General features: G+C 50.1%; 2 protein-coding genes across 4 annotated transcripts; one reads left to right on the top strand and one right to left on the bottom strand.

Moving 5' to 3' along the window:
* The first annotated feature begins 74,202 nt into the window (after positions 1 to 74,202).
* On the top strand, positions 74,203 to 197,727 carry CPXM2 (carboxypeptidase X, M14 family member 2). The gene is made up of 14 exons (XM_044240690.1): positions 74,203 to 74,509; positions 84,627 to 84,725; positions 105,512 to 105,621; positions 124,232 to 124,371; positions 157,221 to 157,305; positions 158,245 to 158,395; positions 170,011 to 170,099; positions 176,387 to 176,510; positions 177,715 to 177,911; positions 178,898 to 179,077; positions 184,617 to 184,914; positions 189,373 to 189,512; positions 191,428 to 191,527; positions 196,382 to 197,727. Exons 1-14 carry the CDS (start codon positions 74,203 to 74,205, stop codon positions 196,633 to 196,635), a joined length of 2,274 nt encoding a protein of 757 aa, XP_044096625.1. The 3' UTR covers positions 196,636 to 197,727.
* Positions 197,728 to 218,099: 20,372 nt separating this feature from the next.
* GPR26 (G protein-coupled receptor 26) lies at positions 218,100 to 265,847 on the bottom strand. Of its 3 annotated transcripts, XM_044240688.1 has the most exons (4): positions 265,180 to 265,847; positions 255,568 to 255,681; positions 241,070 to 241,342; positions 237,666 to 240,898 (listed from the first exon to the last, which is right to left on the bottom strand). In XM_044240688.1, exons 1-3 carry the CDS (start codon positions 265,845 to 265,847, stop codon positions 241,111 to 241,113), a joined length of 1,014 nt encoding a protein of 337 aa, XP_044096623.1. In that variant the 3' UTR covers positions 237,666 to 240,898; positions 241,070 to 241,110. The 3 variants fall into 3 exon arrangements, with proteins under 3 accessions (XP_044096624.1, XP_044096623.1, XP_044096622.1); XM_044240689.1 differs by lacking the exons at positions 237,666 to 240,898; positions 241,070 to 241,342 and adding an exon at positions 218,100 to 218,167; XM_044240687.1 differs by having other exon boundaries at positions 237,666 to 241,342.
* Positions 265,848 to 268,124: the final 2,277 nt, after the last annotated feature.

The following is a 268,124-nucleotide window of genomic DNA, read 5'->3' as shown; positions in this document are numbered from 1 at the left end:
GCCGCGGTGCAGAGAGCAGCTTGTGTTTCCTTCTCGCACGTGTTTAGTGCGCAGCAGGGGCTACCCAGGGGGCCGGGTGCTGGGGACCCTCGAAATCCTTTCGGGAGGTGCCCCTGTCCAAACCGGTGGCATGGTCCCATCAAGATGTCCTTTGCCCTCATGCGCTCCGAGTCCTTCTCGAAGGTCCAAGTGACGCTGACTGGCGGCCCCCGCCCGGCCGCCGCCGCTGCTGGGGCACGCGTGGAATTTACAAATCCGTCCGCGTGCGTGTCCGGGGCGGTGAACAGCGTCCCCAGACTGTCTTGGGAATCTTCAATAATTTTTAAGAGTATAAACGAGTCTTAATCCGACACAGTTTGAGAAGGGCTGCTTTTTCTGTTTAATGAAATAGTGCGTTTCTGAGGTCAGACCCGGATTCAGAAATAAACATGACCCGTTGATGGTAAACAAAGCCTCCCCGAGAGCACTTTGCGGAAAGCCCAGGAGCCCTGAGCATCGGCCAGGATGGGGGTCGGGGGGTGGGGTGGAGGGGGGACTCAGAGACAGACGTCTGTCCACTGGGGAGGCGGGGTAGGTGGCGGTGGCCAGAGGAGTCTGGGTACCAGCTGTTCACTGAGCATGTGCTGAGCACCAGGCCCTGTGCCAAGGGCATCTTCCAGCGGCCCCTGGGATCCTCCCCTCCGTCCCAGAAGGGAGGTCGTGTGGTCATCCTGGCCTACCATCATTCGGATGGGGGAACGGAGGTAGGAGAGGGTCCTAGTAATGAGCCCCAGGGCCCCCAGCCATGAAGCAGCAGAGGTGATTCTGGGTCTTGGTCTGCTGGTCTCCGGGACCTGGGTCCTCACCTGCCCACCTCGGTTCCAAGTCCCTGAACTTTGAGTTTCCAAGGATGTGGGTGGAGGGGGGTGGTCCCATGGCTCTCCTGAGTCTGGGCTGGGAGGCTGATGCAGGCACTGGGGTTGGGGTCAGGCTCTGGGGGCATCCTCAAGGTCATTTCCTTATGGAAACAGTTGAATGGATCCACACAACAGCCCCCCTCCTCTCTATGTGCCTCCTGCCCCCTGGTGCCCACCTCTGGGGACACTGAGGCAGAGACTCAACCCTTGCCTCCTGCCCCGTCTTCCTGCATTCCCTTCTGGGTCCTGCATCTATCTGGACAGGGGCAAGTGAGCTGAGCGTGCTGCGGGCCTCCAGAGGAGCCCCTGACTTCTTAGGAGGGTGAGCAGGTGGGCCTGCCTGCTCCATGCACCCTGCCTACCTCCAAGCCCCAGAATCCTGGGCTGTCCCGCAGCCAGCTCCGAGGTTAGGCAGAGGCCCCCTGTGGCCGGCAGTAGCTCCTTCCGCTGTGAGTTCGAGTCATGACTGAGGAATGGGGAGTGGCCGCCTTCCTCCTCAGGGCTGGCCTCCAGAGCTCGGAGGGGCAGCCAGACATCTCCAGTTAGGCCCCACCGTCGCCATGGAGAACATTTGTTTACTCCTACCTCCAAATGAGATAATCTGGAGAACTGCCATTTTCTGTACTTTCAACATAATGGAATTCAGGAAAATTCCAAAGCCAAGCCAGCCCCCAATTCTAAAGACATAGAGATCTAGGCAGCCTGCATAGACTTCAGGATGTGGGCAAACTTCTCTGTCCGGCCTCTAATCTCCTCCTTCCCCTAAGAGCATATATCTCACCGATGCACATTTTCTCCTTCCCTGCCTTGGCCCAGGGTGTTACTTCACCAGCAGCGCCCCCCCCCGCCCCCGCAACTGTTCCACTGAGTCAGCATCTTACTTCACCCCCAGGACAGGGTCAAGTGTTGCCTCCTCCTCCATGATGGCCTCTTGGATTCCACCCTCCCTCCCACCTGCATGCATGAAGAAGTCTCCCCCATACTAGTCCCTCTCCCACCTAGTGTGGCATTCATGGCTTTCTACCTGACTGTGGTCCTTTGTGTGTTCCCATTCCCTTCTGGACAGTGAAGTCTGGGGACCCCCAACCCCCATAACCAGCAGTGGAGTGAGGGAGGCAGCAGGTGCCTGGAGAGAAAACCGAACTGGGAGCTGGATGATACTAGGCAAGCTGCTAACTTCTCGGAGCCCCAGTTTCTTCAGCTGCTGACCAGGATCGGGGCCTGCAGGATTTCAGGGAGCCTTTCAGATCTGCTCCTCTTTTTTTTTTTTTTCTTTTTAAAAACCTGCCGCTCTCCCCACAGCACAACTTCCTTAGGCGTTTTGCAGAGGCAGTGTGTAGAAGGAGGTGGAGAAAGGGTTGAGGGTGGGGGCTGGCAGCCGGCTCCCCAACCTTCCAGGCTTCTGGGGACAGCTCACCTGGGGAGCAAGAGGCACTGAAATGCAGCCCCGCGCTGCCCCTGTGTGGCCTGCACGGGCACTGCAGCCAGGAGGCCTGTTTCTGCAAACCTTTGACAGGACTGCCCTGGCGTGTCCCTCCCCCATCTGGACCCCCCCACTGTCGTCCCACTACCCCTTAGCTAGGCCAAGGAGCTCCCGGGAACCCAGAGTAACCCCAGTAACAGGGCGTCTAGGGGTGGAAGGACTCAAGGTCTCAGTCCAGCCAATTAGGAAATTGTCCTGAAGGCACCTGATGTCAGAGAAAGGGGTGGTCCTGGGTGTCCGCACCTGCTTCTGGGCTTCCAGGCTTTTAGGCATGATCACACCCAAAGTACCCACAGGGAAAGGGAGGCTGGGAGCGGGCCGGTCTCAGAGCCAGGGTTCTTTGGAGGCCGGCCAGATTCCCCATCCAGTGCTCCCTGCACTCCATCTGGCAACTCTAGGACACGCTCCTGACGGGCTGAGCTAAACCCTTCCAGCCTCTTTGAGCCTGGCAGTGGTCCAGACACCTCCCATCCAGCCCCTCCCCACCTTGGCGCTTCCACCTGGGATGCCTCCCCTTCCCATCCGTCACGTCCATCCTCCCCTTTCAGGCACCCCATCCCAAGCTAGCCTGTGCCTGCCCAGGAGGGCCCTGAGGGAGCTGTCACCTACCCCGGCAGGCTCAGAGTGTGGTGGGGGTGTAGGTTATGGGGGGGCCTGGGCTTGCAGCTTCTGCCCGCAGACAAACACAACTCCATCCCTGCCCTTCCTTGTCCTGCTTCCACCTTTTCAGTCCTCCCCTGCCTCTGCTCCTGGTTGTGCTCTCCTCTCTGCTCCCCGAGAAAGGCCTGCCTGGCTGCAGGCCCCACCTCCTTGTGTCCGTGACCCCTGGACCCCAGCAGGCAGACGCTGCCACCCCTGGCCTAGACCCAATCCTTCCTAGATGGGAGGGAGGAACTCAGTGGGTCCAGGGGGCTGTGGGGCTCCCACCCCTGGCTTCCTTTCCCTGGGCCTCCCTGGGCTAGCTGAGCACCTGGCTGCTTCAATTTAGATACGCTGGGGTCTGGAACCTCCATGTGGCATCAGGATCTCATCCTGCTTGACCCAGTCCAGCAGGGGGCGGACCTGCCCTGCCCTCTGTCCCCTGTGCCTTTGAGTTCTTTCTGCTCCTTCCTCCCACTCCCTCTCTTCTCCCCCTTCCTCCCCACTTGCTGTCCCTCCAGGGGCAAGGAGTTTGCTCGACTAGGCATGGCTGGGCTGGACTGAGCACAGCTGGGTTAGACTGGGCACAGCTGGGCTGGGTTGTGCTAGGGTTCTAAAGGGCAAATCATGGCCCAGATAAATCCCCATGCCCCACATCACCAGGACCTTCAAAGCCACAGTCCAACCACCACAGGGAATGATGCCAGTTTACTAGCATCTGCTGAGAGACGCTTTTCCTCTGGCCCCTCGGGCTCCTGGGCTTTCACACAATCCCAGCAGCTCTAAGCTTCTCCCTTGCCAGCTGGGGGCCGCTCTTTCTGGAGCATTCGAGCTTCTGGACTGGGTATCAGAGGAGAGAACTCAACCTTGCCTCCTTTGAGAAGTGCAGAGAACAGTTGGCTGATGTTGTGGCCAGAGTCTACCTGGGGCAGGTGGCCTAGCAAGTGCGTGCAAGGACACCCATAGCCGGGGCGCACCTGTCCGTCATTTCGCTGCAATCCTACCCTCTGGCCTGGTTCTCCTCACCCCCTTCCCCATTCTTTCCTCCCTCCAGATTCTAGCTGCACCTTGTAATCTATCTGCACTGAAATTGGTGAAATATCTTTACATTTATCTCCCCGCTCACCAAGTCCTTCTGCTTTTCTAAACCACCAATTCTGCGAGCTCAGCTCTTGGTTTTAGGCTTTAAAGGACTTTTTTTTTTTTTTTTTTTTGGATCATTTTCAGTTGTGGGACTTCAGTGTGGTTCATTTTCAAATCTTGTTTTTGTCACAGAATCTTGTTCCTTCCATATGGTTTTTATTTCTTCTTTACATAATCATTTTAAACATGCTTTAAGTCTGATTTATGATCTCAACTGAACTATTCTGTTATTTTAATGTGATTTATAAATGATTTAAATTTATATATGATTTAAACATGATCTGTAGTTTCACACATTATCAAATGTAAGTCATAAGTTTAAGTATGACTGATAATTTCATCTCAACTGTTCTGTTATTGCAAGTGCTTGGGGGGACCTAATCCTGTTTATCTGCTGACTTTGCCTCAATGAGAATTGTTTCCTTGTGCAGTTTGTGATTTCCAGAAATGATTGTGAATCTTTCTTCAGCTGGTGTTACCGGTTTTTGCTACCGGAGCCTCACGTGCTCTGCGGTGGAAAATGTCTCTAGGAAAGCATTTGTCTTCGCTTTGGCCTAGATCCAAGGGGTCACATTTCTGAAACCAAATTTTGCAATGACTTTTTTTTTTTTTTTTTTTTGGTTTGAGATATATTGAAACCTTCCGTCGGACTGGGATGGGGTAGGTTTGGAGGTTCAGTTTCAAATGGGAGCCTTTTTCTACCCTCACCTTTTCTGAGCAGAGTCGAGCTTTTCCCCGAGATTTATCTTTGGTTTTCCTAGTCTCTCCTAGAAGGAAGAGCCAGGCTTCCAGGGTCTTGGCTTTGTTCAGAGTTCTCAGTTCCCCTCTGTCTCTTGTACATCAGAGCTGTGTCCTCTCCTACGAGCATTAAATCTACCCAGCCCCAGGGAGGGGTTAATTTAGAGGAACCCCTCTACTTGCCTCTCTACTTACCAAATGAGATGCAATGCGATTCACGAATTGCTTAATAAAGCCAATTCGATCTTCATAAATAAATACATAGCCCCCAGCCCTAAGGACACATACTTGCATCTCATGCCTCCCTGGGTTTGGGTGGTCTGGGCTCATGAATGATCCCTTTGGCTTGTAGTCCTACTTTATGTCTGGCTGGAGAAGTACTTCCTTTCCTTCTCTCAAGTTTACCTCTGATTTACAAAGAACTTGACATAGATTTGGGGGCAGGGATGATCAGCAGGGCAGAGATGGAAATTTTGGAATTGACCTTCTGTTACTAATTCCTAGATTAATTCCATGGTGTTCAGAGGACTGACTTCCGGTGAATGATGTAAATCTCTTAAAAGGCGTTGATGTTTGCTTTATGACTCAACATACAGTTCATTTTATTAAATGTGCACTTAAAAAGGTGTTTTCTGTCATTGTTGGATATGATGTTAATTAGGTCAAGCTAATTATGCTGTTCAGACTTCTCTCCTTACTGCTTTTCCATGTCTGTTGAGAGGACTGTGCTAATGTCTGCTAATATGATTGTGGGCTTGTCTCTTCTTCCTTTTTGTTTGGTGCTTTTCTGGCATAATTTGGTGTTATTATCTTTTGCTCTTATTTGAGTCTCTTGTAACTAATTTATAGTCAGGTTCTTAAAAATCTGATAGGATAATTTTAGTCTTACTTGGAGCCCATTTACATTTAATGTGATTATCAATATATTGGGATTTTTTTAAAGCTACACTTTTACTATTTATTTCCCATTTGTTGTACCTATTTCACGTTGCTTTTCCACACCTTTGTTTTCATGTTTTCTTTAAGGGTTAATAGTTTTATCAGCATGTTTTCCCTGTATAAACTGGGTGCTAAACTATACTTTTATTTGTATTTTCATAATTGTTCTGGATATTACAATACATATTTCCTACTTATTACTGTCTAATACAATTTAAGATTTTATCTCTTAGTACACTGTATTTTCCCCACCATTTTCTGTTATTGTGAAGCATTTTAATCCTACGTATGTTTTAAATTAGAATGCTGTGCACACAGTGGGGGGCCCTGAAAGTCTCAGGGCAAAGGGTGGGGGTACAGGAAAAATGAGGAAAGGGAGCGCTTGGTCTTTTTCAGGGATGAGAAGACGCATAAACTACCCAGTTAGCCAGGAGGGTGGACAAAGCAGAATTCATCTGCCTCTACCCAACACAATGACCTGGAGACAATGAACTGATGGGACCCTTCTAATTCCATAAAACACTGTGACTGGGCTGCTGGTTAGGAAGGCCACCACATTCAGGGGGACAGGGTAATGTCACAAATTAAAGTTGGAAGGTGGCAAATCCCTGGCTTGTAACTTCAAGCACAGTGGTCTAATGCTAAACAAAAAATTCCAAAAGCTGTGCAGAAATCTTTTCCATCATGAACAGTACCGTCCCTTCCAGCTGAGCAAAGCCACGTGGCCTGGGGCAGAGCCTGAGTGGGGAACAGGGGCTCACGGACTGAGCGCCCCAGCTTCTCCAAATGCATCAGCCAAAGGGCTGAAAACGAAAGGTGGCGGCAGCATCCGAGTAGGTGTGTGGCACTCGGGAGAAGCACAGTTGAGAGCTTGCCAAAACCCAGCAAGGCGGCTTGGGGCCACGGCTGCGCTCCACCATCTGTGGTGACCTTGCCCTTCAAGGTGCTGAACTGGCATGGTGCCAGAAGCTGCCCTGGAGCCCGGCTGACCCCCGAATTAGGAATTTATAAGCAACTCTGGGTTTACAAGAATCAAAAGCATATTCCTGCCCCCTCCCCCACAGAGTATGTCAAGATCCAGAAACAGCCGCAAAAGGAGAGAAGGAACTAAACAAAACCTCTGGGGAGTGGCCGTCGGGGTGACTAGAGGTGGGGCTCTCCGTACCAGGGTGACCCACCTGGACTTCTCTTGTTTCAGTGCTGAAAGTCTTGCTTTCTGGAAACCAGCAACCCCTTGGTCCTGGTCTTTCCAGTTGGCCAGGTGGGCTGGAATTGCAGGGTACGCCAGAAGGTAAGGCCCAAATTCTGTCCCTCTGCTGAGTTCTACTCACTTGAGCTGTGGGGTTGCGGGGGGGTGAGGCCTCCGTGCAGACCCCACAGTTGGGGTCCCTTACAGTGTCTGTGGGGCCAGCTTGGTCCCTGAGAAGTACAGGAGAGAGAGGTCCCCTTCTGGTTGCCCACCGTTTCCAGTCTGACACCTGGAGAAAAATCTGTGTGGCCCCAAGTAATACATCCAGAGGGACAGGAATGTTATGGGAAGCATCCGTAAACACAGAGCAGGGAGAGAGGGGCTGGGGGTCTGCAGCCAAGACCCCTTCCTGGGTGCAGCTGATGGGGGGGGGGGACCCCAGCACAGCCACTACACAAGGCCAGCCGCCCCACCCCCACCACTTTGGCTCCAGTGTGCCTGCATGGTGGATGGACTGGGGGGGATGGGGAAGACCCCTTCCTCTTGACTGCCCCTCGCCCACCCTTCTTCCTACACTGGGAATTGGAAGACATTTGCTAAAAATATTAAAAGAGCACACAAATGATCTGACCATCTCTATTGCGCAGAGAAGATGAAGAAGGATGCTGTCCCCTAAGCTGGACGCCCTCAGCGGGAAACTGACCTCAGGGCTCTAGGAAGCAGCCAGCGGGTTCAGGGTGGCCGGGACCTCCAGGGAGGAGCTGAGGAGCCCGGAACCTCTTCCCTGGGGAGTGCTCTTCCCTGGCAAGTGGGACTCCTGGGCCCGTGCCTCCTTCCCTGCCTGGCCAGGGGTTTGCAGTGAGGCCAAAACACTGAAACTCGGCACCAAGAGCAAAGTCATTTCCACTCCCCCCACCCCCAGAGGTTGATTTGCCTTGCCACTGCGCCTTGTGGTACTTGTCGGCATTTTTCAGCCTTTCCTGACAACCTGCGAGCTCAAGCTCCCTGGGATTGGCGCAGGAATCAGGACTCAAGCGAAGCGCTCACTTTCCCCTTATATCCCTTCGGAATGGTCCTGCTGCTTAAAAGGAAGTCTCAGAGCACTCCTCTCACAAATCACATTCATAATCAATACTTCATATACTGCAGGACATTTAAAAAGTATACAGAGTCAGGCAGAGTTGGTTTTCCAGGCTTTCCTGGGCTCCCTGCCTAGAACTCTCAGCCAGGAACGGATGGGGGAGGTGGGAGGAGGAGGAGAGTCAAACCCCCGGTGCGCGTGCACGCGCGTGTGTGGATGTCTTGCACTCTGCAAGGTGCAGGAAGGATGTTCCTTTCCTGTACGGTCCCCCGGAACAGCAGTGAGCTTCTGGGTCCCCGGCCCCCGGGGTCATGGGGCCCCGCATCCCCTTTGGAGTGTGTGGGCAAAAGGGCAGCAGAAGGGCGGCAGGGGGCCCAGGGCAGAAGAGTCCCCTTGGGGGGCTGGTCAGCAGCATTCAGATCCTGAATGCCCATCAGGGCCTGACGGTTCTAGGGTTGGGAGCGTCGCCCGAGCAAGATGTGTCTGTCCTCAAGGAGCTCAGGGCACCTCCTGGAGAGGCTGGACACCACAGAACTAGTCCAGGTCCTTTCTGGGCCGGTCTGGGTGACGGAAAGCAGGAGACAGCGTAGTGCGGGGGTGTGGGGGTGTGGCTGGCAGGGTGCCACCTGGACAGGAAGCCAGGGCAGGAATGGCATGGGGCAGGGGTGGCCATGCCGAGGGCACGAGAGGAGGTCGAGGAACCCGAGGCCTGCCCCCACCTCAGCTCACTCCTCTGGTCGGACTGCTGGGCTGAGCTGAGACTGTCACATCCGGCAGCCTACCTGCCTTTACTGCTAGGAGGTGCGGGGAGCCCTCCCACGCCCCACCTTGCGGAGCTTCCCCAGCTCTGGACACCTGCTGCCCACCTGCCCCCGGCCAGGGGCCGTCCTGGGCTCGGCTCTCTCACCGTACTCTGTTGACTGGGACTCTGCACATCCGTCCGTCCACTAAATCCACCCTCTGACCGCCCTCTCCATGGCTGCTCTGCAAATGCTCACCTCCCCCTCCTCCTGGTGGGTGGCTGGACGGTGGTGTCTGCGCCCTCAGCCCTCACCCTGGGCTCCTTGCGGGCAGCAGCCAGAAGAGGCATTCTGAGTGTGATTTGGAGGGCGCCACTCTGCTCAAACCCTGCCCAGACTCCCCCCTGCTCAGATGGACACCAAGTCCCTCCCACAGCTCCCAAGGCCCTACATAGCCTGATCTCATCCTCTGTGACCTGGTTCCTGCCATGTCCCCTCGCTCCCTTGTCCCAGCCCCACACGACCCTCTCCGTTCCTCAAACCCGAGGCCTGCACCACCTCGGGATCTCTGCCCTGGGAAGCTCCTGCCTGGGATGCTCCCATCACCTGGCAAGGAAACCAGCCTGACCCTCGCGCTCTTCTTCTTTTTCTCATTGTGCTTTTCATCTTCTATACAATTATCATTTACACTTGAAGTTGGCTTATTATTTTCTCATCTCCCCTAAATAGCTCCAGGGACGTTGGGAGCTCTGACGTTTTGCTCCGTGATAATCTCCTACTGCAAGTTCCCAGATCAGTGCCTGGCCCGTAGTTCAGGCTCCACAGATGCTGCTGGATGTTGAGTGAACTTGAGCCCTAGAAGGCCATGGAAGGAACTTGAATTTTTTTTCTGGCCACTGCAATCGGCCATGGGAGGGTTTAAGCAGAGGTGATGCGAGCTGATTTATGCTTTAGGAAGAAGCCCCCACCCCCGGCCTGCCATGTGGAACATGGACGGGAGTGGAGGTGGGACACGCAGGAGCAGGCAGGGATCCTGGTCTCTCTCACTCCAGGGCAGGTCCTAGAGCAGCGCCGTCCCCACAGGGCTTTCCGTCAGGGTGGAGAGGTTCTGTACCTGTGCTGTCTGGGACGGTAGCCACAGGCTGGCCACCTGTGGCCACTGAGCACTGCAGCCTGGCTCTCGTGTGATTGAGGAACTGGATTTTACATTTCACCTTATTTTAATTCATTGAAATTCAAATTAGGACATGTGGCTAGACGCTCTGTGTGAACACTGCAGTTCTAGAATCGTGGGTAAGGGGGCACGTGGGTGGCTCAGTGGGTTAAAGCCTCTGCCTTTGGCTTAGGTCATGATCTCAGGGTCTTAGATTCAAGCCCCAGCCCTCTGCTCAGCAGGGAGCCTGCTTCCCCGTCTCTCTCTGCCTGCCTCTCTGCTTACTTGTGATCTCTGTCTGTCAAATAGAATCGTGGGTAAGGGCAGGAACAGGGCAGTTGTTGGAGGAGGCCACACTTGGGCTGCCTTAGGGAAAGAGACCCAAGAGACTGGGATTCCACTGGAGGGAGAGAGGCTTTGGCCTGAGCATCAGACAGGGAGTGCTTAGCAAGGAGGTGTGGATGGGAATGGCCCTCTGTTCTCTTGGACGGGTCTGGAGCACAGGAAGACGGCTGATCTGCACAGAGAAATGGGAGTCGTCTGCAGGGAGGCTTTAATCCAGAGGCAAAGCCGAGAGGGGAGGGAGCGGGCAGGTCTGGAGCTGAGAGGCTGGTCCTCCCAGACGCCTGCCCCTGGGGTCTAGATCCCACTCGTTGCTCTTAGGGGGCAGGGGGCTGCGTTCCCAAGGTAAGTGTGGCATTACAGAGCTAATGCTTATCCTGCCGCCTGGGTGGTGGCTTGTCCCACGCATCCTTGTTGCCGTTGGTGGCCCACGGAGCAGAGCCCTGAGGCCTGGCTGAGGGAGAGCCCAGCCCGACTCCCTCCTACAAAATACTCCAGGAGAACAGCTGAGGAGAAGCCAGTCGGACCGGAGGCTGGGATTTTATTGGTGATTAAGTTGGGGTCACGGAGAGATGCACATCGGCTGGATTTCTATGCCTCCGTCACTGTCCTGTGGGATCTGGGAGCATGTCTGTGGCAGCCGATGAAAGCTCGGAAGGGGTCTAAGCTACCAACACAGTGAGATGAGCAGAGGGGAAACGCCTCTTTAAAACACCGTTTTCTTCGTGTGGTTCTTTCAACCCTCTTCAGTGCCTGTTCTTAAACGTCGAGGGTTTCCGATAAGCTGAGTCAAATGTTTTAGGCATTTTGATCTTGAATGGTGAGTTCCACGTGGTCTCTGGGCTCTGACCCATGGCGTGTATCACAAGGTCCCTTGTTAAGGACCCTCTGGCAGCCAGCTGGCCCAGAGGCTCTAACTCTGAACACAGAGCAGCACTCAACCTACCGCGTACGTGCGAATGGCCCCTGGTGTGTGTGGATGGGGTGACCTGGAGCCCAGCCCTTTAACCCCCAGCCCTCCACACCCTCTCCCTGCCCCTGGCTACTCACACATGTTGTGTAATTCAAGCTGCGATTTCTTTGACAAGCAGGAAATAAATTCACCGTTCTCAGTCCACCTAAGGTGGTACAGGGACTCGCGGTACTCTGTGACTGACTTGGTGAATTGTCGCTCCCAGGTTAGGAGCGGGAACCGGAAAGGGACACCCAAGTCCCCAAGTTCCCAAAATGTGGACTCCACTTTCCGGTCCCTCGACAGGCCCAGCAGAGGGCAGGCTGGCCCTGGGAATGCGCTGGAGGCCAGGACAACGGGGAGGCTCCTGCTTCCCAAGCAAGAGTCGGGAAGCCTAAATTCGTGCCTCCCTCCAAAGGCTCTCTCCCTGCTGGGCCCTGCCAGCACCCAGGTTACACCCCATCAAAGAGGAGACCTCTGGGAGTCCCAGCCAGGTCCCTCTCCCTTCCTACAGGGCCCTGCCCTGCTCCATCAATAGGAATGTCCTGGTTCACATGTCTCCTGGGGCTTGGAGTCGGGGTCCTGAGAGAGTGCCGGCTCCCTCTCTCCTTCCTGCTGCTTTTTTAGGGCCAGCGCACTTGCTGCCAGCTCTGGGCCTATTGAGGTCACACAGCAACCCTGGGCCGCTCTGCGGCCGGCCTCAGCTGCCCCCCTTCTTGCCCGGACAGCCTGGCAGAGAGGTGAGGAGCCGGCACACTAGACGGGCCTGGGCTCTCCCAGGCTGTGCGAAGTGACCTTGTTTTCTCATCTCTAAAATGGGACTCAATGGGTTATACTGGAGAATTGCTGAGCAGAGTGTGTGTGATATCATCTGAGCTAGAGAGATGCCTGATAGCTCAGAGGGGACAGATGAGATGATAAACACGATTTTCTTATGCCATGGGACGCTTTGTTTTTCCACTTGAAACTTTCAGTGACCTCAGTGTCCTGAGGCCGGTGTCCACGGCCAAGCAGGGGCGTCCACTCCCCCGTCAGAAACCTGCTTGCCGCTGGGCTCTGTCAGCCCGTGGAGCCGCTTGCCCTCCTGGATCTCTCGGCTTCTCCCACGCCTCCTTGTGCTCTATTTTCTTTGAAAGAGACGTGAGGCTGCAAAGCGCTGTGGAAGAAAAGGGGACTGAGTTTTCCTGCTCTTTCTCTGAAATCCTTAGAGGCTGAGTTTCAGGGCCAACCTGGAGAAGTAAGGAAACCCTGAAATTCTGTATGGGTCTGGATCATTCCAGAAGCCCCCAGAGAACACAGGACTGTAGAGACCTACCTCGAGCTGCAAAGCCTTCTCACAGCCCTCCCTGGTGGCCTGGGCACAGGTGGCAGACACTGAGCCCAGGCTCGCATGGGACCGGAGGAGGCCAGGGCGGGGATGGGAGGGGGGCACGGGGCAGAGGACACAGCACGGCCCAGGGCACACTCATGTCCCCAGTTTGGGTCCCAGCACAGGAGACTCAGCCCTGCATGAGGCCCCTGTATCTGGCTGAACCCCAGTTCTGAGTTTGCTCCCCAGTATCCCAGGCCCCTGCCCCACCTCAGCCCATCCCGCAGGCCAGACCTTCTGACAAAGTCCATGGGGGTGATGGTGTCTTTTCTCTGCTTCTCTGCACGGGCTGGTTCTGTGGCCTCTCCCTGTGGTTTAGAGTGTGTGCGTTGTGTGAATTCCCGTACAGAAGCTTTTTGGGTTCATCATGTTCATTTTGTCAGATTTCCTCTGACTCATGTAGTCAGTTGAAATGTTAATTCTGAAAATATGGCCAGAGCCATATCGACAGAGCTGGAGTCGAGTTGGTCTGGCTCCTTCATAAACAAGGAGGAAAAGGGCCCAAGGAGTGACTTGCCCTGGGTCTCCAACCCTGGCAGAATGGGAGGGTGGGGCTTTGAATCGGGTCTCCTGAGCCCCTTCTTTGGTCCTCAGGGCTTTCTTCTATGCCGTTGTTGACTCCGCTTGTATATCCAACACTCATTTCCCAGCAAGTAGCAGAGCACTAGAATGATCCATGAACTCAGGGGCCCCCAGCAGGAGCTCAGGCCTTCTTGGAAAGGAGGTCTGGAGAGGCAGTGTAGCCACTGTTTGCTGAGGGTGTGGGACAAGAGGAGGGGGCATGGAGCTCTTCCTTTCCTGCTTCAGTCATTCATTGAGTGGGGAGCCCAGGGCCCCTGACCCCCCGGGGGGATGGGTGACATCGGGGCTCTGCTGTCACAGAGGCTTCTCTTAGACCGTGGCTGGTGGCCGGTGCGCCCGGATAGAGTGACCACATTGGCCCATGCAGGACGGGGGACCAGGAAAGCAGCTGTCATGGATGTGTCCAGGGTCCTTGGGCAGATCAGAGCCTTGGTTTCCCCATCTGCACCCAGAAGCGGGGGCAATTCTACAGTTTGTTTCACAGTGTTGTGAGGATACCAGGGAGTCTCTGGGAGCCTTTACCAGCAAGAACGGTCCAAGAGGAGCCAGCAATGAATTCATCATGACCCGAGCCCACAGATCCTAGGGGTCTGGTTGGTGACAGTGGGAATGAAAGAGCCATGTCACCCGTGTCGAAGTATCAGACAGGGAGGCTGTTGGCCTGGGCGGCTGTCGGTAAGCGAACCCGACCTAAAGCCTGAGTCGGGGCACTTGATCGGAGAAAGTGAAGCTTGAGAAGAGTGGATCGCGGATGACTAGCTTTCCCCCAGGAAGGCTGCCCCTTAAGCTCTAGCCAGTCAAACACATTTCCTTGTTTTGCTCCGGCACCTTCTCTATAAAACATTTCTCGCGAACATGCCTCAGTTTATCTTTTTCCCCACTAAGCACGTTGCCCAGTGTGCCACTGTCAGCCTCCTCCAGTCCCGGTGGCGACAGCAGGTCTCCGGGCAGAGACGGAGAGAGGGGTGCCCAGACAGGTGGCTCGGGGACTGAGGTTTTCAGCCCCGGGGGCACCATGCTTCCAGAACCTACTCTTGCTCAGGGGCAGCTGTGGCTGGCAGCCTGAGGGGCCCCTCCCACACCAGTGACCCTTCGGCAGCATGATGGGTGGGAAGTGGACAGGCCTGCCCCTTCCTCCCAAAATGAGTGAGGCCACTGCTTGTCACCGAGGGTCTGCAGGTCTGGCTGGGGAGGGGAATGCAAGTTAAAGAGGGCGGAGGCTTCTAGGTTCAGGGTAAACTGAGCCCGGCCACTGCTGAGGCACGGGAACAACAGGCTCAGCAGCACGCGGAGGCTCTGTGTCGTGAGAATGTGGGGATTTGGGCACCAGGTGGGAGCAGTGGCTGGTAAACACCCACAGCCTTTAGAAGGAGGCTGGCGTTAATCTTGGAGCTGCAGCGTGTGGAGGGCCCAGCGGCGACACGTGACCCCTGCATCTCAACACTGCGTTTCCTTCTGTCTGTTCAATCCCAGCCATGGAACGTCCGAGCGCCTGATCGTGGGTGGCCAGCCTCCCTTAATAGCCATGGCGCAGGTGGCGCATGTGTGCGCGCGTGCACGCACGTGTGTGTGTTTGTGTGCGTGCGTGCGCGTGCATTTTAGGTGGCGATGTTTCCCAGGCTGGGTTTGGAGCTCGTGGGACTGTTCCAAGTTTAGAAAGCAAATGTGTGAAGGATGAAGGGGGCGCCGCCAGAAGGTGTGGGCTGGAGCCTCTCCGTGCCTCTTCTGGAAATTAAGGAAGAGTTCTAGTCCAAGTCTAATGCCACCAGCTGTGTGGTCCCGGAGAGGCACTTCCCTCCTGGGGCTGCCACTTTCCATCTGCTATTGTTCATCATGACCACGGCAAAGACTCTCCCAGGTGTTTGCTTTGGGGTGAGGAGGGCCCCCCATCTTCTTGGGGGTTGGAAGATGGCAGGGGAGACTCGGAGCCCCAGGCTTGTTCTTCCAGGAGCACAGAGTGAAGGCACCTCAGGCTGCAGGCTCCTGCCTGCCTGTCGTCCACCCACGGTGCTCCAGAAAATTTTCATTTGACAGAAGGATTCAGCAGCTCCATATCACTTGGATGTCTTTGCATCCAGAGCTCGAACATTTAGATGATTCTGCAGCAAGCCCTCCTTCTAGGTTACCAGCCATGTTGGTTTGCCCAGAACTGAGGTTTTGATACTGAAACCAGGAATGTTCTAGATAAGCTAGTCCAGTTGGCCACCCTATCATGTCCTTACTGAAGCAGCTCATCTTTTGGGGAGGGAAAGACATACCATTTAGAAGGCCTCCTTGATGCCCAGGTGCCAAGAAAAATGGGATCAGTAACCCAATCCAGTAGTAACACTGGATAGAAGGGGAGGGAAGCTCATCCCATCTGTTTCTGAAAAAGAAGCTTTTATTTTAACTTGCAAAACAGAGCGAAGGCAACCGGAGCCAGGGTTGGTGTGACTGATGGGAGCGGAGGGGAAGAAGGGACTTGGAAAAAAGGAGAAGAATTTCACACTGAATCTCTTAATCTGTTTTACAAAGAGACTCATAAAACCTTAATATAGCCCCGGGACTGTCATATTTATAGGCACGGTCACATTCGCCAGCACAGCAACCGGTGCTTGGAGCGGTCCAGAGAACCTACAGCCATGCACTTGGGGGTGGGGTGCAGCCCAAAGCAGAGCCCCCTGTGGGGAGGGTATGGAGGGACAGCAGACCCCACACGAGGAGGCTGAGCTATGACCTCTCCTGAGTTTCCGGGTCTCTTACTCTCATCTAACAGCTCGATCATATGCCCAGCCCTGCCCCAGTTCTCAGGGAGGAAGTGGAGCCCAGGTCCCCGGAAAGCCTGGAGCACCTTACCCTCCTAGGTGAAGGGAAGCCGCCATATCTGTAGCAGAGTGTGAATTCATTAGCATGGGGGACACACTTGAGCCGTGATGGAGAACGGCTAGAGGTAGCTGAAAAGGAATGGGGGTGGCCAGGGGGACAAAGAGGCTCCTGTGTCTTCCTGGGGAGGGGCCCCGGGCTGGGATCCACAGCATCTGGGAAGGCAGGAGGGAGGGTACTGCAGGGAGCAGAGGCTGGGCAAGTGGCCGCAGGGGCGAGGGACGAGGTGCTGGGAGGGCAGGAAGGGGCTGGCACTCAAAGTTAGGATGAGACGTGAACTCTACCCTCGTCTTGGCCTTGGGGACAAGAAAAAGAAAACCAAAGCAAAGCCTTGTCATTCCAAAGAGCTTGCCGTCTAGACTCCACCTGGGGGAGATGAGCTCAGAAGCAGGTGTGGGAGCAGTGCATGCTGGGACCACGGGCCAGTCCCAGCCAGGGGTGGCGGATGCTCCCAACAGAACTGGGACGAGCCATGGCCACGGGCGCACCTTCCAGATCCTGTTCTGCCCTCTTCCCTCTCTCCTCCTATCACTGTGCCAGGAATCTGGGAATTTTGATCTCTTTCATGCGTTAAAGAAGTAACTTCCCATCAGTGGTCCCTGCGAGGACAATGAAGAAAGAATCAAGCGTTTCCCGCTTGAAGGCAGCATGTGAAAAACAGAGCAAATGTAATGAGTTTTTCATAAAGCTGAGTTTTTTCAACTTACAGGTGCGCCCTCTGCATGGTGAGTGCGCTGTTCCTACCTCTGCTGCTGTTCGATGGACATTTGTTAGTGGGCTTGTGGCAATGGGACGGTGCTCTGTGGGTTCTTGCTCTGCTTTGTTTTGTATATTTGTTTGTTTGTTTTAAGCTGGAAACCCAGAAATAGTCCCTAATTCAACTTAAAAGTGATTTCAGATTCCTGAAGTCCTCAAGGCTGGGGACCCCTGATTAGAACCCCGACTCTCTCCCTGGTTAGAATATATATCTGTGTAACTTGAAAGTTTGATGTAGGGACATTAGGCACCAAGAAGACAGAAGTGTCTGGACCGTCCGGGACCAACACCTAATTGTGCTCTAGAGCACGCTGTGTCCATGGAGAAGAAGGGACCCATAGCAGGCGAACCCCACAGCTTCCCTCCTGCCTCTTTGGCTCTGTCCCTTGGAAGATGTGTGCTACTGTGGTCATTTAGGGTGGGGGAAAATTGGGAGGGGGTTTGAGTGCTCCTATAAGATTAGAGCCTACACAATCTTTGCGAAGTTCATGAGGGGTTGAAGCAGGTATGGGAAGGGCAGGCTGCGGGACAGCTACTGTCACAATGCACTCCCCGGGGCAGAGCTCCAAGGAGATCTCTGGCAGATTAGGAAGATGATAGCATCAATGTATACAATCCATAGAGGAGCTGGAAGAAATTGGAGATAAAAAGCAAAACGGGAAATAAGGGAGACACGTAGAAAGTTAGAAAATCAAATCAGAAACTCTAATAGCTACAGAAGAGAACCAGAAAGAGCACCCAAAGAAAATTATTAAAGAAATAATTCTTAAATTCATCTGCTAATGTGTCATCTTTAGCTGGGTGAAAGGTAAGCGTGTTAGAGCCAGAACAGAGCTCTGAGACCTCCCGCACCCCACTCCCTGCTTGTAGCACACTCCCTGCCCCCCAGACAGGCCCCCCATGTTGTCCTACGTCAGTGAAGATCATGGTCATGGGCTTGGGAGATGGAGCCTGGTGGAGGAGGCAACACCTGGCTTGCCATTTGGTCGCCTGGGACCCTCTGTGCAAAGCAGCAAACCCCTGAAAACTTGAGTTTGAACCAATCGTGCAAAACAAACCTGCATGAGCAAAGATACAAACGTGACTGTGGAGATGATCTGTGTGAAAGGCAAAGGACAAGCGGGCACTTCTGAAGAGGAGAACAAAAGGAACGGAACAGGAGAGACGTTCAAGGGACTTACCAGAAGCAAACTTTCCAGAAGGACTTGAATCTTTAAGTCAACGAAGTACATTGCATCTGAGGAAAGAAAAAATGGGCAGAGTGATGAGTGCGGAGACATGACCACGATGAGCTACCGAGTACCATGATGGAGGCAGAATGCTATAAGGAACAAAGCCAAACAGGGACGCCTGGGTGTCTCAGTTGGTTAAGCATCTGCCCTTGGCTCAGGTCATGATCCCAGGGGCCTGGAATCAAGCCCCTCATCAGGCTCCCTGCTCAGCAAGGAGTCTGCTCTGCTTCTCCCTCTGCCAGCATCTCCTGCTGCTTGTGCTATCTCTCTCTGACAAATAAATAAATAAAATCTTTAAAAAAAAAAAGAACAAAGCCAAATAAACTGTAGCAAGACAAAAATTCCCCCATGACATCCCAGTGTCTGCAGATGGTGGCCAAAGTCTACAGAGTGTGGACAGCAGGGGAGTGTGACCCCGCATCCCTGGGGCTCAAAAGGCAGCATCGGCGGACAGTTCTGAAAAGCTGTTTTATGAAGGAGCCCTGAGAAATCAGACAGCAGATCTCAGAAACCAGGCACCCTCCTCCTAGAAGGGTTGATGGTGAGCATAGAGTCTGTTCTGTTCTGGAATTAAGAGACTCTATAACTCTTGGAATGAAGGTAAAGGACAGGACGTCGGTGTCGCAGAGTGTGAGTAATGATTCCAGGAACCAAACTGGCGGGCGAGGAGGGCGAGAGGCAGTATTTCCCTCATCTTCCACAGCCGGAAGTCCAACTTAACACACAGTCATCTCAAAATATAATAACCCCACGTTCTTATTATTTTTATACTCTTCCCCTCCCTTAACTTTGAAGAGATCTTTTGGTCCTTTTTATGTTGCTTGCATTTTTTTTTTTTTAATGAGCATGATTTTTTAAAAAAGGTCATTATCCTGAAAACATTTCTTTTTGAGTTTTCTCTTTTCCATCTGGTTTGCTTCATTTAAAAAAAAAAAAAAAAGGAAGAAAAAGAAGAAGAAAGAATTTCTGTGCCTTTGAAAGGCAGCTGTCCTGATTCGACATCCCCAGGGCAAGGAAGGAGCTGAGAGCTGCAGGCCAGAGCTTGGGGAGGGGGTGCGGTCTCCCTGCTTCCTGCTGAGTGGCGCCAGGCTGAGAGGCTCTGGGAGCCCCTGGCTCTTGGAGAAAGTGTCCGTAGCCAGCGGGGGGCTGAGGGGGTGCCCTGTGTCGGGTATGGGACTTGCTTTGTAGGGCAGAACCCTGGGACGCAGGCAAAGAATATGATTGCCCAAAGCCATTCTGGAAGGAGATTACTAGGGGCTCCCCCATCTCCCCGCCACCATCTCTGTCTCTGGGATTTGGAGTCAGACTTTCCCAGAAGAGCAATCTTGCCTGCTGCTTTGTCTTTCTCCAGTCATGAACTCTGCCCCCTCCCAAGCTGCAGCTCAAGCAGAGAGAAACCGGGTATTACGTGGTGGGGAGGCAGAGACCGAGGGCACCGTTCACGCATCCCTGCATTTGTGCCCTGAGGGCCTCTCCCCGCAGGCTCGTATGGTGTCTGGGGACACAGAGGTGGTCTGACACTCTCGGGCCTCTTGGCGTCTCGGTCCAGTGTGAGGAGACCATGGGGGGAATGAGCACAGAAGCCTCAGCGCCCTAAGAGAACCGTTGGTGGGGGCCAGACTGTGTGCCAGGCACCACCCAAAACCTGGGCACCATGGTGGTTCCAGGCTGAGAAGAGGGTTCTTCTTGGAGGAAGGCCTTCTCTGCTGGGCCTCAGGGGGTGACAGTGGAGTGACTCTATTGGGGGGGGTCCTCCTGGCTCTTCTCTGGCAGAAGCTCCCCTCTCCTCTGATGCCCGTGTCTTCTGGCCTCCAGGCCTTGCTGATTGATCCAGCCTGGCTGCCCTTGACCTGCTTGGCCCAATCAGAATGAAATAGCCCCCGATCGCTTGCTTCAGATCCCAGCTCCTTGACTGCTGGGTTGGCTGAGCCGGCACCTGCTCCGTGCCTCTGCCTCTTAACAGGGAGGGGAGCCAAGTCCACCCACCACACTGGGTTGTGGCATCGTCCAGTGAGAAGCGTGTGGCTCTGTGCCTGGTGCCTAGTAGGTGACGGCATTGACAACCCAGACGATGGGAGGCATCCCAGGTATCCAAGGGCACAACTGGCCCTGGTTCTGGTCCTTCCAAAAGGCTGACTCTCCTCTCATTCTTGGAGTTCATAATCCAACCTGTGTTTTTATGATTGGTTAATCCTCCTTTTTGCCAGCATGGTAGTGACGGCAGCGGTGGTGGTGTTCTGTTTCTTGCAATGGCGTTCCAGAGAGGGGAGCAGGGATATGCCGATGGGCTAGGGGGTGCCTCCTAGGGCCTGATGGGCTCACGCCATTCACCTGGAGCATGGAGCCTTGGAAGGGGCAACATCAGAGAAGCAGGAGGGTGACCTGGGACCAGGATATGAGGGATCTAGGCAGCAGCCAGGATGTTGAGTGGGGGTCTCAGCACATCATGGGTTCTCAACAGCAATTCGCTTTTACCTCCCTGCTGCCTGACACTGGCGAGCCACACGCCCCTTGTCATCCCCACCCCACCCCCCACTCGGGGGGGGTGCAGCGGTTGAACTAGAGCCTCTCCAAGACCCCTTCCAGCCCGAGAAGCTGAGTTCTCTGGGCTACGTGATGTGATGCACTTTGTACATGCAATATACGAAAGGTAATAATACAGCTTTTGCCGATGTAGGCACTCCCCCAGACCCCCGTGCTGGCTTCCTCCTGAGCAACCCTCACATCCTTGTTCTCCGTGGCTAGACAGCCACATCAAGGCTGGAGAGGTGCTCACCTGCCAAACAGTAAGTGGCCGAGATGCTTATTCCTGGCTTTTCTGACTCCAGATCCCCTTGTGTTTAATCAGTGCATTCTTCTGCATATTGGTGACCTGTTTAAATAATGATTCCCCCCCCTTCTAACTGGGAGTAACAAAATACCCAAAGGGTATTTTGGGGAGAACTAGTCAGTGTACACAGAAAGGACAGTGGGCAGGGAAGGAAGGAATAAAGGCCCGTCAGGGAAGAGCTCTGCCAGAGCCATTTTCCCTTAATTGAGAAAGTGTTTGGAAAATACTCACTTTCCTGCATAATGAAAGACTGTAGAAACCAGCTATTTTAAGGTACCCAAGCTAATGCATATGTGTGTGAACACTGCGGCACAAGCCTGGGTTCTGTCTGCCTTCTCATTTGTTTTCTCCGGATGTGTCTGCATTTGATATACATAACAGAATGCCTCCATCGTGGTCTGTTTCTCCTTTAAAGAAAAAAAAAAAAAAAGCCCAAGATTTAGAAACGCAGTATAGAACCAAAAGCTTTTAACTCATCAGCTTCATTAAAAAACAAAATGAAACAAAATAAAATAAAACAAGGCCCCTGGCTTCCTCAAAAAAAAGATTTCGCGAAGGTCCCACAGGCTGCCTCCAACCCAATGGGTTGTTACCAATCATCCCACCGAGCCTCCGTGGCCTCAGCTTCCAAGGAGGTATTTGCTCTGTGGACACAGAAGCAAAGCTTTAGAGAGAATCCAATTATCTGACCTTTTGTATCAAAGACCCATCTGGAGAATTTTAATCATTCTAGCAGAATGGAAGATTCCAGTGGCTCCGGGCTGATCTCTGTGACTGCATTTTAATCTCTGTGATTATGCGGTGTTATTATCTCTTTAGGTAAACAAGGATGCTCTTGGAGATGCTCACTGCCAGGGCATGTGGGCCAAGAGCCCCGTGGTCTTAGGAGGGGATATCGTGCCTCCAGCTGAGATGGGTTCTGTGTCGTATTTTAAGGGGTTAAATTGCATACGTCCCGTTGGTTCCTTGAGCCCTGTCAGTATTGCTGAGTTTGTTGGCTCAGATCTTAGGCGGCACTGTCTCCCACGGGCAGTGGTACTGCGTGCTTTGACCCCCTCCCCAGGCATGTTCCCTGGGCTGAATTAACAGGTGTCTTGCCATCCCTGGGGTGAGCAGGGGATGGTGGCCATGGTCCAGGAAAGGCCTGGATGGAAAGGAGAGGTGTGGTGGGGAAGGGACGTGGTCAGTGAGTATTTCCAACAACGGCCTGCTGTCTTTCCTCTGGTTCTCCGGTGCTTTAGGTTCGCCTAACCCAGGACCCTCTGTTTGGCCTCATTTTCCCTCGGGCTTCTCTCAGCATTTTCCTGTTGGCCCTTCTCCACAGAACCATCTGTGACTCCACTACCGGTGCCACCAGGGACAGCCTGAACCTAATCTCACATCTCTCGACACGATGCTGTCCTCAGGGAGCACACGGAAAGGTCACCACCCAGGTCACCCATGAGGGTCAGAGACAACAGCAGCCTTGGCGCCCCATGGGGCACAGAGGACTGAATGTGGAGGACAGAGGCAGTCTTCTGGAGGACGTGATGCTCAACTGAGCTTTGAACGGACAATGGGAAATACCTGGTGAGGAAGGGGGTGGGAGGAGTTCTGGTCAGAAGGAACAGCGCACGGAATGGTTTGGAAGCACACAATGCTACAACTGGGGATTCTAGTTAGACAGAAGGTGCCTGTCAAAGAGAGGCACAGGTGAGACCAGAGAGATTTGGGGGCCCGAAGACCTTCAATATCTCTCGATGTTAGACCAAAGGCCACAGGGTACGGTTGTGTAGGTTGTGGACTGTACTATTCGAGGAGCACCCCTAAACCTGTGAAGGGCACAATCAGAATAACAGAACAGGGTGATGCTCTACTAAGGGAAATGAGCTTTATTCTAGTGGCAGTGGGAAGGTTTCAAAGGGTTGTGAGCAGGAGGGCTCGTGATGATAAATGTGGCTGTGGGGCGTGGGTTGGCAGAGAAAGGAGGGGAGGCAGGAGAGCAGCTGGAGGTGACGGGGCTGCCCTAAAGCTGTGCTGGGGAGAAAGGTGAGGAAGATGTGTTGTGTGTTGGGGGAGGGGGGGTGCATTCTGCAGGGCTTGGAGCCGGACAGCATCAGTGCACTAAATACAGAAAATGCCCAAGCCATTATAAACACCTTCAATGAGTAACGACAGGCTTGTAAAATTAGCTTCCATTTGTCATTGCTTATGCCGGAGAAACTTTCCAGGATTTTTTTCTCCTCCACAGTTTCAGTGATGCTTGAAAAATTATTTTTCTTGTTGCAGATAATATGCACACCCAAAGGCATTTCATTATTTCACTCTCTCTTCCATGCTGAAGTTCAACACCTTTTCTCTCTCTCTTTTTTGGAGAGAGAGATAGAGAGAGGGTGCATGCATGTGCATGTGGGTGGTGGGGTAGGGAGGGGGAGAGGGAGAGAGAGATTCCCAAGCAGACTCCACACTTGGTGTGGAGCCTGATGCAGGGCTAGATCCCATGATCCTGAGATCATGACCTGAGCCGAAACCAAGAGTGGGGTCCTTAACTGACTGTGCCACCCAGGCACCCCAACACCTCTCCCTTTTATGACTTAAAGAATGACCTTGACTCATCCAGCTCTCACGCCACCTGAGTTCCAGATAAGTGGAAGAACCTGGAAGCCTGAGATGGAAAAGCAGCAGTGCGTCCTACCCCATGTCTGCATACGCTCCTTCTCCAGTCAGTGCTGGAGGCGATGTGGCCTCAGCCGTGGCCACGCACCCCCAGCAGAGTTTGCTAAGGCGGATCCGACACCACCGCTCGGCCCCTTGCCCTCAACACTGAAAGACTGCAATACCCTCACCTCCTTTCTGCCCCCACCACTACCCTGAAAACAATCCGTCCTGCTCTGTTGTGTCCCTGCCGTGCTCGGCGTCATAGAGGATCTGAGTTCCTCGAGGTAGAGGTGAGGCCGAGGGAGGAAGGAAGGAGGGGAAGAGAGGACCCAGGGACACGTGGGGGAAGATGAGAGAGTTTCTGGGGGAAGAAAGAGCTCTGGTGGCGGCGTGGCCAGAGACCCAGAACCCGGTTCGGCGGGAACCCTGCACAAATCCGTGGGAGCCAGCAAACCCCACCCAAGTCGCGATCTGACCAGGCCGTTCACTTCTTGCTCTCAGAACAGCCTGGGGCGGGGCGGGGGGGGCACTCCTCCAGGGTCGCTCGGGGACCAGGGCCCCTCTGCCCCTCTCCGTGGTCGTCCGCATCCGCCAGCGGGAAGCGAGGGAACCCAGCGTGGGCCACGCGCGGGGCTCTGACGGATCAGCCCTGGAAACGGCGCCCTCGCTAACTTCCCTGCGGGATACTTTACACACCACGAAAGGTGCCCGTTTCACGTGTACAATCAGCGCTTGTTAGTAACTTCCGGGCGTTTTCATCTCCCCTCCCCCCGCAGGACTCCGTGCGCCCCTTTACCGTTTCTGCTCCAGGGTCATCCCCAACTTACTTTTCATCTCTCCTGTTTGCCGAGTCTGAACACATCCTGTGAGTAAAATCACACAACACGTGGTCTCTTGGGCCTGGCTTCTTTCACTGAGCCACTGTGGTTGAGGTTGAGGTCCAGCCTGACATAGGTTGGGTCCGGCATTTGTTCCTTTTCATTGCTGAGGCGTAGTCCCTTGTCCTTGTGGACGGTGCTGCGTTCCTTTCTGCTCCCCTTCCATTGGCCAGAACTCAAGTCACATGGCCAAACCCAGGCGCAAGGAGCACTGAGTACTCCCTTGCTGCCTCCAGTGACCCCGTTAAAAACCTATACACATGCAGATGCCACACATGAGTGGTGTGTGTGTGCAAGTCCAGGTCTCCGTGGGCTCCACGAGCAAGAACACAACGGTGGGCATGGGAGGAGGTGGGCGGGGACACAAACCATACCTTGAGGGCCAGAGGGGATCCTGGGGATGGGATCGTAATTCCTCCCCTGCTCTGCCAGACTGCGGACTTCCTCAGACCTCGGAGGATGGGTCTTGCAGGTCTTAGCCAGCTCCTCTAAGGCAGGGACACACATGCGTCACAATTAATGGAATCCTTTCAAATGCACTTGAAATAGTTCTTGGAAGGGACCTTGGCTCGGGGGGTGTGGGGGTGGTTCTGAAGACATCTCTTTTGTGCTTTCCCATTTCCATGGGGGCAGCTTCTTGTTGACTCTGCTTAGCTGCTGATGATTATACATCAGCCCCAGCCCAGAGTCCAGGTGCATAATTTTAGAAGGAATATCAACTCTTCTTAAACTTGGAATAGTCATCAAGGGGGAAATGACTTTCAGAAGAAGCTACATCTTTGTAGGGGAAGGAAAGAAATTGCACCCCTGGGCCCTTCCTGAAGTTGATGTTGCTGTTAGAAGCTGGGGGGGCGGGCGAGGGGTAGGGGTGGGTGGGTCGGGAGGGAAGCTACTGGAAGTGCAGCCTGAGAGTTATTTCAGGACATGTCTCACCCTGGCTCTCTTTGATTCCCAGCAATGTTTTTCACTTAACAGTAATCATTTGGCCAGAACGGGGAGGCTAATTCCTTCATGGACCAGGAAAGCTTTCCAGGCCAGAGAATTCCATCACCTTCCGTAACAGGCCCAGCTGCCCACGCTGACCTGCGGGTGGCCGGCTTCTCCGGTCCCTGAGGCCCTACACCTGCTCTGCGGAGCTCGCACACTGACACGGGTGCCAGGCATCTCAATGACGGAAGCCCTGCCGTTTCTTCCCTTCCCAGGCGGGTTGTTGGAAATGTGGCAGAGATCCTGTTTTCCAGAGGGTGGGGGCTTGGGGCTTATAGAAAACCCTGCAAATCACTCTGAGGAGTCATCCGCAGATTTTCTGCCCATCCAGGAATTCTCGTCCTGCCACAAAGTGTCCATCTGAGGACAGTCAAGAGGAAGAGAGAGCGCAGTGGCGTTTTGCCAAAACTTTGCAGTCACTTCTTAGGAAAGCAGCTCTGTTTTCTCAAGTCCTGCAAAATGGCAATGTGGAATGTCTGCTTTTCATACCTGGTTCAGTCCCCTTATTTTAAGACCAGGAGAACAGGAATGAGTGAGTCTGTGTCAAAGCTGGAAGGAAAACCCCACAGATCTTGTTTCGTGCTTCAAGAGCCTACATCAGAACCCCGGTTTCCACTGCACATGAAGGAACAGATGGGCGGCCAGTATTTGGATAGACTGCTCTGTACCGGCGGCTGTTTTCAGCATGTTTCCTATGTTCTCTGGTAATCCCCCTGGACCCACTAGGGGCACACTGTAGTTATCTTTATATGGACTGAGGAAACAGAATTGAGTACCTCTCTGGAGGTCACACAGCAGGCACGAAGGAGAGTCTGAATTTGAACCCAGGTCTGCCTCGTGCCCAAGCCTGGGTTCTTTGCCGCATGCCATGGATGAAGGGTTCCTGACATTCTAACTCTACAGGGCTCTCATATCCTGTGCCAAGCTGTGAAGTGTTGCAGGATGGCCCCGGGTGGAAACAGCTGCAGGTGACCAAAATGAGGGGCTTTTTTTTTTTTTTTTTTAAGATTTATTTATTTTAGAGAACGTGTGCGAGCCTGTGCAAGCAGGGAGAGGGGCAGGGGCAGAGGGAGAGAGAGAGTCCTCAAGCCGACTCCCTGCTGAGCACAGAGACCAACATGGGGCCCCATCCCAGGAACCTGAGACCACACCTGAGCTGGAATCAAGAGTCAGCTATCCATTCACCGTCTGATTCACCCTGGCGCCCCATGGTGGGCTTCTTTAATCAGAATTTCACAAAGGATCTGCCCCAGCCCCAGCTCTGGAGTCAGAAACACTTTCTTAGGGTCGCTGAGGGCAGAGACCCTTCTCCTCCGTGGGGCCGCTGGAGCTCAGTCTCCTCCTGCTCCCTCCAGGACCCAGGCAGGCTGTGTTTGTTGGCGTGGGTGGAGTAACCACAGTGAACAGCCCCACCTCGGCCTTGGCCCTGGACCTCCACTCTCTGGGGCTGTCAGCAATGTCTGGGCAACCTGGCCTCAGCCCATTGGCACACATGTGCCCTGACATACAGCCAGCGGTGATGTTTTTATGATCCTGCTTGTTATTTTTCTCTGCTCTCTGTGGATCTGAGATTCAGCCCAAGGGAGCGTCGGGCCTTCCGTGCAGCCCACCGGCCACCAGAAGATCTGCCTCTTGCTGATCGTTCTGGGAGGATGCTCGAGCCCACAGGGATCCCTGGGGTGTCACGTCCTGATAATATTGTGGTCGTTGTCGCCATCATTTGTGACCATACGTCGCTCCACTTTCCAGGAACGCATGCATTCAAATCCTTTACTGTTAAAGAGTCATTTGATAAATGTTAAAATCATGGGTCTCAGAGAAATATGAAGTGAATACAGGCAAGTTTAAGTCACCACTTCATGAGGAAACCAATAGTATGTCACCATCAGTTAGAAGGAAACGTCAAAGAACACACAAATACAGAGGCAATCTGGAATGCCAAAGTGAATGTAGAAAGATGCAAAACCGACCAGCATTCCCGGGGCAATAGTCAATTGCATTCTTACAGACAAAACTTATTTGTACTTCTGGGGAGAGGCACCATTTGTATTGTTCTACGTTTTCTATAACTTGCAGAGTAGTCATCTGGCTCAGACAATGAGAGGTGCAGACCCCTAGAAAATCAGATTACTCTGGCGGGGTGCATTAGGCAGAGCACCGGTAACCCTTTCTCTGTATTTCGAATTCTTGCAAATTTCCCTGATGCCCTTATAAAGGTCTACACACACGTCTGCTTGTGAGCCATCACAATCACTGCTTCAAGGTTTGCATATTTGGGTTCCCTCATCCTTGTCTCAGATGACACTCAGGGAGGGTAAGCGGCCTGCCCAAGGAAAGGGCTCTTTCCCCCACGCACCCCCAAAGGCAGAGGAGGGTGAAGGACATCTGGGGTCCTGCCTATTGTAGGTGCAAAAGTCTTCTTTATAGTGCACATGGATTTTGTTATTATTCCCTCATTTATCCATGTTGGGTTAAACAGTAAAGTGATGTTTTAAAATTACTCAGTTATGGGTTGGAGTATGTCCTTAGAAAGATATGCTGGGGTCCTGACCCCTATTGATATAGGAAGGATGTTGGGGTTTGAAGACTATGGCCAAGAAGGAATTCTTGAGACGCCTTTGGTGCCAACAAGTGGTTTTATTAAAGAACGGGGACAGGACCCGTGGGCAGAAAGTGCAGCGCTGGGGTCGTGAGGAGTGGCCCATTATAAACTTTCAAGTTGGGAAGGAGTTAGGGATAGCTTAAGTCTCTAAGAAATTTGGATGTAAGGTTCCAGGACTTTGAGGGGCCTAGCTGTTGTTGGGAAAATGTCATTTATTACCGTCTAATAAAATCTGAGTCATGAGACCCTTCAGATGTATTATGGTGGGTCATATGCTTGGGGGATGATTGCCAATATATATCTTGGGGGGTAGTGAAAGGAAGTGTCCAGAGGAATTTCTATATGTTAAAGTAGACTTACAGGATCCTGGGGGTCAGGCTAAGATTATGTTTTGCCTTTGCAAAGTATTAACATCAAGACAGCAGAGGTCCTAGAGGAATGTTGCTCTGCCTGTTTCAAGAACTTTTCAGTGGGCTGTAGGTAGTAAGGAAATTTAATTTTTCTTTCTGCCTTTGTTTCCCACAACAAAACTCCCTCAGAATGTGACGTAATTTAAAATAGGGTTGTTGCAGATATACATTTTGATGGGGTCCTGCTGGAGTCGGGTGGGCCCTTGCAAATATGACATGACTGGCGTCCTTAGGATTAGGGGGCAGAGACACCGAGTCGCAGACAGGAGGGGAGAACCCCCTGCGACAGTGGGGGCAGGGATCTCAGAGGGCTCCCACTGCCCACCAGATGACACCGACAATTGCTAGTGGCCACCGGAGGCTGGAACAGGCAAGGAGATGCTTTTCCAGAGCCTCCCAAGGGAGCAGGGCTGCTGGCACCTCCGTACTAGACTCCCGTCCTCTGGATCTGGGACACAGGTCTGCCTGTCCTTTGAGTACCCCCAATTTGAGGGACTTTGTCATGGGAGCCCCGGGAGATGAGGCCCCTACTGTGGAGACCATAGATGCTTCTGGAAGAAGGGTGGGCTCTTCTGTCCCTTGGCTTCCAGCTCCATGGTGCACTCAGGTCCAGGAAAGACGTGGGCTGCGGCTTCCCACCCCGCTTCCAGAAATCCTGTGTGGGCTTTAAAGCTGGAAGAGGAGAGAGAAAAGTTGCCATACAAGTATTTCTTAGGTAGACGCGGAGGGATCCCCACGGACTTGGCAATGAGGGCACGCCCATGTGAACACCAGCCCCGCAGCCTCCAGATCAGAGATGTGCACAGCGGCCGGGGAGGGATCCCCGGGCTTGGAGGTCTTTCATGGGGCTGGTTCCTTCTCTGAGAAGGTCAGGAGGAGGGCTTGTATGTCAGCCACCAGCTGGTGTGAGAAGAGGCACCGAAGTGAGTGTAGGTGACACCTCCCAGGGAAGAAGGCAGACCAGGTGGCACCAGGGCTGTGCTGTCCGTGTGAGCGGCACCGCAGGGAGCCTTATAGTCAGGACACCGGGAGGACGATGTCCCCAGTCAGCTCTGCCTGTCGGGGGGAAGGCGTGCCAGCCAACCTGCAGCTCCCTGGTCTCAGTGTGTGTGGTGGAGAGTGGGTCCCGGCTCCCGGACCCCAGCCAGGCTTCCGGGGGGAGCACTGGTGGTGCACACTGGGGCGATCCGTCTCTGGGACAGGAGTTCTCGTGGACGGACGTTCTGGGCTTCCATGTTTACTCTCGTTTGCTTTTGTGCCAGTTGGAATGAGGCTACCCATTCGGGCCGGATGAAGTCACATTCGGGTGACCTCTCTATGGACTGGTGTCACACCTCCCCAGGTGCAGGTTCTTGGTGACTGTGCCCAGGCACACATGTGCATGGTCTCCTTTTAAAAAATAATTTTTTAATTTTTAATTTTTTTATTTTTTATAAACATATAATCTATTTTTATCCCCAGGGGTACAGGTCTGTGAATCGCCAGGTTTACACGCTTCACAGCACTCACCATAGCACATACCCTCCCCAATGTCCATAACCCCACCCCCTCTCCCAACCCCCCTCCCCCCAGCAACCCTCAGTTTGTTTTGTGAGATTAAGAGTCTCTTATGGTTTGTCTCCCTCCCAATCCCATCTTGTTTCATTTATTCTTCTCCTACCCCCTTAACCCCCCCATGTTGCATCGCCACTTCCTCATATCAGGGAGATCATATGATAGTTGTCTTTCTCCGATTGACTTATTTCGCTCGCGGTCTCTTTTTTATCCCAACAATTCTGTATAACAGGGACAATGCCTTGCTCCTCGCCCATTTTAAGATGGAGAAATCAAGGCCAAGACAGATCAGTAACTTGCCCAAGACCACACATGGGTCATGGGCCAAGGCAGGATAGGAAGCAGGTTTGACTCCAGCAGCGGAACCCTGGGACTTTGCCTCACAAAGAGCCGTCACATAACCCAGCAGGTCCAAGTCCACTGGGGTGCCCAGAGGGGAGACTTCCTGCCCCCGCTGGGCCTCTGCCTACAGGGCCCTGCTCCGTGCTGCTGCATGGCTTTGGCTTGAATACATGGGTCCTGTTTCCAACCTTACCGGAGGCAGGCCCAGGTAGAAAACATCACCATGGTAACCCTTGTTTGGAGGGGCAGCAAGTGGCTTCTGGAAAACATGACACCCTGGTTCCCAGCACTCAGTGCTCCGCGGGTCTGCAGGGCGAGCTGAATTGGCATCGCTCACAGTTGGCTCAGTGGATATGCTTCTTAGCTCCCTGTCCACGACGCGGTATCCAGGAGACCAGGAGACGTGGTGTGTTTGCTCCTAGAGAAAAGGGAGCGGGGGAGCCGGGTGTGTTGTCTACGTTGGCTCCAGGCTGTCTGATGAGACGGGCTGGCAGGGCTGGGGCTCTGGCCGGGCTATGGGGACACGGGCTGGGCCCCACCTGTGTCCCAGATGAGGGTGGCCTCCCATTGTCACCACCTGTTCCGTGTTGAAACCTGGCATGACCTCCCCACCCCCAGTTTCCACTGGCCCTCAGCAGACAGAGAAGAGGGGTGCTGTGGATCGCTTGAAAGACGGCTACGGCTGACATTGCTCGTCTGCCAGCAGCAGTGATTCCCCTTTCTTGCTTTCTGGAAGCGTCTGTCATGATAACCACTTTCCCTGTTGCCAGATGCCCGTTCTCCCAGACCCCCTTGCAGCCCAGGTGGCCACGAGACAGAGGGCTGGCCCGTGAGATATGTGGGGACATCTCCTAGGAGCCTCTGAGGCAATTATTCTCTTCCTAGAGAAGGAAAAGACCCTGGACAAGAGTGCTGTTCGGCCTCCTGTCAGGGATCACTCATGCGAGGACAGGCCATTTGCAGCCATCTTGGGATCAGGAGGATAGCAGACGCAGCTTGTGGACGTGGCTGGGCTGCAAACTGCCCTGCATCCTTCCGTTTCAGGCCTCTTGCTTGGTGACATAATGAGGTACTTTGTATTGTCTGAGTCCTTGCTTCTCAAAGTGTGATCCTAGAGCAGCTTTGGGATCACCTGGGAGTGTGTTAGAGATACAGACGCGCAGGCCTGGCCCCAGACCTACTGAATCAGAATGTACATTTAAAAAAGATCTCCAGGTGATTTGTGTGTACGTGAATGAGTGAGAAACACGGACCTCAGAGTTGGGGGGTGGGGTGGCAGATCCCTTGAAAGAACTAAGATTTTTTTGGAGGTTAATTTTCTTGGTGATATTTTTGTGTTTATGCCTCTTTCAGCTAGGAACAATGAAATCTTAACTCTATTAAAATGAAGACAAGGCATCCCTACCCCCTCAGCACCTCCTCTCCATCCAGCTGCAGAAATGCAAGAGGGCGGGCTGGGCTCCCAGGTCCATGATTGATGGAGGTGGGCAGAGGGCCCCTTTGAACTTGGCTCATTGCTCTCAGGGTTCAATCATCCCTCATCTGTTCTGAAGTCTGAGCTGTACATTTAGAAAGATTAAAATCTGCGTATTCAAAACAGAGCCCTGAGAAGTAAAAAGTGTTGCCTGAGGCTTTTTCTTTTATAAAGCTTGTTTCTCTGCTCAGACAAGCAGTCAGGATGCTTGCAGGAGAAAAACTTGGTGTGGACTTTAGCCTCAAGAAACAGTCAGGAGACTTTGTGGAAAAGTGGAGTTCCTCCGTAAGGAAGGGTATTTGGTTCCTGGAAGTACACATGGAGAGCTCAGGTCCTATGGGGTTTTTCTCCGCAACATCACGATTTTAATATTTGATTTTGCCCTTGTAACAGGGCTCAATGCAGGAGAAGTGGACTGACTAATGCGGGGGGCGGGGGAGGTGGAGGGACCAAAAATTTGCAGAACATTAGAGGGGATGCTCAGTAACATTATGAGAAGGGAGGCATCTCAGCTTTCTAGTTCAGAGCCTTCCCCCACTCCCCCTGCCTCCCCCCCCTCATTGCAGGGGGAGGTCGGAACCCTGAGGGAACGAGAACTTTCCAGAGTGTAAATTTGGGCCTAGAACCCAAGGCCATGTTAGCACTGCACCCCCCCACCACTGAGTTACCAGAAGAGGAACTTGGGGGCCAGCTAGACACTCCTGCAGTTTGTTTGGGAGGCCAAGGTCCAGAGAGGGGGCATTGCTGGTGCATCAAATTCAGAAGAGGTTCCAACTCTGCTCCTTCTAGCTGTCTTTGATCTCTCAGAGTCTCCATTCCCTCCTCTGGTTGAGATGACAAGAGATGTGATGTTCATAACCTACCCCACCCGCCTCCCAGGGAGGAGCCTCGGCGTGTAGCACTTGCTGCCTGGTCTTCTGCTGGTGAATGAGGTGAAGGGTCCAGAAGTTGCAGAAGAAGCCAGGAGAAGGGAACTGATGAATTCTTGCAGAGGAAGAGAAAAGATCAGGTCGTGACCCAAGAGCCAGGGAGTGGGAGTATGGGGAGAAAGAGGAGGGAAACAGAACCCCTGCACTTGCCTGAGGCTCCCACACTGTAGGAAGCTGGTGTGCAGCCAAGAAGAGCCACAGACGTTTCTGGAATCTTCTGAGTAATCATCAGTTTCTGACCCATCTGCTCCTGTAGTTAGTAATGGATCTTCAGATGGTGGTAAGGCATAATGGTTCAGACCATATGTTCTGGAGTCAGGAAAATATGGCTTCAAGTTCTGGATGACTCCTCACTGCCTGGTGAACTTTAGAAAAGTTGATTAGCTGCCTTCAAGCCTTGGTTTCCTCATCTGTAAAATGGGGATGATAAAGCTGACCTCACAGTTTTGCTTTGAGGATTAAATGAAATCATAGATATAAAGGACAGTGCCTAATCCTTGGTAAAAAATTCAGTAATCATTGATGATGATGATGGTCATAGCGATGGTGGTAATGATGGTGGGGATGATGATGATGTTTGTTTCTCTGGCCAGATCTTTGCTCAGAGTATCTTCCTGGCCCTCTTGCTCACCTTGACTCCTTTTTCTCCCAACTGCCTTCCAAGCCTGGACTGCCATCCCCAACACCAGCTTGAAAGTGTCTGGCATCTCACTTACCAGCCACAGTGGGAAGAGCAGTTAGGCCGTGAGCTACGGTGAGGGGATCCTTTATCTCTCTGCAAGAGCTGTTGAAGCTGGCCATGGTCTCTCTCCTCGGTTTCTGGGCCTTTCTGACCAGGCAGAGTTGTCCCAGCAACCTTACCCCACCAGTGTGGGGCTTTTAGTGACAGATGCTCTTGAACCCTGAGCCCCCAGGCTGAGCTGGAATGGGCAGATGCTGCCCGATCCCTGGAGCCTAGCCTGATGGTTCCCTCCTGGAAAGGCTTTTTTGGGGCATAGCCCCTCAGTTTCCTGTTCCTGACCAGAGGGCTGCTGCCTCTGCTTGAGGCCCCCTGGCAACTGGAAATGGCACCATTTCAAGTCTTTTTTCATTTAGGATACAGCTCTCCCTGAGACAGGCCAGGCTGTAAGCCCGGCACATTAAACCTTTGTGAATTCTGGCCACTGTGTTCGTTCTCACTCCGACAGCTCACAGTTTCCAGGAAAGAGCACGCTCGGTGCATCAGGCCTGGTGGCAGGTCGCTTACCCTGTACCTGCCCCTGCCATTAGAGAGAAGGAGACAGAGGACGAGAAGCTAAGTAACTTGCCGATAGCTGCTGGAACCTGGGCCCAGACGGGAAAACAGAGAGAATGGAACAACCGAGAACTTTCTAGCTGGATTGTGCCTGCCTCACAGTTTTGCCTCAAGTTTGGCTGCTGCTCCTAATTTCAGGTGGTGAGGCGCTCACCTCACTGCAGCCTGGCAGAACGTGGAGCCTCAGCATTGGGATCAAGGGGAACAGGAAGGCAGGCCCACGTGATCCTGGGCGGACAGGATGCACGGCTGCCATCCTCGTGCACAGAGTTAGGTTTACGCGGTAGACAGTGCACGGCAGATCCAGACAGTTTGAGTTGGGAGAGAGCAGAGGATGGGCCCCACCATCTTCTCACTCCACGTGGGTGGGGGCAGGCATGGAGGAGAGAACCCACACGCTGTGTTCCTAGGACACACCTCCATAGGAGAAAGAATAACGATGCCCACTTTTTGTTTTCTGCAAGATGGTCCCGACTAGAAGCCAGGCCTGCTCTGGGTGGGTTGAATAGTGATCCTCCCAAAACTCATGTTCATCTGGAACCTGCAAATGATACTTTATCTGGAAATAGGGTCTTTGCATGTTTAATCAAGTCAAGAAGAGGTCAGATTAGATTGGGTGGGTGGGTGGGTGGGGGGGACCCTGAATCCAGTATGCCTGGTGTCCTTCGAAGAGGGAAAGCCTCTGGCTCAGGGACACAGACACACAGGGGAGAAGGTCAGCAGAGACAGAGGCGGAGACCAGAATGATTCATCTACGAGCCGAGGGATGCCGAGGACGGTCAGCCACCCCCAGGAGCTGGAAGAGGCAAGGAAGGGTCTTCCTCTAGATTCTCTGGGGGCGCAGGGCCCAGGTGACACTGTCATTTTGGACTTCTGGCCCCCAGAACCGTGCGAGAATACATGTCTCTTGTTTTCAGCCACCGGTCTGCGGTCGTTGGTGGCTGCAGCTCTGGGACACCCAACACAGTGCTCTTGTGTCGTGTCTTCCGGGGGACGGGAGCCCTGCTGGTGGTTTGCCAGCATGTTTCTTCTTTCCTCCTTTGCTAACAGATTGTTAACGTTTGCTCAGTGTATTACCCCCGACCCCTGCTCCAACATGAGCAGAGTGAAGGTGACTTGCCCTGTCCCCAGAAGAGCCCCAGCTCCCCTGACTCAGGCCTGGGCCTGTTGCCCAGTGTCCCCGCCTGTGCCTGGTTTCGGAGCCATGAGACAGGAGGGGAGTTGGTGGGGCGGGGGTGGAGGGGGAGGGTTGGTTTCTGGGAAGAAAGATTTCCTCTCACTCAGGAAGGAGCTTCCAAGGAAGAAGACAGCCTCTTCCTCCTGCTCGCCTGGCATCTTGCTGAGGGGGTCACGGCCTTTCATGGCCAGCAGCGGGGGTGGAGGGTGGGGGGTCCCAAAGGGGGGTTGCCAGCGCAGGCCAGGTTGGGGCTCCATGTTTTGAGACAGCGAATCATTATTGTTGAAGGCAGTTTGAGTCGGGGGTTTCTGTTTTGCTGCCCAAGGCGTCCTGACAGACCCCCAGGCCGGGATGCAGAGGAAGGCAGGTAAGAGCCGATCTTGTGGCCAAGTAGGGGAGAAGAGAAATGGTGGTTAGGCCCGCAGCCCACGCAGCTGCTGCCCAGATTTGGGTGTGCCTCCTTCTCTATCTCTTGAAGTACAAACACAGTGACATCACTCTTTGGCCTCCTCCTTGATCCTTCTAACAGCACGTCCGTATTGAATCCCCCCTCCCCAACCCTTGCAGAATCGGAGCACCTGGGATTTATTTAAGCCAAAGGCAACCAGCCCGGGGAGCCGGACATGAGGTGGTCCGTGTGGGACTGTTGCCACTTGATGCCACGTGCTGTTGCTGTTGGAGATTGGCCCTGCTTGTCTGCCCCTGTGACGTCCTCACTGTCCGCTCCCTGCACAAGGCCACAGGCAAGGTGGCTGTGAATTTACACCTCCTTGGTCAGCTGTTGTGCCTAATGTATGATCGCTGCACCAGACTGGTCTGGTCTTGAGAACTTCTTGTCTCTGCCACAGGTCCCAGCTCCAGGGGACACAGGCCACTATATTTTGGGGATGTGCTCGAGGGGTCCTGTTCTTAGAGCTCACAGTGCTTTATGGACCTACCCTTCCCATGCTGGCCCAGTGCCCTGTGCACCACCGGCCCAGCCGCCTCCCTCCTGTGCTTTCCTTACAGGGACCCTTGGTATGTTTCGTCCATGCCATGCTAGGAAAGCATCTTCGCTGACTCCAGCTCTTTTTTTTCCATGATTTTTAAAATTTATTTATTTGAGAGAGAGAGCACAAGCAGGAGGGGGGGGTGCAGAGGGAGAGGGGAAGCAGAGCACAGAGCCCGAAGTGGGGCTCCTTCCCAGGACCCTGGGATCGTGACCTGAACCCCAGGCAGATGCTTAACCCACTGAGCCATACAGATGCCCGTGATACCAACTCTTTTAGGTCCCCAGACCCAATTCCAGTGTGGGGTTCCCTCCAGAACACCAAGCCATTCTCAGACACCAGCCGGGAGGTCCAACAATGCAGCTCAGTTTTGGTGCTGTCCACCCGGAGGCAGCATCGGAGTCCATGGGCTAAGGGCTCAGTCCTACACGACTGCCCCCACCCCTCACTCCAGATACCAGGTGCAAGCCCCAGGCTCTTACCCGCGCCCCTAGCCAACCAGTACAGATTGGAAGTTCCAACGATCTCCTTACGCTAGATTAATTTGCTAGAACGGATGAGGACTCAGGGAAACACTGACGCTTACCAGTCAATTAAAGGGTATAATAAAGGATATGAATCAATAGCCAGAAGAAGGAATACATAGGATGAAGTCCTGAACACAGTCGTGGGGCTCTGGACCTGGCTTGGCGGCATGTGGAAGCCTTCCAGTTCCCCAAGCAAGGAAGCTCTTCAAAGAAAAAGGGCCAAAAGCTGTCATCTTGGGTTTTGATGAAGGCTTCTCTATGTGGTCATGATTGGCTAAGTCACTGGTTATTGGCCGATTCACACTCCAGCCCCCCTCCCCACTCCCCTCCCTGGAGGTGGGGGGGCACTGTTCATTCCAAACCTTGAATCACATGGTTGGTCTCCTTCAACCAGCCCCACCCTTGGGTGGGGTCCAACAGCCGCCTTCATTAATAAGAAATCACCAATTTCCCCTTTCTGGCTCAGAAGTGTTTTCAGGAACTGTGCATGTAGACCAAACATAGCTGAGAAATAAGTATTTGGTCATCTGAGTGATCGCCCATGAATCAGTCTTGTCTCAGCATCTCTTTGTTTACCCACACATTTCCCACCCTTGGAGCTCTGGGTCCAGGCATCAGAGTGCTCAGCCCTCCTGTCCCAGAGGCTCTTGGGTTCCTGGCCCATTGGTTCACTGTGTACCCAGAGCCTTGCATCAAGGAAGAGAAGCAAACTGAAGCAGAGTCTGTCTTAGCACTGTGGGGAATGAGGTCACGAGGAGCAGAGTGGGCATCGGGGGAGCACCCAGGAGGATGGAGGCTCTGCACAAAGGTGCGTGTTGACTTGGCCACTGCAAAAGGCAGCTAGTTAGTTGCCCAGTCCTGCAGACTTTCTGGGCGTTCTAAGGAATGTGTTTTGGAACCAGCCCGCCCAACAACGTGGGAGGTACTCTTCTAGCACCTGCCCCGTGGGATTTTAACCAGCAAGTTGAGGGCCAGGACTTTCAGGTTAGCTAAGAGCCATCTGGAGGGTGGCCAAGAGCAGTGCGATACCCCACCCCCCACCCCCATTCCAAGAGAATGCTTGGCCTCTTGACCTTGCACAGAGTCTGGACAATGCCCCAGACAAAGATGATGGGCTTCTCTGTGCCCACCATCTGTGCCTGGAGAGGTCACGGGCATGACCTTTCTGCAGTTTCACCAGTACCTTCCTAAGGCACACATGCTTTAATTTAACTGATACCCTGTTGCCCTGTTTAAAAACAGAACAAAAAAGCCACTTCAGACTTGTCTTCTGTGTACAGTCCCGAATTCTCATTTTTCAACTTACCAGTGCAACAGGAGTAGTTCTCAGCGGCGCCTGCTGTACCCAGCGTGGCCCACAGTTTGGGAACGCTGAGCTACTCCAACCCCCCACGGGGCGTGTCCTTCTGCAGAACTTGTCTTCTCTCCCATTTAATTGGTGGACAATGACTATCCTACCCCTTTTTAAAAAAAGATTTTATTCATTTATTAGAGAGAGAAAGAGAGCATGCACACATAGGGGGAGGGGCAGAGGGAGAGAGACTCTCCGGCAGACTCCCTGCTGAGCACAGCGTGAGACAGGGATCTTGATGGCGCCACCCTGAGATCCTGACCTGAGCCACAATCAAGAGAGTTGGACGCTTAACTGACTGAGCCCTATCCTACTTCTGTTTGCTTCGGAGGAGGGTAGCTGGAGGTGTTGATAAGCGTGGCCATCCCTTTCTGGTGAAGCTCAGTTTACCGGTTAGGCAAGTGCTGCTGGCTGATGAGTTGGGGGGCTTGCCTTCCCCCTCCCCCAACGATCCCAGAGACCCTTGGGTTGGACAGTTGCCCAGAAGAACCACAGAACACACCGAAAGCGATTATACTCACGGTCGTGGTTTATTACGGGGAAAGGACACAGATTAAAACCAGCCAAGGAAGGAGGATGTGGGGCAGAGTCCAGGACCGTTCCAGGCACAAAGATCGTCCGCATGTTCTCTCCCAGTGAAGTCGTGGGGTCTTCCCGGCAGCAACGGGAATAACGCACCAGAGTTTGCCGACCCGGGAAGCTCACCTGAGCCTCGGTGCCCAGTGCTTTTATAGGGTCCAGGAAAGGCAGACTTGGATGGTTGCCCACCACTGAGCTCAGTCCACCGTCTCTCTGGAGGCCGAGCTGATCATGCAGGGCTCGAAGACGGTGGCCACCGTGAATCCCTGGGTCAGATTATCTGCTGTGGCCCAGGGCCTCCAGATAAACATACTTTTTTTTTTTTAAATTTCTTTTCAGCGTAACAGTATTCATTGTTTTTGCACCACACCCAGTGCTCCATGCAATCCGTGCCCTCTCTAATAGCCACCACCTGGTTCCCCCAACCTCCCACCCCCCGCCCCTTCAGAACCCTCAGATTGTTTTTCAGAGTCCATAGTCTCTCATGGTTCATCTCCCCTTTCAATTTCCCTCAACTCCCTTCTCCTCTCTAACACCCCATGTCCTCCATGCTACTTGTTATGCTCCATAAATAAGTGAAACCCTATGATAATTGACTCTCTCTGCTTGACCTATTTCACTCCGCATAATCTCTTTCAGTCCCGTCCATGTTGCTACAAAAGTTGGGTATTCATCCTTTCTGATGGAGGCATAATACTCCATAGTGTATATGGACCTCATCTTCCTTATCCATTCATCCGTTGAAGGGCGTCTTGGTTCTTTCCACAGTTGGGCGACCGTGGCCATGTTGCTATAAACATTGGGGTAGAGATGGCCCTTCTTTTCACTACATCTGTATCTTTGGGGTAAATACCCAGTAGTGCAATTGCAGGGTCATAGGGAAGCTCTATTTTTAATTTCTTGAGGAATCTCCACACTGTTCTCCAAAGAGGCTGCACCAACTTGCATTCCCACCAACAGTGTAAGAGGGTTCCCTTTTCTCCACATCCCCTCCAACACATGTTGTTTTCTGTCTTGCTAATTTTGGCCATTCTAACTGGTGTAAGGTGGTATCTCAATGTGGTTTTAATTTGAATCTCCCTGATGGCTAGTGATGATGAACATTTTTTCATGTGCTTAATAGCCATTTGTATGTCTTCATTGGAGAAGTGTCTGTTCATATCTTCTGCCCATTTTTTAATATGATTGTCTATTTTTTGCGTGTTGAGATTGAGGAGTTCTTTATAGATCCTGGATATCAACCTTTTGTCTGTACTTTCATTTGCAAATATCTTCTCCCATTCCGGGGGTTGCCTTTTTGTTTTGTTGACTGTTTCCTTTGCTGTGCAGAAGCTTTTGATCTTGATGAAGTCCCAAAAGTTCATCTTCACTTTTATCAGGCAGGACAGTTTAAGGGTCTGGAGGTCACCTCCCAGGAGCTGAGGGCAAAGGCCACATCTCTCCTCCGGCAAGGTTAATTCCTAAATACACAGCACCTGAGTCCATGTGAGACCACGAACGTCCACGTCTATGCACAGACATCCAGGAATGCAAGTTCCATTAGTCTGGAGTTGTTCAAGGAGTCGTTTCCCAAAGGTTCCCCTCGCCTCCCTTTCCCCTTTGTTAAATAGCAAACAGATACCTCAAGGCTCTCCCCTGTGACCCCCTCCTTCCCACTGGTGGCCAGTCCCTACCCTGCGTTTTGGAGGCCCTCCTTGCCTGGTACCTTAGTCGGTGTGGGCTACTAAAAAAAGTGCCACCCACGGGGTGGCCTATGAGCAGCTGAAATTTATTTCGCACCGAGATGGAGGCCGAGAGTCTGCGATCTGTCGGGTTCTGGCAAGCGTTCTCTCCTTGCATCCGCACAAAGGGAGGCGGGGAGCATAGAGGGGGAGCGGGCAGGCTGGTGACTCTAACAAGGGTGCTCATCCCATTCACGGAGGCTCCACCATGACCTCACCAGGCCCACTTGACCTCCAAGGCCCCACCTCCTCGGACCATCACCCCCAGAGGGTTGGAGTTCGGTGGGGCGTAAACATTCGGCCCATAGCCACTGGGGGAGCCTCCATGGTCCGCGCTCTCTGTTGAGGTTACCAAGGTCAAGTTGTCTTCACAGATATGGCTGGAGACTCAAGCCTGGGCCATAAACCAGGACATCGTGGCAAACCCAGTGTGGGTAAGTTCCTCCCCCGCCTGAGCTCAGATCTGCTGCTTTGGGGATGCGGGATTTATGAGCTCATTACCCAGTGCTGGCGACTTCCTGGGCCGCCTGTGTTCTGCAGCTATGAAAGGGCTATGATCACCAAACATTAAACTATCCAATTAAAATTAACGCCAGGAAATGCCATTGCAAATTGTTTGGGGAGCTTTCTTTTAGTGACTTGTTGGATCCACTCTTTGGATGTCTTTTTTCCCTGCTTTTACCGTAACAGGGAAATTAAAAGCACATGGCAGCTCGCAGGCCTGTTTTGAATTTGCAGATCCCGGCTCCCCGCATGGAGGTCTGAGGGGCCGGTTAGCTCTCGGTCGTGTGCACTTTGAGGCCCCGCTGGCAGTGGATGGCCAGGTTGCTGGGAAGGCGGGTCAGCTGGCCCTGGGGTGTGAGCGCCAGGCGGCCCGTGTGGGTCCCAGCAAGAAACGCGCTCTCACGCCTGCTCCGCCAGCCGGTCCCTCCCTGTCCGAGGGAGGACCACGTTCCTCTGGAAGGCTTCAGGCCCAAGATAAACTAAAGCCTGAGCCACGGGGCTGCTGGAAGCCGCAGAACCCAGTTTGTTCTTACTCTGCAGACAGCGCTCTCCCTCCAGCCCCGACGGCGCGGCCTCTCATTGGGAAACTGATGGCAGGGCTGGGAGGCCAGCAAGAGGCTTCGGGGAGAGTCTGGGCTTCCCTTGCCAGTCCCCTATGTGACCCTGGGCGCAGATTTTCCCAAGCAAGGCAGTCAGACCATCAGGGTGTTTTGTGTTGAGCCATGCTTTCAGTGTGTATCATCTATGTGGGGGACGAGGGGCCAGCCCACGTGTGTCCGGGCCACTTCTGCAGGGGGTCGAGGCAAACCCAGGAGGCCCTGGACCTAGGGGAGCAGGACCCGGCGGTGGGGAATGTGTTTCTGATGCTTTGCCCCTTCCTGCAGATTATGGGCGGGGTTTTGAAACGTGAGGGAGGGCTGGCTGGGGGCAGGCTATGTCTAGGGGCGTGATGTATACTCGCCCCACAGGGAGGGCTGCCTGCCTCCCTGTTGTCAAAGCAGGAGCTCTTGGGTGGCAGGTCACATGGAGGTAGCTGTTTTAAGATAAGGCCTATAGAAGGCCGAGGAACATTGCCCTCCAGGAGCAGAGGCGGGGCTGAGAGGAGCCATGGCCAGGGCTTTGGCTAGAGCACCCACTTGAATGCGGGATCTAAAGGGAAGTGAAACATCTGGTGCAGGGGCAAAGGAGGCTTCCTCCAGGGTGACCTCCTGGCTTTCTTCCTCCTAGACCCATGGTCTGCTTGGTCCTCAGTGTCACTGATCTTTGCTCAGGTGCAGTTGCTATTCTACAATTTTTCTTTAGACAGGGACCCTGTAGACTATACCCCATAAAGCCACCAAGGGGGCCAACCAGGAAGGTCCTAGCTCCGTAAAGCTCAGCCAGCCTCGTTCCCTCCAGGGGATGATCTGCTGATGCCCCAGCCCATTGCCTTCTAAGAGCCCTTGCTGTGCCCATCCCAGTCACAGTCCAGCTTGTATTCTGAGGCATCACCTGTCCTGATACTGCCTGCTCCTCCCCCATCACCGGTGATGGCTCCCTTTCTCAGGTCCTCTGACAAGGACCTCAAGGTGTCTTCTGGCTTCGAGTCTGCTGGCTTCTTGAGGATTCTTTGGTCCAGCCTCCTGTCCAACAGAGGGATCAGCTACAGGCTGCCTGTGGGAGTGTCCCCTGTGCCACACAGAACCACCAGTGGCTTCCCAGGCACCCACAGGGGCAGCCACATATCCTAGTTACTAGTGTTATGTAACCGACCAACCCGAACTTAGTGGCATATAGCATCTACCTATTTTTAAATTAATTAATTAATTAATTTGACAGACAGAGATCACAAGGCAGAGAGGCAGGCAGAGAGAGAGAAGGGGGGAAGCAGGCTCCCCGCTGATCAGAAAGCCCGATGCGGGACTCAATCCCAGGACCCTGGGATCATGACCTGAGCCGAAGGCAGAGGCTTTAACCCACTGAGCCACCCAGGCGCCCCAGCATCTACCTTTTTATGTTTCCAGATTCTGTGGGTCAGGTGTCTGGAAAGAAGTCCATGGGGATGACTCATCTCTATTTTTGGACGTCTGAGAAGATTCAAAGTCTGTGATCCCTTGGGCAAGGTGCTTCACCTCTCTGTCCCTCAGTACCCCCCCCTATCAAGTGAAGGTGATATTAGTACTCATGGGATCACAGAGAAGAGTAAAGGAATTACTGCGTGTAAGGGCTTAGACTTGGGTGTGTCACGTGATAGGTGCTGTGTCAGCCTCTGCTGTTCTGACAATTTGTGAGAATCAGCTGATCCATTTCTCACAACAACTCTTCCAATGAGGACATTGAAGCAGAGAGGGCATTTTGTCTGTCTAGTATCAGTGGAGGGTAGGGCACAGGAGGCTGCCAGGGAATGTTCCTCGAGGAGGCCTTACAGGAGATAAGCGGAGAGAAAGTGCTTCTTGTTAAGGGAGCAGCATATGCAAAGGCCCTGGGGTGAGCCAGAGGTTGGAGCACAGAGGGCACCATGTGTGCAGTGTGGAGTGTGGCCAAAATTGGAAATCAGGAGAGAGAAGTGATGACAATGAGCTGAGAAATTTGGCAGTGGTTAGCGGGGCCTGTTCTCCACACATGAGCATTTTCTGGGATCTTATTAGGTGCTCGACCCTGTACTTCATCTGAGAGGCTCTGTCAGTTAGGGTGCATTTGGCTGGGACTCAGGAAACCAGACCGGCAATGACTGAAGGCAGTAAAGGAAGTTTCTTCATGTCACAATATACCTGGAGCCATGCAGTATGGAACGGATGCAGCAGCTCAGAAGCCAATGGGGTCTCCATTCTCTTCCTATCTTTTTGTTATGCCTTGTGGTTTTAGTCCGTAAGGTTGTAGTCCTCATGGTTTCAGTATAGCTGCTGCATCTCCAGACATCACATCATGCTCCAGGATCTCTCACCACCCCAAGGCAAAGAATAAAGGGCAAAACCAAGAGGGAATCAGGCTAGCTGAGTCTATCTCCTTCCAGAAAGCTTTACAGTAAGCCAGGCCATGTTGTGGAACACGCAGCCTACTTGCAAGAGAATCAACCAAGGAAGGGGAATAATTTTATCAGGGCCCACTGCCATTTTGTCTACTGCCCTGTAAAAAAACGGTGTTCTCTAAGTTCTGAAGGAGAAGAGAATGGATGTTGGGGTGTTCAGGTAGAGGGAGAGAGAAGAACATGTGAGCAAATGATTCCAATAAAACCAGTCTGTAGACGATAGAGGTAAGCTGAGGTCCCTGGGGGCCCTTCAAGGAACATCCAGCCCAAGGAGGGCTTCTCAGAGAAGGCAGTGTCTGGGTTAAATCTTAGGGACAGAAGGAGGGAGCAGAGACTGTAAGACCGGTCCTTGAAAGACGGGGTTAACGTGCCTAGGTCCTCACTGCTTCCCAGTAACTTACTTCAGCCAGTGGAACACTGCGAATGTGGCACAGGCACTGCTGACCTTGCCCTCTGGCCCTCCGTGAACCACCATGGGAAGGGCAGATCCTGGGTAGCTTCTAAAGTGGTGACCTTGGGGTATATGACCTCCGAGGCTCTTCTGGACCTGCAATTCTGCCACGCTTTCAAAGCATTATATGCACATATCGGTTACTGGGATTTCATTTCTATTTCTACTTCATTTCCTTCCTATTTCTACTTTCAGTAGAAATAGAGCATTTTTGCCTAACATGTAGGTCTTGGAGGCTAATTTTGATTGTATTAAGTTATTGCAACTTGTTATAAGTATATCTTTAAACTCCATAAATTTTGTTCACTACCACATCTCCGCTTTCCAGAACCAAGCCTTGACACTTAGTAGGAGGAGGTCAATAAGTATTTGATGAACGAATGAATGAATGAATGAATGAACAAATGAATCCTACAGTCTAGAGGAGGAGCTCACAGGTACACAAAAGACAAAAACCTTGTGGCAAGAGTGGGGGGTGGGGAAGGCCAGTGTTGGAGGATCCCAGAGCTCTACCTTGCAATACATAAGAGAGGGATTTGGGAATTGCCAGTTTTTCTGGATGTACACAACTTACAAATATTTTGGCATAGGCATAGATTTCCAAGAGGATGTTTACGAATTAGAATGTTTTTGAAATTTATGCATTTCCATTAAATTCACTCTATTATGTGAAATGGCTGTTGAAGCCACTATTTCTCTCTATACACTAATTAGCAATCAAAATGCCAATGTGTTTCGCAGATTTAACAAAGCCTGGCAACGATGATCTTTGATTCACTGGAAAAAAATTAATAAGTGTGTGGATGCTTTCTAATAATCTCCGCTACTTAATGAGCTCTGGAAACTCGCCGAAGAACTAGGCAAGGATTCAAGCCTGACTTCCTGGATTGTTTTAAAGTGATACAGTTTTTACATATTAGAGATTACGCTGAATTGGGAGAACTAGCCAAGGGGTAGGAAACCCCTCCCCCAATCACTTGTTGCTGAAACTTTATAGGTGAAGCGGTGGAAATAGCACCAGATCTGGGGCTAACTTGGTTCCTTTGGCCTCATCTTCCTCCCCGTCTGTGTGGCTGGTGGGCTTCTTAAGGTCAGCTGGAATTGCTGAATTATATAGAGCAAGTGCTCACTGTCATAGCTGAACGGACACATTAATGAATTGCTATGGGAACAGGAACCCCTAATCCTTAATAACATTTGTGAAATTCACAGAATGTACGCTTCACCCAGATTCATTTGAACATTTTGCCATATTTGATTGCTCTCTCTGTAGGACCGTATCTATATCTGTTTCCTGACTGTAGATATATACTGAACACACACACACACACACAGACACACACACACATTTGGAAGTAAGTTCTAGTATGACATCTCACACCTAAATTCTATTTCTCTTGAGAACAAAGACCCTTTCTTGTATCAACCAATATTTTTGCTACACTAAAAATAATTATTTCAATTATCTGATATTCAGTCTAAGTTCGTATTTCCTCAACCTGTCCTAAGAATGTATTTCACGGGTATTTAAAAAAAAAAAACAAACAAAAACAGTCTCCAGTTCAGCCACACGCGTTGCATTTGGTGGTCTAGCCTCTCAATCTTTTTAATTCAGAATGGTTTCTCCACTTTTTCTTTTTTCCACAACACGAGTTTTTGGGAGAATGCAGACCACTTATCTTCTAGAATGCCCCAAGTTTTCAATTTGTCTTATTGTCTCCTTGTGGCTTTTGCATGTTCTTCTGTCCGCCACATTTACTCTGAGTTGGGAGGGAGAACTAGAAACTTCATTAGATTTCTTGGGTGAAATACCGTGTTGTAGGGTGGGCGGGGGGGGGGTGCGGCACTGTAGCTGTCGGCAGGCCCCGCAGTGCCAGGCTGAGCCACTGCCCGGGATCCCATCACTTGGTTAAGGGAGCAACCACGAGAGTTTCCACATTAAAGCGACTTTTCTCTTTGTAGTTCGTCTTCTGTGGGATGAGGAGCTGTCACCATGGGAATGTCTTGCTTCCCCCCTACTTTTCACCCATGTTTCCAGCCCGAGTTCCTTATTGCATTGGGTTTGCAAAATGGAGCTCTTTTTTCCCCCCTTTCGCTGGAACTGGGGACATTCCATCGAGATTTCCCTCCTCCCCAGCCCTACCCACTGGGGAAAGTTCTCTCACTTCTCTGAGCCTCCTGCTCTTTGGGGAGGTTTATCTCTTTCTTTGGGGAGAATAATCTCAACTCTCAGCAATACTGTGGAGCTCTGTGAGGTCAAGTACAGTTTCTAAACTGCAAAGATCTGTGGTCTCTGACCACCAGGGAGGTGGTCACAGAGGTGAGCCGACCTGGCCAGCTGCGGCCGGTCGAGGAGACTTGCACACGCGGCAGTAATGAGCGTGGTTTGGGTGCATCAATGAGCACCGCGAACGCAGGAGGAATAGGAGGAATATTCGGGTGGAGCAGCACTGAATTAACATGGTGTCATCTCCAGACAATGTTTTACCCTTTTTCAAATTAGAAAAACGAAACTTGAACTTGACATTTTTGGCCCTTATTCTTCTGGGCTCTGCCGGCCTCGGTGACCGTTCTAGTTAAGACAAGTGGACACTCCTCCAGCTCTTCCGAAATCACGACCCATGAAGTTTCTAAAATGTTCTAGTTGACTTTGCTCCCCGGGGGATATTTGGCAACATCTGGAGACTTTTTTTTTTTTTAAGATTTTATTTATTTATTTCAAGACAGAGATCACAAGTAGGCCGAGAAGCAGGCGGAGAGAGAGGAAGCAGGCTCCCGGCTGAGCAGAGAGCCTGATGTGGGACTCGATCCCAAGACCCTGGGATCCTGACCTGAGCTGAAGGCAGAGGCTTTAACCCACTGAGCCACCCAGGTGCCCCTGAAGACATTTTTGGTTGCCAGCCCTGTGGGGGTGGGTGTTTCTGGCCTCCAGGGGCTACAGGCTAGGGGGGATGTGGGATATCCTACTGTGCAGAGGACCACCCCAAACAAAGGATAAAAGGATGCCCCCAAAGCTGACAATGTTTAGCTAGAGAAATCTTTTTTTTTAATTTCATGGTTTGCCCATACAAAAGGGGCATTTTATTTTATTCATTTTTTAAATTTTTCAATTTATTTATTTTCAGAAAAACAGTATTCATTATTTTTTCACCACACCCAGTGCTCCATGTAATCCGTGAGGGTATTATAGCTTGAGAAATCTTGAAATAGACAAGAGCCATTCTCAGTTCAAGGGAAAGAATGCAAAGGGCAGTGAAGGAAAGATGGGGTAGAGTGGGAACCCCACCTTCTCTTGGCAGAAAAGCCCTGTACAAAAGGGAAGGCTTCCGCCAGCCAGCACACGCCACAAGCCTCAGACCTCAGTTTCTCTTCTTGGCTCCTGGAAGAGGTAGAAGACGGGACTTGGTTTTCCTCCCCCAAGCCGGGAGCTGTAGGGGAATGGCCAACCTATGCTCTGCATGGCCACATCTCCAGGATTCTTCCCAGTTTCCTACATGCCTGTCTTTCTCTTCCTGATGCAGGCCCATCGGGGCACAGGAGGATACCTCCATGACCGCCCTGCACTCCCCTGAGTGACTCTGGTTTTGTCTCTGAGTGTCTCATCTTGTCCCTGGTCTGGAGGCTGACCTCACGCCCCTCAGCAGGTTGTTCCTACCCAGTTGTCTCCAGAGGCTGGTGGCCTGCTCCTGGCTCTCGTCTCCTGGGCCAGCATCTCTTAAGCTCTTAAACCCCTGTTGGCCATTTGTGGCTAGCCGGTTTTTGTTCTTTTGGGTTTTTTGTTTTGTTATGTTTTGCTTTGGGCTTTGTTCCTTTCAGTGCATGATGCTATCAATTGTAGAGCAGTGATCACCATTAGCATCCTGGAGACTCTTTTCCATAAAGACCTTGTTTCCCACATAAACACATAAACAGAATTCAGAATTTAGGGCAGGTTTTAATAATAATGATCAACCATACTGAACTCTAGGTTTTTGATGATTTGTTTTGATCCCAGTTCTCTTACATAACTAGAACCTCATGAGAATGGGTGAAAGTTAAGTTTGCCATATTCTTCATGGGGTGGGCATTCTACCACACTCCTGCTCTCTAACAAGAAACCGATATGATAAGCATGTTATGTTTTTTTGTACCCAAACTGAGACAGGGACTTTGTCTTTTTTTCCAAACTAACCAGTGCTTTAGAAGGAATTATTTTTAACATTATAATGATAGTTGATCACCTACTGAAATTTTGGGGAAAAAAAATAAATGAAGAGCAAAATTACCAATAGTTCTTTTTACCAAAAGAAGTCACTAATAACACTATTTTCCTCACATCCAGCCCCACTCTATGAAGAAGTACGTTGCTGTCATGCTGTTGGACATAACTGTAATCATATGTTTTTTTTCAGTCTGTATCATGCGGTTTTAAAACACAAGGTCATAGGAACTTTAAAAGTTTGACCAACCCTTTGTAAAATAATTCTGTAGTGTTCTGACTTACACAGCTTGTTTTGTAATGTATCTACTGCTGGCAATAAATTCTCTTGGGTTTGATGTCTTTACTTCACTTCCATTCCTACGTAATATTTGTGCTACATGGAGGATCTGGCTTGATGGTTCTTGCTTTGAGAACTTTAAAAATAATTCAACTGTCTTCTGGGCTCCAAGGTTCTGATAAGAAATCTACCATCGTTCAAATTGGTGTTTCGCCCTGTGTAATGCATCATTTCTCAGACTGGTTTCAGGAATTTTTCTTTATCTTTCATTTCCAGCAGTTTCGTGATGATGTATCTTAATTTGGGTTTAGTTAAGCTTATTTTGCCTGAGTTTTGCTGAGTTTCTTGAATCTGTAAATTTATGTCTTTTACCAAATTTGAGAATTTAAAAACATTTTTTATTCTTTTTCTTTCTTTCTTTCTTTTTTTTTTTAAATATCACTCTCTCTCTGGGCCTCCAATGTCATGGATACTAGACCTTGTGGTGTTGTCCCAAAAGATTCTGAGATGTTACTCCATTCCATTGCACTCCTCTAGTGATTAAAAAAAATTTTTTTTTAGCTATTGTATTTTTCAATTTTAAAATCTCCACTTGGTTCTTTTTTATTGGTTCTCTTTCTTTGCTGTGAACTTTTGACTTTTTATTTGTCTCAACAGTGTTCTTTCCTACTTTGTAGAGCATGTTTGTCTTACTTATTTTAACTCTTTTGTCTGATTGTGCCACCAGCTGGGTCATCTTGTGGTTGGCTTGCACTGATTGTCTTTTGCCTCGAGAGTTTGTTGGGATTTCCCTGATTCTTAGTATGCTGAGTGATTTCAGATCATATTTTGGAGATCTTGAATACTATGTCATGAGACTCTGTGTACTATAAAAAGCCTCTGATAAATGTTGTTTTTTGTTTGTTTGCTTTAGTGGACAACCAACCTGCTTAGGGTGGACAAGTCCTTATCTATCTTCTGTGGGCTGTGGTTTCAATGTCAGCTTACTTTTCAAGGCCTTTGATGCACTATTCAAATGTGTCCCGCATATGCCCCACATGGGGTCCAGCCCGGCATCTGGACTGGGCTCGTACTGTAGTTAAGTTCTTGAAAACTCGTTTTTTCTGTTTTGTGTCAATTCTGCACACACACGTGGTTCAGAGATGATCCTGGGGCTTCATACACAGATCCAAGGGATCTCTTTCTCCAGCTTCCTCCACACATTCCAGCTCTCATGGTCCCCTCTCCTGGTGCCCTGACTGGAAAGCTGGGGCTTTTAGCTTCCTTATATTCTCACACATACCCTGTGCCTGGTGTGCCTTGGGGACAAGGCAGCTTGAAAAAGAAAAAAAAGAGAAAGTCACAGGCATTCTTTGTGCCTCGCTTCAAGCCCTAGGGACCCCTCTTCCAGGTTCCTCTAGTCAGAGAAAATAGTTTTCTCAGAATTTTCAGTGCTTGCGTGACTACCATGCCCATGGATGCAAACGGGGGCATCTTCCTGACTGGGGCTCACTCAGGGCGGGGCTGGGGAGGAAAAGGAAAAAGACTAGAAAATGAATTGGGGATTCGCCTCACACTCTGTATTGCAGGGGCTGCCCTGCTGGTTCTCTGGCCAGAAAGAAAGGAATCCTCTTGGAATTTATTTTGTCTACATCTGCTGCATGATTTTGGGATTTGATTGCCTTTGTGTCTAAGCCAGAAAGCACAGGAGGGGACCCCAAGATGCTCACTCCCATATTTGTATTTTTTCAAGTTCTGATTTCTCTCCACTCTGCTTTTTCTTATTTATTTTTTAGGGTAATAGTCATTTCAAAGAGTGTCAAGGTTTTTAGTTGTAGTCGTGGGAAGAATGGAGTGGGGTGTACCTCCCAGCCAGAATCAAAGCCTGTAAGATTATTTTTCATGGCTGCATGATATTTCATTGATCACGTGTGTTGTGTTCCTTGAAATTTTCCCCTATGGGATTTAGGTGATTTTCATTTGTTTCCATTGTTATGAATAAGCCACAGAAAACACCTTTTTTTCTGTGTTAAGAATTCTTATCTTACAACAAATATTCAGGAGTAAAATTACTGAGCCCAATAAGGTAAACATTTTTAGACCTTGTATTTCCATCTGTCTGGAATGCTCTGCCCTATTTCTTTCTGCAAATGGGTACTTCTTGTCATTCATCTCTCAATTTAAGGCACCTCTCCAGGAGGCCCCTGACTCCTCTGTCACCCTCCATATACTCTTGATTATGACATACTGTTTTAATTTCTTCCTGGCTCGTTTCTCTGTATATAATTGTCACAGTCATCATTTCCCTGGTGAGTGTCCCTACTATAATGTCATCTAGTGCAGGGAACTCTTTCTCTCATTCCCTGCTACTTCCTGGCACCCAGCACTGTGTCTGGCACATAGTAGGTGCTCAGTAAATGTTTATCGAACAGATGATGTAGCATACTGTTTAAGCCTATGTCTACGTGTTCTTAGACTGCCTACATTTGAATGTTCGCTCAGATATCCAGAATTGTGGGGGGTCAGGAGGGTAACATACAAGAAGCTCGGTGCCCAGGGTACAGCGAGCATTCAGGAACCATCTGCACTTACTGTGTGCTGGCCTCAGGTTATTCCTTCTGTAAAATGGGGCTACGAATCCTTCTCCCCTCTTCAGTGTGCAAAATGGGAATGTTAGTGGGAGCACATTTGCCCATTGGGTAAGAACAGGCCATTAAAATCTGAGGCATTATGGCTACTATGAGTACAAAATAGTAAGAAGATTTCAATGGGTTGTGAAGCCCATTACATCTGGCCGCTTAGGGCGGCAGTTGAACTGGAGGTTCTGTCCAGGGGCTCTCTCTAACTCCCCAGTGTCTTTGCAGTATTTCATTTTGAAGGAAAGCATTGACAAAAGTCCATGCTGGGTGTAAGAAATGACTATGTAGTTTAATTATTTTAATGACATTAAAAATGTTAGTCACTGTAACTTTCCTTCCTGTGACTCGGTACCATAAAGTGGATCCTTAATTAGAAATGGAATGAAAGATCTTTCCTATGGGCTTCTCTAGAGAGATGTTTCAGGGACACTCATGATATTCTGAATATTTTGGCATCTGGTGATCATATAGATCTATTTTCATCGCCCACTCCCTGCTTCACTGCCTCAAGCTCTTTCTGTCTGTCTGCGTTTCCACCCAACCTCACTCCATTTCAAGAAAAGCTGGGCTCAGCCTCCCCTCCCCACCCTCCCTCTCCTTGCTCCCTCCTGGCTTCTCTATTTCCAGCTGTCCTTCTTCCCACCCACTTCCTCCCCTTCTCCCTCCCTGCCCCAGGGCAAGTGGGAGGCAGCTTGAGCTGGAGCTGGAAGGGACCCTTGGGATAATGTAGGCAGATCAAACCAGGGAACGTGAATTTGATGTGCATTGTATGCTGCGGGCTCGGAGTCCGAGTTGAGTGTGGTTGAGATCCGAGGTCCCTGCCCTGGAGGAGCTTCTGAGTTAATGAGATTAAACCCATGCGTGCTTGCACACTTGTGCACACTTGGGCACACACACAGGAAAGTTTAACAGAGTTTAAGGCAGTTGGAGGAAAATGGCCAGCTGCAGTGGCGAGGAGGTCCGGTGGAGCGGTCCGTCATACCGAGCTGGCGTGGGGGTTGCTGCAGGGGCTGGTGAACTGGGTGGCTTGGTGGCTTGGCTGTCTCAGGCTCACAGACCTGGACTGAGAAGCCCAGAATATTTCGGAGCCTTGCACAATTTGTGGCTTGTCAGGAGCCTGGCCCTTACCTCATGGGTCCCTTCTCCTCTTCACCCTTCGCCCACACACCCTGTCACACAAATCGGGGGTTTTGCCCCACCCCTGGGATGCAATTCCAGCTCAGTGGTGGCCAGCATGTTGCTCCCAGGGCTGGAATGAGTTCTGGCTGAGATGGTCTCCCTCCTGCGGGAACTGGAACTTGCACCCGCCTTCAAGCCTGAGAACAAAACAAGTCTTATGCCAAATGTCCTGAAATGCACAAGCTGTCAGAGCTGGAGGTTGGCTCCCCAGAGGGCATGGAGGGGGTTCTGGTGTGGGCACTAGAGAGGACTCCGGTTGCAGTAACAGAAAGCTACTCAACCCCAGAAGGGAGCTTGGTTGGAAGATTCCAGAGGTCTTCAGGGGAACTCCAGGGCTGGGGCTGCACACTGGCTTCCAGAGCAACCAGAACTAGAACAGAAACACCTAGAGGACACTCTCTCAGTCTCCTGTAGTCTGCTTAGCTTTCAGAGTAACCAGGACCGAATATTGACTCAGGACCAATTCTGAACAGTGACAGTAAGTCAGACACAGTGCCTGTCCTCAGGGAGCTACAGACTAGCAAGGAAGATTGACGTTACACAAGGCAACAAGCTAATAAAAAATGACCAGCATTCTAAGTGCTAGGAAGGAAGGAAGGAGCTGATGGGGATAGAGAACAGTAGGCGGGGCTTGTTTTGGAGAAAGGGAGGGAGGAAGTGCACATGGATGAGGAAGAGCCGGGCAAAGAACAATCCGGCAGAGAGTGAGTGCGTGCAAAGTCTTGGAGGCAGGAAAGACCCCACATTTTGGAGAAAGTACAAAAAGTTGGTTGGAGGAAAGGATGGGGAAGGAGCCAGGGAGGCTGTTGGCAGGAACAGGTCCAATCTCAAATGCCTGAGAAAGGAGTTAGCCTTTGATTTTTAATGTGATGTGGGTCATTGAAAGGATTTAAAGCAGAGGGATGACTGGATCCAATTCTGGTTTTAAACCGATCCCACGCAAACCGAACCGGAGGGCAGGGGGGACAAGAGCGGGCATTGGGACTGGTTAGAAGGCCGTTGAGCAAACTCAGGCTGAAGACAGTGGTGGCCGGGACAGGAGTCAGGATTCTAGAGAATAAGGGGGGAAAAGGACTCAGTTCGTTTTGGAAGTTGAATGGACTGCAGTGGCGTGCTGATGGCCGTGTGCTGGGGATGTGGAAATGAAGTGGAGTGTCAGGTTTCTGGTTTAAGTCACTATCCGGGAATCGGATGGTGTCATCTACTGGGAGAAAACAAGTTTGGGGGCGCCAATCAAGAATTCACTTTGGATTTCCGTCAGGATGTTGATGCAATGTCTAATTGGAGAGGTCCAGCAGGCTGTGGGTATACTGACCTGGAGTTTGGAGAGCTGCTGGGGCGTGGCGTCTACCTGGGACCCATCTGCATGAGGGGTATTTAAACCCACAGGAAAGTTGGAGAGCCCCCAGAGAGAGAAGCGGGAGAACAGAAGAACAAGGGCCCCATGTGAGATACCGGGCGGGATTGTCTGAGGTCTGGGCAAAGGATGAGGAGGCAGATCCGGCCTGGTCAGGACAGTGGGAGGACAGCCAAGGAAGTCAGGCATTCAGCATCCAAGATGGGGGAGTGTTTGGGAAGCAAGCCACAGTCCACGGGGTCCAACGTTGCTGAGAGATCAAGGAAGAAGAGGACAAGTCGTGCTTGGCCACAGGGAGTCCACAGCCAACCTTGGCAAGAGCTGCATTGACCTTCAGTTTGAGCCACCAGCCAACACAACTGCCCCCCCTTGGGTGGAACCCAGATCCCCAAGGGCGGGGGTGTGCCGCGGTCACCCCGGGGCCAGCAGGTGCAGCCGGGGCCGAGGGCAGCTCCCAGCCTCCGGGGTGCGGGAGGCTGCTGCCTTCTGGGCTGGAAGGAGGCCCACTGTGTGTGGTGAGACCACGGGTCCCCAGCACCTTCCTAGAGCAGAGCATCGGAGCCTAGGTCTCCATGGTTACCATGGAAACAGAAGCTTTGTTCACCGCTTCCCCTTCTGGCTCCTCCTCCCCAGCCCCAGCCGGTTTTCCCCTTCTTCCCTGTCCTGCACAGCCGCTCCTCTCCCCCTCCTTTTCCTTCCTCGTTTTCTAATTCACCTGCCCTCATTTTTCTCATTTATTATTCTATTATTCTATTATGTGAGGCTTTGCTAGTCACCTTGAATTCCCTCTGTGGGCTTATGGCGGTGAATACACAGCTGTGTTCGTTTAGACATGTGTGCGCCCCCGTCTACACGCACGAGCATGTTCGTGATCTGAGAATGCTGGCGCCCTTTGACCGTGCCTGTGCTAGCCTAACGATTATTAGAAAAAGGATCAAGGCAGGGAATGTGTGTCCTAGCCTTGCCATTCACCAAATGCTGCTCGGAGTACAGGATCTTCTTTTAGATTCTCCCGAGACCCCGCATTTAGACGACAGCTTCTTTGGCATATCCGTGAACAAGTTAAAACAGCCAGGGCTTGACTGCTCCTATCCGAACAAGCACAGCTATTAGTCATGCTCCGCTCAAAACACCCACAGTGCATCTTTTATTTTCTGTACACACACAACCAATCCAGGTTCTTCCAAGAATGCAGCTGCCAAAGTCTATCCACATTAATCAAATCAAGGCTGAAAGCCCGACAGCCAGCTCCAGGGAGAATTGTGCAGATCCAGAGCTCTCGCCTCTCCAGAGCAGAGCCTGGGCGCCCTCTCCATCGGGAGGGTGGTCCCCCCGCACGGCAGGAGTTCCCGGGGGCCAGGGAGCTCCCCAGCAGGGTTGCCGCGTCGGCTGAGCGGCACCCCACCGGGGGGGGGGGTTGGCGAGAGGACCAGTGCTGGTACTTTCTTCCATGCCTGCAAAGCCAGTTGGCAAATGAAACAGCAACAAAACAATTGACCCGTGAGCTGGCTTCAGAGAGACAAAAATAACTCCATGGTCAACTGTACTGGGAATTTCTTTTCTTTTCCTTTTTTTTTCCTTTTCTTTTCTTCTTTTCTATTTTTTAATGGAAAGTCATGAGAGTCAAAATGGCAGGAGTGGATTGTTTACCAGGGTCCAGGACAAAAACGAGTTCATTGCCCTTCACCAGTGGGGTGGGTCGGGTTGGGTGTGCTGAGGGTCCGGCTTGTGAGCCCCAGGGCAAGTGCCTCAGAGGAGGCTAAAAGTGAAAGCAGACTACCCATGGCCATCAGCTCACTCTCTCCTTCCCCCTTGAGGACTGTCTCTCGAGGGCCAGTGTGCAGATGTGGCCGGGACCTGGGCTTGGGAGCAGAGTCCCGGAGTCCAGCCATCACTGCCCCTCACGTGAGCTGGGAGATGGGCCTGTTTCCTCAACCGTGCAGTGGACCTGAGAACCCCTCCCTGGCAGGGTTGCTGTGGGGCATGGGTGCAGACACGGGCCCAGCAGCTGGCTCCCAGGGGCGCTCTGTGATGCCTTGGACTTCACAGTGACCTGGCAGGTGCCTCATGTGACCTCTAGGCACCTCTCTGTTCCAGCGGTGCTGACTCTCCCAGGTCCTAACAGCTCGACACTTCTCTTTTCTGGGCTCTTGGAACTCCCTCTGCCCTGTACCTCACTGCCTGGGTAGCTTGGACTCAGCTCCGGTCCTCAGCTCTGTCACCATCCCCTCCCGTCTGAGAAGTGCCTGGATGCCGAAAACCGGGAGAGAAGCCGCACCAGGGAGAGGGGCTGCTGTGCCCCTGAGGGCTCCAGCTTGGCATGATGTCACAGTCGTCTGTTCACTTGTCCCCTGGCCAGTAAGGCTTTGAGGCCAGGAATCCCTACACTTAGCGGAGGGGCCCAGAACACAATAGGCCCTCAGTAAATGTTTGCTGAATGACTTAGCAAGTGAAAGAGTCAGCACACTAGATACAGTAATGGAAACATAATCCAGGTTCATTCGGGGCTGAATTGTGTCCCCACAAAAAAGACATGTCGAAGCCCTACCCTCCAGTATCTGTGAACGTGACCTTATTTGGAAATAGGGTCTTGGCAGAAATAACCACATTAAGATGAGGTCCTCAGGGTGGGCCTTAACCCAGTGCGTGGTTGTCCCTATAGGAAGCGGGAGATTCGGACAGACACTTGGACATGCAAGGAGAACACCACATGACAGCAGACAGGGAAGACGACAGTGTGATGCTGGTGGCAGAGACTGGAGAGATGTGGCTCCACATGGGTCCCCAGAAGATGAAACAGGCAGAAGGGACCCTCCCTTAGAGCCTCTGGAGGGAGCAGCTCGGCGCACACCTTGGGCTGGGACTTCCAACCCCTGGAGCACTGGGAGGACAGCTCTGTGTTCTTTGAAAGCACCCAGGCTGTGGCGTTTGGGGGCAGTAGTGCTGGGAGCCTGACACAGAGTCAGCGGGGAGTCAGAGATAAGGTGTGGTTGGCCGAGAAACTCCTGCCTCCTCCATCCTCTGTTACAATCTGGCCGTCACATTTGATTCATGCTGCAATGGCATTGGAAGTCCTCTGCCAGGTAGGGCACACGGTCTTGGGCATTCACTTGAAGAAGAACCCACAGCCAAGGTCATGGAGGCACAGAGAGGGAAGGAGTGAAAAAGCCCAGCCAGGTGTCTCCTGCGTGGGACCATCCCCGGGCGTCGTGGAAGTTCTGGGCGCTCCTGTCCAAGAACATGACGGGAGAGGAGCGAGTATACAGTTATCCACGCCTCCCTCGCCTTCTTGGCTGATTTTAAATGAAAACAGAGACACTTGTTGAAAGCCGTTCCTGAGGGAGCTTTTACATTCGAATGGCTTTCCATTCGAGTCGTGCTTTAGACGTTGAGCACTGACTACCAACCTCTGCACGCGGGTGTGTGTGTCGCAGAAACACACTGACATGCAACAGAAAGAGAAAACTCCGGGGTTGTTGAATAGCCCAGCAAGTCAGCATCACTGGGTACCAGCAGGTCTGGACAAAGGCATTTAGAACCAAGTGACTGGCTGGGGAAGGTAACTCACAGCAGGCATACAGGCTCGATTTGTTACACATGACTGTATAGAACATAAATTATAGGGCTGCTTTCTGGGAAGGCACCAGTGAATTACTTTATTCAACCCAGATTCATATTTTGGCAAAAGATGTTCTTATAAAAGAGTTAAGCCTGGTGTGGACAGCAGTTGGAATTTATAGATACAGAATTTGGGAGGTGGAGGGACCTTGCCAGGGGCAAGTCATCCCCACAGGTCTTCGCAGGTGGGATGTGGGTCAGTGGGACGTTCCCTGGAAGCCCCTCTTAGATGTAGAACCTCAAGGCAGATGGAAAGCAAGTGTCTTGTGATAGACAAGATACTGCTTTCTGGTGAGTGTTTCTTTAAAAAAAATTATTTACTTATTTGTTTACTTATTTGTTTATTTACTAGAGTCAGGGGAGAGCAGAGGGGGGGAGAGAGAGAGAGAGAGACCAGACGACCTGCTGAGTGGGAAGCCCAACTCAGAGCTCCATCCCAGGATCCTGGGATCATGACCTGAGCCAAAAGCAGACTCTTACCCAACTGAGCCAGCCAGGTGCCCTCGGTGTTTTAAATCTTTTTTGTTTGTTTGTTTGTTTTTTGGTAAACAAAAGTAAGGTTGTGTACTCTGTATACTATAACAAGGGAGACAAGGCATTTCTATGTTCGTCCAAACCCCTTAGAATGCACAGATCCGGGGTGAACCCGAGTGTGAACGACAGAATGTAGGTGAAAGTGATGCATCAGGGTCCGCTGGATTCATAGACTGTAACAAACGTTCTGTTCTGCTGGGGGTAGTTGATAGTGGGGAAGGCTGAGTGTGTGTGGAGGGGCTGAGGGTATATGGGAATCTCCGTACCTTCCTCTAAGTGTTACTGGAAACCTGAAACTGCTCTTAAAGGGTCAAAGTCTTTCATTGAAAAGAAGTTAAGGCATCATGTAAGGGTGGTGAAATGCACAGGTAGTGAAATAAGTGTACAGTGAGCTGAGTTTCAGCAAATGGAGAACCAGCACCCAAATCAGGATGCAGAGCATTTCCATCACGGCGGGAAGTTCCCGGGCACTTCGCAGCAGTCAGTAATCCCACAGCTGTTTAAACTCGCAGCTTGGAGCATGTCAGGTTCTGCCAGCTCCAGATGCTCTGGAGGACTCCACTTGGTTGCCTGGCCCCCGTGCAGCTGTCCCCAGTACCTTAGGCAGACGGGCCAGGTGGCCCTTGAGACTTCCTCATTGAGGGCTTCCCCACCCAATGTTTCCTCAAAGAGGAGCCCCCTTTCTCTTTGCCACAAATCCCTGCCTCCCTCCCCCTGCTTCCCTGTCTCCCTACCTCCTGCCTCCCTGCCCGTTCCTCCCTCCCTCTTGTCTCCCTTCCTCCCTCCCCTTGCTTTCTTGCTCCCAGCTCCCTGCTTCCCTCAACCCCTGTCTCCTCTTCTTACCCCTCCCTTTGCCCCTCCCTGCCTCCCTCCTCTATTCCTTGCCCCTCCTTGCCTACCTCTCTCAATTTCTCTCTTGCTTCCTTTTTCTTTTTGAAGTATTTACCCAAAGTTGTATGTTTTGCTGATGCGCTGGCTTATTTCCCTATCACCTCCCTCTCTCTAGAGTATAAGCTCCATGGGGGCCACGCAGAGGCCTCTCGTGCACATCCACGCATCCCAGGCCCTCGGGGTCGAGTCCCTCTCTTGGCACCCAGCAGACGCTCACTGACTGTTTCTGAATGCATGGGTGAACCTAGGGGAGGGGCTCTGTGATTCTAGGACAGGAACAGTGGAAGAAACATTTAAAAAATGACTCTGGGTGGGCCAGTGCCCTCAGGAACCCTTAGCTGGTTCCTAGGAGAAAAGTCCACAGGTACGGCTTTGAGTCCCCTGCTGTGATCCTCTGCGGGTCAAGGTGGGCTGTGGAGTGGCGGCAGGGAGCCTGGGGCAGCGGGGCTCTCCTCCCTCTGCTGCACGGGGGTGCCCTGCTCGGCTCAGCCCAGCCATGCTGCTTGCTTTGCGTGGGGTATGTTCCAAGTAGACGCATTTTCATGATAACATCGAATAAAGCACAGACATTTGAGAAAAATCTCGGGCTTGAAGAATAGTCTCTCCTAATTACAGAAAGCTGTGTGATTTGAAAGGGAAAGAGTTTCCATTAGGAGGCCTCTAAAAATAGTCATGGTGATTTGAACCACCTTCTTCAGTTTCAGCTGGAATGTTAATCACGTTAGCAAATCATTCTGGCAGCTGGAACAGGTAGCCCCACCATCCGCAGCAGCCTCGCGTAAACACACCATGCTGATGGGAGCCCTCTGGAAACGCAGCTCTTGAGGACACACACACACACACACACACACTCCCAGCCCCTTCTGGCGCTTCTCCCAGGTGTCTCCCAGCGTGAAGTTCATTGTGCTGAGCTCGTAGGGGCAGAAACTTATAAATCCTCAAGGTGAGCTCCAGATGTGTAGTAGACATCCATCAGGCAGCTGCTGGGCAGCTGGAAGTTTCAGTGGTAGAAGAAGACGGGGCTGGTTATGGCAGGGGAGGCAGCCGCCTGGAAAGCAGGGCAGGCATCCTCCCTAAGCTCTCCCCCTGGCACCACGTAGGGGCCACTTTCCATCATTCTGGCCCATGGTGGCTTGGGACCCCGCTTCTCTCTTGCCGTCTAGAAAATACAGGGGAATGATGTGAATCCCGAGGAAATGGGAGAGGTTTCCTGCACCGATTTCTTATCTTTGGAAGGTCCCCAGGTCTTATGGAGCCAAGTTTGGGAAAATTCAGTGCCTCTGAGGGAAAATGTCGTGTTTATTTATTATTATTATTATTTTGGTTTGGCATTTCAGGGCAGGGAATTCGAAGTGTGGGTTTTATGAAGCGTTATGGCTTCTGGGTTCAATTTCAACTTTATTCTGATATCATGCCCACATGGCCAGAGGTTCTGAGACAGCTGAGTGGGGCTGACGTGATCTATGGCAGGGGTTGCTGGGGAGCAGCAATCCAGCAGCCCCTCAAGAGCCCATGGTCTTGGGCACATCCCCTGGAGTGGAGGCTGCCCATGGGCAGGAGGAGAAGCCAGCCTTTGTTTAGCATCAGCCTGACCTTCGTGAGGGGTTTCCTGTTTGGGAATCATCTTCGATCCCATCTCCTTTCTGAGCTTGGTCAACATTAGTTTCCCATTTTGTAGATGAGGAGGCTGAGGCTCGGTAAGGTGAAATGATGAGGTAGCAGGTGGTCTGCCCGTATCTCCCTTTCTCACATGTTTCTAAGGAGACTTCAGGAAAGAAGTTCAGAGACATGGGCGTCTGGAATGGGAGCAGGTGGAGGAACTGGCGGGGGAGGCTTCCTGCAGCGGGGTGTGGGCGAGCTGGAGTGCGCGGGAGCCCCGTGATGCTGTGACTTCGTTTCCCGCCTGGCCAGCACTGGGAGAGAGGCGGGGAGAGGAGCGCCGGGGGCAGGGGAGCTTGGCCAGTGCATGTAGACCAAGGGTCTGCTCGCCACCTTCCAGAGAGCAGGGAAGCACCAAAGGGTTTGACCTGTGCGCTGACACAGGTGGCGGAGAGGGCTGACTTTTAGGGTGAGGAGCCTCAGAGCAGGACACGGGATGCAGCGGGGTGGGTTTGGGGGGAGGGCAGGCAGGGAAGCAGCGAGATAAGAGAAGTCGCTGGCAGAGGAGTCTATGACTCTGCTGACTGGGCGACCTGACCCCAGGGTACAAAGAGCCAGAGAAGGGGGTGGCCGGGTGGGAAGAAGGAGGAGGTATGAATGTGATGGGCAAGGCAAACATGACGCAGGTTGGGTCCTGGGGCCACAAGGAGGTCCGCAGCCCCGTGTGGTGAGGGATTTCTGGGTCATCGGCATCCTCTGTCCTGGACCAAAAGCTTCAGGGGAGCAATCACGGTGCCTCAGAAGGTCAGGGACTGCCGGAGGAGGAGCCTCTGGGGCCACTTGCCAACCCCTTAGTTTGCAGATGGGGCGACCAAGGCTCTGAAAGACCAAGACACAGAGAGTGGCGTCCCTAGAACCAAAGTGACTCGGGTCCGGTGCCCTCCCTCTAGACTGCTGTCTCTGGGACTGTGGCTTCAGCCTCCAGGTCATACCATCTGGAAAGCGGGAGCCACGTGGCTGCAAAGCCCCGCTGCCAGGCTGCTGTGTCCTGCATCATTTTGTCTTGTTCCCTCTTTGAGGTCGTTGGAAGACTGTGTCACTGCACGTTCCGTTAGAAGTAGCCTCGCCGAGGGCAGCACAGGGCATCTGAATGCAAGCTCCTCAGAGGAAAGCTGCAAAGCCCTGCTCCATCCTGGTCTCAGGGTCACTCCCCTGCACATCTGCCACCTGCCTGGCCATGAGCACGGGCGCTGGACGTGCTCTCAGGGACTCTGGTTTCCCAGGGTCAGCAGGGTGGTGTCTCCCCAAGGAAGGAGGAACTGGGCTGTGCTTGGTGCCCTAGTGGGGGCGAGCTGGGGAAATGGGAGAGGGGTGACAGAACAGGAAGCAAGGATGGGGCAGGTGGTGGAGGAGGGGCAGCCCTGTTGGGGGGTGCAGGGGAGCCTGATGTATGGATGCAGAAGAAACAATCAGTTTGACCAGAGAAGGGCTTCATGAATAAAAGGTAGGGGTGAATGTGGAAACACAGGTTAAGGCCAGAGTCAGGGAAATTCTGTGCCAACCTTCATGGACCCCTGACCCCACACCAGAAATTGAGCTTGGTGTGGTCACGCCTCAGCAAAGAAGACGTATGAAGTTAACAGTGGGGATGGTGATCATTTAACTGAATCCTTCCCAGGCTCTGTTCTCAGCACCTCACACACATTAACTGCTTCACCAACCCCCACCCGTCTGTGAGGTACGGACTCTGATTGTCCCCATTTTCCAGACGGGGACACTGAGGTACAGAGCACTGAGGGACCTGCTCCAGGACACAGCTGGTGAGTGACTGAGCCAGGATCTGAACTCGGGCGTTGCCCTGGGCTCGCTCCCTCAGCTACTGAACCCGCTGGTCTCTTGGCTCCTTAAGCATCGGGGCGATGGGGAAGAATGTCCAGGTGTGGCGGGTGCCGTGAAGAAAACGCACAGGATGCAGAGCTGGGAAATGAGGGGAGAAGGGTGAGTCCTCGCTGAAGTTGAACTTTCCAGAAAGGGATCTTTAGGAAGGGACATCTAAACTGAGCCCCGAAAGGGGCGCCTGGCTGCCTATGTCAGCAGAGTGTGTGACTCCTGATCTCGGGGCCGCGAGTTCCAGGCCCATGTCCGGTGTGGAGGTGACTTAAGAAAACGAAGCCAACAGAAAGCCGAGTCCTGAAGGATGAAAGGGACAGCACTTATTTCAAAAGTACTATCCGGGGGAAGGCTTCGTTTGAAAAAGACATACTGCATATTGATTTTAATGGTGGTTGCTATTCTTACTTCATCTCATCAGCCTTTTGTTTATTTACTTATTTAAATTTATTTATTTATTTGACAGACAGAGAACACAAGTAGGCAGAGGGACAGGCAGAGAGAGAGAGAGGAGGAAGCAGGCTCCCCGCCGAGCAGAGAGCCGGATGGGGAGCTCGATCCCAGGACCCTGGGATCATGACCCGAGCCGAAGGCAGAGGCTTTAACCCACTGAGTCACCCAGGCGCCCCCAGTCTTTTATTTATATATATATTTGTCTCCAAAGCGGGAGCTAAGCAGTCTGCTAGCTGGAGCGGAGTAAACTCAGGAAGCCCGACGGGGCCGCCGCAGGTCCTGACCAGGCTGACCCACGTGGGAGGCCGAGGACTTCCCAGAAGGGCTCCTAGTTTTGTCAGGCTGTAGTTATGCCGTGTTTAATTTGGATCTCTGGGGTGTTTAAAAAATTAATTGGTTTGGCTCCAGCATTCCTCCTTTGAGAACAAGACCGTTGTAGAATTTAAGTGGCGATGCCAACTGGGGAGTGTTCTCTGCACCTTGGGAGGAGGTTCCTCTCCCCAGCTGGGGTGGGTAGGGATGCCGCCCCTGGAGAAGGAAGACTGGGCCCTGGGCTCAGGGGAGGAGCGGGGTCTTCCTCCTCACGTGCACCCCTCCCTGGGGTGGGGGGAGGGGACTTGAGGACTGGGCTGTGCTGCGGGTGGTGGGGTGGGATGGGATAGGAGGGTGTCCCAGATCTTCCGGCCGCTGCAGGGGCCCCTTGGATGAGGTGGATGTGGACTCTGAAAGTCGTTTCAATGCAAGACCCTTTGTTGAGCACCTACTGTGAGTCAGCCACTGGGATAGACCCTGGAGGGGACACACAGAAAAATCAGGCACTGGACCCTGCCCCCAAGTTCTTTTCGTGCAGCCAGCATTTACTCAGCGCCTTCTGCATGCAGGAGAGATGCCAACTGCATTCTAGTGTTTTCTCCCTTGGAGGGGATCCCTAGGTAGTGAGGAAATCAGTGTTGTGCCTACGTGCAATGTCCTGAGGGCTGTGGGGACCTTGTGCAGGACGCTATGGGAGCCCGGTGGGGCAGGGAAGGGGGTGGGTAGGAAGAGAGGACCTACCCCTGCAGGGAGGAGGGCTTCCCCAGGAGTGAGACCTCCGAGGCTGAGCAGCAGTTTGTCAGAAAAGGAAGGGCCAGGGAGAGGCCAGGGAGTGGAACAGCGTGCACAAGAGAGGGGTGATGGAGAGAGGCTGATGGGCGTGATGTGGAGGTCTCTTTCCTCCATTAGGCAGTAACAAGCAGGAGCCTTGCTCCAAAAGGGCAAGAAAACAGCAAGAAACAGCCGCATACCGTGTGCCCAGCTTTATGCTAAGTGGCCGTGTGCATCATATTACTAACATCTCGCCACCGTTCTCTGCTAAGGCAGCACAGTTTCTCCCACTTCACAGATGCACAGACTGAGGCAAGGCTGGTGTGGTCCATCCCTGCCCCGGGCTGACAGCTAGTGAAAGGCTGGGTCTGGATGAGAGGTCCTCCTGCTCATGTCGGTCTGACTCAGGGGCCTGACCTGTCTCTGCTCTGGGTGGCGCCGGCCCAGATGGACCACTCCTGGTTCGGAAACTAGGGTTTCCAAACTAGGGTTGCAAACGGTTTATGTATTAAAATAGACAGAGTAAACACTTCGGTGTTTTACATGCTTCACTACCCCCTCCCCGATGAAGAATGGAAACAAGAACAAGCCTACTTTCTCTTCCGTCCATTGAGCTGTGGAAGCTCAGGTTTAAAAAAAGATTTAAAAATTTGATCCAGATCCTTCCAGTGGCTGCCAACTTTGGTTGGAAACACAGAGCTAGGATTTTCGGCCTTGAAAGTTAACCTTCTTAGAAATAGAAATGGATTCTTAGTATAAACTTTATAACTGAATGTGACAACTTAGCTTCCTCAGCACATGGAAGGAGAAAGGGGGGGTGAGAGGGAAGAAGTGTTTGCTATTCCCAAGAGCTCCCCATCTTTTATGCCTGAGCCCCTCCGAAGCTGCATTTCATTGTGTGATTTATGACTTGGAGGGAGCCGGCAGCGAAGCCCAGGTGTGAAGGAAAGATGCCAGCTCTTCTAAAAAATGTGCTTCCTTATTGTGCCCCTAAGGGGAGATGTCATTAAGCTGAATTTTGAAAACCACTACGCCTCTCTTTTTGGTTTATGCTCAGTGTTATGATCTTAATCGGATAATTGTAGCTTGAGAGCAAGGATCTATTTTCCTCCCTGTATGGGGGTATTTATATAAGTTAGTCCCCAGATGGCAAAAGGGCATATTACAAATGATTTTCATATACGGCATTTGCTTACCTGTGCTGACAGCGCTTGCTCCCTAGAGGGAATGGGAAAGGTAAGGAAGAATAAAAAGGTCATTCTACGTTACCAAATAATTAATTAAATTTGGGCTGACTCTAGAAGGTAGTGCCATAAAATTGATTGGTTTATTTAATTCAGTGGAAGGAAACGAAGAACAAAAATCAGCTCAGTCTTCTGTTTTCCGATGGCGATGTAGAAATTGCCAGGTGTGCATCCTGGGTTAATCTGCTGTCCTCTATGGGTACAAGCATTTTAGCAGGAAAAAAACTGCTTCTCAGCTCCATTTTTCTTTTCCGTTGGGTTCATCCTTTTCCCTTAAGCAAATAACGGGCATTCAAGGCTGGTGACCATGTGTACATTTGGAATGCATCAGGGCACATAAGTCTAGTCTGCCTGTCAGGTGGGTGTCCCCTGTCTCTGTGCCCCCTCAGTGCTTGAGGGTTCCTGTGACCACGCCCCCCCGTCACCAACACTTGACATGACCCAGCTTTCTCATTTCTATCCATCTGATGGTTGCCATCATTTAAATTTAGAATTTCCCCAATTACTAAGGACTATGCATTTCTTCATATATCATTAGCCTTTTGAGTTTTCTCTTCTGTCAGTAGCCTGTTCGTATTCTTGGGTGTTTTTTTTACGAGGGCTTCTCTTTTTTCCTTCCTTACGTATCATGGATGTGATTTTTGGGTCCGATCGAGACGTTGGGGCATCACCTTCCAAAGTGTTAGCTTCCTGCGCCTTCTGTCCAGTGTGTCCTTTGCAGAATAAAAATTGTGTTTCTTAATAGAAGCAAGTTCACCAATTATTCCTGTTCTTATTTTTTTCCTGGTGGTTTGTACTTTTGAGGTTTTCTATAAGAAGTTTGTCCCATCTCTAGGGCCAAAGGTATTTCCATTATCTTTATGATTTCACTTTTTATATTTAGTTGATTTCATGCATTCGGTTCTCACCTCTGTGAGCGGTATTAGAGCAAGAGCCATGCTTAGTTTTCTGCCACAGAGAACTGGATCTCCCAAGGCCATATGGTGAGGAGTCTACCTGGATTCATAATGTTCTCATGCTCCGCGTTGTTCTCGATGTACTACACATAACTCTGTCCCTGAGCTCTCTCTTTCGCTACATGAGTCTGTGGCTTGTTTTGTGCTCATAACATGCATTCTATTCCTTTTTTCTCTTTTCCTTTTTTTCACCTGTGACTTTGTAAGGTGTTCTAATACCTAGTCGAGTAAATGTAGGCTCTTTTAGCTATTTTAAGACTTCTTTCTTCCACATATATTTTAAAATAAGCTTGTTGAATTTCTCAAAAAATCCAAGTGGATTTTTCTTGCATATAACTTATTTATAATTATTTTATTTCTAGATTAATATGTGTGTGTAGTGGTGTGTGGGGGAGAATTGAATCTTTGTAGATGCCAAGTTGGCCATGAAAGAGTATGGAGTATCTTGCCATTTGCTCAGGACATTCTCCATGTACTTTACTAGATTTCAAGACTGTTTCCTTGCAGAGTTCCTGTATTCTTGGATGGACAAATTCCAAAAGAGTTCCAGCCATAATTAGCTAATATTGTGAATTTATCTTATCTTGTATTATGTTTTCTGGTTTGTTACTGTTGGTGTAGAGAAATGTTACTGATTTTTTAAAAAAATTATCTTTTATCAACTTATCTTGTAAAACTATGTTTTTTTTTTTTTGTCTGATGATTCTAATGGTCTTTCCTGGAGAAATGATCAGATTATTAATCTCTAATAATAAAGAATTTTTTTCTCTTTACTTCTTAAATTTACATACTTTCTGTCCTTTTCTTTCCCTGTAGCATTGCCTACAGCTTCTAGGACTGTAGGAAGCAATTACAATGGTGGTGGACATCTGGCCTTGAATCCAGTCTTAAAGAGAATACATTAAGTTGACTCCATTACTTATCATGCTTGCTGTGGATTTTTGATGTATAACCTTTATCAAGATAAGAAGGTTCCCTTTCATTTGTAGTTTGTTAAGGGTTTCTCCCTGAAATAGGTGTTGAATTTTAAGAAATGCTTTTCTGATCCAAATAATTCATTGACAAGTCATCGATTCACATAACTATATAATTTTTGTCTTTTAGTCTGTTGATTTGATAAATTACATAATTTTTTTTCCTGTTGAACTATCCTTGCATTCCTACAACAAGACAGTCTTCCTTATACCATATATAAAAATAAACTACTAGATTTAGTTAGCTCATATTTGACTTCGGATCTTTTACATCTCTGTTCATCAATAAATGATCCCATTATAGTCTTATGTTGCCATTCTCTGGTTTTAGAATCAAGATCACATTAGCCACATAAAACGATCTAAGCCTTCCCTTTTATGTTTCTCAGAATAAAGCTTTTGTAAGATGAGAATTTGGGCTTTTTTAAAAATTTGGTAAATTCATTTGTAAAGCCATTGGAACTACTTTATAAAGACTAGTTGACTCCTATTTTAACTTTGGGTTCTCTCTTGTTTGGGTTTTCTCTTGTGTCAACTTTGGCATTTTTTATTTTTGTCTAGGAATTTATTAAATTTTTTAATCTTTTAGGTTCACACTGCTTTCTTATTATAGTTTCAGTTTCTATGCTATCAAACTCAGGGATGTGGGGAGATGTGGGGATGTTCTCCTGCAGAAACTGTGGTGAGACTCCTGGTTTTGGGTTTGGTTGCCTGAGAATGGGCTAGAGGTATGGGTTGACTTTTCTGTCCCTGGGGCCTCCATGAGTCTGTAGACCAAATGCATTTGGCATTGGTGTTTTAGACAGCCCTGCACACCCTGACAGGGGGGAGAGAGACAGGGCCTTCCAAGCCCTTTCTTCTGATTTTGGGACAAAGTGTGGCAGCCCAATGAGCATGGTGGTAGTTCGCTGTGGGATGGGGCAGCATCTTCCTAGGATTAGTTTCTTGGCCTTTTGCATTGAGTTTCTCTTCATGCGAATGAAAAGATTGTGTTCCTTCTCTTCACGCATTAAGTGACCACAGGAGCAGCTCCAGAATTTCTGAATTTGAGAAACTTAGATCTTAAGCCATCCCATTGGAAGGAAGGGCTAGAAATTTCCCCAGACCCCCTCATGACCACCACTGGGGCTACACCCTTGCTCTGCACTTAGTCTGAGTGCATCGTGGACCATGGGATGGGCCAGAATTCTCTTTGCCCTGAGATGGTGAAGAGCATGGGTGGAAACCAAGGTTTTGGAGACGGACGGCTGGAGCTTTAATTCCTGATTCAATCACATGTTAAGTGGGTGACTATGAGCAAGTGATTGAACTGTTTCCATTTCCTTCTGCTACAGGATGGGGGAGAATACTGAGGCACCAGAGACTAGAGATATCAGGCTTAAACCTGCAGGAAGTCATTACTGCTATGAATATTAATATAGGGATCCCCCCCTACAATGGAGTCAGGAGCTGGCAGGAGGAGTGCTCACACCCACCACTTGTCCTCAACCGCAAATCCAAAAGGAAGAGACACTTTGCCAAGTGGTTACTACTTTGTTACCCAGCAGAAGAAAGTTTTTCCTTCTTCCTTGGCAACAGCCCAGCCAATGAGAGTTGGCCACAAATCAGCCAATGAAAGGCCACCATACTTCAAAACTCCAATGGACTTTTCATTTCTTTTTTTTTTTAATTTTTTAGAAGATTTTATTTATTTATTTGATAGACAGAGATCACAAGTAGGCAGAGACAGAAAGAGAGAGAGGGGGAGGCAGGCTCCCTGCTGAGCAGAGAGCCCGATGTGGGGCTCGAACCTAGGACCCTGGGATCATGACCTGAGCTGAAGGCAGAGGCTTTAACCCACTGAGCCACCCAGGTGCTCCTGGACTTTTCATTTCTAACAGTTCTTCCAACATTCCCTTTCCTCTCTAAAAGAGCATTCTTCTCCTTTGCTCTCTGGACTTGACTGTGCTTTTGCTATAGCTAATTCAACATTGCAATTCTCTGCTACTCCTGAATAAACTGATGTTTTGCTGCCAGTACCTTTCATTGACCATACCCAGTTAGAAACCAGAGGTCAGGGATACTCAGCCTGTCAAAGTCAAGCTCCAGGATGCAGAGGGCTGAGAGGGATGGGGATTGGATGGAGTACAAACAGACAAAAACCAGCATAAAGCTTAGATCAGTCATATCTTCAAGTTCTCTTGCACACAGTAGGTGACCAGGAAATGCTGACTTTCCAGGGCTGGTGAGCAGCCTCTGGCTGTTCTGAGTCCGGTGTCTCCCCAGGTGTCCGTGAGCAGGGTTTCTTAACAGTTTCACTACCGAGTCCTATGTTTACAAATGGAATCTTTTAAGCCAGAGCCAGTTTCCCCAGGTCAAAATGAAAATGAAGGGATCTGGGTGGCAGGGGGACCCATGAGCTAAGAATAAGGCTTTATCAGCAGATGCCAAATCTACAGAGCATAGGAGTAAGAACAAACATGTTGAAAATTAAATACGAAATGGGTAATTATGTAGTAATGAGACTGAGGACATTACAAAGGGCGCTGTCATTTAAACCACCACATCTCAACACAGTAATGAACGGGAAAAACCCTCCAGCTTCGTAATTATAATCATAGTTGCCATAACAACTTAGTATCTCTCTCTGTGAGCATCTATCTCAAGACTATATTTTTAGCAACAACTGTGCCTGAGCATGTATTTTTCTTTATATAGCAGCTAATTTTTCAAATTACTGATCTTGAAAAAACAAAAACCCCCCCACAATTCCATCTTCATTCTCTCTGAGTGTAAAAGTCTCGGGGATAATTAGGGAAATGAGCAGGTGTGAAGAGTCCGTTATGAAAAATGCTATAAAAGTATTGATGTCTTGACAACATTTGTTTCAACAGAATGTTCTCTGGACCTGTACACTCTATTGTTCCTTGTCAAGCAGCTTAACATAAATCTTTGCCGTGCGACTCATAAATATTGGAAAAATTATTAGCTCTGTAAGGTGTTTGAGGATTATTTGACAAGTACAGATTTATGTTGTGTAACAGAGATTGGCTTAATGGAATCCTGAGTCTCAGGAAAGAATGAAGGAGTAAATAAACACGGGCTTACCTTCCTTAACAGAAATGTCCATAACAGATTCTCAACTGAAGCAAACAATGGGTTGACTTTAAAGGACACCATTTTAAAAACTCAGAAAAACCAGGAGGGATTCTGAACTGCCATTTTGGTTTTTAAGTTGTCTGCAGCGCTAGACCCTGCTGGAAGGTTTGGTTTTATAGCATGGCAAACATCCAGTAAAAGTTAGCACTTAACCAAGCCCCACTTACACTCTTGGGAGATGCCAACAGCTTTTTGTTAGGATCCTAGACTTAAGCTAAGTAAGCAAATTATTAGGTTGAGAACAAAAAGATCTCACTTCAAAAAGAAGCACTCTTCGACAATGCTACAAAAAACGCTTAGCCAAGATGAGGCATGCAGCAAGAATTTATTGAGAAGTTTCTGTCTTTCTTGAACTTTCTTGTTTCTGTGGAGGATGTAAAATTAGCAGGTTAGAATAATTGCTGTTTTATAAAGAGATAATAAGCACCGTGTAAGGGGAAATGAAGAGGATGCCTTATTGTTTGGGGCCATGGGTGAACCAGGAGGGCCAAGTGTGGGTGAGTAGGTGAACCTGAATCCTATGTGGCAGGATTGCGTGGGATTGGTAAGCTCTCTGGTCCTCAGTAGGACAGCAGCAGCATAAGTGAGTGTCTTAGGGAGCTTCTCCATAGCTTCTCCTTTGGGGTAGACAGCAAGTCAGAGAGGCCAGAGGCAAGGGGGCCTGCTGTGCGTGTGTTCCAACGATCTGGCTGGCAGCTCTGAACAATGGGAAAGTTGGAGGGACGGAGGAAGAGGTGAGTTCAAGAACATGGTGGCGAGAAGCACTAGGAGTTCCTGAGCTGTCAGATGCAGTAGAAAGTAGAGCATAAATGGGGTAAAGTCCTATTCTGGGGATGCTGAAGGGTGAGCAAAGTCTCTGGGCCAGATGATGGCCAGGTTGAGAAGCAGGGCGGGGCTGGGGGATGAAGGGTGGGAGTAAGCTTGGCCATCCTGTCTTTCTACACTTCCCGAACGCTGCCTGTGCCCAGCCCATTTCCAGGTGAGCAGCCCCAGAAGGAGAGAGTCGGGGGGAGATAAAAGCAGCTCCAGGAACCCAGCAGGAGGCTGCTAATGTGTCGGGAGAATTGGCAGTCGATGCAATCAATTCTTGTTCTCTTTGTTCTGCTTGCTTTAATTATGTGTCTCTCTGTGGAAAACAAACAAGCCAGCCATCCCAGGGAGAGCAGTGATTAGCGGGATCTGTTTCCTGATTTTAGGGACATGTCGAGGCTCACGTTCGAGCAGGGGCTTTCTCTGAACAATACCCAAACACCGCAGAGTAGGTGTGTGTTATTTTATTTGGATAAGAGGTGCCAGGAGAGTAAAATGTTTTTAGAACTTATGTGTTTGGGGTTACCAAGATTCATACTGCCTGACTTCAATTATTGGATAAAGGTTAGTCTTGGCTGTAGTTTGCTGTGTGTCCCCCGGGTGAGTCCCGGCTTCAGTTTCCTCTGTAAAATGGGAGAGAGAAGGTCAGTCTCAGATTTTAACTGTATCAGAATGATTGGAGGAGATTCCTGGACACGCCCATGTTCAAGTCCACCTCTCAGAAGATTGGGGCGGGGCCTGGGCCCCTGCAAGGTTAGCCGGCTCTGGGGTCTCCGATGGAGGTGGTGCGCGGTGCCGCCCTGTCTGGAGGGGCTCGAGGCCCCTTCTGGAGGATTCGAGATGATCCCCTTGGTTATGCTTCATAGAGCTAGCTGTAACTTCTGAGGGCCTCACCTGCTCAGGCTTTGCCACTGAAGCCCTGTTTTGTTGTTGGGAGGGCGTGGCTTCAGATAAAAGAGTCCCATGTGGGTGAGCCCTGGGGATATATCATGGGCGAAGGTGGGCAAGGATCCACAGGGGGTCCTGAACCGGGCCCAGACCAGGCCTACGTGGAGAGTAGAGAGAGGGGGAAAGGGCCATTCTGCTCTGTCATTTTGGAGATCTCTGCTGGTTCTGGATTCCAGAATTTTCTGCAGGGGTGGAGGCTGTTGATAGGTCCAAGGCTTCCTGGCCCTTGGAAACAGGGCAGGGCCCTGCCTCAATCTGTAGCCTCCTATCCTCACTCTGGCCATTCTCTTTGGTCCGCAGCCTGGAACCCCAGATCTACACTAAAGGATGGCCTGGTTAAATGGCCTGTGTGAAGACAATGAGAGAAGACGAGGTGGCAAATGGAGAGGCGGGTGGTAGATGATGGCAGCTGGCCCCGCCCAAGCCCAGCCCACTGTGTGGGCTCAAAAGTGAGACTCCAGGGAAATGGGGAGGCTGGCCCGGATGCCCTGACTCAGCTCAGTGGTATCTTGGGAAGGTGATAGCCCGAACTAGGGTCGAGGCTCAGACTGTCCCTAGGGAAGGCAGAATGGCCCTCAAAGGCCTCCCCAGCCAATTGCTAGCTAGGTTATACGGCAAAATGGATTGTACAGATGTGACTGAAGTTCCCTTAACGGGATTATCCTGGATGATCTGGGTGGGCCCGATTTATCACTGGAGCCCTTCCTCCAACCCGAGGAGGCAAGATGTGGCAGAAGGGGAGGTCAGAGAGGTTTGAAACCGTGGGGCGGGGTGGGGAACAACGCTCAGCATGCCAGCACTGGCTCTGAGGTGTCAGGCCCACGCACAAGGACCAGGGAGAAGCGGCTAGAACTCCTCATGGAAAGCATAAGAAGGAATACAGACAGGCAGGCGGAGTGGAGAGTGGGGTGCTGACCGCTGGCAAGTTCTCAGGACCTGGCTGCTCCCAGCTGGTAGAAGGGAACTGGGCCAGCACCCAGTGGGAGCCTGGAAGCAGGTTCTGTCCCGGAGGCTCCCCTGGGAAACGCAGTCTGCTGATTTTAGCCCAGTGACATGGCACACTTCTAACCCGCATTGCTATGAAGATAATACAGAGCGGTTGTTTTAAACCACTAAGTGTGCCGGACTTCGTTATAGCAGCAAGAGGAAACCAATGCAGGCTTCGTTTCCCCCAATCCCAGCCTGAAGGACCGAAACAAAGTGGTCCAGGAGAGAAGGTGCTTTCTCAGAAGTGGCTGAGCTCCCGCCCGTTCAACTAGAAAACCCTCCCGTGGGAGTCTGCGCTTTGGATGTAACCCAAGACCTTGGTGACTCTGAGTTCAGCAGCCCTAGGATAACTGCGGCTTCTCTCTCTTGTACAACAGACTCCCCCTCTCAGGGGCTGGGGCCCTCCAGGGTCACCAGAGCCCCGCCCTCACGGAAACTTTACTCCTTGGAGTCCTGCGGATCCCGGGCTCAGGAATTCCTTGTTCACAGTTCCTGAAATGGGATCACGGTCAAGTTGAGCGAAAGGTTTGCATGGTCAGTGGAGAACCGTGTCTGGTAGGGAACCAGGTGCGGAGCCAGGGTCGGAGCTGCGGTCGGGAGAGCTGGAGGCTAGGATTCTGCCCTTAACTGGCTTTAGGACAAGGGCAACTCCTTTCTCCTGGTGGGTCGCGCTTCTCCAACCTGGGAACCGGCTCGAGTTTCCTCCTGGATAGAAATTCCTTTGAGACTCTGCGGAAGCAAGCGCCTAGCCGGGCAGCTCACCGGCCGGCGTCGGGGCAGCGGAACCTGACGAGGCTTGGGGACCTTTGATAGGATGAAGGGGTCTCTGACACCTGCCTCCGGGGCCGGCTTCGGCGGGGTCAGCGCGGGGAGGGAGGGCAGACGGAAGGGCGGGGCCGGCCCCCTGCGCCCGCCCCCGGCCCGGCCCAGCCCAGCCCGGCCCAGCCCCGCCGGCCGGTCACACCCGCTGCCGGCCCGCTGCCTCCCGTGCCCCGTGCGCCTCGCTGCCATCCCGGCGCCCCTGCCCCGCGCCGCCGCCCGCGCCCGCCGCCCACCCGGCGCTCCCGGCGCCCGTGACCCTTCTTGGGGCGCGGGGCGAAGCGGGCATGGCCCGCCGGGGGGCCGCCGCGCTGGCACTGGCCCTCGCGCTGCTGGCGGTGGTCCTGGCCGGGGTGGGCGCCCAGGGAGCAGCCCTCCAGGTCCGGGACTACTACGTGCAGGAGACCTGGAGCCGGGAGCCCTACTACGCGCGCCGGGAGCCGAAACCCGAGCCCTTCTCGCCACCGCTGCCCGCGGGGACCCGGGACCGGGAGCGGGAGCTGCGCCCGCCTGAGCCCAGGCCGCCCAAGAAGGCGACCAAGCTCAAGAAAGCTCCCAAGAGGGACAAGTTGGCCCCGGAGACGCCTCCACCAGGTAAGTAACTTTGTGCGCGGGGCGGCCCGAGGGGGCGCCCGTGACTGCGCGCCTCCCCCAGCTGCTGCCCGCTTGCCGGTGGGGACAGCTGGCTTCCAGGCCCGTGTGTGTCGGCGCTGCCAGAGCCCGCGCACCCACCCCTCGCGTCCCTCCCCCCACCCCCCCCCACCCCGACTAAGTCGCGCATCCCTCGGGCTGCTTGGAGCTTCCCGGACCGACCCCGGACGGCATCCCCCGCAGGTGGAGGTGGAGCTGTGCGGTAGGGAAGCTGCCCGCGGAGCTGGTGGCCCAGGTCTGAAGTGGGCTGGACAGAGGCTCTTTCCGCCGGACGCCCCTTCAGGTCTTACTACAGGGCGTTTTCTTGGGAGTGAATTTACAGTGTGGCCGAGTGAAGGGCCGGCTGGCTTTGGCACAACCGCCTTCTGGGGGAAAGCCCAGCAGTGGCCCTTTACCCAGCCAGCACCCCCTCTCAGCTCCCTCCCTCCCGCGTTCTGTGGGTCCCCGGAATCTCTGCCCAGTTGGGGCAGGATGGCAGAGCCTCTGCTGGGGACGTTCCTGTGCCAGATGGAGGGAAAGCCCAGGGGCGCCTGGCAGCCGGCGGCGCCCGCCTTCCATCCATCCGCACACCCTTCTCCCAACCGCGCGTCTCTGCCAGCCCTGTCTTGGCAAATGACTTCCATTCCGTTTCACTCCTTGTGAAGGGGGAACTTTTTCTCTTAATTGTTTCAGATGTTCTTTGCTCAAATCGCAGGAGGCCCTGGTCCTAGTATTTCAGGGCTGGGGAGTGAGCAGGATTGTAGCCAAATTCTCTGGCCTTGTAATGGCCTTCCTTGAAAGGAGATACATTGCTGGTGGCACCATTGCGTGGCTCCTGGCATGGGAGGAATTGCTTTTGTTTGGTTAAACTCTTCAGAAAGTCAGCAGGAGGCAGCGGGAGAGGGGAGGAGGTGGGGACACAGATCTCTTGAACGTGTGGACCCATCTCAGCAGCCCCTCTGCACGTGTGTGTGTGTGTGGGGGGGTGTCCTGCCAGGCCCCAGTGTGTGAGCGACTCTGCCAACGGGCAGGCACTTCTACGAGTTGTGTAACCCCGAACAGAACCGTCCAGAATTTCCAGTATCTTCTGGGGGAATTATGGGAATCAAGATGTGTAAAACCACAGTGGCTGAATAGCAGGAGGGAAGAGACAGTCACATTTGTGGAACATCTGTTGGGACTCTGCAAGGAGCTTTATGTACAGTTGTCTGGGCTGATTCTTCCAGTGGTGCGGAGGCCTGGGTGTTTTTATTTTACAGATGAGGGACGGTAGGCGCTGACAGTTGAAGTAACTTGGTGTCCCTTGCTGGCTTGGAAGATTGGAAAGCCCTTCTGTGCCTATGTTTAACTCAAGGCCTTCCTTGCTTGGTAGTTTGAATCAGATTTTTGTGTGTTTTGGGGTTTTAGTGTCTGCTGCGTGATTAGTGCAGCGCTGGTCGGGGTGTGGGGGAGACACGTACCCGGGGTTCTGGTGCTTGCTCGGGGGAGGGCAGGGCCAGTGTGGAAGGAGCCCAGGCTGAGTCCGAAGATCACATGTCATACCCAGGTCTGGGGGCTCCGCACTCAGCTTCCTGGGACTTGGTGTGTTCGTCGGCAAAGGACGAAGGCCTGCGCCTGTCACCTCTCTTTACATGGTCACTTGCTTTAGAAGCTTTTCCACAAAAGCTTCTAGTGTGTCAGCTTGTCCACCTCTGAGCCCTTCATTCGTTCGGCAGGTGGTTACCAAGAACCTGTTCCATGCCAGGTGCTGGGTGAGGTCCTGGGGGTCTGGCACACAGGCCATCCCCTGCCCCTATAGCCCACACAGAAGTTGGGGGGCTTTGGAAAAGGGATCCCCATTGGGCTGAGGGCCGCATCGCTCATTCCCAAATTGGAAAAGGTCCTTGGAAGTTCCAGACACTCAGCTTTGAGGCTTCCTGGGAGAGCTGCCGCCCCAGGCCCGCCACTCTTTTTAATGACTTGCGTGGGTTTTTAAGAGCCCACCAACGAAGACAAGCAAAGTGGGACATTTATTCCCACTCAAACTCCTGTCCTCTTTTTTTCCCCCCATGTTTTGGGGTGTTTAGCCAATGGAACCTTCTACCCTAGACTCTTAAGTGGAGGAGACTGGATTAACAATGACTTGATCAGGGGACTCTGTGGTGGTTGTGTTCAGGGATACCATGCTGAGAAGATCCATCGCGGCATCAGACTGTCTCCCACGTGCCATCAGGTCGTGGGGAGGCATAAATGGAGGAAGGAACCTTGTACGGCAGCCTGGGGTGTGTAGCGTGGGCTTCCGGAACTGTCTTCGCGGGGTGGGTGTGCATGTGATGTGCATCAGACTCTGTAGGACTAACCTGGGAGTGAGGGCTTGGATTTAAAGATGGATAAGAAGGTAAATGTGTCTATTACTACTTCAAAATCAGTCACGTGCTTTGTCGCCATAGGCGGTAACATCTTTTTTGAATAGCTCTTGTCTTGCATAAGGCAGGCTCTGGAAGGAGTGTTGACTTAATCCCAGAGGAAGGTCTGCTTAAGGAAACTAGGACACTGGGGACTTGATCTTGGTGTGAATTTGGCCCTGACCTGTGGCTCTTCTTTAATGCCAACACATTAAATATGTGCAGCGGATGGCTCATGTTGACATTCTCCTGGAGGTGGCTTAGGCAGCTGGGTCCTTGGGTTAGTTGAGACCATTGCATTTTTCCATGAAGGTCCAACAGATTCCTGGAGAAGTAGAGCTCTGATATGCTCAACAGAGTGGGAGCTTTAAAGAAGTTGCTAATGCTTTGATTTTGAAATAATTATAAAGTCACAGGCAATTGCAGACATAGTACAGTGAGGTCCTGTGTACCCCAGTGATGATGCTTTCTGGAAACATAGGATAGGATTTCTGTACCTTGGCAGTATGGGCATTTTGTGCCAATTGTGTATGCTGTGGGGGTGGCATGGAGGGGCTGTCCTGTGCACTGTAGGATGTTTGGCAGCTTCCCTGGTCTCAACCCCCTGGCCTCCAGTAGCAATCTCCTCTTAGTTGGGACAACTGAAAATGTCTCTAGATATTGGCAGGTGTCCCTAGTGGGCTGAGGATTGATGCTCTATGCAGTCTCAAAACAGGAAGTTGACACTGGTACAACACTATGAACTAGATTACATACTAAACATTTTAGCAGTTTTTATGTGCACGTGTGTGTGTGTGTTCTCTGTGGTTTTATCACATGTATAGGTTCCTGGAACCACTCTTAGCATCGGGATACAGACTTGATGACCTCTTATTTATTTATTTAAATTAGAAAGAGAGGGAGAGAGCCCTAGAGAGAGAATAAGCACGGTTGGGGGGCAGAGGGAGAGAGAGAAGCAGGCTCCTCGCTGGGCAGAGAGCCCAATGTGGGGCTCGATCCCAGGACCCTGGGAACATGACCTGAACCAAAGACAGATGCTTAACCGACTGAGCCACCCAGGCACCTCTGAGGACCTCTTGTATTGAGGCTGAGTGGGACTCACTCTTGGACAATTTCTGAGGTCCTCACTGTGAACATCAGTTAATCCCAGGATTTCAGAACTTGAAGGAAACCACGCGGTCATTGCACGCAAGTTCTTGTTCACTGCAGGGTTCCAACACTGGACTGCACAGTCTCAGCTCACACACTTCCACCGATGGGCTCTTCCTACCACGTTCATTGGATGAGCAGTACTGATTGCTAGAGTGTTCTTCCTTGTTAGAGACCTGACTACCTGCTTTTTTCTAATCCCCTTTATTTGGCTATTGCCGGCCAAATTCAGTAGTTTCTAGGTCTTTGCAGCTGGAATACTTTGGGAGCCAGAGACGGAGTCCCAGGTCCCCGCTTTCCATTAGCCCAGCGTGGGGAACAGGTTGGGGAGCACATTTGTGGCATGTGGGTGGATGTGGGGTGTACTTACCTTTGTATGTTATCTCCAAATTGATGGGCTTGGTTTGTGGCCATGTTCTTGGTAGAAAGTAAAATGGAACGGAGAGGTGAACCATAATTAATGTAAATCATTTGTCTTTTCCCCCCAAGGGGTAGTAAGAAGCAAACAGTCCGGTGACCGACACTCTGAGTAGGTGATCTGAAGATTTTTTTCTTCCTCCTATTGCTTTTGGGTTCCTGCTTGTTCGTTTGTTTGTTGCTTTCTTCCAGGACGGGCAAGAATGCACCACGTTTTGGGTATGGGCACGCCCACGTCACACCCGCAGGCCTGGTCCACAGTCCCGAGCCCGTGGAATTTGCAGAGTGGGCGGCGAGCTGTGTTTGTTTGGATGTCTGTGCCCAGAAGCAGCGAGTTTGCGTTTTGTACTGTGTTGTGCCCCAGCCGCTGGGTGAAATAACCCAAGACTTGTTATTGGAGCATATATGGTTGTAAACAAAGCCCTTTCTGTTGGGAGCTGTCGGCCAGTTGTGGGAAGGGGCCTCGCTTTCGAGTTTTGGCCAGTCACTCTTCAGAATGTCTTGCTGCGGGTGGCCTTTGGAGGGAAGCGTCTTCTCTTGGCCCAGCCTGAGCGTGAAGATCTGGGGAATGTGCTTGTCAGGACTTCGCTGTGTATTTTACAGGCGGTCCCGGCGCCATCAGCACATGTGAACAAACAGCAAGAACTCTTTACATCGGGATATTATATTCTCGCTTGAAGAGTTAAATCCAAAGTGTTTGTCCAGATAAACTCCCTACAGAGTCCTGGGGGAAAGGACATTTAATTTTAAAAAGATTGTTTGAGGGGTCCTTGCAGGGCTTAGTAGGTGAAGCATCTGCTTTTTGGTTCAGGTCATGATCCTGGGGTCCTGGTATGGAGCCCCAGCATCGGGCTTTCTGCTCAGCAGGGAGTCTGCTTCTCCTTCTGCCTCTTTCCTGGCTCATGCTCACCTTGTCTCTTTCTCTTTCAAATAAATAAATAAAATCTAAAAAAAAAAAAAAAGGTTGCTTGATGTGCATCGGCAAGCAGCTTTCTAAGACACCACCTCTCTTTCCAAGATGCTTTCCAAAGTCAACTATTCATGCTGGCAGTCCCTGGTCTGTGCCCGTAGTTCCAGAAGCCAGCATCTGTGCGCGGGCCTGAAGACACTCCCTTCAGCTGGGCTGGATGCCGTGATTCTTAAAACCAGCCATCATGTTCTCCAGTGGCCTCAGGTGACCATGCCAGATCTCATGGCAGAGGGGGCCCTCAGTGCCAGGACAAGGGCAGCTGGGGCCCCAGAGTCGGGAGTGTGGGGATGAGGCTATCCCCAGTGGGGCCAGGAAGCCTGAGCACTTGGGCTTGGCATCTCCAGCCGTGGCTCGGCCCGCTGTGGCCTTTCGAGGTCCCCCACCATAGCTGCCACTCTGGGATCATGGAACCCATGAAATTAGGGTATCTTTGGATGGCCCGGGGGAAGGGCTAATGTCCATAACCAGCTGGCATCCAGTTGGCTACGCGTCCAGGCATCATAGAACGGTCGGAGGGGCACAAAACAACTCCAGAGTGTTAACTTAAGACTGCAGCATCCCAGATTTTTATGGAATGCTTGAACATGCAAACCACGTGTGGTTATTTGGCAGTTTGTTCAGGATTCAGAGAGAGCGGAGACTAGAATCTGGCCCTGCCCCTCATGGGCATGGGTGACTTCTCCAGGCCTCGGCTTCCTCGCCGTGACATGGGAGGGATGAAAAAGCCATGCTCCCAGAGATGTGACGGGTCAGCTTCCAGTCTCCTGTGCTCAGAGACATGGTTTGGGGGCACCTTCCACTGTCTTCCCCAGAGACCCCAGCTGGGCCAAGTCCTCGTGGGTCCTGGTCTGCACGTGGCTTGCGTTATTGGAGTTTCCTTCTCCGGGTCTTTTTTCTTCCATTTCTTTACTTGAACTTCACGAAAACCCTTCCCAGATACACACCGGCACCCAAGGCTGCACCTCGGGCTCTTTCCAGATGGAGGCCAGACTGAGACAGGCCAGTGCCCACGGCGCCCTGCCCAGACCCCTGCGTGTCCGCACTTGCTGCCCTTCCTGTGCTGGTTCCAGAAAAGCAAAGGGCTTCTCATTTGGTTGCAAGTCAGGAAGTTCTCTGCTGGTACATCAGAGGTTGGGAGTGGCGGGCCCTCCCTGGGCCCTTGAGGGAGACCCAAGTTGCACCAAAGGCTGGCCCAGAGGAGCAGAGGATGGCCAGCTAGTTTCCCGGGGAAGACACAGCTGAGCAGGGAGGGGAAAGCTTTAGACTGACTGGCTGACTGATTGATTTTGGCCTGGCCCTGGTAAAAAACTACTTACAATACTGCACTCGGGCCCCTATCTCCACCCCAGACCTTCACGGTCACCGATGAACTGAGGCAAATGTCTCCTTCAACCAGGTCCTTCGACCTGCCTTTCAGGATCTACCCGCTCCCTTGATTCCTGCTTCCGCCAGTCCCTTGACTTTCTCAGAACCAGATGAGGCACAGCCTGTTCCCTCCTGGCGTCATGGCCTTGGCCTGCGCACAGCCACACGGAGCATGCATTTCTAACCCCTGCTGCTGAGGCTTTCCCGTCACCTGCGCCGTCCCACTGGCCGTCTCTCGAAAGGGTTCTCTGCGGATGTGCCTGTGTCGTGGGGCTTTAGAAAGCCCTGACTGCTATCTGGCCTGAGACACCGCATTTCTGGGCAGCCCCTGAGAACCTGCCCTGTGTTCAGGCAAGGCCGTCCTTCTCTTGCAGGTTCCTTAGCAAGAGGCAGGAGAGGAGCCTCGGGCCCTGGACGGACTCCTGCACAAGAGAGAGTGCAGACGCCGTGGGGCTGGAATTTCCTGGGGAAAATGCAAATATGCAGCAAAGAATTTTTTCGGTTCCTGTGGGGGGGAGGGGATTTGCTACTGTAAGCTCCTTGTATAGAGAGGGGAGAAATAGTTTCCTATCAACCCAGAAGCATGATGTTTACCACCATGGACCAGAATAGAACATGTGGCCCGCATCGGCACTTTGCTGGCTACTTTTAAGGAATTCAGTTTTGTCACGCAGCCCAGATGGTGTTGTTGATCTCCTTCTCGGCAGGCTTCTTCCACTGGACTGTCTTCTCTCATCTCTGCCGACCGTCTGCGGCCTTTCTTGCGGTGAGAGAGGATGGGTCTGGGGAGGGCCTCGCCCTGAAGTCCGCTTCCGCTCTGTCCCCATCTGTAAAGGCACGTTCATTGCACGCTTCCTGCCATCAGTGGCAAGTTGCTGAGGTCCAGTATTGTAATCCCGGTGAGGAGGCCGCCTTGCAGGCTGGGAATCAGGCTCCACGTGTGAGCTGTTTCTGTAGCCGCTGGGATGGCGCTCTGTGATGCGCGGGGGCTCGATGGCGAGTCCCCGACGGAAGGACAGACAGTGGCTTCTGTGTGGTGGTTGCTGCACGCTCGACACAGCCCCGAGTGTTTGATGGATATTGTTTCCCCCACAAAGTGCCCACGGAAGCAGGTACTTGTCTTGTTGATGAGGGAACGTGGCTCCTCGAGAGGAGAGGTGACCTGGGTCTTTCGAGGAGAGGTCCTGGTCCGTGCAGTGGCAGAGTCCAGCGGCGGTGGGCGGGGACTGGATCTGACGGCCCTCCATGAGCTGGAAGTGCGCCCCCTAGAGGAGGTGGCAGGGCCTCTACCTGTGGTCTCTACCCCTTTGCCACCACCTTGGGGCTTCTGTTCCCCACATGTCAGACCCCTCTGGGGAGTCAGACTCTCAGAGTTTTAACATCTGCCTTGTGTCCAGAGCTGCATGGGGACGTGTGTCAAGGGCGTGGATCTGGCCCACGGTGGCGGTGGGGGAGGGGTGCAGTGAGGCTGAGGGTGTTACCAGGCCATGGTCCGTGGTCTTTGACTCTCGCTCCCGTGTTGGGATAGAGGCTCCAGAGAGGTTTCCCTGGGAGACAGAAGGCTTGCAGCCAATGGCTGACTTCTGCGGAGGGTTGGGATGGAACATTCTTTTCCAGAACTTTGGCTTTTTCCTCACATATTTTGTAAATCTTCATTCCCCCTTTAACATCTTATCTTTCTGCCAAATCAGGCTCCACATTCTTAAAAGTGATGGCACCAGTTTTTCTGAGCAATGCAGATCTTTACAGACCTGTAGTCAGGCCCCTTCAGAAGGGGCCATCTTTGGAGGTCACCGGCCATGACATTCTGACCCACAGAAACGGAACAGGTGCTGAGATGACATCAGGCTGATGTCAGATGCTCCTGGGTCCTCTGGGTCTTCCTTTGGCCTTTCTGAGCATTTTGGTGTTTTGACTTTCTGGACCTGAGGGGAACACGTACATGAAAAATGAATGATACTCCCAGCAGGCATCGCCCCAGAAGATGATGGAGAGAGTAGTACTCTTGGCTGAACCCAGTGTGGCCTTTGGATCATTTGAAGATTAAAGGTTTTCTTGATAAGTATCTTTTTTTGGGGGGGGGAGGAAGACCGTAGAACAGTCTGAAATGATTCATTAATTGGCACTCAGTCCACTAAATGTTTTTTGTATTTCAGCTTGCTTTTTAAAGTCCAAACGAAGTATCCTTCCCCTGTCCCTTTTCTAATTTTTGTCTGTTTGTCATTCAGTAACTCATTAGTATGTCCATTCACTCATTCATCATGGCTTATTCTGCACCAAACTCTAGAGACAGAGCAGGAAGCAAAACTAGACATAGTCCCTGCCCTCTCTAATAGACCAGCATATGTTACATGCTCGTGATGCTGCACAGCACAGGTGTGTGGACTGACAGTAGGGGCTGCCCGTGCCCCGCCCAGGCCCTCTTCCTGCAGGTACACCCATCTCCCAGCTGTGGGGTTCTTGACTGCGATGGCTCATAGCTGATGCCTTCTCTGGAACATTGCTCCTGGAAGCCTGGTTCTCACACCCCAGTTGGTCCATCTGTAGCTAGAGGCTAACCAACAAAAAAAGGTGGCTTCTTTTCCCAAGGTGGGAACAATGATGTGTGTAGTTCCCGCTGCAGAGCTCCCTACGGGACCAGACTGAGCCAGTCTCTGGCTAAGCGGGAGGACAGCCTTACTTAGCTCCTTCCTCTGCCCTATCCTGCTTCTCCCTCTGCTTCCCTTTAGAGCCCTCCCCCAGTATATCATGTGCATCTGAACCCCTGCATCAAGCTCTGCTTAGAGGCAACTTGACCTAAGATGGGTGTTATCAGAGCCCACCAAAGGAGGCATTGATTTAGGTGGGGAGTTCAGGAGAGCCAAAAGAGGAGATGCCAGAGCTGATATTTGCAAGATTAGTGGGAGTTAATGAGACAGAGATGAATGGAAGGGTGCTCCAGGAGGAGGGAACAGCAAATGAGCTGAAAGTGGCAAAGAGGCTGGTGTTTCAGGAGTAGAGAGAGGGAGCTCAGTGTGAGAAGAAGCTGAAGGGGCCAGAGGCATGAGCAGGTAGCCTTCCTAGGCCCTGGTAAGGATCTCTGCAGTTGGTTAGGAGTGCCACCCCCGACTCCCACCCCCAGGTACCCAGCCAGGGCCCTTGGAGAGAATTGGAAGGAGGAGCCCAGCATGGTGGGAAATGCTAACTCTGGGGTCAGGAGTCCAGAGTTCCCGCTCTGTTTTATCAGTTAGGTGTGCTGTTGCTCTCTGGGCCCCAGAGTGGGTGAAAGTACTACCACGATATTTTTGCATTCTTAGAATAGTGTTGACTGACAAGTGTTCATTGTCTTTATTAAGAGTATTTCTTTCTTTCTTTCAATTTAATTTACTTTTATTTAATTTCAGTTAATTAACATATCATGTATTATGGGTTTCAGAGGTAGAGTTCAGTAATTCAGTAATTAGTTGCATATAACACCCAATGCTCATTACATCGTGTGCCCTCCTTAGTACCCATCACCCAGCTACCCCATCCCCCATCCCCCACACACCTCCCTTTCCTTGACCCTCAGTTTGTGTCCTATGGTTAAGAGTCTTTTAGGTTTGTCTCCCCATCTGAAGGAGAGTTCATTTCCCCGGGTGTTCACAATAATACGCTTCCTCTCCTGTAATCTCCAGCAAGCACCTCAGAGTCCAGAGTGCCATCCCTGGGGACAGGGGATGCAGAGGGGGCAGATGCTGCTTTGCAGAAGATGGTTGAGCTCTCCCCATGTGATGTATGTGGAAGTAAAGGCATTTCTCTCTCTCCTTCTTTTTAGGTAAAAATAGCAACAGAAAAGGCGTGAGAACCAAGAGCTTTGAGAAGGCTGCCAATGATGATCACAGCGTTCCCGTGGCCCGTGACGATGTCAGAGAGAGTGAGTGAGGCTCTGTAGAGAAGCTTATGCTGGTTCCATCACCCACCCAGGGAGGGCGGTGGCCCCTGGAGCAGCTGGCAGCCGCAGATCTTCCCTGGGGGTGCCTGGGGTGGCTGGTGGCCTCTCTGGCCTCTCCTTTTGCCATTACCATTTGGGGGTGCAGACGTTTCCAGCTGCCCTGTCCTCTGCAGCCACAATCATCCACATCTTTTCCCCATTGGCTCAAATGAAGTCATTTCTGAATCTCCCGGAGCCCTCCCGGAGTTGCCTTCCTGGACCCTTCCACTTCCCCTACTCCAACCCCCAAACAATCTCATTTCCTTTCTTGTGGGGCCTCAGAGCTGCCCATGTGTATTGCATGTACATTTCTTATCTTCTAACCAGACCCCGGGGCCTCTGGAGTCAGAGTAAGTTTTTCATTTACAAGCCCCATGATGCTGGTCTTGGGGTCTTAGTCTTTTAATTATTTACTTTAGGATGGTCGAAGTCATTACTCCTAGACTCCTGGGCCAACTCTGGCCCATTTGCAATAGCTCTTACTAGACTGACTACTAGCATTATGATTATTGTCTGTGACGCTCTGGTATCCAGGATCACAAGTCTGCAAACACTGATAGTGTTTGTAAAATGCTTCTGCTCTCTGTAGCTTCAGGCCAGGCAAGGGGGCTCACCTTTGGTATCGACCCATGCCTCTCTGTGTGTGGTGGGCATTCCTGGTGTCATCATCAACATTGTGCATCTTTTATGGATAAGGAGGACGAGACTTGGTAGTTTGTGCCCTTTGCCTGTGGTTATGCAGCCTCTAAGTGGCGAAACGGGGATTTGAACCCAAGATTTTCTAGTTCTAGGCTTTCGGCTCAGGAGGACAGGGCTTAAATAAACACAGCATTTCACAAATTTGCATTTCTGGAGGCAGGGTCCGTCGTCAGCTGCTGTGTGAGCCCGTGCACTATGTCACAGCCTCCACTGTCCTAAAGGGAATGCTCTGTTCCCTTAGGCAGTGGTTGGGGTCTGTGTTTCTAACCAAAAGCTCACCATCAGAGCCATCAAAGGTATGATTAAGAGTGCGTCCTAAAATAAACATGGAAATTCAGCAACAGTCACATTCTGCGGTCACTTGACAACCGAGCATTATATTCTGTCTTAAAGTCTCTGGCCTGCGGGGCACCCGTGGGTATCGGGAGGGCCCAGCGTTTTGGGCGGGGCGGGGTGAGGATGTTGAAGACACATGTGATGGGCGCTGTTTCTGCTTATTCACCTGGTGAACCCTGGTGACCTCTGGGGTCTCAACAGATGGGCGGTAATAAAGCTCCCACCTCCCGTGGGCCTTGGGCACCACTTCCGTCCCCTTGTCCCAGCAGGCTGACCGGAAGATCAGCTGTCCCTCCAGGACCCCAGATGCCCCAGGGCAGGGCAGCTCCCAGTGCCGGCCTCTGTTCTCTGGGCTCTCACTCCCGTCCTACTTGGGCCTCAGAGTCCCTTATTGTCTTGTTAATATTTACATGCTTTAAACATTGCAAAAATATTCTATCCAGGTCTTTTTTTTTTTTTTTTTTTTTTGGCTTCAGCACAAGGGTTGGTTTGAATTATTTTAGTTATTACCAGAATTGGAAGTTAACTAATATTTGGGGAAGCATTTTCAAAAAGAGTTTTCAAGGCCCATTTATTGACACACACACACGAACACACACATGCTCCCTCACGCACAACTGCTCCCCGGGCCTTGGCCTCAGAGCTCTTTCTGAAGGGGCTGGGGTCCCTGGTCTCCGGGGTAGCCACTGTGGCTCTGATTCCCTGAGCGCCCGACGAGTGACTCTGGTCTATGAAATTTGTTTACATTGCTCTTTTGTTGAAACAAGCTTGAAAAATCGGGACGACACAGGAGGGCAGAGATGCCGTGGGGGGCTGTGAAATGCAGTACGGAAGGGACAGAGAGGACTGTGGCCGGGGAGACAGGCGGCACGGCAGTTAGGAATGCCGGCTCGGGTGGGGCAGGGGCGCCTGGGGCGTGGTGCTGGGTGGAACGGGACCTCAGATCCCTAGCCGGTCGCTCTGAGGACCCTGTGCTCAACCTCCTCTGTGTCTCTGCTCTGGTCTCCCTTGGGGGGCTTGCTGGAGAGGTGGCAGCATGAAGGGGTTGGAGGGCCAGTGGAACGGACATCCCCTATATTGTGCCCAAGGTGGCAGATGGAGATGTGACCCGCTTCATTTTCAAGCTGGTGGGTGGCATAGATATTAACACCCCCCCCCACCACTCACACACTGGTTATGTGAGTGGATAACATGGTGAGTTTGCATCAGATGCAGACTCTCCCCTTACGAACTTCCGCTTTGAGGGCGAGAACACATAACGGGCTGAAGAGCACCGTCCGGTCGGGCAGGTTCTGAAATGCACCTTGGGTGTTGTCCCAAAGTCACTGGTGCAGCTGGCTGACTTACTGCTCTAGCTCTTCGCCTCTCCTTGGGTCCAGCCCTTTGCCATGTGACTCTTCCAGGCCCTCGCTAAAAGGTCAGGGCCCCTGGGCTCCGGGCTGTGTCTGCAGGAGTGCGGGGCCGTTCCCAGGGGCCTGCTGTGAGCTGAGGACCTGGGAGAGCTTGCTTGTTTCTACTCACTTCTCATTTCTGGCCTCTGCCTCCTTCCCCCGCCCCAGCCAGATGGGCTAGTTTCTCGCACCATGTCCCATGCTGAAGCCCATGGTTCACGCGTTTGCTCCAAAGGGACCTGGAGGAGTGTCTAAGCGGGAGGCGGAGAGGGCGGCTTTGGATCAGACTCTACTCTCACTGCCTGTGCGACCCCAGACAGGTTCCTCTGTTCTCTGGGACTCCCTTTCCTCCTCCACAAGAGTGGGGAGAGATGCCTTTAGAGGGCTGTTTTGAAGACTCAGGATTGTCTGAAGGGTACAGCACACAGCTCACAGCAAGCCCTCAGTGAGAATTAGCGATGGCTTTTATTTGCCATCTGTGTGGTTCTTTTTTTTTTTTTGTGCCTCAGTTAGAGGACTTGGCAGATATTTTTAAAGGATCAGATCATAAATACATGGTTTATTGGCCAAGAAGCAAAATTGAGGATATTATGTCATTACTTAAATAGCCATTTAAAATGTGATCATTAAAAAAATACAAAACGGGTGCCTGGGTGGCTCAGTGGGTTAAAGCCTCTGCCTTTGGCTCTGGTCATGATCCCAGGGTCCTGGGATCGAGCCCCACATCAGGTTCTCTGCTCAGCAGGGAGCCTGCTTCCCTTCCTCTCTCTCTGCCTGCCCCTCTGCCTACTTGTGATCTCTGTCTGTCAAATAAATAAATAATAAAAATCTTAAAAAAACAAACAAACTATTCTTACCTCTTGGGCCATACAGACACAGGTGGTGGCCTGGACCTTGCCATCCCAGGGGCTGAGGCTTGCCCACCCTGTCTCAGAGCTTCACTTTTCTGCAAACGCTGCCTCCAGGAAGACTGCCCTGATCACCTCTCTTTCATTTCCCTACACCTCCTCCTCAGGGTCCCAGTCCCTTCCTGTCTCACGTCCTCGTAATCCCTGCAGGCAGCTCTTGTCCTCTGTGAGGCTGAGTAGTCGAGAGCTTAGTCTCCCCTGCCTCTTCTCAGGAGACACCCGGACTTGGAGCAGCACTCGACAACACTGGCAGGCTCGTTTGTTGAATACCTTCCCTGTGTTGCACTAGTGTTCTGGGCTCCAGAGCAGGTGTTGAACGTATGTTCCAGTGACTTCTTCACAACCCAGAAGGGAAGGGCTGGCCTCCACAGGAAAAACTCTTGGATCTGTAGGAGAGGAACGTGATTTCCCGCCATCCCAGTAGAAGTAGAATGGTTTTCCCAAAGTGTTGCACGTTGGTAAATGGGAGCTTCCTCGTGCCTGGGCTGGGTGAGATTTGAGGCATCAGCCAGGTAGCATGCTTGGGGATTGACCCCTTTAGTGTGTGTGTGTGTGTGTGTGTGTGTGTATGTGTGTGACACTTCAGAGTTTTTCACTGTAGCAGAGACAGTTTGGTTTTTCATCCACGCCCGTGTTGTGAGCCTTTCCCCGGTGTTGCCTGGCCTGGTGCCTTTTGGGGGCTCAGCTCGGGTCTCCCCCAGACATCTGGCACAGCTGTTGAGGGCAGGGGAGGGAGTCCTGGCTGACCTGGAAGACGCTATGCTACACGGTCACATCTCCTCTGGGGGTATTTCAGACCCTTCTGGAAGTACGAGGGGAGGCAAGGGGCCAGAACTGAGACAGGATCACATCCCTCTTGGACCCGCCTCTCTTGGGAAGTCTGATAGATGTGGGCCGTTGGGACACCAGGGGCTCCTCCACGCCTGGCTAGCTTCCCCCACTTTCCACTGTGTCTCAAACATGCCTAGAAAGTTATTCAGTCTCTAATGTGAAACGTGTCTCGTGAGGATTTTCTGGCCTGCCTTTGGAGAGAGATTTCTTTTGTTCTTCCAATGGTTTTGTGGCAGGGCCTTCACTGGGTTTGACGAGGGGTCCTGGCCTGGCTGTGGCCTGCGGGTGTAAAGTGAGCTCTGTTAATGCCGTGTGGGCAGTGTGGTGTCTGTAGAAGCTTTGGTTCGGAACCCAGGCCACAGTGGACTTGCTGGGTTAGAAATACCTCCCAGATAAGGGGTCAGAGGCCAGAGCTCTGATGTGCTCAGGAGCACCTGTGGGCTCCAGTCATTTCCATCACCCAGGTGACTCCGGGGTGGGGGTTTCTGGGCGACCAAGGTCACAGGAGTCCATTTACAGAGTAGAAATTCTAGCTGCACCTCTTCTGAGTCCGTGTCGCCGAGGCCAGCACATGCGTTTCTTGTTGCTGGTGGGACTTGGCTCCTGTGACAGTCTGCCTGTCTTCTTTCCATCTTCTCAGCCCTTCTGTGATGAGATCCTCTTCGTTACGTCTGGGTTGCTGACTCAGGATGGAGTTAGCAGAAAACCAAATTTGCCATGTCATACCCTAAAACTGAAAAAAAAAAAAAATTAGAAACTTAACTCAAAGTGGAAGCTATTCTAAAATAGATTTCTTTCCTGGCTTACGAGACGTTTTGACTATGAAAGTCGTGGATGCACTTTGTAGAAAATGTGGAAGATATATAAAAACAAAGAAGGGAATAAAACAAACCCATAGTCTTATCTTCCAGGGGTAATCACAGTCACCGTCTGGAGTCTGTCTCTCCAATCTTGTCTCTCTGTGTGTGTGCATGCGCACGCACATGCATGCATCAGGAACAAAATTCCAGGTATGTGTGTAGATGACACGCACACTTTCTACAAAACTGAACTAGTCTTGCTTTGTAACCTTCTAGTCTCAGTTCATGTGCTACTGTTATGTTCTTAGGTCATCAAATACCCTTTTAGGGCATGATGTGAAGTGGTTTTCCATTTTATGGTGGAGTCGTAACTGACCATTCTTCCCAGGCTGTGAACATTTCCACACTCCTCCTTCTGCCTGTGTCTTTGCTCGCTCACCCCTTGCTTCAGTCGTGCTTCCTGGAAGAGGAACCGCATAGAGTCATCACTGCTCTCTTGAAAGGTTTATGCCAACTTCTACAGCCTCTTGCCCATATTCTCCTTGTGGGTATGTGTTGTTTTATAAGCACTCCTTATAGGTGAAGGACAAGGGACTCTCTCTTTATTCGTCGCAGGGTAGGGTGGTTAAGAACTCTGGAACCGTACTAAATGGAGCTCAAAGCCCAGTGCATTGTTGACTAGCTGTGTGGTCTTGAGCATGTTATTTAGTCTCTTTGTGCCTCAATTTTCTTCAAATACAAAATGGGGGTAATAATTGGACATAAGATTGGGGTAAGTATTTAATATAAGGTAACTTGAATAAACAGTGACTTGACCAGTGGGTTCCGTTGTGGAAACTTTGTATCGGTCATTCATTTTGGCAACTAAGCTTGACACATTTTTTAAAAGCCTGGAACAGCGCAGGAACACAGACTGATCTATTCCTTTAAAGTCTGAAAGAACGGGACTGTGAATTCATTGAAACTAGGCATTTTCCATTCAAAAGTTCTTTGATATATCTCCTTTCTTTCATGATAATTGGTCTATCAGATTTTCTTTTCTTTTAGTTAATTTTGATAAGGTTTTTGGAAGACATTGTCACTCTGTTGATATATTTTCTTTTTGCCATTTATGTACTTACGTTTTGTTAATATGCCAACTAATTTACTTATTTATTTTAGAGAAGTTTTTAATTTTGGATTTAGAAAAAAAATAAAGGGAGAATACAGAAAGTTCCTATATATCTCTGCTCCTCCTCTTGGTTCCCTTATTATTAACCTCTTGGGAATCTTGACCTGTTCTTTGTAACCGAAGTCCGTGGTTTACATGCGAGTTCACTGTGTTGTACATTCTTCCGAGTTTTGCCTTTTCCATAATCTCATGTGGTTGGAATCATGAAGCATCCAGCTTTCTCATTTCTTTCACTCAGTCATATGCACGTCAAGTTCCTCCATGCCTTTTCATGGCTGATAGCTCATTTCTTTTTATCACTGAATAATATTCCATTGTCTGGATATAGTGCATACATTTGTTTATCCACTCATCCATGCAAGGACATCTTAGTTGCTTCCAACTTTTGGCAATTATGAATAAAGCTGTTATAAATATTCATGGGCAGGTTTTTGTGTGGCCACGTTTTTAACTCATTTGGGCAAATACCAGGGAGCACAATTACTAGATCATATGGTAAGAGTATTTTAAGTTACATAAGGAATTTTGTCTCTTTTATAGGACCTCCACTAACAAAAAAATTGGTGGTACTATTTGTCCCTTTTTTTTTGTCCTTTCAGTATGCATTCCAAAATCTTGACAAATTTGTTACCACATCACTGATGTGATTTTCTGTGTAATATATCCACTCTTACTGCTTCGTGTAGGCTATTTCCTACTTCTATTTTGAAATAAAGCAGACATAGAAAAATTACATAATGATATATATGTTCTTCTAGCAAATATGTATAAAGCCAGTCCCTGTACCACCATCACCAAAGTCAAGAAGGAGAGACTTATCAATCTTCTCGATCACACTGTATCCCTTCCACTGTAGAGATGACCTCTACCCAAATTTTAACAGCTTTTCTTCATAATTTTACCACTTATGTTTTATCTTTAAGTTAGTTTGGCCTGATTTTGAAATTTATAGAAATAGAATTATGCTGTGTATATTCAATCATACATACCTTATAATTTTCTATTAACGTTCTATAATTGTTGAGTGCCTTCATTTTCCTCAGTGGGTGGGATTCCATCATAAGGCTACACAACAATTTTTTATCTATTTCAGTGCTGATGGATGCTTGACTTATTTCCAGTTCCTGTATTTTATGAAAAGTGCTTCCATGAAATCTGTGCATGGGCTTAAGTTTCTCTAAGTATATATATATTTCGATGTGCAATGGCTGGGTTATCTTCACTGTTGAACAAAAGCTCAATTGTTTCCCTCCATGGGGCAGGGGGCATGCCATTCTCACTTCCTGTCAGCATTGTGTGGGCTCTAGGCTTCACATTCCAAATAACTGTTCTATGAGCAGACTTTAGGATTTGCCAATCTGGCAGGTGTATGATGGTGACTCACTGTGATTTCATTTGCATTTTCTAATTATTAATGAGGTTCAGCATCTTCTCATAGATTTGTCATTTGAATATCTTTCCTGGTGACATTTCTGTTCTATTTTTTTCCTTTTAGATTTACCCATTCTGAATTTGAATTTTGATTTCATAATATTGGTAGCAAATACTGTTTTTTGCTTTTCATTCTTGTGGGATCTTAATGAACAGAAGTTCTTAATTATCATGTAGCCAAATATATCGATGTTTTTTTTTCCTTTAGGTTGCTACTATTTGTGTCTTGTGTAAGAAATACCTTCTTATTCCAAAGTCATGAAGATATTTTATACTGCCTTCTAAAGCATTCTTTCTGTTTTTATTTTCCACAGTTAGGTCTTCAAATACCTGGATGGGCTTTGTTTATTTATGATATGAAGTCAGAATTCAATTTTATTTTTTCCTTGTTTCCATGCTGTTTTGCAAAGCTACATGTCTGGTGGAGATTAAGGGTCCATATGTGTATGACTTTGTTTTCAGTCTTGCTGTTCTTCTTCACTAATTCATTTTTCTACCCATACATGGGTATGGCTAGAAATACCTTACTCTTCTAACTACTACAACATTTTAACATATCATGATATCCAGTAGAGCAGGACCTAGTTTTTCTTCAAAAGTTGTGGTATTATTGACTCATTTTATGGACATACATGTGCACATGTGTGTGAGCACACATGTATATTTACACCACCCAATCAGGATCTTCGAATACCTTTCCAAAAACTTTTGGAATTTTGATGACAGTATCATAGATTCCACAAATCAGTTTGGGAAGAATTAATGTATTTACAACATTAAGTCTTCTAATCCATGAACATGGTATATCTCCCCACTTGCTAAATCTTTTTACATATCTCCCAATAAATGGATCTTGCCCATCTTTACTAGATTTATTCTTAGATATTTGCTATGTTGTGATGCTTTTAATTTTAGTTTTCTAACTCTTTATTGCCAGTATACAGGAAGGCGGTTGATTTTTTTCTATGCTGATTTATACCCAGCCACATTGCTAAACTCTTACTAAAAACAATTATTTGCATATTTATTTGGATTTGAGTACCAAATCATAACGTAGGCTAAATGATGGCAGTTTTGTTTTTTCTTTCCATTTGTTAAACTTTTCCACTTATTTTTCTTTACTTCATTGGCAGAGATCCCGGGTTAAAAATAATGGCTCTTTGCATAGGTTTTAATTCTGCCTTTGGGTTTGTAGTTTTCTTAATATTTGGCCTTGTTTTCTTTTAAAGATTTGTTTATTTATTTTAGAGAGAGGGAAGGAGAGAGAGGAGGGGCAGAGGGAGAGGGAGAGAATCTCAAGCAGAATTCCTGCTGAGTGTGGAGCCTGATGTGGGTCTCAATCCTACAACCCTGGGACCATGACCTAAGCCAAAATCAAGAGTTGGACGCCTAACTGACTGAGTCACCCAGGTGCTCCTGGCCTTATTTTAAATACTTTTTCTATACTTAGAATGAACAATATCTAGGAAAAATATTTTCCCCATTATTGCATGAAATCACTTTCAAAGGTACATGATTGCTCGAAGTCTTTTGGGAGCTATAGCTCATGTTCTTTTTTGTGGAATTTTGTCCTTCACAGATGGCACATCAGTGTTTGTGCTTCCCTCATCTTTCAGTGAGGCAAAATGCAGCCAGATTTCCTCCCCTGGGGGGGCAGTTGCAGCTCTTTCTCATATCTACAGGTTTCGACTGGGTCGGCATGTCAACGCCCAGTACAGTTTTCAGTTTCAAGCAGATCTTTATCTTCTACATATTTTTCTTTCCTGGCTGCAGTTCTTAGATCCTCTTTTCTGATGGGATACTTAGGAGAACAGTAATTACCTTCCTATGCTGTTGTCGGTGTTCTTGTCTTTGCCCCATACTGTCCTTCTGTGTGACAGTTGTCCCTCCTTCCTGTCCGGTTGTTTTCTGAGAGTTTCTGATCCAAGCAGTTGTGGAAAGCTTATGGGGGTCAGGGAGGAGAGGCAAGCACCTGGCCACTGCAGAAAGCCAGATCTAAACTAGAGATGGTGTCCAATTTTCAGTTTTCTCGTTGTTGCAGACCCTGGACTTCAAAATGGAGGCACGCAAGAGGGATGAAGGGTTTCCAGTCCCTCCTCTGGACATCTCCATTTTTTGCTCTAGCTGTCTCCATCTGACTCAGCTGTGGGGAATAATCTTGCACATCTGGCACTAGAAGCATTGGAAGCATTGTTGAGACTCTTCCTTTTGAGAATCTTTGTAGGTTTTTAGGATATGTTTGGGAGATGTTGCAAAAGTTTAAACTAGAATTCCCTTAAGTTTGTGATACTTCTGTACAACTGTTGATTTTATAAGATACGTTAAATAACCTGGACATGTTGTGAGAAAGTTTTTTTTTTAAGGAATCTTAAAAGAGCAAAACAAAAACTTTCATTTTGAAATGACTAGAAATCCTCAGGAAGTTGCAAACAGATGGATCCTATGTACCCTTTACTCTGCCTCCTCTGGTGCTGACCTTTTGCATAACTGCAGTACAATAACAAAATTAATAAAATGTATTTAAATTCCAAACATTATCTGTGTGTGTGTATGCATATGTGCGTATAGTCCTGCGTCCTTGTACCACATCTGTCATTTCATGGGAACACCATCACAGAGAGAGACAGGCCTTGCCTTCACTGTGGGGCTTCCTTGTGACATGCCTTCCTAGCCCCATACCCTGTCCCATAGTCCTTAACTCCTCACAACCTCTGGGCCAATGGAGATCTCTACAATTTTGTGTTTTCAAAAATGTTAGATGAAGTAAACCTTATGGTATGTAACTTTTGAGATTGGCTTTTTTAACTCAGCATAATTCTCTTCTCCTCTTTAAAAATTGGACAAATAGACTTGGTTGGTATTAGTATGCTGTAGCAGTCAGGAAAAGCAAAGTCTTTTTATTATTATTATTATTATTATTATTGTTGTTGAAGTGTAACACACACAGAAAAGTCTGGAAATGTTAAGAGCATAACACATTGGATTGTCATATGCTCCACTCATGGTTAATGTTAATGCACTATATTAACTATCATTTAGATAAGAAGTAGGTGACCAGACCAATGAGGCTTCCCTCCTACCCCAGTTAGTCACTAGCCCTGTTCCCTCTCAAGGATAATCACCATCAGAGATTCCTTTTGCCTGTTTTTGAACTTAATATTCGTGGAATCGTACACTGTGTCTGATTGCTTTCACTTAATAGTATGTTTATGAGATTCCTTCATGTTATCGTATACGGTTATGATCCATGTATTTTCAAGGATTTATAGTATTCTGTGGCATGGATATACCCCCATTTACTTATTCATTCTCCTGTTAATGGACGTTGGGGTTGTCTTCAGTTTTCGGCTCTCATAAATAGTGCTTCTGGGATCATTCCTGCGTTTAAGTCTTCTGGTGTATGTGAGTGAGATTCTGCTGGGTGTCAGCACCAGGGTAGAGTTGCTGGGTCACAGGGCCTGTGCATTTATATCTTGAGTAGATTCCCCTGGAGAGTTTTCCACATGGGTTGTCCCCGCAAACACCTCTCTACCCGTATTGTTGCTTTGCGTCCTTGCCAACATTTGATTAGTCTTTTTAATTGCACTGATATTGGTGTGTGGGTCCTGACATTTCATTGTGGTCTTGACTGGCATTTTCCTGAAGACAGATGACCAATGCTCATTCGCCATCAGCATATCTTCTTTTGGGAATGCCTGCGCAGATCTTTTGGCTCATTGTTTTTCTTATTGATTTATAGGAGGGTTTTTTGTATGTTTGCCTTTTTTTTTTTAAAAAAAGATTTTGTTTATTTGTCAGAGTGAGAGAGAGAGTGAGCACAAGCGGGGAGAGCAGCAGGCAGAGGGAGAGGGAAAAGCAGGCTCCCCGCCGAGGAGGGAGCCAGACTTGGGATTCCATCCCAGGACCCTGGGATCATGACCTGAGCCAAAGGCAGACACTCAACTGACTGAGCCACTCAGGTGCCCTTGTATGTTTGCTTTTCTTAAAAATTCTGTGGATGGGAGCACCTGGGTGGCTCAGTTGTTAAGTGTCTGCCTTTGGCTCAGGTCATGATCCCAGGGTCCTGGGGTCGAGCCCAGCATGGGGCTCCCTGCTCAGCGGGAAGCCTGCTTCTCCCTCTGTCCTCCCCCTGCTTGTGTTCCTGCTCTCACTGTCTCTCTCTCTGTCAAATAAATAAATAAAATCTTTAAAAAGAAACACTGTGGCTGTGAGTCCTTTGTCAGACGTACACACAGCAGTATCTTCTTGCACTTCCTGGTTCACCCTTCACCTCCGATAACCGTGTCTTTTGAATAACAGATGTTCTTAATTTAATACAGACAAATCATCAGTATTTTCCTTTAGTGTTTTTTGTTACATGTTTAAATTTCTTTCGCCTACTGCAAGCTTATGAAGACATTTCCCTCTGTTGTCTTCTAGAAAAAGACTTTTTTTGCAGTCACTTATTTCCATTAAAATTCTTGATTTAAATAAAAATACAAAGGAAGAGTGCAGGTGGTCCTTGGATATGGAAAAATTCACAAGGATAATCAGCAGGTGATTGAATTTTGAAAAAATAATTCCTCCTTTTTTGGCCTGATGAGCAACATAGAAAGAACAAAATATTGGTTTTCCGCAGCGTGCCGGCTAAGGATGATCAGTTCTGTTGGATCATGAGACACGTTCACTCATTGACTTGGGAAATACTGATGGCTTTGGGGCTTCAGGGATGGACCCTCGCAGTTGCTGCCCCCCGGGAAGAGAACAGGAGGCTTTGTGTCTTTGTTAGCCAGGGGTGGGGTGGGTAGGATGAGAGGGGTGGGTGTCAGGAGCAAGTCTTGGAGGCTCTTCAGTGAGCAGCCACCAGATCAGAAGTCAGAGCTGCGTGATGCAGGTGCCCCGGGCACCATCTGGGCAGGAGGCTTCAGCCCGCGGATACTGCTCCCTGAGGATTTCCTGTGCCTGAGCCACAGGGCCAGCACAAGGCGAGCTCCCACCCTCTGTAGCTTTAAGGGAGGAGACACCAGCCAGATTCTGAGGGTCTCACAATCACCTGGGAGCCGTAGAGACCAGGGCCCCTCTGCAGTCCTGTTCCTTAGGGTCTCTGGGGAGGGCTCTGAATAGCAGTGTTTTGTTTTTGTTTTTAAGATTTTATTTATTTATTTATTTGACAGAGAGAGAGAGACAGCTGGAGAGAGAACACAAGCAGGGGGAGTGGGAGAGGGAGAAGCAGGCTTTCCGAGGAGCAGAGAGACCCGATGCGGGACTTGATCCTGGGACCCTGAGATCATGACCTGAGCTGAAGGCAGATGCTTAACGAGGGAGCCACCCAGGAGACCCTAAACCGCAGTTTTTTTAAAGCTCCCCAGGAGGTTCTGATTCTGGTGTTGGGCCACGGTGAGAACGCTGGGGGAAGGAGGCCTGCGGTGAGGGAGGTGCTTTCCGAGGGTGGCTGGACAGGGCTGACGTGAAGTCCTTTTCCCAAGACCCTGAGTGGGGACCTGCCCTCTGGGAAGCTGGGCGTGTCTGAGACCCTCCAGGAGCCATCGCAGACCCTCCCTCCAGCACAGCAGGGCTGCCTCCACCTTCTCACCCATTGAAGGGCATGTCCGCTCCAGAAAGGTGAGGGACAGAACGTCCTATGTCAGACCTCTTCGATTTATGGCAAGAGTAGGGCTGTGCACTTGTCCCTGCCAGTGCTCTCGAGGTCTTGGAGAATTCTTCACTCTGCTTTGAGCTGATGATCACAGAAGGCCCACTGGCCTGGACCTCTGAGCTCTGCTCTGCCAACTGGGGATGCCCAGCCCGGCCCCACTGCCTTTCTCCATCGTGACCCCAAACACCACCACGAAACTTGGATTTGCCTCCCTCTCTTGCCTCTTCAAGTCAAGCAGGTGGCGTCCCAGCCGTGCCTGGGCTCGTACGGCATACCTAATCTTCAAATTATAACTCGCATACTTAGCTGTTTAACTCTGCGGAAGCTTCCTCCAGTCTTGTTTGTGTACGTGTGAAGTGGGGATGAGGACGCCCTTCTCTCCCTGTCCCGGGGAGATGAGATCACAAGATGCCTTCAGAGCTTCGGGCTCAGGGAGGTTGCCTGCACCTTTGCCCTATCGAGCCCCACATCATTAGCCTTTTAAAATACTTCTCGTGACTTGTCTGTCATGACGGCTGCCCCCCAGGCGGATCGGGGTTTTGGGGGTGGGATGTTGGGGTTGGTGCCCCAGACCCAGAATTCTAACTTACACTGTCCATACGGACCTCACCCTGAACTCTGGGCCACTGGGGCTTCCACTGGGAGACCAGTGTGTTGTGCCTGCCCACAGCTGTTTCGTGAGGTGGCCGCAACGCAGAGAATTTAAGCTTGAGTCACACTGAATGAAGTCTGTGTGTGTGCTTGTCAGAGGGGGAGGTAGAACAGGCGCCAGGCCTGGTGGACGGTGCCCGCTCGACACAGGGCCTTCTCATAGACTCGCACCGCCTTTAGGAGCCATGTGGGGTCATCTTTGACGACTGTCACCCTTTCCTTCTGGTTATGACACATCCCTTATCTCTAATATCCTTCCAAAGTCATCTTTCTCCCGCCCATTTTCACGTTCTCCTCCCCCACCTGCTTTACAAAGGATTACTCTTTGTCCTTTTAGAAGCAACAAGAACTTGATCATGTAGGAGTTTTTGTGGATTTGTTCTGTAGGAGGAACAGGGAGCAGTGCTGCGGGGGGCTCCGTGGCTGCCGTGGGGTCCCTGCGGGATCCCTGGCCCGCAGCTTCTGTGCAGCCCGGCCGGGGCTGGGCCGGGGGACTGGGGGTGCTCAGCTTCCCCGAGGCTTCCCAGCTCTCTGTGAGCCTGGCAGTGATCGCCACTGACATTACGGTCTTGGTTGTAACACAAGCATATTTCGGTTCTGGCTCCCGGCCTTTTGACTTCCTGACCGTGGCCACTTATGCTAAGCTTGGAAGCACTTGTTTCTTCTCTGTTTTACTCGCTCATTGGGGCAGCACTTCCGGCCCCTCCGTGAAGTGTCCTGGTGGGTGCAGACGAGCCCTCCGTGGTGGGGGGAGGTATGCTGGCTGACAGCTCCTCGGACAGGGCAGGCTGTTTCTCTGAGACTTTAAACCAAAGGAATTCTCACTTCTTGTTCTAGCCTTGTTCTAACCTCAAAATGCTGGAGTGCTTTGGTTGGAGAGTTCTCTTGGCTTCTTTTAGAGGAAGTAAGTACCGCACAGAGTACTCAACCCTTCGCATCTGCTGTGTGTGTCTGTGGGTCTCTGTGTCTCTGGCTCCTTATTCCAGAAGTTCTTTCAGCAAGAGTGTCTGGTTCTGGTGGGAAGAGCTACATGTTCTAAGTATTAGATATTAGATTTCTGAAAATGCCCTTAGTTACCCGGACTGTTGACTGGTAGCAGATTCTAGATTCTGATTTGTTTTTCCTGAGCCGTGCGGTGCACAGGCGGCCAGTGAGAAGTCTCATGTTGGTCTGAGTATCACTGTCTTGTTCCTCTCCAGTAGTCGGACAAGCCAGGGACCAGAGCTGGGCTCATGGTTCGTCTCCTTTCTACCCTCTCTGCCTCTCCCCGAGTTCCAATTTTGAAGATGCAGAGGCTGATTCATCCTGTGGATTCTGTCTGGCTGCTTTCTGCCCCTGGGCTTATAATGTTAGCAGCAGTCCTCTGTTGTGTCCAAAACCGGGGATCAGCTAAGTCACTGAAGTTCTCCAGATGTCCCCTCAAAGAGTAGGAGGTGGTCTGGAGCTTTGGCCCGAGGTCGTGGAGCCTGGTGGCCAGATGTGGTCAGCCTGCCATTTCCGGCTCCTTTTCTTTGTATGACTCTTCGGACTTTGATAGCTTGGATTGCAGCTGGAGGGAGGAATGGTCCTGGGACCTTCTGTAGGCCTCTGCAGCGTGGGGGACCTGAGGGAGTTTTAGTGCCGTAGCAACAGGGGAGACAAGCCTCACCTGACTGGGTCTGAGGCCTCTGGACTGTTCTGTATGTTTTCGATTTCCTGCTTGCACCCTTCTCCTGAGTGGGTGAGTGTGCTTGGCAGTGGTTTCTTAATTGTCCTCTGTAGTATTCTTTCTGATGCAGTATTGTTCTGCTTTGCCGGTGGAGGGGCAGCTCATTTTGCTCATTGTGGACCTTAACGAGACCTGCCGAGAGCCTTAAGGATGATGTTCGCAGGGTAGGAAGAAGAGGGGAAAAATGAATCAGGTGGAAATATGCTGAAATTCATCCGAGTTAAGTATTTAATACGGACATTGCAATGCTCTGTATTTTGAATTAACTTAGCAGCTCTAAATCAAAAGCTATTTGAGCTGTCCTCCATTGTCCTGTCCTTCAGTATAGGAAAACCCTTCATTTTCCTAAATGTGGAGATCCCTGTGTCAGACTTTCAGCATAAATCATTATGAAAGGCCTAGGAACTTGCTGTCCACAATGACGTGGTTTTGACCTAGGATTTTTGCTTTGTCGACCCTTGCTCAAGGCAGGTAGGATAGAGAGGTTGTGCTAAATACACTACTTTATGTGTAAACATTGTATTAATTAAAAAAAAAGTTGTAAATGTGATTCCTGGGAGGCAGGGAGCTCCCAGCTGGGGGAGCATGTGTCTCTGTCGAGCAAAGCGGCCATGGTGATGCCCCAGCCCTGCTGGGGGCGATGTGGTAATGCGTGTTGAGCCAAATTTCACTGATGGCCATGGGAATCGAGGCAAAGCCCACGTCAAGCAGGCACGTCGTGGCAGGAAGGGAACGGAAGAACTGAGGAAGGAGAAGGTCCGGTGGGGTGCAGAGAGACAGAGGGGACTTCCACAGGTAAGGACAGCATAAGCGTCTCCGGGACCCCTCCCTGGGCTTCTGCCATCTGAGTGTGCAGGGACAGTCTGCTGGAGGAGGAGAAAGTCACCGCAGCCTTGGAGAGCTTCTTCAGCAGTGGGCTGTGGAAGGCGGTGGGGACACATCCGTGATGACAGTCACCTCCGGAGCGGGACGGCCTTCTGCTGCCAAGCAGGACTCACATATGGAAGGCGGTGGAACGGTCTGGTCTTCAGAGACACTCACGGGAGGGTCCTGAGTTGAAACCTCAAATGGGCGACTTGACTGCTGCTGGCAGAGGTGGCGTCTGTCTTTGCGTGGATGCAGCGTGGCGCCCTTGTGACCTGCTCAGGGGCAAGGGAAGGATGACGCTCTGGGAGCCGGAGGGTGACAACCCTGAGCTGCAGGGGAGGAAAAGTCTCCCTGAACCAGGAAGAAGGAAGGAGAGAAATGGAAATATCATTGCTGGGGCCTGAATATCTGGGACCCCCTGAAACCCAGAATTCCTAGGTTGAAATCCTTAGGAAACCCTAAGGTGATGTTCTGAGGAGGCGGGGGCTTTGGCTTCTGTCCTAAGGGTGGAGCCCTCATGAGCGGGGTTAGTGCCCTCCTGAGAGGGACCCCAGAGAGCCACCATGTGCGGTTGGGTGACAAGGGGCGGCTTAGAACCAGGCAGCACCCCCCCTCCCCCCACCCCAGCAGAGGGCAGCTGCGCTGATGCCTTCATCCTGGGCGTTCCAGCCTCCAGACAGGCCAGCGATAAACTTCTGTGTCTAAGCCTCCTGCTCATGGGGCTTCGTTACAGCAGCCCGAGCCGACTAAGACTTATGCTGTGGCAACCCTGGATCGGGAGTAGCCAAAAGGGAGTGGACTAGGGGAGGGAGAGGAGGTCACCGAAGGAGGAGAGCCCCCGTGCCTGGGGACCAAAGCTGGAGTGCAGAATGCAAAATCCAAAAGAGGGGAGGGGGACGTGGGGCTGGAGAACTCATCTCACCGGGGAGTGGGGGGTGGGGAGCGGGGACGGTGTGGGACCCGCCCCCCCGCAGGGCTGCACATGCTCCAGATGCCCCCCCCACATGCATGCACAGCGGGGAGCTGGAGATTGGCATCTACCCCCTGCCGACAGCACCTGACTTTGCTGGGCAGACTGGTGATGCCGGGGGCCAGGCTCTCTCTGGGAGGAGGGGTGTGATGTTGGGTGCAGCCACTGAGGCGGGGTGGTGTGGCCCGCAGTGCTGTCGGGATTTGTCTGGTCCTTCAGGGGCACATGGTCCGTGGTTTTGCGGGCTGGGTGACAGGCCTCTTGGGGCTCCCCCTGCACCTGTCCTGTGTCCCTGCCTTGGCCCCTTCTGGGAGCTTCCTACTATGCCCCCAGCAATCTCCATTCCTGCTTACATTAACCACTGTTGGTTTCTAACAGCCAGAGATGCCCCAGCAACCTCCGTGCGTCAGTGACTTTGCTGTGGCCTTTCTCAGTGTGGGGCTGCCTCGTGTCTTTAGTAATGGCATGGGCAACAGACAAGGCTTCCAAACAAAACCAAATTCTCTGAAGATGGTGTCTTGTGATAAGGAAAAAAAAACATCCTTATTAGGATTCAGGGAAGCTGGTGTTTGAATACAGTCTGTGTGTGTGTGTGTGTTTATCTGGGCTCCTCACCAAAGACGTCATCAGCTGTGCTGTGGACCGAAGGAGTGACTTTTCTGGCCTACGCTGTCACATCATACAAGAGTGGGCAAGAGTGGACATTTGTCAGATGGGGCAGCTGACAGCGGTCCTGACTCTGGGTCCACACTTGCTTTGTGGGCCTGATGCTTGAGCCCCTCAAGAGGGCCGGCATTGAGCTTTTGGGTTGATATTAGATGTGCAGTCGATAAACACCCCTCTTCTGGGCACTTTCTTCCCCACCTTGTATATCCTGGTGAGAGGATGTGTGGGGCGTCCACTTATCAATGTAAGAGTGATCCTGGTGAATATGCAATCTTGTTCGGTTCCTTTTTGAATTGAAGTATGCATGTGCATACGAGATGCTCTCTTTTCCTGGAAGAAATGCTTTGGGTAACAATTATTCTTTGTTATTTAACTAATAAATAATATGTAATTTGTGTTGTCTACCCAATTACCTAAATGAGTAATAGGAGGGTTTGCCCGATGGAGTACCTGAAATTCAGCACCTGCTGTGTTTTCTGCTAAGAGGGAGGGACCAGGGGATGTGAACACATTGGACAGCGCTGTGAGAAAGTCTCACTGAAATGGCAGTGAATCCTTTCTGAATTCCTGATGCTCATGTGAGAAGACTGGGCTTCTGAACAGAGCCTCAGGACGTGGGAGGGACAGGCCAGTGCCCTGTTCTCTGTCCGGGTCTGAAACCAAAGCTGGCGTATCTGGCAGAATCCAGATGCAGAGGCCACTCCCAGGACACAGGGAATCGTCCAGCAGAAGCACTGACCAGCCAGTGAGGTGTCAGGGCCCAGGCGATGTGGGTTTCCCTGCGGATGCTGATGTGTCTGAAGCAGGGTGGGTTGGGACTAGGTGGCAAGGAGGAGAGGGGAACAGTAGGAGAGTGGTAAGAACTGGGGACAGTGGGCAGCATCTCTAGCTGAGGAAGCCCCGAACCCGGGGTCAGGGCCAGGGCTGAGAGGCAGGTTGAAGAACATTCTGGAATCTAACCTCTCAGGTTAGATAGTGATCCTGACCCTCAGTCCTTGCCCTGAATCTCGACCAGGGCCTCAGGTGCCTACCAACAACCACTGAGGTCTGAGAGGCTGGAGGGATATGGCCCAGAGAGGCGAGCAGCATGCAAAGAAGGTGATGTCCATCCTGAGGCCACTGTGGGGCAGCGTGGGGGCTCAGGCTCTGGATCTCACAGCCTGAGCCCAGGGGCCGAGCCCCAGAGGGGCAGGTGTGGCTACTGCTGGATCAGCATGAACAGGTTCCATGACCAAGCACAACAGGTGGAGGCAGGCCATGTGGATTTCTGAGTAAGCATGTAAGAAATATCTTTGCTCAGTGCTCTGACACTTGGTCAGTTTCCAGTAGGCATGATGGAGAATTACTCTCTTAGCACTGGGACCAAGGAAATGCCACCCATGTGCGCCAGAGGCTGAGAAAGTGCCCAGGACAGATCCTAGTGAGGGAAGGAGGTTATGATAACTAGAATACCCTCTGTGAGGTCAGCCTTGGGCGCTCAAGCTTGCTTGCTGCCTAGATCCCCCGGGCCATATCCCACCCTGGCTGCATGCCCTCCCCATTCATTCTGTGGTCCCCACCGTATCCACACCCTCGTCCCCCATTCACTGCATGGTCCCTGCTCCCCTGGCCCCCCACTTGAGGTGCACCCCCCCCGGCAGAATCCAGCAGGTGCACCATTGCTCAAAGCGCCACCTGAAGCCTCCTGGGGTCTCCTGCTGTGTCAGGGGGCAGCAGGGACACCGTTACTCCCCTCTTGGTGCTGCTTAGCACTCTGGGTTCTGGTACCTCTGCCCCCTCCTCCTAGCAGAGATGGCTGGTGCATGTGAACCAACCCAGGCAGCCACATGGCAGACGTGGCAGGATCAGGAAGCAGCCTGGAGCCAAGGATGTGGAGGCCAGCATCCAAGGTCCAGCTCTGCTGCTGGAAGGGATGCCTGGGAAGGCTCACCTTGAGTCTCTGGGCCTCACCCTCCTCCTTGACAGGGTCAGATCGGAGGAGACAGATAGCGTCACTCGGAGACTTCCAGCCCCAAGGTGGGCTGCACTGTGACAACAACAGCTCGGGGGTCCGGAGGCCATGGGATCCGGCCCTGAGCTGTTGTTAAAGCTCTCACCCGCAGGGATGCTGGTCTGGACGGGGAGTCTGGCCAGGGCTCTGCCCATGTGCCAGCGTCTTATTCCAGGAGCGGCTTGGACCATGCTGTAGCTCGTAGCTGTTCTCAAAACTGCCAGTTTTGCCAAGAATGGAAAACAATAGATTTTTTTTTCCTATTTATATGGCCTTGCTCATTAGCATGCACAATACAAAGGCCAGAGTTGCTGAAGCAAAATCCACACGTTCTGATTAATCTGCAGAACTCAACCACAGGATTGCTCCGAAATTTCTGACCAATAGCGCTCCCTGGCTGAGTCGTTAATTGGAAACAGCCTCAAACAGTAGCAGGGACAGCAACAGAGAGAAGGAGTATCAGAGCACAGACAGCCCGAGAGGAAGTGCCAACAGGAAAGGCGGTTGGCACACTGTTGATGGTGGAGTGCAGTGCATCTGTCTGGACAAGCCGGACATGCCCCGGGGCGGGGGGCGGTGCAGGGGCAAATGGAAAAAGGGGAGGCCAGATTTAGAAAACCAGAAACTCGCCTTTGAACATCTGTCTTTGTTTTTAACAAGCACTGTCCTTTCTAGGTTGCCCACCTCTCGGTCTGGAAACCTTAAAAATCACAGACTTCCAGCTTCACGCCTCTACCTCCAAGCGCTATGGCCTCGGGGCACACCGAGGGAGACTCAACATCCAGGTACCAGTGGCACAGGAGGGTTCTGGTGGCTTTGGTTGTTGTGCTGGCCGGAGATGCAGCCCGTGATTCGCTGAGCTTGGGTCGCATGCCCTGCATGGTGTTGCAACATTAGCCCCACGTGTCCCACCAGGAAGGGCGATGCCTCAGATGCTCATCTTAGAGAGAGAGCCTGACAGGAGACTCAGGCTATGTGTCTTCTGCAGAAAGCCTTTAGTGCAAAGGCTGCTGGTACCCGGAGCCGGGTTGGCCTGCTCCACCTGTTGGGCTCTGCCCCTTCATGTCATCTGGCTGGATTGGGCAGGAGGAGGGCGCTGACCTCCAGCCACATCAGCAGCCAGTGGCTTTTGTCCTCTTCCCTTCTACCAGTGCTTCTCACCAGCACCTATACCCCTTCCAGGCTGTTCTGTGGCTTTCCCCAAGTCAGACCTTTAGTGGCTCTCTTGGGCCCAGCACCTCATGTCTTGGCCTCCTTCTCTGAGGCTCAAGGGTCACGCGACCTTGGCCTTCCCTACTGTGACGGTCCTGCTCCAGGCAGGCAAGCTCCTTCCTGCACAGCTGATACACCGCACAGTTCTTGGCTTCTTGCCTTTCCTCCGGCAGGTCGCCCTGCCGGCCACCCCCTGCCCTCCATCCTGCCAGGCTGCGTCAGTCCTGCAGGATCCGTGAGCACCGACTCCTGGTGCTGCTGTCACATCGTCTCATACATGCAGCCCCCTGGGCCACTCGCACTTACTCTCCTCCGGTTCTGGAGGACAGAAGCCCCCTTGGACTAAATCACGGTGTGGGCAGGGCCATGCTCCTTCTGGAGCTGGAGGGGAGGTCTTTGTCATTTCCAGCTTCTGGAGGTGCCTGCATTCTTCCTAAGCCTCTGGGTCCTCCTTCTGCTTCCCTCTTCCACTTTTAAGCAGCTCGCGATGACACTGGGCCCTCGTGGATGCTCCAGGATCCCCTCCCATCTCAAGCAACCTTAATTACATCTGCAAGCTTCGTTTCCTTTTACCAGATAGCCCAAGTGTTTCCGGGTCCCAGGGTTAGTGAGTTGGCGTCTCTGTTGGGGAGGGGCGCTATAGCACCGGCCCATGCAGGGGGCCTTTTGCCTCCTGCTCAGCTCCTGCCGTTCCCTCCCTTCCCAGTTCAGCATTTGGTCACCCTCTGTCCTGTGTGTGTCTCGGTATTTCAGCATCCGTAATTCCATGTGCTCCAAACCCTGTCTGCGCATGCGCCGTCTCCTCCAGCTTCCCGGGAGGGACGTGGTCCTTCATCCCTGAGACCTGGGCCGCCTGAGTGCCGCGCCAACATCTCATGGTCTCGGCGGTCCCCGAAAGCATGCTGCAGGCGGCTGCTGCGCCGCTGGGGACCGGCAAGGGCGGGCGAGGCCCCTGGCCAGGAGCTCGCGGGCTCAGGGGTGTGTGATCCGGACCCTGGGTCGGCCGGCCCGCTCTTCTGTCCTCCCTCCACACTCAGCCCCAGCCACAGAGCCTGAAGCCGCTCAACCGGTAGCACTTTGCAGGCCAGAATTCCGGCAGCTTCTTTCTAGAGCCAACATTAGTGAAGTCCCAAGTTTGGTTTGTGTAAGTAGGGCTGTTCTTTAATGACAGCTGATAGGAAGCTTTGGGCTGTGTACAACTGGACGTTGTGTTTCTCAAGAGGGTAACGTCTTCAGGTTTCACGAGAATGACCCGTAGGGACCTGAGCACCTGCGGCTCGGTGAACAGCGTCCGGGCTTCCGTGGAAGCTAAGTGAAGGCTCGCGGGGCTGCGTCCCAATGGCTGGGCCTGTTTTCCTGCAGCACTGAGACTTGCTCCAGCTAACGCCTTGAACGTTCTGTCTGTAAGTGCAGTTACCTTTGTTAAAGAGGAAGTGTTCACAGTTACCCGTGCTTTCAGTCAAAAATTGGAAGGCCCTGTTAGTCCTGAATTTGTTGGTGGGAATGGGGGCGGGGTCGTGTTGTTCCAGTTGGGAATTCGACTCCTGGAGTGGGCGGATGGAGATGGAGCATGGGGGGGTGTCATAGTGTGGGGGTCCTAGGCACGTGGAGTTCAGACCTTGACCTTGACACTTCTGGATTTTGGGGCCTTGGAACTATTATCTTATGGCTCCAAGCCTTCACTGCCTCACCAGAGAAGGAGTCCTAAGAACTCATAGGATTTTGTCGAGCAGTGAAATTAGGTGATTTATAATTTTAAAACATTTGCTGGATCATTTCACTTTTCTGTTTGTAGCTTCTAGGCTCTCTTGGAAACTCCCAGCCAGGCTTGTGTGACTGTCCCCTCTTAATTCTTATGGGGTGCTGTCCCTCCCTGAATGTGGGTGACTTGTTTCCTTGGGTGTTATTTGCCCGCCCCTCCTTGAGCAGAATCCCCAGGTTAGAAGGGGCTTGGCCTCTCCTCTCCCCTCCTCCCAGCCCAGAACGTTGCTCGGCACCCAGGACGTGCCCAGAGGGGTTCAGGTGAAGACCTGCCTTGCCTTTACTGCGCCCCACAGGGTGTCCCCTTGCTGGACCGTCATCAGCAGGGAGCAGCTGGCTGGGCTGTCCTTTGGTCCTTGTCATCTTTCCCAGCTACTTCATCCTTTGCCCCAAGGAGGCACAGCCCAGGGAGAAGGCAGGCACCCTGAGCTCAAGTGTGGACAGACCTACCCTCCTGACTTCAGGCAAGAGGAAGTTGGAGAGTCATTGAAAACCTCTTTAGGGCTGTTTGTCCTTATGCAGATTTATTATTTTTCTCCAGTGCCCTACCATTTCCCCAAATGCCCTGAGAACAAAATCTTTGCACGTGCTCTTACAATGTGAGGTAGCTGCTTTGACAGGCCAGCCACTGCCCCCCAGCCCTTGGGTGCCCCCCACCCCTGCGGGTGAGGTGGGGTTAACCGCAGAGAGCGGAGTGTTGCCTGTAAGCTGTGTGAGGGCCTTCAGCACGGCCCCCACGGGGACATAATGACTAGGTTGGGGCTCCTGTTGTGGTTCTAACTTCCCGAATCAGCCCCCACGAAGCCTGATTTCGCCGCCAACAGGTGTTCTAAAACACACCTTCCCACACATGCCGTTTGAAGTGCGGGTTAAAAATATCCTCTCTTCTGGCTTCGGAGTATTTTGTAGGTGTGTCCCGCTAATGGGATTTGATGTGCGAGAAACGTCAAGGTGTCAGAATTAGAAACTGTTCAGCTGCCGCGGTTCGGGATGTGAGTGGGGTGGCCCAGCCCCGCCGGCTCGGCCGCGGTCCCCGGGCGCCCGGGGCAGGCTTTGCCGCGCGTCCCGTTTCCGCCCACGATCAGCCCAGTGGCTCTAGGCCGGAGACCCCCTTGTCTGAGGCTCGGTGTCTGCATCAGCGAATTGAGGCCCCGCCACCCGAAGGAGGCACTGCCACCTTCTCACAACGTGAGGATCCCACAGAGTGAAGCAAGAATTGTCTCCAGCGATTTCCAAATGCCGTGTTTGCGCCCGTCTGAACCCGAGGGGGCTCGTGTGCGCTATTTCTGGGTGCTTGTGGCTTGATTCCTTTCCCCGCTCGCCCTTGTCCCCGCGACTTGGCTGCTTCCTCGTTCCTCCCACCCCCTTCCAGGGTGCTGCCTTCACTTGCAGTTTCTTTCTTTTTCTAAGTCCAGTCCTATCACCGTGGCTGTATTCCATTGTTTTAAGCAGCTCATGTTTTTTCTTGAGTGTGCCATGGTTTTTAAGGATTGATTTTTTTTTTTTTTTTAATCTTCCGATTCCATAGATTTTGAGTATTCTGGCTCGAACTCTTAACTTTCCTGTGACCTCGTTTTTCAGAGTGCCCGGGTGGAGCTTTTACGGAACTGTGTTTGCCACATGACAGCAGACATTCTTTTCTTTGCCTTCGTCCTCTTGAGCGGCCCTGACCATCTCCCATCTCCAGGGCTTGTAAACTACACACGCTTCTTTCTCATGGGTCTGGAGGCTGGGAAGTCCGAGGTCAAGATGCTGGTGGACTGGGTGTCTGGAGAGGACCCTGGCTTCCTGGTTCGTAGATGACCACCTCCTTCACCTTCTTCTGTGTTCCCAGGTGGTGGAAGGAACGAGGGGCTCCGGAGCCCTCCTTTGTAAGGCTCGAATCCCACTCACGAAGTCTCTACCCTCATCACCTTGTCACTTCCCTGAGACCCTGCCTCCTAAAACCATCGCCTTAGGGCTTGGTTTCAAAATGCGAACTTTGAGGGAACAAGGACAGTCAGTCTGTGGCACTCTTTTTTCCTCATTTTAAGCAGAAGAGTTTGGAAGAATAAAAGCACCTTATAACTCCACTTATAACCTCTTTTTTTTAAACAAGTAGAATTTTACTGATGTTTATTTAATAATATAAGTTTAGAGAAAAAGAAAAACAACAATAACGCTGTTCACATTTCTTCATGCTGAGGGAAGATAGATCTTTCAGGAATTCAAGTTCAGCAGGAGGGCAAAGGCTTGTCCTCTCACTTGTGACTGTCCTTCCAGCCTACCTGGAATCCTCTAACACCGACCCAGTTGGGAGCAGGCGATCTCATCTGGAAACAACCGCGGGCTTCTGCTCTAGGAGCAGCCACAGGCAGAGCAGAACCGAACATCTGAAGTCTCAAAGAGAACGTTTCAGCGGAGAGCTCTACGGTCACTCTTGGATCATCGTTCGCCTCTAGTCGGTCTGAGGAGGTGGCTCTCCACCCAGATGGGTCATTTAATGACAGTTTGTCACATGTCCTCTCCTTGCAGAATCTTCTGAAGACCCACAAGATTTCCCATGGCTCATAAACTGAACAAAGTGGAGTCCAAGACCGTGCCACTCCCTGAGCGATCCCTCCCCACCCCCGTCCCATTGGTACGTTGGCTGCCTTCATTGCTGCAAATCCTTGAGCAGATTAGAGCGGCACTTACCACTTCAGACCACCGAGTTTCGATTTCCTTCTCAAGACTCTACAGCTGTGGTTGGTGAGTAGGAGCCTGACATGCACCCGAAGGGCGTGGCTGGAATTCAGGATGTCACCTCGATTTCCTTCCTGGAGCCGGGACTACGAGAGAGTCGGTGCAGATCAGAGTTTTGATGAAGGAGTTGACATTTTGAGGTCACAAGAAAAAACTTGCCACCCTACACGCACAGATGTCTCTGTGGTGCCTGCTCACGGTCCTGTGGCATTCTGTGGCCCATGTCTTGTCTCACTGGAGTTTGACCCCCGGGAGAAGTTCACGGCTGGTCCCTCTCTCAGGAGGAAATGTCTGGTTATAACGACAGCCTCTGTCCGAGCCATTTCTCAGTGCTGCTGTGAAACCAGCTGCAGCTCCTCTTGGTAGTCCTTCCCCTCAAGGAATTCTCTGGAACACCTGGATTCTGATACTAAGATCCACTTCCAACGTTCAGATGATCTTCTTGTACCTGAAATGAGGCGGAAGCCTTGAAGATGGCCGATGCCTGTGGCTTCAGATGCACCCCTCCCCCGCCCCGCCCCACCCCGGGAAGGCCTGAAGTTGGTTATGGGACATTGAACCAGGTTTCATTCTGGTGTCCAAGCGGATGTGTGTGGGCCGGTCCTGTTGTCTGTCTCTCTGTCACCTTTGGCCCTGAGACACCTGGTGCCCTACTTTGCCCAAATGTGAGGGCCACCTGGGGTAGCACTGTTTTCTCCGGTGTCATCCCGTGTCTTCCCCACTCCTGCTTATCACTGGAGTCCTCTGCACCCAGAGTCCTCCGGCCCCACAGCCTGTCTGTCGCACCCGGTCGTCCGGCTTCTCTGGGCGCTCGGCCTCCAGACTGTTCTTGGCTCACAATGCTGCTCTGACTCTCCAGGGCCTGGCGGGGAGCTGGGAGTGTGCGAGGTGCACCAGAGGCAGAAGGAATCCTAGTGGGGGTGGCTTCCAAACTGAGGAATGTCCTGCTTGCTCTGATAAAGGGATTTTCTGCTCTGTGTGGCTTTAAGAAGCAGTCTGGGAGACCGTGTTTAGAGGCCAAAATGCTGGAATTTTGGATGTTTGGATTTTTATGGGAATAACAGGACCAAACATTCTAAATCATGAGTCTCTTGAAAATTGAAAAGGAGAATTTACCAGAATGGTGATAACGCACCATTCTTATTCTCCAGAAGCTTGCATCATAAACACCCGAGTGGGAGAAGGGCAAAGAGTAGGAGAACAGGGAAACGAAAGGAAGGGGCCCTTTGGGGCTCCCTGGCCTGGGAACCATAGATTATTAAGGAACCACAGGCCTTTCTGGTTCAGATGTGGATTTTGTTACTTGCTTATGTGAATTTTCTTGACTATTTTATGAAATCTCATGAAATTGATATTTTATTTCATCTTCAATATACCCGGAGGGAAACTCTGTTTTGGAGATAAGGGAATTAAAGTCAGAGGTTAAATGGCCTGCCCCAGCCCCACAGCTAATGAGAGCCGAGCGGAGACTCACCTTCAAGGTTTCTGGCTGCATTTTCGCCCTTGGTTATCTCCGGTACCCACGAGAAGGTTCAGTGTGTTCTCCTGCTTGTGGCCTCAGCTGGCATCATCCTGGGACTCATTGCCCTAACCGCCGGCTTGAGTACCACCTAGTACCTTCACTGTGGCAGGGCCCAGAGGGGCCCGAGGGTCGCCAGCAGTCACGGGCGGGGGCCTCACATCCATTCACCTGACAGGAGCCAACTGGGCCTCTGCAGATACTGACTCATGGAGGGCGGGCCCTCTGGGTGGTCTGTCCTGCCCCGTGCGGGCCGGCCTGGCTGTCTCGGGGATGTGGACAGGGTAGGGGGCAGTTGGTGTTCTGGGCCTCCTAACAGTGCACAGGTGGAGAAGCCTGCGTGAGGAGGGGATGGTAGAGAGGGATGGAGAGAGGAGAAGAGAGAAGAGAAAGATCAGAGCAGACACTTTCATGGACTGGGGGACCCGTCGACTGATTGATTTCACGAACACAAACACACCTCCGGTGGGAGCAAGAATAGAAACGGTCCTGATAGTTGAGCAAATATTTAGGGAGGACCTGCCATGAGCTGGGCCTTGTCTAGGTGCTCGGGATACTTCAGAGACCCAATGGACACAGATCCTTGCCCTCCAAGAGCTTCCGTGCTAGTGGGGGAGGCACATGAAAGCAGGGAATGTAATAAAATAGAGCTTTTCTAGCAGCAGAAGGTGGTGAGTGTTATGGAGAGAAAACACACCAAATTCAGAGCTGGCAGTGGGGGTCAGGAGGGCAGGCTCTGGGGAGGGGATGGGCTGTCGTTAAAGGCATGCATGGGTGGCTTCATTGAGGAGTCGGTACTGAGGCTGAGTTGGCTTAAAGGAGGTCATCAGGGAGTCAGGCAGCTGTGGGAGGAGACCTCCAGGCAGTGGGAATGTCTTGAGCAAAGGTCCTGTGGTGACTGCCTGTCTGGCACTCCCCTGGAGGAGCAGGAGGCTGCTGTGGCTAGAGCAGGGTGCGCCTTGGTGGGGAGGAGCAGTAGAAGGACTTTGCCTTTGACTTTTGTTCTTAGGTCAGTCAGGGGAGCCCTAGAAAGTTGCTGGGTGCAGGAATGACATGCCTTGATTTCCAGGTGAGAAGGACAAACCCGGTTGCTCTGTTGACTTAGGGGAGCAGTGTGGAAGCAGGGAGGCCTGTTGGGGTGTGGCTTCGGCACCCCAGATGGTGGTGGTGGTGGGAGGTGGTTGTACTTCGGCTGTTTTGAAAGCAGGATAAGGCCGGATGACGTCTGGATGAGGGGTGCGAGAGATAAGGAAGAGAGTCAAGGATGCCTCTGGTGTTTTTTGGCCTCTCATAATCGAATGGGGAAAGTGAGACTATTAAAAAGAAAGATTACCAGGGAGGGTGGGACTAGAGCCTGGGCTAAGCGCTCAGAAGGAAGCCCCGCATATTCGTTTCCTTGGCAACTGCAAAAGCTCTGCACACTCGGCAGCTTTAAACAACAGGGATTTATTCCGTCACGATTCTGGAGGCTGGAAGGCCAACCTCCAAGTGGTAGCAGGGCTGCTCTCCCTCCAGAGCCTCTGGGAATGAGGCCAGGCTCCTTCTGTGCCTCCTCCAGCTTTGGTGGCCTGGCTGTCCCATTGGGGTCCCTGGGCTGATAGTTGAACCATCCACATCTCAATCTCCAGGGTCACAGGGGAGTCCCCTACCATCTTCCCTCTGTGTGTGTCTGTCTCTGTGTCCAGATTTCCCCTCCTTGTAAGGACATCCGTCATCAGATTTAGGGCCCAGCCTACTCCAGTCTGACCTCCTCTGCACTGATTTGATCTGCCTTGACCCCTTTCCCAAAGAAGGTCACACTCTGAAGATGCAGGGGTTCGGATTTGTATATATCATTTTGGAGGATGTGATCTTTTGGGAGGCATAACACTGCAGCTCTCTAACCCATTGAACCTGCCTCAGACTGTAGATCGAGGAGACTTCCCTGTGGGTGGGTACTTGGGCTAACACTTGAAGCAGGATGAGAAGCCAAGAGGTTATCAGACAGAGGGTTGCTGGAGGGGCAAGAAGAATCCCAGGTCGAAGGGAATGGTATGTACAAAGGCCCTGTGGTTTTAGGGAACAAGATAAGGTGTTCTCTTTCATTAGTCATCGAGAAAATACAAAACATGCAATGAGATATGACACATAGGCACCAGAATGGCTTTAAGGAAAAGGGACAGTATGAAGTATAGGCAAAGAAGTGGGACAATAGACACTTGTAAACAGTGCTGAAAATGTAAAATAGCACAGGTTTGGAAATGTTTTTGGGATATCTATTCATGTTCAACTCTCTAATACCTGTTCATCTGACTAATTCACTCTTATGCCTGAAAGAAATGCATTCGCGTGCACACGATAAGGCAGGGGCAGGTAGGTTCATGGCACCACTATTCATGACAGCCCCAAATGGTAATAAGACACATACCCATCGACATACGATGAATAAGTCACTCTGTGTGCACACGATGGACTATTACACACCAGCAAAAAAGAGTACATTATTGCTACCTATGAAAATATGGATTGATCTCACAGATATAACACTGAGCAAAAGAAGCCAGTAGAAGAGTAGAAGGGAGTAGTTATGGTAAGATTCATTTACATGGAATTTAAAAACAGAAAAGCCAATCTGGAAGTCAGAGTAGAGGTTATCATTGGGGGGCAGGTGACACTGAGAGGTGGCCAAAAGGCGGACTGTGGCAAGCTGGTCGTGTTCTATGTCTTGATCTGGGTGTGGACACATGAGTGAGTGTGCAGTAAAATTTATTGAACTTAGGACTTGGGCACTTTTTTGGGATATATCCTATTTTCAAGTTTTATTATTTATTTATTTTTATTTTATTTTATTTATTATTTATTATCTTATTTATTTTTAAGTTTTACTGAAACTTGAGATAAACAATCAAATCATGTATCTGTTCTCCTGCTTTACCATCATATTTCAGATATGAAAATATCCTTCTCTTCGGTTCTTAATAATTTTAATTCTGGCACAGGGATACCTCTTGGATATTGTGGGTTCAGTTCTAGGCCACCTCAATAAAGTGAATATTTCCATGAAGGGAGTCAAATGAACTTTTTGGCTTCCCAGTATATATAGGTTATGTTTACACTATACCATAGTCTCATAAGTGGGCAGCAGCACTTAAAAGTAAAGTATATACCTTACTTAAAAGTATAAAGTATATACCTTACTTAAAAAATACTTTATTACTAAAAAATGCTGACTGTCATCTGAGCTTTCAGGGAGTCATAATCACTGGTCACAGACCACTGTAACTAATGTGATAATAATGAAGTCGAAATACTGTGAGAATTACCAAAATGTGACACAGAGACATGAAATAACCAAATGCTGTTGGAAAAATGGCACCAATAGATTTGCTTGATATATAGAATAAGCATATTGCACAAAAGTATTCTTTTTTATGTTCAGTTAACCACTGTATAGTGCATAGTTAGTTTTTGATGTAGTGTTCAGGGATTTATTCGTTAAGTACAACACCTAGTTCTCATCACAGCACGTGCCCTCCTCAACACCCATCACCATGTTAGCCCCTCCCTCCCACCTTCCTTCCCTCTGAAACCATCAGATTGTTTCCCAGAGTCCGTAGTCTCTCATGGTTCATCTCCCACTCTGATTTCTCCCCCTTCTGTTTTCCCTCCCTTCCCCTATGGTCCTCCGTGTATTGCTTATTCTCCACATATGAGTGAAATCATATGATAATTGACTTTCTCTGCCTGACTTATTTCTCTCAGCATAATCCCCTCCAGTTCCATCCATGTTGACGCAAATGGTAGGTATTCATCCTTTCTGATGGCTGCGTAATATTCCATTGTATATGTGGAGCACATCGTCTTCATCCAGTGGTCTGCTGAAGGGCATCTCAGCTCCTTCCACAGTTTGGCTATTGTGGACCTTGCTGCTATGGACATTGGGGTGCATGTGTTCCTTCTTTTCACTACATCTGTATCTTTGGAGTAAATACCCAGTAGTGCACTTGCTTGGTCGTAGCACAAAGGTATGTTATTTAAGTTATATAGTTACTAAATTAACCACTTAAACAAAGATGCACCTTTAAAAAAGGATAAGAAATGAAACTGATGGGTGCTGGGGTAGCTCAGTTAAGCCTCTGCCTTGGGCTCAGGTCATGATCCCGGGGTCCTGGAATCAAGTCCCGCATCAGGCTCTCTGCTCAGCAAGGAGCCTGCTTCTCCTTTTCCCTCTGCCTCTCTTCCTGCTCTCACTCTCGAATAAATAAAATCTTAAAAAAAAAAAAAGAAATGAAACTGATAAACATGGGGGAAAAAGAGAGGCAAACCAGGAAACAGACTCTTAACTAGAGAGAACAAATTGAGGGTTTCTGGAGGGGAGGTGGGCAAAGATGAAATGGGCAACGGGGATTAAGGAGGGCACTTGGGATGAGCACGGTGGGGGGAGGGGTGGACTTAGGGAAGTATTGAATCACCAAATTCTACATCTGCTACTAATACCACACTGTATGTTAACTAACCAGAATTTAAATAAAAACTTGAAGCGACAACCGCAGAAAAACCAAAAACAAACAACCCCCCAAAAGAGTACATAGAGAAAGAGTAAAAAGCACTTATAGTTCCAATAAAAAATAATTATTTCAGAGGAGGCGTGGCCTGAAAGCCAAGAAAACAGCTCAGTAGTCAAACATGAAGCACCAACAAAAGAAACAGGAAAAATACAATATCTGAGAAAAGCTGATGACTCATGACCATAAAGAACATTTGTCAATGGGCTAAGCTGACCACTAAGTTGTTAGTGGAAGAAAAGTTAGGTTGTATCATGGAGGGAATTCAACCACAGGTCTCAGCGATACGAACCTGAAACAAAGTGAGTTGTTTTTTTTTTTTTTTAAAAAACAGGTGGCTTATAGTATATGAGCCACTTACATACAGAATTTACTTTAAATGTTTACTTTTTACTTTTAATGTTTACTTTAAAATATTTTAAATTTCAAGCTCTAGGTATTTATTGTTTTTCTTGACCAGCATAAGGAGCTATTTAAGACTTTGATTTTGGGGTTTAACAATCGCTTCAAAAACAATGAATATTTCTTTTCAACCAGCAATCCTGATGACTGAGGTCTGAAGTGGGGCACGATACTCTGCTGATTTGCAGAAGGATCAGATTTGTCCCTGGGCTGTTCTATGGGTTTATCAAAGGACTATCACAGAGGTTCCTGAAGGAGATATTCTGGCCAGATGATGGCCCTTACTTATATGGGAGATTAACTCTACTAAACATATGTCACATCTAACATTTTTAGGTACCCCCAATGGAGGTACCTTGTTAGTAACATGTAAGATTTCAGCCAGTGCTTCTAAGATTTTCTCCAAGAGATTTTAAAATAACTGCCACATTATTCTGTTTTTGTCCAGATAGTCCTGGGCTCTGCCTGCACAGTGGCAGCTGTAAGTCAGTTATCCTGGAATTGCTAAATAGTTATATTCAGTTGAATATAACTTTTTAATTCATTCCAGATGCTTCTGTACAGAGGCAGCCAATGATTATGAATTACAGTGCAGATCAGTGATTTTACAACAGCATAGTAATTTTGAGATTCATTGTTTCCTATAGATGCCTAAGGCAGAGCACTTTTCATGATGCCTAGCATGTAACAGGAGCTCTGTAGACACCTGGAAAGTGGAAGAGTAAACAAACCAGGCTTTATGCCACTTGCCCTCTATTCCCTTTGCTTTTTAAAATTAAAATATGTATTAATCAGTTCTGTAAGCAAGTCATTTGAGAAATCAGAGTGTTAAAGGATGATTTAAAAAAAAACAAGAGAGGGGCACCTGGGTGGCTCAGTCGTTGGGCGTCTGCTTTCTCCTTGGGTCGTGATCCCAGCCCTGCACTGGGCTCCCTGCTCAGAGGGAAGCCGCTTCTCCTTCTCCCACTCCCACTTCCCTGCTTGTGTTCCCTCTCTCACAGTCTCTCCCCATCAAATAAATAAATAAAATCTTTAAAACAAACAAACAAACAAAAAACCCCAAAAAACAAGAGAATGGTGGTTACCAGGGACTGGGGTGGGCAAGGTGGGGAGCTATGAGACAAAGGGGACTGACGTTCAATTATAAGGGGAGCAAGTTCAGAGGATCTAATGCACAACACGGTGACTGTGGTTAATAATATGGTACCGTACACTCGAAAGTTGCTGAGAGCCCATCTTAGGCCGTCTCAGCACATGAAGAGTTAACTCGGAGGTGATGGATGTGTTAATTAACCATCTTGGTAATCATTCCACAATGTATATGTACACTGTACACTTTAAGTAGAGCAAATATTTATGCCTGATATAGTCATGTAATATATTAAATATGTAATTATATTTGTCAGTTATTCCTCAATAAAATTGGAAAAAACAAAAAACAAAGATGCCTTGCCAGTTCTCCCTCACACCCACCCACCCCCTGAAGCTGTCACATGCTGTGAACGAGGCAACTGCTCCAAACTACTTTTAATTCTTCCTTGGGAATTTAAATATTTCTTTCTTTCTTTCTTTTTTTTTTTTTTAGGGGTAGGTGGGCATAGGGGCAGAGGCAGAGGGAGAGGGAGAATCTTAAGTATTCTCCATGTCCAGTGTAGAGCCTAATGCAGGGTTCAGACTCATGACCCATACATAGATCATGACCTGAGTTGGAACCAAGAGTCAGATGCTTAACCGACTGAGCCACCCAGGTGCCCCAAATATTTATTTCTAAATAATATGCACATATTGATAAGTATTGGTTTGTACATTTCTGACTTTTTATTCTGAATTCATATTCTAGAGGATGAAAATTTCAGCTCATTTTTATGATCTCTTCACCTTAACCTCTTTAATCCTTCCAGTAAAATTGTATCTCAAATTTTGGTAAATCTACATTAAAGGTTTTCATTAGTAGGACTGTGTCAATAGTGCTTAATACTTGAGCCAAGAAATAGTGTGCAGTTTGAGCCAAGGGAGACACACTCTGTAACCTTTCTTGACAACTTCTTGTTTTCCTAGAGCTGTTTGTATTTTTAAAAAACATTTCCCGTAGCCTGTAATAGGTCTGTGTCTCTAAAATAGCCTTTAATAACAATTTTCTACAAGGTCAAAGCTGCTCAATGTTTAGTTTCACCATTGTTTTTTATGTTTCTGTAAGACATTCCTTCCGAAGCCCTTGTCCTGCTGTGCGGTGAATGGCTTGCTTTCTGGGTTTTATACAGTGGTTCTCCTGGGACTATCTCCTCCCTCATTCTGCGAATTCTTTCCTATATGGGCACCCTTGATTTCTGAATCTCATATCTCCTTTTTGGTGTTCTGCCTCATTTTTGTGGGGTGCGCTCATTTTACAGCTTTATGGAATTGGTGCATGAGAAATTTTTTGAGGATCTGTGAATCCGAAATGTCTTCATTTTACCATGGCAATGGACAGTTTGGCTGAGTGTAAAACTCACGGGTTGAAAAGTCTTTTCCTTCAGAATTTTGAAGTCATTATGCCTCCAGTCTTTGAGCTTCCGATGTTGCTACCAAGAATTTTGATACCATGCTGATTCCTTTGGCTTGGATTTAAATATTTGCTTTATTTTTTGTTCTCTCTTTGGAAGCTTCTAGCATCTTCTCTTTATGTGTGATGTTTTGAAGTTTTATTAAGATATGTCTGGGTGTGGGTCTTATTCATCATAGTGGATTCTTAGCATTTGGGAGACTTCGACCTTACAGATCTGGGACATTATTCGCTTGTAGTTTTTTCTTTTCTTTTTTTTTTTTTGTAATTTCCTCCTCCGCTCTTCTTATTTTTCTTTGATTGCCCATTGTTTCTGGAGTTTTCACATTGCAAGAGCTCCTTTTTCCTTTCTAAGAATATCCTTCTTTTGTTTTATGCCAACAAGAGCTTCTTTGTCAAGGAATAGTCATTATAATTTCTTTGAGATTTTCTTCTGTTCTTCATTACATTTTCAGTTTATTTAATTTCTGTTTGTTGGAAGCCTGGCTGCCTTGTGTCCTGGAGCTGGAAGGAGGAGGGGGGCCAGGGCATCTTACTTTTCAATTTGCTGCTACCCACTGACCAAGTTCCCTGTTTGTAGCTATCATATGACACCTTCTTCCTGAGTCTAGAGCCCCCAAATCCAGAGCCTCTAGGATTGCTCGTTTTTTTTGTTTTTGTTTTTGTTTTTTTAAAGAGAAGAATTTCAGGTCTTCTGTGGGGTGGGGAGATCTGTAGAAAGAGCTCTGTGGGAATCCGTTTTTTTTATACATGTTTTGAATCAGTTACCTGTTTTCAGCCCTGCCTCGCCTTTCCAGCTACCTAGGAGTCTAGTTTCTGAGCTTTTTAAATGAAAGCCCTGGGTGGCTTGCTTCTCCTTTTGCTGAGTCATTCGGGACTCCTCCATCTGATTTCTGTCTTCATATATTGTAATTTGGAGATTATAAATATTTTCTAGTTTGTCGGAGACCAAGGTTGTATTTCTTTATCTTGTTTTCTTTGGAGGGAATTTTTGAGAAAAGTGCACAGAAATCAACATTTACTTTATCATCTTGAAACAGACAAATCCCATTTGTTTTTTGTTTTGTTTTGTTTGAGAGAGAGAGATTGGGGGAGGGACAGAAGGAGAGGAAGAGAGAATCTTAAGCAAGCTTTATACTCCGCACAGAGCCTGACTGGGGCTCGGTCTCACCACCCCAAGATCTCAAACTGAGCCAAAATCCAGAGTCCTCACTTACCGACTGAGCCACCCAGGCAGCTCAGAAAAATCCCATTTGATCTTAAAAGGATAGTATCAGATTTTCTGTTTGTTTTGGATATAGTGATTTCCATACTTATCTTAAGCAAAATTTAGTCTGTTAGATGCATTGTTGTTGTTGTTTTTAAGGTAAAGAAATGATGACTATGACTTAATTGCCTAGAGAGAATTACATTAATTCTTAATTTACTGAGCCCCATAGTACAAAGTATCATTCCATGTTAGTAGTGTTTTCAAGACTAATTTGTACTCTAAGGAATCTCACTTTTTATTACAACAACTTCTGATAGAAATTTCTCCAACATTTATGAAGTCTTTCCTGCATTTTTGAACAGAAAGGGATGAGTGTACCCTTCTCTTTGTCTCTCAGACGTCGTACTGACGTCACGGATTGCGCTGTGCTGAAATTTGGTGGCACCTCGGGGACTGGCCCCTCCTTTCTCACTGAATCCTTCCAGGCGTTTGCTTTATACATTCATAATTGATTTTGCAGAGGTGGCTGTCACTTCCCTGTGAGTCAGCTTCGGAAAGGGCCTTCCAATCCCCTGACACCTTACTGCATTTAATTGAATGTCTGGTGTGCTCGGGAAGAGCTGAGATTGGCAGCAGAAGCAAAATACCCAGGCTGGCAAAACCAGAAGCCCAAAATTTAATTCCAAGTCTGAGTCAAGTAGACTGTGGTCGAATAGCAGGGGGGTACCTCCTCCACATTCTGTGATTCTCTCGGGGTGAAAATCCCAGGCTCTGTGGCATCTCTGTTCTTTTCTTTTTAGCATGCGACCAGATAATCTCAATCTTGGCACAGCTGACATGTTGGATGAGGCACATCTTCTTCTTTTTAAAATTTTTTTAAAAATGCTTTTATTGATTTAAGAGAGAGAAAGAGCGAGCGTGCATAAGTGGAGGGGAGGGACAGAAGGAGAGGGAAAAGCAGGCTCCCTGCTAAGCAAGAAGCCTGGTGGGGGGCTCAATCCTAAGATCCCGGAATCATTACCTGAGCCAAAGGCTGACGCCTAACTGACTGAGCCACCCAGGTGCCCCGAGGCACTTCTTTCTGATGCGGTGGTATTGTCCGGTGTGTTGCAGCACGGTTAGCAGCATCGCTGGTCTCTGTCCCTCAGTTGTCAGTGGCACACACATCTTCCAGTTGGGACAGCCAAAAATGTCTGCAGTCACCACCAACCGCCTTCCCCGGGGCAACATGGGTTCCTGTTGAGAGCTTTAGGCTAGGAATCTCCTCTTTCTTCAGACTTTGTAACTCTGTTCTGGATATTGAAGTTGTAGAAAATGTGGCAGCAAATGCGTGGAATAGTATTGGAATTCCTTACAATTTTGTAGAATGTGGGATAATTCATAAAGCACCCATATTTTCATAATTTGCCAGATAGTCATTGTTTTAAATATACTGATAACTAACATTTATCCAGCACTCAGTTTGGTTTTGAGCCCACACAGTGTGCTGGGGCCTGTTGTAAGCACTGTTATACCCTAAGGGAGAAAAGAGCATTGCTGCCATTTTGGAAGATGGGGAAACTGAGGCACAGAGCGTTTAGGCAAATTGCCTGACTTTATACAGGGTGGAAGTGGCAGGACTGGGATTCACACCGAAGCAGGAGGACTTCAGAGCACACGCTCTTAACTAGCACTTTATGCGGTGGTTGGTTTTAAGGTTCCGAGACCAAAACGCGAGCAGCATGTGTGGACTTCCGCCCGTCTGTCCATTCTGAGCACCAAGAGGGCGGGACTGAACACATTTTCCACCTTTCCATTCCTCTTACCCGAGCCAGTACCTGGAGAGATCGTAGAGGCATGGTGAAGGTTAACTTAAAAAATGAAGTAAACGCCAGTCTCACGGCTGTTGATGCGAAAAGAGGAGCCCTTTTCGGACTAAGGGTTCCGGTTCCTCGGAAGAAGCTAGATGGCCGTATTGTAAGCATTGCAGTGCGTTACAGGTCTCTGCCATTGGGAGGAGGCCTGCCGTGGGTGAGGATGTGTGGGGATGGTGCCGGTAAAGTCTCCATCCCAGGGCAGTGGTCTTCTTATTGGCTAGGAAGCTTGGGCACATGAGAGGTAGCATGTCAGAGAGTCACCCTCACTTGAACCAAACCCACCAAAGCACAGGTGAGGACTGGTAAGATACACTTGCATGATTTAGTCTTTCTTTGATGGTTCTAGAAGGCAGAGCCTGGTAGCACTATCAGGTTCTGACCACAGAGGTGATCGTGGGATGCCATGAGGCCCCACGGTGCTGGTTACTTGAGTGCTCAAGTTTCTGGAGAATGTTGACCATTGGATGTTGCTAGTCACCTTCACTTGAGATAGTAGTGCTTTCAGAAGACCAAGATATGTGAGTGTTCTGACATCTGCCCTCTTTCCAGATTGTTCCAGGAGGGGGTAGGAGTCACATACTGTGGTTTGGTCCTGATACAAGGCTGATTTTAGCTGGCACAGAGATGGTAGGGCACCACTCATGGAACCCTTGGCCACATTGTTTGTCTGTTGTAGTGGACTGTGAATTTCACATCGCTGTTGCCCATTAGAAGTAAGGCTGCCCCAGAATTTGAGCTGAAAGCTGCTCAGAGGGAGAAAAGATGGGCTGGCCTGTCTTTCAAATATCACTTAGACTTTTTCTCTGATTCTGTATTTGTAAAATAGCTGTGGGAATAGCGATTCATGCAAAAAGGGTCTTAGTAAATTAGGAAGCTTCACTTAATTCAAATATTCTCCTCCCCTTTTTTTTCCTTTCCTTCCTTCCTTCCTTCCTTCAAATTCTCTCTTCAAATGGTGATAATATAGGGAAAATTCTAGAATAGAAACATCACATACCTTGTAAAGTCAGATCAAAAGAATCTTTGGTAGCAATAGTAGCCCAGACTCAACACATCAAGTGACTTATGTGGCAGTAAGTAAATATTCACTAGATGGACTTCCCCTTTAACGCCCGGCTCAGAGCTCCTCCAGCCCGGTCTCCTCCCCAGCCAAGTTAGCCCCTACCCTTAAATGCCCCTCTAGCAATTTGCTCTGGTTCCCAAAATAACACAGGCCACATTGTATCTCTAATTCATCCGTTTTCATGTCTTTCTTCCTGCCTGGATGGTGAGGTTCTGGAAGGGAACGATTCACCTTTGTATCCCCAGCACCTGGCGTGTGTAGGCTGGTACGTAGGAGACGGTCTGTGCCTTCTGGATGCATGAGTAATAGGGGAGCTCATTAAATTTCATCTTCCGCACTGGGCAAGAAGAGGACATATCATATTGAAACATTTCCAACTTGTTAATAACAAGCCACTCCATTTTATGATTTAGGATAAGGAGTGTTCAGGGCACAGTGATTTTTTTTTTCTTTGTCCCCTGCTCATTTTCTTCTACCCACCCCCTCCCCCAAACCCTGCAAGTCTCATGAAAGTATTCATTGATTCTGGATCTTCCTGAAGAACATCTCTCTTTATTTCCAGGCAGGTATTAATGAAAATGATTTCTACGATGGGGCGTGGTGTGCAGGAAGGAATGACCTCCGTCAGTGGATTGAAGTGGACGCGAGACGTCTGACCAAATTCACGGGTGTCATCACTCAAGGAAGGAACTCACTTTGGCTGTAAGTGCGGGTGGACCTGTGCTTTTCTAGCCTCCATGCCTTGGGTCTCATGTTCTAGGGTTTGAACAGAGACAGGAAAGATACAGAAAAGTTCTGGTGAGAAGCAGTAGAAGGAAGAAAATCGGGATGTGGACAGGATGCTGAGCTTGCTGTAGACACAAGCATCTCTTGAAAGGATGTTTTCCCCTGTACGAGAGTAGAGAGAAGGATCCACCTGGCACGTTGGGCTGGGTAGATACAGGTGTCTTTAAAACAATGCAGTTTAGGCAGGTGGCTGCCATCTTGGATCTGTGGTCCGTTACTGGTACCCTGACTGGTAGACTGAACACAGCCCGAGGTGGGAACTCCAGACAAGCCTGGAGGAGATGGTATGATCCTTTAGAATCTGAGGACTGGAAGCCTAGAGACATTCCCCAATAAAGGACTTCTAGGGAAGTAGTAGAAGGGTGAGCCAGTATGAGGCCCGAGAACAAGATGAAGCCCATTTCTCAGAACTGACCTTGGGCCCAGGGTCAATAACCAGAGGACCCAATAGTAATCCTAAGAGCGGTAGGCTGCCCATCCTGTGGTAGATGCATACAACAGGATATTATTCAGCCTTTGAAGGGAGGGGGCATTGTGACACCTGCTATAGCATGGATGAGCCTTGAGGACATTATGCTAAGTGGAATGAACAGTCACAAAGGGAAAAACACTGTGTGGTCCCACTTATATGAGAGGCCTGGGGGAGAAAAGCAGGGGGAGTATTTGTTGAATGGGCGCTGAGTTTCAGTTCGGGGTGATGGAAAGTTCTGGAGGGAGATGGAGGTGATGGTTGCACAAAGGTGTGAATGCACTGAATGCCTCTAAATTATACAGTTAAAAATGGCCAGAACAATACATTTTATGTTGTGCATCTTTACTACACTAATGACAAATTATCTGTGCTAAAACAATACGCCCCCCAAAACCCCCATCCAATCTCCCCACCTTCACCCAGGGCTGGTTGTGAAGACAGAAGCCCAGCTGCATCTGTGCGGTCGTCCTGGGACTCCGGCTTTGTGGACAGCAGACCTGCGGAGACAGGGTGCTAGGCAAGGCCTAGAAGGGTCCACAGGACCTTAGGTGCTTTCTGAACTTCAGCAAGGATTTTCCAGTTCCTCTAACATCTGATGACAACTGAGAAGCCAAGGGCACAAGTGCCTCCCATGCTGACATCAGGAAACTGGCCCAGTTAGCTAAGACCCCTCCTGCCCTGCCCACCTCCCCTTCCTGTCTGTGCCACACTCTCGAATGTCATTTCAGTATTTGCTCATTACCTCTTGGCAGTCACGCAAAATCTGTCTGTAATTTGTTGATTTGATTAATTTTTAATTCCTGGAAAGGTCAACATTAATAAATAAACCAGGATAAAGGAGGGGAAACTGACATCTGTGCTCACATTTAACTGCCTGTCATTGTCACTATCCAGGGGACTTTCTTCCATCGTGACAATTGTCAGGCAATGACTCATCCCCTATTTTCCTCTGAGCTTTTTTATCATAAAGACAATATTATAATTTCTAGCAACATTTAAAAACATTACCCAGGATTCCACTGTCCTTAGGCAAACGTAGTTTTTTGGGGGGACGTATTTGTAATCCTGTTACATAGGCAATCATGCTATTTTAACTTCAGAACATATCAAAGCATTTTCTATGCAGTTGCTGAGACTTCCTAACGATCGTTTTTAATAGCCTGTGATTGACTCAGCCGTGGCTCTGCCACCTTCTCGGTTTTCTCGTATCACATGTCATTTTGTAAGGAAGCATTTTCACACTTTTTTCTTCCTTTGAATTATGTCCTTCAAATACATTTCTGGAGCTGGGATGATTTGTGCGTTTTGACAACATTTGGTTATGCATTTATGCTGTTGTGTGTAGCGCTTTTTTTGTCACTTTGCTTTTCAGCAGCCTGTGGATTGCTCGTCATGATGATGTTTGCTCCGCTGTGTGCATTGGGCTCTAACCAGCTTATTCCCATGACAATGGTTTTCACTGTTTAGGTTCTGAAAGGCAAGAATTTGGGGGAAGAAAATGTTGACTTGCTCAAGGGGAAGGGAAACTTGGACAGAAAGCCTGATCTGAGATTATCCATAGGGAGGAATGGAGGGATTTTACCTTAATGCTTGGATATTAATGCATCTAACCACAGTCATTAGAGAGCCAGTGGTCAAGTTATTATTGGATTAGAAAGACCTGGCAGGGTAGGAATAGCACTCACATTCCATTTCATCTAGAACACAAGAGCATTTTAGGTGAACAAGAAATTGCAGTAAAACAGTATCTTTCTTTGACTTAGCTTAGGATGGGAACATCTTAGAAGGCAAGGGACAGAATTGCTTTTAAGAGTCAGGTTGATTTTTTTTTTTTTTCCTAAATGTATTTCAAGTCAAATTCTCCTTGGAGGAAAATGGAAAGAAATTTGATGAGTTTCAGTTTGTCTTACCTCCTGGAATAGGACTGTGTCCACCAAGGACTGAAAAGGGAATAGGACAAGGATTTTGGTATCTGAACCTTTTTTTTTCCCCAGAGGCATGAATAGTGCTAGAAGCATTGGGATCTGTCCCAATGACCAGAAAACACGTCAGCCGCAGGAACAATCAAATACCGACAGTGAAGAAGGCAGCAGGTGTCTCTCTTTCCCTCTCCCCATGACCTTGGTCCCCATGCTGTTCCCGGGACAGACATCTATGGTACCGTTTTTAATATTCCTTTTTACTGGCTTCTGTATTTTCTCCCTGCTGGTCTGGGAGTACCTTTATGATCGACGCAATGCCTGGTTGCCATGCCCTATACCAGGCATCTATTAGGATGCTCAAGTAATGATTTTTTAATGAACGAATATTGTGAGGAAGTAACAAATTGACAAAGGTTCGTTCACACAGAATGGTAATAAGCTCATTAATCTGTGAGTGTCAGTGACTGAGCGCAAGCTTGCACCGGGAGTAGGGGAGGAGAGGGGCTGCGGCAGATTGAGGCGTGACAGTTGCTGGTGATGAATGGCACAGACCACAGAGTGCTTCTGGAGTCACATCGTGGCTCTTGACTCTTGCTGGTTATGAGGCTTCCCTTCTTGGAACCTCAGTTTGCTGCCTGAGATAAGAGAACTGTTCTCTACGGGGTCAAGAGGTGGTAGAAGTCAAATGTTATAATGTTTTAAAATTACCCAGCACATAGTAAGTGCTCAGTAAATGGTAGTTTCTTCCTTCTGCCTCTCTTTGGGTTTATTTAAAACAATGGCTTGGAAGCTTTATATTTAGCCACAGTAACCTTTGAAGGATACAGGGAGGGGAGTCTGTGCGACTCTGGGGGGCGGAGGGGAGCTTTGCCTGCCTGGCCCTCCCTCCCACCCCCCCAGCAGAACAGCTCTGGAGGGTGCCTTCGTTCAGGTGGCTCTGGAGACAAGCACACTGGACAGCCTGCAGGCCCTCCGTGCAGGTTACAACCGGCTAGCTCCTCCAAAGTCCTGTGGCTGCTTTCTGAATCCTGCTGGTTAAATGGAAAAATGTGGCATTCGAACCAAGACAAGCAAAGGCAGGGCAGGAATTAGAGCTTGATTTTTCTAGGGAAACAGACAGAACCTACCCTCATGTCAGAGGGTTGCATTTTGGCTGGGAATGCTCTAGGAACAGAAGGCAAGGGGGTGCCGGCCTTTTAAGGTCAGGGCCAGATGAATATTGCTGTTTAGAAAGGTTTCTGTCTGGTTGTTAGCATTCGGGAGCACTTTGGAGTTATAGTGCATGTATATTTAAGGATGTTATTACTACTTTCCATCTCTAGGACTTTCACAGCTGGTATTTTTAAGCGAACGTCCATAATCTTACTTGTTTCTGACCTTCTCTCTGTGTGTTTATGGATTTATTCACCTGTCACTGAGCCCTCTGTACTAAGCACCAGGGATACGAGGTGAGCAAGAAGGGGCCTGCCTGAAGGAAGCTTTCAGTCTGGTGGAAGCATCCAGTATGTTAACGGACGTGCTTATATTTGCAAAGTGCCTGTCAGTGAGGGATGGGGATAGACCTGTTACCAGATTTGGGATATAGGCATAAAGGACCATACGACAGGTCACAAGGCTTAGCCCAGGCCTGTGACTAGTTCATAATCCAGCCGATGACAAACTATAATTCTCATTTTAATAATTTTTCTATTTGAAAGCAATAAAGTCTGATTATTTTCATGATACTAAATAATTTGTATTTTTCACCGGGAGAAATTATCCTTCTCCACTGCGCTGCAATTTAGTGAAATGTTAGTTTACTAATAAAAGCCAATCTTTAATTTCCTTAATTTCAGAAAGTATATTAGGCATATGGGTGTTACAGTTATAACCAGTGTGATGATTGAAAAGTTAATTATTCTGCTGGAGGTAAGTAGATGCTGTAATGATGTAGGCAAGATACAGGCGATTAAAAAAAATAACCAAATGTTTTAAATTTTAATTCTTTAATAAACAAAATGATCCTCAGTCTCCCGAGAGTCTGTAAATGTGAGGTAGCAGTTTGACTGATGAGTTTGTGAGGTGAGGACAGGGAGGCTTTGGCTGGCTGGCTGCATTTTTAAAAAGCTGTCAGGCTCATTAGGGCCAGATGAGTAGGGCCCCGGCTGCGAACCAGGCTTGTGACCAAGGACACAGGGATGGAGGACCTGGCTTTCTATTTGTCTGTGGAATGTTCTAGCCGAGGTTCTGAGCGTGGGCCTCCCCGAACACAATTCTGACAGTGAAGGAAAAGCTTGTCTCCTCCTTCTGCCCTGGAGACAGCTGTGTTCACAGGAGGGGCTGGTGGCCGACAGGGCAGATCGCTGAGGGGCTCCGGGGTGGCTGGGAGGAGGGGGACTGACCCTGGTGGAGGAGCTCACCCTGGAAAGGAGGAGGGTCTCCTTGTCCCTTGAGTTGCTGAAGGTTGAGGAGAATCCCAGAGGGGGATTCACAGCCTTCGCACCAGGGGCTTGATTTTACATTCTTGCTGAAGCAGGAGGCGGGGTCCTCTGCAGACAGTGCGTGTGGCCGGTGCAGGGGGTGGACGCCTTAGAGCAAGAGGACAGGGAGAGCGGCAGAGCGCTCAGCAGGTGTCCGGAGCGCCTGGAATTGGGATAGTCCCCTTGGCACTGCTGGCACTCTCTCCACTAGGGGGCGGTAGAGTCGGCGGCCATTTCCCCGGAGGAGGTCCCTGGACAAGGGCATTTTGGAACCCGGTAGGGCACAGAGCACGTTTGGAAGGAAGGGTGTGAGGTTCAGCTCCAGGGCTGGTGGGAGAGGAATCAGAGGCAGAGGCTGATTCCTTGGAAGTGAAGGGCAAGTTCAAGGAGCCACTGGGGGAGATGATATGGAGTCTGAAGACTCCACAGGGCCAGTAGAGTGATGATCTGGGGTTTCGGGGTGGGGGGTGTGAGCAGAGAGGAAGAGAGGAGCAGACGTCTGGAAATCTTGAGGCTGCAGGGTTGGCCTTCTGCGCTGTCCCTGTTGGGAGCATCAGCAGGACACGCTGGACCCCAACTCCAGAGGCGGTGGGGTCTGGTAAGGAGGGAGACTGTGGTAAGAAGAGGCAGAGGCAAATAGAGCCACGGCTAGAGGGTGTTCCTCCAGAGATGGGGCTGGACGGGACCTTCCTAGCACCTGCCTGGCCTGACGTTTGGCCCGACGACTGGAGCTCCGGTTCTCCAGTGGGGAGTGTTCCCCCGGGCCTCCCTTTCTCTTAGTTCATCTGGTTTTGTGCCTTCCTGGCTCTATCACTGACTCCACCACCACCCCCCCGCACATCCCAGAACGCACAGCAGCAGCCCCCCGGGCACAGAGGGAAGGGGCGCCGGGGCTCGCGCCAAGAGCTCGGGGGACACCCAGCGGTCCCTGCAGCAGAGCGTGCAGGGAGGCCAGCTGGCCCGTCGTCACTCGTCCCCTGCTGAGGGTGTGTGTGTGTGTTCAGAAGGCGCAGTGCTGCGTCTCTTCATTCACTGGCAACGGGAGATGTTTACCACCTTGGGCGGGGCGGGGCGGTGGGGGGGCGGACAGCTGGGAAGACAGAGGCTTCCAGACTCCTTTCTAACTGCTTTGAAAACTGACAGTCTTTGACTCGCTGAGTTTGGCGTGAAATGGAGGGTTTTTCGTGAAAACCTCTGCAAGCTCAAGTGGAAGGCCAGGCATGCGGTCCGTTTTCCATGTTGTTTCCACAGTGCAGGGAGACTTGTTTGTTTGAAACTAAATGAAACTCTCACTTATGCCTGCGTGGCTCATACTTGGTTTCCTGGGTGCCGGTGACTAAGAAAGAAGCTCTCAGAAAGCAAAATCAAATGGAAACAACTCCAGAGCTCCTTCCTGGGGATGGAACTTTCTCCCTGCTTGATTCAAAGGTCCTTGTTCCCTGGCTGTGACTCCCCAGGAACCCTTCCAGAAGGTTGCTAGGTACACCCCATTTTTTCTCTCATCTGTTTCCTAGTGGGGTGAGCTCTGCCTACAGCGAGGCCCCTCCACTGCGTAGATGGTGGAAAAACCATTGTGTTTCCACCCCTGGCCCCACGTAGCCTTTGTGCATTGGCTCCAACTCTCTGACCCATTCCATTTGCTCACTGCACCCCTATCAGGAGCCTCCTCTTTGTTCCACAGGTAAAACAAGCGTACTCCTGCCTCAGGGCCTTTGCACTTGCCATTCTGTCTGAAGGCTCCACCCTCTTGCATTCAGAGGCTTTTTTCTGACCATTCTTTTGAAACCCACTCTTCGCTGCTCTGGGTCCTCACTCGGCTTTATTTGATGAGCTGCATATTTGTTGGTACTTGCACTGATCTCACTCCTAGGCAGCAGGCAGGACCTAGCTCTTGTTTGCCATTGAACCCCCCAGTGCTGGCCCTCCCGAGGGAAAGTCTCAGTGACTGCCCCCCTCCCCGCCTGCATCATTCAAAACTGTTCAGATCACGTCCCAACTCTCTCCTATCCAGCGGCCGGACAGCCACCCCCTGCCCAGAATGCACCCAGAATAGGGGGGCTCTTTAGGGCACAGACCACGGAGAGGGAACTTGTCACAGCCTCTGGGGGTATAGCCCTCCCATGCCCTCACTGTCCTTCCCTCTCTGATGACCAGGTCCTTGGCTGGTGTGGGAGGGCAGTCAGGAGCACAGACTCCAGGGTGAGACAGGGATTTCAGACTTCCTTGTTGGCGTGGCCCTGGCTATGTTTCTGAGCTTTTCTCTGCCTCAGTTTCTTTATCTATAAAATGACAACAAGAGTACCTGCCACAAAGGATGGCCGAGGGCACTGAATGAGCTAACTAACGCACAGGGAGTTAAGACAGTCCTTGGCACACAGTGAGCACCCTGTGGCCGCTCATCTCTTGGTATTTCTTTGGGACTTTGGTGGAGGGTCTTGCTCATGCACCAGCCCCTGTGCCAGCCCCTCCTTCTCCCCAGCCAGCCGTCTTCGGGCCCTCAGACCATGTCCTTTCCCCTTTCTGGTGGCCCTTGTTCCCTTTGTGTGGTCTTCAAGTCTTAACCCTGGGGGGCAGCTGCCACCAGCCCACATTAGGAGGGAGGTCTGGGTGGGCTCCCAGCCCTTTCCAGCCTCTGTTTCCTGGTGTGTAGGGAGAAGTGACAACTCCCTCTCCCAACACGTTGACACAGATGGAAGCCGTGACACATTTGGGACACAGCAGAGACTCTGTGTGAACCGTGGCTGCCAGGATTTTCAAAGTGGCCTCGCCCTCCCTCTCCCACGATGCCCCCTCCCCTAGCCATTCACAGCTTGAACCTCCAGTGCCCCCTTGCCCCCAGAGGGCACCCAGGAAAGACTAGCACTGGGTCAGTCCCATTGCAGTGAAGAGGTAGAGCCTGACGTTTTATGAAAACGTTGCTGTGACATGTCTGTATTTTGCTGGCATGAATTGTCCAGCGGAAATTTCTGTAAATTAAATCACATTGGTTCCCTCTTTCACGGGGCTGAGCACTGTGCCTGACCGTACAAGGTGCTCTTGGTAACTCTGCCGGGAAGAGCCCTTTCTTGTCCCCACTGTGTGGAAGAAACTGAGGTTTGGAGAACACAAGTAACTTGGTTCTCTTTCTCTGCCTCAGAGTGAATGTACATGGGCTTTCTCTGCCCCCACCTTGCCTCCCACTTTTGCTCACGATTTTCTGCTCTGCCTTGAGGCCTCAGCCCTGCAAGTGGACTCGTGTGGGCTTCTGCTTGCAGAACCTGGGGCCGAAGGGCATTTCTGGCTGCACCCTGGGCCCACTTACCCAGCGGACCCAGCAGGCAGGGTGCCAGGGGCCTTGTGACCTTTAGGGCTCATGACTATGTTTAACCTCTTTGACAACCTGAATAAAATAAATGAGCTTTTATGGTAGGGAAGGTTTTAATAGATAATATCCATATAGTCATCTTTATACTCGTATGGTCAAAAAGAATGCTTCAAATTTTTTTTTTTTTAGGGGGGAAATGCCCTGTGCTCTGAATAACAGTGGCCAGTGCCCAGGTGTTTATGTCCTAGTCCCAAGAATCTGTGAACAGACTAGGTTTCATGGCATAGGGCCTCCAGGTTGCACACGGAATTAAGATCATTAATCAGCTGACCTAAAAATAGAGAGATGACCCTGGGTTGTCTGGGTGGACCCAGGGTAAACACGGAGTTCTTAAAAGTGGAGGGGGACGGCGCAGAAGGACAGCTGATGGGATGGCAGCCGTTGCTGGCTTTGGGGCTGGAGGAAGGGGCCCTGAGCAGGGAATGTGGGAAGCCTCTAGAAGCTTCCAGAAGATGCATAGCACTACTAACACCTTGATTTCAGGAACTCTCATCTCCAGAACTGTAAGATCATACATGTGCACCATTTAAATCACAAAGTCTAAAGGGATTTTATGGCATCCATTAGAAACTCATAGCACCCACAAAGGCAGAAGTTTCTAGAGCCCTCAAAAGTCCTCCTGTGGCCTGGCTGTCCCACAGCGTTTCTCTGTGATGCAAGGTCGTGCCATGCCAGAGACATCCAGCTGCAGCCAGGGCCTGCCAGGGAGCTCCACGCTTGACATGCGTTTCGACTGAATGGAATCAGGGCCAATTCTCTTCTTTTTTAGGATTCTTGTGAGCCATTTCTTTGGTTCATTTTGTCCTGATCTCTTGAGTGATTCTTCCAGATTTAAAGGGCTTTAAATATCTTCTTTTTACTTTAAGCTCTCTGCAGTGGAGCTCCTTAACTAGGAGCTGCCTCATCTTTTACCCAAATTTATTGGACTTGGCCCCCAAAGTGGTATTTTTCCCCTCTTTCCCGGGTAGGCATTTTTTGCTGGAGTAATGGAAACTGGATAATATTTCTAAGTTTATAACATTCCCTCCTATGGTCTGCATTTTCAAAAGGCCATGGTAACTGGTCCAAAGTGAAAAATCTAATAAATCAATGGGCTGAGTTTTCAATGCCCAACGTTTGTCCGTACCGAGATTATAGCAGACCCATTTAACTGCGTGACTGATTCCAGCAGAGAGAGGAGGCAGCACGGAGGGAGAGAATAAGGAGGATGGATTTTGTGTTCTTGAGTGCTAGGGTACCATGTCTGTTGTAGACAAAAGGCAGCCCACCCCCCATGTTGTTTCAAGATGCTACAAAAGGCAAGTTTAGAATTCTGGGGAACAGTGGTCTTGCCAGTATGACTTGGCCACAGCAAGGAGGTGATGGACAGGAAGAGACAGCTACTAGCCTCCTCATGGTTCCAACAGAAAATTGGCCTAAACGCTTGGAGAGATTGTAGGGCCCTTCCTTCTCTGACTGAAAAGAGATTGAATAGTGCTTTCTCTGAGTGTATGAGAAAGTGGACAACACTTGGAGCTGCTTACAGCTGGGCTTGTGGCTTATTCGTGGTCCTTTTAGTTGATGGACTTTGTTCATTTGCCATAGCTGGTGGTATTTGCCGGATGGTGGTTGTTGGTGAGGATATGGGGAGATTCTCTCCTGTGAGGTGGAGGGAGAGAAGAATCTGACCAACAAGACCAAGTGGCATGAAATCCCACTGTGACAGAACGCACCGGGCGCCTCGGATCTTACCCTGTGTCCACCCAAAATTACATCTTTGTGATTTGAGCTACTCTCGTTTTCCCCAGCTATTCCCTTTCTTGTCACTTTGCCTTTTGCTGTACAAAAACTTTGATTTTTTACGTGGCTAATATAATCAGTCTCTGAAGGACTGTGTCGTAGTTGGAAAGACATTGTCCCTTCTGAGGATGTAGTTTCCCCCACATTTTCTTCAAGCACTTTTATGATTTCAACTTCTACATTGAAACCTTTGAACTGCCATATTTTGGAACATGTGTTCGCGTAGCTGTGATAGGTCAAAGTCATTCTCCAATGGCCACAAGGATGTCCCAACATTATCTTTTTCCCCCATATTTTCTCTAACTGCTATGGCCTGAATGTTCACATCCTTTCAAAGTTTGTATGTTAAATCCTAATACCTGATGTGGTAGTGTTTGTGGATAGAGCCCTTAGGAAGCGATTAGGTCATGAGAGTGCAGCCCCCCATGATTGGGATCATAAAAGAGGCCCCACCAAGCTCCCTCACGCCTTCTGCCATGGGAGGTTGTGAGGATAGTCTGTGACCGCCTGGCACCCTATGACCGTCTTGAATCTCCCAGCCTCCAGAACTGTGAGAAATGAGTTGCTTTTATGACCCACCCAATCTGTGGTGTTTGGTTACAGCAGCCCCTGGGGACTGAGACTCCAAATGAAGGGCCTCCTGCTTGGTTTTCTGAATTCCTGTCACGGGGTTTACAAATTCTAGATATGTCTCTTGTCAGATTTATGATTTAGAAATATTTTCTCCCAGTCTGTGGCTTATTTTTTTAATCTTTTCCACACTGACTTCACATGTTAACCTCTCAGAGGACAAGGCTTTAATTTCAGTCAAGTCTGCTTTGTTGATTTTTTTTTTCCCCTTTATGGGTTGTGTTTTTGGGGTCAGGTCTAAGAACTTCTTTTTTTTTTTTTAATTTATTTGACAGAGATGACAAGTAGGCAGAGAGGCAAGCAGAGAGAGAGAGAGAGAGGAGGAAGCAGGCTCCCTGCCAAGCAAAGAGCCCAATGCGGGACTTGATCCCAGGACCCTGAGACCATGACCCGAGCTGAAGGCAGAGGCTCAACCCACTGAGCCACCCAGGCGCCCCCAGGTCTAAGAACTTCTTACTAAGCTCTAGATCCCAAAGACTTTCTGGTGTATTATCTTCTAAGGTTTTATAGTTTTATGTTTTACATTTAAATGTATGATCCATCTTGAGTTGATTTCTATATAATGGGATTTAATGATGTATCTCATTAAACCTAATGCTGTATAATTGTGTATAGATATATAATATATTTACTTCCTCAGCAAAGTTGAACAGACTATCTCTCCACCATAAAATTGATTTTGCATCTTGTCAGTTGGCCAAGGGGTACCCAAGCAGGCTCAGGCAGTAAAACATGCGATTCTTGGTCTTGCGGTTGTGGGTTGGAGCCCCACATTGGGCGTAGAGATAAACATAAAATCTTTAAAAAAAGAAAAAGTTGGCCATACTTGTGTGGGTTTATTTCTGGGTTCCCTGCTCTGTTCCACAGATCTGTGTGTCTGTCCCTCATATCTGTGTGTGTGTCCCCCCTCTGTACCGCCTTGTCTTTATTAGTGTAGCTGTGTAATGTCTTAGAGCACAGTAGATGGATTTCTCTCACTTTATTCCTTTTCAGAATTGTTTTAGCGATTCTAGTTCCTTTGCCTTCCTATATTAATTTTAGAATAATATAGTTTATATCTATAAAAAAATCTTAGGATTTAATAGGAATTGCATTAAGCCTGTCTATTAACTGAGGGAAAATTGACAGCTTCACCATCCTGCATCTGCTAGTCCACAAACAGGGGATCGTTTCTCATTTATTTAGAATTCTCTGGGCTCCCCCACCAGTGTTTTAGGGTTTTGAGTATACAAATCCAGTACATGTCTTGTCAGATTGACACTGAAGAATTTCCTCTCTTTTGAACACATGGGCATGGTATTGTTTGCTAATATTTTATTTAGGAGTTTTGCATCAATATTTGTATGTGACATTAAGTTATAGTTTCCTTTCTCTGAGCAATCTGTTGATTTTCATTATGGGATCCTCCAAGCGAGGGACGGAAGATCTTGCTTTTCTGTGCTTTGAGTACTTCCAGCCCCGAGCTTTCAGTGGGGTGGGGGTGAGGCAGGGGAGCTCTTGTTTAACTGCTTTGGCTCTGGGGCTCAGGTTTAGATTTTCTGTCTCTTTAGTCAGTTTTGTTAAATTCTATTGTCCTGCACAATTTGTGTTTTGAAATATATTCATATTTGATTCAGCAATTGTGTAAGGATTCATTTCTTCTGGTCAATGATTATTTTCTCATGATTTTGAAGTATTTGTACATTTCCTTCTTTCACCTCCCTAGAATATCTAATGCATTGTCTATCTTACCATTTTCCCCTCTTACATTTATTTATTTTTAATTAATTTTTTAAAAGATTTTATTTATTTATTTGACCCATGCACGAGAAAGAGAGAGAGAGAGAGAGACAGAGAGAGGAAGCACACATGCCGGGGAGAAGCAGAGGGAGAGGGAGAAGCAGGCTCCCCACTGAGCAGGGAGCCCTGTGTGGGGCTTGATCCCAGAACCCCAAGATCATGACCAGAACTGAAGGTAGACGCCTAACAGCTTAACCAGCTGAGCCACCCAGGCGCCCCCCCTTTTAAAAAAGGACATTTATTTTAGAAAGAGAGCACACATGAGTGGGAGAAGGGGCAGAGGGAGAGAATCCAAGGAGACTCCCCTTGGAGCATGGAGCCCCATGAGGGGCTCAGTCTCATGACCATGAGGTCACGACCTGAGAAGAAGCCGTAAGTTGGAGGCTCAGCCGACTGAGACACCCAGGCACCCCTTTCCCTTCGTCTTTTAAGAACAGCATTCCTTGGAATTTAAGAACAGCATTCTCTGTCCTGTGTCTCCTGTAATCTGTGTCATTAATGTTGGTGCCGTTTTATTAGTTCTGCTATTTTTCTGTTTTTGAATTCATGAATTTCTTTAGATCGATTCTTTCCTTTTGCTTTGTTTAGATTAATTATTCCACTAACTTTCCGAGTTGGACTCTTCATTCATTCCTGTATTTTTGTCCCTCTTATTTAGTGATGTCTGTTTGTAAGACTGAGAAGCCTCTGCTAAGTGCTGCTTCCCTCTGTCCTAGTGGTGCCGATGTGTGATGTTTTATTAGTGCTGTTTTCTAGATGCTCTTAAGTTTCAGTTTGGGTTTTCTCTTGGATCGAACATTGTTTAGGAGACTGATTTACATTTCCTGGGGCAAGAGTGTTTTGGAGTTTTAATTTCATACAGGGCTCACTGTATCAGAGAACATTGTCTCTACTTTCTAATTTCTTGATATTTGGGAAGTTTCTTTTGAGATCTAAAATAGAAAGACTGTGTTTGCTTTTGGACAACAGAACACATGTATGCCATTTGGTTTACCTTATTAATTATGGGGTTTAATCTCCTTTTTGCTGATCCACCCTGGCCAAAGGAGACTGCCTTTCTCTGCCCTGTGTCTCCTATAATCTGTGTCATTAATGTTGGTGCCGTTTTAGTGCCTAGAGATTCATAATTGCTTAATGCCTTATTGTGAGCTCTATCCTTTGGAATCACGTAGTGCCATTCTTGGGCTTACCGCTTCCCCCTCCCCGAATTCAGCACGCAGCCTTTAGAATCGCAGCCTTGGCTTTCTCTGTGTTTGCGTTTGCTGATACCCATGTGCCCCTACTTCTGTTTCATCGTTTCTGACTCACTCTGTGTGTTTCTTGTGTATATCCATAGAGCTGTGCTTTGTCTGATGATTAGGAATGTCTGTAATGTAGTTCTTGTGGTTCTTTTCCTGACTGCAAATTTCTATAATTCCCCTAATGCAGTATTTCATCAGACTCTACTGATGAAACCCTATTATGAACGAATGATTAAACTGTGTAATTCTCCTTTGTATCCTCCCTTCTCCCTCTGCTCCTTCCGATTTCAGCTGACTTGTTGCCTTGCTTACTGTTTACCTCTGCATGGTAAATGTTCCTAAAACCCCACTACCTAATTTATTGCTTTTAATATGTTTTCATTGCTCTTCTCTTTCTTTAGTTATTTGGGGCAGATTAAAAAACACCAGGATACCTGGGCTTGGGGTCTCATTCCACCTCTGAGTGAACTGGGAAAGCTTCTTGAACTTTCTATGACCAGTACCACCATCTCCACAAGGAGGCAATTCATCCCACCAGGTGCCACCTTCTGTGCGCGGGACAGCAGTGAACTGTCCATCCTGGGTGTGAGCCTGAGTGAGTGACTGGACTTCATTGCTTCTGTTTCCTTCTGCCAAATGGGAATAATGACAGTACTGACCCCACAGTGTTGATTAAATGAAATAAAATGAGTCACAGAGCTAGGACTGTGGCTGGCACATAGTTCCCAGCCAGTAGGTGTTCCTGATTATACCCGATGATCATGGTTCCTGGAACCAGGTGAAGCTGCACGAGAAAGGGCATCCCAGGAGATGTCTACACGGGATACGCTTGAGGGCTGTAAGGAAAACTGTGGAGCCCCCCTCCTCCAGAGAGCCCTTTCTGCGGCAGAGACAGTACACTAGAAATAATGGAGCTTGTATGGGCAAACTTCGCAAAACCCAAGCAGCAACTAGAACACAACGAAAACTGACAACAGTCTTGATATAAACACCGGCATCAGCACGTCCCATCCTGTGTTCAAGTGCGTGAAGGGCGCTGCTCTGAACAGAAGCTGAAGTTAGCTTGGAAAAACCGAGGCTGCTGTGTGGTGCCTGGGAGACGGGTAGACTGGACATCATCATCAGAAGGTGGGGTGGAGGTCGGCAGCAGCAGACCCCGGCCAGCCAGATGTTGTGGGAACAGAGAGGAAAACTCTGGCTCATTACCTTTTGCTTGTTTCTTTTGCGTAAAGATAGTTATTGACTATCTGTGTGATGAATCCTTCCAAGCTAGAGCTCATGGCCAAACTGAGCAGAGCAGAAGGAAGAGGATGGGTGTTGTGTTGGGATCGTCGGTGGCCTCTTACCAGCCGAGTTAGGGCGGCTTTGCTTGGCTCCTTGACTCAGTGGTACAGACATTAACACGCTGGGAATCCATCGTGTACGGACCACAGTGAGTTCTGCCTTCTTCTGGCGTTGCTCCTGTCTTCGCTGACGAGCACACACACACGCTCACCCTCACCCTGAGCATCTGTGTCTGACACGTGGTGTGACAGCCTCTCTGAAACTAGCCCGTGGATTCTGTCTTAGGAAGTCCATTCTGAACCGTGGTCTCAAGCCACAGCTGAGGTCCAGAAAATGAGTGCTTTCCCCTCATAGTTCTCAACCCAGAAGCTTCTGGTCTTTCTGGAATTTCTGGTAGGTGTCCAACCATCTCAGCAGAAATTTCCAAACCATGTTTGGTGATTCTGCTCTGGGATAAAGGAGACTTTCAAACAGGAAACGACCCAACTTGCCGGGGTCCGTGTCCTCCCGCCTGGGCTTGGCCGCCTCCATCCGTGCTGGCAAAATGGCAGTCCGGGCCATGCCTGGGTGTCAGTCCTCACTCGGAGCTGTCCTGTCTCAGCGATGAAAATAACGACCACATGGTGAGCTACATCAGTAATAAGGACGTCGTATGTGCTCACTTTGTGCCTTCCCACGGCCCCTGGAAGTCTGAATTCACCAATTCACTCCTGCAGAGAACTTCAGGCGGTTAGTACAAGGCACAGTGGCTCTCAGGTCACCATCCGCCACAAGAGACACTCCAGCTGGGCCTGGGAACGTCTCCCTCTTCTGGGGCGTGTCGATTTTTCTCCCTTGACACCATCTTTCATGCCTGGTAGCAAGTTTCCTAGTTTTTGTTAGAAAGACAGACTTTGATGGTGGAGAGACTTCCACGCGGTTCTAGCTTCCGTCCAGGTGGAGGCTGTGGTCAAGCCCGTGCTTTTTTCTAAGCATTTTTAAAAGTTAATATCTTAGCTAAGTTTCAGAAAGCCACTATTTTTCTTCTTTTAAAATAAGTTTCTGATCTCCCATGTTTCTTTAAAGTCTATTTAAAAAAATAACATCAGCGCGGCCAACAGACCAGTCAGTTGGCAATACATTTAGAACACAAGGCGGGCAATAGGAAGTGAAAAGCAAAATGCTTTCCAGTTTTACTCATATAAAATTCCGCTGACTTTCTCTCTGGAGTCACATAGTAAAATGTGAACTCTTAAAAGAAAAATAAAAAAGAATCCTTGTTTTTTAATCCTGCTTTGGATTTACGGCTGGGATGTGAATTGGCCTCCATTCTTGCATGCGTTGATGAAAATGATCCTGACCTGGGTAGGGAAATTGAGAAAGCGCCAGAGCACAGCAGACCCAAGAAAGAGATATGGGCATTAATTTTTTAATTAAAAAGCCATGGGTATAGTTTTAAAAGTCTAATAGCCCTACTTACAACTAAAAATAGTAGTCTCCAGGGGCACCTCCATGGTTTGGTCGGTTAAGTGTCCAATTCTTGATCTCAGCTCAGGTCTTGATCTCAGGGTCATGAGTTCAAGCCCCGAGTTGGGCTCCATGCTGAGTGTGGCACCTGCTTGAAAAAAAAAAATGGTAGCCGCTGTTCCAGACCCTTGGTCTTGACTCTTGCCCAAGGCAACTACTACTATAAACCCTTCTCTTCTTTTTTAATTTTCTATTATATATTCTATTATTATATTTTATTTTCTTTATCTTAATACCTGTATTTCCGGAGCACCTGGGTGTCTCAGTGGGTTGAACCTCTGCCTTCGGCTCAGGTCATGATCTCAGGGTCTTGAGATCGAGCCCCACTTCGGGCTCTCTGCTCAGCAGGGGGCCTGCTTCCTCCTCCCCCTCTGCCTACTTGTGGTCTCTCTCTCTCTGTCAAATAAATAAATAAAATCGCTTTTAAAAAACCCTGTATTTCTGAACAAATGCTTTTAGTACCCTTGCATGATTGTTTTATTTTATTTTTTAATTTTTAAAAAGATTTTATATATTTATTTTAGAGAGCAAAAGAGTGAGCAGGAGGAGGAGCTGGGAGGGAGGGGGACGGGTGGGGAAAACAATCTCAAGCAGCGTCCCGGCTGAGCATGAAGCCAGACTTGGGGCTCGACCTCACGACCCTGAGAGCGTGACCCGAGCCGAAATCAAGAGTCAGGTACTTCACCAACTGAGCCACCCAGGCGCCCCAAGAATGTCGTCTATTGACCTACCTCCAGCATGCAGGTACACACACACACACACACACGCACGCACACACACACGCACACATGCACACTTCCTCTCTCCGACTCTGTGTCCCTCCCATTCTCGCAGAGGAGTTCCGTCATCCGCTTTAGCTAAATCAGTATTTAATGTTGGCCTCATGGTCGCTGTTGAACTGTTAGTTATAGCTGGGTCATCTGATAACAGTACAACTATACTAACTTTCCTCTGTAGCTTTTTTGCTTTTCCTGGAGGTAATAATCATTTCTTTTTAATGGTTCCTTGGTTTTCGGTGCCTATGCCAGCCCATTCCATTGCTTCCTGAGAGACCTGAAAATCTTCCCTGAATACATCTATAATATCAGCAATCGGGTCTTTTCTTTTCTCCCCGGAGATCCCCCTCCTGGAGTCATGGGGCCTCTGCTGACGTCTGGTCTGCAGGCCTGTGGCCGAGCTCTGGCCCGCCAGTGTTCCTGCTGGAATTCTCTTCACCTGTCTCCTGAGTTGTATTCCGTGTTTCTTAGATCCCATGTCTCGGTTTTTCCATTTATTTTGGTGGCATCTGTCTTCTGGGAATGGAGCATAGGAGGTAAAATTCTGGATTCCTTGAACGTCAGCATAAGCATTCCTGTTGACCTTGCCCTTGATGGGTAGTTTGGAAATAATTTTCCCTAACAGTTTTCAACAGCTTTATTGAGATAATAGTTCCCATAAAATATAATTCACTCATTTCACATGTACAGTTCACTCTTTTTCCTTTTTAAAAAGATTTTATTTATTTATTTGACAGAGAGAGATCACAGGTAGGCAGAGAGGCAGGCAGAGAGAGGAAGGGAAACAGGCTTCCCGGTGAGCAGAGAGCCTGATGCGGGGCTCGATCCCAGGACCCTGGGATCATGACCTGAGCTGAAGGCAGAGGCTTAACCCACTGAACCACCCAGGGCCCCCAGTTCACTCTTTAATGTATTCATGGAGTTGGGGTATCACCACGATCGCCATTTTGAGAGCATTCTCATCATCTTGAAAAGAAAGCCCTTACTTGTTACCCCTCAAAACTTGGAACATTTTCCATTGCCTCTTTACCTTCAGAGTTATAATATAGGCATCTGAGGATATTCATACTTGTAAATTTTAAAATTATTTTTTCAATAAAATTTTAGGGATTTTTTTCTATGTTCCTTGTGCTAAAAACTACCCAGTATGTGCCATATAACTGGCACTTGATGTGACCAGGAAATAAGGAAAATTGTATTTTTTGGCTTGGGAAATTCTCATTTTTCTTCTTCCTCTTCCTCCTCCTCTACCTCCTCCTCCTCTTCTCCTCCTTCTCTCCATTCCTCCTGCCAATTTTTTTGGAAATTACTACTATTTCCATGTTGAATCTCTTGCATTAATTTTTTCTTTCTGCCTTAAAATGCTAACCAATCTTCACTTTGTTACCTCCTTTTCATCTGCCGTGTTTCAGCTCACACACCACCTCCCAGAAACTTCCCGGCACAGCCCCAGACTCAGTCAGCCCGGCCCCACCCCCCACGCCTACCATGTATAAGCTGCCCCCGTTTCCCCTCTGAATAATGTCACGGTGGCAGTTCAGTCATTTACTGTATAATTACTTATGCGATCCCTGTCTTCCCCACCAGACAAAGCTCCCCGACGCCGGGAGCCAGGTCTGCGTTGGGATCCTCTCTGCCCCGGCGCCCCGCACACCCTCCCTCCACCTGCTGCTGACGCATGTTTGGTGCGCGCGGGAGCAAAGGTGGCATCCGTGCTGGGAGGGACAAGGTTTGAGCTGAGGTTGTCACAATTTATAAAGACGAGTTTCAGTAAGCAGAAAAACAGTGAACACTGTCCAGAACGTTTGGGAGAAAGCCAGTTTCTGTTCACTGAACAGCTAGTTATCCCACGAGGCTGTCAGGTGGCTGAGCGGTGTTCCATGAGGTCGCCGCAGTCCCCACCTTCTCCATGGGTCGTGTGTGTGTTTCCAAGTCCTTCCCGTTATTTAGGCAAATCAACAGGAGCAGGTGGAGGAAGCTTGTATCCCGTGATACCCATCCCGACAGGTAAACTGTCATAAGCCCCTGAAAACTTTGTGCCTCAGTTTCCTCACTAATTAATCGCCAGTGACGCTTATCCCTTCCTTAAAATGGGTTTGAACAAAGAAAGTGGAGAGTTATCGTGTTGATTTTTGAATTGTCAGGTTGGGGTTTCTAAGCTTCGGTACTGATGGCACCTTGGGGTGGAGCTCTCTTAGCTAGGGAGTTTGTCCTGTGCATTTTCGGACAGTCTGCGACATTTGTGGCCTCTGCCCACTAGAGGGCCCCCTGGTAGCACCCTGCTTGGCACCCTAACGCCCCAGTCGTAACAGTCAGAAATGTCTCTAAAGGTTGCCACATGTCCCCTGGGGGCCAAAATCACCCCCTAGTTGAGAAACATTGTGATACACAGGGACATGGGGTCTTTCTCCAGTCAAGTATGATAGTGCCCAGGGCCAATGGCACTCCCCAGTGCCGGGGAGACACACTCCTACGGTGTCTGGAGTGTTCAAGAGAACATATTGAACATTGGCCTCAATTTGGAAGAGTTTTCAGAAGTCTCCCGCGGCCAGCACAATGACCCACTTGTTCTTGCCTGTTGGCCTCATGATGGTTACAAAACAGAGTGAACCTCTTTCTGGAAGTGTTTCTGACATTGTGTTGGAGAGGCCAAATGTTTTAAGAAACTTAAACTGTGGTGAGGGGAGTGTGACATCAAACATTGATTTGCCAGATTGGAAGGAATTTCCTTAGTGTGTTTTTGAACTCTACGGCCCATTCTGGGAGAGAGATTGGTGTGTTGGGGTGGGCAGTGACTTCGACTTCTGTGGCTGCCATTTTCTGGCCAAGCCGTAAGCTTCCCATTCACTGCCTAGAATTAGGTAACTATTGTTTTATCCTGCGGGAACCAAAGTGGTAGGACATGTTGGGACCCACAAGCTTAGGGAAGGGTCTGGAAGGAGTCTAAGGATGGAGCTAGCATCAGAGTGGGGTTCTGAAAGTTGTTTTAGTGACCATACATCACCCTGTGTTTGTATTTGCAGAAAATGAGATTATTTACAAATATTGAGAAATGTTGATTGTGAGGTTAAGATGTAAGCATTTTTTTAAAAAGGTTTTATTTATTTATTCATGAGAGAGACAGGCTGAGGGAGAAGCAGGCTCCCCGCTGAGCAGGGAGCCTGATGCGAGACTCGATCCCAGGACCCTGAGATCATGACCTGAGCCGAAGGTAAACACTTAACTAACTGAGCCACCCAAGGGCCCCAAGATATATAAACATTGTTAACTGAGAACAATTACTTACTATGTACCAATGTGCCGCTCCAGAGAACTTGTGAAAATATTGCAAACATCTGGGGATTGATCCAGGGATACTGAAATCCTGTAGGTAGAGCCGAGGGTAAAGAGGAGGAGATGAAGGGAGATAGGAACATCCAGTTTCAGAGAAACAGGAATACGCGTGATCCGACCTCTCCCTCCCGACCAGCCTCGTTCACAGCCACATCCTGCCTGAGAAACTTGGCTTGTTCTCAGATGGAGTAAGACCCTGCGTGTGGAGGCATTTTGTAAACCGAAGTGCCATATGAACTCTGAATGGAAAATGCTAGTACAGTTGCTCTCTCAAGAAAGGAAAAATTGTGTGTTTACATGAAATCCCTTCACAGAGATGCTTGTGCCATTTTCCTGCGCAGAAGCCTGTTACACAGCATGAAATAAATGTTTTAGCTTTCTCAGGATGTGATATTGGATAGATACAAAAGAACTGACGTAATATAGGTAAATGTAAGGTATTAGCATTACAGTGAAACCCACACTCCTGAACCCGTTTACGCCCATTACGTAGAAATTAACTCTGTGCTCTTTCCTGATCCCATATGTGCTCCCTTTTGGGAGTGGACCCATTCTCCTCCTGAGGGGTTCATCATTCCCCTGCCACTTAAAAACAGTCTTATCGCTGTGTGTCCCACAGGCCAAAAAATTCCCTTTCTTGTTTTGACCTTTGCAAAAATGATTTTATACTTTAGGTGGCTTTCAGAACTTTGCTTTTTTTTTTTTTTTACCCAATATTATGCTTCAAAGCTTGACCATGTTGTTGCCCGTGGTTGTGATTCATCCATTCATATTGTTCAACCCTGGGATTGTGCCATTTATCCACTCTTCCTTGGTGAAGACTGGATTTCTCCCTTTTCAACTTTCCATTGTTTTATTTTATTATTTTATTGTTTTATTTTATTTTATTTTATTTTCATTTTTTTGCTCTTAAAAATAATGTTGCTCCTTCCATTCTTGTATCTGTCTCCTGGAGCACATGTACAAAGAGATCTCCATGATTTGTATTTAGGAGTAGAATGTCTGAGTTGGAAAGTATGCAGATGTGGAGCTTAACAGGAAAGCGACAAATTGTCTTCCAGAGGGGCTGTCCGAGTACCCTCGCTTTCTCGAGTGTTTTAAGAGTTGCTTGACATCCTCACCAACTTCCTCCTTCATTATCGATATAAAGAGTATAAAGCCGTGTCTTTCATCATAGACCTAACTGGCATTTCCCTACCACTAATACCGATGAACTTCTTTTCCTCTGTTTACTTGCATGTGTGATACCTTTACTATGAAATACCTGTCATGTTTCTCTCCATTTATATTGTGTTTTTTTTCTATGTTTCATTGATTTATGGAAGTTACAAAACATATTCTGAGTATTCATACGTTAGCTAAATGGGGTCAAAATATTTTCCCCCAGGTTCAAGTTTCTCTCACTGGTTTCTTTATTATGTCTTTTGAAAAGTAAAACTTTAAAAATTTTTTTTGGTTTGATTTTAATTTAACTTTAGTTTTTTAGAGAGAGAAAGAGTGTGTACATGAGCTTGCAAGTGGTGGAGAGGGGCAGAGGGAGAGGGAGAAAGAGAATCTTAAGCAGGCTCTGAACTTGGCACAGAACCCCCCACAGGGTTCCATCTGAGATCATGACCTGAGCCAAAATCAAGAGTCAGAAGCTTAACTGACTGAACCACCCAGGTATCCCAAGAAGTTTTACATTTTAACGCAGCTCAATTTATTTATCTTTTATGGCTAGATGGATTGTGTTTTACATATGAGATCCTTCCATACCTCATGGTTCTGAGGTAGTTCTCCTATATAATCTTTAGTTTTTATAAGTTTTTAAAATAGTTTATCAACTCAATAATGATTTTTATGAAAGATGTGAAACACAAGGTCCAATTTCAGTTTCTTTTAATATAGATAACCAGTTGCCTTGAGACCATCTAGTTAATAGTTCATTTATTTTCTGCTGATATGCGAGACATCTCTATCAAGTTTATATATGAGTATGGGTCCATTTCTCGGCTCTCAGTTTTGTTCAGTTTATAAATATATGTCCACCATTATCACAATATCTTAATTACTAAAGCTCTTTAAAGTAAGTTCTAATATCTTGATAGGACATTTCCCTCCACTGTTTCCTCTTTTCATAAAGTATCTTGATTATTTTCCTCCATATAAATTTTAGGATCAGTTTGCCAAATTTCTTTAATATGCTCTGGGATTTTTGGTGAGAATTGACATGTTTACAGTATTTTTCTATCCACAAACATGGTATAGATCTCCAGTTCTTTATAGCCTTTAAAACGTCTTTGAATGAAGTTTTCTCCATAAATGTCTTACACGTCTTTTGTTCATTTTATCTCTGAGTGCCTCATTTTTGGCTGCTAGTGTCTAGAACTGTAAAGAGTTTTGTATAGTAGCCCTATATCCAGTCACCTTGCTGAACTATCTTAGCAAGTATAATAATTTTTCGAGTTTCTTTTGAGTTTTCCTTGTAGACAGTTAAGTTCTTCAGGATTTAAATTTGTTGCTGTTTCTTTCTCATGGAGAATGGTCATGTGTTTCATGGTTTTTAAAAATTGTGAGCCACCATGGGGTTGAATTGGGCAGAACCTCTGAGAGCTTCAATGGAAGACTCTTCTTGAGAAAGGATTTGTGTTTGGTTCTTTGGGGAGCCAAGCAGATGCTATGGTTCTGATACCATTTCAGTCCCCATTGAGGGTCCAGGGAAAAGTCCCTGGTTCAGCTTCTCTTACTTTTGTTGTCCTGGTTTGATCCCAGTACTGTTCTGTGCCTGTGCATTTCCCCCTAAGGCAACACCCCCCACCCCAGCTCTTTTCTTTCCCTTGGAGATTTCCTTTACTTGCTTGCAAGCCCACTGATGGCTTAAAACATTCCTTTGTTTTGTGTGTAACCAGGATCCAGCTGCATTGTAGCAGACGGCTTGGCAAGCATTTAGTCTGCCATTTTGTTGGTGGCAGGCGTTCTCGGTTTTTATTTAAAACAAAGCAATGTCAGGTAGTAAAATATCTGAATGTGTCCCAATTTTTTTTATAGCACCCCCCCACACCCCGTCTTCTCTATTTTCCTGATCTGAAGGTGGGCTGAATTGGTATGGAGTATAGTAATCTCACAAAAGATTAGGGTTTTTGCTTTTTGTTTTGTTTTGGTATTTATTTATAATTTGTTTGTTTTAAGTGAGGGAGCTGGCTGACGCCCAGAAGAGCGTCCCTCCCTCTTTCTGCAGTCAGGAAGTCTTTGACACAAATGCTTCTTTACTTGGGCTTCATTGCTTTGAGTTGAAATCTCCAGTAACAGAGAATTAAATGTCAAGGTGGTTTTGTGAGGTGGAAAAATCTCTCTGAGGCAAGTGGAAAAAAGCCACAAAGTGCTGCGAATTTCAAACCTTCCCCAAGGATTGAGAGAGTAGGAAACATGGCCATTACAGCTCCAAGAGCTTCGAAGAGGGCTCTGTAATAACAGTGGATGTGGTTGTAACAAAATAAAATACACAGCTTTTGTGTCAGTGGGGAGGTCGACAGCACTCGCTAGCCTGCCCCCCACCCTTCATTCCTCTGAGCCGCACACCCTTCCGCTCTACCCCCTGCCAGTGGCCTCATCATCACGCTTCATCATATTCTTTTCGAAATTTGCAGCTTACCTCCCCGTCTCCTCATTAACCTCTACAGCTCTTGAGTAAAGAGATCATATATAATTCACCCTTTTTTTTTTTTTCCCCGAGGCTGGCATGCTATCTGTCCTATAGGAGCTGTGGGGCGAGGAGCAGGACTTAACACATTCCATGTTTTCACGTGGATAGAGCTTTCTGGCAAAACTCAGTCCTCCTATAGCAGTACTGATTGGCAGAAATACCTCTTCTGTCATCCTGGATTATCAACTTTCTTAATTTTAATTAAGATATGATTCTTAATTTCTTTATGGCTGTGTCAGATGGTTACCATTACTGACTGGGGTACAAAGGGTTAAGCTGGAGGTGTGGTCACTTCCTGGAAGTGTCTGGAGGAGCACCTGAATTCGTTCACCGTTCAACTGTAGTCCTATACGTTGTATAGCGCTGGACATTGTCTTCACTGGGATAGTGTCCTTCTTCTTAAGAGTGTAGGTGTGCAGATCGATTACAGTGTTCCAGCACTCTGCTCAGACTGCGCATGTGTTACCTCATTCACGTCTGGATTCACTGTACAAAGACATAAAGTTGGTGTCTTGTCCCAGAGCTGGAGCTTGGGGTCATGCAGCCCTCATACAGGTCACAGCCAGTAAGTGGAAGAGCTAGGATTTTACTTTGGGCTTCTTGCCCTCAAAGCCTGGGGTTTTAACCACTATACGAGTACAACTCTCAATCTATAAATTAACATGTAACCTCCTTGTAGGTTTCCTTATTATTTTCAGAAGGTTTGGCAGTTTGTCAGTTGTTTTGTTTTTGTATTTTAAGATTTTATTTATCTATTTGACAGAGAGAGAGAGAGAGAGAGAGATCACAAGTAGGCAGAGAGGCAGGCAGAGAGAGGAGGAAGCAGGCTCCCCGCCGAGCAGAGAGCCTGATGCAGGACTCAATCCCAGGACCCTAAGTTCGTGACCTGAGCTGAAGGCAGAGGCTTAACCCACTGAGCCACCCAGGCGTCCCCTACTATTAACGTTTTAAATGAGTACAGTCTGGTTGCTATGATTAATAAAATAATTTTGAAACATGATTATTAACTAAAGTGCCTGGTTCACTTATTATTAACCAACGCCTGGTTAATGTTACTCACTAAAGTGCCAGATTTCCCTAATGCCTTTTTTTCTTTTCCAAAACCCCATCCAGGACAACACATTTTTTTTAAAAGTTTTTATTTATTTATTTGAGAGAGAGAGAGAGAGATTGAGCACAAGCAGGGGGAGCAGCAGGCATAGGGAGAAGCAGTCTCCCTGCTGAGCAGAGACCCCAATGTGGGGCTCGATCCCAGGACCCTGAGATCATGACCTGAACTGAAGGCAGAGACTTAACCCACTGAGCCACTCAGGCACCCCAGTTTGTCAGTTTTACAGAGTTAGTCAGTGACAAAGTGGGATTTGAGCTACAATGCTTAGCACCCGTGTCTCTGCTCACACTCTTACTGTACAGTTACCAAGTGCCATGACAGTAGCTTCCAGGTGTGTGTATAAATGAAAAAATGCCTCAGAAGCCTGTCTAGTCAAATGTTTCATGTTCTGAAAGAAAAGAAATGTCAACCTAGAATTGCCAGCAAAAATATCATTCAGAAATGAAGATGAAACAAAGCCATGTTCAGACAGTAAGGACTGCAAACATTTATTGCCAACATACCTGATTTAAAATAAATATCTAAGGGAGTTCTTCAAGCAGAAAGAAAATGATCCAGATGGAAATATGGAAATGCAAAAAAAAAATGAGGAATACCAGAAAGGGTGGGGTGCCTGTGTGGCTCAGTGAGTTAAACTTCAGACTGTTGGTTTCAGCTCAGGTCATGATCTCAGGGTTGTGGGTTTGAGCCCCACACTGGGCTCCGTGCTTGGCATGGATTCTGCTCCAGACTCTTTCTCCCTCTCCATCCCCCCAAATAAATAAAATCTTAAAACAAAAAGTACCAGAAATGATAAATAAGGAGACTAAATGAAATAATAGTAATTTTTGAAAGACTTTATTTATTTATTTGAGCTAGAGAGAGCTCGAGAGAACACAAGCAGGAGGTGGGGTGGAGAGGGAGAAGCAGACCCCCCACTGAGCAGGGAGCCTGATGCGGGGCTTGATCTCAGGACCCTGGAATCATGACCTAAGCTGAAGGCAGACACTTAGCTGACTGTGCCACCCAGACGCTCTTGAAACAATAGTAATTTGTTACAAAATTTAAAAAATATATAGAATAAAAATGAGTTAAATATTAACTATAAATATACTTAATATAAATATTAACATTAAGATATATAGAGAATTAAAAATTAAAAATTGAGTTCCAAAATAATGTAAAAGATAGATAAATGGACATAAAGTGTTAGATGGTTCTAATATTACCATGGCAGTGGTAAAATTATAATTTGAGTAAGACTAGTGACTTAAGGTTGCATATTGGAATATTTAAGGTAATTATGAAAAGAATAATACGAGTATATAACTATTAAGTTAATAAAGAGAAAATAGAAAAATAAGAATATTAATATAATATTACCAAATAAAAATGCAAAAAAAAAGAAAGGGAAATTTAACAGATGGGTCTAAAAGAAAACAAATCATAAGATGGTAGATATAAATCCAAATATAACATTACCTCTAAATGAACTACAATCTCCAGGAGAGGAATAATATGATCACATTGTACTTAAAGAAGAAACCTCATAAAACTGAGCTACATGCTGTTTACAGGAGACATAGTTTAAATTTAAGGAGACAGAAGGTTAAATGTAAAGGAATGGAAAGAAATACATATACCCTCACCAAAATAAAACAGGTAGCTCTCCTAATATTAGACAAAGTAGACTTTAAGGCAAGAAACACTGACAGAAATAAAAAAGGGAAATTTTTTTAATCATAAAAGAGTCAATCTATGTGACAGTCTTAAATCTGTATGCACTCAATAGCATAGCTTAATTTTTTATATATTTAATAGGAAAGGTTTAGAGAACTAGAAGGAGAAACAGATAAATTCACGGTAAGATTGATATTCTTTTACACACCTCTTTCCATAACCAATAGAATAAGCAGACACAGACACATTAAGTATACAGAAGATGTGAATAACACAATTAGTACATCTGATCAAAATTTTATATGTGGAACACTGCACACCATAATTACCAAAATGACATTGGTTTCAAGTGCACATGGGACATTTGCCCAAACTGACCATATGCTAGGCCATAAGGATGTCTCAGCAAATGTCAAATGATTGACATGATTCAAAGTTTGTTCTCTGTCCATGAAGGAGTTAAACTAGAAATCAGCAATTAAAAGATAACTGGAAAAGTCCCACACCTGGAAATCAAATTATACTCCTAAATAGTTCATGGTTAAAGGAGAAATCACAACTGGAATTAATATTTTGAACTAAACGATAATGAAGATATGACATATAAAAATTATGGCATGTAGCTAAAACAGTGGCCAGAAAGAACTTTAACCTTAAATACATATATTAGGATTTAAGATGGAAAATTAGTCATCTCAAGGAACTATACAAAGTGAACAGCAAATCAAACCTAAAGAATGTGCCAAGAAGAAAATAGTAAAGAGTAGAAATTAATAAAATACTAGTTTATGCCTTAGGAAATTGCTAGTTGTCAACTACTTTGATTTGTAAAAATGATAGTTTCACATGGGTCATATGGTTCCTAACAGGAGACACATATGGTTTTACAAGGTTTCTATAGGAAACAAATAATAGGGTAAACAAAGCCAAAAGTTGATTCTTTGAAAAAGTTAATAAAATGACAAACTCTTAGCTGATTAGGAAAATAGAAAAAAAAATCAACTATCAATATCAAAATTGTAAAAGGGAACATCACTAAAAATGCTGCAGACATTAGCAAGACAATAAAGTAATACTGAGAATAGATTTATGCCAGTAACATTGAAAATAGCCAAAATGTGATAATTCTTCAAAAAGCTCAAGTTACTAAAACTGACAGAAGAAGAAATAGAATATCAGAGTAGTCTAATATCCACTAAAAACATCAGTTCATTTACAAATATCGTCCCTCCAAAACCTGAATTTCAAAAAGTTTGATTGAATTCTTCCAAACATTTAAGAAAGAAATGGCATTTAAAAAAAAAAAAAAACAGAGGATGGAAACAGAGAGTCATTTCCCAGCTATGAGGTTGCATAACCTTGATATCAAAATCTGATGAAAACATTACAAAAAGCAAAATTGTGGAAAAATTTTTTTCATGAGCATAGATACAAGAAATGCTAAGCAATCTATCACTAAACTGAGTCCAGCAGTATATAAGAAAGATTATGTCTCACCATAAAATGGGATTTATTCCAGAAATAGAAGGGTGGTTTAGCCACAATTGTAACTAACCACTGTAATTCACAACTTAAACAGGACCAAAGAGAAAAATCACAAGAACACTCTGATACATGCAGAAAAGGCATCTCAGAAAATTCTATAGTCATTTGTGTTTAAAAGAAAAAAAGTCCTTTTAAACTAGGAATAAATAATACCTTCCTTAATCTGCAAAAAAAATCTGTAAAAGAAAAAAACAAAACTATGGTATAGTATAGCCAGGCCCCTTGCAGTGAGGGGCCCCAGGGCATATGCTGTAGCATCCGCTTGGAGCTTCCGCAGTGGGTCCAAAGTTTGTGTGCACGGACTCATTTCAAGAACTCTAAGTTTTTATAATGTGAGAAAAAAAGCCCCAAACAACATGAATTGCACATTGTCGTTACTTCACTAGAGGGTAGTTTGATAGAAATCAAAAGACTTTATCCAGTGATTTCTGAATATGGACATGATAATGGGGCTGCAGCAACTATATTGCAACAAAGACAGTAAGTGTGAAAAATGAGTAGATCTTCATGTTTTTTGATAACTCTGAGACAAGTATAAGGATGTCTTCTTAGAACTCTGAAACAGTGACTATGGAAAAATGAATGTACACTGAGCCCTTTTGCAACAGCAATGAGAATGAAATAAATCGGGGTGCCTGGGTGGCTCAATCATTAATCATGTACCTTTGGCTCAGGTCATGTTCCCGGTGTCCCGGGATTGAGTCCCGTGTTGGGCTCCCTCCTCTGCGGGAAGCCTGCTTCTCCCTCTCCCACTCCCCCTGCTTGTATTCCCTCTGTGGCTGTCTCTCTCCCTCCGTCAAATAAATAAATAAAATCTCTTTTTAAAAAAAGTGAAAAAATATAACATGGGCAATAGTATGAATTATCAAAGACAAACTAAGCCTGAGTCAAAATGAACAAAGGCTGTTTATCCCTAAGCCCAGGGCACAGGGACCTCTGCCCTTACTTTCATTTCAGCAGGAGCAGTAGAAAGATGGTAGAAAGGAGAGTCAGATTCATATAGTAAATGGGAAACACTAAGGTCTTCTCTGGTTTCCAAATGTTCTGTTAAGGTAGAAATTTTGGCAATGGAGGAGACTTTCTAATTGGTCTTGAGGTACTTTTGACCATGGACTACAATGGGTCCAGCCCCCTATTGCTTGGCAGAGGAGTTTCCACCCCCACCAAATGGTCTGCAAAGCCCACCCAGCCCCATTTGTCCTGCCTGGTCCTTCACTCTGTCCTCCAGGAATGCCAGCTTCCTTCTGCATCCTCCAAAGTATGATGATCTCTTCTTCCTCCATCTATGAGATGTTTATACTCCAGTGGGAGATAAACACACTATCAGATAATTCTAGAAAGGGGTATAAAATTATAAGTGGAATTAAACTATGAAAGAAAGGAACATATAAGATAAGAAATTGGCCAGATTGGAGAATTAGGCCCGCCTTTTCTGATAAGGTTTGAGGGCTGAATGATTTAGAGGCAGACAGTAAGGGTGAGGGGGAAGATGAAAATAGTATATGCAAAGGCCCTGAGGCAAGAGAGTATAATCGTTATCAGGAATGGAAAGAAAGAGCCCAGAAAACAAAAGGTATAAGCAAGGTACTGTGATGAGGATTTTGGTCTTACTACCAGAGAAGGATGGTATTTCAGGCAGGTGGTGATATGGTAATAGTTCATTAGAAAACCAGTGTTTAACTGCAGGATAGATTGGGAGGCAGCTTAAATGCCAGGAGACCAATCAGAGGGAGCTGCAGCAGTCCTGGCTAGAGAGAATGGGCTATGAAAATGGAGAGAGTTGGGTAGATTCCAGAAATATGTGAGAGGTGACATTGACAAAATTTGATGATGGTCTCAGTGGAGGCATGGGGGGGTGCGGGGAAATTGGGGTACCATAGAAGACCCTGGGATTTTGGTTTCCCTGGGGGGATGCTAGTAGTTCTTTTGAAGCAGGAGCTCGGCCTGGCCCAGGTCAGGCTGCGGAGCAGGAGCCATGCACCCATCCGCTGGGGTGGGGTAAATCTGAGATGTTGCTGGGACCTGAGAAGTGGTGAGAGGTTAGGCAGGCAGAGCAAGGGGCAGGGGTCTGCAGTCCGGAAGGGAGGTCAGAACCACATAAACAATTAATTGCCCTTCAAACCTAAGTAGTGGATTTGCCCACATTTGTTTTAAGTTTGAGAAATTATTTGGTTTTCATTTCTTCGTTGGTTTTTTCCTCTCCCTTTCTTTGGACTGCTTATTTTATTTTTTCTTTCTGCCCCTCTCTTACTGTGTGTGTGTTTCTCTTGACGGAGAGGCTTCTCAAGGCCATTGCCTCCGTCTCTATAGGTGGGACGTGCCTCTCACCTCGGCAGCCTTCCCAGATCACTCGGGGGCGTTAGCAGCAGACAGACAGACAGACAGACTGCAAAAGGGACTGTGTTTGCAGGATCTTTAGAGATGATTTGAATGTGGGACCCAGGTTGGTATTTGGGGTGAGCATATTCACAGTGCCGAGGACATGTGCTGTGCCTGGGTCCCTTGCACAAGACACGCCTGCTGCCTGTCGGTCTGCAGGCGTGGGCTCCGCCTTCGCCCTCCCCCCGGGAAGCCCACCGTTTAACCGCTTCCAGCATCTGGCGGGTCTTCAGACAGAGCTGGTGGGGAGGAGAGAAGGGAGAAGCCTCGAGGGGAGGGTTTGTTTCCCAGCACCTATAGAAGCACCTAGGAGGGATTTTCACAAGTCGGTCGGATGAGCCCACGTGAAGACGAGCAGCTCATCTTCCTAGATGAAACTTACTAGACCGTGCTGATTCAGAAACCCAGAACCGCATGGGGTAGATCTGCATCCAGAATCCAAGGAAATGTCACAGTAGGAAAAGGACTCCAAGTGCTTCAGCTGGCAGAATGTTCTAAGGATTGCTGAATTGGTGTTTCGTTCCAGTGTTTTAAAAATTAAAAAAAAAAAAATGATGCTCTGAGAAAATCTATATTTGCTACCAGTTAATGTTATACACAGCTGAGTCTGAGGGACAAAAATGTGTCTTCCGCATGAAGGTGGTTTTGGGGCGTGGCCTAGCAGACTGACCCCCCTCACCCTGGGAAGCCCACTCTGGCTGTTGTCACCTCTGATTTCTGTGCAGCAGAACTTGATGGCGGGTCTGGCGTTGGGCCCAGCGAGCACGGGCTTATCGCCAGGGGTGGGGGGGATTGTCTTCCCGGCTGTGACAGCCGAGGAGGAGCCCAGTGTCTCTCAGACAGTCAAGCTGTTATTTTTGTGGTTGGTGCCATCGAGTTTGCTATATTCCCAAATCATTTTCCCAAGGAAATTTCTAGACCGACTTGCAATTTTTACCGAGGTTAGTTTTCCGCGTGGAACTCTTCTACCGCATGAGAGGTAGATGCTCAGTAGAAAGAAATACGCCAACGTCCGTGGGTCTTTGTGTGTGACCAGCATGCAGGGCTGGCTTGGGACTACACACTGTCCAAGGGGTTTAGGAGTATTGAACCGTCAAGGGCTCACATTAATCTTCTGAGCTTGGTGCTTTTAGGGTCCTCATCTTAATGGTGAGTCAACAGTGGCATACATAGGTCAGTCAAGTGGCCGGGGCCACGGGGAGACTGAGCAGTGGGGCCAGGCTGTGACCCAGTGTTTTCCCCTGCTGGGCCGACTCTTGAGCCTTGAACATGCAGGGGTTAGGGATGCCGACACCTCATACGGTTGGAAATCTTTGTCTAACTTTTGACTCTCCAAAAACAGTTACCAATAGCCTCCTGTTGGCCAGAAGGGAGCCTTACTGTTAGCACAACGGCCCATGAATACACATTTTACATGTGTATTCTGTACTGTGTTCTTACAGCAAAGTAAGTAGAGAAAAGAAAATGTGAGAAAATCTTAAGGAGAGAAAATACGCTGACAGTACTGGCCTGTATTTATCAAAGAAAATCCACGTATGCGTGGACCCGTCTGGTTCAGGGTTCCACTGGATCTTCCTTATTGCTGCACCTCTGTGTAGAAGAGGGGAACTTTGTAAAGATTTATTTATTTATTTATATTTTTGAGTGGGGGCTGGGGAGAGGATGGGTAGGAGAGAGAGAGTCTTAAGCAGATTCCGCACTGAGCGTGGCTTGATCCCGTGACCCCAAGATCCTGACCTGAACCAAAACCAAGAGTCAGAGCCTCAACTGACAGCCTCACCCAGGCTCCCCAGAGCTGAATATTTTAAAATATGTAGTTCCAGTGATGTTTTATTTTCTCGTAGGAGTGACTGGGTGACATCTTTCAAGGTCATGGTGAGCAATGACAGCCATACGTGGGTCACTGTTAAGAACGGATCTGGAGACATGGTGAGTTTCATGTTCCCTCTGTCCATGCCCTTGGTGTGGGGCTGCACAGGTCTCTGCAAAGAGAGGTGACGTGTGCCCCCCTCCGTATCTGCTGATACTGTGTCAACTCAAACCGATGATGGATAATGTGCTCATCCCTTGCCCCCCCCCCCGGCTTCTGTGCCCTGAAGATCAGTGCCCAAGTGGCCCATGTAGAGCTCATGTGAAATTCTGAGCTGCTGAGATGCAGCTTCTTCCACAAGCCACAGGTCATGTGGGGGACATGCAGCACAGCCAGTGTGCCTGCGCCCCTCATAGCTGCTCAGTTGCAAGAGTTTTCCAGCTTTCTTAATAATCCATCTTTCCGCTTCATGATTTGCTCCAGATTAGCCGGTTCTGATCATGTCAGCCTCTGGCTCAGGTTCTCAAGCACATCCATCCTCCTGTGGCGTCCAGAGTCTTCCCTAATCTGACGGCATCTTTGGTTTCAACCTTCTTTCTCTCTTACCCCCTGCACACATTCCTCCTGCATTCCAGAAGTGTGGGCCTGCTGCTCTGCTCCTTCTGAAGCCCACCTCTGGGCTTCTCCAGTCATTCCCTCTGCTTTTTTCTAGAATCCCCCACCCCACAGGTCTAAAGGCCGGTTCAAACGCCACCTGCTCCCTGAAGGTCTGCCTCGTCCTTTCCTTCTTTGGAAATCCCAAAGCTCCGTGGCTGTCCCAGGACACTCGTAGATTTCACCCAGATTATCAAAATATTCCCTCCTCCTTCTCTCTCCACTACCCCAGAAGATGGGGGCTTCCTGAGGGCAGGGTCCATGCCTGATCCATTTCTCTTCACCACCCCGAATGCCCCCCCAGCACTGGGGATTACTTAGTGAAACCTTATGGAATGAGTGAATTTCCCTTTTATCCCTTGAGCTCTAAGAGATTTGGCTTTCCCCCCCTTGTGCATAAGTAGATATTTGAAGGAAACAGTGAGAAGGAGATCCCTGTCCTCAACGAGCTGCCCGTCCCCATGGTGGCCCGCTACATCCGCGTCAATCCGCAGTCCTGGTTCGACAACGGGAGCATCTGTATGAGGCTGGAGATCCTCGGCTGCCCCCTGCCGGGTGAGCCTGCCCTTCCTGACTTGCTGCTGTGGGGGGGGGGGGGGGGGAGGGGTTGCTGATGGAGAACAGGTGCCTAGCCAAGGTGACCGAAAACAAACCAAGCAATATTATTCTCATGTTAAAAAAAAAAAAATACTACATCTATTGCAGAATATTTTGAAAACCTAGCTAAGCAGAAGGAAAATAAATAAAAATCTCCCCTCATCCCACCCCGAAATGCCATGCTTATTTGGGGAGTAGCAAAGTGATGTGCCAGCTGTGCTTGTGTCTGCCGGGAATGGTGCACGTTTCAGGGCTGAAAATTCACTCAACACTACCACTCCGAAGCAAGCAAAAAAAATTAGAGAAAATTTTTCATAGCATATTTAATTGTCCCTGAGTGCTCCCACTACTTGGAGTAGAGGAGGTAGCCAAAATTAATTTTAAATGTGACCATGTACACAGTCTCTCTCTAAGTCGCTTTGCTTGGGTGCCCGTGTCTTTGGGTAAGTGCCTCTTTATCTCCCGCGGCCTATTTTCACTTGATGATATCTGGGTGTGATCTCAGGGCGCCAGGAAGAGGGGGACTTGAAGTCGCAGGTGTGTCCTCTGGAGCCCTGCTGGTATTTTCTCTGGACAGGCTGATCTGGCCTGGCTCATGGCTGGCTTGGTCTAGCCTTTCAGAGCTTGGGAGTTTGTGCCCATATGGAGCCTGTAGATGACCCCGCCATCTGCAGGGCAGGAAGCTAGCTCCTAGTACGTTCCTAAGGCTCTTCATTAAGGCCTATAGGAATTCCTACATCCCTGTGCACCTGAGGTCTGTCCCTAGGGAACAAGCAACACAACTTTGGCTTATATAGTTTTCCTTACTGCCCTCGTCTAGTGGGAGAGGGAGGCTTTGCTACTTCTGGGATTTGCCCAGACTTGGGGAGGGTTATCATCGGCTCTGATGCTCTCAGGAGCCAAGATAGCCAACAGCTATTTCTGTAGCCATTCAGCCCCCTCCCCAACTGTGGACTTAATATTTATTGATTTTCAAAGCATGTTTAATGTTGTTTATTGCTTTTCTCTCAATCCCATAATATCCAAGTTCTTGCTTTGCCAAGTACGAATTTTTAGAACGCAAGCTCTGTATTGGTGAGAAAGATGGGTCTGTCTGCCTACCTACTCACACTCACACAAGACAGATTCTTTGTTATATATTTGGACTTACTAGCTTACAAAACTTTTTTTTAATGTCATTAAAGCTATTAGAGACCATCTGTCTTGTGGATGCATTTATCTAGTCTATAGACAAAAATCCTGTTTGTAATTGCCTTACCGTGGGAAGTTCAGTTGTTTCCAATATTTTGGTTCCATAAAGAACCACACGAGGAACGTCTTTGTTTCCGTGTCGCCGTGTGAGTCCATAATTACTGTGTGAATTGTAGGATTATTCAAGTACAGGATGAGTACTTACGTGAGATTATGATAAATAGGGTCGCTGGTGCAAAGGGCCTAGAGGCTGTTGTAAGCCAGCCTGATCTAGGACCCGGGCCTCCTTTTGTGGCTGGTTGGTCCTGCAGTAGTCACTCAGGTCCTACCTGCTGCCACCCAGGGCCCGCTGGGCTTTCCAGAGCGTGGAGAGTCTGCAGACTGAGACGCAGGTGGGTATCTGAGAGGCCCACTTTGTGCCAGGCCAGGAGGCCTGGATTCCTGTGTCGCTCATCACAGCCTCTGTCTGCTTGCTTGAAAGAGCAGCGCTGTGGTTTCTCTCTGCAGCAGGAACTTATCCATTGTTGGTAAAGGGCAAAGGGCAGCCTGTGACAGAGTCTCATGAAACAGATATTTCCCTGTGAAGTTATTCTTGGTTGTATGTGTGTGTTTGAAGATAGGTCCTTGGGGGTAATTAAACACAAAGGCAGAGTTACAGCATTAATTCTAGGTGGGTGGCAAGGACAGACTTGGACTGGCTTTATTTCCAACACCAAACATTTAGGGCCATCTCTCTTCTAGAAGTTACATAGCAGTCTGCCTAGAGGGGAGCTGGCTTTTGTCCGTGCCTCCTGGTGGCGGTCACATCTGAGGGACTGGGGCAGCCCAGGGGCCCCCATGTCCATATGGGTAAGTGAACCTTGCTCATCGCCCTGCTGCGGGCACAGGCCTTTTGTGGGAGGTAATGAGGCCAAAGACAGAGATGACCCAGCCAACTCAGCCGCTCAATCCCAAGGTGACCTTGTGGTCTAAATGCAATCTCCCAGAGTCTTTTTTTCCGGGAACTCTTGTTTATGAAAAATTCATTTACCTTTGCTTCTGCTCTCTTTGTTCCGTGCCTGCCATCTTCCTGAGAACTCTCCGGTCAGGGCAGAGGAAGGTGGTGAGTCTTCAAGCTTTTGTGAGTAATGTGTCCAGAAATGTTTGAACTGGAAAACGAATTACCGCATGCCATTGTCTATTAATAGGATTTTTAAAGCTCAAAAGGAAAAGAAAATGGAGTGTTGTTTATGGTTACAGTTTCAGTTTTGCAAGATAAGAAGGTTCTAGAGATCTGTCTCACGACAATGTGGATATACTTAACACTAGTCAACTGTGCTCATAAAGTTAGGATGGTAAATCAGACATGTATCAGACCACAATTAAAATTTTTTTAATTCAAAAAATATTTTATTATTCTTTTCCCCCCTCCCCAATTTGTCTATTGGAGCATAGTTGATACACAATGTTACAAGAGTTTCAGGCGTACAGCACGGTGATTATGCTGTGCTCATCCCTGGTGTCGCTCCCATCTGTCACCGTAAATGTGGTTACAGGATCAGACACTGTCTTCCCTGTGCTGTGCCTTTCATTCCCGTGACTTAGTCATTCCATAACCGTAAGCCTGGACCTCCCGCTCCCCTTTGTCCATGTTTGCCCCACCCCCACCCCACTGTCCCCGCACTCGGGCAACCCCCAGTTTGTTCTCTGTACTTACAGATCTGATTCTGCTTTTCATTTGCTTGTTTATACATTTGTTTTTTTGAAATTCCACATGGGAGTGAAATCATATAGTACTTGTCTTTCTCAGTCTGACTTATTTCACTTAACGTAATACCTTCTCGGTTGTTCATTATTTAAAAGTAAAAAAAAAAAAAAAAGAAGAAGGAAGAAAGAAAGAAAAGTCGGGCCGACTCTTCATTCAGCTCCGGTCATGATCTCAGGATCCGGAGATCAAGCCCCAGGTTGAGCTTCACACTCAGCGCGGAGATTCCCTCTCGCTCTGACCCTGCCCCCTGCACTTGCGCTCTCTCTCTCTCTCTCTAAAATAAATAAGTAAAAGTAAAAAGAAGTTGTTTTCCCCACATTTGAGTGGACTCGCCCGTTTTGGATGAGCATGTGTTAAAGATCTATGCATATCAGAAACTGGGGAGGGCTTCCTAACATACATTTTTTAAATAATGAATCGTTCAGGTTAAGACACTTGCTGGCCGACTTCAAGGTCACAGAGTTGGTGGTTCTCAGCTCTTTTGCTGTTGTAAACAATTCTGCCACGTGTGCTATCTATTTCTGGAAAGGGCCCTGTTGCTCTGCATACGATTTCCCCACAGGGCGATAGGACCACGCCCAGCGGCCCAGGAAGTGACTTTCAGGGCCGGGGATGGTGTGTGTGAGCCCTGGGGCTGTGAAGGTGTGAGTCCAACCTTCCAGGGGAAAGCGCCCCTCCTCCCACCTCGTCTTCCCTGCCACCGGATCTGAGCAACTGCCCCTCGATCTGCACAGGGCTGGGGTTCTTGGAGTTAGCTCAAAACCTTGGGAGGAGCCGTGAGGAGGTCTGGGTGCAGGAGCTCTTTTCCCTCCAACACAGAGGAGCTGCTAAGGTCAGATGTCCCACCATCATTCTCGTGGGTGGGCCAGGACCTCTGGACACACTGCCCCTCCTTCCCTTTCCCTCGTGCCCATGCCCTCCCAGGCACAAGTCCCTGAGAACATATTCCAATCGTGAGACCACCACCCACCTTGATGACCTGGTTCAGCCAGCCCCTCCCCCCTCTCATCACTACGGAGAAATCAGGGGACGGACGGGCTCCGCTGGGTCAGCAGAGCTGCAGGGGACGTCGTCAGTCTAATTGCTTTGCTGCTTTTCTTCACGAAGGCCACAGGCTGAGTACCTCCTCGCCCTGGCATTGGTCATTATTTTGGGCCCCGGCCTGGGTTTTGAAAAGACAGACGTGGGAACATGAAGTTGCTGTGGCCCTTTTTTTGTCTTGTTTTGCTAAGGGCGATGTGTTCAGCCTCTTCGGGATGAAACTAGAAGCGCTCACAGGAAGGGCTATGACCCAGCCACGGGCTGCCTTCGTTGTTACTGCTTGCCTGGGCCTTGTGTGACCTGAAAAAAAAAAAAAAAAGAGAGAGCAGAATTCATGTCCCGTTCAGGGAAGCTGGGTGGACAGAAAGGGCATGCGTTCCTGGTGAGGTCAGGTTCACGGTCTGCGATCACCCCCCCGCACCTGTGGTCATGTGCAACTTGTGGGAGAACTCCACGCCTCGCTTTTCTCACGTCTGAAGTGGAGACACGAGCTTCCCTGTGGAACCGGGACTACGTCCTTCCACTCCTGCATTGCCCTTTCCTAAAGCATCCCCGTGAGATGAACCCAGGCTCTCCCCGTGTACCTATGGAAGGACCTGAGTCTCCCTTCCTCACCTGCCCCCCGGTTCTTCTGGGGCTAGCTGGAGGGGTCTCCTGCCCTTGCCAGGGGGTTGCATTCTGCCTCCTGCTTCCCGTGCCTTCTCTCAGTGCTGCTCCTGGTCAGCTCACGCCATCATCCCCCTTCCCCCTGGATTCGAGAGCAGCAGCCTCCTCAGATGCTGATCCACATGAGGGCTCCCTGCTGAGGTTTGGGGATAAAAATGGGGCTTTGCTGCATGTAACATAGAACCACACAGACCTGACAGTCAGCATTTCTGTCCCTAGGGCTCCTGGTCATCCCAGCAAAGGGGATCTGTGGACTGCTGCCATGCTGCCCAGACCGCGCCCTCTCGGCCTAGACCTCTCCTCTGCTTCCCACTTCCTGTCTGGCTCCGTGTTCCTCTGACTTCCTGTCCCTTGGGCTTCCGGGTTGGGGGAGGGGAATGAGTGGGATTGAAACACCTGTTTCTTTTTACTTTTTCTTTTTTCTATTTACTTATTTATTTATTTATGTTAATCACCACACAGTACATCATTAGTTTTTGATGTAGTGTTCCATGATTCATTGTTTGCGTATAACACCCAGTGCTGCTTGCAATACATACCCTGCTTAATACCCATCACTGGGCTCATCTCCCTCTGCTCCAAAACCCTCAGTTTGTTTCCTGGAGTCCATAGTCTCTCATGGTTCATCTCCCGCTCTGATTACCCCCCTTCGTTTTTGCCTTCCTCCTTCTAATGTCCTCCATGCTATTCCTTATGTTCCACAGGTAAGTGAAACCGTATGATAATTGTCTTTCTCTGCTTGACTTATTTCACAGCATAATCTCCTCCAGTCCCATCCATGTAGGTGCAAATGGTGGGTGTTCATCCTTTCTGCTGGCTGAGTAATATTCCATTGTATATATGGACCACATCTTCTTTATCCGTTCATCTGCTGAAGGGCATCTCAGCTCCTTCCACATTTGGGCTATTGTGGATGTTGCTGCTATGAACATTGGGGTGTATTTGCCCCATCTTTTCACTACATCTGTATCTCTGGGTAAATACCCTAGTGTAATTGCTGGGTCGTAGGGTAGCTCTATTTTTAACTTTTTGAGGAATCTCTGCCCTGTTTTCCAAAGTGGCTGCTCCAGCTTGCATTCCCACCAACAGTGTAAGAGGGTTCCCCTTTCTCCACATCCTCTCTAACACTTGTTTCTTGCCTTGTCAGTTTTTGCCATTCTGACTGGTATAAGGTGCTATCTCAATGTGCTTTTGATTTGAATTTCCCTGATGGCTAATGATGATGAACATTTTTTCATACGTCTGTTAGCCATGTGTATGTCTTCTTTGGAGAAGTGTCTATTCATGTGTTCTGCCCATTCTTTGCTTTGAACATGTTTCTTTTTTAGATAGAGACCAGGAACTCTCTACTCTTCTCCCATCCCAGCGAGATGGAGTCTGCTCTTGCAGAGCCCTGAGTTCCACGAGAAGGACTCTGTTGCTCCCCTGGAAGGCACGAAGGCTGCTCTCCTTCCCTGCCATGGTTCACCGGCTCTTCTGTTCCTGATGCACAGACCCCTCCCCCCACCGAAGGCTCAGCAAGAGCCATTTGCAGAGTGCCCTCACACAGTGTGGAACGAATGTCATTTCTCCCACTTTCCCCTCCTTTCTTCTTCTACTGCCCTTGCTTAGACCATTTGGTATGTTTCTAAGGTCAGCAGCCCCCATGGATGGTGGGAATTTGAGAGAGAAGATATCTCCTTTTTGTCCTGGTTTAGTTTTGTCCTCTGTGTCCTCTGTGTGCGCTGCTCTTAGGACCTACTGATGGGGATAAACCTCTACTTTTCGAGAAACCAGAAGGCCTCCCTTGACCGGGCTGTCTATCCACCCGTCCACCCCTTCATTCATTCCTCACTCGTGCATTCCTGCATCAAACCCATAGGATGTGCCTATTCTGAGGCAGGGCCCAGGGATCTGGAGACAGGACAGATGCCTTCGCTGCCCCAGGAGCTCTCGCAGTGCAACTAGGGAAGCGTGTCGGGCATCCTTACCCCCAGAGAACCCCGCTCACTTCGGGGGGATCCAGCCTTGCTGGTGGCCACTGTCCTCCCTGTGACTGAGGGCAGTGTGCCCTTATTGACTTTCAATAAGCCACGGTTTCTCTTCTTGGTGCAAGTGCCCCATTTTGACTGCTGGGGAACTGTAGAAACATCAGCACTCTGGACAAAAGTCTCTTCTGAGGGTTCCTCCTGTCACTCAGGCTGCACGTTGGCCCCGGGACTGTCTGGAGAAGTGGCGTCAGCCGAGCGAGCAGAGGGCTTGGGGGTTTCTGTGTGCAGCCCAGCAGAGCATTTGTGTGGGGAGATTATAGGAAATGGGGGTGAAAGGAAAATAGCCCAAGTGATGTGCTGTTCCCCCCTTGGAACCACCTGCAGTGCTGGGTTTGACGGCTCCAGGGACGGTAATGACCCGCCAGCAACACGGGCTCTGCTGGGGCTTCCTGGCCCTCCCCTGGCTCCTCTTGGCATGACCTTGTCATAAGAACAGTCCAGTGGGCTGTGGGCGGAGGTGACTTGTTTTCATTGAGGGGCCAGCTCATTGGTTCGCGGGCTGCATTTGGTCCCAGGCCGTCTGCACTCAGGCGTATGTGCAGGGGGTGTCGGGGCTGAGGTCACAGGGACACAGTGGCGGGCACTTCCTTGGGGCGAGGCTGGCCTCGAGGCAGGTACAGGAAGATCTGCTGTGGCAATGAGCCTCCGGTGGCCTCCTCGTCCTCAAAGAGCACTCTGAGGCAGGCAGCCCTTTTTAAAAAAAAATAAGGTGATTCTCATGTAATGTCCATTGAACCACTTTAAAGATACGGGTCCGTGGTATTTAGCATACTCACGACGTGTTGCGCAGCTCTGTCCAGTTTCTGAATTTCCTCGTGGACCCATAAACCCACCCAGGGCCCATCGAGTCGTCCCTTCCCGATCCCCTCCGCCATCCCTGTGACCTCTAGTCTCTGCCTCTATGGATCGCCTGCCCTGGAGAGGAATGGCAAAGGCATCGTGAGCCCAGTGATTCCGAATTGCATGGGATTCTCCTTTCTATTAAAGATAGCCTCTCCGCTCCCTGCTGAGCGCCCGCTCCTGTCAGGCAAGGTCCCCAAAGCAAGCAAACAGCAAAGCACAACAGTCTGAGAACCTTGATCCCCCTACCCTGGATTTCCAGGAATGCGTTTTGGCCTGGAATTATCACTGTTGTCATGAAAAGAGCCCCATGGAGTGAGCTGGCGTGTGTGTGGGGATGGGAAGAGCAGGTGTCCACAGCGGTGAGGAGGTAGGAATGTCCTGGCTATTAGCAGTCTCCTCGGGCTGCCATAAAGACTGCCCAGACCTAGGTGGTTTGGAATAATAGAGAGTTACTGTCTCAGTCCTGGAGGCTAGAAGTCCTACCTAGATCAAGGAGTCAGCAGGGCCGGTCCTTCGGAGGCTGGAAGGGGGAACCTGCTGCCGTCTCTACCCCAGCTTCTGGGGAGTCATCTGGCAGTCTTTGGGTTCCCTATCTTGTAGACGCCTCACTCCATCTGTGCCCTCAGTCCCACAGAACCTTCTCCCCACGTGCCTACCTCTGTGTCTGCACACCCCTTGCTAGAGACACCAGGCAAATGGGTCAGGGTCCACTTGAATCACCCCATTTTAACTTGCTGACCTCTGTAAAACCCTCTCTCCAAATAAGGCCCCATCTGGTAGGGCTATGGGCTAGCACTCCAATGTATCTTTGGGGGGCATTATTCAACCCCCAAAAGGCATAATCTGTAGGCAGGTTCAGGGTGAGCAGGATTTTAAGTAGCTGAATAAGAGAAGAAACGTCAGGGGGATGGTTTTAGGCTCCACACGCCCTGTCGGGAGTTCGTCCGCATAGCGAAGGTGTTCCGGAAGCAATGAGCTTCCGGATGTTAGATATGGGTGTTCAGCCCATATGACGTGTGAAACCACACACTCGAAGGGAAGTAGGAGACTGATTCTCCCAAGCTCCATCTGTGAGGATAAAGGCCTCACAGACTGAATCAGGACTTATGTTTCCAATGCCAGCAGCCCTACTCTGATTAGCTTACAGGGGGAGGGATTGGGGCTCACTTACATGAAAATTCCCGGGGTGGCTTGGACTCTGACTCTGGCTTCAGGCAAGAATAGGTCTCCTGTGTCGGGATCCTCCCAGGGGGTCAGGGCTCCCCCCGTGTCTGTCTCATGGACGGAGAGATCAGGGCTCCCCCCGTGTCTGTCTCATGGACGGAGAGATCAGGGCTCCCCCCGTGTCTGTCTCACGGACGGAGAGATCAGGGCTCCCCCCGTGTCTGTCTCATGGACGGAGAGATCAATACCCCAGATTCATCCCACCGTCCACGGAGCTCCAACAGGAAACTCTCCCCCTATAGCTCTGGGAGGAAAGTCTTCTGATTCCTTCCCAGCTTGGCTCCGAGGGTCTTGGGATCACCTCCGAGCCAGCGACAGTGGATAGAGGACACGTGTTTTATGGCTGGGCCCTGGTCACAACGGTGCAAAACGGGGCATGCGGGGCACAGCAATTTTATCTGAAACATCTGGAATGGATTCCCCACAGGAAAGGGGAATCTTCCGCCCACAGAAAGAAGAAGGTGCCAGTAGTTTGACTAACTGGTTGGGACTGCAGACTCGGGGCCCCAAGAGGGCCAGACTTGGGTCTTACTCCTTGCTTTACCTATTCACTTCACCGGTAGTACTGAGCTCTTAATGGGTTCTCAGGAAAACTTGATCCAATCAGAATCCATTGACAAACAACTACTTGCTCAAAATGTGGGACAATGGGAAGTTGTGAGAAGAACTGATCCGTGGTTTCGAGACCGCTCCGGAACGTGTACCCTTGTCCTGAGGCAAACTGACTAGTCTTAAGTAAGGCGGAATGTTGCCAAACGTGGAGCTCCTTTGTACTTACAGTTCTGAGTTCTACTTCAATCCTTTTTGAGAACCTTGAAGGTATAACTTTGAAGACAAAGGGGCTTTAAAGAGTTTTGGAAAGAGGCCGCTGGGGCTTGGGGAGTGTTGCGTAGCTCTTAGAAAACATCATATGGGTAAATGAAGTATAAATTAATGGGAAAACTATGCTTTCCTTTGCTTTGAAACATACAGGTTTGGAAACCCAGGGGACTGCGGCTTGCGTGTGGTCAGCCCACACTCCCCCAGAAGGAAAGTGCTAGAAACCTGCTGGGGGGGGGGGCTGTGTGAAACCTGACCGGCTTCCGCTCTTTCCTGGGCCGAGTGGCAGCCTCTGCCTCACATTCACTCCCTTCAGGCCCAGTCCTTGTCTCCCATGGCATTATTGGCAGGTGATACTTTTGCGGATGTTAAAATCTGGGTTTTGGCATCTGGGTGTCTGTGTGATTTTGAGCTCATTACAGGGGCCTCGGTTCTCAAGGTGAGAATGGGCGAACCCTGGCAAGGTCGGCTGTGGCGGCCACAGCCCGGAGCCCAGTTGGTGGCCCCGGCGTGCAGGGTGTGTCCTGGGCTTCGCTCCTGCTACAGCATGCTCAGCACTTTAACACGGCGCCCCTCGGACTCCTAGCCTGGGGACTCAGCAGGGATTGTTTTTGCTGTGGATTCGGATTCAGGAGGTCTGGGCTGGTCTCACAGGCAGCTGGTCTGAAGAGCACCTTTGGTGGCAGAAATCGGGACCCGCGGCTCCCGATACCACTCGGAGCACACGCTCATGGCTGAGCCACCAGCACGCTGCCACTGCCTCTGGACCCCCCCCAACCCTTTGAGCCTCTTGAACCAAACCCACAGCTGCTATGGCTCCAGCCTTGCCTACAGGATGCCTGGGTGAGGAGAGCCCCCTGTGTCTATAGCAGCATATTCTTGGGCAAGGATTTCTGGCTTTATTGTCCAGATGGAGATGCCATGGGGCTGGCTGTGGGTCGGGTCCAGGGAAAGACCTCCAGATCCACTGAGGGCTCCTCCCCTTTATCCTCCTACTCCCTCCTCTTCCCCAGCCTGTCCTTTCTTCTGAGCATCCTTTGTTCTCGTAATTATATAAACAACAGGGCTTACTTACATGTATTAAAGGAAAAGGTCAATTTATATGGGAAAGAGAATCAAGTCAAGAGCAGACCTCTCGTCCTAGACCCCTGAATCCCAGTCCCCATAGGTGATCAGAGTTTTCACAACCTGATCATGCCCACTGGGGTCTCCGACTCCAACAACAGAAACCCCAGCCCCCCGGCTTAGTGAGTAAGGGAATTCAACAAGCCCCATGATTTGAAGTAGGTCCTGATGCTGGCGGGGTTCTCTCTGTCCTCTACTTGGGAGAGATTCTCAGTCACTCCTCTGTGCCATTGAAGTCCTGCCCTTCCATCTGGACCAGGAAGAGTCACCAGGCTGTGCTGGGCTCTGCTTGACTGATGTGAGTCATGCAGGCTCTCTGAGCTGGGATGTGAGGTCTGTCTCCTGGAAGCACTGGGGTGATTCCCAAACCACACAGGGTTTCTGTTAGGAAGGATGAAAGTGGACTGAATGCTGGATGAGTAACTAGTAGTAAGCACTATACTTCCAGAAGTTTCTGTTTATGTATACCGTTGTGATACTTGTTCACTGATTCATTCATTCATTCATTCATTCATTCATGGCCAACAGTTTGCCAGGCACATAGATCATTCCAGCTAATACCAACCATGAACCAATGAGGGAAGTACCTTTCTTCCCTGTTTCCGGTGAAGACACTGAAGGCAGAGACCGCGGCCGGGACTTACCCCAGGTCACACAGCACTTCATAGAAGAGTGGAGATTTGAGCCAGGCATTCTGGCTCCAAGTCCCTCTCCACCACTGGCTAATTCTGGGTCCTGAGATGTTTCTTGAAAATTGACTCTCACCTCGGTGCACTTGTTAGAAGCTGGAGATTGGGTCGTGTCTCCATGCGAATCAGGCAACTAACAGAGCCACCGTAAGCAACCGAATTACCCGAGTGAATTCCAAACCGTATTTCTGTCCCCAGATCCAAACAACTATTATCACCGAAGGAATGAAATGACCACCACCGACGACCTGGATTTTAAGCACCACAGCCACAAGGAAATGCGCCAGGTAAGTTCTGGATTTCTCAGGGCCGTTATAACCTGTACCCAGAAGAACAGTGTTGTTTGTTTTCCCTCTAGAGATTAGGGTGATGTGTTTGGGATAGAGGAATCTGGATGATCGTTTTGGTTCTCTGAAACCACCCTGAATGCTTGTAGTCTCTACGTTGAGAAGGCCTCACAGGGCTTCCAGTGACCAGACCAGGGCTCCCTCTCCAGCAAGTGCTTGGAACAGAATCTGGACCCAGACTTTTCTGATTTGATAATAGTTCTTAAGACTCACTGTGTGTTTGTAGTGATAACTCACTTAGTCAGAGGCAGAGTTAAGGAAGAAAAAGGATCTAGAACACCACTGATAAAAATAACAGCCGGAAGCCTTCACGTAGGACCCACGTTAATTTACTGTGTTAGCAGTTGACCTGCAACAATGTGGTCAGCCCTCCGGACAGGCCCCGGAGGGCAGGAACTATTTCCTGACCTTACTGATGGGGAAGCCTGGTCACTGAGGAAAGCTAGAGCTCTGCCCCCTTGTTATTCACTCTCTGATTCTCCATCTTGGTTCTATCACGGAATCACCTGGGGAAATTTGGAAAAACACCTGTGCTTGAACCCCACCTCAAGCCACTTTTTTTTTTTAAAGATTTTATTTGTTTATTTGACAGAGATCACAAGTAGGCAGAGAGGCAGGCAGAGAGAGAGGAGGAAAAAAGACTCCCCGCTGAGCAGAGAGCCTGATGTGGGGCTCCATCCCAGGCCCCTGGGATCATGACCTGAGCCGAAGGCAGAGGCTTTAACCCACTGAGCCACCCAGGTGCCCCTCAAGCCACTTTTTAAAAAGAATCCTTAGGAGAAGGGCCCAGTGGTCTAAATATTTAACAGGTCTCCTTGTGTTTCTAATGTATGGCCAGTGTTCTGAGCTACTGCCCCATACCTTTACAGAGCTCAGTGCCTTCGCGCCATTCAGAGCAAAAGTCCGTCCCAGCTGAGATTATCCCCAGATTTAGTTACAGAAACCAAGTAATTCCGAGCCGTGGACGGTGTTTGCATGCTGGGCCCAGAAGGGAGAAGGGACCAGCCGTTAATTAGGACAAGATGAAAGAGCAGGGCCCTTGCTGAGTGCTTTGCCCATGAAACCCTGTCCGGCCTTTGCCTCTGGCATGGTGCTAGGGAAGATCAAGGAGGGCTGATGAATGAGAAATCCTTGGATACCTGAGAATCTGTTTGAAGAGACAGAACGGGGACATATCCTCATGAATACATTTACAGAACAGGGATTCACCAATGGCAAATTAGCGAGGCTCAAAGCAAGGGCTGGTGGGTGCCGAGAGAAGGAGCCTGCCGCCCAGTCCAAGTCACACCGTCCCGAGGTCGGAGCAATGAGCCCAGAGGCCTCTCCGCCTCACCCCAGGGAATCGACAAACCCAGTTTGTCTCAATGGCATTGAATTTGAAACACTCACCCAGAGCTTCCAGACACCTGCCAGCCTAGATTTAGAGGTGGGACCCGCAAAAGATATGGTCTTGCTGTCTTGCTCTTCAGAAGTTGGGACGCTGTGTGTGGCCCTGAGGTCTGTGAATCACCGGCATTCACAAGACTCTGCCCACCCTGCCACGGCGCGGAGCACTTGCGGGTTAACACAGCTTTGCTCACTGCACGTGTCAGGGTTTCTTTGCGAGCCCAGAAACTAGGCAAATATCCACTCTGCTGGTGCAATTAATGTCAGAAGCAATGAATCTACATGCATTTAAAATGAGCTACTGCACCGAGACTCTGGGTAGCTGGTATCTGTAAAGAGTTGCTCCAGGTAGAAAATCGGGATCTTTCCAGAAGAGGAGAGCTAGTGGAATGTACTTCGTGCCCGTGGGCAGCTGTGCTGACCATCACCTGGTCATGGAGAGCCAAGGGGACACTTGGAATGGTCAGTGAGGCTCCTGCAGGTGATGGATGGTGGGTGACCCCAGGGCTCCACAGCCCTCAGCTGGAAACCACTCTGGGGAACATCTCTCAGTCCTGAAGGGTGTTCAAGCCGGAATTGATTTGCCATTTGGATTCCTGGCTCCTGGGGATGAAAAAGGAGCCAGCATTTTTAGCAATTCCCCGTATGGAGTCTACTGGGTTACTATAGAAATCTTTCTACTTCAGAAAAAAAAAAATGTTAGTTTATCCTAGTATTGAGAGAGACATTTCCAACAAACAAAAAAGAGAGAGAGAGAGAGAGAGAGAGAAACAGCAGCGGAGCAGGAAGAGAAGAGAGAAAATAGAAAAACATATTGCATGGGAAGTGCTGAGAATATGTGCAGGAAGTATTTCTAGAGCACTGGCTTTGAAGGCGCTGGGAAGGGGAGGGGAGGGGAGGGCAGGGCAATGAGCAGGTTGCACGACACTGGTGTTGCTCCTAGGCAGAGTGAGGCCGCCCCTCCAGGAATGCCCCTGCCTCCGTGGCAAGTGTCACTGTTTCTCAATGCCGTGTCACCTCTTTGTCTATATGCATCTCCTTCCTTTGGGACCCTGAAGGCAGAGGCTGTGTTGCTCTGTAGTGTGTACAAGACACATATGTACATTGGAGGTCCTTCCAGGGAGGCAGCTGGGGGATAGGAAGAAAAAGTGACTGACCCGGTTGGCTTGGTGGGGAAGGGCTTTGGTTGCAGATGGGGTCTGCTGTGGTCCGGGGCCTTTGGCCAGCCTTGGACAGGCGGAGACAGAAGGGAGGGCACCCCAGGCAGCCAGAGCAAAGGGCTGGAGGTAGGCGCAGAGCGGCATGCTTCTGCATCAGTCTGCCAGGAGAGGAGGCTTGCCTGAGTGCTGGGAGAGGCTTTTGTATAGCATAGAACCAGAGGAAGATTTTATGTGGCACAGCAGTGTTTTGGGGAGATCCATCTGGAAGGCATGTGGGGAGCAGACTGGTGGGTATGAACATGGTCCCCAAGAGAGGGGCCAGCAGGCCTGAAGAGGGATGAGGGACAGGCAGCTCTGAGGAGGACTGGCTAGTCCTAGGTCTCCTGTTGGAATGAGTTTGGAGAAAGGGAGGGGTCTGGCAGGCTTCTGAGGAGGGTGGGGTACTGTCCGCAAAGGGAGGAAAATAAGTGGTTTTGAGGAAAAGGTTCATGATTTCACCTTGGTGTTGGGCATGTGCCGTCAGGGAGAAATGCTCTGCCCGTCCAGGTTGGCTGGCTACGAAGCGGGCTATGATGCAGACGTGGGTTGAAGGCAGCCAGCGAGGTCCACTGATTTCCAGGTCAGTGAAGGTGGGTCAGGGGCTGTGGCTGAGCCTGCCCGGGAGCGTGGTTGATGGTGGCAAGAAGCCAGGGCAGGGCAGCCCGCCGGTGGACCTGGACAAGCCCACCTCCTCACCCCGGGAGTGCCTCCTACCGCCATTCTCCCTCCCGCCCTCTGGGAGTCCTCTTCCACGGGACCAGATACAGTGCCTGTTTCCCAAGCAGATGACTAAAAGGGGACTTTTTTTTTTTCTTCTCCCCACCCTTTTTAAAAACCTTTTAATTCATTGGAGAAACAATATTGTGCCAACATCAAATGCAAACCCAAAATCTAAGGTCCATCTTCCCTGAGCCCACCGCCCTCAAGAATCAGCCATTTGCATTTTCCCCCATTCCGGTCCAGGATTTGTCTCGGCATTTGCAGAATTCGTTCAGTTTTGATGAGAGGATGGGGCTAATTTTGCCCTGCGTTCTTCAGTTAATATTGGATCACGAGCCATTTCCCATGCTATCCCCACAGTTGGGATCATGCTGCTGCAGAAGGTTCCAGGGAGTGGTTGGAGTATGCTCTTCCCCGCTGCTTTCTTGCCCTGGAGCGCTGGGACATCTCTGGGCTCTGTGCTCCCGGGGAGAGGGTGAAGCACCACAGCAAGTGCCGTCATGCCTGTCATCATAGCATCCTTTATGCAGGATGTATATTACTGGAAGCTGAATTGCTAGAGAAGAGGGCTCTGTTTCTCTCTCCTGCAGAAGGGCAGGGAAGCAACAGAACCGAGGGTTCAGTAGACACGAGGTTGGCAAAGTGTATTCCTGTCTCCAGGATGGGGAATCAGAGTCTCAATGGGACTCAGACCCTGCAAACCCAGGTGCTCTATGGGTGATCATTCTCACCTGGTTCCATTATCACCTCCTCCCTCCAGGAGGCTTTTTAGACACTTTCTTAATTCTTATTAATTCTTATCATTTTTAAACTCATTATATTAAATATTAACAATTAATTGTTTTTAATTATTTATTATAAATTCATACATTCTTATAATTTCTTAACCCATTATATTAAATATTAACGAGTAAGATTTTATTGGGTAGGGCTGAGCTTTGGAGGGCCACAAAGCATTGTGATGTGTGAGACCGTTAGCCCCAGACAACCAGTTCTCACCTCTGAGGGGGTGATGTTGCCCCCCACCCTCGGCAAAGAATGCATGCTCTGAGGCCAGGAAGAAGTTCTAGTCCTTACTGTCACTTTAACCATCAAGACCGCAACTCCAGTAAGACGTCTTAGGCTCCTTTCAGGAATAAGCAAGGTGGATCACCAGCCAGGTCTTTGACAGGGCTGGTGGCCCTTGGGGAAACCCTTCCTGGCATTTCAGAGAGGATTTCTCTCTGTGCAGGGAGAACTGTAAAGAATCTTCATAACAGAGACCTCTCAAATGTTTGTGTCGTTCTCATGTGTAAAGGTGCTCGTGACACCACAGCACGAAGAGGTAATGTGGCCGGGAGGGAAATGCTAGGGTGGCTGGGGTATGAGGAGGGGACTGTGTGTCATGGCTGAGGCCGTCCTATACAGAGAGATGTCTCCATGGCTAAGTGTGCATCCGACAGAAGGTGGAGCTTGTTCTCCAGTGTCAACATCCTGATCTCGAAAAATGCAGGTGGTGTGTTGCTCCCACAGCTGACTCGGGGGAGGGGGAGGTGGGTATCAAGGGACAGTCAGGCTGTGTGCAGGACAGTTGTGTTTATTGCCTAGTTAAAGATGACTCGAGCGGTGGTGTCTATAGAACTGGTCATTGATCCCAACCAAGGCGTTGGGCCTTCTGGTGAGGCTGATGCTGGGAGGTGATGATGGCTGGAGTTCGTAGGGACTAGCATACGGGACCCCAAGGCAGAGGGTGAGTGCGCTGCGGCCATCTTCAGAATGGTCATGGCGTGCCACTGACAGAAAAGGCAGCCAAGATGGGCTGGTGTTCGTTGCTTTGCCGCACCTGCAGGGTCAGAGAAGATCCCTGAGTCCAAAGCACCTGGCACCCGCTGGGTGACCCTGGGTAAATCCCTCGGTGGTTCTCTGAGCCTCCGTCTCCGTATCTGTAGAATGGGGGCAATACTCTGCCTTACTTACTTCACCTGGCAGTCATGACGAGGAAGTCAGGGAAGAAATAGACTGTGTGGCTAATGCGATTGTTGACATTATTAGTGACATTGTCACTATGTCCCTTGGGAAGTTGTGGTGCGAGGCACAAGGTCCCACTTCAACCCTGCAGCATGTGCGTGTCCCCCTCAGTGATGGGTACAGAAGCCACGTTTCCCTCACATGCTGTCTCCCCAGTGATGGTGGGTTTCTGCTTGTGCCCTGTTGTGGATGACCAGCCCTTGTAGTCAGCTGTCCCTTCCTCTCAAGGGCAGCCTGTGCTCCTGTGACTAACAGTGTCCCCCTTCCCCCCTCTGGCAGCTCCTCTCACCCCCTCAGACTGAGGCTGTCTGTCTAGCAAGCTCAACTTTAAACGCAAAATTCAGGAAATGACACACATCTAATTTCTCTTCCTCATCAAAGCCTGCTTTCTCCACCTTTTCACCACACGACCTCCTGTTATCATGGCTTCCCTGTACCCCGTTACTTAACGTCAGTGGATTGGGCCATCCAGTGACTCCCCTTTGTTGCAGCTCTGTGAGCTCCAGTAGGATGGGAGCCATGCCTTCCCTCAGCCTGACACATCATAGATGCTCACCAAATGATGAGAAAAAATGGATATTCAGTAATAAATGTTTATTTAGGCAGGGTTATAGGGATCGAAGGCTCAGTGTGTCCTTTAAAGGATCTGTAGTCTAGTGAGGAGACAAAAAACAAAAACAACAACAACAAAAAAACAAGAAACCCCAGTACAAAGGGGAAACCATAGCCAAGGGAGGTGAGAGTTACAACCTGAGGAGAACATTCCAGGCAGAGGGGATGGCGCTGGTGTTTGGGGAGGGTGAGGGCATGCAGGGAGGCTGTGGGAGGGGAACAGCAGGTAGCGGTCTGGGGAGCTCGGCTCCTTTAGCATCTAGCCACCACTGCTCAGAGCCCTAACGCTGTTTTGTTTTTCAGCTGATGAAGGCCGTGAACGAAATGTGCCCCAACATCACCAGAATTTACAACATTGGCAAGAGCCACCAGGGGCTGAAGCTGTATGCCGTGGAGATCACGGATCACCCTGGCGAGCATGAAGTTGGTGAGGTTGCCCCACTGTGATGCACCTGTCCCTCCATGTCTGTTTGCTTCTTAAAGGACCAGGAGATGGCTCACCTCCGTGAGAACACTCATGGAACAGGCGGGGAGCCGTCCACATGCCACTTTAACACACAGAGTCTGCAAATCACAAACTTGGGTTCTGTATTAGAGGCTGTTGACTTATTTAAGGGAGTCATACCTTCCTTTTCTCCAAGTGAACCATGTTTCATTCTGTTCTCCAGCTCTGAGGCCGGTCACACTGACCAAAGAAAAAAGTGGCCAAAGGTGGTTAGGACTGAATCCTTTTATAGAAGAAAATTCTGGACTTACGTTATTAATGACTTAAATTAGAGGGAGGTTCCTTAATTTTTTATTTTAATTTAATTCCAATTTGAGCATTTCCTGTCTTCAGGCATTTCTCCTTCAGTCACTCTGGAACCTGGATTCTCTGGGTCAGAGAATCCTGGCTTCTCCAGTTTTCTTTTTGGTAAATCTGCAAGTCCTTTAGAAATCCCCCTCTACTTAAGTCTGAGGTTTGCCTGCTTCATTTAGCTCTAAATTCATCAGTATTTCAGGAGTTCCTCTTAGGAGTTCCTTCGAAAGTATAAGGACTGGATCTGCAGATAAAATTACATTTCCTTAAAAGTAGTTGCTTTGCCAGTGAGAGAACAAGTATGGTCAGCCTATGCTGGGCTCTGATAAGCCCCCGCATTGGAGAAAGTGAGCTGAGAAGAAGAGGAACTCAAAGGCAGCCCCCTTACAAAATTGCCTCAGTGCCGATGTCCCCTGCTGGTCTGTTTTCTGCTTCTGTTTCTCCATCTCTATCTCCTTTATGATTTAATAGGACCTTTTTTGGAGAAGAACGATTGCCTCCCCAAAGAGAAAAATAATCGCCCTGTCTTGTGTTTAATTTGTGAATTTTCAACCTTACGCACTGTATCACTTTCTCCCTTCTTGCTAAATAAGAATAAATATGATTACCCAGGGGCTGGTATCATCTATGAGTTTTCTACACATTTTCTTACGTACCTAATGGGGAATTCTAAAAAATGTAGTGATAGAACTTGGGGGGCCCATTTGTAAGACGAGATGGGGTAAAACTGTAAGTTGCTATTACTCAGAGATCTTTTTAATCCTAAATGGTAAGGGCTGTTCTGCTAGAAGCGCCAATATGGACTGTATTTTTTTCCCGTCCTCGAGTAAAGGCGAGCCGGAGTTCCACTACATCGCAGGGGCCCACGGCAACGAGGTGCTGGGCCGGGAGCTGACGCTGTTGCTCATGCAGTTCCTGTGCCAAGAGTACTTGGCCGGCAACGCACGCATCGTCCGCCTGGTGGAGGAGACCCGGATTCACATCCTTCCGTCCCTCAACCCCGATGGCTACGAGAAGGCCTACGCAGGGGTAATGATGCCGCCCCCTGTTGGCTGGGGCAGCCGCTAGGTCCCCAGCACAGAGCCCGCTGGGCCATGAGTCAATTTCCCTTCCGTGTCCTGGCTTCCCTTTCAGTGTCTCTCCGCGGGGCAGGGAAACTCCTGGGGTTCCCGAAAGGTGCAAAGCAGGAATTGGCAATCGTGGGCACCTGAGAGGTAGACAGGCCAACACACTGGAAAAAGTGAACACGAGGGAATAATTCAGTAGAAGAGAATAAAAAGAACGCTGAACCTGGAGGAGGCACCATCAAGGCAGATCCTCAGTACATCTGCGGCCTGTCATGCTCTCCGTGCTCCAAGGAGAGCTGTTCTTGTTATTCTGAGAGATCGTTTACATTTCATGTTCTAGTGGCGTAGACTTTGTGCAGGTTACGTTGTGGATGGACTGTTATTAGTATTATTTGGGAATAAAGTGTAAGACTGTACTTGGTACCTGTCACATGTATGCCTGATAAAACAGAATTGGGGTTGTGTTTATGGGCACCGAGTTGGTTAGGGAGTTTTGGTGCCTGATTTGTAAGGTCCACTGGTCAAGGGTTTGCAAGCCAGACTCGTGGGCATGGCCGGGAGACTGTGTTAACACGGTGGTGGTTAATTTGCAGTGTTGGACTCTTGGATTCATTCCTACTCAGAGTTTTATCTGACCAGTCTAGAAGTTCTAAGGGGGTGAGAGGGTGGGGGGGAAGGGTTGTAATTCTTCTTGAACACTGCCGTGTGGTTGGGATGAGGCTCTGCCTTCCTTCTTGGGGTGATTTGGCAGTATTGCCCCCCACCTACTAGAAGTGGTAGGACTAGAGGGTGCTTCATTGTTCTCTCTTGGGGGCCGTCTTTGGGCTGGAGGTCCTGTGAGGTTTAGAGACACACCCAGGTGGGGATAGTGGGTCTGGAGAGAGGGACGTCTTGTGTGGGAGAAGTCTGGAAGCCTGTGGGTCCCTCATGCTTGGAATTGTCTCCCAGGGCTCGGAGCTGGGTGGCTGGTCCCTGGGGCGCTGGACCCATGATGGCATCGACATCAACAACAACTTCCCCGACTTAAACACACTGCTCTGGGAGGCAGAGGACCGACAGAACATTCCAAGGAAAGTTCCCAATCACTATATTGCAATCCCTGAGTGGTTTCTGTCTGAAAATGCCACGGTGAGTAAAAATACCCCATCATTTGCAGAGCAGTGGAAGGCCAAAGTTAACACCCGCTGGTATTTGTGGAAGATCTGACATTTAAGAACAAGACAAAACCATTTTTTTTTCCCTTTCATGTTTTCTCCCAAAGCGGGGAAGTGTGCTAGATAATAACTACCTTTAAAGTTGATATTTGCAGATAGTCTTCATAAAAGAGAAATCATTGAATTAGGTCTCTTTACAACCACACAGGGCTTTAAAAACAACAACAACAAAGAAAAGCCAAAAACCCTGCCATATTACTGTCCATATTACTCTCAGCTTCGGCCATGCTATGGAATTGCTATGAAATTGTCCTTAGACCTTACTGATTGCTTGAGACACCTTAATTTTATTTCAGTAAGTCCTCATGGATCATTACACGTCATGCTTCTTTGGAAAGAAAAGAAATGCGTTGAGTCAGAAATGCTTCCCTCAAATTTTCCAGTCTTCTTTTCCAAAGAGTGTATTGTGGGAGAAAGAATTTTCACAAAATTTTGCATGCCTTTTATGGCCTTCCCTTCCCTTTGTCATCTATCTCTTTACCCCTGACCTCTGATTGTATATGTCCTTCAGGAGGGCTGCCTTGATTGCTTACATGAGTTAGGGTTAGATTCAGTGGGAACAATGGAAAAATCCAAAATGACAGCAGCTTAATGAGGGACAAGTTTGTTTATTTATTTTCACATAGAAGGACCCTAAAGGCAGAGGATAGAAGCCCAGCCAGACAGAAGCCCTGTGAACATCAGGAACCAAAGACTCATCTATCTTTCTGCTTCCACCATGTTAGTGTATGACTTCCACTCTCAAGATCTAAATCCAAGATGGCGGTGGGTGCTCCAGCTATCATGGCTGTGAAGGAAGAGGAGAGCCAGAGTTAAGAAACAAACAAACAAAAAATGGCGTTAAGAAACAACAAAAAAGAAAAAAGAATACAGAAGATCCTCCTCTTAGACAATTCAGTTAATTTTAAGAATCATTCCTTAATTTCCTCCATCATACTTAGACTTCAATCTCATTGGCAAGAATTTAATCAAAACATGCTCTCAACCCACTGTGGCTTCCTGAAAGCTGGAAAATGCTATATTTTAGGCAAGCACATTGCAAGCTCAAGAAAACAAAAATAAAAATAACTAGCTTCTGTCCCTGAGGAACCAAGGGAGAAATGATGAATGGATAGAAGGCAATTCCCCTGCTCTGTCCTGGGGCTCTAGTCCACCCTATGGGCAGGCACCACTTACTGGAGGAAGGCCAGCATGGTTGCCTCATTTAGGAAGGCATAGGATGATGTTATCCAGGCCCTCAGGAAGCAACCAGTCAAGTGATGTAGACAGACAGTGGCAGTGTCTGTGGTGAGGCTAGGGAACCCATGGGTAGCTTATGGGGGATAAAGGGTTCAGGGCCCCTGTGTCTTCTGTATTCTCTCTCATTTCCCAGTTCCATCCTATACAATCCTCCCCATCCCCATACACACTTTTTTCTCAAACAAATGTACTGATGACGTCTGGTAAGGCTGAGAATTCAAGTGATGTTATCATTTGGGAACTCTTGGACCAGAATTAGAATATGGTTGCTAACGTTCTTGGCCCCGAGGCTAAGAGAAATAAGGAATTCTTCAGCTTAGAGAAAGTCCTTGGATATCAGTCTTTGCTTTAAGACTAGAATTTAGCTTTCTGAGCTTGTCATCTTTGGGAAACACATGGGGAATTACACAGATCCTCTACCACCAACACTTTTTCCAGTTGTGGTTATGTTAGATAAGAAGTCCGCAAAGATAAAGACTTGAAAAGCAGTCAACAAATTGACATAGGGATCTATAAGAAGTCTACAACCACTAGGTAGATAATAATATATTTTCCTGAATATTCCCTGCAACATTTTCTTTTTTTTTTTAAGATTTTATTTATTTATTTGACAGACAAAGACCACAAGCAGGCAGAGAGGCAGGCAGAGATAGGGGGAAGCAGGCTTCCTGCCAAGCAGAGAGCCCGACGTGGGGCTTGATTCCAAGACCCTGGGATCATGACCTGAGCCGAAGGCAGAGGCTTTAACCCACTGAGCTACCCAGGTGCACCCCCCCCCCCGGAGCATTTCCAAAAATTGACATGCTCTGGGCTCTAAGGGAAATCTCAGCCAGTTCCAGAGAATAGGAGTCAAACCATGATGCTCTCACCAACATACAATTCAACAAGAAGACAGTAAATAGACTAATGAAAATATCACCACCTCTTTAGAAAATTAAAGAAAAATACTTCTAAATAATAAGTCAAAGAAAAAGACTGTACTAGCAACTGAAAAATAATTAGAACCCAACAGTAATGAAAACATTATGTATCAAAATTCATTATGGATACATAATGAAAACATTATGTATCAAAATCAAAATTGGACCACAAAAACTCCTGTACTTTTAGGAATTTTATACCTTTCAATGATTATATTCCAAAGAAGAAAGGCTAAAAATTAGCTAAGGAAACTCGCAATTGAATACCAGAAGAACCCCCCAAAATGTATAAAGATTGTGATCAAAAAGTAAGGGTAGAAATAAGAGAAAAACCAATAAATAATTTAAAGGGATTTGTCTGTTGAAAGAATCATTTGATAGAATTTAATCATCACTCCCAAGAAAATCTCTTAGTGAAACTTTATAATACAGATAGCTAGTTTCAGGGAGAAGGCTATTTTAAATGACATTAATCATAAAATAAAAGATTAATAAACTCAACTACGTAACCAACATAAGAAAGCTTGCTCATCAAAATTTTAAAACCATAAGAGAGAAGCTAAAAACCAAGAAATTATTTGCAAATTAGGAAATTGGAAAAGAATTAAAACTTTCAAATATATAAAGAATAACAAATAAGAAAAATATAAATGGCTCAATAGAAAAATGGGTAAAAGAATATGAAGAGGCAATTCGTGGAAGAGGAAACATGGTTAATAAACATGAAAATATGTTCAGCCTTACTAGTACTAAGGAATGCAAATAAGAGAACATTTTACACCCACTAGTTGGCGAATTAAGAAGTCTGACAGTAGCTGAGCGTTGGAGAGGATATGGGGCCAGTGGCTGTCTCATGCATTGTGGGTGCGAGTGTAAATTAGCACCGTGACTTCAGAGAATAATTTGATTATCTTGTAAAGTGGAATATGTGTATTTCTTATGACTCTGCAGTCCCACTTCTGGTGATTTATGCAGGATAAATTTCAGCACATGTATATCAAAAGAAAGCTCAAAAAAAAAAAAAAACCCACCACTGTTCAGTACAGTAAAAAATTGAGAATTACCTCTATGCCCCCATCATGAGGACAGTTAAACGATGACATCCTTGTACTGAAGTGGAAAGGATTGAGCTACAGCTTTTATGCAACAATACAGATACGCCTTGGAAACATGAATTGAGGGAAAAAATTAGAGAAAACAATCAGTATGGTTACCCCCCTCCTTTTTAAGAGCAAAAACAAGTAAAACCAAATAATGTATTTTTAAGCATACACACTTAGGGTAAAACAAAAAGAATGCAAATCATATCATTGAGGATACAGTGCTTACCTCCGAGTGCAAAACAGGAGGATGGGACAGAGGGAATCACATATTACACAGAAATTGTCCTTAAGATCTGGTTTTGGGCACAGATGGCGGGTTAATGGGTGTTTATTGTATCAACATAGAGCAGAGGACAAGCAGGGACCAGCAATGATACTGTGGAATGAGCCAAGTTCCACAACAGTAGAACAGTAGGGCCCATCCAGGGCCCCTGATGTGTTTAGGAAGAAAAACACAACTTAATGAACCCTAAGTCAATTTCGTTCCTCAATCAACTTTCTGTACTGCGCAGCCAAGCCATTTCTAGTCTTTATTTCTTTCCCATTATCAAATTGTATTCTGCTGGAATTCTCTTCATAGGAATCAGTAACTTCGGATAAATAACTGACTTCATATCAATATTGGCCATATCAGGCTTTCTAATTTTGGCTTCGAACATTGTGAGTTCCTTCCTTCCCCCTCCCTCTTTTCCTCCCTCCCTTTCCTTCTTTCTCTTTTCCTTCTTTCCTTTCTTTGTTCATTTGTTCCTTCCTTTCTTTCTTTCAACTTTTTATCATAAAACAATGCCAACAGCACGGAACTGGAGCGAAAGCTTTCAGGGCCCTGGTTCCCATCTCAGCTTCAATATCTGTCACTTCTCATCCGTCTACGTCTGCACCCACTTCCTCCTCCTCCCCAGAATTACTGGGGCAAATCCCTGGAGTGGCGTCATTTCATGTATTTCGGTAAGTATCTCTAAAAGCTCAGACTCTCTTTTAAAACCATGAGCAATTACCATTATCCTATCAAAATCAATTATTTCTAGTATTATGAAATATCCAGGCAGGGTTCACATTTGCCCTATTATCATTCTCTCTCATAGATTTTATTTTTAAGGTTTATTTATTTGTTTATTTATTGGGGCAGAGGGAACGAGAAAATCTCAAGCAGATTCCCCCACTGACATGAAGCCCTATGCAGGGCTCGATCTCGCGACCCAGGAGCTGATGGCCTGAGAGCAAACCAGGAGTGGGCCTCTTACCCGACCGAGACACCCGGGCGCCCCTCTTGTAGCTGAAGTCAGGAGCCAGTGAAGCTCCCTCATTGTGGTCAGGAGCACGGGCTTTCCAGTCTCCTTTAACTTTCTTCTGTTTCACTTCCTGCCTTTTTTCCTGCAATCTTGCTGTCCTTCAGTTCATTGCTTATCTCCGAACAACTAAGGTACCAGCAACCAGATTAGATCGTCTTGACACATTTTCCACTGCCTGGGTGCTGCAAGCTGTATCCTTTCCATGTCATGTAACCTCTGCTTCTGTGTTTGCTGTGCGCTGGCCGTGAGCTGTCGACCAGACTGGGCTCCGTGGAGCAGGGGCTGGCGAGCTGCAGCCTGTCGGCGGGCTACCTCCCGCCCAGGCTTGTTGGTGTACATGGTGTCTTATCGGAACCCAGCCCTGTTCATCTGCGTGTTGTTTCTGGCGCTTCCCCTGCTACAAGGACAGAGTTGGGTAGTTGGGACAGGGACCACAGGGCCATCAAAACCTAAAGTATTTCCCATCTGGTCCTTTGCAGAAAGAGGCTACCAGGCCCTGGATTAGAGGCTGGTCATATTCTGGGTTGATGTTTTCCTTGGGTGTGTATGTTCTTCCCTGGGGAGACTATTCTGTTGGTTTTCTCTCTTTCTCTGCTCTTTGGAGCTGGAGATAGACACGCCTAGCCCCTTGATTCCCTGGAGTTGAGAAGTGTTGATGCGCTAACTTTGTCTTTTCCCGCGGGCATGAACTGGGATATTCCTACAGAAAATATTCCTATCCATGATTTGCAAAAAAATCTAGCTTGCTTCAGCCCAATTTTGAAATTCTACACTTTTTGCTACAAGTATTCCACAAAATGGTTGTTCTTTCAACCATGTCCCTGTTTGGGAAGTAGGGAGAGGACGCAGTTTCCTTCCGATCTTTATTTCTCAAAGCCTATTTAAATGTGCCGTGTTCACAGGTGGCAGTGGAGACCAGGGCTGTCATAGCCTGGATGGAGAAAATCCCCTTTGTCCTGGGCGGCAACCTGCAGGGGGGCGAGCTGGTGGTGGCTTACCCCTACGACATGGTGCGGTCCCTGTGGAAGACGCAGGAACCCAGCCCCACGCCTGACGACCACGTGTTCCGCTGGCTGGCCTACTCCTATGCCTCCACACACCGCCTCATGACCGACGCCAGGCGGAGGGTGTGCCACACAGAGGACTTCCAGAAAGAGGACGGGACAGTCAATGGGGCCTCCTGGCACACTGTCGCCGGAAGTAAGTCTCTGGTGGCCTTGCTGTCATTGTAGAGCCAAATGGTAAGGATTGGCTGGGATAGGGAGGGACCCAGACATCCCTTACCTTTGGCATGGGGGTAGTCATGACTGTAGTCTGCCTTTGACTGTAGTCCGCCAACGCTCTATACAGACTCCTCCTTCGTCCTTCTGATAGTCTTGGGGGGTGTGGCTACTCCCCGTGTTATGAATGAGTTCACCAGGGCTTGGAATCTGAAGGGATCTCTCCAAGCAAGCAAGGGGGCAGAGCCACACCTGTTTGGCTCTGCGGTCTGTTCTTAGTCCCGAGCTATTCGGGTTCTGCAGGGTCAGAGACGGGTAGGTGTAGACTTGGAAGGAAGTATCAGATGCAAAAGTGAACCCAGCAGAAGAGCAGAGAGCATGCGCGTCCTGGTGCTGGGGCCAGAGTGTGTTTACCCAGAACTGTGCCCCTTGTGGGCGTGTCCCGTGCTCTAGGTCCCCAGAAGGACCGGGCATCGACCCCACACTCAGGTGTGAAGTGACTTCAAGCTGCAGGTGTGTCCTGAGGCCCAGCGTGTGACGAACACCATTTCACACACCTCCCGTTTGCTGGAGGTCAGACCAGGGCGTTCGGTCGAAGCTTGCCTGTGTGTGATGTGGGGAGTGTACGGTTTCGTTCCTGGCATCCACACGGGACCAGACGGGCCTCCAGCAGGGACTTCGGGAATTCCTTTGCAGCAGCCACCGAGGACCCCGGGCTCCCATTTCTGGATAAGCTTTCCTTGCTGAATCCAAGCTGAGCTGGCCCAGAGCTCCCAGCCAAGGAGGAAAGAGGATGTCCCATTCCCTGAGGTGCCTCAGCTTTGGGATGGCAAGACCCCATGCAGAATGCTGTTGCTCATTTTCTTGACTTTGTGGGGGTTGTCGAACCACGGATGAACTTGAGAAATGTTCCATGTCAACTGGACCTAGACTCATACTCCAGCTCATCCCCCAGATGCTGTAGGGCCCCAGGGGAGTTCCTGGACCTCTCTGAACCCTGTATTTTCCATCTGTGAAATGGGCACTTTGGTAACAATGAAGATGGTGGACTTTCGGGACTGTCATGAGGTTCACCTGGTGGCAGGTGTGGGGTGTCCTCTGTCTGGCTTACCAGAGAAGCATGCCGCCGGGGACCCCTCCCCTGTCTGCCTCCCCCCCTCCCGTGGTATTTGTTCACCATCATACCTCCTGCTCTCTGTTTCCCTAATTAACCATCATATGATTTCCCTTTGCTAGATTCAGCCTTCACATGCTTTTCAGGTATGTGTCCGTGCTTGGGAAAAGAAAACTGAAAAGCGAATATCTTTGTTCCTGTGACCATGTTTTAACATGTACAGAAAGCTTGCTGATTTCTTCTGGGTTCCCTACCCGGCAGCGGTGTTTTGTTTATTTACCATCATAGTTTGGCCCTGCACAAAATTTTTTTAAAAATGGCAAATCCCTGTTAATTAAGAAAATTTTTTAATGGCCCCAAACCATTCTCGCTTCTCCATCTCAGCCCTGAGAACCGGCGACAGCCTTAACGTGAACGTTCTGTTTACCTTTCCCGGCTGCCGCGACCGCGCTGGGTCCGGACCCAGCCGGAGTCGCCGGCGCCCGGTAGAGTTGCCGGCACTGGGTCCATCGCCACGTGTGGCAGAGCTGGCTGCCACATAGTCACACGCGCAGCGTTTGATTTTTTCCCATCAATTATATTTTCCATTATTGCGGGGGCTTTCGTGGCAGGGCCGTGCGGCGCTCGAACCTTCTTAATCATTCTCCCTCCCGGCGGCGTGAGGAAGTGCGCGGACGCCTCTCTCTGTGGATTAATGAGATGTGACTTCCATTTCCTCCCCTCCCCCCCACCTCCGCTCCCTGTTCTTGTTCGGTTCTTGCTCATTAGCCGTGACCGACAGGCAGCGGTTAATGGAGATGGGGCCGTGGGGAGCCCGCTTCGGGAGAGCTCAAAACACACGTTGTTCGTAGCGTGTGTGTGTCACCTCCAGAGTGACGCCAGGCCCCCTTGGTCCCCGGGCTGCCACCCCACATTCTCTGGCCCCGCGACAAAGTGCACGTTGAGCTGGTGATGGGCGCCCGGGGCCTCGAGGAAGGCGCAGCTCCGTGTTCCTTGCAGAAGCCTCGGCAGTGGGATTCTAGGCCAGGAGAGCACAGGAACGTCTGGCTGGTCCCCCTGCGACCCGGGGTGTGTGGGGGTCTGTCTGGGTCACGCCACAGGTCCTTGCCCACACATCACGCTTTCAGAGCCATTCCTGACCCAGGATTCTCGACTCACGCCATTTGCTGCCGGGCCAGAAGTCAGCAGCGTTAGCCCAGGTGAAGCTTTTCCGCCCTCCCCTGGCTTCTCAGCACGTCACCGAGTCCTCCGGTACTTCTAGTGCTTCAAAGACACAAGGCAGGGTGGCAGACCCCCTCCGAGTTGCACGGGTGACACTGATTTGTTTCCGTGCCAGCAAGGCCTGGAAGGTTGGGAGTCATGAAAATCCTCTGTGCACAGAGGCCCCTGGCGCGCTCAGCATGTCCTGCCCTTGGTAACTAGTGGCCATGGCGTCTGAGACCCCCCTCTGCCCTCTCACAATTCCACATGCGGGGTCAAGTGGATACGTTGACATGGTGTTTTGACCAACCTCCAGCCAGACCAGGCCCCTTTGAAGGATGTGCCCTTAACGTGCGTGACAGGGCTCCCCTCTCCCATCCCGCAGCTCTCTGCCTCCGTCTTATCACAGATGTGGTCAAAGGTCTGTCTGCTGACAGGGGAGTGGTTGAAATCTGGAATCTGCCCGAGAGAATGGCTGTGTGTTTTGTACCATTTTGCCCATGACTGTAGCAATCAGGCTGTTGTGGAATCTCTCTGGATACCCCAAGCCATGAGTCCTAATCAGGTGTTTCTACTGGGCAGTACGCCGCTGAGCATGATGGCAAGGTAGGGAAGGAGGGTAGATGCAGGGTGAGGACAGAGGCTGCTTGTGCAGGAGGACCTGCTCCTTTGATCAGTCACCACACAGAAACCCAGCACACCCCGCTCTGGTCTCTTAGCCCTGACCCTAAAAACCCAAGGGCGGCTCGTGGAGGGGCCTCCTGCGTCCTGTGGATGCTTCCTGCGGTCACGCACAGCGTAGCTGCCGTGTGTTCATGCTGATCTGATCACCCTGCTGCTCAAAACCAGAAATGTCTGGAAGAACTTTATGCCACCTACCATTCATTTCTTCGCTTCACAAATACTGGGAGCCGTACTAGGTTGAATGGTGCCCTCCCCTGAAAAAAAAGTATCTCTGCTTCCTAATCTCTGCAACCTGTGAAGGTGACATTATTTAACAAATGGGTCTTGCGGGTGTAATTAGGCAAGATCGGGCACGTTCAGGGTGGCATGGTGGTAGGCATTGCAGGTGTAATTAAATTAAGGGTCTTGGGATGTGGTTATCCCGAGTTACCTAGATGGGTCCTAAAATCATTGACAAATGTCCTTATAAGGGACAGAGGAGAAGCCACGTGAAGCCAGAGGCAAAGGTAAGAGCAATGCAGCCACAAACCAAGGGACACTGGGAGCGACCCAATACCGGAAGCAGGAAGAGGCGAGAAAGTTTCCTCCCTTAGAGCCTCTGCGGCGAGCACAGCCCTGCCAGCACCTGGATCTCAGACCCCCAGCCTCTAGAACTACGGGAAGATACATTTCTGCTGTTTTAAGTCCTCCAGTTTGTGGTCATTTGTAACCGCAGCCCTGGAATGTTAACGCGGGGCCCAACTCCAGGCCAGGCTGCGCGTTTCATGTCCTGTTGCAACAGTGTCGGGATGTTCGAGATCTGTCTGCTGCCAGGCGCGGGGGGTGAGTGCGTCTGCCCAGTGGACCCCAGGCAGCCAGCCCTGGAGAGAAGAGCAAGGCCTTGGTGTCACACACACCGAGGTTCAAACCCTGACTCTGGCTCTTTCCAGACACGTGGTTCTGGATACAGTTCTTGGCTGTTCTCTACCTCCATTGTCTTCCTTGTGACCCTGGGCTCTGCTGCCTAACTCTCTGTTGAATTTGTGGTCAGTGGGAGCAGAGCGCTAAGGACAGATCCTGGCTCATGGGTGGCACATGGGTAACCATGGAGAAAAACTCCATCCACCAGTTCGAGTCCATACTGCTCGTTCATGGTGGCTTCATTTTTAAAAATGGTGTGTTAAACTGGGTTTACTGAGCAGAATTTTATCAGTCTTCCTTTTGCCAGCGATGTTCCCAGACGCACCTGTCTTCCCCAGAAACCACTCTGGCTCCGTCCCTGCTCTCTCTCCCCCGCGCCTCCCCTCGTCTTTGCTGTCACTCCTTCGCAGTCTGCAGCAGGTACTGGACACCTCCTTGTTCCAGTGAGGTCGTCCGAATCCCGTTCTTGAACGTTCTTGCTGTCTCCCTCCTGCCCTGGGAGCACGGTTTGGTGACAGCATTGTCCGATTGGCTCGGCAGGTCTCAACGATTTCAGCTACCTTCACACAAACTGCTTCGAGCTGTCCATCTACGTGGGCTGTGACAAGTTTCCGCACGAGAGCGAGCTGCCCGAGGAGTGGGAGAATAATCGAGAATCCTTAATCGTGTTCATGGAGCAGGTACGGCACCAGCACATGCCGGGGTGGGGGCCGTAAGGGAAGGGGCCGGTCAGGGGACTGAAAGCCTGAGACTGAGTCAGGTTAGTGCTTCAGATCTGGCCGTCGTCCTGGGCCAGCCCCAGACGGTGCAGGAAGAGCCAGCATCTGTCCACACCTGATTCGGCCCCCGGAGTGAGCTATAAAGCCTCGTTGATCACTCACATTGCGTTATGGTGAGTGTGACCGGATGCTGCCCTGTGGGGAGGGGGTGACATGTGTCTGAGCCAGCATGCCCAGGCCCCTTGTGCTAGTCTGCTAGGGTTGCATAAAAACATAGGCCCCCGGGGGGAGGGGCTCAAGCAAAAGAAATTAAGTTCTGGAGGCTGAAGTCCAAGATCAAGGTGTTGGCAGGTTGGTTTCATTTGGAAGAGCCTCCTTGGCTGGCAGAGGTCTGTCTCCTCCCCGTGTCCTCACATGGTCTTTCCTCTGTGCACACATGCTCCTGATGTCTCTGTGAGTCCACAGTCCTCTTATAAGGGATTCAGATTGGATCTGAGCCCACCTGAATGACCTCATTTTAATTTCATCACTGCTTTGAAGACACGGTCTCCAGATATACTCACGTTCTAAGATCCCGGAAACAAGGACTTCACCATGGGGATTGTTGGAGGATACTGGGGTGTCCATCATCGCTGTGAGGCTGAGAGGCCCTGCCATGGGTGTGTGAGGCTCCTGGGAGTGGGTCTCCTGAGCCCCTCCCAGGGTTCTGATTACGGTTGGTGAGGAAGCCCTGCTGGGTCCCCCAGAACCCTCCCTCGCCTTCCCTTCCTCCTGCTCGTGAGGACCCGCCCATCCTGTAGCATCCAGTAAACCAGTCTAGTTCGGTGCTACAATAAATCCAATAATATCCACGCCCCACTAAGGAACAAACAAACTGGAAACCAGAGGAATAAACAAAAGGGCCACTTCCGTGACTCCCATCCATTAGGAATCGTGACCCTGAGGCTCACAGGATCAGGCACGGAGACCGCCCCTTCTATGAGTTGTTGTAGATGAAGCAGAAGACAATTTCAGGCAATGGCTCAGCTGCCAGCTTCCTGGTTCCTGCACCTCCCACTCCGCTGATCTTGGCAGAGGTCAGCCCTGGCACCTAGTGTCCCAGTCTGCCCCACAAGGATCCCCGGAGACTCTGTGCAGTCCCCAGTACACTTGCCGGCACAGCATGTGTGAACCTGTTCTTCCCCCTTGGGCAGATTCAAGCACACTGTCTGTCCGCACCCTGGAATTTTGCGAGGGAAGGCACTTTTTCATTTTCTCTATGAAAAGAGAGAAGGCTCTGATCATCCTAAAGGAATCCTGTGTCCCGTGCTGTGGATAAAGGGCCCGGGCACAGTAATATGTACAATGTCATTGGAAATGATGGTGTACCACTGGGATTGTCACATTGTTCCACAGATAGGGAAACTGAGGCACAAGGTTCAGAGTGATGTGGGTCTTGTGACACAACCCATTAGCGGAAGGGCCCTATGGACTGAGTTGTCATTTTTAAGAATGCCTTTGACTCTTTTCTCTCTGATTCTTAAGTCGTTGGGTCGACATGTTAGGTCCATGGAGTTCAGGAAAGTCAAATGCACTAGAAAAAATTAAATTCTGTGTTTACTGGGTGCACTTGACATGCACCATCTCAGATCCTAATATTTTTTACACCTCTGGAATAGCTGAACTCCAGGGGAAGACTTCCCCGTGCACGGACCCAAGGGGAACACAGAAATTTACACAGCAAATCCGGGTACAGCCACGGAGCTTTCGAGCTAGATAAGGCTTTGAGAGGGTTCTTGGCGGCCCTGGGGCGGCATTTGGCTTACAGCCGTCACTGTGCACACGGGGTCGGGTGCATTGTGAGCTCACCCCGTTCCTTGTCCCCTGTGCTGAGCAGGTCCATCGCGGCATCAAAGGCGTGGTGAGAGACTCCCATGGAAAAGGAATTCCGAATGTCGTTATCTCCGTGGAAGGCATTAACCACGACATCCGAACAGGTAACTGCAAGCCTGGACGGACTGTCTCTCAGGAGGGAACGTCTGTTTTCTCAAAGCATTTTATTTGGGTTAAAATCACACGTCAAGTGCTGGAAACTTCTTATGGAGAGCCGAATTCTTGTCTCCTTCCTTGGATTCCCCATGGAGACCTTGGAAAGCAAGGTTTTGAGCCTGTACTTTCTGGCTTCTCCCTTATTCAGGTGAAAACCAGAGAGGTGCAGGGAGGGGGAAGGAGACGCTGGTGGCTTAAGAGGCAGCTGGGAGCGGGTTCGGGTGTCGGACTCCCAGCGCTGGCATGCCCCTGCCGCTCAGGGCTTCCCCGCTGCTGGCAAACCCTTGTAGTTTTCCCTTGTGCCCAGGACCGTTGTCACCACGATGGCGCTCAGTGTGTATGGTGGGACATGAGGAAACAGTGACCTTGACTGTGACAGGGACGTGTGCAGCCTGATGTGGTGACGGGTGTGCAGGGAAGAGAATTGTCTAGAAGCCCCCAGCAGGTTGTCTGCAGGCGTTCTGGAGGAGATGGTGTGTCCAGGGGCTCGTACAGCCACGCACAGAGGTTTTCGGCCACCAGGAGACTGCAGAGCGCCACGTCATTGCCGTAGGCAGGTGGCTTTGCTTTGGTGTCAGCTGAAGTGAGCGGGACATTGGGTCCTGTGCAGGTTTCCAGTGGGTGTCATGACAAATGACCACGGACTTAAAACGTCAGAAATGTATTCTCTCACCGTTATGGAGCCCAGAGGTGTGAAACCCTGGTGTCAGCAGGGCGGTGCTCCCTCCAGAGCCCCCGGGAAGGACACTTCCTCAGCTTTGGCAACTTCCTTGGCCACGTCACTCCACTTCTGCCTCCATCTCCGTGGCCTCCTCCTCTCTACCTCTTACAAAGACACCTGTCATTGGATTCAGGGTCCACCCGGGCCATACAGGATGATCTCATCGGGGGATCCTTAATTATACCTGCAAAGATCCTTTTCCCCAATAAGGTACCATTCATAGAGTCTGGGTAGTAGGATGTGGGCTTCTGGGGGCCATGATTCAACCTACTCCAGGTCCCCCCGCCTGGGCACAGAGCACAGACTCAGAAGCAAGAGAAGGGAAATGGTGATTGCCACGAGGAAGACCTGCTCAGCCCTCGGACACACTCGAACAACTGGGAGAAATAGGATATGAGGCCACTTGGCAAGTGTTTAATGCAGCCTGAACTTGAACCTGTTGGTTCAAGAGCTGACCCTGGATGGCGCGGCCAGTGGCCCAGGATGGAGAGGGTTCCCAGAATATGTGACTGTCAGATTTAAAACAAGGACGGTCCCAGGGAAACGAGGCCAAGTCCATCCTCCTCCTGTGTTCGTCATGCGTTGTCACCTGTACAGCCTGTGACAGCTGGAAGGGTCCCAAAGGTGCCGAGAAGCTCAGCCTCGGTTCGGCCCCACCCCTACCCCGTCAGGCAGCCCGTGGATGCAGAGTCGATGCCCACTCAGCACCTCCTCGGCTTCTGGCTGGTCTCAGCCCCAGCCCCTGCGGGGTCACTGTGGTGCCCTCCAAAGGCCATGCAGGATTGGGCTCCGGGGTACCTCCCAAAGCTCTTCTTCTGGGACTACCAGCTCTCTCGGTTTGCCCAGGACTGGCCCCATTTGAAAACTGAAAATCACGAGTCCCAGTTTTGGCCAAATAGGAACAATCGCTGCCCTGTGCTTCCCGCTGCCTCGCCCGGTCCCCCTGCAGGCTCCGTCCTGCAGGACTGAGGCCACGTGTCAGGGTCCTCACTCTAGCAGGACCGCCTTCCCTCTGCCTCCTGAACCTCCTTCCCTCGAGAATCCCTTAGTCCCTTCCTTGCCCTTTTCAGGTCCTTGTTCAGATGTCACTAGGTCAACAGAGCCAACCACGGTGACCACCTTTTCTAACGCGGCACATCTCCCCCACCACCCGCTGATTCCTCTTGGCCCCCCAACTTCTCCTCCCATAGCCCCTCCACACCTGACGTCTGACGTCCGGCAGGAGAAGCTGGGACCTGCCGTCCTTCTGGTGTTTCTGCCGCTCCCCCATTAGGTGCCAGACCAGGAGTCCTGGACCCTTTTGTGCCGATGAAGTATAAGCACACTGCCTGGCATTCCGTAGGTGCTTAATAAATATTTGTTGAATGAATGAATGAGTTCGAATCAATGAATGCACATGACATGATGTTTCTGGGAGCACACAGAGGGGCTGAGCCGGGATCTGAGCCGGGGGCTAGGGACTGTGAATGCCGTGCCCCAGCCCTTGTCCCCATGCTGTCCCTCCTAAGGGGACAGGAGCCTCTTCTCCAGACTGTTCACATGCACTAAAAGACCTGGTCCTTCTGACAAGCGATCCCATTTGACTTTTGAGGAAACGGAGCCTCTGCGACCGAAGGAGGGGCTAGGCTGGGCTTCAGACTTGCCCTGCTGTCCTTCAGTGCCAGGCTAACCCGAGACCCTGCTGGCATGCCTGGTACAGAAGGACAAGGATTGCTCCCATGGGTGGATTGTAGCTGACACGCCACAAAACAGTAGGCTGCTGTGTAATACTGTGACAAACCTCGTTGTCCTCACCTGTCTCCTCTTTGTCCTTGAGGACCTGGTAGCCGCTGCCTGTGAGCTTTCCCACCACGCAGCATGGCGTTCGGTACAGGCCGCCCTTCACCGGTGTACGCCGGGCCGTGCGTTCATTCCCGGACTCATTCACTCGTTCTTCCGTTCACTGACAGGTTCTGAACTTGAGATGCGTGGGATCGCCGTGGGGTGCCGGCGATCATTACGATAGAAGGGGCTGCTGTACCTGGGCCCGCATCGGACTTACATTTTAAACATTGCTAACAAGCTCCTGTAAAAGAAGAATTCACAAAAATTCCTAGAACATTCTTGGGATGATTAGCACTTTGTATGCATGTGAGAAAACAGGAGGGTTTTAAACGGGGTGGGAGAGAGAGTCCGCTGAGCCAACAGGCCAGACGACAGTGCTGTGCCCAGTGAGCTTGGAACCTCGAGGCTCTTGTGATCGCAGAGGTGGTTTGGATGAGCCGATGAGAGCCGCCTCCCCCACTCCCTTTATTTCCTTCCTGAAATAATTTCCCAGTGTATTCTCATGACAGATGAGCTCCACACTTCGCATGTGGCTCCTTATCATATTTATTTCAGCATCTCAGTGCTCAACATTTGCTCTGAATTCTCCTTGATCTCTCTCCGAGGTGTCTGTGATCTGACAAGTTTTCTTTCTGGAGGGATTTTGCAGAAAATCAACAGGGGGATTGAAGTCCCAGGAGAGAGAAGCTAGTCAGAGTGTTTCTAAACGCATGCAAGTATGTTAGCCAAACGCCTGGCTCAGAATGCCCCCGGACTGTCCTCTGTGTGGCGGACACTCACCTGCCCTCCTACCAAATGGACACGTGACAGTATCTGGGTTGTCCCTCCATCCACCGTGCTGCACGACAGCAGCCGCGTCCCCATCCCGCCCCTCCTACAGCTTCTAGAACATTCACCCTTGAATACAGATCTGGTCACCCCGTGGGCTAGCAACCTACCGTGCTGACCCCTGAATTCCATGAAGTGGATGATTCTAGACTTTACTGGTCATCGGGGGAAGAAGCCGAGATTATAAGAGCCTTGGGGAGAATTGCGGGGAAAGCCTAATAAGAACATCTGGGGGAAAGGGTGCTGTGCGGGCAGAGAAGAGCATCCGTGTTTCAGAAGCGGAAACTTGCAGATTACAGGGCTGACGCCCCTCCTTCTGATTCTGCGACCCTAAACACACTCCTGATAGTTTTACTCATTCTTTGAACGAATCTATGGAGCCCGTCCCGTGCGCCGGCCTGGAGATGCTGTGGTAGGGGAGACGGATGCGGCCGCTCATCTCAGTGCACATTCTAGCGGGGGAAATCTGCGAACAGGTACAAGGGGAAACTGAAAAGGTAACTGCAGACTACGGTGTGCGCCGTGGAGGAGAGAGTTTGGATGATGTATAGGAACCAGGGGTCAGCCAGGGAAATTTCCGTCTTCGAAAGCTGAATTGCATCGTGAGGCTCAGGCTGGCCAGTGACCCTGACTTTGCCTCAAAGCCTCTTTTCAGGTCAGGAGCCCAAGTGTCCTCAGCAGGTTGTAGGCTCCTGGGAGGAGAGTCCTGGCCTGGAAGCCTCTGCCACAGAGACAGGGCCCAGCGCTAAGGGTGGCCAGGGCCCCTGGTGGGTTTGTTGGGTGACTGAGCAGTGTGTTGCTGGGGAGGTGGGGGAGCCCTGCCCAGCAGCACTGGCTGGTGCGTCCCTGCTCCTGCAACTTCGCGTTTCTCTTGCCCACCCTGCCCCCAACCCCGGGACCAGGGGATGCAGATTCCAGGCCTCCTCCCAGATCATTTGGCCCTGGTCCCCGGAGTCTTTTATTTCTCTTTTCAGAAGTAAGAGACCCACCTCTTTAAAAGAACTACTATTCGTATTTATCACCAGGCCGAGGGAGGCCAGGAAGCCAGGCGCTGATGGCTTTTCAAGGTGGTATTTTGTGGCGAGGGCACAGCATTTGGAGGCTCAGGTTGATAATGAATGGCATGTATTGTCACGGGGGAAGGAGTATGGTGATCATTCCTCCATCTCCACTCATGTGTATGAACACGGCAGGGAGGCTACACCCCAGCTCTCTGCCTGGTAAAACCATTAAGGTGGCTTCCAAGGAAGAAAACATTCAAAATGCCATAAGAATTTGAAAAAAAAATTTTGCTTCTGCAGAGGCTTAAATTCCACGAGGCCAGTCTCTGAGTCTCTCTCTGGCTGGGAGGCTGGTTCTGGAACAGCAAGGCTGGTGGTATCTACCTTAGAAGGGAACAGCTCTGAATTCCCTTCCTTTCTCTTCGCAGCCAGTGATGGGGATTACTGGCGCCTCCTGAACCCCGGCGAGTACGTGGTCACTGCCAAGGCGGAAGGATTCGCCTCATCCACCAAGAACTGCATGGTCGGCTATGACATGGGTGCCACGCAGTGCGACTTCACCCTCAGCAAAACCAACCTGGCCAGGATCAGGGAGATCATGGAAAAGTTCGGGAAGCAGCCCATCAGCCTGCCGGCCAGGCGGCTGAAGCTGAGGGGGCGGAAGAGACGGCAGCGCGGGTGACCTCCCAACACTTGAGACCGGTCCCGGACCCCTGCAAATTAAACCACCCCCAGAAGTAGCTCTGTAGAGGATTCACTCCCTATTGTTTTCTCTGTAATTCAAGAAGGCCTGGGAGAATGTGTGTGTTGCAAGGTTGGTCCCAAGGAGGAGGGCCGAAAGCTTGGAATAGTTCTGTTGTCTTTGTTCCGTTTATCAAGAGACCTCTGACAGATCAGCAGAGAAAGGCTGTAGGAGTGAGAATTCAGCAACTCAACCTGGGAACTGGAGACAGGGAGGGGGTTTGCCAGCTCAGGGCCTCCTGGTTGCACAGGAAGGGAAGCCAGTGCCCCGCCCCCCCGCCATTTGCTTGCCTGACAGCAAGAGTTCCTGGTACATTTGCATTTTGCGAGGCTCTACTTGCAGCACTCCTGGGGCCCTGCGGTCCCAGAAGTTACCATTTGAGGTACTCAGGGGTCTTCTGAGAGAATCCACCCTCTCTGGCCCCAGGGACATTTCCCAGCTGCTACAGATTTATCCCACGCTCTGTCGACAATAGAGACATTACCAAGTGAGCATCAGTCAGCCTCTTGACTGTGTAGTTCCTCTTTCCATGAAGGGCTGTGTTCATACAAGGAGAAAAATGCTGAGCGAGTTTACCAGGGATTGGAGGGCAACAGGAGCCAGGGCCCACAGAGAACCCCCAGGCTCCCTGCCGGTCCAGGAGCCCGGAGAGCTGCCTGGACTGGGAAAAGCAGGAGGAGTCTCCCTTCCAAAGGAAGTCGATCACTCAGCCTGGCTCTCCTTTTTGACCTGCAGGAACTTGAGAAGGGCCAGAAGGGTCTGACTTGCAACCCTTTCTCTGCTCAGGCTGTCCCTCCTTTCATAGAAACGAGTGCTCCTAAGTTGGCCTAACATCACCAAGGGAGTTATTTTTGATGTGTGGGTTGCCAGACCTTCCACTTAGACTGAATGTGATGAAAAGCTCTTAGAATTATCTGTGGAATACTGGTTTGGGAGGGGTGATACCAGAAGACTGTTCGACTTCTTTTTATTAAAGTTGCTGCCTCCCAGTGACCTGGGGAGAGTGAGAAAAATAAAGCAATTTCATGGTGAGATCGCTCCAGCGTGTGATTTTCCTGGGCAGGCTCGCAGTCACCCAAATGTTGTGCCCTACTGCCTCTTCCTGAGGTCAGTCCCTCCAGAGGCAGGGCCGGCCTGGGGAGGGGTGTCCTGTGCCCCCACCCAGCTTGGCGCTCCTGCTGACAGCTGTGTGTCCCCTGCCTCCTCCCTGGGAGAGCCGTGTGCTCGGGTAAAATCATCCTGACGCTGGGGGTCCGCCAGTGACTGCTGGGGATGCCAGCCAGCATCTTTCCAGAAAAGATTCTCATGCAGCTTTCTGGCTGTCTACACCAGAGATGGCAAACTTGCCTTATAAAGGATCAGATGGTAAAGATTGCAGGCTTTGAGCAAGCATGGCTGTGTTTCAATAAAACTTTATTTACAAAAACACGTGGTAGTTGGAGTTGAAGGCCCCACTGGGACGCAGCTCGCTGACCCATGCTCCAAATCAGCACCATGCAATAGAACTTTCCACGATGATGGAAATGTTCCATTCCGTGCCATCTAGTGCCGCCGTCGCTGCTGCACGTGGCTAGCAACTGCTGGAAACATGGCTCGTGCACCTGGGGGCCAGTGTCTCTGGTGTTACATAGTTTCCATTAATTTGATTGTAAGAGCCATGTCAGCCAGCACAGCTCTCCGTGCAGCCCACATGGCGGGAAGAACCTGGTGTAGTCAGAGCGGGTAGGTGGGGTTGTCCATCGCACCCTCGCGGTGATGACCCTGCACTACTGTTCAGAAACGCTGTAGCTGTTCCAAGTGCCTCGGTCACTCCGTGACCGAGTGGTCAGGGCCTCACCCTTGGTGCCAGGGTGACTCAACCTTACTGCTGGTGAGTAGCGCTGGCCCCTTCGGGCGACGGTGCGCAGTCTGTGTGTCCTGCCATGCTCTGCCGTCGGCAGGCCTGCCGTGGGCCCCGGCTCACCGACGGGCGTCCTGGGCTTGCAGCCTGGGGCTGTGGGCTCTGGGCTGGTGCCGCTCCCAGTGCGTGGCCTTGGACCTGGCAGCCTCTCTACTATCCCGTCTGTTCCCACAAAGTAAAGCCATGGCCTTGATGGGCCCCAGAGGCCAGGCTGGCTGTGCTGTCCCCTGATTTCCGGTGGAAGATGGCCCCGGCTTCCTCACGCTCTGCTCTGTCGGAGCAGTTTCCCTACCCAGCCCTTCCAGTGGGCACACCAGCAGCTCCGTGGTACAGCAGCTCTTCCTCGCCAGGCCCACAAACCCCGAACACCTTCCCCGACTTTGCTCCTGGAGCTTCTCTGCTATGTGACTTCCACCTGCTTTCAGCCAGAATTACTCCTCGTCCTGGGCCTCTGCCTGTCTCTCCCCAGAATGAAAACCCTTCCGCGGCTCTCCCGAAACCCATCTGAAATGCCGCCTCCTACAGGAAGCCTTCCCCTCTCTCCTGACCTGGACATGTTAGAATAGGTCTGCAGAGCCCTCAGAGCCTCAGAGGGACAGCTCCCCATGCCTTTCCACCAAAACTTTTCTTGCTTCTGGTCCTCTCCGCCTTTGGACCGAAAGCTCCCAGTGGGCAAGAAAGATGCCCCTGGTACCTGCTCCCCCAGGTCTGGCTGGCTGCATCCTCCCTGCAGGTGCTCCACAAACACGTATGGAATTGAACTGACCTTGTGCCATGTAGTGCTTTGCTTTTAGGATTCCCTTACAAGCTCAGACAATGTGACTTCGGAAATTGAAAACTTGCCACTTGAGTTTCGTGTCTTCACCTTGTCAGTAAAGTCTGGTGTTCAGCTGAGCAGAATAGCATGTCTAAAAAACGGGGTTTTGCTTTCTATCTGGATGTTTTTCAACAGCATAAAATCAACACAAAACCTCTGTTCCTGGCAGAGACTCCTCCGTCTGTTTCCCTGTCCTCCTACTCAAGGCCGAGGAGGTCACAGCAGCAGCGCTCTTTGTAACGCTGGCCGTGTTCTGTGTTGAAGGGCACTTAAGGGGACGCCTGGGTGGCGCAGTTGGTTAAACGACTGTCTACGGCTCAGGGCGTGATCCTGGAGTCCCGGGATCGAGTCCCACATCAGGCTCCCAGCTCCATGGGGAGTCTGCTTCGCTCTCTGACCTTCTCCTCGCTCATTCTCTCTCTCACTGTCTCTCTCTCTCAAATAAATAAAATAAAATCTTAAAAAAAAAAAAAAAAAAAAAAAAAAATGAAGGGCACTTAAGGAGCTGCCCCGAGTCTGCTCCAGCCATCACAGCTCACTTGCTGTGACTGTAACAGGAAAGCTCAAGATTTCTTCAGTCTTTGTGTCGCAAAGACCTTAGGAACCACTTGAAAATGATACCATGCTTTTCACGGATAAACCAGCCAGGCGGTAGCAGGACGCTGTATTGACGTGGGGTTCCGGGTGGCCGGGCCAGAAGTGTCTCAAGTGTGTAGGTTCTGGCTTGCCCCTAGTGGTCACCCCCCTGCCTAGAGGAGCTCACTTTTCCACGCCTCTCTGTGTCGGCACCTTTCTACCAGTGCTTGGGGTAACCACCATCTGCAAAGCCACCCTCCGCAAGACAGCCCCGAAAGCTGCAGAGACAGAGTCCCCAGGGCCCGATTCTACAGCTGAGCTCTGAGTACCAGCCCAACTGCTCCCAAGGCCCTGGGAGCTCTTCCTCCTGTTGCGTAAACACAGCCCCAACTTCCCAGCCAAGGCACAAGGAGTCCAGGGAAACCTAGACAAAAGGGACGAGGGGACAAACCTCAGACGAGAATAACAGGTCTTTAGACCTGAGGGATGCCTCGAGATGAATGTGTCCAAGAGCGGCAACCAGGTTTCCTCTTGTAAGGCAAGAAAAACTCCGACTTATCATCGGCTTGGAGCCCTGTGTTAAGAAGGATTCTGAGGCAGAGTCCTGGCTCAGTTGGATCAAATGGGGCAACGTCTCTGGGCGTGGGAAGGGCTGACAGCCCTGTGTGTTTCCATCCCCAGACTAGTTCCTGTCCTCCTGGGATTAGACGGAGGGAAACTGAGGCCCGGGGGGAGGCCCCAAGTGTCCGGCGGCGTGTCTCAGTTTGTGGCAGAGGTGGGACTCAGGGCAGTGTTCCTTCCTGTGTCCCAGGAGAAAACTCGAGTTTGTTTCTGGAGCAGCGAGCCCCAAGGCTGTGCCTCTTGGCTGACTTTCTTAGGAGCAGATCAAGCTCCCAGTAGTGATGGAAGCCTCGGGAGCCACAGGTGCATTTGAGAAATCAGAGGACAAAAGCTCGGAGCCCTTGCTTAATCATCTTACCCTGAGACGGTTAGCAAGGAGCTCAGGACCTGTGTGCTGAGGTCCTGAGCGCACCCACACACCCCTTCTGAAGACTTTTTTTTTAACCTCACAGTGCCCTGCCCTCTTCAGATGACCTAATAGCTAGGCGATGTCCTGACTCCTACCTGAGTTCAGTTTTGGGTTGGAGAGGCTCATCGGGGTGCAGCTTCTGTGTCCTGGCAGCCTGGCCAGGGTTCTGAGCAGCAGGAGACCAGCACCACGCTGCGTTTCCAGTTATCTCTCAGGAGAGCAAACCCCACAGAGGAAGGGGACGGGCCTCCACCCACGCTCAGGAGTGCCGCCGTGAATGGGCTCTGTCCTCACCTCACCTGCTGGTCAACCCTGCAGGAGGGCCTCCTGGGCGACCCCAGGCTGTCTCTGGAGCCCGGCCGAGGGTGAGGGTGAGCTGAGCTGAGCCGTCTGTCCGTCTGTCCGCAGCCAGCGGTCAGCCCCGCCTGACTCAGCTCCGGGCTGGTACACAGCCACGTGGGCAAGAGCCTCGTCTTTGGAATCAGGAAGGTTGAGTCGTAGTCCCAGACCTGCGTCTGACTCCCTGCATGGCTTTCTCACTTCCGAGCCTCGGTCTTCTCCTCTGCAGAGTGGGTATAACAGCCACGCTGCACACACGTCTGCGGGGCCGTGGGCGTTTAGACCCGCAGCTGGCACGCTGCCAGCATCGAGATGCAGAGACGAGACCGAAGAGAGCACAGCCGGGTGTTGTGCTCCCGGGGCGAGCAGTACGACACTTCATGCCCCCAGCTGCTTTAGAGGGAAGTATCTTTATTTTTCAAATGAAGAAACTGAAGCCTAGGGCATTGCTTTTGAGTTAATTGCTCTGATGGAGGCTGCCGTGTGGATCGACTCCTTGACCTGCCCTTGGGACCTGCAGCTGCTGAGCGGTGAGGGAGGGAGAGGGGACCCGAGGAGATGGGTGAGCCCCGAGCTGCAGGAGAGACCTCTCAGCTGTGCAGCGCACTTACATTCTTGTGTCGGGTTCCCTAGATGGGCCGAGGGGGTCACTGCAAAGGCGGCTGTCCTCTGGACGTCAGCCCCTTCCAGCTCTGGCAAGTCCAGAGCCTCTAAGACGCCAGGATCCGGCTCTGCGTCTCTGCTGCTTCATATAAAACACAGAGCACAGGGTCTGGGGGATTTGCCAGGGCAAGAAGAGGAAGGAGGAGAAGTTTCCATGGCAGCCCTAGGCCTGTGGAGGAGGGGGAGGGCACACCAATCACTCACATCCTGGGGGGTCAGTGGGAGCCAGAAGGGATGGACAGGGCTTTGGGATCGAGTGGACTTAAGTCTGTCCCAGGGCTGCCTCTTACCATCTGAGTGACATTCATTGAACAAGTAGCCTCGTCTCTAAGGTGGGTTTAGTAATCCCTGCCTCACTGGGTTGTTGTGGAGATTCAATCAACACTAACATATGTCCAGTGCTTGGAAATTTCGGCATGGAAAAGATCTAGAAATAAAAATGGGAAGTCTTTAGGGAAAAGTACAGCCACTTCTAAAAAGAGTCTGGCAGTTTCTCAAAATGTTCAACATGCCGTTACCCCACCATCCGGCCATTCTACTCGAGGTTCCCAGCCAAGAGAAGCGAAAACTTAGGTCCACAGAGAACTGGTCCGGGACTGTTTATAGCAGCACCCCTCACAGTAGCCAAGAGGTCAAGATAATCCAGATGTCCATCCTCTTACCAACATGTCAATGAGACATAACAGAGCCACACAATGGAATATTACTCAGCCAGAAAAAGGACTGGGGACGTTACAGCATGGATGAGCTTGGAAAACATGGCGCCAAGTGAAAAAAGCTGGTATCAAAAGACCACACCTTGCGTGATTCCGTTTATGCAAACTGTCCTGAGGAAGTAGATCCAAAGAGACAGACCGTGGTTGCCCAGGGCTGGGGGGATCGGGAGACTGGCGTGGTGTAGTGGCTAAAGGGTATGGGTTTCTTTTTGGGTGATAAGATGTTCTAAAACTGATTGGTGCACAACTCTGAACAACTACTGTGTTGTATACTTTGAATGAGTGAACTGTCCACTGTGGATTGTATCTCATTGAAGCTCCTTTTTTCAGAAAGCATGGCCGTACCGAATCAATAAACATCATTCTCAAATATGACATTCTGGGCAAGACCTTCATTGCATAACCAACTTTTCCAGTTATATCCTAATAACAAGGAGGACGGGTTCCTATTGAGCCTGTACAAGGCCCACAAAGTTAGGGTACTCCGTCAGCATTTCTGAATTCAGGTATTAAAAACCAAACCAGATAAAAATTTCAAGTTTGTCTTTCCGTAGTGCCTTTGTGGTCTGGAATTCACGGACACGTTACTTGAGGACAGCCATCAGGGCTCTTCAAGGCAGGACTGGCTTATTAATGCTAAGATGTTACTAACATGCAACGCATTCTCTGTTCTCTTCAATTGTATCTGTAAACAAGCATTTAAAAAAGTCTCCCTTTCTGTTTCCCATACAGAAAACATTCATGGTTCTAACCATTAAGTCAAGCGCTCTTTGGGATCTTTCATAATTGTGAGGTAAAGGTATCTGGAGAAAAAAAAAATCTGAGAAATCTTGCTTCAGGACAAAACTGTTTTCCCTGAAAAATAGAAGTGTGTATACAATTGCTTTTCTCCATCACTGGTGCCAAAGGAACTTCCTTTTCATAGAGCAAACTGGAGGACGGTTGTCTGAGACTTGCTACCACACACTGTATCTTAGCAAACAGGCAGAACTCACGAATCCCCAGAACATTCTATTCTAGCCACATCTCTCCCTTAAAGAATCTCTGAAAGTAGCAAAAATGTCCATGTTCATCAATATACCCCAATGTACTTAAAAATATGAAGCAAAGGTCTATAAATTTATAATTATGCTTAGTAATCAATGTTTCGCTCTTCACCCTGGCTTAGAAATGATCCCGGCATTGAAAGATTATCCACTGATTAATGCTGTATTGGTCCAAAGGTTTTAGATCTTGGAAATTATCTTCAAGCTGACACCCTACAAAACATAATGACTGTTGAAATGGAGTTTTTCAGAATGATTCAATTTAGTGAAACACAAATCTCAGGGTCATGAGTTCAAGCCCCGGAATTGGGCTCCACGCTATGCATGGGCTCTACTTAAATATTCTGGTATGGAGGTTCTTCAAAAAGGTAAAAATAGACCCACTTTATAACGCAGCAATTGCATTACTAGGTATTTACCCAAAGGATAAAAATGTAGTGAGCCAAAGGGACACCTACACCCGAATGTCTATAGCAGCAAAGTCCACAATAGCCAAACTGTGGATAGAGCCCAGATGTCCATCTACAGGTGAATGGATAAAGAAGATGTGGCATATGTCTACAATGGAATATTACTCCATCATCAAAAAGGATGAAATCTTACCATTTGTAACAATGTGGATGGAACTGGAGGGTATTGTGCTGAGTAAAATAACTCCATCAGAGGAAGACAATTGTCATAGGCTTTCACTCATATGTGGAATTTAAGAAACAAAACAGAGGATCACAGGGGAAGAAAAGGAAAAATAAAAGAAAGCGAAATCAGAGAGGGAGGCCAACCATAAGAGACTCTTAACTACAGGAAACAAAACAAACAAGGGTTGCTGTGGGGGGAGGGGGGAGGGGATAGGGTGGCTGGGGGATGGGCATGAAGGAGGGCACGTGATGGAATGAGCATTGGGTGTTTTATGCAACTGGTGAACCCCTGACCTCTGTATCTGGAACTAGTGATTTGCTGTACATTAACTAATTGAATTTAAATAAATAAGTTAAAAATAAATAAATGAATAAGAAAAGACATTGCATTTTTAGTAAATCAAAATGATTAAACCAGTCTCATTTGCCAAAGACTTCCCTTAGTTACATGGGTTCCTCAAATGCTTTCAAGTTAGTTTGAGTAACATAGTAGAAGTATTAGAAGTTTAATGTTCTTGTTTTCTAACAATTATAAGAAATAATCTCTGTAGATGTTTATCTCTGTAAGCCAACCAGAGATTTAATTTATCTCCATCTGGAGATAGGAAAACATCAATTATGCAAGGAACTGTAGAGTTCTTTCTGCACTACAGACACACAGACACCGATGTCCCTAGAGGAGGACCTACAGCTTCAACTCTGCCGTTTTAACCATCATTTATAAAAACTCACAGATCCAAATATCAAAGATATTTTGGTTTTCTTTCCCAGAAGGCACACGATTCTTAGTGGATATGACCCACTGAGGGTGATATTTGCTGTGGGTCTTTCATGGATAGATTTGATGAGGTTCAGGAATGTTCCCTCTATCCCTATACTTTGAAGCGTTTTAATCAGGAACGGATGCTGGATTTTGTCAAATGTTTTTTCTGCATCTGACCTGAAAATAGCCAAATAGAGAAACTAAAGACTGCTTATAGGTGAGCTCCTACTTTCAACTGGCAACAATGGCCTTTCTAGGTGCGGGGTTGCCCTCACATTTTGGGGTTCTCTTTGTTGTCCTTGTGGAGCCAGAGCGTCTGGGAATACACCTCCCTTGGAACATCCCCTCCTCACTGAGTGAGTGGTATGAGCATGTAAATACTCTGGTTCCTTTGATTCTGATCAGGACTTTCCTGAGTGGACCCTACACTGTCCCAGAGCTCTCGGTGGGACTGGTCAACGTTTCCCTTGGTGGGAAGCAGCTTAACCTCACAGCCTACCTTAGATTCTTTTCCTGATCCAAGGTCTCCATGCCTCTGCCAGGATTTCCTGGACTCATTTCCCAATAAACCTCCCTTCTATACAAATTCTCTTCTCGGAAGCGACAACTGGAGAGCCCACCCTCAAGGTGTACCTAATATGTGCCTCATGTTTAGTAGCTGAACCCTGGGTATATGCAGGGGTCAATTTATATGGACAAGAGAAAGCCTCCATTTCTAAACTGTCCTTGTGGGAAGGGGTGGCACCATGCTAGAAAAAGTTCTGGATAATGAGGTGTGAAAAGTCTAAGAAGTGAGAAGGAAGGCATGTCTTTTTTGCTCCTTTCTCCTTCTGTCAGGCTGGAAGAGAGGCATGAAGGCTGGCACCCCAGCAGCCATCTCTGATGCTGACTTTCAAGATAAGAGACATAGAACTGAGGATAGCAGAGCCCAGAGCTGGAGGTACCCAAGTGCCACCGTATCAGTCCCCAGCTATCTCCCTTTAGATGTTTCCAACCTAATTTCAGCCAGATGCAGCAGGTCTCCATCCTAACTGACGCAAGGCTCAAATTCAGGTCCCTCTGATGCAAAAGTTAGCATCTCCAACCCAGAAGCAATGCGGAACTCAGGAACATTTTTGCATATATTTTTCTAATTTAGTCTGTCTCAGAACTTCAGAAACCAAAAGCCAAAATGCTAAACTGTGACTAAAAAGAAGAACCGTGTTGCTGGGGTATTTTCGGCTTGTGTTCAGATGTTCCGTTGTGCAGGGAGGTCTTTTATGAATATCCCCACTGAGTTGCCTGCTATTTCTAATGTTCCTCAAGCTGTCGCTGGGCACCACCTCCTAATGCAGCATGACTGTTACGGATTATAAAGTGAGAATGTGATGCTTCGGCACGCTGACCTCGGTGGAGAATGCCACGGCATTCACACATTTGAGTGGGAACTGGCAGCACGGGGAATCCTTAGTCGTGGCCCTCGGGTCATTTGGCATGCACAGAGAATATAAGTGCAATGTTTCAAAACTTTGCTTCACACCTTCTAGCTGATCAATAAATAAAGAACTTTTCAAGATATTTCTTTTCTTCAAGATTTTATTTACTTATTTGGCAGAGAGAGAAAGCACATACAAGTAGTGGTTGCTGCAGAGGGATAGGGAGAAGCAGGCTCCCCACTGAGCAGGGAGCGCGACGCAGGGCTCGGTCCCAGGACCCCGGGGATCATGACCTGAGCCGAAGGCAGACGCTTACCTGACTGAGCCATCCAGGGCCCCCTCGAGATACTTGTTTTGGTTAACAGAAAGTCGTGAGCTGCCAAGGGCGTTTGCTTGAGTGTTCACTTGCTTTATTGGGGGTCAAATTGCCTGTGTTCTCTTAAAACCCCAGGAAAGAAATGTGTCCTGTTTTGTAGGCCATAACTTTTGACTCAGGTGGTGGAAGGGAACGAGACAGTGAATGTACATGTGGACGACAGCCAGACCAGATATAAAGGTAGAATTCTGGCCCATGATCTTCAGAATCCGGCCCAGGAAACCAGACTGCTGTCTGCAAGTCAGACTTGTAGGAAGCTAGACTTCCATCTCTTGTAGTCACACAGGAAGACAAACATTAACCCCCGAAGCAATCACCGTAAGGTGGCCGGGACGTGATCAATAACCCATGCCTTCCCGAGTTTCTGTCCCTTTTCCCAAGTTAGGACCTGCCAGAGACGGTCCAGTACGCTCCCCCGGCCACCCACATAGGTCACCCTACTCCTTGTTAGCCAGCCTCCAGTCGCCCTGGTCCGCCAGCCTCCAATCCGAGCTCACTGGAAACCTTCCCTTTTCCTGCTATGCAACTTTCCCGCTCTTCTGCCTACATCGGAGTCTCTGCCAAAATGTAAGAGAAGGTAGCTGACTGCCTCCTACAACAGGCTCTGAATAGACAGCCCTCACTTTGGGAGAAAAACGGGTTTGACTTCAGACTGCCGCTCACTGCCCGTATGACTCCTGGCAAGGCACTTGACCTTGTTCATACTGAGTGTCCTCACCTGCGAAATGGGCCAGCAAAGGTGACCACGCAGCTTCTCCTTAATGATCTATAAGGAGGCGGTGACACAGATCGTCCTGCCTGGTGAGGCACAGAACCGGCGTGCAGGCAGTGAGGGATCCTGCTGCATTGCTAAAGTCACTTCCTACAAATCAATTCTGTTACTTTCAGACTTTTTTCCTTTCTTTTCTTTTCTTTCTTTCTTTTTAAGGAACACTGGGTAAATAATTAATGTTCCCCATTTACACGGCAGTTTGCAGTTTACAAAGGATTTGCCGGTCCGTTATTTTATCTGTCCCTCTCAGCAACCGGCTGGATTCTGATCAGCCGTGACGTAGCTGGGGACACGAGGCTGGAGCAGACACTGGTTGACCAGTTGCCTCACTAGTAAGGGCTGTGAAGGCAGGCGGGCAAGGGTGGGGGCTCTTACCTACCTTGTCCTGTTAGCACAAACATGCAAACCAAACATGTTTGCTTAGCACCTGGGAGTATGTGTCTAGGATTTGCAGCCTTCCAGTATGGAATGTGGACTTTATAAGTATTTTTTTTTTAAAGATTTTATTTATTTATTTGAGAGAGAGACAGTGAGAAAGAGCATGAGCGAGGAGAAGGTCAGAGAGTGAAGCAGACTCCCCATGGAGCTGGGAGCCTGATGTGGGACTCGATCCTGGGACTCCAGGATCACGCCCTGAGCCGAAGGCAGTCGTCCAACCAACTGCGCCACCCAGGCGTCCCTGGAATGTGGACTTTGATTCAGAGTAGACCTTCCTTCCATGATGCTGTCAATTCCTGGGCGTTCCCCAAGTGCAGACTCAGGTAGGTTCTTGGGGCCAATTTCTAGTTCTAGAAAGGTCTGTTGTGCTAACACTCCATTACCAATGCAACAGGAACCATTCAAGATGGAAATGGGATGTTGGTCCTCTTGAGGATCTTAGACCAGAGGGACAGAGATGTCCGGGTCCTTCTCTGTCAGTCACCTCTTTCCTGTTCTTAGAGGCTGCATGCAAGGGAATGCAATAGTGCCATAGGGGTCAAAGCCACTTTTTCAAGATCTGAGCTCCTGTGGTCACAAACCAAGCCCTACCCCACCCCCAGGGGCAGTGCTAGACCAGTGATTTCAGCAGAGCTCAGTGCCCTGTTCAGTGAATGGGGAACCCAAGTGAGGGCCTGCCTAGGTCTGAGTAGGGGCTCAAGAGGGAAAGAGAATAGAGATTTGTGACTTTAAAAGTGTAAGCGTACCCAGTGCAAAAATCCATGATTATCATGGGTTCTGGCCAAGCGACAACCAGCTCAGCCCTCAGAAGCAACCAGGGAACAAGGAAAGGGGAAAGTTTGGGGCACGCTTTGAACTGAAAGAGACCAAAATATCTGCTGTAACTTCGGGGATGTATTACAGCTAAGATGTAAAGGCATCCTACGCAGAAATGCAACCCTGCCCTTCGAACCACCCCATGGATTGCCTCACCTTCTTCTCCAAAAAAACTCTATGTCCTGCCTGAAGCAATATATCGTGGACTCCCTTGCAATGAAGGTTTGTCCTAAGATGAACTTTGTCATCAAAGGCCTTTATGGAGTGTCTGCCGTGGGGCCCTCACGAGAGGCCCTATGGCCTTGGGATGGAAAAGCCCCCAGGCTTGCTGTTGGAACGCAGACACGGGGCTGCCAATACCCTTTGACGGCCGTCCTAAGACTGGCCAGTTCTCTCTGATGACTTGGGGTGGTGCTGACCTTCAGCTGCGTTTGGAAGATAAACTACAGATCTCCTGGCAGACCAGGAGAGGAAGAGCAGGTGTCTCTGGGAAGAGAGGACAGTCTGCAGTGGCATAAAGTCACACAAATTATATTGTATTTGAGGCATTGCAGGAGGACCCACGTTAGAGAGGGAGAAAAATCAGTTAGGGAAGGCGGATCCTGACCAAGAGGGGAACAGGGGCAGAGGATGGTGCCAGGCTCAGGTGCTGGATTAGGTTTTAAGCAGGGCACTGTGGGTGCCCAGGGAGGACTCACCAAAGGGCACACCCCCAATTCCAAGATATACAAGACAGCAGGAATGCAGCTTCTCCCTGAGAACTAACGGGACCATTTCTGTGAGTGGCTACTTCAGTCTAAAAATATCCCTATTAAAAACCTTTGGTTTAGGGGTGCCTGAGTGGCTCAGTGGGTTAAGCCTCTGCCTTTGGCTCAGGTCATGATCCAAGGGTCCTGGGATCAAGCCCCACATCAGGCTCTCTGCTCAGCAGGGAGCCTGCTTCGCCCCCCTCCCCTGCCTGCCTCTCTGCCTACTTGTGATCTCTTTCTGTCAAATAAATAAAATCTTTTTTTAAAAAAACCTTTCTTTTAATAAATGGAATGGAAAACTTGTTCAGTTTTTAAGAAAGAAGGATAAATAGGCTTTTTTTTTTTTTTTAAATCAAGAAACCGCAGGATTTCATTGCAGACCTGAGTTTGGCAAACCTAGTACCTTTGCACACACTTCTCACACGGTAGCCTGCCCCGCGCCGTCTGCCAGGATGCGGGGAAATTGGGAAAGATGGGTGTGATTATTGTCATTTTATCGGTGGAGAAATGAGGCCCAGGCATGGTCAGGAACTTGCCTCGGCTCCTTTCAGTTTCTCAAAAAGCAGAAATTTTGAGAGGACAGACTTTGGCAGAAAGACGGATACATGAAAGTTTTGTGCAATGGGAACTTGGGGCAGAAAACGTCCACAATGGGGTATTTTGTCTAACGTATGCTGTGGTTTGGGGTTCTGTGGAGGTGAAGTCTGGGATGAACATCTGGGCGCAGGAAGCTTATTTGGGGGGTGACCCCAGGAAGCAGGAGAGAAGCAGGCAGGAAAGGGTCTCCGGGAAGAAGCCAAGATGAGGCCACCGCTGTAGGCAATGGTGGCCCGCACGGCCAGGGACTCCCGCTCGTGTGTGCCCGTGGGACAGGAAGCTGGAGCTGGCGTGAGGCCCGGTGGGTCCCTGGGTGTCCAGGGAGCGCCCGGGTGTGAGAAACAAGCGGGAAGCCTGAGGGGGGCACTTCCAGCAGGAGGCGCGTGTGAAGCTCCCCAGCCTGTGGACCTGGGGGTTTGGGCACTGGCTGCCAAATGCATCTGTGACCCCAGAAAGGCCCGTGGGACAAGCGGGTCCAAGAAACTGACCCAAGCACGTGATGACTGAGTGGAAGATGCCCTGAGTTCATACCTCAGTGCCCGGACTAGGGAAGACCCGGGTGACCTCGCTCTCCTCATTCCCCCGAGACACTGTCGGTTACAAGGAGTGGACACAACTGGTAACTGGAGGGCAGGAAATGCAGGGGAAGCCTGGCTGAACGCTTCTCTCCGTTGCCTCCCTCACATAACCAGGGTTCACCGAAGCCTGTTGTCTACCAGGCGTGGTGCTGGGGCTCAGGGGTACAGCAGAACGAAGGAGCTTTCCTTGAAGATCCCCGTTCTCATAGCGTCCTGGTGTTTCAGCCCCTGTGGGCTCGCTGTGGATACAGACAAGACAGGACACGAGCTCCCGGGGGGAGGGAATCAGGTGAGGAGGCTCCTTGTCAAGTGTAGTGATGTTCCTGGCTACTTGGCAGGTAGAAGTCGTCCAGGGAAAAGGTGTGGGAAAAGGTCTGCAGGATGTGGATTTCTGGAGGGAGATATGGGGCTGGGAGTAAATCTCAAGGCTTCCTGATGGGGTCGGAAGGTGGAGGGATTAGGAGAGGAGGCCATTTCACTGCAGGGGAATAAAATGTTCTGGGGGAAAAATACACCCTCCAGCCCTATGAGGTCCACCTAAGCTGACAGATCCGGTGTCCAGGTCTTCCCACGTGTGGTTGAGCGACACTGAATGCTGCTGTAGATCCAGGATGAGCGGTCTTTCTCCGATGCTCTTGCTCCGTATTTTAGGAAGAAAGCTTTGATGGCAGCTGGAAGGAAGGCGTTGGCGAGGGGAGTGAGGGAAAGACGGGGAGGAGGAGGAGCCAGTTGGAAGCTTCTCTGCCAGTTCCCATGAGAGGTGACAAAGGCCTGGAGCAGTGCAGCTGCCACGGCGGGAAGTGACATCACACTTCAGACATTCAGGGCTTTCCCAGAGGGATTCTCTACTTTAGGTTCCAGTGGAAATGTCAAGCCTTGAGTCCACCGTGTCTAACTCTCCCTATCAGTGCGTCAACATGTTGAAGCTCGGCGTGGCCTCTGGTGTTTCCAAGCCAATCCCTCTTTCCCCCCATCAGATAGGACTGATGCCAAAGCCGTGACTCCCCAAGGGCTTGGGACCAGCCAGGCCGCCCTCGGTCATCCCCATCCATCCCACTCATGTCCGGGCCACACAGTCCTTTGAGTGGAGCTGATGAAATCCACTGGTTTTAGCCAAAAACAAACAAACAAATAAACAAAAGACAACAAAAAACCAGGAGGCTGTTACCACATTTTAAAAGCTGTCTTCAGGCAGATTCTCTTCCACTCTTAAAAATCTTGAGCAAAATCCACTCTCCCTCCCCTTTGTGTTAATGGGAAGAAAACGTGAATCATCATTTTCTCAGAAGAGGAGCATATGCTACCATTTTATTAATTGGCTGTACTTTCTGGCGATGAAAGCATGGTATTCTTCTGTATGTTGGGGACGGATTTAAAAGCGTGCCAGGTTTTCCAGCTTCGGTACAGTGGATTGGTCCCATGTGGTAAAACCAACAAGAGGTTCGAATGAGCGTTCTAGTCCTTGCCTGTTCGAATGTCCCTCCATCCCGTGCGTCATGTAGTGTTTCCCACACAAAACAACTAATACCCCTCTGAAAAGGAAATGTGTCTTCTGTGGAAAGGAAAACGCTGTTGACAGTAGCTGTGTCCTAAAAGAACTGATGTGTTCTCCCGGGGATACGTCAAGCTCCTGAAAAATTAGCGGTATCAGCTCACACATTTAAGCTACGAACTACCAATCATCCCACTCAGCATAAATGCCAGAGGCTGATTTACAGTCTTGTTCCTGACGTGCGTTCTGGTCTTAACATTTAATTAGGCGATTGAAAAATGATGGTAGGCGAGAGAAATGTGAGGTTCTTCCTAGGGCTGTCCTTCTGTGGGCACACTTGCCAATTCCCAGCCTCCACACCATGAGGGGTGGCCTTCCCCAAGCCCGAAACTCCTGGAGGAAGAGGTGTTCGTGGGAGTGGTTTCCACATATCCCCGTGACCTCCTCAAAAGGCAAGTTGCCGTTTGCCCCGAGGCTCCTGGGCCAGGCAGTGGTTGTGAGAGGAGACCTCAAGGTGCTTTCATTCAAGCTGAGACTCGGGGGCTGGCAGTCCAGTGAGTCCGGCCAAGAAGAGCTGGGTCTGTTGCGGGGTGCCCAGACTAGAATCACCGAGCACCCTGTATAAAGGCAGCTCAGCGCGACCTGATCTGCTGACTTCTTGAGAAAAGCTGGAAATCAGGATTTTTGTGGAATGCATCTGTTGGTCACAAGTTCACATAAAAGTAATGTCTGGGTCCAGATTTTCCTTGTGGGCACGAGTTTGTGACTTTGAACTAGAATCAACTCTGTTAATATTTCCTTTTCTTTTTCCTCCTCCCTGCCCCACACCTGGAGAACAGAGCATGTGAACTAAGCCTCTAAAATCATATTATAACCCTAGGAAACAAGCGCATCTTTGTTTGAACTTTTAGGGTCTGATTTAATCTTTACAAAGCATTTAACTCAATTATGACTTAAGCCAGTCCCCAAAACATCATCGCTGGAGATATGAACGCTAGAGGACATGAGGTTATCATGATTATTTGGGGTTTTTTTTAAAAATTAACTTTTAGGGTAACAAGTCACTTTTGTCTCCAAGCAATTCAAATAAAGGATCTTCTGTGTTCAAACCTGTTACCTCCACTATCTGCTGATCCTGAGTAGGAAGAACTGTATTCTGCATTTCTTGGAGCTTTTTTTTTTTTCTTTTCCTGACCTAGAAAAGCTCAATAAAAAGCTACATATTACTTTTGTCTGATTTCTCCTGCTGGGCAGGAGGAAAGGGGGGGGTTCCCTGGGGGCAGGAAAGGAAGTAGAAGAGAGGCCTCTCCCAGAACTGTGGTTCTTGGCACCAAAAATGAATTTAAGGGAAAAGGGATGGGGGTGGGGATGGCTACCCCAAATAGGCTGGCAATTGAGAAAGATCTGGGATATTGGTATGGAGGTGGGTACAAGTGGAGTGGGGGAAGGAGTGCAGCTTATGGGGGGTGGAGTGGAGAAGAGGAGAGAACTACCTGTTGAGAGTGGTCTGAGTGTAAGTGGAAGACAAGTACAGTGAGGGGAAGGGATCTGATTTGTTCCTTGACTTTGCTTGTCAAGAGTGGTTCTTCTTGAAATGAGTACAGAAGGTCATCTTTATTATAGAGGTTAGGGCTCTTTCAGTTGCCAGAGAAAGAAAAGCACCCGAAATAGGCTTTGGATACAAAAGAATTCATTAACTATAGCAAATGAAACTTTAGAGGTATGTGGACATCAGGCATGGCTATATCTGGGCACAGATGAGATCATGGGTTACCTCTGTCCAACTCTTGTGTCTGGTTTCCTCTGAAGTTGTTTCCTGGTGAGAGGATTCTCAACATGTATTGTTAGAGATAAATCTTAGTAGTGCCAGACTTCCATTCTACCAGCTTAACAACACCAGGAGAGGAGACCACTTCTTCACTAATAATCCTGGGAAAGTCTTCAGATTGACCAGGATTCTCCAAACTTGGGTTGAGTCTAGGAAAAAACAATGCAGTTTTCTTTTAGCCTCACATTAAGTATTTCTGAAACCAGATATATGTTTTTTCCCACACCAACCAATTCTCCAACACCAGCTGGGGGTCCTATAATCCAATTCAGTTCTAGCACTATCTACCTGGAGTTAGACCAATTAGCTATAAATTGAGGTTCCCATGACTTCCTCCTTGGGTCTGATATTTTGCTAGAATGGCTGTCAGAATGCAGAGAAACACTTACTGACATTTAGTGGCTTATGACATGATCAAGGAAGGAGATCAACAGCCAGATGAAGAGTTACGTGGGCAGGGGGGCGCGTCCAGGAGGGTTCTGAGTGCGGGAACTTCTGTCCCCACAGAGCTGGGATGCAGGACCCTCCCAGTACTTGAACACCATCACCTACCTAGAAGCCTCCCAAAACCTGTGCTGCTGGGACTTTTGTGGCTTCATCAAGAAGATGCGACCAATTATTAACTCCATTTCCAGCCCCTATCCCACCCCCGAGAATGGCTGGTGGTGCTGGAAATTCCCAGCTTCTAATCATGGTGGGAATGGCCTTTCGGTCAAAGCTATATCCGGGAGCTCCTCCAGAGTCACTACATCAGAACAAAAGACACGCTATCACCCAGCAAACTCAGGGATTTAGGACCCCTGTGTCAGGATCTGGGGTTAAAAACCAAATACCAGTAGGAACTGGGGACAGAGACCAAAATAGATGGTTTTAAAAAGATGTTTGATCTTTTTTCATTGAAGTTTAATTACCCGTCAGTGTTACATTAGTTTTAGGTGTGCAACAGACTAAGCAAGAGCTCTCTGCATTCCTCCGCTCACCTGCTAAGTGAGCTCACCATCTGTCACGGGACAACGTTCTTATGATTGACTACGCTCCTTATGCAGTACTTCCCATCTTCGTGACTTCCTTATTTTGTAACTGGAAGTTTGTACCTCTATTTCTCCCATCCCCCCCTCTGGCAACTTCGTTTGTCCTCCGTCCATAAGAGTCTGCATTTTTGTTTGTTTCTTTGTTCGTTGGTTTTGGTTTTTCAGATTCCACATTGTAAGTGAAATCGTGTGGGGTCTTTCTCTGTCTGACTTCTTTCACTTAGCGTAATACCCTCTAGGTCCAACCACACTCTTCATTTTTCATTACGTTGCAGATCACGTGCCCGTCTCTGAACCAGTTTCTTTGGGACTGGGGATGTGGTGCTCTAGGGGCCATGCCTGGGTCATATGTCCACCACCTGGGCTGGGAACGGGGATCACACCTATCCTAACAGCATGATGGGACAATGGGGGAGAGGGTTGTTGTACAAAGGAAAACAGGGGTGATCTTCTCAGAAAAGGGGGATCGCCCAGCTGCAAAAGCAACATATTAGCTCTGTGAAGACGGGAACTCTCACTGTTTTCTTGACTAATATGTCACTGGTGCCGTCTGTCCACTCTGTCCTAGACACTTGACTGAGAGTGGGATCTTGGTGATCTGGTCCTTGCTGCAAGTTCTTCTAAGTGATTTTACATAACCAGGCTTCTCTGCTCCCTTCAAGCCCAAAGTCTGATTAATAAGATTCCACAAGGCTTCTAGGGAAATGTGTCTCCCTCCATACTGGGTGTACCCCACACCTGTACCCTGTATGTGTGGGGGGTATATTACTGAGCCCCAAGTTAACCACACTCTCTAAAGTAGCCTAGCCCCCATGTGGGGTGTACGGATGGCGCCAACCCTGACATTTGCTCTCTGCTTGCCCTCCTGTGCCCTGGGGAAGGCTCTTTCCCTTTGACATTTAATGGTCCTGAAGGATTTGCCATATTGTGGGAGAGGCAGCAAGAACATGGGTGTCCTGGGTGTGGATGGAGCAAGGACAGAGCACACATTTCTTTGGTTTTGGTCGGGCTTGCAACCTCAATTCACAGATGAATTTATATGGTTGTATTTTCCACATCCCATCGATCTGTTCCTCTGCCTTTGCATCACGGATTCAAAGTCCTTCCTGAGTTTGTGTCTGAGAAAGTGAGAAGAAACCCTTGAACCTGTAATAGTGCCTTTCTGCCAGCCAAATTCAGGCTGCAGGCTTTCTTTTTTAACTAAGAATTTCTCTCTAAAACTGTACTTTGTGATGTCAAGATGACTCTAACTTTGAGGTGGGGTATAGAAGGGCCTGAACAAGGACTTTTATTTGATGCTCTAGTAAAGGATAAAAGCACAGTTGTGAGTGGAAATGTAGGTCATTCTGTCCTCCTGGATCTACCTGCTGATTTCTCATCTCCCGACCGTGAACCTGACCCAGAGCAGAGTGAGGTTTAGGAACTGGGAACATGGCTTTGCCCAGCCCCTGTGGAAATGTCTTGGCAGCATTAAGGAACACCGGGAGTCAGATAATCTGGGGCAGGGAAATCAGGTGTTGCCCCTGCTTTGGAACTAGCTGATCCCCAGGGGAGCCCAGAGCTCAGGCAGATTTAGGTTCCTGAGGACAGTGTGGGCGCAATGTCTGTTTTCAATAAAAAGCCACGGTCCAGGAAGACTGGAGAGAGGACACCTGCAGTGACAGCCCCCTGGGCCAGAGTTCCTGGGAGCACGTGAGCCTAACTTGAGGTTCCTGTGTAGATTCTGACTGCTGCTGAGCATCCAAAGGTCACCTGCCCCTTGCTATGTCCTTGACTGGCTTGAAATGGCTATCATGCCCCCCACCTGCTCCCTCTACTCCTGCCTTCCTGCCTAGGCACCCACCCCAACCCCACTATAGTGCTAATGAGGGCTGTGCTGGCATGACCCTCAGGGGCACTTGGTTTATACCAGTATCTTCTCTTCCACTGATGACACACACCTCCCTGAGGTACAGGGGAACAATTGCATTTAAATCCGGATTCACCACTTAGAAGTCTGAGACCCTAACCTGTCCAGGCTGAACTGCTCTCATCTTTTAAATGGGGATCCATCATCATACCAGCATTACTGGGCTATTAAAAGCTTGAATACGATAATGTTTATCAAGTGCTTGACACATACAAAATAGTTCTTAATATCTATGAGTTCTTCCCTAAGAAACATTTACCTACGAAAACTCATCAATGCTGGTGTCGTACTGATCAAAATGTTGGTGTCTATCACGGCAGCAGGCCTCATAGCTGATGGCTCCCTCACTCCTCACCTCCTGTCATGTTCATCCACAATGCCTCCTAACACCACTGGACAAAGGGAGCTGCTCACTCTTCCCATCCCTTCTATGAGCGCCTTCCGGGAGTGCTCCACCAGAGCCCTCCTTGTCCTCTCAGAATGGCCCTGATGCTCATTCTAACCATGGTTCTTGTGTGTAGGAGCTGTGTGGAGAGGGCTTAGGTGGCCAAGATGCCATCACGGGTCCCAGCCAAGTCCTACCTGGCAGCTCTCGTGGCCCCGACTTAGAGACCCAGTCTTCTCCACCGGCCGACATGTGAGGACGCTAAGCACTGGCAAAGGAAGGACCAACTCTGGAGTCTTCGCTGGAAACCACTTTTCTAACACGAAGTTCACCCTCTCCTCCTGAGAGGCGGAAAGTGTTATCATTTGATATGTTCTGGAGGACAGAAAGTTGAAGCTGTTGATCGAATTCTAAAGTGTTGTTGTTGTTGTTGTTTTAATCTTCTTTCCCCCAAACATGTGTGTCTCCTTTTTTCTTCTCTTTTTGGACTTTAAAAAGGTTTCAGAGAGTTTCACCCTCTCTGAGTTACTGAAAAGTGCTTCAAAGGGTTGATCCCATTGTCTGAAGAGGAAATTGAAGTGCTGTACGTTCCAAGGAAACACTGGAGGGAAATGGTTTGAAAAGTTTTTATCCAACAAAGAATATGTATTCCAAATATATTTTAAGAGCCCCTCAAAACTCAATAAGAAATAGACCTAAATAGCCCAATTAAAGAAATAGGTTAAAAAGTTGAACAAGCTTTATCAAAGAATATAGAGGGAGGGCAAAGCAACATCATTAGCCATCAGGGAAACTCAAATCAAAACCATATATAATGAACATCATAGGCATTAGAGAAATGCAAATTGAAACCACAATAAGAAACCATGACATATCTATGAGAATGATCAAAATAAAAAAACTAACCATACTAAGTATTAGTGAGAATGTGGAGGACCTAGAATTCTCATACACTTCTTAGGGGAACATAAAATGATGGAATTACTTTGGAGATAGTTTGGACATTTATTTTATTTTGTTATGTTATGTTATGTTACATTACGTTACGTTACATTATGTTATGTCACCATAAAATACATCATCAGTTTTTGATGTAGAGTTCCAAGATTCATTTTTGCGTATAACACCCAGTGCTCCATGCGATCTGTGCCTTCCTTAATACCCACCACCAGTGTCATCCATGCCCCCAACTCCCTCCCCTCTGAAACCCTCAGTTTGTTTCTTGAGTCCATAGTCTCTCATGGTTTCTGACTCTCCCCCTTCATTTTCCCTTTCCTTCTCCTAATGTCCTCCATGCTATTCCTTATGTGCCACAAATATGTGGACCCATATGATAATTGTCTTTCTCTGCTTGATTTATTTCACTTAGCATAATCCCCTCCCTGGGGATTGCAAAAGTTAGGTATTCGTCCTTTCTGATGGCTGAGTAATTTTCCATTGTATATATGGACCACATCTTCTTTTTTTTTTAAAGATTTTATTTATTTGACAGAGAGGCAGAGATCACAAGTAGGCAGAGAGGCAGTAGAGAGAGCGAGAGGAGGGAAGCAGGCTCCCTGCTGAGCAGAGAGCCTGATGCGGGGCTCCATTTCAGGGCCCTGGTATCAAGACCTGAGCCCAAGGCAGAGGCTTTAACCCACTGAGCCACCCAGGCACCCCTGGGCCACATCTTCTTTATCCCTTCGTCTGCTGAAGGGCATCTCAGCTCCTTCCACAGTTTGGCTATTATGGACATAGCTACTATGAACATTGGGGTACAGATGGCCCTTCTTTTCACTATATCTGTATCTCTGGGGTGAATACCCAGTAGTGCAGTTGCTGGGTCATAGGGTAGCTCTATTTTTAACTTTTGAGGAACCTCCACACTGTTTTCCAAAGGAGCTGCACCAACTTGCATTCCCACCAACAGTGTAAGAGGGCTCCCCTTTCTCTGTATCCTCTCCAACATTTGTTGTTCCCTGCCTTGTCAATTTTGGCCATTCTAACTGGTACAAGGTGGTATCTCAATGTCATTTGGATTTGAATTTCCCCAATGGCTAATGATGATGAACATTTTTTCATGTGTCTTTTAGCTATTTGTATGTCTTCTTTGGAAAAGTGTCTGTTCAGGTCTTCCTCCCATTTTTGACTTGATTATTTGTTTTTTAGGTGTTGAGTTTGAGAAGTTCTTTGTAGATGTTGGATACCAGCCATTTATCAATAGTGTCATTTGCAAACCCATTCTGTGTGTTGCCTCTTTGTTTTGTTAACTGTTTCCTTTGCTGTGCAGAAACTTTTGATCTTGACGAACTCCCCAAAGTTCATTTTTGCTTTTGTTTCCTTTTTTTGGAGATGTGCCTTGAAAGAAGTTGCTGTGGTCAATGTCAAAGAGGTTACTCCCTATATTCTCCACTAGGATTTTGATGGATTCCTGTCTTACATTGAGGTCTTTCATTCATTTAGAGTTTATCTTTGTGTTATGGTGTAAGGGAATGGTTGAGGTTTCTGTACATTGCTGTCCAATTTTCCCAGCACCATTTATTGAATAGAATGGTCTATACTCTAGAACTACGGAACACTTATGAAAGAAATTGAAGAAGACACAAAATGATGGAAAAACATTCTGTGCTCGTGAATCAGAAGAATAAACATTGTTAAAATGTCCATGCTGCCCAGAGCAATCTATACTTTCAACACCATCCCGATCAAAATACCAATGACATTTTTCAAAGTGCTGGAACAAACAATCCTAAAATTTGTATGGAAACTGAAAAGACCCCCAAATTGCCAAGGAAATGTTAAAAAAGAAAAACAAAGTTGGGCCATCACATTGCCTGACGTCAAGCTGTATTACAAAGCTGTGATCACCAAGACGGCATGGTACAGGCACAAAAAACAGACACATAGACCAAAGGAACAGAATAGGGAACCCAGATATGGATCCTCAACTCTATGGTCAACTAATCTTTGACAAAGCAGGAAAAAATATCCAATGGAGGGGAGAAAGTTTGGTTGTTTCTTGAGAAGTTACACTTAGTCTTACTAATGAATCCAGCAGTTCCACTCATAGTTATTCACACAGGAGAAATGAAAGCATATGTTCATACAAAGATGCATAGATAAATGTTCATCGCAGCTTTGTTTGTAATAGCCCCAAACTGGAAACAACCTAAATGCCCATCAGCAAGTGAATGGATAAAAAAGACTATGGTACATCCATGCATGGAATACTACTCGATAATAAAAAGGAACAAACTATTGGTAATACACAACGAACTTGGGTGAACCTTGAGATCCTTATGTGAGTGGAAAAAAACCAATCTCAAAAGTTACATATGGTATGATCTTGCCTATATGCCAACCATGAAATGACAAGCAGAGACGTGATAGACACTTGCCCACCAGGGCTTCTCCTCTTGGAACACTTGCTCTTGGAGCTCATTCACCACTCTCTGAAGCCCGGACCACATGAAGCAGCGACATGAAAGATAACAGAGACCCTGCACTCAACAGACCCAGTAGAGCTCCTGGCCAACAACCAGCATCAATTTCCATCTTGGATATTCCAGCCCAGTAGAACCCCTGGAAGGCTGCAACCCAACCATCATCATAGGTGAAGAAGAACTTCCCCTTTGATCCCAGGCAAATCACCAAATTGTGAAAGATAATGATATGGTTGGTCCCTTAAGCCACTAAGTTTTGGGATGGTTTGTTGTATAGCAATAGATGACTCAAATGGGGCCCTACATCCTATTAGCTTAGTGACTCTGGTCTAAAATCTGTTTTTAAGCATTTCTTGTGAATGTCCTGGAGTCACCCTTCACAGGATTGACTTGAGTCAGTGTCCGTCCATGAACAAGAACGACCACAGCCAAGGAAAGTGCAGGTCAACTAGACCCAGGTCATACGTCCAGCCCTGGATCTGGGGTGGTACCAGCTCTCAGTGTTACCCAGGCAGAGAGCAAGGAAGACCCTTTCTCCAGGGACAACAAAGTATGGTTCCCAGAAGAAGGGAATTGGGCATGGGCAGAGCGGACCAAAACAGACCACAGAGGACTCCAAGGAGAGAGAGGACACGGATGAATTTGGGGATCTGAGAGAGTTGACATAACCACAGGAAGATTCATCTTTGTGTGGATCACAGGAGATAATTTTAGGTAAAGTATTTCACCCAATATCTGGCACAGAGTAAGTGCTCAACTCTTTTTTTTTTTTTAAGATTTTATTTATTTATTTGTCAGAGAGAGAGAGAGAGAGAGAATGAGAACACAAGCAGGCAGAGAGGCAGGCAGAGGCAGAGAGAGAACTAGGCACCCTGCTGAGCAAGGAGCCCTATGTGGGACTCGATCCCAGGACCCTGGGATCATGACCTGAGCAGAAGGCAGTGGCTTAACCCACTGAGCCACGAAGATGTCCCAGTGCTCAACTCTTGATAGCTTTTTAAAAAATATCTGTTATTACCACTACACAGTAGCTGTAAATTATTAAGGCACCCCTTCTTCTGCAGACATTAGCCCATATTTGGTCCCAGTACTGGCCATATTTACATAGAAGCACATTTGGCTTTATTTGAAGGACTGTCCCCAGACTACGAGGCCCCAGTAATCAGAGGCAGAGAAGTGTTGTGCTTGTCTATTTGAAAAGCTGTTGTCTTATTAACTCTCAGCCCTAGGGACTGGACTCTGTGGTAGCTCCTAATTTAGGAGACAGATAACTCAGCCTGGCCTAGTCCTGTCTGGTATCGAGGTTTCCATGGAGACCGGGATGGAGACAGAAGTAGCTTTGGAGGCTCAGACACCTTCTCGTGCCGCCAAGAGCCCAGCAGTCCTGGGGGCTCTTTGGTGAGATCAGAGATGGGTCACAAGGGTGTGTGTGTGTGCACGTGTATGCATGCGTGTGCATGTGTGCACAAGTGTGTGGATGTTAGAGACTTGGCCTTATGTATCCGCATGTGCACAGGGGGTCCTCGCTTATGAGAGGCAAAGTAGTCCTGGAAAACCCAGCGGACAGCCGCCACCTGTGCCCAGGACGAGGCAAGAGAACTCTCCAGGCCAGCTGCCCCCACATCTTCCCACGAAGGAGCCTTGCTGCTGAAGACTAGCCGGCTTCCTTGGCCCCCAGCATTTGTTAACCTTCAAGATCAGAGGTTGGACGGCAACCTCGTTCCAGCTATTTGAGTGTCTCTGGGTCGGGAGCCTGCCCTTGGTCTGCTGCAGAGGCGACGGTGGGAGCTGTGACCTCCATCTCTCGGAGCCTGGACTTCTTGCTGTCACAGGCAGCACGTGGTTTGGGAGAGGAGATGAAGAGGAGGAGGAACCCGAGTGTCTGTGGCTTACACGCCTCGTGTGGGAATCGGTGTCTCTGGTTTGAATCTGTGTCTCTGGTTTCACGGCAAAACTTGTATCGAGCGCCTACGGCTCGCCTGGCCCTGTTCCGCCCGCTGCTGAATCAGATGCAGCCCTTTTCCTTAAGAAGCGCACAGTCCACGTGGGGAGGTGGACACACAAACCAGGCGCTGGAGCCCATGGGCTGCGGACTGCTGGGGAGCCCAAAAACGGAGTCATCACTGTGATCCCCGGGGACCACTGCTTCCAGAGACCTGCTTAGCTCCTTTCTGCTGAGACGGGGGCCCTCGAAGCACCCCGGGAATGGTATAGGCACCTTCTCACAGACCCCACCCACTGTCGGAGGTGGTGACCATGTGATCTGCTAGGCTCGGCTGGCACCTCTCCCCCCACTTACGATTTGCTGACTCAAGACAGTAACCCCCCAACAACACGCGCTTTTTCTAACCTAGACTGAGTTTGTTTCCTGATACTTTGCAGCCTCCCCAAATTCAACTCACCCAGAACATGACCGGTGACCTGGTTCCTAAATAAGGCGGCCCTTGTTATTTGGTGAGACGCGGACGAGCTCTTCAAAGAGGAGAGCACAGAGGAGGAGAACAGGATGGAGGCGTCTGGCCAGGGATGCCGAGGGTGACCAGTGGGATGTCAGGGCGGGCTGGGGGGTGGGTTACTGCTGGACTCTGGAGCCTTGTAATCAGCTGGAAAATAGGGGTTCACAGGTGTCTGCCAAGATGACATCTGTAGAAGCTCTCAGAATTATTTTATTTGATAAGATTTTATTTATTTGACAGAGAAAGAAAGAGGGAGGGAGACAGAGAGAGCACAGGCAGGGGGAGTGGCAGGCGGAGGGAGAAACAGGCTTCCTGTTGAGCAGAGAGCCCAACCTAGGGCTTGATCCCAGGACCCTGGGATCATGAGCTGAGCTGAAGGCAGATGCTTAACCGACTGAGCCATCCAGGTGCCCCTCTGAATTGTTGCATCACGTGCTTATTGTCGTAAATGTGTCGGTGGCAGGACTCAGATCTCAGACCCCTTTTGTCCTCTAACGAGACCCAGACTCACGACACTGGGGAGTCCAAACTCAACCCGACGCCCCACTGAGATGCTGCTTCGCCATCTCGCGCTCAGCAAGCTGAGCCCCGACCTCGCCCCATCCAACCTCTTCTCCCGGCCACACAAAGCTGGTGGGAATTCCATCCTTCTGCTCCCCCTGGGTGAACACCCTGGAGTCCTTCAACTTGAATCCCTCCTTCTCACACACCCCCAGCCACTCCTCAGTCCGTCCTGTTGGGGCTACTCTCCGAATACTTCCGACGGGTCCAGTAAATGTCACTTTGCTTCTAAGAGTGACGCTGTTCCCGTTGGCTCTCTTCTGTTGGGACGAAGAGCATCTTTCCAGGGTGGTCACGTGGGTGTCCCAGAACACATCACTTCTATTGTGAGAATAGAAGGCCAGGGCTCAAGGGGGATCTGCTGGAGCTGATGATCGCTGACATTAAAGGGAGGGAGGAAAAAAACAGCAAGCGGGCGCGCTGGACCGATTTAGTCTTGTTAAATGCACCATAAGAACGGAGTGTGGGAGGGAGCATTTCATCAGCTCCCCGACTGTTTGTCATTGAAAAGGCGCCTGCTTGCTAACACGTCGTGGAGAAAGTCACTTCGGGAGTACAACTGTTGGATAAATAAGAAGATGTTTCTTTGAATCTTATAGGCCACGTGGGGAGAGTTTTGAAGAAGCCAAAAATCATCTAAAATAGTGGAATTGCAGCTTTTTCTGTTTTTTTTTTTCAGGACTTATTGAGGGGCCATCGGAGGTCCCCAAGTCCCCCTCCTTCCATTTCCCAGTGCTTTATTAAAGGGAAATGATATAGATCGGGAGCGGTCACGGTTCGCATCCCGACGGCTGGGCCAGCACAGTCAGCAACTTAACTCAACGCTCGTCTGAGGCTGGTGGTCGAGGTGTTTTGTGGCCGCACTAACATCTCAATCAACTGACCACCAATAAAGGAGATCATTGCCCTCAGTAATGTGGGGCTGGGGGTGGGGGGTGGGGGGCTGATCCAGTCAGCTGAAGGCCTTGAGAGCAAAAATTGAGGTCCCCAGAAAAGAAATGCTGTCAGAAGACAGCCCGAGTCTCCAGCCTGCCAGCCCTATGAATTTCAGACCCGCTAGTCCCCTAATCATGTGAGCTAATTCCTTAAAATAAGTCCCTTACTATAGTTAGTCCTATTTCCCTAGAGAATCCTGACTGACACGCTTCCAAAAAAAGGTTTTTTTCCTTTTAAGCAGTTTTAAGACAAGAATCTGAAAGCGAAGTGACTTACACACAACCTGTACCGCACCCTCCCCAATCTGTGAGGGTTGGAAGACGAGGTCTCCCCGTGAGTTAGGACTGGGAACCTGGGGCGTTAGCCTTTCTTTGTTTACTGCCAAGCTCAGTTCGGGTGCAGAGGGAGCAACCTCTTCTCTCCCTCCAGTTCAGGAGTCCCTGCCCTAGCCCCCACTCCTGGCCCCGTCTTCCATGCTCTGGCTTTCGCCTCCAGCTGCTCCCCAAACCACACCGGCCCCGTTTCCACAGACCCCTCCCTCCTCTGGTCAAGGTTATGGAGATGGCCAGGTCTTTCTGGCCCTTTCTGCCACATGTCTCTCTTTCTCTAAACTTCTCCCGGCTTGGTCTCTGTGGTACCGCCAGCTACCCTCCTCCTCTCCCCGTCTCCCCTGGGTCCCACATCCTATGGCTCCACCGGGGGCTTCTCTTGACGACCCGGCTCTCTCTCACTGAGCACACAGCTGCTGAGTGATCCCTTTTTCCATACGGTGTCAACCACCACCTGGATCTGATGTTTCCCAATTCTCATCCCCGACCGAGAACCCTCTCTGCTTCTTCCAAGCCATCTGGCTGGCTTTGCCCTGGACGCCCCCACTGGGGCTACCCCCAGCACCTCAGACTCAACATTTTGCCAGCAGACCCATCATCCCACCCTGCATTCCTGATCCCGGTGGGCAGAATTTCCCTCCTCCAGCTCCCGAACCAGGCTCTGTCTCCCTGATCACAAGTCAGTCACCTTTGTTCATGTCCGGTCCCCTTATGAGCAATACAGAGGCTTCCACATTATTTGGGCGAGTGAAATTGGATTACCCCAAGGCCCGAGGTGTCTGATTTCTGTAATGGCATAATTGGCTGCCGCTGCCCCCAGATAGCACTTGAAGGAAGCATGGGTGCACCTGTGTTTTTAATCAAAGAGCAGAATAATAACCAGGGGCCGTCGAGAAGCACAGGACTTCTGCTCAGGCCCCAGCTGCAGGCAGCTGGAACGCGTCCCGGTGAGCGAGAGGGACAGGATGAGTTTGGGGAGAGCCGCAGAGGACAAAACTCAGGGGGACTTCGGGTCTCGAGGAGGACAGTCTGTGTCCTGCGTACAATGGGAGGGGCTGGGGGATGCTCAGGTGATGTTTTTGATGGTCGCTCCAAGCTGCAGATGGGGCAGGACTAGAAGGCTCGGCCTGGAGCCCAGATTCCTTCTGGGCGTTCAGCTGGTCTGTGGCGGAGCTCCCCGAGAAAGAGCCGCAGCCTCTGCCGGGGCAGCCCGGCAGCTGGACATACGCTCTCCTCGCAGGGGCGCCTGGCTGTCCTTCGGCGGCTCTGACGGCGGGAGCCCAGCCCGGTGAGGAGATTCCCGGAAGTCACCCCTCCTCGTTGGGCTCCAAAGCCACCACACTTTGTGCTCCAGCGGCCCCGCTAATGTCATGCGTCCCGCCCACGCAGCGTCTGCGACAGAAGTCCTTGGACACGTTTCCTCTGTGGGTTTCCAGAACTACCCGTTCCCCTAAACTACGGATTTGGGTCCCAAGGAGTCTTTCTGTCGAGCAGCTTATAGAGTCTGTTCCCAGAGCTCACAACGGCCTCATGAGCTGAACTGGGCAAGCTCGGGGCAGAGGCTCCGAATCCTCGTCAGCCCCCTGGGGAGACCCAGAGATAGGGGATGGGGGCCACGGCCAAGGTCGCAGGAGACTCAAACCCATAGGGGTCCTCCCAGAGAGGCTGTCTTGGAGGGCTAGAAATTTCGGATACCCCGAAGAGTCTGCCCTTTGCTCCAGAAAATGCACAGTTTCTCAGACGTTGGAGACGAAGGGCATTAACTTAAGTGACGCACCCACTGTGCTCCAACACTTCCCAGCAGGAGCTCGCTCGGTCCTCCTGATGCTTCAGGTACCACCATCACTGTTCTACTGGTGGTGTCTCTGCAGTTCATGGCTTCTGTACCAGGTCATTCTGATTCCGAAACCCATGTTTTTTTCTCCCATGCATGCTGGAGGAGAAGCGAAGCAGGATTCAAGGTTACAAAAATGATCTACACCCGCTCTGTGACAGTCCAGTGTTAAGGGACCCCCAGTGCCCTGGTTAGGTCTGCAGCTGTTCGGATTATAGGGGGTGCAGCTGGCGAGAGAGGCAGGGAGGGAACGTGCAAGCCAGCTGTCCCTGGCTGGCGTCCAGGGACCTGCAGCCCTGAGGGCGGGTGCCAGAACCCTGCCCTGACCAAGGGGAGAGAGGAGGTCCTCGTAGGGGAGTCAGGAGTAAGGGAAGGACGCCAGCATCAGTGCCAGGTAAGGTCAGCAACCAAAGAGCTGGAGGCTTGTCCAGAAACGCTCCTTGCCTTGCTTCGATCACCATTTGCCCGAGCCGGGCTTCGTTTCCGTGTTTCCTCCCATTTCGACCCCATCTGCTGCTCTGTTTGCCTGAGCCCATCGCTAGAGACACACACGTAATTATCCAACTCCCACGCACTTTTCTTGTTCTCTTTCTCTTTGGGTTTAATTTCCATGCGAGGCTCTGTCTTGAGCTGAGTCAGAAACCTGCAATTAGGAGGAGGCACCTAATAAGACCAGGAGCAGATTTCTGCACTGGGCAGCTAGTTTTTCTTAAAGAATGAGATAAATAGAGGAAAGTGTCAAAGGGGATCTCCACACTGCTCCAGTGACAACTAGTGCATGTTTGGGGATTGTGACCCTGGGTCCTTAGGCTTCTTTATTTGCTTGCTTTTTAAAATTTATTTGAGAGAGAGAGTAGGGGGGAGGTGCAGAGGGAGAGGGAGAGAGAATCCCAAGCAGACCCCCCCTAAGTGCAGAGCCCGAAGTGGGGCTGGATCTCATGAGCCTGACATCACAACCTCAGCTGAAAACAAGAATCAGTCGTTTAACTGACTGAGCCACCCAGGGGCTCCAGTCCTTGGGCTTTCTGACCTTGCCCGAGATGTGTGACTCGATATAGTCTAGCTGGAGACCCACTGGCCAGTGCTCCCAGGCCTACAGTCCCTCCTGGTCATGGTCAACAGACAAGTACTGAAAAGGCCACCAGGTGTCATGGCAGAGCTCTGACCCGGCTAGGACAAGGCTGCCTTTCCAAGAGAGGTTTGTTCTCCCGTCCAAGCTCGTGATGGGGTGGTGACTGGAACTGTGGAAATGCCGAGCAGCATGGGTCCTGATGACTGGTCTGACTTGAAATCTAGAATTCTCAGCAACTCCTAACGTCTGCAGAAGTCAAGAGGCAGCAGAAGAATGTCATGGAAGTGCCCCTCACACAGTGTTGCTAATAACGGAAATTCAATTACAGAGACATTTATTTAGTACCTTCTGTGTACCTGGCTCTGTGCTGAGCACCTGGTATACAGACATAGGCAAGATCCAGCCTCTTCCTTTAAATCTCACAGAGAGAATCAGAGAATAGGATAACGGTGGATACAGTGAACACCCCTCACCATTCTCCTGAGGGTTAGATTAAACCAACAAAATAAAGAGGGGGTCGACCAAGGCTGTGGTTTTTCTTGAACGAACACATATTTCTGTGTTTTCCTCCCCACGGGTGATGCTCTTCAGGCCCTGCACTGGGCTCTGGGCTCCGTGGGGAGTCTGCTCAAGATTCTCTCTCTCCCTCTTCTTCTGTCCCCCCCCCATAAATAAATCTTTTTTAAAAAAGAAAGATAACTGCCATCTTCGTTTTCACTAACCTCTGGCTGAAACTCAGCAGCACCTTCAATTATAAATGTGCACAGGGTGTTTGCTGCCTGTGACTTTGTCACCAGTGGAAAGCACAGGCATCTTCCTATCACTTTTCCATTGTTGCTGATACTCGAAACATTGTTGAGGTTCATCTTTTAAGATGAAAATAATTCTTAGACTGCCATTAGGCCTTATCATTCAATTATTAACAAGAAAGCACACACATAACTATATTGCAAACATCTATTTTAAGAACACACTTTAATAAGAATTTATTTACTTTGAAGTCTTCTGTATTTTACTTCCTCCTTTTAAAAAACTGTTAGAATTTGTAGGAGGGGTCCCCAAAGTTCACAGACTGCCAATAAGTCCGTGGCATATAAAGGCATATAAAGGAAGATTTAGTAGGGAAGAATTTCCTCTTATTAGGAGAATTTTGGGCAGTGTGCAGAAGCAAAGAATTTTTGGTAACAGTAAAAACAGACATTTTGTGTATTGATCAAGATTTCTAGGAGCTGGGGGTGCCTCGGGGGCTGAGTCGGTTAAGTGTCCACCTTCGGCTCCTGTCGTAATCCCAGGGTCCTGGGATCGAGCTGCACACCAGGCTCCCTGTTCAGCAGGGATTCTGCTTCTCCCTCTCCCTCTGCCCTCCCCCTGCTCGTGCTTTCTCTCTCTCTCTCTCTCGCTCATATATAAATAGATAAAATCTTCAAAAAAAAAAATTTCCAGGATCTGGAGGGAAACTTAGAGATTTACAGCTTTCCTGGTTGTTGAATTAACTTTATTCAGCTTAAATGTATACCTAATAAAACACACCCATTTTTTTCAGTGTGCTTATTTTTATAAAATTGTGGCCAAAAAATACATCAATTTTACCACTTAACCCATTTTTTTTTTTTGAGAGAGAGAGAGAGTGCAAGCCTGTGAGCAAAGCTGGGGGGTGGGGCAGAGGGAGAGGGAGAGAGGGAGAGAGACTCGTACGCAGGCTTCAGGCCCAGTGCAGAGCCCAAGGCGGGGCTCATCTCACAACCCTCACAACCTGCGATCATGACCTGAGTCGAAATCAACGGTCGGACATCAAACCACGCTGAGCCACCACTGAACCATTTTCAAGTGTGCGCAGTTCAGCTGTGCTAAGGATGTCCACACCGTCGTCAAACGCGCCCCTCCGAAGCGCGGCAGTTGCAGGAGTTCTGACAACTGTGACCTCTCGCCGAGCCATCAGTACAAGGAAATACACTCCCAATGTGCCTTCGTGCCTCTTCAAAAGCCCCCCTACCCCAAACCCAGCTCACCCAGTCACGGCAGACTAGTTTTGTCTTTTTCTGGGGGGGGGGGGGCGGGGAGGACCATTTCATATCCGTGGAATCCTGCAGAATATTCCAGTTATTTATTCACGTGTTGATGGGTGTTCGAGTTGTTTCCAGTGTGGAGGTTGTGACGAATGAAGTTTCTGCAAGCACGTGAGCACAGGTCTTCCTGCAGACACATGTTGTCATTTCTCCTGGGCAGCTGGAGGGGTGGAGTGCTGGCTCCTGTCCTAAGTGTAAGTCCACCTTTATAAGAAAGTGTCAGACTGCTCTCCGAAGTGGTCATGGTGCCTTCCTGCCAACAGTGGCAGGGACTTCCTGCTGCTCCAGTCCTCCCAACACTGGCATGGCTAAGCTTTAATTTCAGCCATCCCCCGGGGGGTGGGATCTCACGCAGTTTTCATTTGCATTTTCTGTGTGCTTTTGTTGGCTCTTCTCTGGAAGGGTCTATCTGAAAGTGCCCCCTCCCCTTGTTATTGGGTTGTCTTCTTATATATTCTGGATACAATTCTCTTGCTAGACACATGTGTGTTGCAAATAGTCTCCCCATTCTGTAGCTTGTCTTTTCACTTTCTTACCATTTACCATGATGAGATCTAATTCATCGACTTTTTGCCATCCTGCTTTTTGCATCAAAGACACCTTGGCCTGCCCCAAAGTTGCTAGGCTCTTCTCCTGTGTTTTCTTCTGGAACCTGTATGGTCTTAGTCTTTACGACATTTGGGTATAGGATACATGTCAAGGCAAGCCTAGAGCACGGGCTGAGGGGTGGGTCAGGTTTATTATTTCTTTCTGCATGTGAATATCTGACACTCCAGGATGATCTGCCTGCAAAGATTTTCCTTCTTCTACTGAATTGCTTTAGCAATTGTGTCCGAGTCAATCGACCATATATATGTGGGTCTATTTCCAGACTCCCTATTCTTCTTCATTGATTTCTATGCCTGTTTTACACCACAACTTTATTTCTGAAGATGAGAAGTCCGGATCCGAGAGAGGGAAGAGATTTGCGTGATCAAACCAAGTAACACACCTCTTACTCACATTCATCGCTGACTCTTGCTGAAAGTCAACAAAGAAGAAAGTAGTAAATAGTCACGCGGTTATTGATGCTGAAGGATAATGCTTGCCTGAGAGCCCACCAGCCGGACTGTGAGGGCCCAGGGGAAGTGAGAGGCCGGTGGGGCTGGAGGGGGCTCCCCGCATGGCAGCCATGGGACCTTTCATGAGCTGTTCCAGCCCTGTATGTTCCTGTGTCAGTCAGGGTTCTCTACAGAAACAGAACCAGCAGGATAGATAACACACACACACACACACACACACACACATCAATTTATTCTAGGAGCTGACTTGTGCAGTTATGGAGGCTGAGAAGTCCTCTGATCAGCCGTTGCAAGCAGGAGACCCAGGAGAGCCAGCAGTGCAATTTGCTCCAAGTCCAAGAGCTGGAGAACCAGAGTAGCCAAGGGCAGGAGCAGACCAATACCCTGGATCAAACAGTCTGGACAGAAGGGGCAGATTCTTCCTTGCTCCTCCTTTTTGTTCTATGAGGACCTTGTGGGACAGAGTGGGACCCACCCTCCCTGGGAAGATCCATTGTCTTATGGAGCCACACTGACTCAAGTGCTAATTTCGGCTGGAAACTCCCTCACAGACACACCCAGAAATAAGGTTCAGCCACATACCTGGGCACCCCAGGATCCAGGCAAGCTGACCAATGAAATTAACCAAAACAATTCCTCAACTGGAAAATGATTATGAGGAAGAAAACCGACCCCGCGGGAGTATTAGGGCATTGAAGAAGGCGATGTTCTGGTAGGACTTAGCTCAGCATCTGGAACGCAGAGGTTCCGAGAGGTTCTCAGGACCCGAAACTCTTCCCACCCTTAGTCAGCATAAGGGTGTCCTGCAGCCAACCCCAGAGATGTCCCCTGGTGGTGACGAGGCTCCTGTAGGTTGCGACATTCCATTGCTGGGACATTCCAATTCACTCTTCCTTGCTCCCTGAGGGCTGGCCTGGGACTCCCATGCCACGCCCCTGAGGCCACCGCAGGCCTCCTCGAGGCTGCTGCGTGCTCAGCTCTGCTCCCCAGGGCCCAAAGAGGCCCAATCTGAGCAGTGGCCTGGACCCCACACCTTGAGAGGCTGTCTGTGGGACCCTCCCTAAGCTCACTTAGGAAAAGGATGCCTCCTGCACTGTGGCCATTCTGGAGGCATCCATGGGCCCAGAGAGTTCCGGGCAGGGACTGTGGTCCTTGAGGGGGTGTTAGGGAAACCTAACACCAGACCATACCTGGTCACCGTCAGCCAAGCCTAAGGAATTGGGCCCAAAGTGGCAAAGTTGCATAGTATTTGGTATCCCAGGGTCAGGCAGTCGGCTCCCGGGCACATGTGTTTGGAGAAGTGTGACTGCTGTGGGTTTGGGTGAGTCAAGAGATCATCCCAAAGGAGGAAGACCTACCCCAGAAGGTTGTGTGAGGGCCCAGGCATCTGCAGAGTGGAGACGGGAGAGAAAATAGAACACGATGCAGAAAGATAGGCGAGAAAAGACGTAGGTACGTATGCCCCACCGTGAAGCATCGTAAAGCCAACATTTCTGACAACTAACTTGTATTGTACATGATAAAAATGTGCTCATACCAGGACATCAAAGTGTGGACAAGATTTTATAACAGGAGGCTTTATTGGACAGAATCACAATATATACTTCCTCCCTCCCCTCCCCTGCCCCCGTATTAACTATCGATTCTATCATAAAAATATATTACAACATTTGATATGTTTTCACAAAACACAAGCCATTGTAAACAGAGCAGGCAACATTGGCCTTGGATTCAAAATTCTTGAGTCCTGTTGCAACAGAAAAACAGTGTTGGCAAGTGTATTACATGAAAGGTAATATTGTCACATTGGGGGGCTACTAATAATGTGTGTGTGTGTGTGTGTGTGTGTGCACGTGTATAATGGAGCTATATTTCTGTTTATTAAATTAGGAGAAAATAAAGTTAAAGCTACAATACAATGTTAAACATTAGAGGCTGCTAAAATTTTGTTTCCTTTTTTTTTTTTTTTTTACTCCATATGCGGCTGTTTGAGTCTGTGAACACTGACCCATACGCATATACTCATGGGCACACGGAAGCACGACACACGTGTTCATGGGCACATTTGCTCCAACAGAAACATCTCCATTTTCCTATGGGTCTGACGTTAGGGATAGAACATGGTACAGGAGCCAGATCACTTTGTCTCCGGGAATGAAATCTCTTTTATTTTTCTAAATCCTGGTTTCCGAAAGTATTTTTCAAGTGTCCACATACAATGTACATTTCCATGTCGAATGCTAAACGAGGTGGCACAGACTTAGGTTTCTTTAAGGTGGGCTCCTTTTTGTCATCCATTGGTCTGTTCTGGATGCCCCAAGCTACGGACAGTGTAGCTTTGCACAGACACCAACAAATAATGAAACCTATGATAAGTCAAGGTCAGCTGAGAATTTGACTTTGGTGCTCTCAAGCTGGGCACTGAGCAGGGTAAAGCCTCTGGGTGGGAGACAGGCGTGCTCCATGAGGGAAGATGAATAGGGAGGTTGGCCTACACCGGACACCTCAACAGAGCGACAGATTCATGTCCTCCTAGGAGCTGTCTCACCAAAATGGTAACACACGTCCAAGCGGCAAGGGTTTCAATCTCTTCTCCCAAATGAGCCTACAAATGTAAAGACAGGCCTATCCCAATACCTAGAAAAATGCCCTATGTGGTAATGAGGGGAGGACAAGGCTTCTTTATGATGTGTCCCTGGGCTGCCAATGCTGTATGTGACCCGCAATTAACCAGGTTTCCCCTGGGGACACCCTGATGGGCTTGGCGAGACACCGTCCTCATTAAATGTCCCTTGAATGTTCCAGAGGAGGTCCTCTTTACAAGCTTGTTGTAAAACAGGATTGTTGAGGTTTGGAATGATTTCAGTTTTCCGGGGAACTTGGCATTTAAAGGTTTTTAGAGCATAGGGTTAGGTTGCAAGTAATTCAAGCAAGGATTTGGTATTAAAAGACTTGGAGGCAAGGCAATGGCAGGCTGAGCCTTTAGGGGCTGGGGCTTTGGTATCTGGTCATCAGGAAATGGACCGACTCAGATGAAGCTAACCGAGGTGTGCCATCGTGACGGCATCTGATTCTCTCCCAAACACATTCCCTCTGGACAGGATGGGGTGATATCAAGGCCAGGACCTTGATGGGGATGACCAGAGTGGGTTTCCGTATCCAAATACAGATCTTGGGTTCTTTGAAACTATTGAAACATGGACCTGAGGTTCTCTTGAATACGTGCAACAACCCTTTGCACCAGGGGAGAAATAAGATCCCGACTCTAGAGTCACCAGCCCGTGGAAGAAAGGACTCTGGAAATGCCACAATGGTCTTCCGAGGAACACACGCATTCCCAAAGGTGCACACAGTCCTTTGAGTCCACAATCTAAATTATTTTAAAAATGCTTAAATATGGCCATTCCAGCCCTGCTAAGACTGAGTGGATTCGTAACGACTGACCTTGAAATGCTACAGACATCTTTACATGACGTTGTGCGAGCCAACGGTACAAGCCCAGTGGCGGTGTGGGTGTGAACGCAGCGTGGCTGAACTGCCACATGGTGCGAGGGCAGCTTTCGCAAACGTGGCTGCTCCTGGTGTGCGAATTCCTCCAGTCGTCCCTGGGGGTGCGTGGCAGTGGCCGTCAGGACCCTGGGGTGACAGAGCCGATGTACCCTCGCTACTGAAGACACACCTTTGTGCCCCTCATGCATATTTTCAGGGAGGTGCCCTGGCCAACATGGTTGGTTTGTGAACAATGAAATATGCCCTCCTCCCACTCACTGTTAAATGTAGATGTCCCTTAAAATAAATGCAATTCGTTCTGGCCCTTCCTTCCTTCTGTCCATCCGTCCTTCCGTCCGTCCTTCCTTCCTTCCCTCTTGCCTTCTTCCTTCGTTCTTCTGTTCCTTTTCTTTTTAGTAGCTAGATGCATGTAGATTGCCCTCCACGTTCTAAGAGACCTCATTTCAGTATCCTAACTCCAAAACTTGGATCATCTCTCATGGTCCACAGATCAGTCACTCTCCCAGGAGGCACTTTTTCTCCTCTGGACTCACCTGACACCAATCCTGGACATGCACCAAGCTCTGAGCCCATGAGCCTCCTTCCCAGGCACTTCCACCTCTCCTCTGAGTCTTGTCTCTGTTTTTCCCTACTACATGTTCTGGGCCAGTGTCCCCACCTCTAAAAAGCCTTCCAGAACCCTCCTTCCCCACTGGTCAAGTGCTTCAGCGCCCCCCCTCCGCACCCCCGAGCAGTGTGCTCACCCCTCCTGGGCAGCCCCATCTTACACTGTAATTTCCTGTCTCCCCCAGAGGCTGATACAGCGTGGGGCTGGGCACAGAGAAGCTGCTCAGGAAACATCCAAGGAGGGACAGGCACGTTCTGGGCTGCAGTTCTGGGCTGGAGCCTGCAGCTGCCCCATGTCCCTCCCTCCCTGGCTCTGGGACTCTGCTTTCCTGCCCCACCCCACCCCAACCAATACCACCGCATGTGCCATGCTATCTAGGCCAGGCTGCCCAAAGCCACATGTCCCAGCCACTTCCCTGTCCCGATACAGATTCCCCAGGAAGATGAACAAGTCCATGGCCCGTTTTATGGAAGGAGGCACGAGGAGGCCTTTGAACACGGCTCTGTCCAAATTGGAGATGCAATAGCAAGCCTGAGATTCCTGCTTCTCCTCCCTCCCCCCGGGCCAAGGCTTCTGCCAGCAGCAGGACAAAGGCAGCTGGCCAAGGGTTGGACTAGCTCTTTTGGGGCTAAAAGGGCAACTGGTCTTGAGAGAAAGTGGGAGGCTGTTGGGAACGTGGAGAGGCTTACAAGCCACACCGCCTCAGCCACGTTTCTCCTCCAAACTCCAAAAAGCAAACTGGGGAGGATACCTCCATCCAACCTCTACTTATGGCCAGCTCAGCCTGGGGTCTGAAGCCAACACCAGGGTCTTCCACGGGAACCTGTCTGGCTTCAGGACACTGCTGTGTTGTTCTGATATCCTAAGGGCAACTGGCCCAGAATTTCAGGAGAATGCAGGTTAACAGTGAGTCCTCAAACACCTAAGACATCTCGTCAGATGGATTTCTTGGAGGTGAAAAGGGCCTGGGAAGCATAAATCCCGGGTACAGAAGCGGCTGCTCAGCCCCTCCCCCCTCCCACGGAATTCTCCTAGAGAAAGAGAAGTCTAGAGGGGTCCTTCCCAAGCAAGGGGCGGCCATGTGCTGGGAGGGGCCCCAGGGCCCGGCTTGGGGGTGAGGGCATTAGCACCGAAGCTGGGAGCAAGAGGTTCTCTGCTGGGATGGAAAGACGCCCGCTGTGCCTGCAGCTGCCCCAGCTGGGTGCGGCTGGGGACTTCCTATCGGCACCAGCCTGCCCTTCTGGAGCCCACGGCCTGTTTTGTGTTGCCCCTCACACATCTCTAACTGCTGCCCCAGGACTTACAGACCTTCCCAGCAGTCTGAAAAGGAGATGGCAGTCCCTACATCCTAGGGTCATGGTGATGACCCATGGAAACATGGCCCGAAAGCACTCGGCACAGCACTGGCTTGTAAGTTTCACTCAGTACCCATGAGCTGTTAGGGCTACAGACCAGGGTCACTATGAGGAGCGGCTCCCGGGGGGCCCAGGCTGGGTCAGCCTTGCTGGATGAAGTGGAACTGAAAACAGACCCACACCCGGGGGTTGGCATCCAGCACTGTCTCCCTCTGGCCTGACCTTGGCCTGGCTCCACTCCCGGGGAGTGAGGCTGGGTGGGAAGGGCGTTGGGCTAGCTGTGGTTGGCAGCAGAGGACCCAGAGGCCATCGGCTCCCACAGCCGGGCCGCCCAGGCAGAGGCGGAGAGGAGACCCAAGCACGTGTCCCCATGGGACCCTCTAAGAGCCAGCTTCCTGCTCTCTAACAAAGTGTCCCGGCCCCCAGCCAGCCGGTGCTGCTATATTCTGCCGACCCCCCCGCGGACACCCGCACTTCTGACCAGGGAGCCCCTGGGAATGGAATGAGGTTGCTTTGCAAATACCTCTGGAGGGGAAGGTGGCAGCTCTTCCACCAGAGTCTCTGAAGACGGGCTTTTAGAATTTCAGAATTTCACGGAGTGAACGCTTTGTCGCTCTGAGAGCAAAATGACTCAGCCCTTAAATGAGGCTGAAGACTGAACTGTCTGGAGATTTGGGGAAAGCTACAGGACAAACAGATATTTAGAAAGGCCCAGCTTTCCACGGGGTTTGTCCACGTGTCCCAGATCCCATTCTCAGGGGAGAGCTGGGGGGCCCCCGGCCGCAGTCGCCGGGGCATGGAGGTTCGACAGTGCAGAATCTCGGGCTGCCTCGGGCCGATCTCTGAGGAGAGGGTACCGGAATCTGCATCTTAAACACGCTCCCTTGGTGTTTCCTGTGGATAATGAAGTTCACAAGCCAAAAGCTGTTCCAGGTGCTTTAGACCTTCCAGAAAGGGGGCAGGAGCCACAGATATATCCAGGACCTCACTGTCTCCTGGGGTGCTGATGATCCAAAGGAAAGGAGCCGATACAAAGAATTTCTGGCACCTGATAAAATATCCTCGTTAAGACCATGGGCCATCTGAGTTATCCTGCATTTGGGTTACATTCTAGAAATGCACAGCCATAGGCCATACCCCAGGCATCGTCTCCCTGCCTGCGCGTGGGCATGGCCTGTCCTGTCTGTCTTCTCTCAGAGAGAAGAGCACCATGAGAAAGAAAACTAATTTCAGCGACACGAGAGAGGTTTATTGCTCAGGGTGACAGGAGACTGAGCTGAACCCCAGAAGGCATGGGCTGTTGGTATCAGGGGGCTCGAGTCAACTTCCCTCATGACCCAGCTGCTTTCTAAGTAAAAACAGGCTGGCCCTTAGCAGCATCGCTCCGGGAGGTCAGCTGACCAGGAGACACACAAACCCCAGATGCCGGGACCCTCACCTGAGCTGGTGGCCCCTCAGGTAGGGTCCTAGGGCTCTGGGGTCCTCTCCTTCTAGAGGAAGTGCAAGAAAAAGCTGGAGTAGTTGCAGGGTGACTGAAAAAGTCTCCCAGGGCAGGAATTAAATCTACATTTCTGCTTGTGTAGGGCTAGAGACAGAACCCTGGTGGGAGGGAGGGGCAGGAATCAGACCCCGCCCCTCACCCAGGCCAGGCTTCAGTTCCAAGCTTCCTGAAGCTCTTTCCCACCTGATCCAGCATCCACCAGGGTCTGGGCCTTACACATCGAGCCTGACGCTAGACTGAAGTCAAGTAAGTATTCCCAGACCCGCTGATCTCGCTGTTTCTGAGTGTTTTACCTGAGAAACCCATGTTGCGTTTGATAAATTAAATTAGCAAATGAGGTAGATAATTCACCTGGGAATAACAAAGCCAGGGGAGAATTTTATAGACTGGGTATCGATGAACACCAACACTCACCTAAAGGTAATTACAGCTGAGCTGGTCGGTGCTGACCGCTAATGCTTTCTCCTTGCTTCTCCTTGACTCTTAATGCCTGTCTAGACAACAGTGAAAACACCCCCTCGGCTGACTTCTTTGGTCTTTTGTCTACATGATGCCAACACAACTGGTTTTATGGTGTGTGTTTTTACTTTAGCAGTCCTAGGAGCTTGGCAAAAATTATGATATGTATCTTTCTAAGATTCATGATATTGTGGGTGAGAGATCTTTTGTTTTTTTGTTTGTTTGTTTGTTTGTTTGTTTTGTTTGTTTTTTAGCTCAGGAAGAGGTAAAAGAGATCCATTTGCCTCTGGGAGTATAACAGGTCGCATACACAGGACAAGAAGAAAGAGAATTTGACATAGTCATTCCCCAACTCGGATGAAAACAAGGTTGTTGCTTGAACTTGACTGTCTACTAGCCTCATCTACTAGGTCACTACTCCTCTGTCGCCCAATTTGGAGAATACTTGCATGGAAAGGGAGATTGTAGGATTCAATCATGCCTACCTTCTTGGCTCCATTCTTGTTTGCAACCTCATTGGTACTTTTGGGGTTGGGACCGTGGGGTGGGCGTGAACAGCTGCTTGTCACTAGGAAAGTTCCACTAAAATGAATGTCTGCTGTGATTCAAACTTGATTCAAACGAACGTGCTGTGAATCAGAGCACAAAGTCATGTCTGGGCAGTGGTGTGCTGGGGGACGCTGGACCACCGGCTCTCAGGGCGGAAGTCCTGGTTTTAGATTTTGCTGATTTTCTTGGCATAAGTATTCCCATCATGGCTGATTTCAAGTTACCAACGTGATGTCCCTCAACACGGAGCTGGGGAGGGATGTGCCCCACGGGCTCTTCCAGGCAGTGTGAGCACCCCTCCAACTAGAACTGACAGGCGCCGAGGCCTGGGAGGCTATGTCTGTCCCATGAAAACCTGGAAAGTAGGCAAGACTAGGCTGGGCTCAGCTATCTCTTTTCTAAATGGGGAGCTAAGGTAAGCTCCACAACATCTTCTCAAGATGTGCCCAACACTTCTCTGTCTTTCCATACTGGGGCCCTCGGCAGTAAAAAAATGTTAGACTCTTGCCACTTGGTCTGTGCTGGACAGTGTCCTCCCCCTGTACTTCCAAAGCTAGGACACAGAGAGCTGGAGAGACTAGCCATCAGAGTCTGTGGCTCCCCGTCCTTTCTACCCCAGAGGCATCAGAACAGAGGACGGAGAAATAACCCTCTTGGCATTCACACATCATCCAAAATGATAAACAAAGACAGATGGGCAGAGAGCACGGCCCACTCACCTTGGCTTTCCGTAAATCAAGATGGAGCTGCTAATGGTTTGGCAGAGATATCGAAGCGATCATTTTCCATAAAAATGTCACCCTCCCTTCACTAGCACAGGGCACATTCTTGATCACCTGGAACAGCCTCGACTTTCTGCTGATAGACTCACAGAGACCAGAGGTGTAGCCACTGGGATCACGGAGCCCAGGGCCTTACAGCCAATATCAGACCCATCAAACCCCCGCTCGGGTCAGTTCTTGTAGGTGCCTCTCACAGGACGGGCTGGACGAGATGCGTGAGAGGAGGTGAAGGGCCTCCTGCAAATTCAGGTCACAACCAGGGGTGGGGGCACCAGGCAGCCTCCTTCCTCCTGCCTCTCCTTGGCTCCAGCGGTTAGGACGGGTGAATCAGAAGAAGGTGACTGCCTGTTTAAACCATTTTCAGGCTAAGATTGTCTACACACACAAATGTTAGCTCTTGTGGACACGTGGGGGACAAGAGTTCAACCCAACAGAACCCTTTCTAAGACCACGGCTCGGCCACCATGGGGCAGCAGCAAGCGTTCAACATTTTCCCCTGGGACTCAGGGTCCCGAGTCCCAGCTGAACACAGTTTGGGGACTACCAGCTGGATGATATTTGGGTTAGAGCCGCCACCGCGCCCACGTGGAGGAGCGCAGCCATGCCGGAGGTAAGGCCGAGAGGCCGCTGCCAAGCCCACGTTCGGCATGACTCATGTCCCACGGAGACTACCGCTACTCTTCAGCGTGGAGCCCAACGCCCGGTGGTTAGGGAGCAGGTGGACGCCATGCTTCCCCACCTGCCACCAGCGCTGCGTGTCCTTGATCGTGACCAGACTCGGCGTCCCTCCTGGGGAGTCCCTGGTTGAGTCCAGGAGCTCAAAGGAGCTCCTCTGAAAGGAAAGCCCAGAGCGAGTAACCAAGGTCATCCTTTGGTGCAAAACAGGGACGGTCCAACCTCTGCCCTTGAGGAACCAGGGAGCGGGCATCACTGGGCCGGCCAGGGGGGGCGGCAGCTGGGGGAGTCCACCCAGGACCCCGAGCCCTCCCTCCCCGCTTCTCACCAACTGTCTCATTCCTCCGTCTCCAGCAAGAGCGGCGTCCTTCACTCGGAGACCGGCAGAATGTTCTGGCTGTGGGAGTCGCCCGTGAGGCCCGAGGAGTGGAGGGAGCGTCTGTGGAGGATCCTGTTCAGGATCTCTTTGCAGCTTTTGCGGTACTGGTGTCGCAGTAAGGAGTACACGAAGGGGTCCGACGCGGCCTTGCTGTAGGCCAAGCACTTGGACAGCACCCCCCAGTGGGAGCCGATGGGCACCGAGGAGGACAGCTCCACCAGCCTGCGGAGACACGGGAGCCCGTTACCGAGAGCACAGCCTCTTGGCCAAGCCTCGGGCTCTCTGCTGTAGTTGCCTCCTCCACGGCAACTTACGGCAGCAACGGGAAGGGGCAGTGGGCCTCCACGGGCTCTGAGTTCATTCCAGCTCCGGAGTAACCGCGCACCGTACACGTGTGACTCCGTGCGCCCCGGGGAGATGTGACTAGCTCCATGTAAGGCAATAGATAGACAAGGAGGTTAAGGAATTTGCCTAAGGTCACGCAGCCCGTAAACTGTAAAGGCAGGATTTGAACCCCAGTCTGCCTGACTCTGGAACCCAGGCATACCTAAGTAATAGACTAGTGGCTAATAGTGACCTGGCCCCTGGCTCCAACTTTCCTCCTGTCCTGCTGGGGGACCCTGGGCAAGTCATTTCCCCTCCTTGGGCCTGTTGGTTTGCTATGGAAATGGAGGCAGCCAAATAAGGTCACCTCTCCAACTAGAAGACACTGGTGCTTTGCTTCAAATCCAGCTCTGCCCTCCTAAGAAGATTGCCTGGGACGGAGGGCTGAGAGTAACTTTGCAACCGTTCTGCAAAGCTCAGCGTACGTCCTACATCAGGAAGAATCCACAGGTGACAAAGGCCTCTTTCCAGGGTTTTGATTCTGGCGGTCCTGGGCCACGGCCATAGTCAGGGTCCCCTCAAGTGACCTCATGATACAGGGGAGATACAGTCCAAGTCTCAAAGGGGCCTTTTTCTGGAAGTCTCCTGGTGCCCATCAAACAACTCCACTCAGGGGTCCTAGTACCAGGTTGTGAGGAAGTGAAAGCCTTCCTCTGTGTAAATGGAACCCCCCAACCCCATCCCAGATCAAGCCACTTACTCTCAAGTGTCTCCAGCACCAGTGGCCCTATTTGGACCTTATCCAGCATGGATATAAGGTAGAAAAGGCCATGGCTTGGAGATCCCAAGTTACCCTCTCCCTGCCCACTGCCAAATGAGGAAACTGAGGCTCAGAGAGGAGAAGGGATCACCTAGGGTCACCCAGCAGGAAGTGAGAGAGGAAGGTCTGGCACCTGCTCGCTCCCCTGGTTCTGGCCCCTGTCCTCCCGCGGGGCGGAGGGGCAGAGCCAGGCAGCCGCGGTTCTCACGGTGGGGGGCTGCCCAGGGGAGTCCCCAGAAGAGACTGAGCTTGGGCCATTACTCTGTGCGGCCAACCTGAGTGCTTTCCCTGGCTTTCTTTGGGCCGATGTGGTAAGGACAAGCTCATGAAGGGAAGGAAGGGAAAGGTGGTAGAGTTCAAGCCTCCATTGTCATAACGACCCCCACCTTTTTCAAAAGATTTTATTTGTTTGCCACAGAGAGAAAGAGAGAGAGAGAGCACGCACAAACAGGGGGAGCAGCCGGCAGAGGGAGAAGCAGAGTCCCCGCTGAGCGGGGAGCCTGAAGCAGGACTCGATCCCAGGACCCCGGGATCATGACCTGAGCTGAAGGTAGATGCACACTGATGGAGTCACCCAGGGCTCCCACAACGCCCCTTTTTTGACCAGACCCTCAATGAACCCCCCTATTTGGCTTCCTATTTCCAGAAACACCGGCTACCCTTGCCCTCTGACCTCGTGGGAAAATGTGGCCTCATTTCTGCTCATGTCCTCGTTAGCCCGAATGGGGGATGGAGCTGTTAGCATCTGCGAAAGCTGTACTTTTAAGAAACCTATTTTGGGAAGTGATGACTTTAGGGGGACAAAAACCCTGAATTTAGAATTCACACCTAATAATAACAATGAAAGAGCTGAACGCCAGCACATTGTTGCTATGTGATGCCAAATGGCTTTACCAAAATGTCTGCTCTCCTCCGTGTCGCTAAATTCAGTCTTAGCATCCTTGGCCTTCCCAAGAGGACTTATTAAAGAGCCAAATATCATTAAACCATCCGGCAAGATCAACATTACTATTTTCAGGTTCTGTAGATGTCACAGAATACAATGATTCGGGACAATGTAAAATTTTACCACTAGATAATAGATAAAACCTATTTTGTTTGCTTCTCAGAGATTTAATGTAAAGTCTCAATTCTCCGCCAGGTTCAGTAATAATTCCCGGCTAGTTGCATGTCTCCTTTGGGCAAATTACTTGATGTACAATTCTCCTGGAGAGCTGGTGTCATTCCCATTTCCAGGCTCAGCGAGCCGGCAGCTCCTCCACATAAACCCAGTTCCACCGACTACAGCCCGAGTGCCGGGGCTCAGATCCCACACCGCAGATGGGACAAGATTAGTTCTACATGTCTCCCAGCCTGAGAAGCCCTTCTCCACAGTCCCGAGCTGCCTGGGGACTTTGGCACCGGCCGCCGGCCACAGTACACACGAGGACTCCTGCTCTGAAAAGCCGGTGTGTGGCCTCCAGCAGGGCCTCAGGCAAAGACAGACTCTGGGTCAGCACAAGCCTGGACGCTGCTCTGTGGGGGCTGCTGGGCTGGGCTGCTGGGGCGCCGCCCCCTTTTGTGCTCAGACGTGGCTGGCAGACCCACTTCCTGCTCCAGGCTGTGCACCTGTTGGGACCGGCTTTGCACGGACCAAGCTCTCCCAGCTCAAGGGGACCGAGAAGGCACGGGGATTTCCACATTGCCGCAACTGCTTCTTTCTTGTTCTGGATCTGGGCAGGGATACCACATGGTCCTTACAGATGACCCTGTAAGAGGGAACGTCCAGATCTAGCTCTGCTCAGGCCCCCGAGCGCCCTCCCCTCAGGAAAGGGGAGTTCCTGTTCTGATCAGTCTTACTCTCCGCGTGGGCAAGGTCACTGCGTGCTGAAAGGTTCCTGCCATGCTGTGCCTCTTTTCTCTTTACTGAAAGGGAAAAGCACATGGTGGACAAATGAACTCCCCGCTCCTGCCCCAGAAGGCTGACCCAAGTACCCCGAGTTTAGGGATTCTTGGGCGTAGGTGTTCAGAAGGTGGTACTTTGTTTCCCTTTGGTGTGTCACCTGCTTTGGGTTGAACAGTCTCCCTGTAATTCATGTGTGGAAGTCCTAACCCCCAGGATCTCAGAACATGATCTTACTTGAAGTAGGGTTGTTACAAATGTCATCAGTTAGGATAGACTCAGCCTGGAGATGGGAGGCCCCAACCCAACATGACCAGTGTCCCTATCAAAGGGGTAAATTTGGCCACAGAGGCACGCATAGAGAAGGCCATGCAGAGCTGAAGGCAGAGACTGGGGGATGCTTCCATAAGCCAAGGAATGCCGAAGGCTGACAGCAGACCCCAGAAGCCAGGGGAGGGCCCTGGAACAAATTCTCCCTCATCCCCGGCTTCAGAAGGAGCCAACCTTGCCATCACCTCGATCTTGGACTTGCAGCCTCTGGAACGGAGTCAATACACCTCTGTGGCTTCAGCCGCTCAGTTAGCGTAGCTGGCTCCGACGGCTCTGGGGCACTAACACACACCCAGTGAGGAAGCCGCTAGGGAGGCAGGGGTGGGTTAGGCAGGGCCGGTTGTCTGAGGCCGTAACAGCACAGCAGAGCACCAAGTCCCCGCCCCGTTCCTACAGCCCTGTGTGCAGCGAGCTGGAGCCCAGGGTTTGAAGCTGCGGCACTGGGCACCGAGTCGTCTTGGACCTCTGAAAAGCAGAGCTCCCTGCCCCCCATCCCTGACTTCCATCAGGCACCAACGTGACTCCCCGTGTATTTACTGCCTGGGATACGAACCAGGGAAACCTCTGCCAGGGGGCTCTACTCCGGGAAAAACGTTTATGCTTCTGCACTCACAACACGCACAGGCCTGCCCCCGCCCCCGACCGCCCTGACACAGCTCCCCACTCAAACACCCTGCGGTGAGAGCCCGCGCTCTGGGTCCGCAGGGCAGCCTGGGGAGAGGGGAAAAGGGGCAGGAGCCTGCTTTCCCGCATTCCAGATGCTTCTGCAGCGGGTCCTTCAGGCAGGCCCTGCAAGTACCCAGGGGGCGGGGGGGTGTGTGGTGGATCCAAACACTGCCAGCGTGGGGGGAGCCGTGAAATGCTGCTGGCTGGGGTCTGCTCACACATAGGGAGCAGAGCCCAGAAACGGATTCTCGTTCCCCAGGGTGACACACAGCAGATGCCCGCAGATGCCCTCCCTGCATCTCACTCCACCCGTCCGAGGTGCCTGGCCCACCTCTGCTCCCCTGTGCCCTGTATTTACTGGGGCGGGGGGAGCCACGCTCCTCTCTCTCGGCAGGAAGCCCTCAGATCAGCGTCACTGGCAGGTCCCTGTGCTGACTGTCACCGCAGAGGGCGGATGAGGCCGGGAAGCCCCCACCCCCTCGCCCTTCACCCCTAGGTCTCATCCTCACCCCGCAGCCTGGCGGTCCTGGTCCCCGGAGGGAGGATGGGGTACCTTTGCCAGAACTGCAAGAGGTTCTCTGAACCTCCAGGGAGACCCGTGTCTCCATTCTGCTCGACAGTGGGCATCTTGAAGGAAACTAAATTCTGGGGTGAGGACAGGACCAGTAAGAGCAGCAGCTATAGACCCAGTTCCCCTTCTGGGTTCCCCGGGGCTCAAGGCTTTGATGGCAGCTTCACAAACATTGTTTCAAACCCCTGATAGAGGCCCTGTACAGAGGAGACACCACAGTGTGGTGATGTGCCACAGCCACACGGCCTGGAAAATCCAGGATCAGAAGCCTGGGCTGTGGGCACCGGCGACCATGAGCCTGCCTGGCACCAGGATGCCCGTCCCAGCTCCTCGGCCCGGTTCCAGGGTACAAAGACCTTCACCTCTCCTCCCCCCGCTGCCATGCACACCCACGCATGTACACACACACACACACACACACACACACACTCACACTGTACACCCAAGGCAACGTGGGCCACAGAACAGTCTTTGGGAAGCCAGCCTGATGTCTTTCCAAGACTCCTGGAGAATGCATGTATTTGAAGACCTGTAAGTTATAAGCTGACACTTTATCTTTCCATGAGACATTAGAATGGAAGACATTTTATTAAAAGAACACTAACGCCGGACAACTTCCTGCATATTAAACCCCTCTGCTATCTACATAATTCCATGACTTTGAGAAGCCACAACAATGGTGCTGTCAGACTCACTAGCGCTTCCAAGCCACACTCCGGTGATCTGGGACAACCGTAATTATTCAGAAGCATATGTCGCTGCAGAGATAATAGCCTTACCAATGCTTCTAGACATGTGAATTTTAACTCAGAAAAATTTAATTAGCGCTTTTGGATGAGAATCTGGGTGGCTCTTCAGACCCTGCTCAAACACTTGGAAAAAGTCAAATGTGACCCATGAGGGCTTTAACATGGGAGCCAGTGTGAATGTGATAGAAGGTAGTGACGCCCAGTAAGAGTGAAGGTAGAGATTTCTGAATGGTTTCCAGGGTCATCTGACATGCCCCATGGTACAGCACAAGTGGCTCTTTGGTTGGGACAGTCAGTGGAACCATCTTTCTAAAAGGTATTTGCTGCACAGCCCGCACTGTGCCAACCAATTCTACTGATGGCTCCAGCTGCCAGAGCTGATGGCCGCTGGACCTTACTCCAGGTCTACCCAAGCTGCTATCAGCCAAGTGGTCAGAGATGACCCCACAAAAACCCACTACTTCTACCTGCCTTTATCCATAGGCATCGGGGTGCTATGTCGGGGTTCACACTGAGATGCTTGGGCACAGGGAGTAGGCTGGGCCTCCACCCTGCAGATGGGCGTGTCTATATTTCCAGTTACCTGGTTCCTAGGCTTTGGAGATACAGCAAGGCTGCAAGGTTAAATTATGGCCAACAGGCTTGACACTGACCCTTAACCCTTAATTCTGCCAGTTGTTATGCTTTGACCTTAGGTAACTCATCTCCCCTCTGAAGCTCTGCACTTACCTTGCAGGAGAGCTGTACTGGATGCAATCGGTGTGTACTGGTAACTCCTAGGTGCATTACAGGTGTCCAGTGATAGGTGACAGGTGCAGTTATCAAGACTTCGTGTTCTCTAAGAGGAGCTAGAGGACCTATCTGAAGACCTGAATGGTTCTTGACTCAAGAATGATGCTTTCCCAATCTAAGAAAGTTATCAGGCAGATAGGAAGAGTTGGGGACCCCTTTCCCAGCCAGCCAGATCTTCCCGCTCAACTCAAAATTGTGGCAGAGGTCACAGAAGAAGCCCGTTCTCCTCCAATGTTCCAGTTCTGCCAGCTCCCAGCGTTCACCGTGGCAGTCCAGATTGGGACCAGTCCCTTGCACGCGTTCCTGTTTATAAGGCTGGAATGGGAGCAAGCGGCAAAACAGGCCAAGTGGATACTCAGCCGCTGCAGAGTGGGGGCAAAGATTAGCTTCCCAGCTGGCAGCTCAGTGATGGGTTTAAGTGACACCTGGACAGCTGGTTCCCGGTCATCCCCCAAACAGCAGCTTTCTGGTTCTGAGTGGGTCACAGCACCCACTTCCTTCCGGGAGGAGGGCGGGAACCCCTGTGTTCTCAGGGGAGAAGCAGAGCAGTGCAGCACAGGGGTGCCCCGTGCATGGGCTTTGGTTCTGGGCAGCCCCGAGCTCAAGCCCCGGCTGGGCCAATGACTGGATGGGATGAGGCTAGAGCCTGTCTGAGCCTCAGTGTCCACATCTCGAAACGAGGATGTCACGTAGACAGGGAGGGCAGCGCAGTCCGGGCGCAGAGACGGGGCTCCACAGGATCGTTTCGGGGCCGGAGCTGCTTCTTAGCTTTTCGTCCCCGAATTCCACAGCGCTGTCCCATTGCCCCGCAGTGGTCTTGACCATCACTGCACCCGGAGAGTCCCCGGGGCTGCTCCGTGGCTGTCCGAGGGTGGGCTCAGGTGCCCCGCTCCCCTGTGCCTTGTGAGCCAAATGACCTTTGCAGTTCCTTCCCTCTCTGTGCCTCAGAGTGCCGCGCCCACGGCTTGCCCAGCCCACCCCTTGGGAGCACTGCAGGGTCTGGGAGAATAACATGAAAGTGCCCGGAAGGCACAGCTATGTCAGGTCCAGGCAACCTGGTGCCAGAACAGAACTCCTGGCTCCCACGGGCCAACCTCTGCCTGACATGCTGCCCCTGATGGTCACCCTAGTGAAGCTGGGAGCCCTCCAAGCCTCAGGAACCTCACCCCTGGCACGGGGCACCCCTGTCTCATATTCTGGTTGCTTCTTTAGGGCCCAGATGGTTGCTGAGCTCAATTCACTTAACCGTCATCAACCAAGGTTGGAGAGACACAGATGCCTACTGCCCCCAGGAAAACCTGTGTTGTGTGACCAAGAAGGCGACATCCTTCATTGTGAGCTCTGGGACTCTCCAGGGCCCACCCCTGCCCTGTTCCCAGGGTTTCTGCCTATCCCAGGGCAGGGTGGCTCTCCACAAGGTCTGCTGAGGGGCAGCTGGCTGGCCTGAGCCCAGGAGTATCTGTGTGATGGTTAAGGTCACGTGTCAGCTTCACTGGCCACAGGAGCCTAGTTAAATATTCCGGGTAAATCTGTGGGGGTGTTTCCAAATGTGCTCAGCCTTTGAATCAGTGGACTCAGTGAAGCAGATTTGCCCTCCCCAGCTGGGTGGGCGCCAGCCAATCCGCTGAGGCCTCTAACAGCACCAGAGTTAGAGGAAAGAGGATTCGCCCCTTTCCTTCTTGCCTCCCTGGTGGGACATTTCATCTCAGCTTTTCCAGCCCTTGGGCCACGACTTAAACCTTCTGCTCTCCCAGGTGGCTGGGCCTTTGGATTCAAGCTGAGTCCCACACCGGCTTTCCAGAGTTTCCAGCTTCCAGAGGACAGACTGGGGGACTTCTCATGCTCTCTCTACCCTCTCTCAATCTATAGACCTATGTATCTGTCCTGCTTGTCTGTTTCTCTGGAGAATCCCAGTGCAACATGGTCATTTGACGAGGTGCTCTACCCCCGTGGGTAAGAGAGTCCCGGGGAAGGGAGTCAGGGAGCCAACTCTGCACGCCAGACACTTGAATGCCACAGCCACAGACGCGAGTGAGAAAGCAGGGAAGAGGCGGCCTCTGCAAAGACCCCTGGAGTGTTCCGTGAGTCTGAAGAGCGGGTAGACAGCCCGCTGAGGTTGGAAGCTCAGCTCCCACGGACTCAGTGCGAGACTGTAGGCAACTCAATGGCCCCTACAAGCCAGGCTTGTTTCTTCATCAGTGAAGTGAAGTGTGTGTATGTGTGTGTGTGTGTGTGTGTGTGTGTGCGTGCGTGTGTGTGTGTGTCTGGAGCTGTAGTTCTCAAGACCACTCAGGACTCAAATCCCCTGGGAGATTTTAAAACCACCAATGCCAGGTGTCCCACCTGGGCTGCTAATTTAACTGGTCCCGGGTAGGGTCTGGGTAGGGTTTGGGGATTTGAGCTCTCCAAGCAGAGCTAATCTGAAGCCAAGATGGCCACCAATAGCAGCTGATCAGGACGTGAAAAACACACAGCCTGTGCCTCCTCCCCTCAGGCAGAGGAGCCCTTCACCCTTGCTCCCAGCCTGGTTGCTCGGTACCTCCCAACACGCGCTCAGCCGGACCCTGGCTGTGCCTTCGGCTTGGGCCACGAGGCCTAACAAGCTCGCGCTCCCTGGATGAGACACCCAAGAAAGGACCCTCCGCTTCCATCCCAGGGCTCCAGGTTCTCCGTAAGGGTCACTTCCCGCAAGAGGTCATATCCTCAGCTATGCTTCCAGAGCGGGGTCTGTCCTTAGCTTTTTCTGAAGTGGGAGCCTGAGGGTGCACATGGACACCAAGTCGAGAAGAGCAGGAGAATCAGTCACCCCAGACGCGACCTGCCTTCCAGGTGGATGGCCATGGCCAGAGCCGAGCACTGCGCCTGGCATACCCGATGAGCTGACGCACTCGGTGGGAGGTGCCCGGCCGGGACTCTAAGCAGGACAGGAGAGGGGGCGGCAGGGTCTCTTCAGGTGACTGTGAGAGCAAATCCTGCCCCACCCCACCCCATCTGGCGGTGTGGACGCCCCGGTTGTGGAAGTGTGGTTCTGCTGGGACCCGGGGCCCTGCCCAGCACACGGCCGGAGCCCACAGAACTCCCGTCTCCCTGGGGTGGGCCTGGGGCCGCCCATCACCATAGCACGGTGCACCTCATCAGCATCTCTTCTCCCCCAGTCGCAGGAGGGGTGTGGACGGAGCAGGTGGTTCCAAGAGGGGTCTAATTTCAGTCCAATTTCGATCTAATTTCACTAACTAGGTGTCAGCCACAAACTTCCTTCCTTGCCACCCTTGTTCGGGCCTCTGCTCCCCCATTCAGGCTGTCCAAGAGCCCCCGCCTGGTGCACCTGACGTGGGGGAGGCAGACAGTGAGTTGGCCACTCCATGTGCGCTCCCCGGTAAACTCTGACATCGAGCAGGACACTGGACAGGGAAGGAAGTGAGGCGGAGAGCCCTCACCACTCTTGCGGCTCAGCAGGAACGGGGCTCCCAGGGGAGTGAAGGACAGGTGATATGAGCAGCTAGAGGTCACGGGCAAGAGGGTGCTGGGAGGAAGGGCATCAGCACACCTCATACCCCAGACCTCTCTGACTACAGACCGGCACTGTTCAATAGGAAGAACAGGGAAGCCACAGGTGTAGCAAGACGCAGGTGAAATTAATTTTAATCGTATAGTTTAATCCAAGATATCACCATTCCCTATGGAATCAATAGAAAAAGTGTGTGTGAGGGATGCCTGGGTGGTTCAGCTGGTTAAGCGACTGCCTTCAGCTCAGGTCATGACCCTGGAGTCCGGGGATCGAGTCCCATCTCGGGCTCCCTGCTCAGCAGGGAGTCTGCTTCTTCCTCTGAGCCTCCCTCTTCTCATGCTCATTCTCTCCCTCTCACACTCTCTCTCAAATAAATAAATAAAATCTTAAAAAAGAAAAAGAAATAAAATTTTTTAAAAAGTGTGTGTGTACACGGGTGCCTGAGTGGCTCAGTGGGTTAAGCCACTGACTTCGGCTCGGGTCATGATCCCGGAGTCCTGGGATCGAGTCCCGCATCCTCCTCTCTCTCTCTCTCTCTGCCTGCCTCACTGCCTACTGTGTTCTCTCTCTGTCAAATAAATAAATAAATTCTTAAAAAAAAAAAGTGTGTACACACACACACACATATAGTCATGCTAAGCCACAGAAACCCAATGTGCATTTTATACCTACAGTGCGTTGCAAATCAGACAGGCCATGTTCAAGGGCTCTAAAGGAACCCATGATTGGTGAACCCCACACACGGCTCTAAATCTGGCTCATGCTGTCCCTTCTGCTTGGATCCTCCCTCTGGCATAGTCAAACCCACTTCACAAGGCTGGTCCAGAAAGCTTCAGGCAGGAGAGCTCGCTCCTGCCTCAGAACCATTGGACCCTGTCCCTGTCGGATGACATGACACAGTGTGCTGTCTGGGTGCGAGGGCCATATCTATGAGGTCAGTGTCCCCGCAGAGTGGGTCTCCTGCAGGACCTCACCAACCCAGGCCTCCTCTGTAGGGTCTTTTTCATGCTTTGCACAGAGACGGTAATGGAGAAATGTGTGCTGAAATGTTTGCATATTTTGTGAGGTTTGCTTAGGATGGTTCTTTTGTTCACACGAGAAACCCAAGACAGGGGCCTGATGGCTGATGGCAGTCAGAGAAGGAAAGTCTCTTCAATAAAGGGTGTTGGGAAAACTGGATGGTCATATGCAAAAGAATGAAACTGGACCACTTTCTTACACCGCCCACAAAAATAAACTCAAAATGGATTACAGACCTAAATGTCAGACCTTAAGCCATGAAACTTCTAAAAGAAAACATAGGCAGTAATTCCTCTGACATCAGCCGTAAAAACACTTTTCTAGATCTGTCTCCTCAGGCAAGGGAAACAAAAGCAAAATTAAACTATTGGAACTACACCAAAATAAGAAGCTTCTGCACAGCGAAGGAAACCATCAACAAAGTGACAAGGCAACCTACGGAACGGGAGAAGATATTCGTAAATGACATATCCGAAAAGGGGTTCATCTTCAAAATATGTAAAGAACTTATGCAACTCAACACAAAAAGAACAAATAGTCCAATTGAAAGATGGGCAGAGAACCTGAATAGGTATTTCTCCAAAGAAGACGGACAGATGGGCCACAGACACACCAGAAGATGCCCGACATCACTCATCACCAGGGAAATACAAATCAAAACCCCAGTGAGATACCACCTCACACCAGTCAGAACAGCCAGAATCAAAACCACAGGAAGTAACGAGTGCCGGCGAGAATGTGGAGTAACGGGACCCCTCGTGCCCCATCGGTGGGAATGCAAATTGGTACAGCCGGTATGGAAAACAGTGTGGAGGTTCCTCAAAAAATTAAGACTAGAATTACTGTGTGATCCAGTAATTGCACTACTGGGGATATATCCCAAAGAAAATGAAAACACTAATCTGGAAAGCTATATGAACACTTCTGTTTATAGCAGCATTATTTATAATGCCGAGATACGGAAGCAGCCCAAGGGTCCACTGACGGATGATGAACGGATACAGATGTGGTTTCTCTCTGTACACACACACGGAATATTACTGAGCAGAATGAAATCTCGTCATTAGCAACAACATGGTTGGAGCCAGAGGGTATAATGCTAAGTGAAACAAGCCAGTGAGGGGAAGACAAATACCATATGATTTCACTCATATGTGGAATTGAAGAAAAAAGACAAAAGAAGACACAAAGAAAGAAACACAACAACAACAAAAACCAGACTCTTAAATACAGAGAACAAAGTGGTGGTCGCGAGTCGGGAGCACTGGGTGGGGGATGGGTGAAATAAAGGGGATCAAGGCTACACTTGTCTCCATGAGCCCTGAGTAATGCATAGAATTGTTCGATCACTACATTATACACCTGAAACTAATAGCATGATGTATGATAATTTTATTTAAAAAAATTAAAATTTACCACCACCACCGCTCCCCCCAAAAAGAAAGTCAAGACAGGAGCTGGGTGAGCAGCGGTGGTGGGGCTTCACCAGAGCCGAATTTTGTCTATGAGGTTTGTTGGGCATAGCTTTTTCTCCCTAGTAAGTTGCCATTCATCCCCATGACAGAGGAGCAGTTCAGTGAGTATTTTTAAAAACCCCAAATGCATCAAATCCATTTGGAGGAACATATTGCATTGTGAATCTACCATCAATTTTACTGAAACGTTATTTTCTGGGCACCATTAGAGGAACCAAGCTATAATCAGAAAAAAAAAAGGAAAATTTTGTTGGGAAATGAGATTAAGCCAGAGAAAAATCCAATAGTTTAAATCTGGAGCCACATTACCTATTCTCCACTGAGGGTTCAAGTTCCCATCATCAGACCCACAGGTCCCCTTTCCGGTGGGATCTAAGAGGACAGCCGTCTGCCTGCCCTCCCCACCCACTGTCTCTTTCCTTGCTGGATTTATTCCCCTCACTGCACACACCAGCCTGTCCAAGTAGGAGGGAGGGAGGGCCAACTACAGACGTCATCCATGCCAGGCCTGTGCTGCCCATGATCTCCATGCTCACAGCCTTTCAGTCCTCAAAACAAGCCTAAGTGGCAGGCACTGCTCATTTTGATGGGAGACTGGAGGCTCAGAGAGGTGGTATCATTGGCCCAGGGTCACACAGCAGGAAGAAGTGTTGCTGTGGTTTGAACCCACATGGGCATGTTCCAGAGCCTGTGCTGGTCACCACCCTGTGGCCCTGCCCTCGGACAGCAATAGGAACCCACTTGCCTCGGCCTAGGCTTCGTGTCCCCTGGAAAACCTGATCTCTGTCAGTTTCAGCGTCCTGGCTGGATGTGGCACATCTAGACCAAGTGTTCTCCCCAGGGGTGATGCTGATCCCCAGGGCAGTGTCTGAAGACATTTCTAGCTGTGAACACTGGGGTGCAGGAGGGAAGTAGTGGTGATACATAGGTAGAAGAAATAGGGCTGCTAACAGGCTCCAATGCACAGAGAAGCCCCACCACAAAGGGGATCCCATGCAAAACGTCAGTAGTGGGGGGATCTAGTCAACAGTTCGAGACGGAGGAGCCAACGGCTCTGTTATGCCCACCTCAGACCTACCCAGAGACCAGCACACCGTCCCACGTCCTACATGCAAAGTGAGATTTCCCCCAGAGGAAGCAGCTATGAAGAGACAATAGAAGACACTCCAAGAGGAGCAAAGATGGGGGTGCCGTAGGGGAGCAGGGCCCCTAGTGGGAGGGGACAGATGTTCTCCTGGGCCAAAGAAAGCGGGTGGAACTACAGGAAACAGATGTCAGCTCAGGGTAAGGATGAATGGGAGGAACAGGGAGCTCTGGCTACGGTGGGTTCCTCCTCCCAGAGCATGCAAGCTCACCTAAGGGGACAGGGGGGCAGGGGGTCCCTTCCCCCTGCCAGCTGCAGATGCTGTGGGATGCTGGGATATTGGGATGCCGGGCTGTGTCGGCTTTCTCTCTCTCTCTCTCTCTCTCACGCACACACGCACACACACTTGCACACCCTACACATATCCTACTTCCCAGGCTCAACATCCCCTTCCTAATCAAACATCAAAGTCCCTTTTTACTGTCAACTTCCCAAATAGTGAAGCCATTCTGGAAACAGGGTTGTGGTTTTTCTTCCCCTCCAGTGTGAAAGACTGATGGGATGATACTTTTTTATATGGTTAAAGCACAAGAGAGAAATCCTGCACCTAGAACAGGCTGACTTTTGGAACGCAGGGCCCCGTGGCCAGCAAGCTGCGCCTCAGAGCATGGGGCTGGGGAGGGAGGTGGTGGACGGGAGCACAGGGGGCCAGCTCACAGCGCCTGCACTATGGGAGGTCCCCAGAGTGCCTAGATAAGCAGGTCCCTCCAGCTGCGCTCGGACCGTGCTCCCCACCCCCTGTGCCGATGACATGTGCTGCCTGCTGTTGACCGGGGTGTCCAGGTGGAAGACACCTGGGGGGCGGGGCCACACTGTGTTCAGGGGAAGATAGGAATCCAACCAAGCCAAGATGTCTTCCTCTGTCCATTCTCCCCTTTCTTTTCCTTTCCTTTCCTTTCCTTTCCTTTCCTTTCGGGGCTCTTGGGGCTACAGGGTTAGATGATGTGATCTGGGAATCAAGGGGAGAGTCTTTCCCATCCCTTCTGGTTCTGAAGCCTGGAATGAAAAAGCATGTGCCCTCCATCTCACCAAATCTGTCACGCTCACTGTCACCTCCAACACACCACCCTCTGGAAACATGTGTCTGACAGAGAGGCCGTGACTGCTCCAGGTCACACGGGCCCTGCTTTGTTCCCCAAAGCCCCAGTCCCGCCGGTCAGGCTTACCTGGTGATCACATAGGGTGCGAAGCATACGAGGAAGGTCCCTATGAAGGTGCTGATCTTCTTGGTGGCGCGCTGCCGCCTCCTTTTCTGCTCCTCCAGACAGCGCTCCCGCACACTGCACGTGAGAGAGGGGAAGAGGACTTGTTATTAATGGACACAGGCAGGGCCTTGAGTGCAGGGGCTCAGGGAGGGGTCAGAGAGACCTGAGGTCAAGTCCCGGCCATAGGTGTATGACCTTGGACACGTTATGACCTTGGACACATGTGTGACATTGCTAAGCCTCAGGGTCATCATCTGTGAGATGTGCACTGTAATAAAATGCCATCAAGGGCTCTTTGGAGAATCAAATGCAAAAAGCACACAGATACACGAAATGCCTTCAATGCATAAAACACATAAAGCAATTAACACGATGCCCAAGTGCAAGGAAATATCAATTCTCATTATGATTACTTGTGAAATTCACTGATCACCTGCCGTAAGCCAGCGCCAGAGTCTACGTTCTCTGAGTAGTTTCTCTCATTCTTGTCTTTACTGATATTTACTGATATTCAGGTGTGTTTGACCTGCCTCGTGGGTTTTACTGGCCATGTTTTACAGTGAAGATTATGAGCTCAGGTTTGCTCAGCTGATAAATGGGGACAGGACTGGAACCCTTGTCTGGGTTTCTCAAAGCTGGTCCTTTATATCTGGGATGACCTGGACTCTTCCTTTCCTCCATGCTTTCAGTCCTGGGTCTTCCATCCCAAAGCCTCAGCCCTGCCTGGAGTTATAGACACTACCTTAGGGGGCCACAGGGAGAAGTCACTTATTTCCTTCAGGGACCAAGCTCAGTGAAGCTAAGATACTAAGACTCTGGGAAGTCGGGGACACAGCTCTGAGGATGGAATCAGGAGCTTGCTGCCTAAGCTTCTAACCACACCCTGGTCCTGACTCCACTGGCTCCAGGGATGTCCGAGAACAGACATCTCATGTCAACTGAGAGAAGTGGTCTGTGCAATCCGTTTCCTGTAGCCACAGCGTAGTTCATGAGCACCAGCGAGCTGGCCATTATCGCCATCAGAGAGCCCGAGGGCCAGTCCAGCTCTATTCCATGGGGTTCCATGTGAGCAGGCGTTTCTACTATTTATTTTATTTTTATTTTTTAAAAGATTTTATTTATTTATTTGACAGAGAGAGTGAGAGAGCATAAGCAAGGGGAACAGCAGAGGGAGAGGGAGAAGCAGGCTCCCCCCTGAGCAGGGAGCCTGATACGGGACTCAATCCCAGGACTCTGAGATATGACCTTCCTGGAGCTAGGGACGCTGCCTTAGGGGGTCACAGGGAGAAGTCTGAAGGCGGACGCTTAACAGACAAGGCCACCCAGACACCTTACCTACTGTTTATTTGCATTTGTATTTATTTAATGTAATTTAATTTTTTAAATGTCCCCCCTTGGAAAAAAAATTTTTTTTACTATGTTTTGTTAGTCATCCCACAGCACGTTATTCGTTTTTGATGCCATGTTCCATGATTCATTGTCTGCCTATAACACCCAGAGCTCCACGCAACCCGTGCCCTCCTCAACACCCATCACCGGGCCCACCTCTCCCCCCACCCCTCCCCCCACCCCTCCCCCCACCCCTCCCCTCTGAAACCCTCAGTTTGTTTCCTGGAGTCCAAAGACTTACAGTTGATTTTTTAAATAAAACACATCACTCCAAAAATGAACAAGGAGGAAGACCGCAGACAGAGCTGCCCAGGAAGTGGAGATAATCTGACTGAATTAGGCCCTGGCTGTAGAGCCCCTGCTCCAGCATTAAGCCAGTTTGTACAGGGAAAGCAAGGAGCAGAGGGAAGTACTTAAGCCAGGACCACAAGCAGCATGAATGCCAGTGCGACCTCCCCCTTCCTTCCACAAGGATCCTTGTTTTAACACTGAATTGAAACTCTCCATCACCGTATTTCCAATCTCATATGGACAATTCTACGTTAGACTGGACAGAAGGCCCCTGAAATTCTTGTAGGACTTTACCCCCCTGCCTTGGAATGTAGAGTTGGGAACTGGAGTTTGGTTTCGTACAAATAGGCTTCACAATACTTCACAATAGTATTACTATTGAATCACGTTACTAATTTCTAATAACTAATAATAATAACAGTCCACATCCCATTTTAGATGCCTTGATGGAGGTTCATGTGCATTGGTTATCTGATGCTCACAACATCTCCATACACTGACTGATACAACTATTATCTTTTTTTCTTTTTTTTCAGATAAGCAGATGAGGCACAGAGGGGTTAAGTAACTTGCTCAAGATCACACAGCTGGTGAGTAGTGGCGATAGGATGACCAACTTGCCCTGCGGAACCAGGACCGTCCTGATTTTAGCATGGAAAGTCTTGCATCCTGGATGCTTTGCATGGAACTGGCCCAGTTTTAAAATGGGAAACCCCCTCCACCCAGAGCAAACGAGGACAGTGGGTCTCCCCAGGTGATGGCAGGATATGAACCCAGGCCATCTGACTCTGGAGGCTTGAGCTCATCTTCCAACTGGTGGACGTCTACACCAGCCCCGTGGGAAGCACCAGCGCATCATTTTATCCAGAAAACCTGAAGAATACAGCCGCTGGGGCAGGAGGACTGGGGGACTTCAGCTGAGGTCATCCAGCAAGACTCAGTCTTAACCTTGTGGTTCCCCATTATACTTGGGTCTCTGCAGAGTCTTCTACCAACGTCCTCTGGCTCTTCTAACATGTGCACAATACGGGTGGGTGTGGAGAGAAGGCACAGGGCCCGACCCAGGAGGTCTGGGTGCCGTGAGGAAACTGATTCGTCTTGGTCTGCCTGAGACTGTCCTGGTTTTAAAACCCGAAGTCCTGCGTCCTTGGAGAGCCCCGTCTGTACTCGGCAAACCAGGACAATGCTCACCCTAGCGTGCAGTGGGTTTGGTATCTTCCCCATAACACCGGCACTTTTGTCTTAATATTGAACTATTTTCCCCAAACATTCATGCAATTGACTTGAGAATTGTTGGAGATTTGGGACAAGAGCTGGGTCATCATGTGCACTCACCCATGAAGGCGTACAGCATTCTAGGCATCCCCTAAAAACTCTAAAAAAAAATTCTAGGCATCCCCTAAAAAATGAGCACCACCACTGATGTCGGCACTGGGGCAGGCCTTCCTCCCATCTGTGACCTTGACGATATTGTCCGTTTCTCAGAAGCTTCAGAATAACCCCAGTGAATGAAAGAGTTCGGAGAGAGATGTCCTCGTCCCCGCTCTGCCCTCATTGCTGTGTGGCCTTGGGGAAGTCACTAAACCTCTCTGAATCGGGTTCCTCATTTATCCAAGGGGAATTTCATGATAGCTGTAATTAGAGCTACCATTTAGCAGGCACAGAAATGACTCAACAGCTAGCAAGCTCTTGAGGAGTGAGAAGCTCCCTCCGGCACCGCCAAGAGGGACTATACTCACTGCTGAGGGGCTGAGGACCCAGTTGTCTCCCCTATCCCTGGTGCACCCAATAGTCCTTCCTTAATGACACAAGGAACACTTAAAAACAGATATTGGTAAAAGCTTTGGAGGTCTTTGGAAAGGTAAACAAACATATTGTAGTGACCTCAAAGGAAGAAAATTGGACACTGTCCGGGCTAAAAGGACCAACGTCACCACTGGACACTGTCAAAACCTATGGGGAATAATTCTCTCTGTTCTTGCAAAGCTTTGTCCCGCAGGAAACATCACATCACAAGCACTCCGCAGATATGTTATTTCTGTGGGTGCCTGTGGTTCAGACCTCAGCATCTGACATCCAGAAAACACCTGATCACTCTATGTGGTGTGAAGTGATGAACCCTTAAAAAAAGTCTTAGAAAATTAAGTCTCAATCATTTTTTTAAAGTGACCCCCTCAAAAAGAGATGATGGGAGAAACCTGTTCTGAAACAGATTTTTTTTTTTTTTTTGAGTGAGCCTTAGAGATCTTGAGCGACTGGACAAAGAAAGGCTGTGAAAGCTTCCACTAACCTGGAGTCCTTTCTTGTGAATAGTGTGGTAGAAAGCATGTGGCCCCAGAGCCCGGTGTCTGGGTTCCAATCCAGGCTTCACCACTTAATTGCTGTGTAGTCTTAGGCAAGTTACCCAACCTCTCTGTTCATCAGCCTTCTCATCTCAGAGTACCGACCTCCTAGGGTCTTACTGAGATTAACATCCAAAAAGTACCTAGGACAGTGTGTGACTCAGTAAACCTTCAGTAACCATAATTATTATCTATTTGGCTGTTCCAGCATCCTCTGGAACTCCAAAACCACAGGATTCCCACCCACCACAAAAGTTTTCTTTCTGCCCTGTGCATGTAGGAGAGACAGACAGACAGAGAGACAGAAAGAGCTGCAACCAGAGGCCGTGCCAGAGGAGGTCCAAGCTGACTCCTGACTCCAGTGCTAACCCCATGACACTCTCTGGCCTCCAGCAACCCAGTGGAAACTGTCTCAATGGCCCCTGGCCTACCACAGGTGTCCAAGGTGGATGCCATGTCTGGATCACATCCACATGGGTCTAGTCATGCCTCTTTTCTGAGACACACTGCCTAGACCCCACTGCCTAGACCTCACATAGTCATGCACAGTACGGGAAACCCCCTCATCCACTTAACCCAGCTCACAGATGGAGAAAATGAGGCTCCGAGAAAAGAGGAACTCACGGCTCTCCATAGAGTGAGATGCTGGTAGAGCTAGCCCCCAGTTACTGAGTGCCGGTCTGGCGCTCCTGGTCAGGAAGCGCATGGATGCTTCCCTGAACTCCTGCAAGAGGAGGGCGTCTTCCCCACCCAGAACTCCCCGGATTTCCAGGTAAGGCCAGGGGGGATGGCAGGAGAAAGAGGCCAAGGCAGCCGTGCAACCTTCTTGCTTATCATTATTGGGAAGCACAGTATGAGAGCAGCTTGCCTGTACCCAGAACAACAGCATAGAACCACCCTGCACTTGCTCTCATTTTTTCCCCACATAGCTTTGCAAAACAGAGCTCCTTGAAGTCTTATAGCCCTGGGAGTTGCTGTTTTATTTATTTGCAGATGAGGACACCCAGGGGCCAGCTGGTTTTGTGCCGTGCCCAGGGTCCCACAGTGAGCTTAGGACAGAAAAAGGACTCCTGGCTCCAGGATCTGGGGTGTTTCCCCCAAATCCCTCTGCCCTCCCTAGGACCACAGAGAAATAAGCAAGCTGCGTCCAACCGCACGGATGCATTCTCCAGATATTGCACAGGGGTAGCAGCTGGAGTCCTCAGGCTTATAGGCTGCTTATAGGCTGACTCTGGAGTGCAGGGGTGAGGGTCCCCCAATTTCCTGGCCAGCAACGTCCTCCCAGAGTACAAGCTGATGCATCAGCCTGGGGCTTCCCAAGAACTGCCACAGGACACAGCTTCCTTGTGATAAAGAGATGGGCTTTCCAGCACCATGACATGTGGGGCCAAAGAGATGTTCCCCAGTGGACACCAATAAATGGCAGAATGAACAGAGAAGGCCAGAAATATCTGAAATGAGTAAATGAGGCAATCACAGCCAAAACCATCTAGTCCCAGACACTGCCGTGCCCAGCACAACGGTCTGGGCCCTGAATGGTCCCCAGATGACCGCAATCGGTCTTGAGCGCATGCTCCAAGTACTCCCAGGGTAATCCAGATTGTTTTCTGTCTTTTAAAATAACAAAACAAAAGGCAAGGGAACAGGCTGACGGACGGTAAAGCAGACCTTGAGTCGGGGGTCAGGACGCTAGTGTGAAAAGTCGCGTCCTCAGATCTCACAAGAGGGGGCCCTGTCCTGGGTCCTGAACAGTGAGGGGACTACGTCCCTCTCCATGAAATGAAGACTTCATGTTCCCACCCAGATCCCACACCATCCATTCCAGATCAAGCTCCAAGTATCCAGAACACTGAATTCCCTGCCCAGATGCCGTGATCTTGCTCCCAGGACCTGAGCAGGCGTCCTCCCCAGGCCCATCCTCCTGGGGGTGACAATGCCACAGGTGTGCTTGGCTTGGACCCTGAGGGGTGGAGGCTCCTCGGGGTGCTGGGGAGAGCCGGGGTGGAGAGCAGAGGCAGGGGCTGTGTGCTTGGAGCCGGCTCAGCTCTCCCCACCACCGACGAGGCTGAACTCCAAGGAGCCCGAGAATTCTAAATTTGAACCCAGCCTTGCAGAGTGTTATAAATGTATGCTTGTCAAGGTAGGAGGATAGAACATATTTCATTTAACAGTTTGTAAGCTTAATTTAGAACTTCTAAATATTTATATAAATGGTTTGTGAGCCTCTATTTGCACTTTTGTCCCGTCTAGAAATCTCAGGGGGCAGAACTGGGCACAAGTTTTGGCTCAAGCCACATCCTGGATCTCTTAAATTAGGCAAATGACCTTGGCCTCCTTCCCTGGGTTTCCCAATTTCCTCACCTGTAGAATCAAGGGCACAGTGAGTGTATCTCGTGGGTCCTTCCAACTCCTACACCAAAGCTTGGACGCCCTCCAGGGTTGGCCCTTTAGCCAGCACTCTGCAGACGGCCATCACAGGGATGGGCGTACTTCACCGTCCCGTGGGGAAGCCCCTGACCCAACCCAGGCGAACAGTGACCCTCAGCTGGACTGGGGGAACAGGGATGCCACATCGGAGCCCCGGCACCCCCCTGAGGTCCCACTTCGGGTGAAAGCCCACGTCTCTGGCAACGGTGGCGTGAGGACCGGCCATCACTCGTCCGGAGCTGTGGTTTGGGAAAATAGAACCGAGCGAGCCGAGCGATCGGAGAGCCAGGTGGGTAATGAATATGAGGAATTCCTAATTGCTTTACAAATGTCACAACTTGAAAAACCACCACAGGAAGACAGGAGTGGGGAACGTCTCTCAGGACAGACTAAACTGAAAACACAGGGTCTTTTGGCAGCGGCACAACAAAGCAGTCCAGCCTGCCACTCACAGCGTTAAACACTGTGGGAAGAGCAGGCCCCAGCAGGGAGCTTTCTGACAAACGTCACCCTGAGCCTCAGGGAACTCAAAACGGGTCCCTCCTAATTAAGTCCCAGGAGGCCATAGTGTGGTGGCTGTCAACGAAAACTTCCCAGGGAGCCAAGACTCCCCCCGCTGCCCCAGCTGTCCACATAAGGAAGCCTGGCTTCTGCTCATCCCCAGGGGCCCCTGGCTGTCAGCACCAAACCCGCCCAGGAGGCTTGGCTGATCTTTTCGGAACCTTCGTGCCCAGAGCTTGAGTGTTCGAGGGGCAGCCCTTCTCCGTCACACAGAGCTGGCTCTGTGGTTTCTCCTCTGTGCAGAGGAAGAGTTTGGAGCAGCCAGGAAAGAAGCTGCAGATCAGCTGCGAGGAAGCCGGAGCCCTCCTGTGTGGCCCGTTCTCCCACACTCTCACTCTGGGGACCCGTCTCCACACTGACGGCGTGTGGGTTCACTGAAGGGACAGTGCTGTCCCATCTGCCTGCTATTCCAGAACCTCAGGCCGGCCCTTGGCCAGTGGGGCCTGTCTGAACTGGCCGAGGGCCATCCTTGCCCCAGAAGCCCTTCCTCTTCCCAACGCAGACTAGTGCTATCCCTTGGCCCGGCAGGACCCCATGGCACTGGGTGTCGGGGCTCCAGAAAGCATCCCAGGCCTTGGAAGAGGTCAAGGCTCGCCCAGAGGGGAATAGAAGGAACATGCCGGCCTGGAGTCAGTGACAGATTTGCAAGAGTGGAGATGGGCCCATATCCCAAATGGGCTAAAAAGGAGCCATGGCTCCTCCTGTTCTGGAGCTTGGAAGGGCAGCAGGGATGGGATTTGTACTGGTTTGAGTAAGAACGGATTCCTTTCCTGGCTCAACGCCTTCTCTGCTTAGACTCACGGTGGGAGGGCCCGGGATAGGAGTCGTTCTAGTGTTGGTTGTTCAACAACACTCCCTCAGCTTCTGAAACAGCCCCAGTCACGTCCTAGGGATGCACCTTCCGGAGTGAGGTCCTCCCGCCCCGGGAGGGGGCAAGGGGACGAGCTCTGCAATTGTGGCTGTGGGAGATTTCCCGGAGCGACACTGAACCGCGACATGTGCCGTGAGTCAGCCCAGGTCACTGTGGTCAGTGTGCACGCATGTCACCGGTGACAGGCGCACGTGCGGCCACCGGTCTGTTAGACATGCAGTTTACACACGAGCAAGTGCAACTGTGTGCGTGTGGCTGACACATTCACAGGCACGGATTCACAGGCCCTGGGGTCTTTGTGCTCTCGGTCATTCGGGTGTGAATACTGCACGTGATTCCGTTGGGAAGACTCTGTGGCTGGAAGCTTTGGCCCAGCCAGGAAGGAGGAAGGGCCACCCTGAGGCGAAACAACGCCCACATACATGCATGCCCTTGCCTGTGCAGATGAAGGCTCTTCTTTCATTGCTCGTGGGCAGAAACAGCTCACATTGAAGGAGCCCTTGCTCTGACGGACACCTGCAATCTGGCCCCCTCAGCCACGAGCTTGCATCTCCTTCAGTGGGGGGGGCATTCATACCCCAAAGACCCAGCTTCCTCACTGCCCCCAGCTGCCCCCCTTAAGAGCGCTCTGTCTACCTCACTTTCTGTACCATCTGGAAGCCAAAGCCCCCTGATTTAGGGTCTTGGATGATAGAAGGGAAGCCTGCCCTTCCCGGGGGGATGAAGAGATATAAAACAGCCAAGTCCTCAGAAACACCACCGGCTGTTTCCTTCCTTGGGGTCCTATTCTCATAAGGGAAGCCAAGTGAGCTCAGGACACCCCAGCTAAGAGTTTCTTCCTTCCTTCCCTGAGATGCTCCAGGGGATGACAGGACTTCCTAACGGGTAGCTGCCCCTGAACTGCCCCCGTCGCCTGACCTGCCTTTTTGAGACAGTGGCCAGTTGAGGGGGAAGGTGGAGTGGATAGGTTTTTCCCAGGAGCCTTGTGGGTGACACTCTCTCTCTGCAGGGGTCTCTGGTATCCAAGTCTGGGAGACACGGGGCAGTGCTGTTTGCAAGAGCAGGAGGAGCCCCCTCCAGTTTCCTCAGAGCCCTTCAGATGCTCCCTTAAGGATCCACACAGGAAGGTACAGCCCGAGGACTCACACGCGCGCACACACAGAGAATCTGGAGACAGAGGCAGCACCAGACACCACAGGAAGGGAAGACCCAGAAGAGCAGCACGTTCCCATCTGAAGAGCTTTTGAGGGGCTCCCCCAGCATCTAAGCCACAGTCTCAGGGCCTGATTAGAACCTCTTAACGAGCTCAAGCAGTGAACACAGATCCCTGCCTTCCCACAGGGCTGTTAACAGTGAAATCCACAAACATCTCAAAGAAGCATCCGTCCAACAAAGTTCTGACTCTTTGTACCCGGAGACTTCAAAACATGTACATACTGTGTCACCCACGTTTTTGGTGGCCATGCTTTGTGGTTCTCTAAGCACCTGCCTCGAGACCGAGGTCCCTCCCCGCAACCTGAGTTTTCCAAAGAAAAGAATGGAGGCTCCGGGGCAAAGGGACCTGCCCAAGGTCGCACGCTGGAGGTCGTGGGCGTGGGGGGAGGACACAAAGACCCCCTCCCTCCCACCAAGAGCCCTCCCCGAGCCGAGTCCCCCCCTCCCCGCCGCGGCCCTCCCCCTGCGCCCCCTCACCTGGGGTGGATGTCCACGAGCAGCACGAGCGTCTGCATGGTGATCACGTCGATGCGCTTGCAGTGGAAGCGAGCCACTTTGAGCACCTTGAGGTACGTGCAGCAGAGCACGACGAAGGACAGCAGGAAGCTGAGCGCGTGGAAGGCGCCCGTGAAGACGGCGAAGCGCAGGCGCTCGTCCGGCCGCCGGCTGCACAGCGTGCACGACGCGTACAGCTGGTGGAAGCCGAGCCAGGACAGGGCGAGCGCGGCGGCGGGGAAGGCGAGCGCGTGCAGCCACGTGTAGGCCACCATGAGCGCGGCGTCGCGGAGGCGCATCTTGGCGCGGTAGCTCAGCGGGAAGACCACGGCCACCCAGCGGTCGATGCTGAGCGCCGCCATGCTGAGCATGGAGTTGGTGGCCAGGAAGGTGTCGAGGAAGGCGGCCAGGCGGCACAGGCGGTCCCCGGCGGGCTGCCGCTGCGCCACGACGCCGGCCAGCGTGAGCGGCATGTTGAGCACGGTGCACAGCAGGTTGCCGCACGTGAGGTTGAGGGTGAAGAGCGCCGGCGCCTGGCGGCGGATGTCGGCGCTGTGCAGCAGGCACAGCAGCACCAGCGCGTTGGACAGCAGCGAGACGCCCATCGTGCCCACCAGCAGCCCCGCCAGGCCCGCGTCCCACGAGTTCATGGTGCGCGCCCGCCGCGGCGCTCAGGGCCCGCCACCCGGCGCCGCCATGGCGCCCCCGCCGCCGCCGCCGCCGCCCCGCGCCCCCCCGGCCCCCGCCGCCATGGGCCCCCAGCGCCCGCGCCCCGGAGCTGGCTGCCCGGCGCTCGCCCGCGGCCGGCTCGGCCTCCGCTCCCCGCCGCCCTCACCCCATCCCTCCAGCAGCGCTCTGCCTCCGCCGCCGCCGCGCCCGCCGGCTCCCCGGCTCGCTCTCGCTCTCTCGCTCTCTCTCGTCCTGCCCGCTCCCCGCGCGCTCTCCCTTTCTGCTCTCCCCTCCACTTTCTCGCTCGCTCCCGCCCGCTCCCGCTCCCGCTCCCTCCCTCTCTCCTGGCTGCGCTTCTCTTCCCTCTCTCCCACTGCTGTTCTCTCCGTCTGTCTCTCCCACCCCCAATTTTCTCCTCCCCTCCGCTTCTTCCCCCTTCTCTTCTCTCCCTCTCTGGAATCCGGCTGCTTCTATCGCAGAAATCCCCGCCGGCGCGCGCACTCTCTCTCACACGCCGAGAGAACCGGCCTGAAGGCTCCGGTGCGGGGTGATTGGCTCCTTGCTGCTCCCCCGCCCCTCCAGCCCTCCCCTGTGTGCGCCCCAGACAGGCCGAGTCCAGGAAGTCTGTCTGAGAGAAGGGACGGATGCCTGGGCACCTCCACGCCTCGGTGCCACCTGCCCCAGCCTGAGCACCAGCCCCGTCAGACCTCCACACGGAGGTCCTGCCCACCAGTGCCCGAGATGCTTCCCTGGGCCCGTGTGCTCCTCCCTCTGCAGGCTGAGCTGGGGGGACTCAGGGAGGCTCCTTTGGCTGAGAGCCGAAGCAACCCACATTTCTCCGTCCTGCGTGACCAGTGCACCTGCTGTGCTCCTGGGGGTGCTCAGTTTGCCAGGCCCCTCCCCACCGCCTTTCAGCCAGAGCTTCTCAAGTCTGCGGAGGGGATGCTGCAACTCACTGTGACAACCTCTGGGCATCCCCCTCAGCCAGGAGAGGCCTTTATTTGACCCTGAGCCCTCACAGTGGGCCAGCTTGTCTGTCCACAGGCAGCCCCAGTAGAGCAGTGGTGTGGCTCAGCATCTCCAGCCTGAGATCCAGCTGCTGCCATCTGTCAGCCACACACACCATCTGCCCTGGGTCTGGTGAGACAGCAAGTTCCAGTTCACGAAGGACCTGGATGGCATAATGTGCCGAAGCTCTTCAGAGAAGGGGGAGGGCGGTGGGTGGCCTGCCTTGGTGGCAGCCTCGGGGACTCTGGGCATGCAAGGTATAAGCCTACCCTCAGGATGGTGGCCCTTCTGTCCTTTTACCAAGGCCCTGCTGGGAAGGTGTGTGGATCCGAGCTCCCCGCCCCCACCCTGAGAGGCTAACTGAACACTGACCAGCGCACCACTGCCTTCTCAGGACCTGTGCAAGTCACTGAACTTTGTCAAGCCTCAGTTTCCTTCTTTACCTTTCAGAGCTCTAGTGAACATTAACTACCGTGGTGCGTGTGCAGAGCCTTCCCTCGCTGGGGAAGAAGCCCACCTAGTGGCAGCAGTCTCCACATCACTTGGCCCCCTTGCGGGGCCAACAGAATTCAGGGTTGGATACATGACTTCTTTAGATTCTTGGTGTGGGACATCAGAGTGACATGTTTACCTGTGCGTCTCTCCTGCTCCCAAAGACTGTCCCCATACACAGCCTCTGGCATGAGATGGGTGTGTGTGCACTGCTGGAGAGTAAATGTGTCAAGGAATACATTTCGGGGGGGGCACCATTGGGTCCCCGATTCTCACATGTTGGTGATTCTCAGACTCACCTGATAAACTTGGGGTACTGGTTAAAAATTGAGATTCCTGGGTTATACTTGAGGTTTCCAAATCAGCAGGTCTGGGCCCTGCATGGTCTGCGGGCTCCTTAGGTAACTCCAAGGAGGGTGAACTGGGAGGATGCCCGAGGAACACGCTCAATGAGAAGTGGGCTTGAGGCCAGCTGGAGGTTCGCCTGGAGCTCTGCTCAGCACCCTGGACACAGCCTCCAACAACGGCTTGATGTTCTGGCCTGGAGGCACACGCTGAAGTATCACCAGTGGGTGTAGGGAGCACAAGGTCAAGGGCTAACTAAACCCTCATAGCACTTCAGCATTTACAAAACACATCCACACATTATCACACTGTATTTAATCCCTGCAACAATGACAAGAAAAGGACACTGAAGCTCAAAGAGCATGCATGGGCGAGTTGGTAAGGGAGGAAGCAGGTGTCAGTAGCTCCCTAGA

This window comes from Neovison vison, chromosome 2 (assembly GCF_020171115.1).
Source record: "Neovison vison isolate M4711 chromosome 2, ASM_NN_V1, whole genome shotgun sequence".
Taxonomy (NCBI): Eukaryota; Metazoa; Chordata; class Mammalia; order Carnivora; family Mustelidae; genus Neogale; species Neogale vison.
This window is presented reverse-complemented; position numbering and strand designations above follow the sequence as displayed.

Coding starts and splice junctions, on each gene's coding strand:
- CPXM2 (XM_044240690.1), top strand. CDS start 74,203: ATGGCCCGCCGGGGGGCCGCCGCGCTGGCACTGGCCCTCGCGCTGCTG. Junction 158,396..170,010: donor CCTCGGCTGCCCCCTGCCGG/GTGAGCCTGCCC, acceptor TTCTGTCCCCAG/ATCCAAACAACTATTATCAC. Junction 179,078..184,616: donor TTCTGTCTGAAAATGCCACG/GTGAGTAAAAAT, acceptor CCGTGTTCACAG/GTGGCAGTGGAGACCAGGGC.
- GPR26 (XM_044240687.1), bottom strand. CDS start 265,847: ATGAACTCGTGGGACGCGGGCCTGGCGGGGCTGCTGGTGGGCACGATG. Junction 255,682..265,179: donor CTCGTGGACATCCACCCCAG/GTGAGGGGGCGC, acceptor TCTCACGTGCAG/TGTGCGGGAGCGCTGTCTGG. Junction 241,343..255,567: donor GCACCCTATGTGATCACCAG/GTAAGCCTGACC, acceptor GTGTCTCCGCAG/GCTGGTGGAGCTGTCCTCCT.